Source organism: Mauremys reevesii, linkage group 1 (genome assembly GCF_016161935.1).
Source record: "Mauremys reevesii isolate NIE-2019 linkage group 1, ASM1616193v1, whole genome shotgun sequence".
Classification (NCBI taxonomy): domain Eukaryota; kingdom Metazoa; phylum Chordata; order Testudines; family Geoemydidae; genus Mauremys; species Mauremys reevesii.
Window position 1 is genome coordinate 221816499 of NC_052623.1, and position 276718 is coordinate 222093216.

The following is a 276718-nucleotide window of genomic DNA, read 5'->3' on the forward strand; positions in this document are numbered from 1 at the left end:
TAGCCCCCCTCAGATTCTCTTTACTTTCTGCAGAAAATGGTTTCTGTGGGGAAGCAATGAGAAACTGCACCAGTTGTCCCCAGCAGAGCCCAGAGAGAGGTAAATAAGTTGTAGGGAGTGTCTGGGGATTCCACAGCAGACCAGGGATGTTAGTCTGAGCTGGGCGGTGGCGGGAGGAGGACAGAGATGGAGTTCCACCTCCCCCTCCCCTACATGGAGCAGCCGGAGCTGGGTCAGATCAACCCCTGGAAACATCCCCTGGCTGCAGAAAACTCTGTACCGTGGTGGGTGTGGGGATTGGAGAGCAGGGAAGGTCTAGATGCAGGAGATGAAGCTTGCTGGGGTGGGGGTTCTGGGTGGGGGGGATGAGATTTAGTGGGGGGGATGGGCAGATGGGGCGATGGGGAGACAGGGGAAACAGCTCCCTGTACAGTGACCCCTCCCCACTGCAACCAGAACCCCCTCCAGAGTCCCCCCTGCATCAGGAACCCCTGTACCCAGAACCCCCCAACCAAGCCCCTAAAACCAATTCCACACCTTCCCAAATCTCACCCCCTGCATCAGGAGCCCTCCTCACACAGACCTCACCCAGAATCCCCCACTGAGCCCTCTCTGCACCCAAATCCCCACCCCCTCCAAGCCTCATCCCCTGCATTGGGAGCTCATTGCTTCTTGTCCTATCCACATCTGGACCCTCATCCCACTGAGACCCAACCAGTTGCACCTGGAGCCTCCACCCCACCAAGCCCCACTCCCCCATCACCCAGACCTCCACTCCGCTAAGCCCTAAACATCTTCATTGGGACTCCCCTGCAGAGTCCCATTTCCCCTACACTCATAACCCCACACCGAGCCTCTGTGCATCCACATCACACTGAGACCCCACCCCCACCAAGCTGCCTGCACCCAGATTGCGCCACACAGAAACCTGGTACTCTCGAGGGAAGTCTGCACACACACACAAAAAAATTAATTGTGCTAAGTTCATATTTTATTTCTCAAAATAACACAGTAACACAATAACAATATAGTCACGCCGTTTTCAATTATTTGGGTAATTTATTTCAAAATACTTGTCAGCAAATACTGGTGTGATTATATTGTGTTATTTTGACAAAATATGTAGAATTTTGCAGAATTTTAAAATATTGTATGCAGAATTTTTAACTTTTTGGTGCAGAATTTCCTCAGGAGTAAATCTCTTACTTTATAAGGGGTAGATTCTGACTTGGGCTACATGCTCATGCTGGAGAGGCAGGGGTCTAAGATCATGGGGCACAGATCAAGGGCTGTTTAGTGATAGATGCCAGCTGTTAAATTCAGATTCTTACATGTCCAGTGAATGTTTTTGTGTCCTGTTCTCTTCAGTTTCTACCCTGGGGGAGGGCACCGTGAGCCAAGCAGAGAAAGGGTCAGGATTTGATCATACCTTTCCATTAAGAGTTTGGACATAAATCTTTGATGTGGAAATTAAATTCCCCACCTAGATGAGGGTGTCTGTCTTTGTATTCACCCTCCTTCCTTGTTACCTTGTTCTGATGCAGGATCATTTTCCCCCTCACTATCCCCGGTGTAATACTGCAGCTTCGCCACTGAATCATCTGAAAAGGAGACTGGAGAGACAGTAAATGGGATATTATCACAGTGACAGCAAAACTGGCCGATGGGCAATGCATCCAGGTCCTGGAGCGAGATTTACGGTCTTGGTATTTTGCTCCTTCTAGAGAAGATGCTGAATTCACAGCGACTGACGCTGACTTTCCAAGAGAAATAGCCTTTTTTTGTGGTAAATGTGACTTTGGGGTGGATAAAATCAGACTGTGAAGATGCTGGGAACAGCCATATTGACCTCATGAGGTGAGGGAGGGCTGAGTGAGCCCTTTAACATGGGATCCTTGACTGCTGCTTGTAGGTTAAATTTGAATCCTTCTCATTAACTGGGGAGCCTATTTTCGTTCACACTCAGGCTGTAAGAATCTGTTTAGAGGAATGTTTTTCTCCTCCTCCTGAATGTTGCTACTTCATGGCCTGGTCCAGACGACCTCCAGCCATGGACGTGACACTCACTTTGTTAAGCAAGATATTTCCCCTCCCCTGCCTTGCTCCCAGAGTAGGCCATGTCCCTCCAAGGGTCAAAGCCTGTTATCTACTCCCGCCATTAGTAAATAGAAGAATATGGATCTCAGAAGTAGCCTCAAGGAGATGCACTGACCATGCTCAGAGAGCCTGATAATGTGCTAAACTGAGAGCATCATTTTCCCAGTTGATTGACATTGAGTCAAAATGGTGTAAACAGACAGGTTTCTGACCCATAACTAGTTACCCTTCAAGGCTGCAGGATGTACAGATGGGACCGACTGTCCTCAGAATGGGGCTAGAAGAGTCTGCTTGGGAGGAAACTCGTCTGTTAGTCTATAAGGTGCCACAGGACTCTTTGCTGCTTTTACAGATCCAGACTAACACAGCTACCCCTCTGATACTCATTCATTTGAGCCCATAGGTCCACAGACCCAGCCCCTGTAGCTATCCAGGACGCACAGGGCTGAAGGCTGCAGGGATTTCGCTCTGAGTCAGAGTATTAGGATGGGAAGTGCATTGGAGATTTGCTCCCTGTTAGGAATGACACACAGACCTGAGCTACCGAACATCTGCTTCTTTCTTATCAGGTTATAATCAATCTCCTCGTACACGGCCTCAGAGAAAGGGTCCAGGGATCTTCTGGAGCCTGAAAACAAAGGGCAGAGTTTGCACAGAGTCAGAAACTAGGGCTGTGAAACACTATAAAATCATCCAGTCCCTCCCCTTGGGCCCAATGCAGGACTGGTCCCTACAGCACATTCCCACTGCTCTGTCCAACCTAGATTTGAACGTCCCAGGTGACAAGGACTATGGCCCTTTGATGTTTGATGTTTGTTCTATTGGCTATTTCATTGTCATTAAGTTTAGCTTGATATTCAGCGTTTATGGTCTCTTGATAAATTTGTCCTGCAACTCCTAGTACCACACAAAATCATACCTCTTCCATGCTGGTGCTTACACCTATGAGCAAAATAGTACTTATATAAATATATATTTATGTTCTGCCTGGAGATTATCTGGGGAATAATTAGCTACTATTTGTGCAGTGCTTTAACAACGGAAAGCGCTATCTACAGGAAGGTTCATCCACACTGCAATCTGGAGGGGTGATTGCAGCATTGCATGAGTAAACACACCTAAGCTAGCTTTCACTGCTATTGTTAGGCCACCTAGGTTTCACCTACTAGCATGTCAGTCCTCTGTAGTAGATACTGACTGGCTACAGAGCTTCCCTTCAAGCTCGCTGCTTGTGTACATCATAAGATCTTTTAATGCCAGATATAGCTGATATTAGCTGAAACAACTTATGTTACACACAGTGCCACCTAGTGTCTGAACAGTATAATATAGTTAAGCGTTCCTTTAAGTACAGGAATACTTGTGGCACATTAGAGATTAACTAATTTATTTGAGCATAAGCTTTCATGGGCTACAACCCACTTCATCAGATGCGTAGAATGGAACATATAGTAAGGAGATAGATAGATAGATTAGATAAAACATGAAAAGGTGGGAGTTGCCCTGCCAACTCTAAGAGGCTAATTAATTAAGATGAGCTATTATGAGCAGGAGAAAAAAAAACTTTTGTAATGATAATCAAGATGGCCCATTTCAGACAGTTTGACAAGAAGGTGTGAGGATACTTAACATGGGGAAATAGATTCAAGTTGTGTAATGGCTCAGCAGCAAGGGGGAGATCGGATTTCATGGGGAAGGGTTTATTTCATGGTCTGTAACACATTTTTAACAGCCGGGAAATTGGTAGGGCCCTACATATTATAGATCTCAGAAACAATGGCTCTTGATTGTCTGTAATATGAATCAACTCCCTGACTACTTTGATGCAGCAAACAGCAAAATGTCAATTTTTTATGCATTTATTATACCCTGAGCCTTTGGATGGACATTCCCCATCTCTTGGGATATGAATTTGTCCTCATCTAATGCATTTAGGCTGTCAGGCTTTTGTAATTGCTTGGAATTCAACCTTCTTAGCCGGGGAGTTCGATCTCCTTACCTAAGCAGTCTTATGGGAATTACTTGCATTTATTAACAGCTTCTAAGCTAGTTTCTTGTTTTTCACGTTTGGCAAGTTGCTCTGGGTTTTGCTGTCTAATCAGCTCAGATTGCTTTTCTTTTTGAATAGCAATGCATAGGGTGAAATCTATTTTTAATTGTAGCTGCTCTGAAAGATTTCTATCTGTTAACCGAATAACCACTACCTGCCTCAGAGACTAACAAATTTATTTGAGCATAAGCTTTCGTGGGCTACTCAAATAAATTTGTTAGTCTCTAAAGTGCCACACATACTCCTGTTCTTTTTGCGGATACAGAGTAACACGGCTGCTACTCTGAAACCTGTCACTACTAGCCTATCTCTGATATTTTTGCATTTTGCTGTTCCAAAATCACAGTTTTCAGCCAAGGCATGCAGAGCTCTAATAAACCATTCAACATTTTCCCCTAGTCCTTGAATTCTCTGTGAAAACATGCACTTTCATAAACCACATTTCTCTGAGGTATAAGGTATGCATTCAACTTATCCAGAACCCTTTCACGGCTATCTTGATTAAAATCATAGGATTTAAAGTTATGCTCTGCCTGCTTCCTCATAGCATAAGTTAAAGGGCATTCTTGTACATCATCAGTTTCCTTACGGAATTTTGTAGCAATTTGAAATCTTGCAAAATGCTACTTCTAGTCTGTCCATGGTGAAGGTTTATCTAAGCTGAAGTTCTCTGGGGCAATGAAGAGAGGGATTTTGATGAGATCCTGCAACCTCTGTTTTGTTTTGTTTTTCTCTGTCTGCAACTTTTTTTGCTGTTCCTTCTCCATGTAACTTCTGTTGCTGTTTTCCTTCTCTTTTTGTTCTCCTCTGGCACTGCTGAATTTTGGACACCATGTCATGTGCACCTTTTACAAATACGTGGCAGGGCTGCTATTAGCTAGTCAGACTTCCGTACCACTGATGGACCAGCTATAGAGCTTCTTTCCTAGATAGATTCACACCAGATGTGTTCTCTTTAAGATTCCTTTAATGCTCTTCATGGCATGGCTGAGGTTAGTTTAAATAAATTGCGACACACAGCACCACCTTGTAGCCGAACAGCATAATACAGTTTAGTCTTCCATTACACTGCCAATGCCCCTCTCCTCAGCTACCGCTTCTCTTGCTATTGCAAAGGCATTTCACACAGTGACAATAATCAGCACCCACCTCTGCGCTGTGCCCTGGCACTTTGCACTTGTGCCCCCAGGATGATTAAGACCAGGCAGAGCAGGGCCCCCAGGATAATGCAGACGATCATGGGCACCGTGACTCTCCCACTGTCAGTCAGAGGGCGGCGCGGGAGAGCTGGATGGAAATGAACATACAACAGAGAGAGATTAGCCTGTGAGAGTTGGGAGCTGGGCTGGGGTGGGGGGGGGCAGGGAGCTCCCCAGTCACTCATTGCACAGCCCAGACAGCAGGGTAATGGGCTGGGACACAGTCTGTGCACCACAGGGCTGCTGTTTGAATCATGGGCCCTGCCCTGTCAACTGGAGTCCTGCTCAGCACCCGGGTGTCATTCACCCTCAGATGTCACAGGCCATGGAAAGGAGCTCCTTCCCTCAGGCTGCAGCTTGCAGCTTGAAGCTCCTCCTCTGTGACCAGCACCAGGGAAATTTAACCCTTGATGGAAGGAGACAGATGTTTTACCTGTTCTAGTCAGTGAATCTGTCCTCTCTGTCACACCTGCAAAGGGAAAGGGAGGAGAGTTGGAGCCTGGAGTGGGGCGGGGGATGTTTGTTACCAGGAGAAGGGGCCCTCTGAGACTCCCTGGGGGTCTCCAGCCGTGAGCTGTTCTGATTCCCAGAAACTCCTGCACAGCAGCATAGGGTCTGTATGTTAGAGATTTGGGGCCAAACTTAAGTCCCCTGTGCTGAGAACACTAGTAACAAACCAGCACACGGGTCTGTGATGGATGCAGGGCTTATGTGGGCTGATGCCTAAGCCAGCCTGACCCCACAAATGTCCCACCCAACAGCATCCATGATGCTCCTTCACACAGGAGCTGGGAGGTCTGGTCTGGGACCAAGGAAGCAGTTGGATCCATCCCCTCTGTGAAAATTACAGCATGTAACAGAAACATCTCCTTTCACTCACCTGAGCAATTTACAGCAGCATCTTCCTTATGGCCACAGTTATTATCACCCCAGGGCTTGGCAGGACAGTCCCAGAGAGATGACTCTGTCCCTCTGCAGTTCAACATCTCCATCCAGATGGGACCAGTCCCCTCGCCAAATGCAGCCTTGCCCGGGGCAGATACAGCAGATCCACAGCCCAGTTGTTTACACACAACGTTAGCATCTACCATGTCCCAAGAGTCATCACAAACTGTTCCCCAGGAGCCACGGTACCAAACCTCCACTCTCCCCGAGCATCCGTCCTCTCCTCCCACGACACGTAACTTCTCCTGGTCTGGAAATGCAGAAACCTCACATGTTACTGGGACAGCTGGGAAAGTCCTTAGGGACCAAGAGTGAGACAGTGAGAAGCAGAGATACCTGTGCAGCTTGTAGAGTTCGGGCATTCAGCAAACAGGGTCTGAGATGGTTTTTCTTTTATTCCTATGGATTGAAAATTATGACATAGACTGAGAAGCATGTGGGATGTAGGAGAGAGAAGGGTTATCGGTATATTAAACCTCTAAATTACAGCAATTTCATAAGCTTAAATCTAAATCCCTAGGAGGAGGTAGCGGGAACGCTGATAGACACAGAGAACAAAGAGAGAGCAAGAAGATTAGGCAAGTGCTTAGGGAAATGCAGCAAAGTATGGGATGGAACAAACCTTGACTGCTGACTAGAGGGTTCCTGAGCCAGAACCCAGAGTAGAGCGGGGGCCTGGTTTCCCCAACCAGACACTGGGGAAGTGGCACCATAGGAAGACTGGCTGAGCCTGTTTGGGAGAAGAGACTCCCCCCGCCCAGAAGTGCAAACCACAATAGTGACCTAGCTGGGGGGTTGAGTCACGAAGAGACCACAGCGGCTCCTGGATCAAGAGAGCAGCTGCAGACAGAAAGACAGAGATAGAGGGATGGTTTGCAACCATGGGGAGAGGCATTGACCTGGCGAGCTAGTCCCCAGAACAACCAGGAGGAGGCTCCATACTGCGGCGACTAGAGCACCCCCATCATACCTACACACAGACACACTTTTGGAGAATTCTGATTCTGACCCAGATTTCACAGGTAGGGTTTCAGGAATCAGCACCTGCAGCAGAGCAGTCTCCAGGCAGCCTAACAAGTGCAGCTGGCCTGTAGTAGGCTGCCTGATTGGTGGGAAAGGTCTGCAGTGCAGCTCTTGAGTCCAGCCGCCACAGCAGCCACTCAACGACTGCTCAAAGCATTTCCCACAGCTGCAATACCTCGTGCTCCTGCCTTGTTCCCAGACTTGCTCTTGCTTTGACCCCAGACTTATCCCGCCCTTGCCTTGCTCCAGGTAACCCGATCCTGACTCTTGCCTCTGATTCCTGACTTCTGACTTTGGCTCTGACCCCTGGCTCTGAGTTCTGAATACCAGCTCCTGCTCTACCCACTGTACCTGACTCCTGCTCCAATCACTCACCACAACTGCCTATGTCCTGGTCACTGACATTGGGCCCATCTCTGATTGTTTAGCCAAAAAGGATAACCACAGAGATTCCCAAATGACGCTAGCTAATGGGAGGCATTTGTGGGCACTGTGTAACACAGCTTGTATAAAGAACTAATTCCCCTGTTGTTTTCCATGGGCCTCATTCTCATTCCTAGACTCGACAATGAAAATATGTCTGTGTCACTGCTGAGAATGTAAACCTGTCTATTCTGAAAAGTAAATACATGCAAAATTTCTATAACTTCCTTTCAATGAGTTAAACACGTAGAGGGTGCATGGATGTGCACAGACAGTTTCAGAATTACCACTGCAAGAAATATGGGTCTCTTCTGCACGGTTATCACAGGACTGCTGTTTCCACTGGCCTGATGGGCATTGCCAGAGGGAGCTGTGCTGCTCACTGCATGCAACATAGTCCAGCCACGTGGGACCAGAACCTGCTCCATATTCAAAGTCGCTTGCAATCTGCCCTTCATCCCCACAGTTCAGCTGTTTGCAGACAATTGTTGGGGTGACTCCAGACATCTGATTGGAGCAAACGCTGCCCCACGTCCCATTGTAGAAAACCTCCAGCCGCCCAGCACAGTCACTGTCGCTCACCAGCCTCAGATCTGTGAATTCTAGAAGGAAATGCACAAAAAGGGAATTTAAATCGTCTGATTCTGAAATGAACTGGGGTGTAAAGAGTGAAATCCCAGAGATTGCTAACAATCCTGTGCATTATTTTGCAGACACAAGTGCCAGAGACAATCACTCCAAGAATCAGAGACTCTTCTGGACACCACAGGCCCATTAGAAATACAATGGTCACCTCTGAAAAGTCACCGGTTCCCAGCAGTTACACACACCGATACCTGCAATACAGCAGTGACTGCCCTCTCAACACTAGAGAAATGCTTCAATATCTCCAATACTCCTGGGTGGGAACCGATGGGAAATGGTGACTTTTTAATCATGATCCCTGTAGGTAGGTAGGAGAGACAGCAAGAGAGAGTCTAAATCATTCTCAGCTGTCTCCTCAAATATCTTCCCTCTTCATTAAATAGCCTGGTAACTAGGTTCACAAGAGCATTCCCAGACCAGACCTGAGCAGAGAACTCCCACATCCTCTTTGTGTCTGCAGTTGTGCTGGCCCCAGCCCCTGGAAGGACATGCCCAGAGATCAGATTCCTTCCCAGAGCAGTTCACATCATCCAGCCAGATCTGCCCTGATCCTTGCCCATAATGAGCAGAAACAGTTGCATTGATGGCACGTCCACATCCCAGTTGTTTGCAAACGACATTGGAGTCCGATAGATCCCAGAAATCATCACAGACTGTCCCCCAGCTGCCATGGTAATAAATCTCCACTCTCCCGGCGCAGCGACCTGCCCCATTCACCAGTCTGATCCACCTGCTTCCTGCAAGGATGAATCCCAATTGTTAATATGCAATATAATAATAGCTGAACAGCTTCCAGGCAAATTAATGATGCAATGGCTGAGATACTGAAATACTTTTAAAAATCTGTCTTTGCGAGAAACACAGAAAAGAAAAGAAGGCTGTAATGTAAGGAAATGAGGAAGATTTTTAGGGAGCAGCTTTGATAAACACCAAGTGAGTGTAAAGGCCTAATTCTGAACTCCTTACTCATCTGAGTAACCCTTGTGGGTAGGGACTTACCAAATTCAGGTTCCATTTTGGTCAATTCCATGGTCATAGGATTTTAAAAATCATATATTTCATTATTTCAGCTATTTAAATCTGAATTTCACAGTGTTGTAATTACAGGGATCCTGACCCAAAAAGGAGTTGGAGGGGTTGCAAGATTATTGTAGGGGAGGGTCGGGGGGGCAGTTGCGGTACTGCTACTCTTACTTTTGAACTGCTGCTGGCCGGCAGTCCAACTTTGAAGGCAGAGCCACCATGAGCAGCAGCACAGAAGTAAGGATGTTATGGTACAGTATTGTCACCCTTACTTCTGCACTGCTGCCTGCAGAGCTGAGCCCTCAGTCAGCAGCCACCACTCTCCAGCCACCCAGCTTTGAAGGCAGCAGCACAGAAGTAATGGTGGTATGGTATTGCCACCCTTACTTCTGCACTGCTACTGGCAGAGGACTGCCTTCAGATCTGGGCAAACGGCCAACAGCTGCCACTGTGTGGCTGCTCAGCTCTGAAGGCAGCACAGAAATAAGGGTGGTGATACCCCCTCAAAAAAAATAACCTTGTGGACCCCCCCCCCCCGCAACTCCTTTTGGTTCAGGACCCCCAATTTGAAAAACGCTGGTCTCCCCCATGAAAGCTGTATAGTATTGGGTAAACACACCCAAAAGACCAGATTTTACAGGAGGAGATCAGATTTCACAGGCCATAACATGTTTTTCATAACCGTGAATTTGGTAGGGCCCATCTTATGGGTAAGAGGAACTAGTGAGACTAAGGGTATGCAGAATTGCCCCTTACTGGAAAGTCTGAATATTTTCAAACTGTTCTTAAAGGATAAACATCAAGTTGTTCAAGGAATTATTAGACAATACATTTAACAAAAAATAAATAGTCTTAAATTGTTATAGAACTGGGTAGACACCAGAGGATTAGAGAAAGCAGACATGGTAGCAATTTATTTCAGAAATATAGGGAAAGAAAGGCAATTAGATCCATGAGTCTACAATAAAGTCCCAGACACTTAAGGCCCAATTCTACCCTGCTGAAATCAACTGTGAAGCTCCCACTGACACAACTGGAGCAGGAATGGACCCTTAATGTGTCTTAGTTACCCTGCCGTTGCAATGGGCATGAAAAATTATTTCGGTACAGTAACACAGAGTGCATGATATAGGGATATGTTACTTGAAGGATACCATGGACACCAGTGTGATGGTCCTATGTTTACTTTTACTGTGGAGTCTTAAAATAAATAATATACCATCAAAAAGAATAATAGAATTATCTTGTACAATAGTCATCTACAAGCAAGAACAATGAAAAAATCCCATCACAGATTCTTTTCCCCCCTTTTAAACGAAGGAAAATTGCAGAGTTATAAGATTAGGACTTAACAATGTCACATTAGAACAACAACTTTGATGTATTTCCTAAGTAACAGAGGGTTAGAGCCACAAAGGTACTTAGATACCTACCTGCCTCTTTATAAATACATAATATATAAATCGTTACATATTTATTGAAACAGGGAATTGACCTTCCCCCATTCCAGACACGTGCTGTGGCCACCAGGCTAGAGTCACTCTCTTACTTTTTCTCTGATTCAGTGACCAATTATTTGTAGAAAGTGGAACATTTCCAGCAGGAGAGACCCATCCCAGCATACCCTATAATCTATAGTAACTAGAGCACTCATCTGAGTTCACATCCCTGCTCCAAATCAGGATGAGCAGGGATTTGAACATGGATTTCCCACATCCCAGTTGAGTGCTTTAACCACTGGGTTATGGATAAAATGGGGAGATGAGAGAGCTGACCTGGCTTACATGCCTAGCTCCAGGAGTGAGTTTGTGGCTGAGAGTCCTGAGCTGAGATAGGTGCCTACCTCTGACCTGTGTGTCAGGGGCCTGAGGCTTAGATCAATGGCAGTTAGGCATCTAAATAACTTTGTGTATCTACGTCCTGCTCCCTTCCTTGGCATTTCACTGCTGGCAAGTTTAGGTGGTTCCCTCTTCAGCTTGCAGGTTTCTGAGGTGTCTAACTCTCCCCATGCATTGTACGGGGAGCTGGGCGTGTGACTCAGAGCTGAGGATCTCATTGGGTGGCAAGACACCTAGGAGTCAGGCCTTGCAACACCCAAGTCCCTTCGGGTATCTAGCCAAGAACCATTATCCATGGCACTCTTGGGCAAAACAGGTTACATGTGACTTCCTTTTCTTACTATTGTTTTCTGATCCAAGACAGCACAATTGTTAAGACTTTAACATAAATAAGCCACTATATACACTAGAACTGCTCGGGAAATTCATTCTTATTTCCCACAAAATATTTAGATGACCATGAATAAATAAATTTGGATTCTTCAACAAAAATCTGAACATTTTCAATAGAAACAGACATTCTGTGCAAATCAGTTATCTTATTGTGAAGATTTTTCATCAACATTTTTTTTATCAGCTCCAATACATAAAAATAGATGAGAGAGAGAGAGAGACAGGACGGGGGGAGGTTGCTGCATTTTATTAACCCTATAATGTGGCTATGCTTTTTCTGTATATAGCGTGATATTTTTACTATAAATGGGTCACAGTTTGAACCTCAGATCCACATCATTTCAAGGACTGCTGAGATCTCAGCACTAGGTGGGGTGGAGGCAGGCCCTGGGGTGGGTCATGTTCCCATTGAACAAGGACAGGATATTTATAAGATTTTCACACTAAGTCACCTGAACAAACGACACCGACGTCCTCAGCAATTCCTGCCTGGGCTGTCTCAGATGTGGAGTTGTCACAGAGAGTCAGACGAGTCTCATTTCCTGCACACTGGACCCTTCTCAGCCCCACAGGGCCCGTTCCTCGCTCAGACTTAGGAGGGTTATAAGCTTTCTCAGTGACTCCGCACTGGAGCTGCCTACACACCACGCTGGCATCGTTCATGTCCCACTGATCATCCAACACCCTGCTCCATACACCATGGAGGGAAATCTCGACTCTGCCATCACACTGGCTCTCTCCATTCAACAGCCTGAGCGACTCAGAACGACCTGGGCTCAGAGAGACAGGAAATACACTGAATAAAACTCCCTGCTGGTACTGCATTAGAAATAATAATGCACAGGTGTGATGTGAAACACAGGTTCTGTGGCAAGTGAAAGGTAACCCTCACTGCTGTGCAGTGATACAGGGAACAACCTATTTCAAGGGCTCCATTTATCTCTCTACTCAGAAATGCAGGGGGTGATGGTGGGGAAGGCTTCCCCAGCTCTGAGGCTAGATCCTGTGTGGAGCTGGGCCCCTCCTGTATGAGTGCTCTTACTTCTCTCTGGAGTTAATGTGAATGGAAGGTGCTCAGGAACACCTGGCAGATCAGGTCCCTGGTTACCAAAGTGCCCAGTGCAAAAGGCCTCCGTGCTCACACAATGCACTGATATTGGCAGCACTGTCAGATAGCTGTGATTTACAACAGGAGTCTGGGTATTGGCCTGATTCACTGCTACAATTCCCAGATCCAGACTGCCAGGACACATGGCTCCTTTAAAGAAAACCCTACCCTGTTTACACTGTTCAATGCACATGGGTGACCTGTGATCACCGCCTCAGCTCCAAACTCATAAGGAGCTAATATAAAAAAGGCTTTTCTGCACTCAGCAGGGTTTTTCCAGGCCAGGTCTGCAACTCTGAACACTTGAGTTTCCTTTTCCATGAACTCTAGCTATTGGCTTGGCTGGAGATGATGCTTGGAGGGGTGAGTGACCTCTGGTCAATGAGGAAGATGGAGCCATTTTTTCTTAAACATACATGTATAGATATATATTTCATTTTAAAAGTTTGTCCACCGTGAGCATATAAAGTTGTTGAAGTTCCTTGTGGGAGAAGCAAAAAGCCTTTCATGTATTTACTGCCATTGGAGATTTTTTTATACAGTGTATACAGCACTTTGCATTTCAAAGGAGCCAATGTGCTCCCAAAACATGATTTGTAAACCAGTTAAAACTTCCTAAATAAATATACATAGACAGGTCGGTAGTGATTCATAGCACAGGATGGGCTTAACGGTGCACATAAGACAGGGAGTCAACTACTCTTTTCTATTAAAGTTACATAGAATCATAGAATATCAGGGTTAGAAGGGACCTCAGGAGGTCATCTAGTCCCACTCCCTGCTCAAAGGAGGACCAACCCCAACTAAATCATTCCAGCTACGGTTTTGTCAAGCCTGACCTTAAAAACCTCTAAGGAAGAAGATTCCACCACCTCCCTAGGGAACCCATTCCAGTGCTTCACCACCCTCTGAGTGAAAAAGTGTTTCCTAATATTCCACCTAGACCTCCCCCACTGCAACTTGAAACCATTACTCCTTGTTCTGTCATCTGCCAGCACTGAGATCAGCCGAGCTCTGTTCACTTTGGAACCCCCGTTTGGGTAATTGAAGGCTGCTATCAAATCCCACCTCACTCTTCTCTTCTGCAGACTAAGTTACGTATGGTCTGATTCTCCCACTAAGGCCCCTTTATGCTGAGTAGCTGGGGTTAGTGAGAATCAGACCCAGTGTACTCTCCCCTCACTTACAGCACAGAATCTCTGGCTCAATGTGACCCACGTGCTTCACACTGCAGCATTTCACTTTGTTTCTCCGACAGGAAGGGAAATATGCAGTGGGGAGGGGACATGGATTGTAGCTGGATACTCTGGGCCTCTGTTACATTGTGGGCAACCAACCTGGCAGGTCACACCCTAGTCACCCTCTGAGGGCAGAGGCAATAGATTGCAATAGGAGAAGGGTTAAAATAGTGGAATTAAAGGGCTTGTCCGCACTTGAAAGGCTACAGTAGCACAGCTGCAGTGCTGCAATTACACCCCTGTAGTCCTTCAGTGTATACACTACCTAGGCCAATGGCAGTGGTTCTTCCATCGCTGGTGTTAATCCACTTTCCCAAGAGGCAGTAGCTAGGTTTATGGAAGAATTCTTTTTTCAACCTAGTGCTCTCTATACCGAGGGTTAGGTCGGCTTACCTATATCACTCAGAGGAGTGGATTTTTCATACCCCTGAGCGATGTAGCTTGGTCAACCTAATTTTTTTATATCAAATGCAGCCCTGTGGACTCAGCAGCTGATAGATGAAGGACTGAGAGATCTGTCTCCTGTGAGGGCTGCTTCCAATCCCCGTACCACATTGAATACAGGCTACAGATTTCTGTTTCACCAGCAACTGAGAGCCAATGAGCTCTTAGCTCAAGGGCTGGAGCGCTGCTAGCTGCTGAGATCCCCAGACTGGTTGGTTGCTGACCAAGTTCTGAAGTGTTTGAAATGACTGAGGTACTGCCATTTGTCAAACTCAAAAGAATCCAGGTGACACACACTACATGTTATGACAGCACTGGAAAGCCTGAGAAATCATCTCCGAGAGAAGATCAGTGGGGAATGTGTTTTGATGTGTGTGCTGAAGTACAGAACATGTTAAGTTGAAACCTTATATTTGAATGTTTGTAACAACAAAAGGCGGAAAGGCTGTGTAAGGAAAACCAGTAGATTTACTGTCTAATAGATTTTTTAAAAAGTTATTCATGGTATTCCAAATACTATTTACAATGTTTTTGGTGTGCATTAAATGTTTGTTTTACTAAGGTGATGTCTGTACTACAGGTGCTACAGTGACACAGCTACAGCATTCCACCTATGACACTGTATCACCGTACTGTAGATGCTTCTTGGAGTGACAGAAGGGGCTTTACTATTGCTGTAGGTAATCCACCTCTCTGAGTGGTGTTAGCTAGGTCAATGGAAGAATTCTTTTATTGTTGTCTACACTGGGGGTTAGGTTGGCACAGCTACAATGCTCAGGGATGTGAAGCCTATGGATCCTATTGATTAAGGCTGGTCAGTGCCTAAATCCTTTTAGAAAATGAGTTTTAGGCTCCTAAATCAGGGCAGAAATGCCTAAATACCTTTAAAAATCTTGGCCTATGCCACTATGGGTAGCTCTCAGATAACTTGCCATCTATCAGCCACTGTTGTTCTCCAATGTGGCATGAGGCAGTTTTTGAAGTTGGATGAGGGAAAATCTTTGGAGAAGCCTGCAGGAAAAAGGACCCCTGCAGTATTTGTGTTGCATTGTAGAGGAGGATCTTCATCAAAGCACCAGCTGGTCTCACTATGAGCAGGATCTTTCTGAAAGTTCCCAGCTAGCTCAGGCACCAAGCTCTGGAGCCATCTGAAGTTTCCTGAAAACGGGATCTTTTGCAAAGAAATGACTATTTTCCTGAAGTGTTGTGGGGAATTAGTAATCTATCAACCTACACACCCACTGAGCAAACTCTGCAGCTGAGGGCTGCAGCCCACCAGCACACAACTGGGATGGCAAGTGGGGGCATTTTGGCCAGGAACACCAGGGAAAACACCTAATTTTCCAGAGTGAAATGGGATTCTAATGGCCCCACAGCTTGGATGAGATTTCTGTGAATAGGTTGCTTCTGCAACACCAACTTCAACCTGATGAAGTGCTGAGTCAGACCTGCTGGGACTGAGGGAATCTGTGAATCACAAACCCCAATTTTATAGCACAGAGCCATTCTCTCTGGTTCACTCTGTCGTAGTGCTAGGATCCATCTTGCCATCCCTCACTGCACCCGGAGGTGTCTCTGATCTGGGAAACTTAAACAAAGAGAGCAACATTCCAATACCCCTACTTACCTTGAGTACAGTATGGGACTGCTCATGATGATCCTAAACTGGGCAGTACACTGCTCTGTAACTAACATATACATGTCTATAATAAACTTACCTGAGCAAATAACCCTGGCTGTGTCTCTGGGGGAGCAGGCTGGGTTGCCCAGGGCCATGCGAGAACAATCCCACAGGCAGGATTCAGTCCCTTCACAATGAAAAGCGTCGTTCCATACAGTTCCGCTCCCTTCCCCGAAATGGGCTCCTCCCTGGATCGACTCGGCATATCCACAGTTCAGCTGATGGCAGAGGACGCTGGCATCTTGCAAATCCCAGTAGGACGCACAGAGGCTTCCCCATGTGACTCCATGTCGGATCTCCACTCTCCCGGAGCACTCGGTGCCGTTCACTAACCTGCCGCCCGGGCACCCTGAGCACGAGGGAAAGTGAGTGTCGAGGTGGCGCAGTGACCAGTGTTAATGGCAACGGCAGGGAGGGGAGTGGGGAACAGGAAGGGATTGTTACTCATGTTCAATGCTAGCAGTTACCCTGTGGGGGCTGTGGGACTATTCCACACCAGCACATTCACAAACTGATACTCGATCCACATCAGTTAGTGCGAAGGGAGGACCAGGGACCAGAATTTGGTTTCCTTGGTACTTTCCATACTCAAGACACCACAAGCATTTCACAGAGGGATCAGTTCCAGCAGACTTGGCTGGTGCAGGGACAGGGCATCAATTTATGGGCCCAGTCCCCACCTGGTGTAAATCAGCACAGCCTCACTGAGACCAATGGAGCTTGGCCGATTGACACACTGTGAGGATCTAGCTGAAGATGTTCCCCAATCCCCAATTCTTTCCTTTCCCACTGAAGCTGCTCACCTGAACACACCACGTTGGCTTCGCTCCCAGGGGGACATTCAGTTGTGCCCAGTGCAGTAACAAGACAGTCCCTCAGGCGAGATTCGTTCCTCTCACAGCCAAATGTGCCGTTCCAGACAGGCCCATCTCCTGTGCCAAAGAGCTGCCCTGCTGGCACTGACATGGCGAATCCACAGTCAAACTGCTGGCAGAGGGTGTGGGCAGCCTGCAAATCCCAGTGTGAGTCACAGAGGGTTCCCCAGGTGCCTCCATGGCGAAGCTCCACTCTCCCCGAACACCTTGTGCTGCCGTTTGCCAGCCGGTACCCGGCGTACCCTGAGAACAAGGAGAAGGGAGATCAGAGGACAGAGTGTTTTCCTGTGGAAATAATAGTAAGTGATCACATAATTAAAGACTGTATCGTAATCTACACACACATAGGGATTGCCCAGGCCACATTGACTCTGGCATTTCCTAGCTTCCAAGTGCTCAACTTGTAACCTAAGTTACTTTCTTTTAACACAGTGTGTTTTGGGGGAAAGACTGTATATAAATAGACTATACAGGACACCAACAAGGCTTAAAAAAATAAATGTGGATCAAGACGTCCTGACCACCATCTTCCTCCTCCCTCCCAGGGGAAGGCAACGCATCCTGGCTGCACAGGGTTTGAAAATGAATCTTCACTGCCCATTCTAACTCTCTGGCTGGTATCACTTCACTTTTGTTTTTTTCTCCAGATATGCACTATCTAACTTTCCTTCTCTCCCATTCCCTGCCCCTTCTCCTGGGTCACCTGACTGAGCTCACAGCCTGGGCTACCTACCCTGGCCCAGTAACTGAACTCACCCTCCTCACTTCACCCCTTCTCTTGCTGTTCCAAAGCCCTGCAGAGCTGCTGCCATCTTCCTCTGACTCCTGCAGCTAAATCCTTCAACGCCTTCTGTGACTGCCAAGATCATCCAGCTCCTGCTTTTGTTTAACAGCCACATGAGCTTCTCAGGGCAACTGCTCCGACTGTGCACTTGCTGCTACTGTCCCTCTCACCTGACTGTTCACTGAATCTTCACCCATCACGCGATTGTCCAGAGAAATAACTAGAGCTGAGTGAAAATTGAAATCTCTGTCCCCCAGGAAGCTCTGATAGCTACACATTTGTTTTCATCCTGCATCAGGACAAAATATGGAAATACTGAAAATTTTCATGGGACAAAAAGTTCTGAAAAGTGACAAAACATTTCATTTTGGCACCTTTAATCTAAATAAACAATTTCCACTCTCCCAAATTGAAATGTTTTCTTTCAGTTTGTCAAACTGACCTCACATGTTTTGTTTTGAGCCAGGTCAACATTAAACTTCATTTCCCTCTGATGCCTCTGTTTTGCCTTATAGGCCAGGTTCCCTGATCAGACTAAAGTTCCCATCATGCACCTGCAGTCATCTGGCTACGATGCAGCAACTGTGCCACCAGTTAGAGGGAAGACTGCACTGTATAAGGGGAGATTTAGTCTGGCTAGGGAAACCAGCCCATAGGAGAGAACTGGAGCCTGAACTCCCATGAGGCAATGTGCCACAACAGGGAAATGAAGATTAATGTTGAACTGACTGGAAATGTAACATTTTGGGTCAGTTCTACAATCTGAAATATTCCCACTGGGCTTGAACACACCCCAAATGAAACATTTCATTTCTATTTTCCCAACACAACATTGAAAAAGATAGCAAAATTGAAAGTTTCCCAGGGAAAGTTTTGATTTTGAGGAAACAGCATTTTCAGTTAAAGAAAAATTCTAATGGAAAATTTCTGGCCACCTCTAGGAATAACTAACTCACTGTTAACTAACTCACCTCACATCTCATCTCATTGCTTATTGATTCACTGCTACTGATTTAATTGGATTCCATTTATTATTTCACTGTTCACTTGTTTACTAACCATGTTCATCTGTCACTTGCCCATGGCTCTTATCACACCTTCTTGGGCATCACAGATCTGCCCTCTTCCTCCCCCAACCCTAAACTCCCCCCCACTGGCTCCATTTCCCCATTCTATTACCTTCACCCCTCCACAGATCCCACCAACTCTAACAGCTTCTCTTCCATCCTGATCTCTAGCCCCTTCACATCCAGATCCCACATCCTCCTCTGCCTCCTCCTCTTGGTTTCTGGTAACAACTTCTCCAATCATGGTCCCCTTTCATTCCCACCATCTCCCCTTTCCACACCCATCCTCATCACCCCTTCTCATGCCACCATTCCTAACCTCATGTCCAGCCCCCTTCCTTCCCTCCTCCTCTTGCTATCTCTAGAATGGCCACTGCATCCCTAAAAACATCACAAACATCCACAACCTTTTCATCACTCACTCACTCACTCCAGCTCCTGTCTCTCACAGAGACCTGCATCCCTCCATCTGACATTGCCTCTGCAGCTGCTGTTTTTGAGGCCTCTCCTCCTCTCACAATCCTGGCCCTGAATCATCCCTAAAGAAACAAGCTGAGTGTGTTGGACTTCTGTGCTCTCACATTTTCTTCTCCTTTGAGCAGCACTCCAAGCTATTCTTCTCTGCTCTCCCGCTCTATGTTACTGTCAGCTACTGCCTACCCAGCTCCTCCTCATCAGCCTTTCTCTGTGATTTCAGGCAGCTCCTGGATCTCTCTCTTCCTCTTATCACAATCTTCCACATTCATCTCTGGAGACTTTAATCGCCCATGTTAATGGCCCGTCTGACTACAGCTTGAAGGGAAACAATTTTCCTTTTTGTTCATGAATGGTTGAGATTTTTATAAATTTTCCCAGACTAAACTGAAATGAAACACTGAAATTTCAAAAATTTTCACAAACTGAAGAGCCATAATATTTTTGGATCAGGTAAACTGAAACATTTTTAGATCAGTTTTCATAATGTCTAAATGTTTAGTTATGATTTGCACACTGAAATGTAGAAAGGTCAGTTGCTTTCAAAACAAAAAATCATTTTGACTCCAAAACTTGAATTTTCCATTTCAAAAATATCAGAATGGGACATTTCAACAATTTTGAAACTTTTTTCAAAATTGTTTTTAAAAAAAAAAATTGCCCAAACCAACCTTTCCCTCGGTTTGAGTTTTGACAAATTACTATTTTCCAGTGAAAGAAGGATTTGTTAAAAAAAATTGAAACAAGCTCAATTTCTAACCTCTTAGCTGCCTGTCTCCTTGCCCTCCCCTCTGCACTGACCTACAGCCCTGGATCAGCTCTCCCCCTTCCCTAAAGGGAAGTTCACTCAACCTGGTCTTCAACAAGCATAGCTCTCTTTTGCATATTGCTGTTGCTGAGTTCCCCCACTCTGGCCATCCCCTGGTCACTTCCAGCATTGCCTATCAGTCTCCTCCTTCTTGCCACATTGTCTGGTCCTTCCTTGACTTCCAGTCCATCAATCTTAATGACCTGCTTAGCCTCTCCTCTCTTTTCTTTCCCCCAGCGACATGGTGGTTGCTTCCTGCACCTTAGACTCTTTAGGCCCACTCTCCCACTGCAAGGTCCAGTCTGCCAACCCCCAGCCCGGCCTCAGCCCCAGCAGGCCTACTCTCCTGCAGCAGAGCATCTCTGGTGAAAATCCTATAGCCAGGCTGACTACCTCCACTACACATTCATACTCCGCTCCTTCAAATCAGGGGCGGCTCTAGGCACCAGCAAAACAAGCTGGTGCCTAGGACGGCAAAATCTAGGGGGCGTCCCCTGCGGCCGGGGGGGGCGGCAGGCTGGGCCGGCGGACCTGCCGCAGTTATGCCTGCGGGAGGTCCACCGGAGCCCCGGGACGACTGGACCTGCCGCAGGCATGACTGCGGAGGGGGCGCTCGTCCCGCGGCTCGGCTGGACCTCCCGCAGGCATGCCTGCGGCAGCTCAAGCGGAGCCGCCGGACCCGCGAACCGTCCGCAGCCACGGGAGGTCCAGCCGAGCCACGCGGGACCAGCGGTCCCTCTGCAGTCATGCCCGCGGGAGGTCCGCTGCTCCCGCGGCTCCGGGGCGCCTCCCGCGCATGACTGCTTGGGGCAGCCAAAAACGTAGAGCCGCCCCTGCTTCAAATCAGCCATTTTCTTAGCCAAGCAACTCTCCTTCTCCACCTGCAATCCCGGAAATCTTTTTGCAATCTTTGACTCACTGCTCAAAGCCTTATAGTCCCGTCTGCACAGGAAATTGCTGATTTGCATTTGGTGAATAGTTTCGGGAGTCCAAATGGTTCATTTCATCCATTTTGAAATGAAAAATTTTGACTTCTCATTTCAAAATGACATTTTGCTTAGAAATTTAGCTATATTTGTTTTAAAAACCCACAAAAGGGTGAAAAAAATGAAAAATGAAACTAAACCAAAAACTGAAATAAAATTATTTTGAGATGAACAAAACATTTCATTTGACCAAACATTTTTTTTTAAATTTGAGTTTGTTTAGTTTTCAGGTGTTTATTTTTGGTTACTGAACTGAAAAAAGTCAATTATCTGCTTAACTCTACTTATCAAGCTGTTAACTCCCACTGTTGCTCTACCAATGAAGGCAGCCTTCATCACTTGCTTCTCCCTTAAACATCTCTGCATGTTCCTCCCTTGAGTAAGAAAAACTCCCAGTCAAAATCCATAACACCATCATCTAATCCTCCTTCAAGTCCCTCCTCAAAACTCACCTTTTCCATAATTCATAGAGCAACATGCAACCTGACAATGGTAAGGCAGCTGGTGAGTTGTCATTACTGTCCTGTAATACGGGCTGCAGAGTGCCATTAAAGTGTGTGTGCAGGAAACACAGATTAGCCCCCTCCCGCACCTGACCCTTCTCTTCCCCTCTCTGGTGCCCCTCACCTACCAGCAGACTGGAGCCATGAGCCCCTATACTCACACCCTCCTAATGTGAGTGAACGGCATTGCAACCTGCCACCAGGGGCAGCTCCAGGCCCCAGCACGCCAAGCGCGTGCTTGGGGCGGCAAGCTGTGTGGGGGCGCTCTGCTGGTCTCCGCAAGGGTGGCAGGCAGGCTGCCTTCGTCGAATTGCCTGCGGAGGGTCCGCTGGTCCCGCAGCTTCAGTCCAGCTCTGAAGGCATCAGCGCAGAAGTAAGGGTGGCATAGTATAGTGTTACCACCCTTACTTCTGTGCTACTGCTGGTGAGGTGCTGACTTCAGAGCTGAGTGCCTGGCAAACAGCCACTGCTCTCTGGTCGTCCGGCTGTGAAGGCAGCGCAGAAGTAAGGGTGGCAATACCATGACCTTCCTAAAATAACATTGCAACCTCCCTGCAACTCCGCTTTGGGTCAAGACCCCCAATTTGAGAAACTCTGGCCTCCCCCACGAAATCTGTATAGTATAGAGTAAAAGCACACAAAAGACCAGATTTCACTGTGGGAGACCAGATTTCATGGTCCGTTATGTGTTTTTCATGGCCGTGAATTTGGTAGGGCCCTGAACATAACTGTTAAATAACAAAAATAATATAAGACTGTTATAGGGGACAGGTGAGTTTATAAAGCACAAAGGTGTGAGAGAAAGGGACAACACGCACAAGAGATGAGGCAAGACAGCATGTGAAATAATAGCATGTGATCATGTAATTAAAGATTATATGATAAAGCATAAGGGGGAAGAGTTGAGATTGCATGAGCAGCCTTACTGTTAGCATTTCCTGCAATTTTGGATGCAAAATCTTAATTTTTGGTAGACTTTTTGTACACAATTATTCATAACATTGACATCGGTATCAATGGGTAGTACAGACAGTTACCGGGCAGTAGCAAATAAAGGTGACTGCAACTAGCAACTCTATCATGCAAGTTTTTAATTTAATAATACTTTGTGCTTCTCTGGCACCTTACGTCCAATGATTTCAAAGCTCTTTATAAAAATTAATGGATTAAACCTCACAATAGGATGGAGAGGGGGAACTGTTATTATCCCCATTTTACATGAGTAAACTGCCACAAAGATTGAGTGACAGAGTCCATGTCAGAGCAGGAAATAAATCAAGTCTCTCATTTCTTGGTTTTCTGTTTTGACCTTTACACGATGTCACTCCCTTTATAAACATGGCAGAGTAGGGCATGCTTACATCCAAGAAGCCCTGAATAACATGCGCCTTGTGGCAGAAGTGAGGGGACAGGAAGAGACAGCGTGTGAGTGAGAGCGCTGCTGGAACACCACACTCAGTGGGGAAAGGAGAGCAGAACTGTTCCACTTCAACAGAAGGACAAGGGATAGAGACAATAATGCTCTTCTTGATCCTCTCCTGGCAACTAGAGCACTGGGAGAAGAAGAGAGAGTGGAGTCATCCCTCCTAGCAGTCAGGAATCTGTTGAAGTATCACCGTAACCAGTGGTGCAAAGGCTTGTGGTTTCTCAGGGGAAAAATATGGATGAATATGGTGATCTGTTTAGAGAGATGCTGAGCACCCCAGCTGTAGGACACATTATAGATATTTTAAAGTAATCACTTTGAACCCTTACCCGAGCATACAATGCTGGCATCACTCGCATGTGAACATGTCTCATTAGGATGCAGTGCTCTGGGACAATACACAAGGCGTGTTTCATTCCCCATGCAATGGATCTTCTCAGACCAGATTGACCCATATCCTTCACTGAAGTGCGCTCCTCCTGGGGTGGATACAACTGTTCCACAGTCTAATTCATTACAGATAACACTGGCAGCTTGGAGGTCCAAGTGTGAATCACAGACTGTGGTCCATGTGTCTCCGTGTCTTATTTCAACACGTCCTGAGCAGGCAGTGTTCCCTCCAATCAGCTGGGGCTCAAAGCGTCCTAAAAGGTCAGTAAATCCATCAGGGTTAGTTATGATTGACATCCCATAATCTCCCTCACACTTGACTAAAATTAAGTTTACTTTCTTGTATCAGCACTAAGATACTTTCAAGCAGGCAGGAGACCTTTTATCTGTTATGGCATTTCCTGCTTTTCTGTGAAGGTACAGCTGTGTAAGTGAGTAGAATTCACTGCTGGGGTAGCAGCCATTGGCATTCTTAGCAGTGTGTATAACTTGTGCCTCTAGTTATACCCAATGTTGTCAAAGCATTTTGCATCCTAAAGCACTTTTTCTGTTGCTTATAGCATTGTTAAACTACCACCAGGGCCGGCTCCAGACCCAGCGTGCCAAGCTTGGGGCGGCGTCCCGCGGGGAGGGCGGCAGGCGGCTCCTGCAGACCTCCCGCAGGCATGCCTGCGGAGGGGCCACTGGTCCCGCGGCTTCGGTGGAGCATCTGCAGGCATGCCTGCGGGAGGTCCACCGGAGCCGCGGGACCAGCGGACCCTCTGCAGGCACGTCTGCGGGAGGTCCACTGGAGCCGCGGGACCGGCGACTGCCAGAGTGCCCCCCGCGGTGCGCCACCCTGCTTGGGGCGGCGAAATTACTAGAGCCGCCCCTGACTACCACCTTTTGGCCTGAAATTTTCCAGGTCTCTCCTCTGTCAAATGTGAATCTTTTAAAAAGATGGAGCAAGGTATTTAAACCACTTTTGAGAAAGACAGCAGTGAAATAAGCTCACTTTTGAGCTTGTTGAACAGTTCTAGCATCTCAGTGAAATCCGACAAAAACTTGAAATTTGGAGAGAAGATAGTTGTTATAAAGGATGATGATCCACTCTGATTTCGCTGAGTTGTAAAGCCATGGAAATGTATTTTGCTCATGTGTACTAATATGTTAATAATGATAAAGATGTTTTTAATAATGATCTCCAATATTTTATCATCACTGTATCTGCATATGTAACAACATGGAACTGTACTAATAATTTTTTTAAAACTCCATTTAATTCAATGTACTGATGCATTTAGAATAAGGCAGGGCTCTGAAGGAATCCTTGCTCCATTTACAGAAATTTATTCAAGCAAACCATGTTAAAAATTCTTTCTTTTCAAGGGTCCTCTGTGGTTGGACCATAAGGGACCAAGGGACCTCACTTCTCCACAGAGATCACTTATGCTACCCCCCTGCAGCAGTTGTGAGTTAGCGCTGTCACCCTTACTCTTCAACCGGGTCAAGCCCATTGCCTCTGATGCTGCTGCCCTAAAGCTCTTTGGGGAGGGGCAGGGGTTAGAATAGAGGGGGGCCTCCAGCCTGCCATTGATTCTCCACTTACTGAAGCAGAGGGCCCTGTGGACCAGACCCCAGCCTACCTGAAGAGAGGGAGTCAGAAATGAGGGGGATTCTGGCCAGTCTGATGCCCCAGTGGCAATGGCAGGAGCCCACTATCTCTTCAAAAAGTTCTTGCATACTTGGCTTTTTCTACTACCACCACACACAGAGAGTGGTACTGCTTCAGAGGCAGGTGAGTCTAGGCTCCTGTATTAGGTTAATCCAGCCCTAGCAAGGAGGGAACCCCTGAGGGGAACAGCAGGGGAGCAAAGGGCAATTGCTCAGTGCTTCCTCTCTGCCTGTGTGAGCAGCAGCTGAGCTCTTCCTTGCTAGTTACACCTCAGAGAACCAACTCTGAGGAAGTGTTCAGTTACTTGCTCACACTGACAGAGGAACACTGAGCTCTCCAGGGTCCAAGTCTCCTATGGAACCTGCAAATGGACTGTTTTACCTGTGTATGCCCGATATGAGCCAAGTGGCTTAAACTTCAGCCAATCAAATGGGAATGCAGGACTAAAAAGCTGATCCAGATAAAGGAGAATGATTTGACTCCATTCTTCTTTCCCTGCATTTCTACTTTTCCTCCACTTTCTACTGTTTCATCTGTCTTCCACTCTCCCTTTCCCTTGATACCCTCCTCTTTCATCCTTCCTTCCTGATGTGTCCATCAATCTCACTCCTTGGGGCAGGGAGTATTATAATTTCTACAAAGGAGTCCTCATCTCTATTGCTCTGTGCTCTGAAGAGAGATGAAGACCATGTGTGGGGTGGGGGGAGAGAAAATGATACCTCTAGGGCAGGGAGAGGGAGGGACTTGAAGGGACTTCCCATACACAGGAAGAGGAGAAGAGGGAGAACAGAATAGGGAGGCACAAATGAGAACACCTAGGGGAAAGGGCTGCTCAAAATGTTTATGATGGGACAGATTTCCATCTGAAAAAGCTGGTTTTGACAAAATCAAAACTTTCTTCAGAAAGAGACTCATTTTGTCAACATTTTAGATGAAAAGTTATCAAAAAGATTTGATAAGGTCAAAACATTTACTTAAACTTTTTATTTTATGTATAATACATAATAGTTGAGCAGATAAAGTTGAAACAAAAATGTTTCCATAAGGTTGAAATTAAATTTCAGCATTCCCATTACACAGACAATTTGAAATTCTAAAGTGTTGTTCCAAATCAGAATTATTTATTATTTTTTATTATTATTATTACTTTTGTAATTTCCCTTGCAATAGGAATTCCAGGTTTTGACATGTTTAAGGAAGGAGAGCAGGGAGAGGAAGTATAGTACCAGGTGGGCATCTGTTGAAGAAGATATGGATGAGGATTCCAATGGGAGGGAGAATAAAAGGGGATGGAGAGGAGGGAACACTATTAAGGGGATAGAGGGAAGTCCTACTTTCTTATAATCTTCCTCCAGTTTCCATCAAAGGAGTTTAATGGGAAATGGGGGAAATCTGATCCTGCAGCTACAAATGTGTGTGGGTAGGGAGAGGGCCATTAGCTGCATCTTCCCTTTCCACTTCTCCCCACAATCATGTGGTTGCCTTTCACCCTGTCTCTGCTCTCTGTTTCTAGGAATCAACTACAGTGCCCTGTACAGCAGGCAGCACTGGACTTGGCTAAGTAAACTGCACCACAAATATGTTCGGCCCTGCAGAGCAGAGAAGTTTGCAGACAGACCTGTGAGGACCCCCAGGTCCATGGTTCAGCCTCCTGCATCTGGACTAAACACCCCTCTGCCACCATTAAAGGAAAATGAAAGACATGGCATTGAAACTATGAAGACTGGGATAATGAAAACCCTTCAGAGACAGGAATTCTCATTTGATAGGACTCACCCAAGGGTTTTATACTATCCAGCAAGATGGATAATAATTACTGAACTTACTCTAGTTTTTATTCATTTCTCATTAAGGTCACAGGCCCATGATGCCTCTGGATTCAAGCCTTTTTCTCTCGAAGGATTTGCTTTTAGGACTGAATTGGCCAATTCCTTACCTGAACAGGTCACTCCAGCATCCGCTTTATGGTTGCAGTTATGATCACCCCAACTGTTGTGTTCGCATGCCCAGACAGCAGACTCGGTACCACGACAGACAGTGTTATCCAGCCATATCTGTCCAGATCCTTCTCCAAAATGAGCAAAAAGATGGGCACTGAGAGCAACTCCACATCCCAACTGCTTACAGACAACCCCAGCAACTGCCATGTCCCAGCCATCATCACACACCGTCCCCCACTGATCCTGGTGTTTAACCTCCACTCTCCCAGCACAGGGGCTGCTTCCATTCACCAGCCTCAGCTCATCAGCACCTACAATGAGAGACAGAACAGAATTACAAAGAGCACTGAGCTCCATGCCCATTGCTACTACCAGGAGAGTCAGTGCCCAGCAGCAGAGGATCTGCATTGAGAGCAATGACTGGACAGTCTCAAAGTAGCCCAATCACACAATATTATCTTGAGTCTCGCAAACCTATGTGCTTTTTTAATTTATTTTTTTTAAAGCTGCCATGTTCCCAGGAAAATCTAGGGACCTCTCATGGTTTTTGCTTTTATGAAAAAATGGCCACTATCTCCTATTTTCCTCAGCAGAACAGAAGCCACCAGCTGATCTCAGCCAAGGTGCCTGCCACTTCCCTATCATCGCTGCATGTAGACACAAGGCTGTTCCCAATGGGATGGAAGTCAGACTGCCCGCAGTGAGGATGGGAATTCCCTTATCCAGCAGAGGTGATCCAGGCAGGAGATGGCTATGCCACACTGAATGTGGCTAATAGGAAATTCAAGAGATGGTAAGAGGAGGGGAAGTGGCTTGGACAGGCACAAAAACATAAATAATTTAGGGACTATAACAAGGATTGGCTGCATCCTGAGTGCCCCCTAGTGGCCAGAGGTCAGTCTACTGTATCGTGCCTCTGTTCCCCTCTTCAGAGTCCCTTAATAACTCACTCAGTCCAAAGGTAATAAAAACATTTTCCTTCTGGGGTCTTTACATACTAGCCCTCTGGGACTCAACCCCAGTTCAGTCTCTCTCACCACTTAGGTAGGGAGCTCCCAGCCCTTTTCCCCAAAGCTGGGAAAGTATCTCAGCTTCCCGACTCAAGCAGGAGTTTGGCCCTGCAGGCCCCAACCCTCATTCACCATATGATTTGCTTAATGTAGTCCATCAGCAATCTCCCAGGAGAAGAAGGAATCCATCTATGTCTTATTCTCTGCACACAGATCAGTTGGAAGACAAGAGTGGTGGAGAGATGGGAAGCCCCAAATACCTTCACAAATCCTTTTCTCTTGACTGCACAATTGTATTATCAAACAAGCAACAAGTCTAAGGCTTCAGGCCTTTCATTTAACCATTATATTAACAAAATAACAGCATGAACCGGATTAAGAGATTCCTTGAAACAGGGTGGCTTGCCCTTTAAGGGCTGGCAGTCTGGGGCCAGCCAGTCCTGATTAGTGAGGGAGCCACCCACGCTGCCTTAACACCCTTGATGGGGCCTGATGGAAGGCGGCTGATTCCCCAGTAAAGTGCAGAAGGAAGCTGGAGATAGTGGGAGGAAGCTCAAGAAGCTGTGGCAGAGACTGAAAAAATAATCCTGCAGGGAAGACCCTGAGATCAGGGGAGTTACCTGGCTAAGAGGATTGGGAGTAGCCTGCTGTGACGTTATTGATATAAATTGGGACTATATAGAACATGGGTTGCAACCAAGGTCCTGTAGTGGCACCAAATCTTATGTAAAGGGGGTCATATAAGGTGTCTAAGACCAGGTTATGGGTTGCTGGTTATGATTATGCTGTCTGTGTGCATGTATCATTTTAGTTGAAGTTATGTATATTGGCTCTATACTGTCTGTATTTCAAGTTGGTGATCTGCTTCTGGGTGATATCCCAGACAAGTTGGTGTTAGCTCTGCCTAGCCTGCTTGATGGCCCATTAAGGACCATCGGCTACACAACTGACCCATGGAGAGAAGGCAGACACGCCTTGTGACTCAGCAAAGTATACAGGGACTGGCCCATGTGACTCCAGACTCCACTTTGCTGTAATTTTCCACAGTAAGGACAAAGAGGTTCTTGCACCTGGAAGAGCCTATATAAGGCTGATGCCTCATCTCCATCTTGTCTTCAATCCTGCTTCTTACCTCTGGAGGGACTTTGCTACATGCTGAAGCTCTACACAAGGGACTGAGGACCCTGCCAGCGGGGGATGTACTCCAGAGACTTGATTTGAATCTGCAGTTTATTCCATCACTGCTACAAGCCTGAACTAAGAACTTTGCCATTACTGTATGTAATTGATTCCATTTAACCAATTCTAGCTCTCATCTCTACCTTTTTCCCTTTATGAATAAACCTTTAGATTTTAGATTCTAAAGGATTGGCAACAGCGTGATTTGTGGGTAAGATTTGATGTGTATATTGACCTGGGTCTGGGACTTGATTCTTTGGAATCGAGAGAACCTTTTTCTTTTACTGGGGTGTTGGTTTTCATAACCATTCATCCCCAGGACGAGTGCACTGGTGGTGATACTGGGAGACTGGAGTGTCTAAGGGAATTGCTTGTGTGACTTGTGGTTAGCCAGTGGGGTGAAACCAAAGTCCTCTTTGTCTGGCTGGTTTGGTTTGCCTTAGAGGTGGAAAAACCCCAGCCTAGGGCTGTGACTGCCCTGTTTGAGCAATTGGTCCTGAATTGGCACTCTCAGTCGGGTCCCGCCAGAACCGCATCGTCACACCTGCTAAGGCAGGAGGAGAAGTCAGAGCCAGGCTGAATTCCAATCAAGTAAAGCCTGGGAGTAACTGTTGAATTTGGTCCTAGCACTCGGAAGGAGGAGAGAGATATTGAAGGGCCAAACTTCTGCTTAGAGAGAGAGACTTACACGGAGGAAAAAGTATATTTGAAAATGCAAAGGTGCCTTAGATGGTTTTGCTATTCCATATAAAACATAGTATATGAACTGTGCAATTTCAGACAGAGAATGCAAATGGCTGTCAAATCCATCTACCCCTATGTAAATGTATTGAGGGAATTAGCTGAGTCTTGTCATTTTTGACATATTTGAATCAGATGTAATTAGAGATCAAGTCACTGGGAAGTGCTCTCAAAACATTACAGGAAAAATTCTAGCAACAGTTGAGTTTAAATATAGAAAATGGTAGCATCAATGGCAGGACTGTCTGAGTCACTGCAGGCAGAATTTAGAATTCTTTCTGCTGTGTCTGCAGATCAGAGCGTTTACACAGCGCAGGCTCACAGCTAACAGTTGTTTTAATAAATAAAATAAATCTTCAACATATGTATAAAATGCACAGTAAATGATAATGGTATTTGTGGCCAGTCTATGCATTCACAAGATAAATGTGGGAAAAGGAGTGTTAAATGTACATACAGTATAAACAAAATATATTGGGACACCATGCTAAAACTTGCAGAAAGGAAGAAAATAAAGAAACTCCTAAGTAAAAGAGCCCAAGATTGATGTGGGAAAGTGTGAGCTCTCTTATAGCATTGACTCAGAGGGAGAGGAGCTTATTTTATGAGCTCAGATGTAAGCAGGTGTGACAGAATGTACCCGTGTGTCCTGTGAAAGTAGAATAAATTATATTGTAAAAATAAGAATGGATTAAAGAAATGTTGTATGTACTGAAATCCAGGACCTCTATGGTGGCTTATTTTATGAGCTCAGATGTAAGCAGGTGTGACAGAATGTACCCGTGTGTCCTGTGAAAGTAGAATAAATTATATTGTAAAAATAAGAATGGATTAAAGAAATGTTGTATGTACTGAAATCCAGGACCTCTATGGTGGCATTTTCAGAAATGCTCCCAGTTCCACGCGCAGGGCCAGGTAGGCAGGCAGAGCTGCAGAGTCTCAATGCGTGGATGAGACGATGGTGTAGAGAGGAGGGGTTCACGTTCATTAGGAACTGGGGAAACTTCTGGGATGGGAGGAGCCTATACAGGAGAGATGGGCTCCATCTAAACCAAAGTGGAACCAGACTGCTGGCACTAAACATTAAAAAGGTTGTAGAGCAGTTTTTAAACTAGGAGATGGGGGAAAGCCGACTGCTGCAGAGGAGCGTGTGGATCGGACACAGACTTCTCTTAGGGGAGAGTCTGATGATAGAGAATCTCCAGGTTATAGTCAGGAGCAGAGGAATGAGAAGTATAATGTAAGGGCCGGATCAGATGATAAACAATCACATAAAAAGAATCTGGCACATCAGAAAAGGCAGGCTAATAAACAGGGACAAGTTTTTAAAGTGCTTGTACACAAATGCCAGAAGTCTAAATAATAAGATGGGTGAACTAGAGTGCCTTGTGATAAAGGAGGATATAGATATAATAGGCATCACAGAAACCTGGTGGACTGAGACCAATCAATGGGACACAATCATTCCGGGGTACAAAATATATCGGAAGGACAGAACAGGCCGTGCAGGGGGAGAGGGGCACTATATGTTAAAGAAAGTGTAGATTCAAATGAAGTAAAAATCTTAGGCGAATCCACAGGTTCCATAGAGTCTCTATGGATAGAAATTTCATGCTCTAGTAAAAATATAACAGTAGGGATCTATTATCGACCACCTGACCAGGACAGTAATAGTGATGATGAAATGCTAAGGGAAATTAGAGAGGCTATCAAAATTAAGAGCCCAATAATAGTGGGGGATTTCAATTATCCCCATATTGACTGGGAACATTTCACTTCAGGACGAAATGCAGAGATAAAATTTCTCGATACTTTAAATGACTGCTTCATGGAGCAGCTGGTACGGGAACCCACAAGGGGAGAGGCGACTCTAGATTTAATCCTGAGTGGAGCGCAGGAGCTGGTCCAAGAGGTAACTATAGCAGGACCGCTTGGAAATAGTGACCATAATACAATAGCATTCAACATCCCTGTGGTGGGAAGAACATCTCAACTGCTCAACACTGTGGCCTTTAATTTCAAAATTAAACTATACAAAAATGAGGGGGTTAGTTAGACAAAAGTTAAAAGGTACAGTGACTAAAGTGAAATCCCTGCAAGTTGCATGGGCCCTTTTTAAAGACACCATAATAGAGGCCCAACTTCAATGTATACCCCAAATTAAGAAAAACAGTAAAAGAACTAAAAAGAGCCACCGTGGCTTAACAACCATGTAAAAGAAGCAGTGAGAGATAAAAGACTTCCTTTAAAAAGTGGAAGTCAAATCCCAGTGAGGCAAATAGAAAGGAGCACAAACACTGCCAACTTAAGTGCAAGAGTGTAATAAGAAAAGCCAAAGAGGAGTTTGAAGAACGGCTAGCCAAAAACTCCAAAGGTAATAACAGAATGTTTTTTAAGTACATCAGAAGCAGGAAGCCTGCTAAACAACCAGTGGGGCCCCTTGACGATGAAAATACAAAAGGAGCGCTTAAAGATGATAAAGTCATTGCGGAGAAACTAAATGGATTCTTTGCTTCAGTCTTCACGGCTGAGGATGTTAGGAGATTCCCAAACCTGAGCTGGCTTTTGTAGGTGACAAATCTGAGGAACTGTCACAGATTGAAGTGTCACTAGAGGAGGTTTTGGAATTAATTGATAAACTCAACATTAACAAGTCACCAGGACCAGATGGCATTCACCCAAGAGTTCTGAAAGAACTCAAATGTGAAGTTATGAACTATTAACCAAGGTTTGTAACCTGTCCTTTAAATCGGCTTCGTACCCAATGACTGGAAGTTAGCTAATGTAACGCCAATATTTAAAAAGGGCTCTAGGGGTGATCCTGGCAATTACAGACCGGTAAGTCTAACGTCGGTACCGGGCAAACTAGTTGAAACAATAGTAAAGAATAAAATTGTCAGACACATAGAAAAACATAAACTCTTGAGCAATAGCCAACATGGTTTCTGTAAAGGGAAATCGTGTCTTACTAATCTATTAGAGTTCTTTGAAGAGGTCAACAAACATGTGGACAAGGGGGATCCGGTAGACATAGTGTACTTAGATTTCCAGAAAGCCTTTGACAAGGTCCCTCACCAAAGGCTCTTACGTAAATTAAGCTGTCATGGGATAAAAGGGAAGGTCCTTTCATGGATTGAGAACTGGTTAAAGGACAGGGAACAAAGGGTAGGAATTAATGGTAAATTCTCAGAATGGAGAGGGGTAACTAGTGGTGTTCCTCAAGGGTCAGTCCTAGGACCAATCCTATTCAATTTATTCATAAATGATCTGGAGAAAGGGTAAACAGTGAGGTGGCAAAGTTTGCAGATGACACTAAACTACTCAAGATAGTTAAGACCAAGCAGATTGTGAAGAACTTCAAAAGATCTCACAAAACTAAGTGATTGGGCAACAAAATGGCAAATGAAATTTAATGTGGATAAATGTAAAGTAATGCACATTGGAAAAATAACCCCAACTATACATACAACATGATGGGGGCTAATTTAGCTACAACAAGTCAGGAAAAGATCTTGGAGTTATCGTGGATAGTTCTCTGAAGATGTCCATGCAGTGTGCAGAGGCGGTCAAAAAAGCAAACAGGATGTTAGGAATAATTAAAAAGGGGATAGAGAATAAGACTGAGAATATATTATTGCCCTTATATAAATCCATGGTACGCCCACATCTCGAATACTGTGTACAGATGTGGTCTCCTCACCTCAAAAAAGATATTCTAGCACTAGAAAAGGTTCAGAAAAGAGCAACTAAAATGATTAGGGGTTTAGAGAGGGTCCCATATGAGGAAAGATTAAAGAGGCTAGGACTCTTCAGTTTGGAAAAGAGAAGACTAAGGGGGGACATGATAGAGGTATATAAAATCATGAGTGATGTTGAGAAAGTGGATAAGGAAAAGTTATTTACTTATTCCCATAATACAAGAACTAGGGGTCAGCAAATGAAATTAATAGGCAGCAGGTTTAAAACAAATAAAAGGAAGTTCTTCTTCACGCAGCGCACAGTCAACGTGTGGAACTCCTTACCTGAGGAGGTTGTGAAGGCTAGGACTATAACAATGTTTAAAAGGGGACTGGATAAATGCATGGTGGCTAAGTCCATAAATGGCTAGTAGCCAGGATGGGTAAGAATGGTGTCCCTAGCCTCTGTTCGTCAGAGGATGGAGATGGATAGCAGGAGAGAGATCACTTGATCATTGCCTGTTAGGTTCACTCCCTCAGGGGCACCTGGCATTGGCCACTGTCGGTAGACAGATACTGGGCTAGATGGACCTTTGGTCTGACCCGGTACGGCCTTTCTTATGTTCTTATGTTCTTACCTTTAAGCAGAAATAAGAAATGTTGAAATACAGGTGCCAGGAAAGAAACATTAGGCATAAACAATGGTGCTAATGGCAAAACATTAACAGAAGATGGGTAGTAGTTAGTAAGGGAATAAAATATGCATGCCTAACCCAGGTACACTTATCTGATTCTGCTTCCTTTGTTATCTTGTTAAGTTTCTCATCCTTTTATCTGTATAAATAAGATAGTTTGTGTCTTGCATGGGGCTCACATTATCTGGGTGTTATTAGCAGAAGCGCTGTGCTAATAAAACAGAGTGGTCTGACAAACTGTGAGTCCTGAGTCTAACTTTGACAATTTGGAGGTTCCACCGAGATGGCAACCGTCTTCACTGGGGCTGTGTGATTCCTGACTGTTTTTGTAGGACGACCGTGGAAGCCGGCACCTGGGCATTTGGCCCGAGCGGTCCTCCACCAGAACGGAAAGGTGCACGACCACAGTGAAGTCTACGCCATTGAACCTGTTGGTTCCCACTCTGTTCTGGTAGGGATCCCGGGATCTGACATCAGGAATCTGGTCAGGTAATTATTTCTGTGTTTTGTCCGGACTGAGGACTGTTCTGTCTCTGTGTCTATCCGTCTTCCTGTGGAGTGTTTGAGTCTGGGTGCCATCTCCGTCCGGGGATCGGCCAACCAAGGGGTTCCTGTCCCTGCGGTCTGAGTGAGTGGAATCTGCACAATTGCAGCTGCACCACACTTTGGGTAAATCCCTGGGTGTGAAAGCAAGGGCAATTGAGGCAGTAGCCTGTGGGCTCCTTTTGTGTGTTGCACTGGGCATTGCTCTGACAAACCCGAATTTCCTTCTTGTGCGATTGGTGTGTGAAGTCCTCCTGTATGGGTAACCAGACGTCTAAGTAGGGACAGTTCCCTAAACGAACGCCGGTTCATTTTATGTATTTAGGATGGGTCCAGACTCCTGTAAGAAGGGTCCGGACTCCTGTAAATTTCTGGAAAAATGGTCTAGGCTAACTCAGGGGGATCCCCAAACTCAGTGGCCACTGTTAAAATCTTGGAACAAAGACCGAGTGGACATCTTAAAGGACAAACTCGGCCAACCTAAAACTAAATTGGCTAAAGAAGAGGTTAATTGTTTCATTCAGTGGTGGGAAGAGGCAAATCGTAGCTGGACAAAATCAAAAACTCGCCTCTCTCAAATATTCAAATAATAAGTTGAAAGCTTTATTAAAAGCCTCCTCTCCCACCACCAGACCGAGCGCTCCCCTTTACCCCGTTCTCAAAAACCCACCCCGGATCGATCCAACCCCCTTAATACTCCCATCTCATTGTAAAAAGGACAAAAAGCAGGATCGGGCCCAGAAAAGCAGGCAAGCAACAGATAAAAAAAAACCTGAAAAACAGGTTGGAAGCCCTAAGGGCATAGTGTAAGGAGTAAGAAAAGCAGTAAGTGCAGGCATGAACCCCTGGAACAATACTTAAAATGGTGAAATCTGAGGTGATAAAGGTGTTATTTTGGGAGATAAACGAGTGATTTAAGGAAAGAGAGTGAAAAGTTAACTCTACAAGGGCTGGAGAGAATTAAGCAGTTAAACTTTGTGAAAATGTTAAAAAGGACCACGTTAAAGAGAGAGAATTCTTGGTTTCTTTGCAGCCATTCTGAAGGGAAAATGGGCCCTTTTCCAAAAGAATGCCTGTAAATAATCCAAATATATATAGAGCTATGTAAAAACAAAGCAGTGCAAAGGAATGTTAAGGAAAAGAAAATGTGTATGTATCTAGTTGTCTGTGAAAATATGTAAAGTTCTAAGAATCTAAACCAGCACATCTGGTTTGTAAAACTCCTGTTTTGTAGGTGTAAGATAAATTAGTTTTGTTTTTGTTTTTAATGCCACTAAAAATTCATTTGACTCTTAATTCAAAGTTGCAAAACTGACAGACCTTTTTGCAAGACACAGGTAATTAGTGTTGTTTGGCTTTGGGATTTAGCATTTAACCCTTAAGGGGTAACTTGATTCTTTATAAAATTTAAAATGTTTTTTAAATAAAAACCAAGTCATGGCTGCAATAGGGCAGTCAAAATCAGGAGAATAGGGAGAGATTCTGGAGTCTTTTTGTTTGGTTGGTTGTTGTTGTTTTTTTTGGTAACAATAGCAGATAAGAGCTGTAGTGAAAGAATTAAAAAAAAATATTTTAACAGTGCCCCTCTGAAGCAACAGCAGAGGTGAGGTGCACAAAACAAAAAGAAGCAATGTTAAAAACACTGAGCCTTAAAATGGCTCTGTGTAATCAGACTGTCACTTTTGATAAGGGTACATGAAAACTCTGTAAGAAAAAAGAAACAGTTACATCGTATGTAAAAATTGATATGGCTAATGTTTAAAAAAAAAAGTTGTAATATAGAAGGAATGTGCTTTTTCCCTAGGACATGTGCAGTGTATATTGTAAAAAGGGGTAAAAGAAATACAAATGAAATATGCTACTGAATTAAAATCCTATTAGGGCTCCAAAAAGAGCCGCAATAGACTGTTTTCTTTTTCAGATCTCTGTGTGTTTTGTAAGCAGGAGTTGAAAGTGGAAAGAAATTAAAACTCTGGTGGAAGTTAATTGTGTCCCTTTTAAGACAAAGTCTCTGAGCTCTGCTAATGGCTTTGAATCCACAAGCCAAGCCTGTGTTAATGCAAATTACCTAACTGATAAAGGAAGGTAAAAACTGCCAGCACAGAAGAAATTGCCTAAATAAAAGACATGGTATAACAAGATCCCTTTAAGAGATTTGATGCTAAATGTTATTGTTAATATTAGACATTGAAATAAATTTAATGTTAGTAAGTACCCCTGTAACAACGTATAGTGTGTATGATTTTTGAAAAAAACCTTGAAGGTAATATGGTAATAATGCTTCTCAGCTATTACCTGTGAATAAACTTAAAGCTTAACACAGCAGGAAAAACATTACAAACTTGGTCTGCTATATAAGAAGAAAAACTTTAGTTATTAAATTCATGAGGTGGTATACCTCAACAGTGGAATAATTTCCCCATAACTCTTAAAAAGTAGAACCCATTAAAACCTGGCCTGCCTATAGAACAAAAAAACTACAGGAAAATATGGGGGTAATTCCTCTGTTTTGCCTGCAATCAGCAAGGGTATTTGTAAAAGAAAGGAATATTTTAAGCAACAATCAATGCCACCCTGAAAGGGGTAGAAAAATGTTATTTTTGTCTTTCAGAAAATCAGAAAAAGCTAATACCAGCTACAGAACAACCTATTACAAAAACAAATAAGTTAAAAAAAAACATACTGCAATAGCTATGAAATGTACTAAAATGCAGATATTTAGAACATAAGATGTTTTGGGTAATATCAGAAAATATTAAGGTTTTGATGCATCTGTTAAATCAAAGGAAAAGATTATTGTTTAATACCTATCAATATAACTGGATGCAGTATGTCTCCAGTACGGTAAGACAAAATTTGTTAAGTGAAGAAATTGTTGTTAAAATTGCACACCAACAGGCTCTGGAAGCAAAAAAAATGAAAAGTTAGCCCACTCCACAGATTGCACCTGGGATCCTTCTGGCTACCTCAAACCTCAAGCCAGTGGGCTGGGGAGGAAGGGAAACTATTGGACACTAGAGGTTGTACCAAGTGAACTCCTCAAAAGTGGGTATGCTTATCCATGCCTGTTGCTCCAAAGCCCTGTAGTAAAGGCATCTCACTAGGATCCTGTATGTGGGATACAATTAATAATTAGGCCAAAGTATTGTATAACGGGCAATGTGTGTGTTAATTCTTGGAAAGAAGTGTTTTAAAAGAATAAAAGTGTCTAGCAACCCACCAGTAGACAAATGTACATGTAATGTAAGTACTGTGTTTACCAATAATCACATTTACTATTTGCCACAACCAAAAAGTCTCAGCTTACTGTAAGCACTGATTTAGCTGAGTTCTCTATCAGTCTTGGCATTAAATGGCAAACAGTTACCCATTATCTGTTTAAAAAGCTAACATAGTTCCTAAAAACAAACAAACAAAACAATGTGGGAAACAGAACCATTCATATTATCTGGATGGTCTCCCACAACTACTGGCATACTAATGTTACTACCCCTAATTATTTTTGGTTTTAAATTGTATGTGTTTAATTAAAATGTTTAAAATATGCTGGCAAATAACACAAATGTATGCAAAGCTAAAGCCACAGGCCCAAATCACCTCCCAGTATTTTACTACATAAGAAGTGACACTGGCGATTGATAATCTTAGTGTCAAAAGGGGGATATGTAGGAGCTGGACTTTATAATGTATAATTTGATTTCATCCTACCAGCCACCCTTTTTGAATAGCAGAAAGAAATGACCCTCTGGGACTATAAGATTCTGTTTTCCCATATGCATTACAAATTGGGCCCTCTCTAACTCTTTGTTTTAAGATTTAGGTAGTAAGAGACAGGATTCTCTATTGTGTCTATGTTAAGTAAATTAGAGAAACATTGAAGGCCTGGGTCTCAATGTAAATTGTCGTGGTTAATTGTAAAACTTAGCAAGGTTTAATTTGCAATGCCTTTTTGCTCAATATAAAATACTACTGTTTGTATTCTCAATCTGTTTGTGTGAATGAGGAATGAATGCATCAGGAAAAGATAAGGTGTGAAGGCCATTGTTATAGCCAGAGTCAAGAAAAGAAGCAAAAAGACTTAAAGAGTATCAAAGAATCATCAGGTACTGCTTACTACCCAAACTGCTGTTAAACTGTCTGGCATCCGCAGCATGAATACATGCTTTGCCGTGTAAGAATGCACCACCCCAGCGAACCAATCATCACCTCAGGACCACGCAGAGTCAATTTTGACTCCAGAAGATGACGTAGAGGAACAGCCTGCAATATCTTACAATCTACGTTCTCGTAAGGGTTGCCAGAAGCAGACGACTACCTAAAGCAAGGCCCAAGAAAAAGCAGTAGTGAGCCTAGCGCCTGCTGCCTGGTGGACATAAAACTGACTACAGTTCCCTCAGTTGAGGTTGTCAGAACCAGAAGGGCCCTGCCTCCAACATGTGGTGCCTGTTCCTCGGCTGTTGGTGTCTGAAGGTCGGGGGAGTCCACAATGACAATTCTTTTATCCAGCAGCAAGTGTGGATAGCTCAGACCCTTAATATTTCTAAATGCTGGGTCTGCAGCCACATCCCAGCCCACTGTCAAACTGATGTTCCTGTCCTGGCTATCCCACTCAATTCCCCAGACTTCACTGGAGGACCTCGTCCGTTTAATACAATATGGAACAGTAATGACACCTGGGAAGAGACTATTGGCAGTTCCTTTAACCCACTTGGGGGAGTAATACACCGGGCAAAAAGGCTCCTGAGGTTAAAAGAAGTAGTTAAAATAATGGCAAATAAAACTGGAGAAAGTTTTAAGAGCCCTGGCCAAAGAAACAGGGGCGGTCCGACAGGTGGCCCTCCAAAAACGTCAGGCATTGTACATAGTGCTGGCGGCCAAAGGAGGGACCTGTGCTCTCATTAAAAAAAAACAATGTTGTGTGTTTATACCTGACGATACCAATAAGGTAATAGATCACGCTAGCCACTTAGAACAAATCGCATATATTCCCCATAAAAAGCCAAGTTCTTTATGGAAGTGGCTAAGTATTCTGTGGTATAGGAAACTGGTTGTTTCAGGAAGCCCTAACTATCCTGTTTGAAATCCTAATAATTTTTGTATGTTTTCAGTTAGTCTCCTGTTGTACCCAAAATTGTGTAAGGCATGCTACTCAGGTAACTGCCCCAGAACAGAGTGCTAATACAATAATTTTAAATATTGCTAATGAACAAAGAGATAAAAAAACGGTTAATATGTAAAACCCAGTAAAATTTTGGTCATGGCGTAAGCTTGACCAAAAGGAGGGATTGTGAAAGTAGAATAAATTATATTGTAAAAATAAGAATGGATTAAAGAAATGTTGTATGTACCTTTAAGCAGAAATAAGAAATGTTGAAATACAGGTGCCAGGAAAAGAAACATTAGGCATAAACAATGGTGCTAATGGCAAAACATTAACAGAAGATGGGTAGTAGTTAGTAAGGGAATAAAATATGCATGCCTAACCCAGGTAAACTTATCTGATTCTGCTTCCTTTGTTATCTTGTTAAGTTTCTCATCCTTTTATCTGTATAAATAAGATAGTTTGTGTCTTGCATGGGGCTCACATTATCTGGGTGTTATTAGCAGAAACGCTGTGCTAATAAAACAGAGTGGTCTGACAAACTGTGAGTCCTGAGTCTAACTTTGACAGTCCACACCCTACACACTGTTGTTATAATCTCTGTACAAAATATGTCTTGTAAGGTATCATCTGAAAATTCATAATTTGCTGGTCAAATTTCCTGATAAAATGTGTGTGTCAACATTGTATGTGAAGTTATAAGATTCCACTGTACGTTGATCTTAATACATGTTCCAAACTGAGGTTGGCAAACATCCATTTTAAACAAAGGAATATGTGCTCTACCTAATTTGCATTTAAGCAATAAACAGAGTCATCAAGCAGGAAGGGTGAACAAAGAAACCTCAAATAGATGAGGAAAAATAGCAGGAAACATCCTTTCCTGGAGACTTTCTTTTTCCTGAATGTCAGCTGGAAATGTTTTCCAAGAAGGGGACTGATACTATAAAAATGAGGGACAAGCACTCCTTGCCCCCCGCTCCTCCTGTCTTATTCCCTCTGCTTTTATTCACTGAACCAGAAGGAACAAAGGAAGCAGCCATTTAACAGAAGAAAGGGTCCTGGCCTAAGAAGTTTGGCCAGTAAGACTGTTAGAGCCTGTGATAAGAAAAACTTGGCTTTGAATTTACCATAGTTTGTTAAGTTGGAAACTAGTTGTGTTTTATCTTTGTCTTGTAACCATTTCTGACTGTTATGCCTCATTACTTGTATTTTCTTAAAATCTATCTCTTTGTAGTTAATAAACTTGTTTTATTATGTGAATGGACGTTTGTTTGGGAAACAAGATTTGTGCATATCATTTCTATTAATAAAATGGACTTTATATCAGTTTGTATTGTTCAGGAGAGGGCTAGGCAGTACCGGACATACATTTCCGGGGGAAGATCCCAAACTGGAGGTATGTTGGAGTCACCCCGAAATATACCCAATGCTGGTGAGAGCCAGGTGGCTGACTGGCTGCAGCCCACACACAGACATATAGGGTTGCCAACTTTCTAATCACACAAAACCGAACACCCTTTCCCCACCCTCTGCCTTACCTTTTCCCCGAGGCCACGGCCCTGCCCCATCCCTTCTCTGAGGCCCCACCACCACTCACTCCATTCCCCCTTCTTCTTTCTCTTTCTCTCTCCCACCCTCATTCACTTTCACCAGGCTGAGGCAGGGGGTTGGGGTGTGGGAGGGGCTGAGGGCTCTGGCTGGTGGTGCAGGCTCTGAGATGGGGCTGGGGATGAGGGTTTTGGGGTGCAGGAGGGGGCTCCAGGCTGGGGAAAAGGGTTCAGAGTGTTGGAGGGGGTGAGGGGCTGGGGCAGAGGAGTTGGGGTGTGGGGAGGGGTGTGGGCTCTGCCTGGGCGGCGCTTACCTCAGGCGGCTCCCAGAAGCAACCAGCATGTCCTGCTGCACATTCCAATACCCCTACTTATCTTGAGTACTGTAGTCAATGGGACTGCTCATGATGATCCTAAACTGGGCAGTACACTGCTCTGTAACTAAAATATACACATCTGCATTAAACTTACCTGAGCAAATAACCTCGGCCATGCCTCTGGGTGAGCAGGCTGGGTTGGGCCCGGTCCCCACCTGGTGTAAATCAGCATAGCCTCACTGTGCCCAATGGAGCTTGGCCGATTGACACACTGTGAAGATCTGGCTGAGGATGTTCCTCAATCCCCAATTCTTTTCTTTCCCACTGCAGCTGCTCACCTGAACACACCACGCTGGCTTCGCTCCCAAGGGGACACTCAGTTGTGCCCAGCGCAGTAACAGGACAGTCCCTCAGGCGAGATTCGTTCCTCTCACAGCCAAATGTGCCGTTCCAGACAGGCCCATCTCCTGTGCCAAAGAGCTGCCCTTCTGGCATCGACAGGGCCAATCCACAGTCAAGCTGCTGGCAGAGGGTGTGGGCAGCCTGTAAATCCCAGTGGGAGTCACAGAGGGTTCCCCAGGTGCCTCCGTGGCGAAGCTCCACTCTCCCCGAACACCCTGTGCTGCCATTTGCCAGCCTGTACCCGCCGTACCCTGAGAACAAGGAGAAGGGAGATCAGAGGGACATTTCTCTTACACAATTATATCCAAGTTGTGATGAAGGCGCCCCAGTGACATAGGATAATTAATTAATAATTATTTCCCAGTTTACTGGGTACTTTGTTTAATCAGGATATTCAGACATGATGATCAGGCTTTTATAGTACAGGTGCTATTGCTCATGTCTGCCCTGTGTGAGGGGTCACACAGCACCCACCAAACTCTGCCTCAGCATGTATCGCTCTGGGGTCAGTGTCATGCCTGGGATGGATTATCAAGGGGTGGGGGCAATCTTCTCTCTGGTGGTTCCAAAGGAGACTGCAGGGGCTGTCATGTGAAGAAGCGGGTTCTTACACATTATGGTTGTTGTGTCCTAGGTTATTAGGATTTTACTGAATCAGAACAGTACACTGAGGGATGTGACTGGGAAAAAAACTACAGAGTGGTGATATTAAATCCAGCCCTTAAATTTAGCCAGAGCTGCCCAAAGGTCTGTTCTGGTAAATATTTTCAAACCTGAAGGGAGTGTGCTGCAGGGTAGACACTCCAAGCTGCGGTGCTCCCTGCGGGACTGAAGCCCCAAGCCCAGGAACATCCCATGAGGCTGATGCCCCAAGACTCCACCCCCACCCTAGAGCCCCAAATTGGGGGAATTGGGGGGTCTGGGAAATACTGTATGATAATTTAAACCCTGATTATAGCACAATGACAGCTCTGAAACAGTTAAGCTTGAGACCAGTTTTCCTTCAAAGCTGAACTGTTCCATAGTTGATTGGATTGCCTTGAAAATTGGCATGTCACATAGGAGCACAGGGTGGTAATTGAAATTTGGGGCTTTTTCACCAAGGGGTTTCCGAGATACAGCTCCCAGAAAAAAACCCACAACAGATTGCCTTAAAGTTGACAGATGCTGGCAATTTATTTTTGCTCACAGATAGAGATCAAACCAGTGCTATGATCATTGCACCAGGTTCTCAGACGCTCGAGGGTTACCCCCAATGGAGAATGTTATTTCAAAAAGAGCCTGCTTCTCAGGTTAGGTGCTTGTGAAGGCTTGTGCGCCTATATGCACACCTGGTGTACTACACTGATCATGTGCAGTGCGAGAGGATAATGCAAGGATGACAAATGGGAATGAGGATCTAGAGGTAGATATTACCACATCTGAAGTAGAAGCCAAACTCATACAGCTTAATGGGACTAAATCAGAGGGCCCAGATAATCTTCATCCAAGAATATTAAAGGAACTGGCACAGGAAATTGCAAGCCCACTAGCAAGATTTTTTAATGAATCAGTAAACTCAGGGGTTGTACCATATGACTGGAGAATTGCTAACATAGTTACTATTTTTAATAAAGGGAAAAAAGGTGATCCAAGTAACTATAGGCCTGTTAGTTTGACATCTGTAGTATGTAAGGTCTTGGAAAAAATTTTGAAGGAGAAAGTAATTAAGGACATTGAGGTCAATGGTAATTGGGACAAAATAAAACATGGTTTTACAAAAGGTAGATCATGCCAAACCAATCTGATCTCCTTCTTTGAGAAGGTAACAGATTTTTTAGACAAAGAAAATGCAGTGGATCTAATTTACCTCGATTTCAGTAAGGAATTTGATATGGTTCCACATGGGGAATTATTAGGTAAATTTGAAAAGATGGGGATCAATATGAAAATTGAAAGGTGGATAAGGAACTGGTTAAAGGGGAGACTACAAGGGTTCATACTGAAAGGTGAACTGTCAGGCTGGAAGGAGGTTACTAGTGGAGTTCCTCAGGGATTGGTTTTGGGACCAATCTTATTTAATCATTTTATTAATGACCTTGGCAAAAAAAGTGGGAATGTGCTAATAAAGTTTGCGGATGACACAAAGCTGGGAGGTATTGCTAACACAGAGAAGAACTGGGTTATCATACAGGAAGATCTGGATGACCTTGTAAACTGGAGTAATAGTAATAGGATGAAATTTAATAGTGAAAAGTGCAAGGTCATGCATTTAGGGATTAATAACAAGAATTATAGTTATAAATTGGGGACACATTAGTTGGAAGTAACAGAGGAAGAGAAGGACCTCAGAGTATTGATTGATCACAGGATGACTATGAGCCACCAATGTGATATGGCTGTTAAAAAAGCTAATATGGTTTTAGGATGCATCAGGTGAGGTATTTCCAGCAAAGATAAGGAGGTGTTAGTACCGTTATATAAGGCACTGGTGAGACCTCATCTGGAATACTGTGTGCAGTTCTGGTCTCCCATGTTTAAGAAAGATGAATTCAAACTGTGTTCCAGTTCAGAGATGGGCTACTAGGATGATCTGAGGAATGGAAATCCTGTCTTATGAAAGGAGACTCAAAGAGCTTGGTTTGTTTAGGGATTAATATTAGGGAGGGAGAGGAATTATTTAAGCTTAGTACCAATGTGGACACAAGAACAAATGGATATAAATTGGACACTAGGAAGTTAAAGGTTTCTAACCATTAGAGGAGTGAAGTTCTGGAACAGCCTTCCAAGGGGAATAGTGGGGGCAAAAGACATATCTGGCTTTAAGACTAAGCTTGATAAGTTTATGGAAGGGATGGTATGATAGGATAGCCTAATTTTGGCAATTAATTTGGCAATTGACCTTTGATTATCAGCAGGTAAGTATGCCCAGTGGTCTGTGATGGGATGTTAGATGGGGTGGGATTTGAGTTACTACAGAGAATTCTTTCCTGAGTGCTGGCTGGTGAGTCTTGCCCACATGCTCAGGTTTAACTGATCGCCATATTTGGGGTAGGGAAGGAATTTTCCTCCAGGGCAGATTGGCAGAGGCCCTGGAGGTTTTTCACCTTCCCCTGCAGCATGGGGCATGGGTCACTTGCTCGAGGATTCTCTGCAGCTTGAGGTCTTCAAACCACAATTTGAGGACTTCAGTAACTCAGACATAGGTTAGGGGTTTGTTACAGGAGTGGATGGGTGAGATTCTGTGGCCTGCGTTGTGCAGGAGGTCAGACTAGATGATCATAATGGTCCCTTCTGACTTTAAAGTTTATGAGTCTATGAGATGTGTACTTGATAACTAGAATTGAGCAATTAAGAGCACAGATCATGAACCAGGCAGCAACTCAAACCTACACCCAGGGCAAGTTGCAGGCCTTGAGACAGGACTTCCAGGTAGAAAAGGAAGCACTGGCTAAGAAAGTACCGGTCCTTCAGGGACTTGTTAAAATTTAATCATTGTGCTCAGCATATGCCGTAACAGCAGTGTGTTTGCCACAAGAGGAAATTGAATAGTTAAACCCCAATGGGCTATGCGTTTTTGCCCAGGTGGCAAGCCTCATGAGGGAGGACTCGGATAGCCTTGTGAGTAAAAATGTTTAAGAGAAGAGACTAGGAAGGATGGGGGTTAGTTGAGAAGCCCACCCTCCTAGCTAAACTGGTATTGAAACAAAGCTGGTGCCCATGGAAGGGACAGTTCAGCGAGAAAAGCAGGATCGGGCCCAAGTGGGCAGGCAACAGATTGAGCGACTGGAAAACAGATGGGAAAATTTTGAAGGCATAGTGGACGGAAGAAGTAAGTAAGTATAAGCATGGGGATTTCAAATACTCAGGACAATACTTGAAATGGTGATTTGAGTTGATAAAAATGGCTGTTGGGAGACAAGCAAGTGATTTAAGGAAAGAGTGAAAAGTTAACTCTGTAGTTGCTGGAGGGAACAGCAGTTGAACTTTGTAAAAATGTTAAAGAGGAAAGTTCTTTGTGTCTTTGAAATGTTTGTAAATAAATTCAGGCAAAGAAATGATTAGATTGCAATTATTTGGCTATGAACATTTTAGTCGAATTAGCTAAAGAAATGTATACAGTGCTATGTAATTGAAACTCTATTAGGCTCTAAGGGGCCACTATAAGTAGTGATGTTTTCTTTCAGTGTTTGAAAGCAGGAGTTAAAAGTAAAAGGCAATAAAAATTCTGGTAAAAACAATTGTGTCCCTTTTAAGTAAGAATCTTTAAGCTGTGGATAGCTTTGAATCCAGAAGCAAACCAGAAAGCATCTGTATTAATGCAAATTATCTAACTGATAAGCTAGGAGCCACTGAAACCTGGGCCGCCTATTAAACAAATACAAGAAAATATGGGGTAATTCCTCTGTTTTGCCTGAAATCAACAAGGGTATTTGTATATTTTAAGCGATGATTGACTGCCCAGAAGGGTAGACCTCTGTTTTTTTGTCTTTCAGATAATCAGAGAAAAGGAGTGAGAGCAGAAGAATAAGGACAATGAACTTCAGAAAAAGCAGACTTTAACAAACACAGGAACTGTGCCAAGGGAAGAAAATCTTGGGAAAAAATGAGGTCAGAAGACCTGGAAGTTCCTCAAAGAGACAATGTTAAAGACGCAACTGCAAACTATGCTGATGCAAAAGGATGATGGAAAGAATAGTAAGAGACTAATATGGCTCCATCAGGAGCTCTTTAACGACCTGAAAATCAAAAACGAATCCTATAGAAAGTGGAAATGGGAACCACTTGCTAAGGATGATTACAAAACGTTAACATTAGTATGTAAGGACTAAATCAGTGAGGCTAAGGCACAATATGAGTTGCACTCAGCAAAGGACATAAAAGGGAATAAGAAGAAGTCATAAATACTTTAGGGAGCAAGAGAAAGACAAAGGGAAGTGCAGGTCCTCTGCTTACTGTAAAGGAGAGCTAATAAAGGATGATATCAAGAAAACTGAGGTGTTTAATGCCTATTTTGCTTTAGTCGTCACTCAATAGGTTAATGGTGAGCAGATACACAACACAATTAATAGTAACAACACGGAGGAAGGAACACAAGCCAAAACCGGGGAAGAACATGTTAAAGAATATTTACATAAGTTAGATGTATTTGAGTCCCAGGTCTTAATGAAATTCATTTGAGGGGTGATGCTTTCTCGGAGCATCCAGTACCAGAAGCCTCTGTGTTACCCCACTGCCTCAGCAAGTGTGAGCTTTGCTGGAGATTAAACTGTGTATCAGCTCCCTGCCCCACCAATCTGTTTGCCTCACCAGCAAACTCCTCGAAATTATGCCTTTCTACACCTTGCCTTGTAAGTAACATTCAATGAAACCAGGTCCCAAGTTTCACTGAGATGTCTCCCTGCAGTTTCTAGTCCCTCTCACTGGTTACTCACAGAAATTATTAACTCCACTGTCTCCAAAGCGACAGTACACACACACACTAGCCTGTTTGCCCAGCTTAGGACACACTTTTTACCTTAACAAACAGCACTGAGCTGAGTAAAAATAAGTTTATTAATAAAGAACATAGATCATACTAAGCGGAGACAACAGAAGCAGAAAATGCTTACAAACAAAACAAAATATTGCACACTTTCTAGTGTGTAAAACTTAACTTTAGCAAGCTACAATCTTTGTTTCAACAGCTTTCTCACTTACATTAAGCTACCAGCATCTCCAGTTCTTCTAGTCGGAGGATCCAACATTCACAGAATCCTCTTTACCCCTTAAATGATAGATAATTAAGGCGTTCTCCGTTCTCGTTTTTATAGTTCAGTAAACTTTTGAAACATGCTTGTCTAAAGTGCATTCCCAGATAAACTTCTTCTCCCTTGCTGTTTGATGCTGCCTGTTGACTTCCCATCCCCCTGGTAAATCATATGTAATGAAACTTCCACTGTCTCTGGCATCACCATGCCCAGTTTACATTGGAGACACAGGCAAACAGGCAAAATAACATGTTTTCCCCAGGAAAAAACTTGTTTATGAAGTCTGTTCCCAAAACATATTTTAGGAACATATTTCCATCACACATGCATAACTCTTTACTCACAATCTATATATTCCTTGTACAACAATATCCATAACCAACATGTCACCAGTTTTATATGATATCTTACTCCAAACACTGTTATATACAATAATGTATTGTTTCAACTGCTTATTCTTTGGGTTTCAGACCCCTGTTACCCCCTGGGGTGTCTAGACCCTGATTGTCACACTGAGGTACTTAACAAACTAGCTGAAGCAATCTCAGAACAATTCCCAATTATCTTTGAGAACTCATGGAGGACGGGTGAGGTCCCAGAGGACTGGAGCAGGGCAAACATAGTGCCTATCTTTAAAGAGGGGAATAAAAATGACACAGTCAGCTTAGCTTCAATACATGGAAAAAGAAATTATTAAACAATGACTTTGTAATCACCTAGGGGATAATAGGGCTATAAGAAAGAGCCAGAGTAGATTTGTCAAATAGAAATCATGCCATACCAACCTAATTTCCTTCTTTGACAGTGTTACTGGCCTAGTGGATGGGAAGAAATAGATATGATCTGTCTTGATTTTAGTTAGGCATTTGATACAGTTCCACATGACAGTCTCATAAGCAAACTAAGGAAATGAAGTCTAGATTAAATGAATATAAGGTGAGTGCCCAATAGGTTGAAGGATTGTACTCTAAGAGTAGTTATCAATGGTTCACTGACAAACTGAAAATGTATATCTAGTGGAGTCTCACAGGGGTCAAACCTGGGTCTGGTACTAGCTGGGAGGGGTTGCAAGCACTTTGGAAGACAGAATTAGAATTCAATATGATTTGCCAAGTTGGAGAACTGGTTTGAAACATGATGGAATTCAGTAAAGACAATTGCAAAGTACAATTCAGAAGGAAAAATCAAATGCACAACTACAATATGGGGAATATGGCTTAGTGGTAGTACTGCTAAAAGGGATCTGGGGTAACAGTAGATCACAGATTGAATATGAGCCAACAGTGTGATTCTGTCAGGGTTCCTTCCGCAATCTGAACTCTGGGGTACAGATGTGGGGACCTGCATGAAAGACCCCCTAAGATTATTTTTACCATTTTAGATTAAGAACTTTCCCAAGGCACAAATTCTACTTTGAAGGGTTAAAATCCATGTGCATTTTATAAAACAACCTGGTATATGGATTGTGCCAGCTCTTTTCCAGACCCAAAGTCCAGAGTTTGGTCAAGAGACCAGAGGCCTAGCAAATAGTGATTAGCTAATAGAATGCTGGGGTAAAAAAATAATCTTGTTTTGCTAAAATAGGCCTGGTCAGCAAATTGACAGGTGTTGGAGCTAAGAATTAAATAATTGTGTTTTATTCAGAGTTGCAAATTGAACAAAGGATCCCTGTTCCTATTGTGTCAGTCTCCTCTGTAGGGAATGTTCTTCCCACAGATCCAACCTTGAGTTTATGAAAATTGGCATATGTCAGTATAAGATATGGCATCCTTCCACCTCCCTTCCCAGGGACCAGTGCCTGCCTTAAGGTATGAAGGGGACAATCTTTATTGTCATATACTTTTACTGTTTCTTTGCTTTAACCCCTAGGAATGTACCTGGTGGACAATCAAAGGAGTTGCTCCATTCCTATGGACCCCAAATCAGAATTCAACATATATATTTTATACTAATAACATTTCATCAAAGTATTAATTAAATGTTAACTTGCTAACTTGAGACCATGGGCGGAGACATTATGTAACCTTTTAACCATTGGCTAATGTGCTATCTTGTCTTGCTGCAAAACCTATCCCGGGGTGTGGAACTGCCTACCCTATCACTTTCCCCCGCCCATGGAAAATCTATATATTCTATTGTAATCAATTGATTGACAGTGTCTCTGAGCCTAATAAGCAAGATGACACTCCGCCAGCGCTGTGTGTAATAAACTCCTATGCTTGGCCTCTACACGGTGTGGATTTATGTCCTTCAACCTTGTCCTTGAACAGTATGCTGTCACCACCAAGTGATTTAGACAAAGAATCAGGGAAAGGGACACTTGGAGTCCTATTTCCCTGAAATATTCCCCCAAGCCCTACACCCGCTTTCCTGGGGAAGGCTTAAGAATAATATCCTCACCAATTGGTACAGGTGAACACAGTCCCAAGAACAATGAAAAATCAGTCAAGTTCTTAAAAAAAGAATTTTATTTAAAGAAAAGATAAAAGAATCACCTCTGTAAAATCAGGATGGTAAATACTTTAGAGAATAACAAAAGATTAAAAAAACACAGAGGATTTCTCCTCTAGGCAAAATTTTAAAGTTACAAAAACAAGGATAAACCTCCCTCTTAGCACAGGGAAAATTCACAAGCTACAACAAAAGATAATCTAATGCATTTCCTTTCTATTACTTACTATTTCTGTAATATTAGATGCTTAGTTCAGATATGGCTTAGGGAGATGCATTTTCCCTGCCCTGGTTCCTTGCTGACCCGGAGAGAACAAAAAAACACACACAAAAAAAACCCTCCTTCCTCCCATAGATTTGAAAGTATCTTCTCCCCTTATTGGTTCTTTTGGTCAGGTGCCAACCAGGTTATCTCAGTTTCTTAACCCTTCACAAGTAAGGAGGGATTTTATGCTACCGTTAGCTGTATGTTTATGACTGATGCAATTGTGAGAAAGGCTAAAATTCTTGGGTGTATTAACAGGCGTGTCATATATAAGACATGAGAGGTAACTGTCCCACTCTACTTGGCATTTATGAGGCCTCAGCTTGAGTACTATGTCCAATATTGGGTGCCACACTTTAGAAAAAATGTAGACAAATTTGGAGATGGTCCAGAGGAGAGCAACAAAAAATGATAAATGACCTATGAGGAAAGGTTAGAAAAAAACAGGCCATGTTTAATCTTGAGAAAAGAAGACTGAGAGTGGATGTGATAACAATCTTCAAATATGTTAAGGACTGTTAATAAATAGGACCAGGATGAACTGTTCTTCCTGTTCATTGAAATTAGGACAAGAAGTAAACGGCTTAATCCGCAGCAAGGGAGATTTAGGTTACATATTAGGGAAAACATTCTATCTATACAGATGGATAAGTTCTGGACTAGACTGCCAAGGGAGGTTGTGGAATCCACATAATTGGGTGTTTTTTATGAACAGAATGGACAACATTTGTCTACACTTAATTCATTTAAGAACCTGTTTAATTTTCAGTGTCCTAGAGACAAAGGGTCTGGTCGGTACTCACATTATTCTCAAGCCTCCTCAGGAAAGTGGGTGAATGGGCTTGGGGGAATATTTTGAGGGAACAGGGACTCCACATGACTCTTTTCCTGAATGATTGTGTAAATCACTTGGTGGTGGCAGCAATACCGTCCAAGGACAAGGGAAGGAATTGTACCTTGGGGAAGTTTTAACCTAAACTGGTAGAATATAAGCTTATGGGGTCTTTTATGTGGGTCCCCTCATCTGTACCCCAGAGTTCAGAGTGGAGAGGGAACCTTGACAGTAGCATATCAGCTGCAAGCCTAGGTGAGAACGACAACTGTTTAAATAACCATTAATCCTATCAGCATACATTCCTTTCTGTTTAAAATACTAGGAAATTAAATGGCAAAAATCTTTCTTAATGCAGAGTTAAACTTGCCCGTTTATGGTTTGTGCCCTTCAGAACTCCGAGTTCAGCAAAACTCAAACTTCTGAAAGCCAGGAAATTCAGAGTTAAGATAAACACTCATGCAGTGCTAACTCCTCCCTCTTCAAGCAATGCCTCACAACACCCATAACATACACACTCCCACTCTGCCTGTTCACTGTTATGCACAGGCACTATCTGCACTTTCCCTGTGCTCAAACACTGAGCCTACCCCATGAGAGCATACCACACTTGCAAATTCAACAACCACTTCATACTCTTTCACAGCCCCATAACTCATCCGCACAAAATATCACCTAAACATACTTCCCCTACCCATCATTAAATCCACACACAGCTCTCATGTCCCAACCAGGGCCAGCTCCAGATTTTTGCTGCCCAAAGCGGCAAAGGAAAAAAATAAAAGATTGAGCTGCTGCTGAAGTTCCACTGAAGAGGAAGAGAGGGAGTGAAGGACCCGCCACCGAATTGCCGCTGAAGACCCGGACGTGCCACCTCAATAACAGATGGAGTGCTGCCCCAGGCACCTGCTTCCTTCACTGGTGCCTGAAGCCGGCCCTGTGCCCAACTCACTACTGACAATATCCATGCCAAGATGAACCCAGTGCCCTGCTCCTGACACAGCCTACACAAATGATGCCAATTGGAACCTCAAGGTCCATATGCACATCTTTCCTTTGATAACAAACATCGGGGTGCTTAGGCCCAGATCTCCTCATATCACATTCTCAGCTCTCTAATGCTCCTCAAACTAATTCCCAAATCTCCTATTACAACCACAGTTCTCCCAAGCTGCCCCGTGTATTTCTCCACCATTCAATACAGCTACACCTAATGCAGTGAGTGAAGCTGGAGAGCAGATAAGCCCTAGTGGTTATTGCCACCTCCAGGGGGATCATTTCCCTTGGTGAAGAGCTGCTTGGGGCTTCCATTGACATCAGTGGAACAGTAGCTCTAAGAGCTGTGAACTGCCTCTGTCAATCCAACTGTGCTCAATCTGCAGCTTTCTGATGACAATTAAAAAGCAAACACTGGTGACTATCTCCCTGCCCCAAGTTGTAGCACTGTTCTGAGATTGTGGGTAGAATTGGGGATTCAGAGCAGATTTTTAGTATAATTAAATGGTAAAAAAACTTCATTAATGCAGAGTCAAGGTTGCCTGCGGTTAGCCTTGGACATTCCAGAACACTGAGTTCAGCAAAGGAGGGTCCCCCAAGTATAGGGCACAATCCCACAAGGCGCTGAGAGGATCCTGTGAGGGGCTGAGCACCCTCAGCTGCCATTGCTGGATCAGGCCCAAAGAGAGTCAAACACACCAATGAAGGAAAAAAGGAGGGAAGAGCAGATAAACGTTTTGTTATCACTAGAAGCGCACATCAAGAAATGTGTAGGAATGAGCACCATGAGGCTGAGGTCTCTCTCTCTCCCCACCAACAGCCTTATACTACCTGGCTTTTTTTTTGAGTGGCCTGGCTAGTTTTTCTACAGCCTTGCCAGTTGCTGGTCCAAAGGTGGTGTTGGCTGGGGCAGGGGAGAGGTTGGTGTTGCCAGGATTTCTAAACTGTGCAGAAATGCACCTGGGCATGAAATGGTCTCGGAACTCCAGTTGCAGATGTCATGGCTGTGAGCATTCAAGGGCCTCCCAGCTGGCACCCTCATCCTGCTCTGCATGTGTGCAGTGTGCCAGGGCAGATACCAGAGAATGGGAGACCAGTGCCCTTCTCCCAGCCCCAAATCCCGCCAAGCCTCCCATAAATTTTCAAGACCTGGACCCCTCCCAATGGTTGCCCCCAGCCCTGGAACCTTCCCTCTCTCTCCCAGCCCTGGGCCCTGGGCCTGCCCATGGATTGCCAGTTTTACTGTGCCTTGGTGGTGGCAACCCCACCTTACACAGAAGTACGCCCCCTCTCCAGTCCTGGCTTCCTGTCTCCAGGAGTTCATCTTTCAGGACAAATATCCCTCTTTTTTCATTTCCCCCTGCACATCCTCATACTCAACCTGGCAGTATGACCATGGCCAGCCAGGGATCCTCATTGACACAGTGACAGGCTAACTGGCTAGCTGCTGTGGACTGGGCTTTCGGCCAGTGGTGTGTTCCTCAAGCAGGCAAGTGGGCAGTCCAGCTCCTTTCCAGGCTCTGCCATTAGCAGTGATGTTGGGAAAGGCACTATGCTAGAATACATCACATCTCTCTATGTGAGACAGATGCATGTATATCTATCATTCTCTATAGAGATAGAGTCATGTACCTTTATTTGCTATTTTTCTCACTGTTTCTGATACTATGGGCTAGTATTAAAATGGAAAAAAGTCAATGATGGTTATGAAGGAGATTAAAGAGATACAATGTCAGATAGTAAACAGCATGAAAGTTTTAGAGTTCACTTAAATAACTGAAAGAAATAAAAATGATGACACAAGATGACAAAGCACCAGGTATAATTTTTAAAGCAAATTTTACTTAACATGTTCTACTGATGCCCAGGCAAATTTCCATCTATGCAGAGCCCTTCCCTTCTATGGTGACACTGAATACACAATGATAAGTAACACACAGACTGAAACAACATTAATGTCAGCATTTGCCTTTTGGCCCGGCTCCCCCGGCCTGAGACCTGCAACAGCGTGGCCCCGCTCCCTGGCCGAACGCGGCAAGTCCCGCGGCTCCGCTCTCCCGGACGGAGCCCCACAACCCCGGCCGGATCCCCGCAACGCCGCGGTCCCGCTCCGCCAGTCACAGCGCGGCAAGTCCCGTGATCCCGCTCTCCCAGTCAGAGCCCCGCAGCCCCGCTCTTCTGGCTGGAGCCCCGAAACCCTGCAGCCCCGCTCTCCCGGTCGCCGCGGTCCAGCTCCCCCGGTCGCAGCGCGGCAAGTCCCGCGGCCCCGCTACCCCGGCTGGAGCCCTTCAACCCCTCAGCCCCGCTCTCCCGGCCGGATCCCCGCAACCCCGTGGTCCCGCTCCCCCGGCCGGAGTTCCGCAACCCCGCAGCCCCGCTGGGAGTGTAAGTGGCCCCAGAGATCCTGTGAAAGGAGGGTAGGCAGATCTAGGGGTTTCAGGGGAATGGGGTGTTGGAGGATGTGAGGGCAGAAAACAGGCTGTGAGGGGCAGGATGATGTGGCTGAAGGGGGATGTGGGGACATAAAGAAGGTAGAGGGGGATGCAGAGGACAGCAATGGGGTGAGAGATGAAGGAGATCAGATGGCAGCTCTCCAGCCTGGGGTTGGTGGTAGGAAATGGGGTTCCCTCCAAGCAGCCAGGGGAAGGCAGTGTTGCAGTGTTTCCAGTTGTTGCAAGCTGGTCACAAGTCACAGGATTTCAGTTCCTACAGGAGGAGCTGGTGTGAAGATGCGAGAAGCTCCTCTCATTCTCCAGTTTTCACGGCTGGGCCAAGCTGTGTGTGAGACCTTCTGGACTGAGGACACAGATCTGTCCTGCCACTGAGCCCTGGCTTCATGTATGTCTCTAGAGCATGAGGGTCCTAGGGCAGCAAGAAGCAGGGGAGAGTGAAGTTGTGAAAGTTGTGATTTAGCGGAGTCCCAGGCAGAGAAGTCCCAGGAAAGCAGGAGGCAAGAGAGGTGTTGCTATGATGAAGATAGTAATAGGGAATGAAGGGCAGTTCCCCATTGGAAAAGATGGGGATCGAAATGAAAATCCAGAGGTGGATAAGGAGCTGGTTAAAGGGGAGACTGCAGAGGGTCGTATTGAAGGGTGATCTGTCGGGTTGGAGGGGGGTTACCAGTGGAGTTCCTCAAGGTTTGGTTTTTGGTCCAATTTTATTTAATCTATTTATCGCTGACCTCGGAACCAAAAGTAGGAGTGGGCTGATAAAGTTTGTGGATGACACCAAGTTGGGAGGTATTGCCAATTCGGAAAAGGATCGGGATATCCTCCAGGGAGATTTGGATGACCTTGTAAACTGGAGTATTAGTAAAAGGATGAAATTCAATAAGAAGTGTAAGGTTATGCATTTAGGGATGACTAACAAGAATTTTAGTTATAAGCTGGGGATGCACCAGTTGGAAGTAACGGAGGAGGAGAAGGACCTAGGAGTCCTGGTTGATCGTAGGATGACTATGAGTAGGCAATGTGATGTGGCCGTTAAAAAAGCTAATGCAGTCTTGGGATGCATTAGGCGAGGTATTTCTAGTAGAGATAAGGAGGTGCTAGTCCTGTTATATAAGGCGTTGGTGAGACCTCATTTGGAGTATTGTGTGCAGTTTTGGTCTCCCATGTTTAAGAAGGATGAATTCAAACTGGAACGGGTACAAAGAAGGGCCACTAGAATGATCCGAGGAATGGAAAGCCTGTCGTATGAAAGGAGACTTGAGGAGCTCGGTTTGTTTTCCTTAACCAAAAGAAGGATAAGAGGAGATATGATTGCACTCTTTAAATATATCAGAGGGATAAATACCAGGGAAGGAGAGGAATTATTTCAGCTCAGTGCTAATGTGGACACGAGGACAAACGGATATAAATTGTCAGTCAGGAAATTTAGGCTTGAAATTAGACGAAGGTTTCTAACCATCAGAGGAGTGCAATTCTGGAACAGCCTACCGAGGGAAACAGTGGGGGCGAAGGACCTCCATGACTTTAAGATTAAGCTGGATAAGTTTATGGAGGGGATGGTATGATAGGCTAACGGGTTTAGTCAATAGGTCAATAACGTGCCACACTGGTAATTAGTACAAAGGGTCAATGTTGGGATATTGTTAGCCTTTTCCAGAGGGTCTGGCTGGAGAGTCTTGCCCACATGCTCGGGGTTCAGCTGATCGCCATATTTGGGGTCGGGAAGGAATTTTCCTCCAGGGTAGATTGGCAGTGGCCCTGGAGGTTTTTCACCTTCCTCTGAAGCATGGGGCAGGGGTCGCTTGCTGGTGGATTATCTGCTACTTGAAGTCTTTAAATCATGATTTGGAGCATTCAACAGCAGAGTCAAGGGAGAGAATTATTTCAGGAGTGGGTGGATCGGCTTATGTGGCCTGCATCTTGCAGGAGGTCAGACTAGATGATCATAATGGTCCCTTCTGATCTTGAATTCTATGATTCTATGATCTCAGGGGTGAGGAGAGAGCAAGTGCAGTCTCCAGCTGAGCAGCCAGGGAGAGAGGTGCTTTTTGTGTCCATTACAAGGTTGACATTTCAACCTAAAACTGGCAGGGGAATAGAGGGCAGTTAAAAAGTCCATTAACAAACTGTGGTGAAAACATGCTTTAGCAACAAATACAGTACTGGTACAATGGTATACTTAGATTGCCGAAATGCACCTTGGTAATAAGTAAGTTTCATGGTCAAGTAATTTACCAAACAACTGGGAGGGAGGTGTGTATATGAATTAGGTGGTATGAGCCAAAGCTGTTAGATAGGTGTACATTTCAGTTTGACAATGTACATGTTTTGCGTTCATATTCTATGTTTTTTGCTTAATATTTGCTCCCAGCAGGCACTGTTTCTTCACATGACTTTATAAATTACACCCATGTGAAACTACAAATTACACCCATGCAATAGCACAGGCTTTCAGCTAGTCTCTAGGAATCAGATCCCTATTAATGAGTGGCACAAAGTCAACCCCCATTTCAGGGAAATAACATAAAACTGGCCACAACCACGCCAATTCTTCCTATTAAGTTTTAATATAACAACACCTGGCCCTATATAGCATTATGCATTTAAGTCTTGAAAGCACTTTACACTAATGAAGTTAAGCCGCACAGCCACTCGCTGAGGTAAGTAATTAATTGTTATCTCTATTTCACAGATGGGCAAATTCAAGCATGGAGCATTAATAAATACAGCAGCAGATCTGGAAAGAAAACCCAGGTCTTGAGATTTCTAGTTCTGTTCTCTGACCACTAGACCCTACCCTTTCCCTTTACAGATGTATCTGAGTAGGGAAGAGTGTGCTCAGCAGTGGAGAACATGCAGCCATTACCTCCATCACAACCTGAAATAAAATTGAATGGCTGCCAATTAAACAACATCAAGTCCTTCTGCTACCTAAGTAGTACAGTTACCGATGACACCAGCATTGATAAACAACTTTCAGCACCTTAAAGTCAGCTGCCTCCACTTTCATAAAAAAGTCTATAAAAAGACTTTGGACAAGGTGAGGGGGTCCATGTGTCCACAAAATGCCAAGTTTACAGAGCTGTTGTGCTCCCTTGTCTTCTATAGTTGCTAGAGACCTGACCCTTTATTGTTGCCAAATCCAAACTCTTAACTGTCTGCAACAATGCCACTTACACAGCATAATGGGATTCAAATGGCCTGACAAAATCTGCTGGACTCAATGACCTGGGAGAGTACAGCCCATGGCAGGCGAGCTTGGCACTTTGCTACAAGGGAAGCAAAATGCACAACAAAATATCATTGCACCACCTTGCCCAACAGTAGGAGAGAACATAGACACCAACTTGCCGTGGCATGTTTCCTGATCCCTACTTGTGGGAACAGACTTCAAGTCACAGTCATACTCAAATATGAGTGACAGTCATTATTATTAGTGGAGGATAAGGGGGATCAGAGCTCTGTTGGGACCCTATCCTTGTAGCGGGAGAAAAATTTAATAGAACTGTCCCCATTATTGGACACACTAAAAATCGAGTTAGGAATGTGAGAGAGATAATGGAGTTTCCATCCATTCTTGGATCCCCTCTTGGTTCCCCGTGGGTGGAGGGAGAGTGGAGCCACCCTTTCTAACTGACAGGAATCCTTTGGGGTAACATGGAAACATGTAAAGTCTTCTGGGACGTGGGTTCACAGGATGTGACAGAAAAGAGACTGAAGGGCCCAGCCATAGGGCCCATGTTAGTGGTTCATCAGTTTGAATTCTTACCTGAGCACAATACGCCGACATCATTAGCGTGGGAGCATGTGTCATTAGGATGGGACATCCTGGGACATTTCTGAAGGAGAGACTCATTCCCCACACACTGGAATTCTTCCTTCCAGATCAGATCATGTCCTTCTCCAAAGTGAGCTGCTCCCAAGGTGGCTACAGCCTGTCCACACCCTAATTCATTGCAGATAACAGAGGAAGTGTTGAAATCCAAGTGTGAATCACAGACTGTCTCCCATGTACTTCCATGTTTGACTTCAAGACGTCCTGAGCAAGCAGTATCCCCTCCAACCAGCCGAACCTCAATGCGACCTAGAGAGTCAATACATCCATCAGAGACTGTTGGTTACGCTGTTATCTCTCCACCCCAGAGCAACAACATTGTTAAATAAGCAGCAGCCTTTTACCCCATATGCCAGTTCCTGTGTTCCAGTGATGAGAGAGAGTTTGAATAAGAGGGCAAAGTATGACATTGCTGGGGCATGGGTGTAGCCAACTACATAATTCTCAGGTGTGAACAGGTAGACACAAAGCAGAGTGTGTGACTGTGTCTGCAGGTGGGACTGGATGGGACTGATGAACGTTTACATGGTCTTAGTACATCCTCAGCTGGAATGTTGTATTTCTGTTCTTTTATTATAGGAAGGATATTGAAAAACTGGAGAAAGTTCAAAGAAAGGAAACTATTCAGTGATGAGGCCTGGAGGTTTAGACATGAGACTGGAGAATAAAGGAGAATAAAGGGCAAGGGACAGCAAGGGTAGGTGCCTCCACAGGGATGAGATTCAGGAGGGGAGGTGCTTATTCATATTATCTGAAAATACTGAAATAATGGCTGAGAGTTTAGAAAGAAAAAGCAACAGGAAGAGAGAAGAAATAATTCCCCAGCAGTGGAAGGAGTAGAGAGTGGGATAGACACAACAGGAATTGACTGAGTCACTGTGATTAAAGTTAGTCTAGAACAAACTAGACACAATAATAGTTGTCACTTCTGATGACATTTGCCCCAACACTGGCCCTCCCTTCATCCCCACTGTGTTCTGGGGGTGCAATCCAAGCCAGTGAGAGGTTATGTCAAACTTTCTCTGCAACGCTGGGTGCCTTAAAATGCTTTACTGCTGTAGGTCCCAACCTGGGTCTCTCACAGCCACCCCACAAGCATACAGGCCACATCCTGAGTGTTTGTGTACTTGACAGTCCTGGTTCAGCAGCTCTGACCCCAGCAGCCTGTGTACAACCCCACTGCCCCACTTTGGCTTCCACCAGGATTGGTTACAACCAGCAAAGTGACTCCAACATGCCCCCAGGCTCAAATTTCCACAAAGCTGTCTGCCCTGAAATGTACAACCCTCCCCTGGAACATTCAGAGATATATAAAGGTTCGTTGCTCCTGTAAAGAGCCAACAGCTTAACACTTAAACTGTAATTAGTAGTCACTTCAAGTGAAACACAGCACTGAGGCTGTCTATACCAAAAATAAAACAAATGTATTAACACTACGACATAACTTAAGTGATGCCAAGTAAAAAGAATAAAGTTAGCAAGGGTTGCAAACAAATAAAAGTGAAAACACACATCTAAAAGTCTAAAACTTAATCTAGCAAGGTACAGGCTTTGTTCAAGATGGTGTCTCAAACTTATTGTCAGTTCCCAGAGACACGATCACCAGGTTTGTATAATTTTTGGTGGTGCCAAATGTCCATAGGACAGACCGGGGCAACTGCCCAAGGCCCCGCATTTTGGGGGTCCCCGAGATTCAGGGGGACACGGAGTCCAGGGTGGCCTGGGGGCTAGCCGGGGGCCTGGTGCCGGTAGCATTGAGCAACCTGGCCCCAGTCCATCCTGTCCCACTGGCTTCTGGCTTCACTCAGGGGAGGGGGCAGAAACCAGAAAGAAGTGGGGCGGGAGTCTGGGGGAAGGGATTGAATGGGGGCAGGGAAGGAGTGGAGTGGGATGGTTTGGGGCCAGGTTGCCTGGTGCTGCTAAGCCCCCAGGCTGCCCTGGACCCTGCATCCTCATGAAGCGCAGTGCTCCCCAAAGAGTGGGGCCTGGGGCGGTTGCCCCAATCCATCCTATGGACAAGGCGGCTTTGGGTCCAGGGTGGCCTGAGGGGCCTGGTAGGGGGCACCAGCAGCAGCAAGTGACCCAGACCCAGCCCACCCCTGCTCCTCCCCCTTCCTGTCCCCATTCCATTCCATCCCTTCCCTCATGCTCCCACCCTGCCTTTTTCCAGCTTCTGCCCCTTCCCCATAGCAACGCTGGGAGCCAGAGGGGTGGAGCAGAGTGGGGTGGTCTGGGACCAGGTCGCTCGCTGCTGCAGGAACCGGGCTTCTCGCTAACCCCCCAGGCCACCCTGGACCCCACATCCCCCTGAAGTGTGGGGCCCCCCAAAGTAAGCCCAAACATTGGTAGGGCTGGGCCCACGTTCCTAAATATTGAGGGTGCATGGGCACCATGGACCCATATAACTCGCCACCTAAGCCCAGAGACTTCAACCCTGCTCTCTTGGTTGAAGGATGCATCTTTCTCAGCTTGCAAGAGCTCTGGCCTCTTGTGTCTCTCTAGTGATGGGTGGCAAAGATGGCTTCCGTCCTTGCTTATATCTTCCAAGGTTCAATGACCTTGTTTCCACAGACAGGAGGACCTCATACTGTTCTCCCCTTCCTGTGCATTTTCAACCCCCCTGCTGATTTCCATGTAAATGGAGCTTCCATTGTTTTGGTTACACCTTGCTTAATTTAAGTGGGGACAGATAGATAGCTGCCTCCCCTCCTGTCTGGAAGGGAGCTGTTTCTCCGTTTGTTTGGACAAACACTTTAAACCATAATATCAGTGAGGATCCATAATTGCTTAAATAGTGTTAATACAGACATTAAATTATTATAATAATGATAATAATAATATAGGCTTTCATAAAAGATCTCACTGAATACACTTTCATGATACAGTAATATTGTATACGATCAGTTGATTTAATTGCTTATCTCTTGAGGTTCAGCTCCTCTGTCTTTATAGACCAGTAAACCTTTTAAATGTATTCTTTGAAAAGTAAAACCCAGACCAAGCTTCTCTCTCCTGCTGGGTGTATACAATCATGCTGTCTCCTCTCCGATTTGTTGTCTTGATAGCTTGGTTTACCTAACCTGTAAATAGACCTTCCTTATCTCTACCTGAGGACTGGCTGGTCAGAGAAGCAAACACATGCCTTTGTCTAGGGCAGACCTGTTTACCAACTTACTGCAACATGCCTAGTGTAAATACATTAGTCATTATTTCAGCCATATCTCCTTATAACCACTTAGTGCATGTACAGTGCAAGACTATTAATAATCAGTGAGTTATTAGTTTTCCAATATTTTACATACCACTTATCAGATTATGAAATCAATGAATTGGGGTTCATTGAACTGGTCAGGCCAGCTGAAATTCATTACCTGATACCAGTGAGTCCCTTGCCCTCTGGCATTGGGATGCTGTGAATGTGACACCCACCCACCCTATCCACCTCCACATCCATCCTCACCACTGCCTCCATTGCTATCATTTCACCACTCCTAGCTACAGCTAGGACAGTAATCAATGTTTTATTTCAGGGAACAAACCAAAAAATATTTGATTCAGCCCTGAAACTGTTTGGAACTCATCAGGAAATCCGAGAAGTCCATTTGGGGTTATGCAGGAACTGTGTGTGTGCTCCCCCTTATAATCTTTAGCCCAGTGATTAGGGCACTTGCCTGGGATATGGGAGACCCTGGGTTAAATTCCCACTCAGGAGCAGGGACCTGAACTCTGATAATTCATCCCTGCCCTACAGGTGAGTGCAGTAAGCCAGGTGATGAACTATTCTGGGCTGGAATGCTCTCACTGTCTCCTGGTGAAGCTTCTCCACTTTGAATGTTCCACCTCTGAAATCCACGAAATGATTAGTGAAGTACACGTGACTATTGCATGGGTCTGAGGGAGGCAGCTTGGAGGGAGGTGAACTGGGGCCTGGCAGGGGAAGCATAGCTGAAGCACGGGCAGGAGTCCCAGCTGGGGGTGGGTAGTGGGAATGGGGGGCATAGCTCAATGTGCAGCTCAGGCTCCATAACCAAGGTAGCATGCAGCCCTGCAGAGATCTGCTGCTGTGAAATATGTATACAACTGCACAAGGTAGGAGACAGCAAGGAGCAACTTCTTACATGTTAATAGCCCACCTGCCCTTCACTACTGCTTCCCTCCCTACTCTGTTCTGGTCACTGCTCCTCCGTCACTCCCTGCTTCAAATCTTTAAATGTTTCTCATAAGGAATTCGAGAAAATGTTTTTCTCCCATCTGCATTTACCTGCTGGTTACAAAGTGTAACTGAAGATTTATCTGTGATGAGTATTTCATGCTCAGTTTTTATACAGCACATTCCCTCTCCTGTAACAGGGGCTGTAAATCTTTCCTGGGGGTCAGGGGACATCAGAACTCTCAGAGCAGATTGCTCCTGCTAGCTGCAATTACAGCTGTATATTGATGGGGGGGGCACTGTTGCATATTATCTCATGGTGAAAACAAAGCCCCTCTCCAAGAGACAGTGACTATTTTGGGGAGTCTAGGAGCTCTGGCTCCACCTCCATGTCTCTCTTCTTGAGGGGATTCATTCTCTGGCACTGAGTCAGAATAAGAAACTTTTGGTGTCTCTTCTGATGCTTCCCCTCTCTGTGGGAACCCACGTGTTGGGCTTGAAATAAAAGAGTTTACTTTAGTTTTATTTTATTTTATTTAAAGCCTTTTTCTTTCTGGTGAATTGTATCCCCACATTCTCTCTCCACCCCTCCCACCTCAATCACGCAGGTAGGTACTGTCCCCATTTCACAGAAAGGGAACCTGAGGCACTGAGAAATTAAATGAGATGCCCCAAGGTCACACAGTAAATCTGTGTCAGAGTCAAGAACGGACTCTCACTGCCAGATTACCAGTGCAGAGCTTTCAGCATACAACCATCTGTCAGTACACAGGGGGCACAGGCTGCGCACTCATATATTCCATGGTGTCCTCATCACAGCACTGACTAGGGGCTGATTATTATGACTTCCTTTTTGTGCCGTTCCTAGTAGGGCATATCTGCTGGAGCATGTTTGCTCTCTGCAGCATGTTTGAGCAGCCACCATCATGTTACACCTGCCTCGTGCTCTTTGTAGTCCCGAACCAGCAAAGGCACTTAGTCACGGGGGACTAACTAACATGCTTAATATTAAGCCCATGCTTAAGTGCTTGTTGAAAGGGAGCCCACATTAGCTCCTATGGAGTGATGTGTTGATTTAAAGCTGGCCCTGTTGTTTTTAAATCCCTTTGGGCTGTAGTCCCTGCCTGTATTTGAGTCCCCTCCCGCCTTTAACCTCATTTTTATATAAATCTAGATTGTGTAACACAGGTGGGGCTCTTAGACCCAGGAGCTGTCTCACTGACTGCACTGGATTCACTGGGACTGCTCCTGTCACAGAGGGCTCAGCAATGGCAGGAAGAGACACAGGTCACAATTTCACGAAACCATTTCTCTTCTGCTGCAATTTTTTTCTAAATTTTTGACAAAGATGAAAACATGTGCCTGCTGAGAGTGAAACTTTTAGGTGGAACCAGAATCCAGCCTGTTTGTAGGTGTCCATTTGTAAATTTGTAAAGTGCCCTGTTATTGAGGGAGGGTGGCAGGGAGTTCAGCAGCTGTTCTAAGCTACATTTAAATCAAGCTGAAAAACATTCTCATGGACTGTTGGGCTATGAACTTTTAACTGGACACAAGTGAGATGGGGACATTCCTGTTCCACATGGACTCAAATTTAAAGACAAGAAAAGGAAGGTTGTAACCAGCCTCTATTATTACTCTGACCAGACTGTTGACCAGTGGAGTTTACGGTGAGTCATTCCACCCTGTAGGGAGAACAGGGCACCCCTGGTTTCACACAGCCCAGGCCATAGCAATTTGGTTACAGTGGAATTCTCTGTGGTTTCACTCTGCTAAAGTTCAGTTTTATCATGAGATCAAATCCCAGCTACTTCTATGCACATTTCTTGGGAAGTTCAGGTAAAAAACCCCACTTAGAAAATGTCCTTGCTCTGGAATCCTCAGCACCTACTCTCCGAGGCACAGAGGCATTGCAGAGCTATCTGTGATCTGTACACACCAGCTGTGGTACCACAGTTTGTCTCTAGCTAAATATTTGAGGTTTCTAAAATCTGACTTTCATCTTCAGTTTCACCTGTTCATGCTGCAGCTACAGAACAGCAGTGTCTCAGACTGCAGCAACTCACAGAAACAGGCTGCTACTGGACAGTTCAATGTCCTGACAAGTGCATCATTCAAACCCTGCTGAAGATGGCTCGGCACATTTGATGAACACAGGACAATTATCCACAGGTTCCATATACAGGCACAGAGCTGGATGGGGGATGAGGCTGGAAATCATAATACAGAAGCCCACTTTTCTTTTCCTGTGTTATCAGGAATTTCTAAGCACTGAAGCCATTAGTTCATTAAAAGCAACTCTGGGCTCACAGTGCTACAAGACTGGGATATTTTATAAAGCACACAGATTGTGACAGGGTCAAATCTATGATTATTGCAAATATATAAACCTCCTCTCTCACACTCACTTCTGGGAGATAATCAGACATACAAATTTACTTAATTCCAACTGCCTGCTTCATTGACTTCTGGTATAAAACAACATTTCTAGTGGATTAAAACTTTCTTCCTAGTTCTAGTCTGCCCAGCTCATCCAGTGAAATAAAGCAGGCACTTACCCATGGTGTCCCGAAGAAAGAGGAGAAACCAAAGCAGCTGAGTGGAGAGATGTACCTTCATTGCCAGCCGGACTTGCTGTCCCCTCCTGACACTGCACAGGCTGCACCAAAACACTCTGCCAAGGCTCCTCTGTGTCTGACAAGTGACAACAAAACTGTGGAAGGGAAATATATAGATTCAGATGCTGGCATAAACTGCCAGAAGGAACCAATAGAAACAATATTCACCTTTTTAGACATTATCAGAGGGTTTATCTAAAACTTTATGCAGCTAAAACATCCAATAAAATTCTAAAACTCTGGCTGTGACCATATATGAGTGACAAGTCCGCTTCTGATGTCATCTTCGCTTCAGTCTTGGATCATCTTGTAACCACCCTCCTTGGCGTAGGGCAGAACAGTGTGAAAAATCATTCTGTCTGATTAGCCAAATAACTGTAGAGCCTAGAATACTGCTCATTTGACAAACTAATTAAGAAAACAAATGTAGGGGGAAAAGAAACCTCTAAAATTGAACCCCAGAGCTGAGATGTTACCACTGGAGTCAGCTATATACAAAGGAGACAGGAATAACCCCTGCTCCCTTTGTGGAAACCAGACTGCTCGGGGCTTCCTGAACGGAGTGGGAATGGCAGTGGTACATTAGTGATAGGAGTGTGTCATGGAGCTTCCTTCTTCCGTTGTGACTTTCAGTGGCAGCAGAGTCTCAGAGGGCTTCCTGTTCACCCAGCTAGAGCTTGTTCTTAACACTTACTGATTAGGTTCTATGTGACCGTCACTCATACTGTAGTGTAGGTAGCAACCCACTCCAGGACTCTCTGTCCAGGCCAGTGCTAGGCCTGCCCTATGTGGTAACTCTAGGCAGCACAGGCTGCATTAATCAGTCTAGGAGCTAGAGAGAATTGCAGGGTCCTGGCCATATCCATAAGTCTGAATAGAGAATCTCCTTAATAGTCAGTGCGGCTGAAACCCGTCTCTTCTGTACAGCAAAGAGCAGCATATTGGCCATAGGCCACAAGCTTCACCGGAGACAGCAGCAAGTTAACCAGGAAAACAACATAGCCGACATCCAGCAGAAAAGCAGCCAGGGGAGGGAGCAATCAAAGATAAAGTCCAGCCTGAAGGAGCCATGTGTAGGTGTGTGTTATAACAGACATAACCAAGCCATTTATAATGTGGTGCCAAACAGAAAGGTGGCCTTGTAGGAAACAGCTCAAAAGCAGGCATCTCTGGCACTTTGCCATCCCTACCGCATGAAGACTAAACTGCTGCAGCGTGAGCTCCTTGGCAAGGAACAACAGGCTGTTTCCCCAGCCAGATGCCATCTTACTGAGTGGCAAGAACTGTGAATCAGCTCAGGAAGTTCCCTCTCATCTGTCCAGAGAGCAGCAAAGGCTAGGAACCATGCGGCAGCTACACCAGCTGTGCCTAAAATACAATCCTTGTCAGCGGCTCACCATGCCAGGGCCAGTACAGCACAGTGCAGCCACTGACCCTGAATAAACAGAATACAGGTCAGAGAATTCAAGAACTGACTTATAATTGAAGAAGGTGCTGGCAACGTTACTGGGAGAGGGGGTGAGCTCTCCTTGCAACAGCTCTGATTGTTTTTTTCTGCCCCAGAAGGTGGACAAGTGGGGCTGACTGCAAATCAAGGGCTCAAATTCACTAGGTGGTTGGATCATCTCATGCTATCTGGAGATGGGCCCCACCCCACCAAAATCCCATCACCAGGAGCGGTTTGCCAGAGCTGGAAGCCTGTGACAGCTGCTCCAAGGCCGACCCTTTCAGAACACAGCCCAGGCCATAGCATCTGACAAAGTGGGTATTCACCCACGAAAGCTCATGCTGCAAAATGTCTGTTAGTCTATAAGGTGCCACAGGATTCTTTGCTGCTTTTACAGATCCAGACTAACACGGCTACTCCTCTGATACCCTTCAGAACAGGTGTCCTGAGTGGGTCCTGCAGCTTCCCCATCAAGAGCAAAGGGCCATACTGTGAATGGGGGTGACCATGTCATGAGGCTTATCCCAGGATCAAGGCGGAAAGAGTCAGGCAGGGATTGTTGCGCTATGAGTGGGGGGAAGGGGCTGGGAAAGTCCTGGGGCAGGTCTCTGCTCAGAGCCTAGTGTCTGGAGTGGGGCCAGCAGAGCTCCCTGCCCGAAGGAAGCTTGGGAGAAGCCTGAGGAGTGGGGCAGGTGAGCCTGTGGCTGGGAGATGAGAGGACGGGATCAGAAGTCTGGACATGAGGGGTAGCTGTGGTGCCCTCAGAAAGGGCCATATGGGCTGGTGAGGTCCTGCCCCTGTGTAGCTGGGAAGGGCTTGATGAAACAGGTGAGAGAGTTCTGCTATGAAGTGGGGGGAGGGATAGCTCAGTGGTTTGAGCATTGGCTTGCTAAACCCAGCGTTGTGAATTCAATTCTTGAGGGGGCCATTTTGGGATTGGTCCTGCTTTGAGCAGGGGGTTGGACTAGATGATCTCCTGAGGTCCCTTCCAACCCTAATAATCTATGATACATTTTAGTGATTATAAGTGGTAGCAAACAGATCAAAGCAGTTTACCTAGCAAATAAACAAAAATACAGACTAAGCTTAATATGCTAAATAGATTGGATATGAATAGCAGATTGCCACCCTAAGAGATGATACAAGCAGGCTGCAGTTTCTTAATGGGCAAGGTGCACTTGCTTTACAGCTTGGAATCCACAGGTGTTTCATTCACTGGGGAAAAATTCCTTTCGCCTGGGTCCAGCACTTCCCCAGTTCAGTCTTTATTCTTCAGGTATTACCAGGAGTCTTCTTTTGTGAGGAATGAAGAACACCTGATGATGTCACTACCTGCCTTATACAGCTTTTGTACATGGCGGCAACCCTTTGTTCCCAAACTTGATTCCCAGACCAGTCTGTGGAAAAATACTGACATCCCAAGATGGAATCTAGAGACATGTAGTCTCATCACTTGTCCTTGTAGAGTCATGGCAGCCGTTACTTACAGACTGTCTGTAGAGCTCACAAGAACCCTCACCAGGTAGGGAATAAGCTTCTCCTAAGGCCTATTGTTTTTTTCCTAATGGCCCATTGCCCTGAAGAGGCCCTTCCTCACCCACCATCTAGACTGAAAGCATCTTGTCTAGTGAGCGTTATCAAGGTGTAACTACATTTGAAATACAGATACATAGTCAATATTCATAACTTCAGATACAAAAATGATACATGCATACAAATAGGATCATCATATTAGCAAATCATAACTTTTCCAATGACCTCTCACATGACCTGTCTTGCATAAAATACAGTATAATTATGTCATAATCATATCATAGCAATATCACTGCAAAGCATATGGGGTGCAGTGTCACAGTGGGACCTCCTATCACCCAAGGAAGGTGGGGAACCCTGCTGGGTTAGTCTGTATTCTACCCTGGCCCCACAGCCTGGTGGGTATATTAATTGTTGGCTCCTTCATGGAGCTGTGAACACGGACGTGTACCTGGTGCAGTTTACAACTATCCCCAAAACCTGCTTGTTTTGCAGTGAGGGAGACCCTGGTGAACATTTATATTGAGTGCCTCTGTTCACAGCCCCTCTTCTGGCTCCTCCAGAACCTCCTCCTTCGATTCTGACTGAATTTTTCACCACACCTCATGATTTACACACCCCATCTTTGGCTCCAGAAAGTCATCAGACCTCCTTGTCAATCTCCGCCTGGCACTGGCCAAGGTGGCCATTCCCCAGGAAGCTGGACAGAAGGGGATGCTCTGCTACTGGGAAGCCTATTTCCAAACATCCCTCAAATCACGTCTCAGGGCAGAGTTCCCCTGGGCGGTGTCCACTGCTTCCCTGGATGCCTTTGAGGAGCAGTGGGTGCTGTCTGAGATTCTCTGCTCAGTGTCCTCCTCTGATCCCTGATTTTATATCTGAGACCCTCACTCTCATCCCTGATTTTCATTTGTTGTCCCCTGAAATTATTCGATGCCTGGATCCAGTGAATCCCCCTATTTGGCTGAGGGAGGGGCCGTTAGGTGTGGGCAGGCTTACACCCACCCATCTACAGTGCTTCAGTAGGTGCCCTGACTCATCCCCTCCTACAGAGTCACTGCAGTGACCCAACCCTTGGACATGCTGCAGCAGCCTATCCCTGAGTAGGGCATGGGTCAGCTAAGCCCCAGGCTCAGGTATTTCTCTGACCCTGCCAGAGCTGCAAGTTAGTATGTGCAACAGCCCTACTTGGCCAGGAACCTCCTGATGCCTCACCAAGTCACAGACTCCCTAGGCTTTCAGCCTGCCCTTGATCTGATTCCTGTTCCTGTCCCAGCCTTGCCCGACCATCCTTCCAGCTCACTCCAGCCTTTCTGCACTGTACTCTGACCTTTTGCTCCAGCCTTGTTACTGACCTGCTCCAACCCTGCATCTGCCTCCTGACCCCCAGACACTGGAACTGACTCCAACCTATCTTCAGCCCTTTGCCTGCATCTGGACTCTGACTCTGACACTGATTTGGCTTGTCTATGGACTCTGACATTGGTTCTGATCCAGAGCCTGTCCCCAGACCCTGCTTTAAAAGCACTGCCTTTGACCCAGTGCCAACCCTACATCCAGCTTCGACCATCACTCCAACCAACAGGCCTGACTGCCTGCAACCAGAGTCTAACAATCAACACTAAAGCCCTGGGGGGATTGCAATGCCAATGCAATGCCCATCCCAAGCTCTCATTACCAGTTACAGGAATGATCTCACTGGCCTGAGATGACATAAAAGGGTAAATATCACATGCCTCAGCTCTTGGAGCATAAATGTTGGATGCCCACAATAGGGCCTGAATGGAAACTGGGCACTGTGAGTCAGTGTGTCAGTCCAACAGTGCCTCACCTGGCCAAGCAGGGTGTGGCGCCAGCTCCCTCAGCTCAGTGGGGCTGTTAATCTGTTGCTGATGCTCAGGAATCTGAAAAACCATCTCTGGTCTCAGGTCTGTCAGGGGGTTGGTAGGGGAACCCAGGCCCACCCACTCCACTGGGTCCCAGCTCAGGGCCCTCAAGTCAGACAAGCAGGATCAGGGTTCGCTGACTCTAAAATAGTGCCCTGAGCTACTTCCTACCCTTCCCTAGGCCATATGCTCTTTCATGGGGGAGCAACATTGAGCTCAAATATAATACTGGGTGTTCTTCACCATCACATTCCTCCAATAGTACTGTGTCTATGGTGGCTTCTGGGGCATCTGCCTGGAGTATGAAGGGGCTCTCAAAGTTGGTGTTCACTGCACATAATCTCCTAAATGTCCTGGAAGACTTTCTGGCATTCATCAATCTACTGCACTTTCTAGGGGCCCAAGTCTTTCTTAGCTAGGTCAGAGGTGCTGCCCGCTCTTTGAATATAGGCACAAACTTTCTGTAATAGCTGGCCATGTCCAAAAAGGACCAGAGTTGTTTTTTGGTCTCAGGAGTCGGGCAGTCCCTCAAAGCTTGCATTTTATCAACTAAGTGTTTGATTATCTGCCTCTGCCCCAATACCAAGTATCCCAGGTATCGTGTCTTCCTTTTCCTGACAGCACACTTGGTGGGGTTTGCTGTTAGCCCAGTGGCCTTTAGGCAACATAATACCACCATCACCTTGTGCATTGTGTCTCCAAGTCCCGACTGATGATCACCGAGTTGTCTAAATAAGTGGTCACATAATCATTATGTTGCTGCAGAATCTTGTCCATTAGTTGTTGGAAGGTGGCCACCGCAGCATGCAAATTGAAGGGCAAGACTCTGAACTTAAAGAGTTTCCAAGGTGAGGAAAAATTGGTCTTTTCCCAGAATGCTCTCATCATGGGGATCTGCAAGTACCCCTTGGTGATACCTAAACTTTTTATATACTGAGTCTGTTCTAGATGCTCCAGGAGGTCATATACTCAAGGCATTGGGCAGGTGTCAAACTTTGAGATTTTGTTCACTTTGCAAAAGTCTATAGAAAACCTGACTCAACCATAAGGCTTCCGAACCAGCATTTTTGGACTGTGCCATGTGCTTTGAAACTTCAGAATGACCCTCAGCTTTCACATCTTCTAACTTCCCTTTGACTATTATTTGTATCTTCTTTGGTATGAGCCATATGTCCTCTCTCACCACCTTCCTTGACTCAGTCTCGATGTGGTGGAATATCATGGCCATTTGACCGAGCACTTCCAAGAAGACATCCTTGAACTCATATACCAGGTCACTGAGCCATCTCTTCTGTCTCAGGGTCAAGTACTCCCACAGCTGTACCTTCGAGTTGGTGCCTGACACTGTTATCTGTGGTCCTAACTCCAGCTCATAGGGATATGGAGCTATTAGAAGTCCCTCTCTGTCTGTCCATGGTTTTAAAGAGTTGATGTAGTAGATCTGGTTTTTCTTTCTCAAATTTGGCTAGCGGACTTCGTAGTTCACCAGTCCAACCTGGCAGAGGATGTCGTAGGAGCCCTGCCATTTGGCCATCGGTTTTGACTCAGGGCTGGCACTAACACCTAGATGCAATCACCAGTCCCAAACTCTCTTAGCCCATTCCCTTTACTGTTATTCTGCTCCTGGGCCACTTGGCAGCTTTGTATGGTTTTGCTTAGTGAATTTGTGCAAATCCTCCAGGCAGTCCCTGAACTGCAGAACATACTACACAACATTAGGGGGTTGTATTGGCTTGTTCCTCCCAGCCTTTCTTCACAAGGCTGAGTATCCCTCGTGTTTGTCATCTATAGACTGCAAAAGGTGAGAAGTCTGTCAAAGCTTGCAGGACTTCCTGTACTGCAAATGGGAGGTGAGGGGAGGAGAGCCTCTCAACACCAGAGGTCAGTCCTGATGAAGCTCATGAGCATCCCCTTCACAGTCTGGTTGAAATGCTCCACTAGGCCATCTGTCTTTGAGTGGTATACAGACTTGTGCAGGTTCTTGATTCACAATAGACCATATACCTCCTTCATTAGCTTGGAGGTGAAATTTGTACCTTTATCCTTCAGGATCTCCTTGGGTAGTCCCACCTTCACAAATATTTTAAAAAATTCTGTCACTATTACTAGGGTCATGGTGGTCTGCAGGGGAATTGCTTCAAGGTAGTGTGTGGCATAGTCAACAAGCATATAATGGTAGCCAGCGGATCTCTTTTCTATGTGTCCTACAATGTCCACCCCATTCGCTCAAATGGGACTTGTCCCAGTGGAAGGGGAACCAGGAGGGCTGGTCGCACCTGTTTAGGGAACACCAACTGGCAGTCTGATCAGAAAGCACAACAATCTTTTACTTGTTTGTGAATGCCTGGCCGAAAGAAGCAGGGTAACAGAAAGGGTTTCCTCCTGGTGCAGGGTACGAAAAGTTGGGTATTTTGCTCTCCATCTCGGATGCCTTGTGGTGAGCGATAGAGCAGGTCTGCCCACAACTCAAGCTGAGGCAGGTAGGTGGCTAGTTCAGGTCTGATCATTTCCTTCTCTATTAGGGTCTATGCCCTCCTCATAGACCCTTCAGGAAGAATCCTCCTTTTCCTGTTTGACCAACAGTTGGATGACCCCAATTGCTTCATCACATCTACTTCGTCTTGTATGGTGCCCTAAGAAAACTTGTCATAGAATCATAGAATATCAGAGTTGGAAGAGACCTCAGGAGGTCGTCTAGTCCAATCCCCTGCTCAAAGCAGGACCAACTACAATTAAATCATCCCAACCAGGGCTTTGTCAAGCTGGGCCTTACAAACCTCTAAGGATGGAGATTCCACAACCTCCCTAGGTAACCCATTCCAGTTCTTCACCACCCTACTAGTGAAAAAGTTTTTCCTAATGTCCAACCTAAACCTCCCCCTCTGCAACTTGAGACCATTACTCCTTGTTCTGTCATCTTCTACCACTGAGAACAGTCTAGATCCATCCTCTTTGGAACCCCCTTTCAGGTAGTTGAAAGCAGCTATCAAATCCCCCCCTCATTCTTCTCTTCTGCAGGCTAAACAATCTCAGTTCCCTCAGCCTCTCCTCATAAGTCATGTGCTCCAGCCCCCTAATCATTTTTGTTGCCATCCGCTGGACTCTCTCCAATTTATCCACATCCTTCTTGTAGTGTGGGGACCAAAACTGGACACAGTACTCCAAATGAGGCCTCACCAGTGCTGAATAGAGGGGAATGATCACATCCCTCGATCTGCTGGAAATGCCCCTACTTATAAAACCCAAAATGCCATTAGCCTTCTTGGCAACAAGGGCACACTGTTGACTCATATTCAGCTTTTCATCCACCGTAACCCCTAGATCCTTTTCTGCAGAACTGCTGCCCAGCCATTCGGTCCCTAGTCTGTAGCAGTGCATGGGATTCTTCCGTCCTAAGTGCAGGACTCTGCACTTGTCCTTGTTGAACCTCATCATATTTCTTTTGGCCCAATCCTCTAATTTGTCTAGGTCCCTCTGTATCCTATCCCTACCCTCCAGCGTATCAACCACTCCTCCCAGTTTAGTGTCATCTGCAAACTTGCTAAGGGTGCAGTCCACACCATCCTCCAGATCGTTAATGAAGATATTGAATAAAACCGGCCCCAGCACCGACCCTTGGGGCACTCCACTTGATACCGGCTGCCAACTAGACATGGAACCATTTATCACTACCCGTTGAGCCCCACCATCTAGCCAGTTTTCTATCCACCTTACCGTCCATTCATCCAGCCCAGACTTCTTTAACTTGCTGGCAAGAATACTGTGGGAGACTGTATCAAAGGCTTTGCTAAAGTCCAGAAATAGCACATCCACTGCTTTCCCCTCATCCACAGAGCCGGTTATCTCATCATAGAAGGCAATTAGGTTAGTCAGGCATGACTTGCCCTTGGTGAATCCATGCTGACTGTTCCTGATCACGTTCCCCTCCTTTAAGTGGTTCAGAATTGATTCCTTGAGGACCTGTTCCATGATTTTTCCAGGGACTGAGGTGAGACTGACTGGCCTGTAGTTCCCTGGATCTTCCTTCTTCTCTTTTTTAAAGATGGGCACTACATTAGCTTTTTTCCAGTCATCCGGGACCTCCCCCGATCGATTTTTCAAAGATAATGACCAATGGCTCTGCAATCTCATCGGCCAACTCCTTTAGCACCCTCGGATGCAGTGCATCCAGCCCCATGGACTTGTGCTCGTCCAGCTTTTCTAAATAGTCCCAAACTACTTCTTTCTCCACAGAGAGCTGGTCACCTCCTCCCCATACTGTGCTGCCCAGTGCAGCTGTCTGGGAGCTGACCTTGTCTGTGAAGACAGAGGCAAAAAAAGCATTGAGTACACTAGCTTTCTCCACATCCTCTGTCACTAGGTTCCCTCCCTCATTCAGCAAGGGGCCCACACTTTCCTTGACTTTCTTCTTTTTGCTGACATACCTGAAGAAACCCTTCTTGTTACTCCTAACATCTCCGGCTAGCTGCAACTCCAAGTGTGATTTGGCCTTCCTAATTTCACTCCTGCATGCCTGAGCAATACTTTTATACTCCTCCCTGGTTATTTGTCCAATCTTCCACTTCTTGTAAGCTGTTTTTTGTGTTTAAGACGAGCAAGGATTTCACTGTTAAGCCAAGCTGGTCACCTGCCATATTTACTTTTCTTCCTACACATCGGGATGGTTTGTTCCTGCAACCTCAATAAGGATTCTTTAAAATACAGCCAGCTTTCCTCGACTCCTTTCCCCATCATGTTATTCTCCCAGGGGACCTTGCCCATCAGTTCCTGAGGAGTCGAAGTCTGCTTTTCTGAAGTCCAGGGTCTCTGTTCTACTGCTCTCCTTTCTTCCTTGTGTCAGGATCCTGAACTCGACCATCTCATGGTCACTGCCTCCCAGGTTCCCATCCACTATTGCTTCCTCTACTATTTCTTCCCTGTTTGTGAGCAGCGGGTCAAGAAGAGCTTTTCCCCTAGTTGGCTCCTCCAGCACTTGCACCAGGAAATTGTCCCCTACACTTTCCAGAAACTTCCTGGATTGTCTGTGCACTGCTGTATTGCTCTCCCAGCAGATATCGGGGTGATTAAAGTCACCCATGAGAACCAGGGCCTGTGATCTAGCAACTTCTGTTAGTTGCTGGAAGAAAGCCTCATCCACCTCATCCCCCTGGTCCGGTGGTCTGTAGCAGACTCCCACCACGACATTACCCTTGTTGTTCATACTTCTAAATTTAATCCTGAGACTCTCAGGTTTTTCTGCAGTTTCATACTGGAGCTCTGACCAGTCATACTGCTCTCTTACATACAATGCAACTCCTCCACCGCAACTCACTGCCCTGCCTATCCTTCCTGAACAGTTTATATTCATCCATGACAGTACTCCAAGCATATGAGTCATCCCACCAAGTCTCTGTTATTCCAATTACATCATAATTCCTTGACTGTGCCAGGACTTCTAGTTCTCCCTGCTTGTTCCCCAGGCTTCTTGCATTTGTGTATAGGCATGTAAGATAACTCACTGATTGTCCTGGTGTCCCAGTATGGGGCAGGAGCCCTCCCCTTTTGCACTCACCTACTTGTGCTTTCTCCCGATATCCCACTTCCCCACTTACCTCAGGGCTTTGGTCTCCTTCCCGCGGTGAACCTAGTTTAAAGCCCTCCTCACTAGGTTAGCCAGTCTGCTTGCAAAGATGTTCTTCCCTCTCTTCGTGAGGTGGAGCCCGTCTCTGCCTAGCAATCCTTCTTCTTGGAAGACCATCCCATGGTCAAAGAATCCAAACCCTTCTCTCCGACAGCATCTGCATAGCCATTCGTTGATTTCCACAATTCAACGGTCTCTACCCTGGCCTTTTCCTGCCACAGGGAGGATAGACGAGAACACCGCTTGCGCCTCAAACTCCTTTATCCTTCTTCCCAGAGCCACGTAGTCTGCAGTGATATGCTCAAGGTCATTCTTGGCAGTATCATTGGTGCCCACATGGAGAAGCAGGAAGGGGTAGCGATCCGAGGGCTTGATGAGTCTCAGCAGTCTCTCCGTCACATCATGAATCCTAGCCCCTGGCAAGCAGCACACCTCTCGGTTTTCCCGGTCAGGGCGGCAGATAGATGACTCAGTCCCCCTGAGGAGAGAGTCCCCGACCACCACCACCCTCCTCCTCCTCCTCTTGGGAGTGGTGGTCGTGGAACCCCCATCCCTAGGACGGTGCATCTCATGCCTTCCAATCAATGGAGTCTCCTTCTGCTCTGTTCCCTCAGATGTGTCATCCACTCCACTCTCTGCACTAGTACCTGCGGAGAGAACATGAAAACGGTTGCTCACCTGCATCTGTGTTTCTGGTACATGGACGTTTCTGGTACTCTTCCCTCTTCTGGAAGTCACATGCCGCCAATTATCCTCGCTGGCCTTCTGTCCCCGCTGCGTAGCCTGCTCTGAATCTTCATAACATTGTGCCCGCTGAAGCTGATCCTGACGTCTATCCAGGAAATCCTCATTTTCTTTTATGGAACGCAGGGTTGATATTCGTTTCTCCAGACCTTGAATCTTCTCTTCCAATATGGAGATCAGCTTGCACTTTGTACAGACAAAGTCGCTTCTATCCTGTGGAAGGAAGACAAACATGGCGCATCCTGTGCAGGTCACAACAGCGGATCGCTCGGCATCCATAGTCTCTTCCTTCTAAGAGCTTCCTTACTTGGGGCAGAAGTTACTCAGAGAAACCTGCGAGAGGGGGGCCTCAAGTAGGCTCTCTCCAGGCGAACTCCCAGGCAAACTCCTTCTGTTTGCCTCTCTGCTGTTCGCTGCTCAGTTGGTTCGCAGCTGACTGCCTTTTTATAACAGTCAGGCCCAGCTGGAACAAAGCACTCCCAATTCACTTAGCGTACCTCTTCTTTTCTGCAGACTAAATAACCCCAGTACCCTCAGCCTCTCCTCATAAATAATGTGCCCCAGCCCCCTAATAATTTTCATTGCCCTCTGCTGGACTCTCTCCAATTTGTCCACATCCCTTCTGTACTGGGGGACCCAAACTGGATGCAATACTCCAGGTGTGGGCTCACCAGTGCCGAATAGAGGGGAATAATCACTTCCCTCAATCTGCTGGCAATGCTCCTACTAATACAGCCCAATATATCATTGGTCTTTTTGGCAACGAGGGTATATTGCTGACTCATATCCAGCTTCTCATCTACTGTAATCCCCAGGTCGTTTTCTGCAGAACTGCTGCTTAGCCAATCAGTGGCCAGCCTGTAGTGGTGCATGGGATTCTTCTGTCCTAAGTGCAGGACTCTGCACTTGTCTTTGTTGAATCTCATCAGATTTCTTTTGGCCCAATCCTCCAACTTGTTTAGGTCACTCTAGACCCTATAATTACTCTCCAGCATATCTACCTCTCCCCCCATTTTAGTGTCATCTGAGAACTTGCTGATGTTGCAGTTAATCCCATCATCCAGATCACTGATAAAGATGTTGAACAAAACAGGCTGCCAAATGGACCTTCAGCCCCCAGTCTCTCCTGGACAAGTGTGATGTTATTGACATAAACTGTGACCGTATAGATCATTGTTGCAACCACTGTTATATATTTGCAGCAAATGTTGTACTAAAGTTGTCATGTGAGGTGTCTATGAAAAGGTTATGATTATGCTATCTGTATGAATGCATCATTTTTGTATTTAAAATTATAAGTCTTAGCTCTATCCTGTCTATATTTCAAACTTGTGCTATGCTTCTGGGTGACACCCCAGACAATTTGCCATCAGCACTGCCTAGCCCGCTTCATGGCCCATTAAGAAACATCAACTATACAACTGACCCACAGATACACCTTATGACTCAGCAAGACAGGCAGGGACATGCCTATGGACAGAACTCTAAGGTTTTTCAATGCCATGTGCTGGGTGGCTTGTGGTTGGAACAAAGCAAGCACAAGCCACATGGCAAAAAGACTATAAAAGGCAGCATCAGCATCTCCATTTTGTCTTCAGTCCTGCCTCATACCTCTGGAGGAACTTTGCTACAAACTGAAGCTCTGAACAAAGGACTGAATGACCCATCCAAGCTGGGGATGTACTCCAGAGACTTGATTTGAACCTGCAGTTTATTCCATCACTGCTACAAGCCTGAACCAAGAACTTTGCCCTTACTGTATTAATTGATTCCATTTAACAAGTTTTAGCTCTCATCTAAATTTCTTTCTTTTATGAATAAACCTTTAGATTTTAGATTCTACAGGATTGGCAAGAGCGTGATTTGTGGGTAAGGTCTAATTTGTATATTGGCCTGGGTCTGGGGCTTGGTCCTTTCAGATTGGGAGAAACATTTTCTTTTACTGGAGTATTGGTTTTCATAACGAGTGGCTTCTGGAGGTGATTCGGGGAAACTGGAGTGTCCAAGGGAATTGCTTGTCTGACTTCTGGTTAGCCAGTGGGGTAAAACCGAAGTCCTCTCTGTTTGGATGGTTTGGCATGCCTTCTTAGCAAAGGAAACCCAGCATTGGTTTGTAACAGCCCTGCTCTAAGCAATTTGTCCTGAATTGATACTCTCAGTAGCGTCCCTCCAAGAGGCCGCATTGTTACAGCAAGGAACCTCTCCAGTCCCTGGGGAGATGGGTGTGGGGAGGTCGTGAGAGGGGCCCTTCAGGGAGAGATTCAGCTAAAGAGCCTCAATTCTCTCTGCCCCTCAAGAGAGTCTGCCCCAAAAACCCATGTATGATGGGTGGTGGCACAGAGCCCAGTGGGGGGCCCTTAGAGCTCTGGTAGGGATGGGGGGCACTTGTTCAAAAACCCCGGCTTCCTTCAGGACCAGTGTTCTCTCCCGCCCCAGGGGCAGCCTCATGGGGGCCTGGCATGGCTGTTATGGTGGGGTTCCCAAATCAGAGCGAGGGCCCTAAGGGTCGGTCATCTCTTCCCCCACCTCTGCCAAGGGATGTTTCTTTGATCTCTTTCCCTCACACTAAGGCTTGATGGAAGGGGCTGCTGGGCCCTTTCCCCTCTGGGACACATCCCAGCCACTCCATTCAGATCCTGCCACTGGCAGGTGTCATGTAGTGAATTCTGCTGACAGCTGGCTGGTCAGTGCCTGCTGTCTGGGTCTCTGCAGAAGGCCTGGTACTCAACAGGGCATGGAGCAGCCAAGCTGTTATGGACAGTAGCTGGGCTTCTGGGCAGAGTCCAGTACCAATATGATGGCCCCATATTCTACTCTTTTTGCCGCTGCAGTTCCTGGGAGAGCCCTGTGGTTCTGTGGATACCGATTTATATTTGCAGATATCTGCATCTGCGGATATAAATTTGTATCCACGCAGGGCTCTTACACCTTGTACATGGCAGGCTGCAGGGCTGCTACTATCAGGTCAGGCTCCTGTACCAGATATGGACTGGCTACAGAACTTCCTTCCATGAGAGAGATGAGCAGATGTGATCATCATAAGATCCTTTAGTGCTTTTCCACGTATGGCTGAGCTTAGCTTAAATAAGGTATGTGACATACAGCAACGCTTAGTGGCTGACTGGTATAATACAGTCTAGCCTTCCATTACAGCTCCTGCTCCTGAGACTGAGGAGTAAGCTGAAGATCTGCCTGGACATGGGTGTATTTCCTTCCCTGTGGCCACGGTGAACACACTGTGCAGGCAGCCGGCAGCGGGGCATATTCCAGGCCAGTCTCCAGTTTGCTGGCAAGACAGAGGAGCCTGTCATAGACTTTCCAGTGTGAGGTAGGGATGTGAAACTGCAAGGCAACAGGCCCAGAGGTTCGGGATGCAAGACCAGAGGGTCCAGGGATCCAAATCCCTTGTAACAGTCGGTCAGGATAATCCCCACTTCAGAGATGGGGAAATTGAGGTACTCAGAGCTGTGGCGTAGCTAGCATGGGACATTGTGGTTGGCCACTAATTCGGGTATGCTGGCAATGATGCGGGACAGGAGGGATTGGGGGGCCTGCCTCTGCCACTCCCTTCAGTCCATCAGGATTTCCAGGGGGCAATGGATATTCTGGTCAGGGCCCCCCAGAATCTTGCATGTGCACCCAGCTCCAGAAGGAGACGCCTTTCTCCAGCATGCATGACTCCTGGCACCCATCCCCATTGCACCGCCCCACCCCAGGCCAGGCTCCCCGAGGCAGCAGGCCTATAGTTTTTATGATTGTTGCCATTGTCCGTTCAGCTGGCCAGTCACCCTCCTCCTTCTCCACCATGCATACATGTGCACATGCGCAGCGCGATCGTCAGGCACTCCACTGCTGTGCCACTGCTGTCCCTCCCCCTCCTGTCGGGCCATGAGGGTGTGCACCCGGCGTGCGCTGTCCTTCAGGTCTGGGCAGGGCTAACGCTGGGGCTGGAGCAGAGCTGAGGATGGAAGGTGGGCCTGGATGCTAAATGGGTAAGCCACGGCCCACCTGGCCCACTCATAGCTACATCCCTGAGCCACAGCTGAGTAACCCGGACAAGGTCACAGAGCCAGTCAGTGGCCGGGCTGGAATAGAGCTCTCACCACTGGACACTGCTGTCCCTCCTATCTATGATCCTTACAATGATTTGCTCTCTAAGGCCATCATAATGTTACTGCAGTGAAATCACCAGCCCAGCCAGGAGTGAGCGAACAGAGGGGAACAGCCACAGAGTGGAGGTGACCTGGGAGTGAAAGGGTCCGGGACTCCTGGCTCTGGGCCTGAGCAGCACTGGTGCCAGAAGAGCCAGTTGGTAGGATCCTGAGACTGCACATGGTGGCCAAGGATCTACAGAGGGTGGAGCCGGGCTCTGGTCCAGGGGCAGATCCTCAGTCAGCCCCTGTGACACTCAAAGGTGACAAAGGAGCTGTGAGAGCAGTGGTGAGCTGGAGCCAGTTGTTAAATTTCGAAGGCCTTTTAGAATCGGTTGTTCCGGGACAACCGGTTCTATAAGGGCTTTATTTAACAAAAGCTCCGGCAGTCCGCCCCGGCCACAGCTCACTTCCCTCTCCTCTCTTGAATGCTCCGCCTCCCTTCTCCTCCCCCTCCCCTGCTTCCCGCAAATCAGATGTTCGCGGGAAGCCTGAAACAAGCAGCAGGCAGGTAAGCTGCAGCACGGGGGGTGGGGAGGGGAAGTGCGGCCAGCTCAACGGCTCCCTCCAGCCCAGCTCCTGGTCCTGACCAAGGGGCTCCCTCCAGCCTGGCACCCCCGGCCGAGCGCCTCTAGCCCCAGGGAAGGGGCGTGGATGGGGCAGGAGTCCCGGGTGGGCATCAAGGAACATGGGGGGTTGGATGGGGCAGGAGTCCCGGGGGGGGCAGCCACGATCCCCTTGTGGGGTGAGGAGGAGGGAAGCTGTTGTTAATATTTTGGCAGCTCATCACTGTGTGACAATCAGGCCACACGGGCGCTTCCCAGAGACAAGACTGCACCATGCTGCAGTCACAGCCAACAGGATCCCATCCCCCACACCGCGCCCACCTGGGAACAATCATCACCTTCAGATCCCTCCTGCCCCTCAGCTGGGAAACCCCCCCATCCCTCCCTCATGTCCCACTGGACCACCCCACTCCTACTTCCTGGCACCCCAACCATTCCTAGCCCCCTGGTTCCATCTGACCCCAGAATAAGCTGCCCCTCCAGCCCCATGACTCCCCCACTAATCTCACAATAGTACGTAAAAGTTCCAATCCTGTGTCCCAGGAATCCCACACTCTCTGCCCCTTGAAGTCCCACACATCTTCCCCACAGAGTCCCAGGGGAGGGAGGCTCCTCCTCCTCCTCCTCCTATGTCTTGCTCCCTCCCCAAGTGCCAGACACTGTGACTCACTCATCAACAGGGGCGGCTCCAGGCACCAGCATGCCAAGCACGTGTCTGGGGCGGCAAGCCACGGGGGGCGCTCTGCCGGTCGCAGAGAGGGCGGCAGGCAGATTGCCTTCGGTGGCATGCCTGCAGAGGGTCTGCTGGTCCCGAGGCTTTGGTGGACTCCTGCAGGCATGCCGCTGAATCCACGGGACTGGGGACCTCCCGCAGGCAAGCCGCCGAAGGCAGTCTGCCTGCCGTGTTTGGGGCGGCAAAATACCTAGAGCTGGCTCTGCTCATCAAGAGCCTCTCTCCCCAGGGCCCCTTTGGAGCAGTGCAGCACCAGGGTCACCTGACCACCCTTATCTGTGGCAAAGCAGGTGGTAGGGGGATGGAGTGTGGGAAACAGATCTACTAAGCCTTTTCCTGCCCGCATGAGGAGTGAGGCTGCCAAGGAGAAAGCCTATTAGTCAGGGACCTCCCCACCCCACCTACACCAGCTCAAGGGCTCCATGCAATGGGGGTGAGGCTGGAAAATCTCTCCCTCCCCAAACCACAGTCTGCTCCTGCACTGGCAGGGTCAGGGATTGGGACAGGGTTTGATGGGGGAGGTGCTGTTAAACATGGGACAAACACCCCGAGACCAAGATAGGCAAAACACCCCACAGTGGGTGTCCTAGATTGCATGGGATAAGCACCCTCATTATGGGGTTCTGGATCCTCCAAGACAAGCTCCCCTTACAGGGGTCGGGATGGTGCAAGGGGAAGGAGAGACTCAAATTCAGCTCAGCTGAGTATGTTTGTACCTTTTCTTCAACCTGGAGATACTTCAGGATGGTGCTGAAACAGCTTCCTCCAGGGCCAGGTCCTTCTTCTCCTCCAATTGGTGCTTGGGGGGTCCCTGCAGAAGGAAAAGTAGGAGAGAGTGTGACTCCTCTTGCCCCTGGGAGCAAGGACAGGAGGATGATGGGGACAGAAGAATTAATGCTCCCTCCTGTTGTGTAAGGGACATGATGGCAGAAAGAGCCCCACCCTCTGTGCCAGAGATGCCCTTCCTTTCCCCCTTTCCTGTTAGCTGTAGGGAATCCTGAGAAGGAAAATAAGCTCTTCTGACAGTCTTTAGGTGGGTGCATCTGAAGAAGTGGTTTTGTACCCATGAAAGCTTATGCCCAAATAAATCTGTTAGCCTTTAAGGTGCCACCAGACTCCTTGTTGTTTTTGTGGCTACAGACTAACATGGCTACCCCTGATACTTGACACCATGTGAGAAATAGTTAGTTGAGATAGGCTAGAACTGGGGTGGTTCTCCTTGTTGTCAAAGTCCAGTCCCATTTCCTAAAAGACCTGACAAACACACAGAAGAGGGGAGAGAAACGACAGCACAGATGGGAAATGCAACTTGTGTCTGGTTTTGACTTTCACTTCAACCTCACTGCTGGCAACATACAGCCGAGGCACAGGGTCTGCTCAGCCACCCCGAGCCTGACAAATGAGTACCATCACAGAATTACAATGGATCACTCTGTAAAGTCTTTTCCATAGTCTGGACCCCACGGAGCCGCCGGAGGAGCGGAGCCGCGGGCTTGTGGCGCTCCAGACGAGGGAGCGGGGCCGAGGGGTTTACCGCGCTCATGCCCGCGACCACGCTCTTCCAGCCAGAGCGTGGCAGGCACCCTGGACCTGCTCCCCTGGCTGGTAATTTTGTGGCATTATTACTCCATTTTTCATAGCGCTCTTGAAAATAAACTACTTCACCGGAACTTTTTCAAACACCTAAATGAAGGGGCCTTGAGGAGGAAACCGCACCCTCTGCTGGTTCCTAGGAAAAAACTCTCTCTGTCATGCAATAAGACTGTCTAGAGGACCATGGACTCTAATTATACTTCATACAGTTCCAAACTGCAGAGTTTACTGGGTTTACACTCTGGGTTTCGCCTGAGGGCTTGGCTACACTTGCAGATGTGCAGCGCCGGGAGTTACAGCTGTCTTCGTACAGCTGTGTAGGAAAGCGCTGGAGTGTGGCCACACTGACAGCTACCAGTGCTGCAGTGTGGCCACATTTGCAGCATTTGCAGCGCTGTTGGGAGTGGTGCATTATGGGCAGCTATCCCACAGAGCACCTCGTCCCATTTTGGTGCTGTGGGTTGTGGGTCATTCTGCTTCCTGTCCCAATGCCCCGTGATGCATCGCTTCACATCCCAGCAGTCACTGTTTTTCTGTCCACGTTTGGCACCATTGTGACTCTCCCAACGGTTTCTGTGCAGCGCGATTTCTGTGGGAAATGGAGCCCGAGCTGCCGAGGAATATGCTGATGAGTCTCGCCAGCACATCACATTTGGCAGTTGAGCTATTCCTTCAGCTCCAAAGTGACAGTGAGGAGTCCGACGATGATGATATCGAGTCGCCTGACGCGTATGGCACTAAATTGCTTGTGGCATTCACGGAAATGCTCAGCACCATGGAACGCCACTTTTGGGCTTGGGAAACAAGCACTGAGTGGTGGGATCACATCGCCATGGAAGTCTGGGATGACGAGCAGTGGCTGCAGAACTTTCACATGAGAAAAGCCACTTTCATGGGACTGTGTGCTGAGTTCGCCCCCACCCTGCGGCGCAAGGACATGAGATTGAGAGCTGCCCTGCCAGTGGAGAAGAGGGTGGCTATTGCAATCTGGAAGCTGGCAACTCCAGACAGCTACCGATCAGTCGGGAACCAGTTTGGAGTGGGAAAGTCGACCGTTGGAACCATGTTGATGCAAGTTTGCAGGGCCATTAATCACATCCTGCTAAGAAGAACCGTGACTCTGGGGAATGTGCAGGACATTGTGGATGGCTTTGCACAAATGGGTTTCCCTAACTGTGGAGGGGCGATAGATGGGATACATATTCCTATTCTGGCACCACCCCACCTAGCATCCGAGTATGTTAATCGGAAGGGGTATTTCTCTTTTGTTCTCCAGGTGCTTGTGGATCACCGTGGGCATTTCATTGACATTTACACAGGCTGGCCCGGAAAGGTGCATGATGCACGCATCTTTCAGAACAGTGGCCTGTTCAGGAAGATGCAGGCTGGGACCTTTTTCCCAGACCGGAAGATCACAGTAGGGGATGTCGAAATGCCCATTGTGATCCTTGGAGACCCCGCTTACCCGTTAATGCCTTGGCTCATGAAACCGTATACAGGAAGCTTGACAGGAGCAGGGACCGGTTCAACTACAGGCTGAGCCAGTGCTGAATGACTGTGGAATGTGCTTTTGGCCGTTTAAAGAGATGTTGGCGATCTCTGTATGGGAAGCTAGACTTGGGGGAAAGCAGCGTCCCTGCGGTTATATCCGCGTGCTGTACCCTCCGTAATATTTGTGAAGGGAAGGGTGAAACATTCAGTCAGGCATGGACTGCTGAGGTTCAACACTTGGAGGCTGAATTTGCACAGCCAGAGAGCAGGGCTACTAGAGAGGCCCAGCAAAGGGCTACAAGGATTAGGGATACCTTGAGGGAGGAATTTGAGGCTGAAAACCAACAGTAATGTTTGGTGCCTTGCACGGGAGTGAAGTGCAGTGGTTATAACATTAATAGGAATCTGTTTTTCCTAAAATGATTTGCAGTACCTGTTTCTTTCCTGGGCTACGGTATCTTTCAATTTCTGCAATAATAAAGACTGTTTTCAAAGCCAAGAATTCATTTATTGAAAAGAAAATAACTTTATTGACAGACACACAACATTTTGGGAACCTAAAAGGCCAGGGGAGTGGGGTGGTGGACTGTACAGTCACAGGTTTGAATATGTCCTGTCTGGTGTGCTGTGCAATGAGTGCTGCACTTCAGGATGCCTATACTGCATGGTGATGGGGGTTGAGTGCAGAGGGTAAGGGTCGTAGTTCTCAGGGCTGGTTGGTGAAGGTACAGGTGTTGGGGGCAGCTGCTGGTGGTAAGAACCTGGATGCTGGGGAAGGGCATTTGGAGCTGACACTGGGGCACAAGGGAAAGCGCTTTGGGACGGTGGGAGTGGGGGCACAGTAGTGCTCTGCCTGCATGGCTACAAGTGACTGGATAGAGTCTGCTTGGCGCGCCAGGATGCTTATCAGCTGCTTTGTGCTTTTCTTCTTAGCCGCTGTGTTTCTCTGGCAGATCCTGCTTTCCCTTTCCCTCCAGTCCTGCAGTTTTTTCCTCCAGTCCTGCTCTTTCTTACTCTCTCTGGCAGACTGATCCATAACTGCTTTCAGCATGTCTTTGCTTTTTTGCAGCTTCTTCCTGAGGTTTTGTAGCCTCTGAGCAGTCGATGATATGGGCAGTCCAGTAGTCAAGGACATTTTTTGACAGGCAAAAATGGCAACAGTTAACAGAGGCAGCATTGTTTATAATCTCATCCAGACAGTTATTCCCACACAGTGAAGGAGTTTACAGTCTTCATTTTAGCATACTTTTCCCATACCAAACAGAGTGCACATAACCCACAGGAGCCACAAAATGGTGAGTAAGGGGGACTGATTGCTTCAGGGCTGTGTAGGGGTTTCTGTGCATTGGGGACAGCAAACAGTCTGCACTGAACACTCTCCCAACATTTTCCACAGGAGTTAATCCTGGAAGATATCTCGCTGCTGCGGGTCACCTGGGAAGAGCAGGAAGCTCTTCTTCAGCAATGCGGATTCCGCCCTGACCCCTATGCAGCTTGCCTGTGTGCAGCAATGGTCCCCCCACCCCTCGCGGCACAGTGGCGTGGACATGTTAGCCTGACTGGGACAAGGACCACCGTGGCTCTCCCTATAAACTTGCGCAAGCGCATTGCCCACGCTCGGGCTGAAACTTTTGAAGAGATTGCCGAGGCCGATTACCGCAACATGATAGACCACATCAATGGGCTATTCCACATCTAGGCATGCATGCATGCAGCCCTAACCCCTGCTCCTCTCCCGAAACATTTCCATCCTGAAAATAAAAGCCGCTTACCGGCCGCTTACCGGTAACCCGCTCCTCTGCTTGTCCTTCACCAAGTACCGGCTGCTGCGACTGGCTACCTTCCTCCTGGCTTGAGAAGAGCTCCTGGCTGCATGCCTCCTGGGACTCTGGGGTGTCTCCCCCCACCCCAGTACCCTCACTCTCGGTAGCAGCTATAGACTAGAGCACTTTCTAGCTTCAAGGGGACCCAGTCCATTTGAAATGTAGGCTATTTCAGAAAATGAGCCAGGGCCGCCCGGGGGAGGGGACAAGTGGGGCAATTTGTCCCAGGCCCTGGGCCCTGCAAGGGCCCCCATGAGAGTTTTTTGGAGCCCCCAGAGCGGGGTCCTTCACTCGCTCCAGGGGCCCTGGAAAACTCTCACGGGGCCTGGGCCCCTGGAGCTTCTTCGGCTCCGCGTCTTTGGTGGTGCGGGGTCCTTCCTCTCCAGGGCGGAAGGACCGCCCGCCGGTGAATTACCCCCGAAGCGGGACCAGCTGCCGAAGTGCTGGGTCCCGCTTCGGCGGTAATTCGGCAGCCGGGGCCCCTGCCACAGGTCTTCGGGTCTTCAGGGCACTTCGGCGGCAGGTCCCGGAGCAGAAGGACCCCCCGCCGCTGAATTACTGCCGAAGCGGGAGCCACCCGCCACCGAAGACCCCAGACCCCCTGTATCCTCTGGGCGGCCCTGAAATGATCTAGAAATGGTTTCAGAGCCTACGGATGCCCAAAGCTCACAGATATTGGGCTCTGGGGGTTGGTTTTGTGCCACTCTAGAGATAGAGACCAACTGCAAAATGCAGCTCCCGATCTGGCTTCAATTGGCCAACTACCTAAAGTCCAGGGTGTTCAGATGCAGGTATCAGCTATAGCTACAGTTCTCTAAGTGTTAGACATAGTGATAATGCAGCTCTTCCTTTGTTAACCCCTCTACACTCTTGCCATAAAACAGTTAGTTAAGGGTTAAGGTCTCTTTTACCTGTAAAGGGTTAACAAGCAGTAACCTGATGAACACCTGACCAGAGGACCAATCAAGGGACAAGATCATTTCAAATCTCTGGGGAGGGAAGGCTTTGTCTGTGTCCTTTGTTTGGATTGCCGTTCTTTCTTTGGATTTAAGAGAGGCCAGACATATTCTTCAAGTTCTCCAAGGTTTCCTGAAGTATTTTCTTCTATTCAGTATAGTGAGTATTAGAAGGCGGTTTAGTCTTATAATTGATTTCTACATTTGCAATTGTGTGTTTGCTGAAGAAATATCTTTATTTCTGTTTGCTGTTACTTTGATTATTCTGAGAAAGGAGTGGGGGGGAAGCCTCTCTCCAGGTTTATTAGTTAGACCCTGTATTTGTTCATCCTGGTAATACAGAGATAGTGTACTTTTTTTTTCTTTAATAAAATCTTTTCTTTTTAGAACTTGATTGATTTCTTCCCTTGTTTGGATTTTCAGGGGAAGGGGAGGCGGGAAAAGTGAATCCCTCTTTGTTTTGATTCAAGGAGTTTGAATCTGTATTGGTCTCTCCTAACGGCTAGGGGGAAGAAGGTGGAGGGGAATGGTTTATTTTCCTTTGTGTTGAGATTCAAGGAGTTTGGATCTGTGTTCCCAGGGAAAGTTTTGGGAGAACAGGGAGTGTGCCAGACACTAAAAACTTGGCTGGTGGCAGCTTTTACCAGATCTAAACTAGGATTTTAGTTTAGAGGAGTCCATGCAGGTCCCCATCTTGAGGACGCTAAAGTTCAAAGTGGGGAATAAACCTATGACAGCTCTATCTAGTGCTTTGTTATTATAAGGAATCCTACCTGGAGAGTGATGGAGCCCAATAAGTGATCCTTCCTGAAATAACAGGCTATGGTTTCAGCTAATCCAAAAGACTCAGGGAGACAACCATTTTTGGTAACTAATGTATACAAAATACATTTTTGTGGCAGCAAAAAAAATTATACTTATTCTCCATCATGAAATCCAGAGGCATTAGTTTCAGGCTGGGCTTTGTCTACAAGTAGCTGGCTGTGATGGTCACTCTTACGCTTTCCCAGTTGGCCCTGATGCCTTTGTCTGGCTCAATGGCTGTAGCTAGTGATGGGTGAAGGTTTAGCTGTTTGGTGCAGAGAAACACATATAACGTCAGCGTCTGATCCAAAGTGTCTTTCAACCAGGTCAATCCACAAACAAGAGTTGGAACTATTGCAAGACTGGTATCACTTTTACTGTTCATCTGGCCACCCTGCCAATTCTTCACCAACTGGTTTCTTACAACGTAATGAATTTCTGCAACACTTTGTCTACTAACTTTAGTACATCATAGAAACGCAGTTTTGGAACAAGGATTCCTGTGAAAAGGATAGTGCATAGTTTTTGTTACTACACGGAAGTGAAAGACTAACATGCTGTAGTTAGGGTATATTTGTGGAACATTCATTATTTTGTTTCACTGTTTATGGAAAACACATTTATCATTATGGTACCTGTATTAGGGAGATGTGTGTTGAAACAAGAGTTTGAAATGATGATAAAAATTATATTCAACTGAAAAAAATGAACGGTTGTGCTTGTGGACAGATGAGGGTGAAGGTAAAAGGTTCAGCTTGTGATTGGATTGTCTAATAGGAATATAGACATGCATATTTTAAATGCAAATTAACCTTTAGCTACAGGAGTACTTAGAATCATACAACATGAGGGTTGGCAGAGACCTCAGGAGGTCACCTAGGCCAATCCCCTGCTCAAAGCAGGACCAACATCAACTAAATGATGGCATCATTTCTGTACTTTTGATGTTTATTATTTTTCTCTATATACATTTTTAAAAATTATTTAGTAAAATTATTGAATACCTTCAGTTTGATAGTCAATGTATTTATTCTGGAATAAATTCTAGTTTGAACACTAATGACAGCTTTAATTAATATGATTTAAGCATTTCCATTGTAACTGCCCCTGTTTATTGACAATTTTACTCAACATTTATACAGTTACTCTATCTATCTATCTATCTATCTATCTAATCTATCTATCTATCTGAGCAGACAGGCACCTGCATACATAAAACATCACTAAATATCAGAAAAGTTGCTCATTAACATAAACTCCAAAAATGAGAAATGAACACATAAAGGATCCAAACAGTTACCCATTACCATGCAGCCCTTCATCATTTACTGCAATTTATGCTGCTGACACAACCTTACCTTTGCAACATCCTTCTGTTCTCTAATTGAGATAAGCTCTGGGATATATATAATATTGATTTTAAATAGTTTTCTACATAGATGATAAAGATTTCCAACACACACACAATTATACATGCAAAATAAATACATAACTATAGGTTCCAAAGTTTAGCCTCCCCTCTTGAAGGACATACAGAAAATCCTTTAATTTTCCTCTCCCCTTTCTCTCCAGGAGCACTCTACTTCTCCTTGCACCTCCAGGGTGCAGGTAGAAACTGTTGGGCAGGAGTGAAAAAGGAAGGAAATCTTTCCTTCCCTTTAATTGTTCAGCTCTTTAGCGTTGTTACATTATGGTCAAGGGTGAAGAGCCATTACTGTACCTCTAGCCTATGGTGATGTCTCATTAATGTGGGGCAGCCTGAGAAGAGGGTCTCTGCGAAATATATTGTGGAGATGCACTAACTGGATGGGGTTCTGAAGAGAGATAACTAAAAGGGATTTGTCACCAAATTATAGTATGGCTGAGAAAGCAGCCGGGAAGAGTTGTGTGAGTGCCAATATTACATGTGTGGCAGTCAAAATATCAATGAGTTGCTATATACTTTTTTATAGCCTGCACAGGTATTAGCACGATTAAATCACAACAGTGTCACGGTGGATCCCAGGGTCCCAGAAGGTGGTGGGGGTGGCAGCCATTATGCTGAATCTCACTCCTTCCTGTTCTCCTGGTTTTTAGTTAGCCAGCTTTCCCTAATTCCCCACTGCTACTACCACCAAAGTCTCTTTTTCTGAGGACCCCAAATGGGAATGATGGCTGGAATAGCCCATCCCCTCATTATTTTGTCCACCAATTAGGTCTACTTTTCAATACATCAATTTTGGTCCACTGATTTCCGGTCCCACACTTCTCTTGTTTACCAGGAATGATTTTAATGTAGCCTATGGGTTAAATCAATAGGCTTTCTTCTTTGAACTCATCTAGTCTTTTGCCTCCCTTTCATTCCTTTCATGTCAACATTTATTGTTACAGGTTATTGTGACATTTTATGAATTTTCACAACTTACAATTGAACTTACCATTAGGATAAAGTTGTGACAACATGCCACACTCCCCTCTCCACAGACTGGAGATCAACTAGAAGCCAGGAGTCCGGACTTTCCCTGGGAATCTATTCCCTGCCTAAGATTCAGAAGGTCCCAGTTGTATGAGATGCTGGGCCCTCTTGGAACCCATTGATTTCAATGGGGTTCATGACATTCTGTACCCTGAGGGAGCTTTCTGTAACCCCCATATTCCTCATTTACATATAATTGTGATATTGCATATAAAACATGCTATGTGTTGTATCAGGGGAAAGGTTCTGATTTGCTGAAAGACATTCTTCCATCTAAATAGGTGCATATGCATATACAATTATAAGAATTGTGTTGTATTGTTTTCACTAAAATATGCTGTGGGTTTGGGAAGTGTCCAGATGCTAACTCTCCAGAGACAATGACAAGGGAGGTAAGCAATGCCCCAGTGTGTGCTGAATAGACATCACCAGCCATTGTTCAGCAGAGGAGTTACAATTGAATGACTCACTCACAGGAGACACACCGAGGTATTGCTTCACCTTGTGACTCAGCAATGCCCACCAGACATGCCTGGACCTGTGTTTTCCAAGCACATGGACTAAGGGTATAAAACAGAACACAGCGGCCACATGCTTGGCCTTTCTCCTTCCCCCACCTACACTGCAATCAGCAAGGACACTCAGAAGACTGAAGACCCCAAAAGAGGGGACTGGCCCAGGTTTCCATGGTGAAACCCGTGTACTGTGAACTGCAATATCCAGTGGGGTGAGAAAAAGAGCTTAATCTAGATGTTACCAAATCTAATAGGGTTGAGAGTTTAGACTGTGTGCTTTTATTTATTTTAATTTAATTTTATTTTATTTTGGTAACCACTCTAAATTTTTGCCTATTACTTATAATCACTTAACAGCTGTCTTTTGTAGTCAATTAACTTGTTTAACTGTTTAACTTTACTAGTGGGTTTGCCTGAAGTGTTTGGTAAATCTGCTCAGGTTTGCAAAGGCTGGTGTATATCCACTTTCCATTGATGAAGTGGTAAACCAATTAATAAACTTGCACTGCTTGTCTTCCTGAGGCACAGTGCTGGGAACTGGGGGAATTGGCTGGTGCCTTTCTCTGTGTGATTCATGAGTGGCTCTGGGAGCACTCATGCAATCTAGCTGGGTGTGGGGCTCCACATACTGTCATGCTGAGTGATAACAGCACCTGGAGGGATTTGCTGCTCATCACCAGCAAAGCATTGTGAGAGACAGCCCAGTTTGGAGAGTTAAGAGCCCACAGCAGTCCCACAGTCTCAGGCTTCACCCTGGGGATCCCGTCACAGGGGTTGTGGGTGCTCAGCACCTTACAGGGACTGGCCCAGCTCAGAGACTCTCAGCCTGAGGAACAGTCACCTACAAAGGAAGGACTGGGAACCTTATTGCTGGGATATTTCCAAACACGGTGGGGATAAGAACATAACATAAGAACATAAGAAAGGCCGTACCGGGTCAGACCAAAGGTCCATCTAGCCCAGTATCTGTCTACCGACAGTGGCCAATGCCAGGTGCCCCTGAGGGAGTGAACCTAACAGGCAATGATCAAGTGATCTCTCTCCTGCCATCCATCTCCATCCTCTGACGAACAGAGGCTAGGGACACCATTCTTACCCATCCTGGCTAATAGCCATTTATGGACTTAGCCACCATGAATTTATCCAGTCCCCTTTTAAACATTGTTATAGTCCTAGCCTTCACAACCTCCTCAGGTAAGGAGTTCCACAAGTTGACTGTGCGCTGCGTGAAGAAGAACTTCCTTTTATTTGTTTTAAACCTGCTGCCTATTAATTTCATTTGGTGACCCCTAGTTCTTGTATTATGGGAATAAGTAAATAACTTTTCGTTATCCACTTTCTCAACATCACTCATGATTTTATATACCTCTATCATGTCCCCCCTTAGTCTCCTCTTTTCCAAACTGAAGAGTCCTAGCCTCTTTAATCTTTCCTCATATGGGACCCTCTCTAAACCCCTAATCATTTTAGTTGCTCTTTTCTGAACCTTTTCTAGTGCTAGAATATCTTTTCTGAGGTGAGGAGACCACATCTGTACACAGTATTCGAGATGTGGGCGTACCATGGATTTATATAAGGGCAATAATATATTCTCAGTCTTATTCTCTATCCCCTTTTTAATTATTCCTAACATCCTGTTTGCTTTTTTGACCGCCTCTGCACACTGCATGGACATCTTCAGAGAACTATCCACGATAACTCCAAGATCTTTTCCTGACTCGTTGTAGCTAAATTAGCCCCCATCATGTTGTATGTATAGTTGGGGTTATTTTTTCCAATGTGCATTACTTTACATTTATCCACATTAAATTTCATTTGCCATTTTGTTGCCCAATCACTTAGTTTTGTGAGATCTTTTGAAGTTCTTCACAATCTGCTTTGGTCTTAACTATCTTGAGTAGTTTAGTGTCATCTGCAAACTTTGCCACCTCACTGTTTACCCTTTCTCCAGATCATTTATGAATAAATTGAATAGGATTGGTCCTAGGACTGACCCTTGGGGAACACCACTAGTTACCCCTCTCCATTCTGAGAATTTACCATTAATTCCTACCCTTTGTTCCCTGTCCTTTAACCAGTTCTCAATCCATGAAAGGACCTTCCCTTTTATCCCATGACAGCTTAATTTACGTAAGAGCCTTTGGTGAGGGACCTTGTCAAAGGCTTTCTGGAAATCTAAGTACACTATGTCTACTGGATCCCCCTTGTCCACATGTTTGCTGACCCCTTCAAAGAACTCTAATAGATTAGTAAGACACGATTTCCATTACAGAAACCATGTTGACTATTGCTCAAGAGTTTATGTTTTTCTATGTGTCTGACAATTTTATTCTTTACTATTGTTTCAACTAATTTGCCCGGTACCGACGTTAGACTTACCGGTCTGTAATTGCCAGGATCACCCCTAGAGCCCTTTTTAAATATTGGCGTTACATTAGCTAACTTCCAGTCATTGGGTACCAAGCCGATTTAAAGGACAGGTTACAAACCTTGGTTAATAGTTCATAACTTCACATTTGAGTTCTTTCAGAACTCTTGGGTGAATGCCATCTGGTCCTGGTGACTTGTTAATGTTGAGTTTATCAATTAATTCCAAAACCTCCTCTAGTGACACTTCAATCTGTGACAGTTCCTCAGATTTGTCACCTACAAAAGCCAGCTCAGGTTTGGGAATCTCCCTAACATCCTCAGCCGTGAAGACTGAAGCAAAGAATCCATTTAGTTTCTCCGCAATGACTTTATCATCTTTAAGCGCTCCTTTTGTATTTTCATCGTCAAGGGCCCCACTGGTTGTTTAGCAGGCTTCCTGCTTCTGATGTACTTAAAAAACATTTTGTTATTACCTTTGGAGTTTTTGGCTAGCCGTTCTTCAAACTCCTCTTTGGCTTTTCTTATTACACTCTTGCACTTAAGTTGGCAGTGTTTGTGCTCCTTTCTATTTGCCTCACTGGGATTTGACTTCCACTTTTTAAAGGAAGTCTTTATCTCTCACTGCTTCTTTTACATGGTGGTTAAGCCACGGTGGCTCTTTTTTAGTTCTTTTACTGTTTTTCTTAATTTGGGGTATACATTGAAGTTGGGCCTCTATTATGGTGTCTTTAAAAGGGCCCACGCAACTTGCAGGGATTTCACTTTAGTCACTGTACCTTTTAACTTTGTCTAACTAACCCCTCATTTTTGTATAGTTCCCCCTTTTGAAATTAAAGGCCACAGTGTTGGGCAGTTGAGATGTTCTTCCCACCACAGGGATGTTGAATGCTATTGTATTATGGTCACTATTTCCAAGCGGTCCTGCTATAGTTACCTCTTGGACCAGCTCCTGCGCTCCACTCAGGATTAAATCTAGAGTCGCCTCTCCTTGTGGGTTCCGTACCAGCTGCTCCATGAAGCAGTCATTTAAAGTATCGAGAAATTTTATCTCTGCATTTCGTCCTGAAGTGAAATGTTCCCAGTCAATATGGGGATAATTGAAATCCCCACTATTATTGGGTTCTTAATTTTGATAGCCGCTCTAATTTCCTTAGCAATTCATCATCACTATTACTGTCCTGGTCAGGTGGTCGATAATAGATCCCTACTGTTATATTTTTACTAGAGCATGAAATTTCTATCCATAGAGACTCTATGGAACCTGTGGATTCGCCTAAGATTTTTACTTCATTTGAATCTACACTTTCTTTAACATATAGTGCCACTCCTCCCCCTGCACGGCCTGTTCTGTCCTTCCGATATATTTTGTACCCGGAATGATTGTGTCCCATTGATTGGTCTCAGTCCACCAGGTTTCTGTGATGCCTATTATATCTATATCCTCCTTTATCACAAGGCACTCTAGTTCACCCATCTTATTATTTAGACTTCTGGCATTTGTGTACAAGCACTTTAAAAACTTGTCCCTGTTTATTAGCCTGCCTTTTTCTGATGTGCCAGATTCTTTTTTATGTGATTGTTTATCATCTGATCCGGCCCTTACATTATACTTCTCATTCCTCTGCTCCCGACTATAACCTGGAGATTCTCTATCATCAGACTCTCCCTAAGAGAAGTCTGTGTCCGATCCACACGCTCCTCTGCAGCAGTCGGCTGTCCCCCATCTCCTAGTTTAAAAACTGCTCTACAACCTTTTAATGTTTAGTGCCAGCAGTCTGGTTCCACTTTGGTTTAGGTGGAGCCCATCTCTCCTGTATAGGCTCCTCCCATCCCAGAAGTTTCCCCAGTTCCTAATGAACGTGAACCCCTCCTCTCTACACCATCGTCTCATCCACGCATTGAGACTCTGCAGCTCTGCCTGCCTACCTGGCCCTGCGCGTGGAACTGGGAGCATTTCTGAAAATGCCACCATAGAGGTCCTGGATTTCAGTCTCTTCCCTAGCAGCCTAAATTTGGCTTCCAGGACATCTCTCCTACCCTTCCCTATGTCATTGGTACCTACATGTACCACGACCACCGGCTCCTCCCCGGCACTACACATAAGTCTATCTAGATGCCTCGAGAGATCCGCAACCTTTGCACCAGGCAGGCAAGTCACCATACGGTTCTCCCGGTCATCACAGACCCAGCTATCTACATTTCTAATAATCGAATCTCCCATTACTAACACCTGCCTTTTCCTAGAAACTGGAGTTCCCTCCCCCAGAGAGGCAACCTCAGTGCGAGAGGCAACCCCAGAACCATCTGGAAGGAGGGTCCCAACTATGGGAAGGTTTCCCTCTGCTCCCATTGACTGCTCTACTTCCCTGGGCCCTTCTTCCTCCTCAACAGCACAGGAGCTGTCTAAGCGGAGGTGGGACAATTCTACAGTGTCCCGGAAGGCCTCATCAACATACCTCTCTGCCTCTCTCAGCTCCTCCAGTTCCGCCACCCTGGCCTCCAAAGTCCGTACATGGTCTCTGAGGGTCAGGAGCTCCTTGCACCGACTGCACACATACGCCACCCGCCCACAGGGCAGGTAATCATACATGCGACAGTCAGTGCAATAAACTGGATAGCCCCCACTCTGCTGCTGGGCTTCTGCCTGCATTGTCTCCTAGTTAGTGAAAGGGTGGTTTAAAGGAAGAGGTTTTGAATGTAGTTTGGTTTATAGGTTTTAGGGGGGGGCCACGGGGAAGGGGTTAGGGCTGGCGAGGGGCTCCCACTCCCTTCCCACTCCCCTTCTAAACTCCCTTGCAAAACTCCCTGTTAGCAGCCCCTGTTCGCAAAGCTCCCTGGTCGCTTGTGCGCGGCTTTATAAAGCCCTGGCCTGGCCTGAGTGAATGCCCCGCCCACTGATTAAGGCTCAGCCAATTACCAGAGGCTTCGAGCTTTCAAACCTGCCTCCAACTGCCAGCCAGAGCACACGGTCCCTCAAACAACCAAACAAACAAACAGACTGACAAACACAAGCTCAGCACACAGCAAGTAACCCCCAAACACAAACACACACACACTACAGACAGTCACTTACCCCACAGATGCTGTATTAGCTCCTCCTTCACCTGGAGAACCCTGGGGATGGCTCTGGAGAACCCCCTGCAGGGAATGTGCTGTCCAGACCCAGTGCAAGGGGCGCAAGGGGTTTGTGTTAGGAAATCATGTCTTATTTGGGGGAGATTTGCCCTCCATTTTTGCCCCTTCTTGGACAGAAAGGTGAAGCTACTAAGGAAACACTAAATGCCACTAACTTGCTCTAAATGATGGACACTGAACAGTGCATGTTCAGAGTCTCTGCCTCGCTCCCTCCTCTTCGCTCTCGAACAGCAGCACAGGCTAGAGGGTTGCTGTACTGGAGGGCATTACACTGCCCAGCCAGAAGAACAGGGGGAAGATACTGCATACTCAACAGTGGCTGTGAAAGCAAATATTGATTTACTGCCAAGGGACAGATATACTCAGGCCCTGAACCTATTACCTTGGAGGGAAGGAAGCAGAGAGAAGGGAAAAAAGAAAGGAAAGAAGAAGAGAGAGGAGGGAGGGAGCAAAGGGAAGAAAGACAGAAGGACAAAACACCACCAGTGGTTCAAAGGGGCAGAATCCTAGGTGGGAAACTTTTCTTCCATCTTAATCTAGTGATTTGTGGGCCCAGAGGTTGGCTGGTGACAAGTGGATCAGATTGAACAGTGAGATTAAACTCTAACCTCCCAAATAGGGAAGCTTAATTTTCTATGAAAAGCAATTAGTAAGAAAGGAGAAAACTCAAAAGTGGCTCCTCCCTGGCGCTCCGGTGTGTGACCCTGACACCTCTCTAAGGGTAGGTCCATACTTACCCACCGGGTCGACGTGGAGAGTTCGACTTCTCGGAGTTCGAACTATCACGTCTAATCTAGACGCGATAGTTTGAACTCCGAACACGCTCCCATCGACTCCGGAACTCCAACACCGCGAATCACGGTGGCGGAGTCGATGGGGGAGCTGTGGAGTTCGATCCCGCGGTGTCTGGACAGGTAGGAAATTCGAACTAAGGTAGTTCGACTTCAGCTACGCTATTCGCTATTCGCGTAGCTGAAGTTGCGTACCTTAGTTCAACCGCCCCCCCCCCCCACCCGTAGTGTAGACCAGGCCTAAGGCTTCCAAGGAGAAATCAAAAAAGGACTTCCTGGGGAAAGCCACGGGGATCTCAGAGATTGCAAATGCCCTCCCTCCCCTGAACGTCAAGGATGTCAGAAGTTGATGGCAGATGTAAGAGAACCAGCATGGCTAGGAGATCATCAACTCATGAAATCAGAGCAGTTTCCGTGCCATGCCCAGGATTTGCCCGGACCAAAATAACTCAGGTACAGCAGGAGACCTCAGGTGACATCAGAGTAGCTTCCCCCTAACCTGCTCAATGAAATTACCCAGAACATAGACAGTAAAGGCTGGGAAATGAGAGCTTGAAGTCATGGCTTCTTGAGCATGTGCCTAACAATGGGTCATTTGAGTGAGGATGGCTCTGTGCTCTTCCATAGCAAGGCATTAATGGTCTCAGCCAATAGAGAGCCACAGCAACACAGCATTTAAGGCACCCAGGGTTGCAAGGCAGATGTTGACTGAACCCCTTACTGGCCTGGGTTATCCCAAAGCGTCATCTATGGCTAAATTATTAACCTCTCTGTGCCTCAGCTCCCAGCAGAGGAAGAAATTAGAAGGAGAAGGTGGGGCTGGATAGGACATACACTACGCAAGCAGCCAACCAACATCACCAGACAGGCACTGCAGTGGAACCCCCAAGGCAAGCGGAAAAGAGGCCGCCCAAGAAATACCTGGCGACGCGACCTTCAGGTTGATAGCAAAAAAATGGGCTATACCTGGAACCAGCTAGAGCGAATGGCCCAGGATAGAAGACTATGGAGATCTGTGGTTGGCGGCCCATACCCCGGTTGGGGTGACGGGCATGAATGAATGAATGATGAATGAATGTGCCACAGCTCCCCACCTGTACACTGAGGACAATGATACTTACATAACTCACAGGGATGATGTGGGGATAAATTGATGAATGTCTGGGAGAGGCTGAGATATTACAATGATGGGGCTGTAGGAGTACCTACATAGTTCAGTTGCTAGAAATTGTAGAACTCAGCCAGGATGCTTATTTAATTCTGTATGTTTTAGTTTCCAGTACAGCCCCTTTCTGTTACACTCAGGGAATGGACATGATCGTACTGTAACCAAAACCCAGTAGGGCTGTTTTAATCTCCATTTGCTTGCTCTTTCATTAGTGACACTGATACAATTATCTGACTACTTTGGTGGAGGGGTGTTGTAGATCTGGCTTTGTTATCTCACAACAGGGATTCATATTTGCCTTTCAAAGCTTAGAAGGGACCATTCTGAGCATCTAGTCTGACCTCCTGAATAACACAGATTTCACACAGTAATTCCTACATCAAGCCCACAGTTTTGGTTGAACTAAAGTGTATCTTTTAGAAAGAGAACCAGAACAGGTAGTTGCAATTGTTTCACCCACAGGATCACAAAACCACCTGAACCCTCTTTCTGTTCCACTTGAAAGTGAGCTTCTTAAATCTGCCTTCAGTAGCATAAGCTCACAGAATGTCATAAAATAAAACTGAAAATAAACCCCTATAACCCTCCATAAGAATCCATATGCACTTTTTCCCCAGGAGGAAGGATGGAGCATGACCCACATGTGATGAAAGAAAATCATATCACTTCCTGCATCTCTATATGATGCTCTGATGCCACAGTGACGGGCATAGTATCAGAATTTGTAGGGCAGAGACGAGATTAGGGGACTCTTGTCACTGTCTAATTGTGCGTGTATGTGTGTGCGCGCGCTCATTACGGTACCTATAAATAACCTCTCATTTATCCTCCTGGATTTCAGAGGAAAGTCTGGAGTCTGGATTAGGGGTTAGGACCCTCTCTGGGGTTAGGAATATTTTGTTGCTGGGTTTCTCATGGTTACCACACCCCTGATAGAACATTCACTTTCAGTGCAGTGCCCCATCCTAGAGCCAGCGATACCTGAGAAGTGACATTTTAACATTATTACTTTTCGGTGATTCAGTTGTGACGTTGCACTCCATAATGTTATATGGAAATATGCTTAAAAGTTTTAATGTAATGTAACTGGAATACGCTTTATACAAAAGGTCTCTTGTAAGGTATCATTACAAAGCTTATGGCCTACTGAATATATTCATCTTATTTGTGTGCATTTTAGGCGCTTCCGTATAGCTTCACTGTAGAGGCCACACACTAACCTGTCACGCAGGGCATCATTTAACATCTCTTTAAATTCACAGTGTTCTGCTAGCTTTTTTAAAATTGCTACAAATTGTACAACTGTTTCATCTTCCTTTTGGTCTCTTTTGTGGAACCTATATCTTTCAGCAATTACCAGTGGTTTGGGGGAAAAATGGGACCCCAGGATTTCCACAATGTCACTGTAAGATTTAGTCTCAGGCTTAACAGGGTGTAGTAAGCTGCGTAGCAGGGAGTAGGTTTTAGCCCCTACAACACTTAAGAATATTGGCACCTTCTTCGCTTCTGTAATGTCATTTGCAATAACAAAAAGCTCAAAACGCTCAGTAAGCCATTGCCATTGCTCTATAGTCTCATCAAAAGGTTCCAGTGGCCTGGTCAGAGTAGCCATGATTTTAGTTTCACTTTCACAGTCAGTGCAAACAAGTAGTTTAGACATGTCACCTGGTACTGGAATCCATCTTAAACCTGGTACTTTTCAATATAGAAGGAGGGGTGGAGACCCAGAGAGACAAAATATTACTGCCTTGTGCCAAAGCTATAAAAGGAGGTGGAACAGAACAAAGGAGGCTGCCAGTCATGAGAACACCCCTGCTTTCCACTTAAGATGTCTGCTGGAACTAACAAGGACTGTACCAGGGGAAAGGATTGGGCCCAGACTAGGAAGGAATCTAGTCTGTGAAAGAAGTTTTTAGAACAACTCTGAGGGTAAGATTTTACCTATAATCAGTTTCTTAATGTATTAGGTTTAGACTTGTGTGTTTTTGCTTTATTTTGCTTGGTAACTTACTTTGTTCTGTCTGTAATTACTTGAAACCTCTTAAATCCTACATTTTATTCTTAATAAAATCACTTTTGTTTATTATTGAACCCAGAGTAAGTGATTAATACCTAGGGCAGCAAACAGCTGTGCATATCTCTATCAGTGATATAGAGGGCGAACATTTTATGAGTTTACCCTGTATAAGTTTCGTAAAGAGTAAAAATGATTTATTTGGGGTTTAGATCTCATTGGGAGCTGGGTGTCTGGGTGCTGGATATAGGAGACCTAATGAGCTGGTTTTGGTTAAAGTCTGTAGCTTTGGAGACGTGGACCAGACCTGGATCTGTGTTGTTGCAGACTAGCGTGTCTGGCTCAACAAGGCAGGGTTCTGGAGTCCCAAGCTGGCAGGGAAAATGGGCTCAGAGGTAATCTCAGCACATCAGGTGACAGTCGCAAGGGGGTCTCTGTGACCAAACCCATCACATCAGTATCCATTTCTCTCCCTGCTGGTAAACATAGAGCCACCCAACACACTTCATGAGAGAAACATCAGGCCTGGAACAGATCTTCAAAAAGGGTTTAATAAGAAAAAGCAAAAATTCACAATGAAGAAATGTTAGGAACAAAAAAGCAGGGAAGTTCAAGACTGTTGGATCAATGGGAACTGAGAGGGGAAATCACAGCCCCTGTCTCAGTCACACTTATTTCTTGCATTTAAACAAAATTGAAATTAAAAAGCTAATTGAAGTAGTTCCCAGGCAAGGATTGTCTCCAATACTCCTGTGGCCCAATGAGCATTTGGAACAGGAAGAGTCTAACCATACAGCATTTACATCCTCATGGGATATTTGATCTGAACCAAGGCATTCTTATATTGATGTCCCAGTGATGCAATCATCAACGTCATCATAACCTGGGTCATGAGGAGCTGGGGCCAGAACGTCACTCTCAGCCCCAGAGGCCCCTTCACTTCTTCGTGAGTGCAGACTCCAGTCTAAAAATAGCAAGGAGGTCACATTACAGTCAATGTATCCATTCTCTACCCATGTGAACTCACATAATGGATGGGCAACATACAGTATGGGCTGTGAATCAGCCCCCGCCCACAGTTTCCCTGAGTGGGCCTCTGACAAGTTTAATCCATTATCTCTCTCTGTTTTTCAAAGGAAACATGTGGGAGCAGATTCTCTCTGTGCTGAGACCTCCCTGGTGCAGAAGTGTGGGGATGGCAGTGAGCAGACAACTCCCTGATAGGCCACTGGGAGCTGCTGTAACTCCTGACAGCTAATATATTCCCTAAGGGACCACACATCAGCAGAGACCTGGCAGTTGGAGCTGGGTGGGGACCCTAGCTCATGGGACTTGCCTGGACATCACAGATCTCACCTGCCCACACAATGCTCATTCGCACATTATTCCCATCAAGACCAAAGAAATGCACATTTCATCCCAACCCAGTTTCCCCTGAGGTGCAAAGTGGCAGCTCAGTCATTGGCTCCAGCTCTGATCCTATGCTAACAGGGACATTTACATACTGAAGAGTGATTTCAAACCTGATGCCAGGCCACTAACTAACCGCACTCCAGGGACCTGCTCTTCCCATTACCACCCAGGGCACTTGTTTGGGGAAAGGGACTTTGGCCCCGATCCTGCCAATGGACTCTTGTAACTTTGATGATTTGGACAATTCCACTGAAGTCAGCAAGATTATTCATGTGAGTAAAGTGACAGATGGGATCTAATATTTGTAGGGTCACGGACCTTAATAGGAAATCTTCTTTATTTCTTGATTTAAGTCCATTTAACTCTGTTTAGTAGAGGTCAGGGTGGGGATACAGCTGGGAGTTTACCAATAACTCTATTTCAGTGCAGTGACAGTGACCTCTACTGGCCTGTAAAGGCTCTTCCAGGTGAGCTGTCCACACACCGCTCACCTGTCTGTGAATCCCAGTTCCTGACACTTCCCCCATGGACCCCAGTGACTTCCTGGGCACTTGGTCCAGAACCAGGGTCATCTTCAGGGTCAGAAATTTCTCTAGCATCATCATAACCATCCCCTGGGTCATCTCCAGGCAGGGCAGGGACCTCTGAAATAAAGATGTGAATTAATGGAAATGAGAAGAGGCTTTTCACTGAATAGAGAAATAAGCTACCTGCCAGGTGTGGCAAACGAGGGAATTATGTGTGTTATTTCTTATGAATGCCACATACACCCCAGTTAAGCTGTTTGATGTTATCCTGCCAGACTGCACAGAGAAAATCAAAGGAGGCTATTGGCGGGGAAGCAAACAGGAAACAGAAAACTAACAAAGACATGGTTCCTTAAGGGCATGATGGGAGCTGTTAATTGTGGAATGCATCTCCCTGGCTCCAGCCAGGCTAGTCTGAGTTAATTCTTCCCAGCCCTGAGCTCAGGATCAAAGGGCAGACTAGGGAATGAAGGGGGTGGAGCAGCAATAGCCAAGGGGTAATGTGGTTTCTGGAGCGGGATTCACTGTTCACCTCGACTGTCTGGAGTCTGGGGGACATCGTTCAAGGCAGGCTTCTCCATGTTATCATAATCCAACTGAGACCCCTCTGGGGAAGCGCCCTCTGGAACAGCAAAAAACACACTCAGCTTCCCCTGAACACACCCATTTCCCCAGCAGGTTTTAGTTCCCCATTAAAGGCCTGTTGTCTTGGAGTTTGGACTCTTCATCATAGAGTCTGTAGGGGAAGTCACAGGGTGACCCAGGAGAAAAGAGAGAGTCATGGACATTCTGTGAAGCAATAATTGTGCCACCTTCATTTCCTCAAAAATAACAATGGCCCAGCCCTGCCCCACAGCATCCAATAGCAACTTTGTTATGCCCTTCAATGAGATCAGGATCTATGCTGGTATTGAGCTAACCCTGGACCCGTTGGGAGATAGTAGCTGCCACACCAGAGCTAACCATTGTGAATTCAACTGAACTCTATAAAGACACAGAGTCCTGACTTTATATGGGCTGGATCATGAATTGGGCTATATGCTGAGGAGGCAGGGGGCTAAGATCATGGGGCACAGATCAGGGGTTGTATAGTGATACACGTATAGTGACACGTGTCAACTGTGGAAGTCAGATTCTTTCATACTGTGTGAATATTTCTCTGCCCGGTTCCCTGTAGCTCCTCCCCGGGGGAGAGCACCGTCAACCACACACAGAAATGATCACAATTTGTTCACATTTCCATTAAGAGTTGGACAGAAATCATTTATGTGTCTCTGTACCCACCTCCACCCCTGTTACCTTGTTCTGATCCACGATCATTTTCCCCCTCGCTGTCCCCAGTGTAATACTGCAGCTTCATCACTGAGTCATCTGAATAGGAGACTGGAGAGATGGTAAATGGGATGTTATCACATTGAGAGCAGCGAACCTGGCTGATGGGCAATGCATCCAGCTCCTGGTCTCAGTTTAGATGGTCAGATTTATGGTCTCAGTATATTGTTCCTTCAAGAGAAGATGCTGAATTCACAGCAACTGAGTGGTGAGAGGCTGTCACAGATTTTCCAAGATAAATATCCATTTTTTATGGTAAATGTGACTTTCGGGTGGATAAAATCAGACTGGGAAGATGCTGGGAACAGCCATATTGACCTCATGAGGTGAGGCAGAGACTGAGTGAGCTTTTACCATGGGACCCAGTCCTGTGGGTTTCATTTGAATCCTTCTCATTAACTGCGGACCGTATTTCGAGTCACGCTTAGGGTAGGTCTACACTTACCTGCCGGGTCGATGGGCGGCGTTCGACTTCTCGGAGTTCGAACTATCGCGTCTAATCTAGACGCGATAGTTCGAACTCTGGACGCGCTCCCGTCGACTCCGGAACTCCACCACCGCGAACGGCGGTGGCGGAGTCGATGGGGGAGCCGCGGCGTCTGGACGGGTGAGTAGCCCGAACTAAGGTACTTCGACTTCAGCTACGCTATTCGCGTAGCTGAAGTCGCGTACCTTAGTTCGACCCCCCCCCTTAGTGTAGACCAGGCCTCAAGGTGTAAGAATCTGTTTAGAGGAGGAATGTTTATCTTCTCCTCCTTAATGTTGCTACTTCATGTCCTGATCCAGCAGAAAATTATGGCTGAGGCTGCTGGTCCAGACCTCATGAGGTGAGGCAGGGACTGAGTGAGCCTTTTACCATGGGACCCAGTCCTGTGGGTTTCATTTGAATCCTGCTCATTAACTGCGGAGTGTATTTCGAGTCACACTCAGGGTGTAGGAATCTGTTTAGAGAGGAATGTTTATCTTCTCCTCCTGAATGTTGCTACTTCATGGCCTGATCCAGCAGAAAATTATGGCTGAGGCTGCTGGTCCAGACCTCCTCAGCCACGGACATGACTCCCATTTTGTTATGCAAGACACTCCCCATCCCCTGCCTTGTTGCCAGATTAGGCCACGCCCCTCCCAGGATCAGAGTCTGTGACCAACCCCCATCATTAGTAGAGAGGACAATGTGCATCTCAGCCTCAGAGAGACGCACTGACCATGCTCAGAGTGCCCCACAATGTGCTAAACTGAGAGCAGCATCTTCCCAGCTGGTTGACATTCAGTCAAAAGGACGTGAACAGTCATTTTCCTGACCCATAACTAATTGCCTCCTAAGGCTGCAGGATGTACAGATCAGACCAACTCAGAATGCATAGTGTGTTAGGGAGGAAACTCATTCATCTCAGTCCAGTAACTGGCTGGTCTCTTCACATACCCAGCATCTGCAGCCATCCAGGACTCAGAGGCTTGAAAGCTGCAGAGATTTAGCTCTAGGTCAGAGCTTTAGAATGCAGAGTGCATTAGAGATTTTCTCCCTGATAGGAATGACACACACAGACCTGAGCCATCAAACACCTGCTTCTTTCTCATCAGGTTATAATCAATCTCCTCGTACACGGCCTCAGATAAAGGGTCCAAGGATCTTCTGGAGCCTAAAAACAAAGGGCAGGGTTTGCACAGGATCAGAGAAGCTAGGGATGGGAAACCCTATGAGATCATCCAGCCCCTCCCCCTGGGCCCAGTGCAGGACCGGTCCCTACAAAACATTCCCACTGCTCTGTCCAGTTAAGATTTCAGCATTGAAGGTGACAGGGACCACGTCACCTGTCATGTTTGTTCCATTGGCTATTTCACTGTCATTAAGTTTATCTTAATATTCAGCCTTAATGGTCCCTACATACATTTATCCTATTACTCCTAGTACCATGCAAAATCATTCCTCTCCTATTCTGGTGCTCCCACCTATGGGCAAAATAGTACTTGTATATGTACTGCCTAGAGACTGTGGGGAATAATTAGCTAATATTTGTGCAGTGCTTTAAAAATGGAAAGTACTATCTATATATCTTTTTAGGTGACAAATCTGAGGCACTGTCCTAGATTGAGGTGTCATTAGAGGAAATTTTGGAACAAATTGTTGAACTAAATAGTAATAAGTCACCAGGACCAGATAATATTCATCCAAGAGTCTGAAAGAACTCAAATATGAAATTACAGAACTACTAACTGTGGTATGTAACCTATCATTTAAATCAGTTTCTGTACCAGATGGCTGGAGGATAGCTAAAGTGATGACAATTTTTAAAAAAGGCTCAAGAAGTGATCCCAGCAATTACAGGCCATAATCCAAATTTACAGAACCAGGCAAATTAGTTTAAACTATAGTCAAACCAGAATGATCAGATATATAGATGAACACGATTTGTTGGGGAAGAGTAAACATGGTTTTTGTAAAGAAAAATCATGCCTTAACAATCTACTAGTATTCTCTGAGAGGGTCAACAAGCATGTGGACAAGGGAGATTCAGTGGATATAGTGTACTTAGATTTTCAGAAAGCCTTTGACAAGGTCCCTCACCAAAGACTGTTAAGAAAAGTAAGCTGTCACGGGATAAGGGGGAAGATCCTCTCATGGATCAAAAACTGGTTAAAAGGTAGGAATCAAAGGGAAGAAATAAATGGTCAGTTTTCAGAATGGAGAGAGGTAAATAGTGGTGACTCCCAGGGATCTGTACGGGGACCAGTGCTGATCAACATATTAATAAATGCTCTGGAACAAGGAGTAAACAATGAGGTGGCAAAATTTCCAGATGATACAAAACTACTCGAGATAGTTAAGTGCAAAGCAGAATGCGAAAAATACAATGGGGTCTCACAAAACTGGGTGACTGGGCAACAAAATGGCAGATGAAATTCAGTGTTGATAAACACAAAGTAATGCACATTGGAAAGCATAATCCCAACTATACATATAAAATGATGGGGTCTAAGTTAGCTGTTACCACTCAAGAAAGAGGAATACCATCAACCAATACCCCGACAAGACCAAGAACCCGGGCACTATGGAACCCCTCACTCAGATGCTGGTAGGAAGTAACCCAAATAAACTGGACTTTGGTCCCGTTTCACTGTCAAAACCCGAGTCCACATATTTTAGCTGGATCCCTGCTGACTCAGTGGAACAGTCCGTCACTGTTAGGGACCTGGAATAGGACACAATGAAGTAGGGTGCACCAAGGTCCCCCCATCTTCTGCTGCCAACCTCATTCTTGGGGTGGCAGCCTCCCCATCTTAGGCCAAGAGGTCTGCTGTCTGCCAGAGCCAGGACATCAAACCTGCCTGTTTGGTGCTCTGCCCTGCCTGAGGGCCTGAACTCCTAGACTGTTTGGTGCTCCCTGCTATTCCCCACCCAAACAGCTAGAGCCCCAGACTGTGTGTTTGCTGGCTGCCTTAGCCAAGAGGCTTAGGCAATGCCTGCTCCCCACTCTGTCCCACCCAGAGGGCCAGAGCTTCCCTGATAGACCATTAACTGCTGGCTGCCCCAGCCAGGATGCTGTGGACTAAAAATTGCTTATACTCCACCCCGCCTGGAGGGCCAGAGCCCTAGACTCCTGACTGACAGCAGCCCTGACAGGAGGCTGTGAGATCTAGACTGCTTACAGATCATCCCAGCCAGTGGGACCCGAGCCTGAGTGCTGCTGCCTGACACAGTGAGAAGCAGTGGGCTCCCTCCCCACTTGAGAGCAAGGGACCACTGCATTTCCCCTTTGTATTATTTCTCTGTTGCCCCCACTCATCTCAGGTCCTCCCAATTTACTGTCATCTGGACTGGCTACAAAGCTTCCCTGCAGGAGAGGTACACACCAGATGTGTTCACCATAAGATACCTTAATACTCTGCCAAGTGTGGCTGAAGTTAGCTCAACAAGGTGTGTTACACACACAGTGCCACCTAGTGGGTGAACAATATAATACAGTTTAGCCTTCCATTACGTCTCCCCTTTTGAGTTCTACATTCCTACCATTTACAAAATTTACGTTATCATGGTATCTTTGTAGTTTTCCACAGATCAATCTATTAAGTATCTCTTGTTAGTATATAGGCCTGTCTCCTAGCCTAGGATAAAATTTTGGGTCCGACTTTTGATACCTTTATATTCTCCTTACTAATATGTTTGAATAAAGAATGAAAACACTGTGGCTTGCTTCCAGATGGGCTTTATAGCACAATGAAAAGAAATAAGGAAAAGAGTTAAAGTGTTGCTGGGTATGGTGGGAGTTTAATATACAAGCGTGCATTTGAAGACTGCCTCGACCCTTAGCTCAAGGCAAGGTCAAGCAACCAGATGGGAGGGGCAAGAGGGGTCATGGGGAAGCATAAGAAACACTAAAAAGCCAGAGAAAAAGGTGACCCTGGCCAAAACCTAACCTTACTCCTTACCCCTCCCATGGGGTACAAAAGAGGTGGTACCAAAGTCCCCATACTCATGATCCTCCAAAACGGAACATGACCATAAATTGTAAGGGGTGGGACCAAAGCCGTGCACTATAGGTATAATTAAGCCTGCTAAGAAAAAGAAGGTGGGAAAAAGGACAGGGAAATCTCTGTGGCATACAGAGCTATGGATATGCTAGCTTGATTAACCCCAATAAACATTGCATTGCTGCACTTGGATTATGGTCTTCTGCTTTCTGTTTGTGTGATAAGAACCAAGAGGAGGCAAGGGAAAAAGCCCTAACATCTGTCAGTGGTACTAGTTTTCTAATTACCCAACCCAAACAAGTAACAACTTGGTCATCTGGCTTTCCATCAGTTGCAATGACTGCCTGAGGCCTGTTTGGAATCTCTGAGTTTTCTTCCTCTTGTTTTGCATCTGCCATCTGTAGAGTTTGCTCTGTTGATTTTTCTTTCTGAGGTACACTGTATGCTCCAGCATTTTATCTTGAGTTTATTTGTACTGGGTCTCCTTTCAAATATCCCTCTTTCAAGTTCTGCTTTTCTCATTAGACCCATCATGGCTGCCACACTGAGGTGGAGAACATTGTTGGCCTTTGATCCTTTGATCACATGCACTCAATGAGAAGTTTTTGTCTTTGAAAGATATTTCTGTGTTGAACTGTCCCATGCAATTCAGAATGCCTCCAGGTCTAGTCAGAGCTGTGTAAGGTGACTTCAGCTCTAGGAGGGGTTGAAAGTGATTGTAAGGCACGTCTGAGATGACTGTTACATCAGCTCCCAAGTTAATTTCAAAGTCAATAGTGTTTCTCTGAATGATCAGTTTCACTCTCCAGACAGGCTCTGTATCACACATGTGATAGATCCCAGAAACAATTTTGCAAATTTGACACCATCAGCTCAGGATTAGACTGTGAACGGCTAGCCATCTAGAATCATAGAATGATAGAATCATAGAATCTCAGGGTTAGAAGGGACCTCAGGAGGTCATCTAGTCCAACCCCCTGATCAAAGCAGGACCAATTCCCAACTAAATCATCCCAGCCAGGGCTTTGTCAAGCCTGACCTTAAAAACCTCTAAGGAAGGAGATTCCACCACCTCCCTAGGTAACCCATTCCAGTGCTTCACCACCCTCCTAGTGAAAAATTTTTCCTAATATCCAACTTAAACCTCCCCCACTTTAACTTGAGACCATTACTCCTTGTTCTGTCATCAGGTACCAATGAGAACAGTCTAGATCCATCCTCTTTGGAACCCCCTTTCAGGTAGTTGAAAGCAGCTATCAAATCCCCCCTCATTTTTCTCTTCTGCAGACTAAACAATCGCAGTTCCCTCAGCCTCCTAATCATTTTTGTTGCTCTCCGCTGGACACTTTCCAATTTTTCCACATTCTTCTTGTAGCGTGGGGCCCAAAGCTGGACACAGTACTCCAGATGAGGCCTCACCAATGTCCAATGGAGGGGAATGATCACATCCCTCAATCTGCTGGCAATGCCCCTACTTATACAGCCCAAAATGCCATTAGTCTTCTTGGCAACAAGGGCACACTGTTGACTTATATCGAGCTTCTCGTCCACTGTAACCCCTAGGTCTTTTTCTGCAGAACTGCTTCCTAGCCATTTGCAGTTCCTCCTCCCTTGGTGTTCACACCTCAGCTGATAGAAGAGGGCCTCATCCTCCCTGATTGAACTAACCTCGTTATCTCTAGACTGATTCTTGCCTGCATATTTATAACTGCCTCTGGAAATTTCCACTACATGCATCTGATGAAGTGAATATTCACCCACGAAAGCTTATTCTCCAGTAAGTCTGTTAGTCTATAAGGTGCCACAGGACTTTTTGTCATTTTTTACAGATCCAGACTAAAGCAGCTACCCCCTGATATCTGAAATATTCGTAATTCGGAACAAAATGTTACAGTTGTTCTTTCAAAACGTTGCAACTGACCATTGACTTAATACAGCTTTGAAATTTTACTATTCAGAAGAAAAATGCTCCTTTTAACCATCTTAATTTAAATGAAACAAACAGAAACAGTTTCCTTATTTTGTCTAATCTTTTTTTAACCTTTCCCTTTAATTGTTTTAGTTGTTTACATTTAAGACAGTATTGTACAGTATTTGTTTTTGTTATTTTGGGGGCGGGGAAGGTGGAGGTGTCTCTGGTGCTGCCTGGTTGTGTACTTCCAGTTCCAAATGAGATGCGTGGTTCACTGGTCAGTTCTGTAACTCTGAGCTTCCAGTATGTAAAGTATGCATCAAACATAGCCAGAACCCTTTCATAGTCATCTTTGTGACTGTCCTCAGGAAAATCAAAGGATTTAAAGAAATGCTCTACTTGCTTCCAAAGAGCATGAACTAAACACCATACCTCAGTTTCCTTATGGAGTTTTATAGCAATTTGAAATCTTGCAAAATGCTGCTTCTAGTCCGTCAATTGTGAAGGTCTGTCAAAGCTGAAGTTCTCTGTGGCAATGAAGAGGGAGATGTTGATGTAATCCTGCACCCTGTGTTGCTTTTTTTTTTTCCTGTCTGCAACCTTCATTGCTGCTTCTTCTGTCTGCAACTTCTGTTGCTCTCTTCCTTCTGTTTTCTTCTCCTCTGGCACTGCTTAACTTCGGGCACCATGTCACATACACCTTGTACATGGTAGGTGGCAGGGCTGCTATTAGCAGGTCAGCTTTCTGTACCAGATATGAACTGGCTACAGAGCTTCTTTCCCAGAGAAATACTCACCAGATGTGTTCACAATAAGATCCCTTAATGCTCTGCCAGGCGTGGCTGAGGTTAGCTAAAATAAATTGTTACATGCAATGCCACTTTGTGGCCAAAGAGTATAATACAACTTAACCTTCCATTACACTTCCAACGCCCCACCCCCTTAGGCACAGCTCCCCCTGCTATTTCAGAGGCATTTCACACAGTGACAACAATCAACACCCACCTCTGTACTGTGCCCTGGCACTTCGCACCTGTGCACCCAGAATGATTAAGACCAGGCAGAGCAGGGCCCCCAGGATAATGCAGATGATCACGGGCACCGTGACTCTCCCACTGTCGGTCAGAGGGCGGCGCGGGGGAGCTGGATGAAAATGAACATGCAACAGGGAGAGATTATCCTGTGAGGGTCGTGGGGGGAGGGGGGGAAGGCAGGGAGCTCCCCAGTCACTCGTTGCATGGTAACGGGCTAGGACACAGTCTGTGCGCCATGGGGGCAGCTCACAGGCTGCTGTTAAATCATGGGCTGGAGCCCATGCTGTTAAATCATGGGCTGGAGCCAGCAGACAGGCATCATCAGGCTCAGCAGGTCCTGAAGCTCCCACCCAGGTGTCATTTGCCCCTAGATTTCACAGGCCATATGTAAGGGGACTGTTGGCCCCTTACTAAAACTCAGTGGGGTGTTTCGGTAGGCTAGCTCCCAGTACCGGAAGGAAGGGGAAGGTTCAATGGGAAATAAGGACCCTGAGGCTGACAGTCCCCAGGAACAATGGGGAGAAGCCAGTGCTCCAGGACAGCCCAACTGACAGGATGCGGGCAGGTTAATCAGGGACAGAGTGGGGCTGAGCTAATGAGCGAGCAGGGGCCGAGCTAATCTGGGAAGCAGAGCCGCGCCAGCCAGAGAGAACCAGAGAAGCAGCCCAGGGGAGCAGAGTCACAGAATCAGCCCACAGGGGAGACCTGTGCTGGGACGGGAGCTATATCAACCAGATCCAGAGAGGCCAGAAAAGCAGCCCACGGATCTGGAGGCAGAGTAGCAGCAGCAGCGCTGAGGCAGAGTGGAGCTGGAACTGGGGCTGGAGCAGTCCAGAGCCAGGCACAATGAGCAGCTGAGGAGAGCGAGGGGGACCCTGGGCAGAGGGCCCAGCACAGGGAGATGCCTCCAGCCAAGAGGCCTTGCAAGCCAGACTTGGAGGGGGATCCTAACCCTGACAGGGCAGGAGCAATGCTGGGAAGAAGGGTCCTGCCACTTAAAACATGAGGGCATGTGGCCACCATCAGAGCAAGTGTCTGACCTGCAGCATCCCTGCAGCACAGCCAGGGCCTGAGAAGGAGGCCTGGGATGTGTGAGGAACAGATTGTGAACTGCTCTGACATTCCAGAGATACTGGTTGTGATGTCCCTGTGCCACAGAGCGGGCTGACGTGTTTTCCTTTAACCTTTCCCATTTTTCCTTTTTTTTTAAAAAGTTGATTGCTATTTAATAAATTGCATTGGCTTTGAACTGTATTTAATGATCAGTGGGTCAGGGAAGCATCCAGTGTAGAGAGGGCCCCTGAGAGTGGGGACACCTTAGTCCCTGCCCTAAATGACCACAACAGGGTTGGGGGTCAATCCTGGGCCCAACCTTGTTGGATTTATGATGACTGTGCCACAAAGGAGAGTGGAAGGGGAGCGCTTGAGGTCAGGCAGGCCTCTGGGTAAAGGAAGTGGGAGTGAGAACTCAGATTCCTTCATTAGCCCACTTCACCGGGGTACTGCATAAGCCAGGAAAGTTGCCCACAATAGTGGGACCATTCCCCTGCTTACACATGGAAAGGAGCTTCTCCCTTAGGCTGCAGCTTGCAGCTCATCCTCTGTGACCCAGCACTAGGGAAATTTAACTCTTGATGGGAGCAGAGGATGTATTACCTGTTCTACTCAGTGATGCTGTCGTCTCCGTCACACCTGCAAATGGAAAGGGAGAAGAGTTGGAGTCTGGAGCGAGGGGGAAGTGACGTATTTGTCACCGGGTAGCGTCCCTCAGAGGTCCTGGGGATCACCAGACGTCACTTCTACAAACTCCCTCAGAGCAGCACAGGGTCTGTATGTTAGTGATTTAGGGCCCATGTCCCCCTGTGGGTCTGTGATGGTTGGGGGGTTATATGGGCTGATGTTTGCGCCAATCTGACCCCACAAAAGTTCCACCACACAGCATCCATGATGCTCTTGCACACAGGAGATAGGAGAACCTGGTCTGTGACCAAGAGTGGCGGGGTGGGGGTCGGGCAATTGAACTCATCCTCCTTCCGGAAAATTACAGCATGTAGCAGAAACATCTCCTGTCACTCACCTGAGCAATTCACTCCAACATCTTCCTTATGACCACAGTTGCTCTCACCCCAGGGCTTGGCAGGACAGTCCCAGAGAGATGACTCTGTCCCTCTGCAATTCAACGATTCTACCCAGATGGGACCAGTCCCCTCACCGAATGCAGCCTCGCCTGGGACTGGTACAGCAGATCCACAGCCCAGTTGTTTACACACAACTTTGGCATCTGCCATGTCCCAGGAGTCATCACAAACTGTTCCCCAGGAGCCTCGGTACCAAACCTCCACTCTCCCCAAGCATCTGTCCTCTCCTCCCACGACACGTAACTTCTCCTGGTCTGGAAATGCAGAAACCTCACATGTTACTGGGACAGCTGGGAAAGTCCTTAGGGACCAAGAATGAGACACAGAGAAGCAGAAATACCTGTGCAGCTTGTAGAGTTTGGGCATTCACCAAACAGGGTCTGAGGTGGTTTCTCTTTTTTTCCTATGGAGAGAAAATGATGAACTGAATGGACCGAGAAGAATTCGTGATGTAGGAGAGAGTATCTGTACATTAAACCCCTAAATTTCAGCAATTTTATAAACTTAAATCTAAAATCTAGTTTGTTTCAGAGCTAACGGATTTATTACTCAGAGGATTCTGTGGCTGTTGGAATCTTTATGCAGCTCCCTGCTGGTGTGTGCGTTTGGGGTTATCTGAGTCTGTTCCATCCACTCTGTGTACAGCTGCTTCTGGCCCTGCTTGAAGGTAAACAGATTTGTCAGCTGAAACTCACCCACATTATTGTGGGGATCCAGAGACAAGAAATGGTGGTATTACAATTGAGACCGAAATGGGACTTTAGGTTTGAAACAAACTCTCACTTACATGCACAGACACAGACACTTTTTGGGAATTCTGATCCTGACCCAGATTTCACAGCCTGGGGGTCAGGAAGCAGGGGCTGCAGCAGAGCTAGTCTTGAGGCAGCCTAACAAGCACAGCGGCCTGTAGTCCCCTGCCTGATTTGTCAAACCGCCTAATTGGTGGGAAGGGTCAGCAGTCCAGCTCCTGAATCAAGCATCATTCAGCAACTGCTCAATGCATTTCCCACAGCTAGGATACCTCATTTCCCTGTCTTGTTCCCAGCCTTGCTCTTGCCTTGACTCCAGACTTACCCCTTGCCTTGCTCCAGACAACCTGGTCCTGACACTGAGCCCCGATTCCTGACTTTTGCCTTCATCTCTGGCATCTGGCTCTGACCCTTGCCTCCAATTTCTGGCTACCAGTGCTCTAACCACTGGGCACAACTCCTGCTTCAACCACTCAGCTTAACTATCCATGTCCTGGTCACTGACACTGGGCCCATCTCTGATTGTTCATACCAAAAGTACAGCCACAGAGATTCCCAAAAGACACTCACTAATGGGAGGCATTTGTGGTGGCGCTGGAACAATTTTTACAGTTGGGGGCTGAGTGCCAGTGGTGCCCAAACTTTTTAACTTGCCCCCCTTACCCATGCCCACACCCCCTCTCCCCCGAGTTGGGAGCAGGACTGGGCTGAGGCTCTTGGGGGGGACATGGATGGGGTAAGGGGACTGATGCTGGGGTCATAGCTGGGAGTGGGAGCAGAGCCCTGCTTGTGGGGCCAGCAGCAGGACCCCATGTGCGGGACCAGTAACGGAGAGCGGGGCCAGCAGCTGGGACCCTGCACAAAAACTGGGGGTGCTGAAGCACCCCTCACACCCCCCGTTCCCCTGCCTATGGGCATTTGTGGGGTCTCACTGATTGCATTGTGTAACACACAGCTTGTATAAATAACTCCATGTTTGTTTTCCAGGGGCTATATTCTCATTCCTAGAATGGATTATGAAACTTTTATTTCACTAGGAGGGTGGTGAAGCACTGGAATGGGTTATCTAGGGAGGTGATGGAATCTCCACCCTTAGAGGTTTTTAAGGTCAGGCTTGACAAAGCCCTGGATGGGATGATTTAGATGGGGATTGGTCCTGCTTTGAGCAGGGGGTTGGACTAGATGACCTCCTGAGGTCCCTTCCAACCCTAATCTTCTATGATTATATGATATGTCTGTCACTGCTGCGAATGTAAGACTGTCTATACTGAAAAGTAAATACATTCACAATTTCTATCACACCCTTTCAATGACTTAAACATGTAGCGGATGTGAGCATGCGTGTGCACAGAGAGTTTCAGAATTACCACTGCAAGAAATATGGGTCTCTTCTGCGCGGTTATTACAAGACTGCTGTTTCCACATGTCTGATGGGCACTGCCAGATGGAGCTGTGCTGCTCACTGCATGCAACATGGTCCAGCCACGTGGGACCAGAACCTTCTCCATATGCAAAGTCTCCTGCAAGCTGCCCTCTGTCCCCACAATTCAACTGCTTGCAGACAATTGTTGCGGTGACTGCAGGCATCCCATTGTAGCAAACACTGCCCCACGTCCCATTGTAGAAAACCTCCAGCCGCCCAGCACAGTCACTGTCGCTCACCAGCCTCAGATCTGTGAATTCTAGAAGGAAATGCACAAAAAGGGAATTTAAATCTTTGATTCTGAAATGACCTAGTGTGAAGAGTAAAATCCCAGCGATTGCTAACGATCCTGTGCATCATTCTGCAGGAGCAAATGTCAGAGAGAATCACATAAAGTGGTCACCTCTGAAAAGTCACCAGTTCCCAGCAGTTACACACACCGATACCTGCAATACAGCAGTGACGGCCCTCCCAACACAAGAAAAATGCTGCGATATCTCCAATACTCCTGGGTGGGAACATATGGGAAATGGTGACTGTCTAATCACGACCCCAGTAGGTAGGTAGAAGAGTAGAGTGACCATATTTTCTTTAAAAGGGAAAAGCAAACACCCCACGGGGGGCCCAAGCCCAAGGCCTCCCTTCCTCTCGCCCCCCTCCCCCACACGAGGCCAGCCTAAGCCCACCCTGCCTGCCTGCCCCCACAGGAACAGCCTGAGGTTCCCCTAACCTCTCTGCATGTGGGCCGGCCTGAGCCCCCCTGCCACCCATTAGTGTCAGGCCAGCCCCAGACCCCCTTCTTACCTCCCGTGCACAGGCCGGCCCAAGACCCCTGCTGTCCTCTCGCGTGGGGCTGGCCCAGCCAAAGCTGCTGTCCTGAGTCCTCCCTCCAGCATGGGACTGGTGTTTCCACTCGCCCCACCCCCGCATGTTCCTCCACATCCCGCTAGGGGTCGTATCCCACTTCTTTCACAAAACTGTGCATTTGTCCAATTTGCTCTTGCCGACTCATGATCAAGAAGAAGTGGGACCGCTTAAAACTTTGAACGGAGTGGAGATTAGGGATAATCTTGGAATGGCACAATATCTGAACGAATATTTTGCCTCGGTCTTCAATGAGGCTAATGAAGGGCTAAGGAATAGTGATACAGGGACCGATGGGAATGAGGATATGGGGGTAGACATTATGGTATCGGAGGTGAAAGCCAAACTTGAACAGCTTAACGGAAGTAAATCGGGGGGCCCGGATAATCTTCATCCTAGAATATTAAGGGAACTAGCGAGTGATATTGCTAGCCCGTTAGCGATGATTTTTAATAAATCTCTAAATTCGGGGATTGTACCGTTGGACTGGAGATTAGCTAATGTAGTTCCTATATTCAAGAAGGGGAAAAAAAGTGACCCGGGTAACTACAGGCCTGTTAGTTTAACATCTGTAGTATGCAAAGTCATGGAAAAAATTTTAAAAGAGAGAGTGGTTACGGAGCAGGAGGCCGATGGCAACTGGGATAGTTTACAGCATGGATTTACGAAAGGTAGATCGTGCCAAACCAACCTGATCTCCTTCTTTGAGAAAGTAACAGACTTTTTAGACAAGGGAAATGCAGTGGATCTAATATATCTAGATTTCAGTAAGGCGTTTGATACGGTACCGCATGAGGAATTACTGGTTAAATTGGAAAGGATGGGGATTGAAATGAAAATCCAGAGGTGGATAAGGAGCTGGTTAAAGGGGAGACTGCAGAGGGTAGTATTGAAGGGGGAACTGTCAGGTTGGAGGGGGGTCACTAGTGGAGTTCCTCAAGGTTCGGTTTTGGGTCCAATTTTATTCAATCTATTTATTGCTGACCTGGGAACCAAGAGTAGGAGTGGGCTGATAAAGTTTGTGGACGACACCAAGTTGGGAGGTATTGCCAATTCGGAAAAGGATCGGGATATCCTCCAGGGAGATTTGGATGACTTTGTAAGCTGGAGTATTAGTAACAGGATGAAATTCAATAGTGAGAAGTGTAAGGTTATGCATTTAGGGATGACTAACAAGAATTTTAGATATAAGCTGAGTACGCACCAGTTGCAAGTAACGGAGGAGGAGAAGGACCTAGGAGTCCTGGTTGATCGTAGGATGACCATGAGCAGGCAATGTGATGTGGCCGTTAAGAAAGCAAATGCGGTATTGGGATGCATTAGGCGAGGTATTTCTAGTAGGGATAAGGAAGTGCTAGTCCCGTTATATAAGGCGTTGGTGAGACCTCATTTGGAGTATTGTGTGCAGTTTTGGTCTCCCATGTTTAAGAAGGATGAATTCAAACTGGAACAGGTACAAAGAAGGGCCACTAGAATGGTCCGAGGAATGGAAGGCCTGTCATATGAAAGGAGACTTGAGGAGCTCGGTTTGTTTTCCTTAACCAAAAGAAGGATAAGAGGAGATATGATTACACTCTTTAAATATATCAGAGGGATAAATACCAGGGAAGGAGAGGAATTATTTCAGCTCAGTGCTAATGTGGACACGAGGACAAACGGATATAAATTGTCAGTTAGGAAATTTAGGCTAGAAATTAGACGAAGGTTTCTAACTATCAGGGGAGTGCAATACTGGAACAGCCTACCGAGGGAAACAGTGGGGGCGAAGGACCTCCATGACTTTAAGACTAAGCTAGATAAGTTTATGGAGGAGATGGTATGATAGGATACCGGGCTTAGTCAATAGGTTAATTAAGTGCCACACTGGTAAATAGTACAATCGGTCAATGATATGTTATTCTTAACCTTTTTCCAGAGGGTATGGCTGGAGAGTCTTGCCCGCATGCTCGGGGTTCAGCTGACCGCCATATTTGGGGTCAGGAAGGAATTTTCCTCCAGGGTAGATTGGCTGTGGCCCTGGAGGTTTTTCGCCTTCCTCCGAAGCATGGGGCAGGGGTCGCTTGCTAATGGAGTGGGGAGATCGGCTAATGTGGCCTGCATCTTGCAGGAGGTCAGACTAGATGATCATATTGGTCCCTTCTGATCTATGATTCTATGATTCTATGATTCTATGATCACTTGGCAAGAGCAAACGGGACAAATGCCCTGTTTTGCCAAAACAGTAGGGATGGCCATGGCAGGCTTAAAAAAGGGACTGTCCCGGCCAAAACTGGATGTATGGGCACCCTATAGAAAAGAGACAGTGAGGTAAAGGCTCTATCATTCTAAGTTCTCTCCTCAATTGTCTGCCCCCCCTCCCCATTAATTCCCCTGGTAACCAGCATTCCTGGACCAGACCTGAGCAGAGAACTCCAGCATCCTCTTTGTGTCTGCAGTTGTGCTGGCCCCAGCCCCTGGAAGGACACGCCCAGAGATCGGATTCATTCCCAGAGCAGTTCACATCATCCAGCCAGATCTGCCCAGATCCTTCCCCATAATGAGCAGAGACAGTTGCATTGATGGCATGTCCACATCCCAGTTGTTTGCAGACGACATTGGAGTCTGACAGATCCCAGAAATCATCACAGACTGTCCCCCAGCTGCCATTGTAATAAATCTCCACTCTCCCGGCACAGCGACCTGTCCCATTCACCAGTCTGATCCGCCTGCTCCCTGCAGGGATAGATCCCAGCTTTTAATGTGCAATATGAGGATAATTAAACAGCTTCCATGTAATCAATTATGATGCTACAATGGCTGAGATATTGAAATGCTTTTAAAAGTCTGTCTTTAAGAAGAAACACAGAAAAGAAGAGAAGCTGAGTAAGGAAACAAGGAATACTTTTTACAGAGCATTATTGATAAACAGCATGTGAGTGAAAGGGCCTAATTCTGAATTCCTTACTCATCAGAGCAATCCTTAAGGGACTTGTCACATGGGTCAGAGCTTCTTTGTGAGACGAAGGCTTAGCAGAGTCAGCCCATACTTGAAATCTTGAATATTTTCAAACAACTCTTAAATGATAAGCAGCAAAGTGTTCAATGAATTATTAGGCAATTAATTTACCCAAAACCAAATATTCTTTTCAATTGTTACTGAATGTGGAGGGTGTGACACTGGCTGACCAGGTCATGCTAGAGTGTATTTAGATCAGTTCACTCGTGTAGATCAAAGTAATGGTTAGATGTAGAAAGGTGTATTCAGATGTTTAAACTTTATGAAAACTAGTGGAATGTTACTGGTATTGTTTTCGCTTATCTATTCATGTCATAATGTAATGCCAAACATGTACATGGTAAATACACTTGTAGCGAAATAACACATATTACACATCAAATAAATTTTGTGAAATGCTTAGGATTTAAGGACTTTAACAGAAAATGCTAATTTCAAAGCAAATGGCCATTATGCATAAGGTTGGAGGTCAAAAATCTAAGTGCATTTCTCACTCCCTGTCATCAAAGGGAAAGCCCATATGGGTAGACCGTCAGCTTGTTTTCTGGGAGAAGAAGATATAAATAAGGATTCAAAGAAAGATCCTGTATCTCTAGGCTGTTTGGATTCTAACAGAGAAGAATAACTGAATGAGAAGACAGAGATCCACAGAGTTATTCTGGGTAGCCCTGTGTGAAGGGGTGAGCTCCCCACACTAGCCCTGTAAGAGCTGGGTTGGGCCAGGTGGTCCTAATCAGCTAATTACACTGCAAACAGTGGAGCTTTATGCCGGAATCAGCTGGTTAGAGAGACTCACCTGTTCAGGAACTGGTGGGACCTATAAAGCCAGGAAGCTGGCTACAGGCTGGGGCTGTTGAGTAAAGCAGGCAGAAGTCATGCGCTGGGAAGAGGGAGGAGTGTTTGGGGGCTGTAGGGAGATACTCTGTAGTTATTCCTTGGAAGCAGGATTCTTGGGTCTGGCTCACCCAGAGTGAGGAGAGGAACCAGAGTATAGGAAGCAGTCATAGAATCATAGAATCTCAGGGTTGGAAGGGACCTCAGGAGGTCATCTAGTCCAACCCCCTGCTCAAAGCAGGACCAACCACAACTACATCAGTCCAGGTAAGGAGCAGTGTGGGCAGAGGGAGGAAGCCTAGAACTGCTGAGCTGTCTCTGGACTGGAACCCAGAAAAGAGGGCAGCCCTGGGTTCCCCTACCAGCCACTGTGGGAGTGGCACCAGGGCAGTGAATGGGAAGGCAGCCTAGGACTGTTGATGGACTGAATCCCGTAAGGGGGAACACCGAGTGACCCAGCTGGAGGGCTAAGTCATGAAGAGGATGTGTCACAGAGTGTGGGGGAGTCCGGCCCTGCACCCCTCTTCCTGAACTCACGGTGACTCTCAGCCAGCCAGTAAAACAGAAGGTTTATTGAACAACAGGAACACAGGATACAGCCCAGCTTGTGTTCAGAGCCAGGACCCCTCAATCTGGCCTTTCTGGGGGGTTCAGGGTGCTTGGATCCCAGCCTAGGATCCCCTGAAAACCCACCACCCAGCTCCCAAACCGAAGACTGACTTCACTCCCCCCTTCCCTTTGTCTAGCCCCAGCCAGAGATGACAACCTCCCCTCCCCCAGGCCAGGCTCATGTTACAGCTGCATACCTGGCTCTCACCTATCAACCACACAGACAGTCCCTACTCCATCACAGGATGCTGCGGATCCTGGAGCAAGATGTGCTGCAGACATGTCAGAGTGATGGTGTGCAAACTCTCTGGATTGGGCATTGGCCTCCAGAGCTAATCCCCAGAGTGACGAGGAGGAGATGCCAGATCAGCAGTGATGGAGAACCTCATGACACCCTGTAAAAGACTTTTGGGAAACTGACAGTTTATTACATCACTGCCACCATTTGGAGTTACTGATTTGCCTATTATGTTTTACCTGCTGTAGACTCTCAATAACCCTCATTCTTCCTTCTTAGCTAATAAGCCTTTAGTTATTTACTACAGAACTAGCTGCCAGCGTTATCTTTGGAATAAGGTCTGGAGTGACTGACTGGTCCCTTGGGACTGGGAGAAACTTGGTGTGGTGTGATATTATGATTTAGTGACATTTTATCACAACTTTCAGTTTGTCTGAGTGGCAAGTTAGGCTGAAGAGCCTAAAGGGACTGTCTGTGACTCCATAATGAGACTTGTGTAGTGATCCAGGAGTTCATGTTTGTGACTGGCTTGGCGAAATCTAACTATAGAACAGGGGTCTCAAACTCCCAGCCTGCGGGCCATCTGCAGCCCAGGAACCTCCCCACTGCAGCCCATGGAGGAAAGACAGAAGGAGCGACACAGGTAGACAGGCTGTCCACAATTTCTGCTGTAGGCACCGCCCCCCATAGCTCCCATTGGCTGGGGGAGAGGGACAGAGATATCATTAGTTGCCAGGCAGAGTCAGCCATAGAGGCAGAATCACTTTTTTCCACAATGAATATAAACAAGTCAAAATACCAAATACAACTATCTGATGCACACCTTGCTGCAATACTGAAGGTTTCAACTGCTCAATCACTGAGGCCAAACATCAACAAACTGACAGAACTGAAACGTTGCCAGGTGTCTGGCAAACACTAAAAACTCTCTGGCAGGTGAAGAATTGTATAAAATTGTATGACAGCTTTATTATTTCTAAGAAATTCAGAATAAAAAAATCAATATAAACTTTTTCTTTTCTGAACACCATCTTCAGTGACATCATTGACCTGCTGGGAGGATTTGAGGACTGGCATTGGCTGTAAGGCAAATTGAGTTTGAGATCCCTGTTATAGGACACACCAGCAGTTTGGGTGTCTGACCTTGTTTTTTTTGAGTCTGCCCTGAGATAGTCACTCACAGTGGTGAGCCACTCCAGACAGCATGACAGGAGGTACCGGAACATTAGAGAAAAGCAGACTTGGTACCAATTTATTTACAAATAAAGTGAAAGAAAGGCAAATTGGATCCATGTGTCCAGATGCTTAGGGCCTAATTCTACCCTGCTGAAATCAAATATGAAGCTCCCACAGACACAATGTGAAAAGCAATGGGCCCTTAATGTGCTGTAGTTACCTTGCAGTTGGAATGGGCATGAAAAATGATATCAGTGCAGTAACAGACAGTGCACCATATATGGTGTGGTAAACCCAGGACAAACAGTTACAAAAGGGGTGGGGGGTAGTAAGTAGTCCCAGGGGGTTAAAAGGCCTCTCCCAATCCACTGAGGAGAGAGAACCAGGGGGAAACTAGGTTCAGCTGGAAAAGGGGTTACTAGGAAACTAATTAGGTTCAGCTGGCTCCAACTGCTTGAGACCTTTTTAAACCCTCCCCTGTGCGGAAAGGGGGGTGCTGTGCTGTGGCTTAGTGCAGCAAGGCACTGAACCATTCCAGGAAGGAAGGCTGCACTCCCTCCCCAGAAGAGAAGAAAAACAAGCCCAAGGGACTGACTGGGGAAAGGACTAGCTGGATCCTGTGCTACTGGTAAGGATCTGCCTTGCCCAAGCCTGTGTCTCCAAGGCAAAAAGGACTGAGCCTCCTGAGAGGAAGATAGTACTTTGTCACAAGGGACACAGTTAAAATATCTGTTACTTGTCTACTTTTATGTTGGGACTGTAATGTAAATAAAATACCAGCAAAAAGAACAATAGAATTATTGTGTACAATAGTCATGTACAACCAAGAACAATGAAAAAAATCCCATCACAGATTCCTTTTTCCTTCTTTTACTTTAAATGAAGGAAAATTGCACAGTTATAGATTAGGACTTAACAAGGTCACATTAGAACAGCAATTTTGATGTATGTCCTAAGTGACAGAGGGATAGATCCACAAAGGTACATAGCTACCTAATTTATAAATTGTTACATTTATTGAAGCAGGGACTTGACTCTCCCATATTCCAGGTGAATGCCCTGGCCACCAGCTAGAATCAATCTCTAGCTTTTTTGCTGATTCAGTGATTGATTATTTGTAGAAAGTGGAACATTTCCAACAGGAGAGACCCACCCCAGCATATCCTATAGTCTATAGTGACTAGGGCACTCACCTGTGTTCACATCCCTGCTCCAAATCAGGCAGAGCAGGGATTGAACATGGATTTCCCACCTCCCAGCTGAGTGCTTTAACTGCTGAGTTATGGGTAAAATGGGGAGATGAGAGAGCTGACCTGGCTTACATGCCTAGCTCCAGGAGTGGGTTCATGACTGAGATCCCTGAGAGGTGCTTACCTCTGCTTGTGTGTCAGGCAGCTGAGGCTTAGCTCAATAGCAGGTTGGCATCTAAAGAACTTTGTGTATCTAGGCCCTATTCCCTTTCTTGGCTTTTCACTGTTGTCAAATTTAGGTGGCTCACTGTTCAGCTTTCTGGCTTCTGGGTGCCTAACTCTCCCCATGCATTGTACGGGGAGCTGGGCGTGTGACTCAGAGCTGAAGATTCCATTGGATGGCAAGGCACCTAGGAGTCAGGCCTTGCACTGTCCAAGTTCCTTTGGGGATCTAGCACAGAGCTACTATCCATGGCAACCTTGGTCAAAACAGGTTGCATACGACTTCCGTTTTTTACTTTTGTTTTCTGATACAAGACAGCATGTTTTTTTAAGACTTTAAAATCAAGAAGCCACTATATACGCTATAGCTGCTTGGAAATTCATCCTTTTTCCCCCAAAATATGAATGATGATGAATATTTTTCATGTTCCACAAATAAATTTGGGTTTTTCATAGAGCTGTGAAGTGATTAAAAAAAGAATAGTGATTAATTGTGCAGTTAAACAATAACAGAATACCATTTATTTAAATATTTTGGATGTTTTCTACAGTTTCAAATATATTGATTTCAATTATAACACAATAGAAAGTGTACAGTTCTCACTTTGTATTTTTATTCCAAATATTTAAAGTGTAAAAAATGAAAGATAGTATTTTTCAATTCAGCTAATACAAGTACTGTAGTGCAATCTCTTTATCATGGAAGTTCAACTTACAAATGTAGAATTATGTACAAAAAATAACTGCATTCAAAAATAAAACATTTCAATTGGTATTCTATTGTTTAACAGTGCAATTAAACTGCGATTAATTTTTTAATCTCTGTTTTAGTTAAATGCGTGAGTTAACTGTGGTTAATCAACAGCTCAAGTTCTTTCAATAAAAATCTGAACATGTTTAGTGAAAACAGACGTTTTGTGAAAATTTGTAATCTTATTGAGAACTTTTTTATTGTGAAAAATCTTCACAATCTTTTTGAACATAAAAATATGAGAGGTTGCTATATTGCATTAACCGTATAACATGGCAGTGCTTTGTTCTGTATATAATATATTTTTACTATAAATGGGTCACAGTTGGAACCTCGGATCCACATCATTTCAAGGACTGCTGAGATCTCAGCACAAGGTGGGGTGGAGGCAAGCCTTGGGGTGGGTCACGTTCCCATTGAACAAGGACAGGATATTTATAAGATTTTCACACTACGTTACCTGAGCAAACAACACCAACATCCTCAGCAATTCCTGCCTGGGTTGCCTCAGATGTGTAGTTGTCACAGAGAGTCAGATGAGTCTCATTTCCTGCACACTGGACCCTTCTCAGCCCCACAGGGCCTGTTCCTTGCTCAGACTTAGGGGGGTTATAAGCTTTCTCAGCGACTCCACACTGGAGCTGTCTGCAGACCACGCTGGCATCGTTCATGTCCCATTGGTCATCCAGGACTCTGTTCCACACACCATGGAGGAAAATCTCGACTGTCCCATTGCATCGGCTCTCTCCATTCAGCAGTCTGAGCGCCTCAGAACGACCTGGGCTCACAGAGGCACAAAATAAGCTGAATAACACTCCCTGCTGGTACTGCATGAAAAATAATACACAGATGTGATGTGAAACACAGGTTTTTGTGCCAAGTGGAAGGTAACCCTCACCGCTGTGCAGTGATACAGGGAACAAGGTCTCAAGGGGTTTATTTGTCTATCTACTCAGAAATGCAGGAGGTGATGGAGGGAAAGAATTCCCCAGCTTTGAGATCAGAGCTTGCAGGATGTGGAGCTCTCTCCTCCCTAAAGAGTCAATGTGAGTGGAGAGTGCTCAGGAACACCTGGCAGATTAGGCCCCTAGTTACCAAAATGCTCTATGCAAAAGCACTCAGTGGTCACCCAACACACCGATAGTGGCAGCGCTGTGAGATAGTTGTGATTTACAACAGGACACTTTTCTGCACTTAGTTGGGTTTTTCCAGGCCAGGTCTGTAACTGTGAACACTTGAGATACCTTTCTCATGAACTCTAGATATTGGCTTGGCTGTTGATGATGCTTGGAGGGGTGAGTGACCTCTGGGCAAGGGGGAGGAAGGTCCCATTTTTTCTAAACATTTGTATTTTTCATATTAAAACTTTGTTCACTGTGAGCATGTAAAGATGTTGAAGTTCCTTGTGGGAGAAGCCAAGACCCTTTCTGGTGATTAGGTCACTGGAGATTTATACAGTGTATATGGCACCTTGCATTTCAAAGGAGCAACAGTGCTCCCAAAATATGATCTGTAAACATGTCAAATCTTCCTAAATATATCAAGTTATAAGAATATACATACAAAGGACAGTAGTGACTCCATATTGACAGATGAGATTAATATTGCACTTAAGGCAGGGATTCAATTACTCTGTTTTTTTTTAATTAAAGTTATGTATGGTCTGATTCTCACATTAGACTCCTATACTCTGAGCAGGTGTTATGGAGTCACCGGGCAATGCTCTGGAACTACTCCATAGGACTCCAGTTAGGACTCAGGGAGTATTCCTCCTCTCTGTGAGCACACTGGTGCCAGAGCAAGAAACTTACACAGCTTTGACCTTCCTCGGTCTGACCTCGGCGCATTCAGCATCCCCTTCTCACACCATGTGCTTCCCACAGCAAGTTCGCACAAGGAGGGCTCCTGGGGAAGCAAGAGGGCCCTGCACCCCAATTCCGCAGTCAGACATGACTGACAGCCAGCCAGTAAAACAGAAGGTTTACTAGACAACAGGAACATAGTCCGCAACAGAACTTGTAGGTCCCCTCAGCCAGGTGGGGCCAGGGAGGCCAGAGCCTCACCTGGGCCTCCCTCAGTTTGCCCAGTCACCTCCAAACTGAAACTCTCCAGCCCCTCCTCCAGCCTTTGTCTATTTCCCAGGCCAGGAGATCACCAGATCTCTGTTCTCCAACACCTTCAGTTGGCACATTTGCAGAGGAGGGGCCCAGGCCATCAGTTGCCAGGAGACAGGGTGTCGGCCATTCTCTGTGCAGACAGCATCACATTGGCCCTCTAGGGCTCTGCAACAATCACACTCCCTTATCCCAGCACCTAGATAGTTAAGAAATGCAAAGGGGAAACTGAGACACCCATGCAGTATTCTGAGAAAACATTAAGAATATTCCCACTTCGTCACAACAGGTGTAAATGAACCCTGTAGTTAGTAAGAATTGGGACCACTGTAATATCCCCTTACTTCCTACACAGAATCTGTGTCAGTGTGACCCACGTTCCTTGTACTGCAGCATTTGACTGTATTTCTCTGACAGGAAGCGAAAGATGCAGTGGGGAGAGGACATAGGTTTTAGCTGGATACTCTGGGCCTCTGTTACATTAGAGTGTGACCTGCCAGGTGGGTTTCCCATAGTCACCCTCTGAGGGCAGAGCTAGAGTGCAAGGCAGGGGAAGGTTATAAATACAGGAGTTGAAGGGCTTTTATACACTTGAAAGGCTACCATGGCACAGCTGCAGCTGCACCTCTGTAGCCCTTTAGTGTAGACCCTACCTATGCTGACTGGAGGGATTCTCCCTTTGCTTAAGTTGAGGCACCTACCCGAGAGGTGGTAGCTAGCTTGACAGAAGAATTCTTCTATTTACCTAGTGCTGTCTACACTGGGGGGGTAGGTTGTCTTAACTATGTCACTCAGGGGTGAGGATTTTTCATATCCCTGAGTGATGTAGCTGGGTCAACCCAGCTTTTTAATGTATTCCATGTCGAAGACAGCCCTGTGGACTCAGCGGCTAATAGATGCTGTGAGCGCTGAGAGATGTGTCTGCTGTGAGTGCTGGTCCAAACCCCTGTACCACCGTAGATACAGGGCAGTGCTATGCCAGCTTTATTTTCTAGGGAAACCCTCCACTGGGATAATGTTTCGTGCACCATGGTGTGTTCTATGGACCTAGAGGGAGAGTTGGGGGCAGTATTTGTTACTGTGGAGACCACAGAGCCTAGGGAATTTACATTTAGCTATCAGCTGACTGCTCTAAACTGTGACTCTGTCTCCCTTAAGGAGAGAGAATGAGGCAGCACTTAGCGAGGTGAGCATTTGTGAATTCTTGCCTGCCTTAGCTGGGTTTATGGAGAGAAGACAATGCTCTATGGAGTGAGAGCCTTACAGAGATCCAGGGAACAGACATTGTAGAGGCTGCTTCTAATCCTGGTACCACTTTGAATACAGGCTACAGATTTCTGTTGCAACAGCAACTGAGAGACCCAGTCAACTCTTAACCCAAGCCTAGGGCTGGAACACTGCTAGCTGCCAAGATCCCCAGAGTGTTTCATTGCTCACCAAGTTCCAAAGTGTTTGAAACGACTGAGGTACTGCCATTTCTCAAGCTCTGAAGACACACTATATGTTACAACCACATTGCAAAGACTGAGAAATCATCTCTAAGAGAAGATCAGTGGGGAATGTGTTTTGATGTGCGTGCTAAAGTATAGAACATGTTAAGTTGTAACAGAAACAAAAGGGGGACATTCTGAATAAGGAGAAGCTGTAGATTTACTGTTTAATAGCTTTTGATTAAATATCAGAGGGGTAGCCATGTTAGTCTGGATCTGTAAAAGCAGCAAAGAGTCCTGTGGCGCCTTATAGACTAACAGACGTATTGGAGCATGAGCTTTCGTGGGTGAATACCCACTTCGTCAGATGCATGTAGTGGAAATTTCCAGAGGCAGGTATAAATATGCAAGCAAGAATCAGGCTAGAGATAACGAGGTTAGTTCAATCAGGGAGGATGAGGCCCTGTTCTAGCAGTTGAGGTGTGAAAACCAAGGGAGGAGAAATGGCTGCAGGATGGCTACCTTTAAATCTGCTATTGTGTATCCAGGGAGATTGAAGTGTTCTATAACCCATCCTGGATAATGATCCCTCACTTTCACAGGCCTTGGGTGGCAGGCCAGTCCTCGCCCACAGACAACCCACCAACCTGAAGTATATTCTCACCAGTAACTACACACCGCACCATAGTAACTCTAACTCAGGAACCAATCCATGCAACAAACCTCAATGCCAACTCTGCCCACATATCTACACCAGCGACACCATCACAGAACCTAACCAAACCAGCCACACCATCACCGGTTCATTCATAGAATCATAGAATTCAAGATCAGAAGGGACCATTATGATCATCTAGTCTGACCTCCTGCAAGATGCAGGCCACATAAGCCGATCCACCCACTCCTGAAATAATTCTCTCCCTTGACTCTGCTGTTGAATGCTCCAAATCATGATTTAAAGACTTCTAGTAGCAGATAATCCACCAGCAAGCGACCCCTGCCCCATTCTTCGGAGGAAAGCGAAAAACCTCCAGGGCCACAGCCAATCTACCCTGGAGGAAAATTCCTTCCCGACCCCAAATATTGCGATCAGCTGAACCCCGAGCATGCGGGCAAGACTCTCAAGCCAGACCCTCTGGAAAAAGGCTAACAATATCCTATCATTGACCCTTTGTACTAATTACCATTGTGGCATGTAATTGACCTATTGACTAAACCCGTTATCCTATCATACCATCCCCTCCATAAACTTATCTAGCTTAATCTTAAAGTCATGGAGGTCCTTCACCCCCACTGTTTCCCTCGGTAGGCTGTTCCAGAATTGCACTCCTCTGATGGTTAGAAACCTTCGTCTAATTTCAAGCCTAAATTTCCTGACTGACAATTTATATCCGCACATTCACCTGCACATCCACCAATGTAATATACGCCATCATATGCCAGCATTGCCCCTCTGCTATGTACATCGGCCAAACTGGACAGTCCCTACTGAAAAGGATAAATGGACACAAGTCAGATATCAGGAATGGCAATATACAAAAACCTGTAGGAGAACACTTCAACCTCCCTGGAACAGCAGATTTAAAGGTCGCCATCCTGCAGCCAAAAAGCTTCAGGACCAGACTTCAAAGAGAAACTGCTGAGCTTCAGTTCATCTGCAAATTTGACACCATCAGCTCAGGATTAAACAAAGACTGAATGGCTTGCCAACAACAAAAGCAGTTTCTCATCCCTTGGTGTTCACACCTCAACTGCTAGAAGAGAGGTTCATCCTCCCTGATTAAATTAACCTTGTTATCTCTAGCCTGATTCTTGCTTGCATATTTATACCTGCCTCTGGAAATTTCCACTACATGCATCTGACGAAGTGGGTATTCACCCACGAAAGCTCATGCTCCAATACATCTGTTAGTTTATAAGGTGCCACAGGACTCGTTGCTGCTTTTGTTTAAATGTTATTCATAGTTATTACAATGTTTTCTGTGTGCATTAAATGTTTATTTTACTAAGGCCATATCTACACTATGGGCACTATGGTGACACAGAACAGCACTGCAGCTATGCCGCTGGAGTGTAGATGTGTCCTTCAGTGACAGAAGGGGTTTTACTATTGCTGTGGGTAATTCACCTTTCTGAGTGGTGGTAGCTAGGTCAATGGAAGAATTCTTCTATTGTTGTCTACACTGGGGATGAGGTTGGCATAGTTATGTCACTCAGGGATGTGAATCCTGTTGATCTCATTGATGAAGGCTGCTAAGTGCCTAAATCCTTACTGAAAATGAAACAGGCTCTTAAACCAGTTAGGCATTGCCATGCTGAATGGAGCAACAGTGAAACAGGTGTAAAAATCTGGGCCTAAGCCCCTATGGATAGCCAGCAGATAGATGGCAAGTTATCAGCTATGGCAGTTGTCTGGTGGGGCATGGGGAAGCCTTTGAAGATCTTTGGAGAAGCCTGGAGGAAAAAGACCCCTGCAGTATTTGTGTTGCATTGTAGAGGAGGATCTTCATCAAAGCACCAGCTGCTTTCACCAAGAGCAGGATCTTTCTGAAAGTTTCCAGCTGGTTCAGAAGCCAAGCTCTGGAGTCATCTGACTACTTTCCTGAAAACTGGGATCTTTCGCAAAGAAATGACTATTTCTGTGAAGTGTTGTAGGGTATTAATGATCTACAAACATACACACACACACTGAGCAAACGCTGCAGGTGAGGGCTGCAACCCACCAGCACACAACCCAAGATGGGCAACGGGAGAAGCATTTTGGCCAGGAACACCAGGGCAAACACCTAATTTTCAAGAGAGTGAAATGGGATTGTAATGGCCCCACAGCCTGGATGAGATCTCTGCATATAGGTTGCTTTTGCAACACCAACTTCAACCTGATGAAAGGTGGAGTCATCCCTGCTGGGACTGAGGGAAACTGTGAATCACAAACCCCAGGATTAGAGCACAGAGCCATTCTCTCCGGTTCACCCTGTCATAGTTCTAGGATCCATCTTGCCAACCCGCACTGCACCCGGAGGTGTCTCTGATCTGGGGAACTTAAAGAGAGCAACATTCTGATACCCCTACTGACCTTGACTATTGCAGTCAATGGGACTGCTCATGATGATCCTAAACTAGGCAGTACACTGCTCTGTAACTAACATATACACGTCTGCATTAAACTTACCTGAGCAAATAACCCTGGCCGTGTCTCTGGGAGAGCAGTCTGGGTTGCCCAGGGCCATGCGAGAACAATCCCACAGGCAGGATTCAGTCCCTTCACAATGAAAAGTGTCTCTCCATACGGTTCCATTCCCTTCCCCGAAATGGGCTCCTCCCGGGATCAACTCGGCATATCCACAGTTCAGCTGATGGCAGAGGACGTTGGCATCTTGCAAATCCCAGTGGGAGGCACAGAGGCTTCCCCATGTGTCTCCATGTTGGATCTCCACTCTCCCGGAGCACTCGGTGCCATTCACTAACCTGCCGCCCAGGCACCCTGAGCACGAGGGAAAGTGAGTGTCGAGGTGGCGCAGTGACCAGTGTTAATGGCAACGGCAGGGAGGGGAGTGGGGAACAGGAAGGGATTGTTACTCATGTTCAATAATAGCAGTTACTCTGTGGGGGCTGTGGGACTATTCCACACCAGCTCTTGCACAAACTGATACTCGATCCATGTCAGTTAGTGTGAAGGGAGGACCAGGGACCAGAATTTGGTTTCCTTGGTACATTCCATACTCAAGTCACCACAAGTATTTTGCAGAGGGATCAGCTCTAGCAGACTTGGCTGGTGCAGGGACAGGGTGCCAATTTATGGGCCAGGTCCCCACCTGGTGTAAATCAGCATAGCCTCACTGAGCCCAATGGAGCTTGGCCGATTGACACACTGTGAAGTTCTGGCTGAGGATGTTCCCCAGTCCCCAGTTCTTTTCTTTCCCACTGCAGCTGCTCACCTGAACACACCACACTGGCTTCGCTCCCAGGGGGACACTCAGTTGTGCCCAGTGCAGTAACAGGACAGTCCCTCAGGCGGGATTCGTTCCTCTCACAGCCAAATGTGCCGTTCCAGACAGGCCCATCTCCTGTGCCAAAGAGCTGCCCTGCTGGCATCGACAGGGCGAATCCACAGTCAAGCTGCTGGCAGAGGGTGTGGGCAGCCTGCAAATCCCAGTGGGAGTCACAGAGGGTTCCCCAGGTGCCTCCGTGGCGAAGCTCCACTCTCCCCGAACACCCTGTGCTGCCATTTGCCAGCCTGTACCCGGCGTACCCTGAGAACAAGGAGAAGGGAGATCAGAGGGACATGATTACCCAATTGTCTACAGAGATGTGACAAAGTATTATAATTATTTCCCAGTTTAGTGGGATGTTCAGACGTGATAATCAGGTTCTTACAGTGCAGGCATTATTGCCCATGTCTGCCCTTTGTGAGGGGTCACACAGCACCCATCAAACTCCACCCCAGCATGTACCGCTCTGGGCTCAGGGTCACGCCTGGGATAGACTGTATTGGGTGGGCCCAGTCTCTGTTTTGGTGGTTCCAAAGTGCTGGTCAGGAGTCAGGAGGGTCTGTCCCCAGGATCTCACACAACTGTCATGTGACAAAACTGGGGTTCTCATGGGTGCTGAGTCCTAGGTTACTGGAAGCTTCCTGAATCAGAACAGTTGAACACAGGGGTCTGACTGGGGACAAAATACACAGTGGTGATACTATAGGTCAGTGACAGCTCTGCAACAATTAAGGTTGAAACCAGCTTTCCTTCAAAGCTAATTTTTTCTAAGTGCTCTAACGTCTACATGATTGATTGGATTGTATTGGAATATGGTATTTCACATAGGAGCACAGTACAAGTAATTAGTATTGTATTAGTGATTGTATTAGTAATCAAAATTTGGGGCCATTTCACCAAGGGTTTTTCAATATACAGCTCCCAGGGGGTTAAAAAACAGCTTGTTTTAAAGTTGACAGATTCTGGCTTTTTATTTTTGCTCACAGACAGAGATCAAACCAAGGCTCAGATCATTGCACCAGGGTCTCAGACACTTGAGGGTTAACCCCAACAGAGTACATGGCATCCACCAGCCCTTGGTGGAAATGAAATTAAAATGTTACTTCAAAAAGTGCCTGCTTCTCCAGTTAGGTGCTTGTGAAGGCCTATGTGCCTACACACATGCCTAATGGACTACATTGAGCAGGTGCACTGAGGAAGGATAGCTATCTGGAAACCTGCCAATCCACCATGAGATGTGGGTGGCTTTGAGGGTAAATTGTGGTCCTTACACCCTCCCCCCACCCCAAGCACTGGGAGTGCAACTCCAGCCCAGAAAATAAAAGTGATGTTTAAAAAGCAGGTTTACTGCTCCAATTTGTCTCTCTCATGGGGGGATTTTGTTTGCTGCAAATATAATCTGAGTGCTGCAAAATATTCAGAATGTGCTGAAATGGCTTTTGAAAAGAAAATCACTTTCACATGTGAATGCTGACTGGGAGTGGGAGAGTGATCGGGGTGCAAGAGCAGGTGGTAATAGGGGAAAATATTTGGGTTCACAGCCAGGGATGTGTTTCTTATGGGGAGGGAGACAAATGGGAATGGGTGGTGTTGTGTATTTGGTTGTCATGGTTTTTGTTGCTATGGCAACTGAGTTAGATTATTAGGGGATAGCTCAGCCTGTTTCAGCCAGTTGGTTGAGCTCTGTCTGTAAATAAAATGGTAGTTTTGTTAGCTGTCTGCTCTCTGGCCTATAGTGATTTCTTCCTAAACCAGCTGCCCCCAAGGATATAACAAGTGGCGACGATGGATGGGATCACAGAATCATAGAATCTCAGGGTTGGAAGGGACCTCAGGAGGTCATCTAGTCCAACCCCCTGCTCAAAGCAGGACCAAACCCAACTAAATCATCCCAGCCAGGGCTTTGTCAAGCCTGACCTTAAAAACCTCTAAGGAAGGAGATTCCACTACCTCCCTAGGTAACCCATTCCAGTGCTTCACCACCCTACTAGTGAAAAAGTTTTTCCTAATGTCCAACCTAAACCTCCCCCTCTGCAACTTGAGACCATTACTCCTTGTTCTGTCATCTTCTACCACTGAGAACAGTCTAGACCCATCCTCTTTGGAACCCCCTTTCAGGTAGTTGAAAGCAGCTATCAAATCCCCCCTCATTCTTCTCTTCTGCAGGCTAAACAATCCCAGTTCCCTCAGCCTCTCCTCATAAGTCATGTGCTCCAGCCCCCTAATCATTTTTGTAGCCCTCCGCTGGACTCCGTCCAATTTATCCACATCCTTCTTGTAGTGTGGGGCCCAAAACTGGACACAGTACTCCAAATGAGGTCTCACCAGTGCTGAATAGAGGGGAATGATCACATCCCTCGATCTGCTGGAAATGCCCCTACTTATACAACCCAAAATGCCATTAGCCTTCTTGGCAACAAGGGCACACTGTTGACTCATATTCAGCTTTTCGTCCACCGTAACCCCTAGGTCCTTTTCTGCAGAACTGCTGCCCAGCCATTCGGTCCCTAGTCTGTAACAGTGCATGGGATTCTTCCGTCCTAAGTGCAGGACTCTGCACTTGTCCTTGTTGAACCTCATCAGATTTCTTTTACCAACTCCACCCCCCTCCGAATGTCATGCCATGCTGTGCCAAGCCCCCACCCCCCCAAGCGCCACGGGGGGGAGGGGTAAAGCAATCATCCCAGAGAATTGGAAGGGGGGGTTAGTTTGGTTTCTGCTGCTGCTGCACGTTAACACGAAAACCGCAGCACTCAACGGGCATTGTTTGGTATGGGAAAGGAAGGCGCTTCTTTTATGAAGGTTGCAGAAGCCGAAAGACAATGGCTTACCATGGCTGCATGCAAGCCAAATTCTGTTGCCCTGCCCAGCGTCTGTGATTTCTAACACCAAAGCCACAGTCACTCAATATTAAGAAGCAAAATGCGACCTTGTACCGAAATCACATGTGCTATGTAATGTGAATAGTGTTGTTCACCGTGAAGGAGTACACACATTGTTCTGTAAAATGTATCTTTTATAATACTTCTCTCCCTTTTTTCCCTCCTGCAGCTGCAAATTTTTCAAGCCTCCCTCCTCCGTCCTGAAGGCTATCTCAGATAAGGCGGCGAAAAAACGCATGCGAGATGAAATGTTCACTGAGATCATGCAGTCGACCCGCAATGAAAGAGCTCATCTAAATGAGTGGAAGGAAATGGTATCACAGTACAGGAAAGCTGCCAATGAACGTGAGGACAGGAGGGATGATCGAGATGAGAGGTGGTGGCAGGAAGATCAGAGGAGGCAGGATCAGGGCCGGCTCCAGGCACCAGCTGACCAAGCACGTGCTTGGGGCGGCATCTTGGGGCGGGGCTGCACTCAGGTTTTTTTTTGTTGTTCATCGGGGCAGCACTGGAGGATTTTTTTTTGTTTTGGCGGCACAGCGCTCGGGGTGATGGGGCTTCAGGCAGCGCAGTGCTTGGGCGGCACGGCACTCGGGGAGGCAGGGCTTTGGGCAACATGGCGCTTGGGGGAGCGGGGGCTTGGCACGGCGCTGGGGGGGCAGGGGCTGGCGTGGCGCTCAGATAGGGGCGGGGGGTTGGCGCAGCCCGGCGCTCTGAGAGGGGCAGGGGTTTCAGCGGCGTGATGCTGGGGGGGGGGTCTGCGGTGTGGCCCGGGTGGGGGGGGTACGGCGGGGCAGCGCTCTTCTTTTTTCCTTGGGGTGGCAAAAAAGTTTGAGCTGGCCTTGGGCAGGATGCAACGCTGGGGCTGCTGCGGGATCAAACAGACATGCTCCGGCGTCTGGTGGAGCTTCAGGAATGGCAGCAGGATCACAGAGTGCCACTGCAGCCCCTGTTTAACCTCCCCCCTCCCTAAGTTCCATAGCCTCCTCACTCAGACGCCCAAGAACACGGCGGGGGAGGCTCTGTGCACCCTGCCAACTCCACCCCAGTGGACAGCCCAAACACCAGTGATTGCAGGACCATTGAAAAATACCTCTTTTGGTTTATGTACTTACTGGCTTGGTGCTCCGGTGCCAAGATAGGGATATGGGTTCCGTCTATCGCCCCCTCACAGTTAGGGAATCCCATTGCAGTAAAGCCATCTACTATGACCTGCACATTTCCCAGAGTCACTACCTTTGATAGCAGCAGCTCAGTGATTGCCTTGGCTACTCGCATGACAGCAGCCCCCACAGTAGATTTGCCCACTCCAAATTGATTCCCGACTGACCGGTAGCTGTCTGGCATTGCAAGCTTCCACAGGGCTATCGCCACTGACTTCTCAGCTGTAAGGGCTGCTCTCATCTTGGTATTCTGGCATTTCAGGGCAGGGGAAAGCAAGTCACAAAGTTCCATGAAAGTGCCCTTACGCATGCGAAAGTTTCGCAGCCACTGAGAATTGTCCCACACCTGCAACACTATACGGTTCCACCAGTCTGTGCTTGTTTCCCAGGCTGAGAATCGGCATTCCATGGCTATAACCTGCCCCATTAACAGCATGATCTCCAAAGTGCCGGGGCCCATGGTTTGAGAGAATTCTATGTCCATGTCCTCATCACTCTCGTTGCCGTGCTGCTGTTGCAGCCTCCTCTTCACCTGGTTTTTCAGGTTCTGGTTCAGCATAAACTGTATGATAATGCATGACGGGTTTACAATGTTCATGACTGCAGCGTTGAGCTGAGCAGGCTCCATGCTTGCTGTGGTATGGCATCTGCATAATCCAGGAAAAAAGGCACGAAACGATTGTCTGCCATTTCATGGAGGGAGGGAGGGAGGAAGGAGAGGGGGGCCTGACGACATGTAATCAGAACCACTCGTGACAATGTTTTTTGCCCCATCAGGCATTGGAGTCTCAACACAGAATTCCAAGGGGTGGGGGAGACTGCGGGAACTATGGGATAGCTACCTACAGTGCAACACTACAGAAGTCGATGCTAGCTCGGTACATGGACGCACACCGCCAAATTAATGTGCTTAGTGTGGCAGCATGCACTCATTTTTATACAATCTGTTGCCAAAAATCAAATTATGTAAAATCGGAGTAATCCCGTAGGAATGCCTAACATAGTGAATGCTAATGGGCAGGGGGTAGGTTTATAAGATAAAATAAAAAAGAACAAGTTAAAAATCACTTAGAAAAGTTAGATGCCTGCAAGTCACCAGGGACTGATGAAATGCGTCCTAGAATACTCAAGGAGCTAATAGAGGAGGTATCTGAGCCCCTAGCTATTATCTTTGGAAAATCATGGGCGACGGGAGAGATTCCAGAAGACTGGAAAAGGGCAAATATAGTGCCCCTCTATAAAAAGAGAAATAAAAACAACCCAGGAAACTACAGACCAGTTAGTTTAACTTCTGTGCCAGGAAAGATAATGGAACAAGTAATTAAGGAAATCAGCTGCAAACACTTGGAAGGTGGTAAGGTGATAGGGAATAGCCAGCATGGATTTGTAAAGAACAAATCATGTCAAACCAATCTGATAGTTTTCTTTGATAGGATAACGAGTCTTGTGGATAAGGGAGAAGCGGTGGATGTGGTATACCTAGACTTTAGTAAGCCATTTGATACGGTCTCGCATGATATTCTTATCGATAAACTAAGCAAATACAATTTAGATGGGGCTACTATAGGATGGGTGCATAACTGGCTGGATAACCGTATTCCGAGAGTAGTTATTAATGGTTCCCAATCCTGCTGGAAAGGTATAACAAGTGGGGTTCCACAGGGGGTTTGTTTTGGGACCAGCTCTGTTCAATATCTTCATCAACGACTTAGATATTTGGCATAGAAAGTACACTTATTAAGTTTGCAGATGATACCAAACTGGGAGGGATTGCAACTGCTTTGGAGGACAGGGTCAAAATTCAAAATGATCTGGACAAATTGGAGAAATGGTCTGAGGTAAACAGGATGATGTTTAACAAATACAAATGCAAAGTGCTCCACTTAGGAAGGAAAAATCAGTTTCATACATACAAAATGGGAAGAGACTGTCTAGGAAGTACGGCAGAAAGGGATCTAGGGGTTATAGTGGACCACAAGCTAAATATGAGTCAACAGTATGATGCTGTTGCAAAAAAAGCAAACGTGATTCTGGGATGCACTAAGAGGTGTGTTGTGAGCAAGACACGAGAAGTCATTCTTCCGCTCTACTCTGCACTGGTTAGGCCTCAACTGAAGTATTGTGTCCAGTTTTGGGCACCGCATTTCAAGAAAGATGTGGAGAAACTGGAGAGGGTCCAGAGAAGAGCAACAAGAATGATTAAAGGTCTTGAGAACATGACCTATGAAGGAAAGGTGAAAGAATTGGGTTTGTTTAGTTTGGAAAAGAGAAGACTGAGAGGACACATGATAGCAGTTTTCAGGTATCTAAAAGGGTGTCATCAGGAGGAGGGAGAAAACTTGTTCACCTTAGCCGCTAAGGATAGAACAAGAAGCAATCGGCTTAAACTGCAGCAAGGGAGGTTTAGGTTGGACATTAGGAAAAAGTTCCTAACTGTCAGGGTGGTTAAACACTGGAATAAATTGCCTAGGGAGGTTGTGGAATCTCCATCTCTGGAGATATTTAAGAGTAGGTTAGATAAATGTCTATCAGGGATGGTCTAGACAGTATTTGGTCCTGCCATGAGGGCAGGGGACTGGACTCGATGACCTCTTGAGGTCCCTTCCAGTCCTAGAATCTATGAATCTATGGTAAATTTAAGGATTTGGTTTTGAAACAATTTCAAATTACACCTGAAACTTACGGAGTAAAATTTAGAGCCCTTAAGAGAGGGGCTGGACTAGGTAATCTGGTTTATGTAAACTAGATGAAGGATCTGTTAGATAAATGGGGTCAAAGAAAGGGGTGTAACTAGCTTTGAAGGGATATGTGATTTGGTTGTACAGGAGTAGTTCCTGACTATGACCAATGATGATGTAAAAGAGTTTTCATGGGATAAGAAAATGGACTCAGCAGAAAGTATTGCTTCTTATGCTGATCAATACAAGCAGTCCCAGACCACCAGAGAGGTGTGGGACAAACTGGAACAAAATGAGTGGAGGCAGCAGAGAGGAACAATGCTGGTCACAATTTGGGCAGATACCAGGACACCCCGAGACCACACCATACCACCGGGGGCAGCCCAAGTCCCCACCCACACCCCAAGGAAAAACCCAGACGTCTTATTGTCCCACCACACCAGTCTCCAGCAACACACCTCGCCTCAGTGACCAGTCAGCTGGGCAATGTTCTAAATGTAACGAGCTGGGGCATGTAAAGGCCAACTGCCCCCAAAAGCCCAACAGATTACAGTTCATTGCACCGGAGTCACAGCAAAGGTCCTCAGGCCCAGATGCCACCCAGATACCCTCAGAGCGAAGGGAAATTGTGAGTGTGGGCAGGAAGAAGGTTACTGCATGGAGGACACTGGCGCACAGGACACCAATCCTTAGTGGATCCCAAATTCATCAACCCAGAGGCCCAAGTGATGATTCAACCCTTCAAGTCAAACTCTTTTGACTTGCCTACAGCCAAGTTGCCTGTCCAGTACAAGAGCTGGTTAGGAATGTGGACTTTTGCAGTCTATGATGATTATCCCATTCCTATGCTCCTGGGTGAAGACTTGGCCAATCATGTAAAGCTAGCCAAGAGGGTGGGAATGGTCATCCACAGCCAGGCTAAGCAAGCCTTCACACCTATCCCTTTTCCTGAGCTTCCTACAAGGGCCCCATCTGTGTTACCAGAGACTCAGACTGAGGTGGTGGAACCAGACCTCATGCCAACATCTGCGACAGCAGTAGTGGATCCACTCACAGAGACCCAGCCAGAACGAGTCCCGGAACCGGAACTGGTACAGCAACCAACACCAAAACCATTGCCAGCACTGAATCCAGTGCTTGCAACCCCGTCTATAACTCCAATGCCAAAGGGCACTCCCAAGCTTGTCCTGGCGGAAACAGCAGATAAACCTATGCAAGAGGCTCAGCCGGAGCCTGAAATACAACATAGTGCACCAGCAGAGAGAGGTTCACAGACAACGGAAACAGCCCCATCACCTATATCACTTCCAGAGGGACCAAGCCCAAGTCCACAATCCAGTGAGGAACTGATGCCTCCAGCATCAAGAGAACTGTTCCAGGCTGAGCAGGAAGCAGATGAAAGCCTCCAGGGAGCTTGGACGGCAGGCCATAGTGACCCACTGCCTCTCAGCTCTTCTAATTGATCCTGGTTTGTTGTAGAAAGACGACTTTTATACAAGGAGATTCTTTCTGGTGGACCCCAGGAAGACTGGCATCCTCAAAGACAGTTGGTAGTTGCGACTAAGTACTGGGTAAAGCTATTGAGCTTAGCCCATGATCATCCTAGTGGTCGTGCTGGGGTGAACAGGACCAAAGACTGTTTGGGGAAGTCCTTCCACTGGGAGGGAATGGGCAAGGATGTTTCTACTTATGTCTGGTCTTGTGAGGTGTGCCAAAAAGTGGTAAAACCCCAAGACCAGGTCAAAGACCCTCTCCAGCCACTCCCCATTTCAGCGAGTACCTGTGGATATTCTGGGTCCTTTCCCAAAGAAGACCCCAGAGGAAAGCAGTGCATACTGACTTTCATGGATTTTGCCACCCGATGGCCGAAAGCAGTAGTTCTAAGCAACACCAGGGCTAAAAGTGTGTGCCAGGCATTAACAGACATTTTTGCCAGGGTAGGTTGGCCCTCCAACATCCTTACAGATTCGGGAATGAATTTCTTGGCAGGGACCATGAAAAGCCTATGGGAAACTCATGGGGTGAACCACTTGGTTGCCACCCAGTACCACCATCAAAAAAAAGGCCTGGTGGGGAAGTTTAATGGAACTTTGGGGGCCATGATACATAAATTTGTAAATGAACACTCCAATGATTGGGACCTAGTGTTTCAGCAGTTGCTCTTTGCCTACAGGGCTGTATCACATCCCAGTTTAGGGTTTTCACCATTTGAACTTGTGTATGGCCGTGATGTTAAGGGGCCATTACAGTTGATAAAGCAGCGATGGAAGGGGTTTATGCCTTCTCCAGGAACTAACATTCTGGACTTTGTAAACAACCTGGCAAAACACTCTCCGAACCTCGTTAGCCCTAGCAAGAGAAAACCTAAAAGTTGCTCAGGAAGAGCAAAAGGCCTGGTATGATAAACATGCCAGAGACAGTTCCTTCAAAGTAGGGGATCAGGTCATGGTCTTGAAGGCGCTCCAGGCCTATAAGATGGAAGCATCATGGGGCCATTTATGGTCCAAGAGCACCTGGGAGCAGTTAAGTATCTCATAGCATCCCCCACCTCAACCCTAAAACCTAAAGTGTACCATGTGTGACAAAGTTCCTCCTCTACCTTGGTGGGTCTTGAGCTTATTGGCAGATTTGCTCACCTCAGTGATCTTCCCCACAGTCTGGGTCAACTCCTCCTGTGTCTGATCAGGAGTTGGGAGGTTTGAGGGGAACCTGGGCCTGCTCTCTACTCCAGGTTTCAGCCCAGGACCCTGTGGATTGCAGCTGTCTATAGGGCCTCCTGCAACAGCTGCATGACAGCTACAACTCCCTGGGCTACTTCCCCATGGCCTCCTCCAAACACCTTCTTTATCCTCACCATGTGACCTTCCTCCTGGTGTCTGATAACGCTTGTACTCCTTAGTCCTCCAGCAGCACAGCCTCTCACTCTCAGCTCCTTGTGCCTCTTGCTCCCAGTTCCTCACACACACTTCCTCTCCTCTGGCTCCTTCTGGCCTGACTGGAGTGAGCTCCTTTTTAAACCCAGGAGCCCTGATTAGCCTGCCTTGATTGGCTGCAGGTGATCTAATCAGCCTGTCTGCCTTAATTGGTTCTAGCAGGTTCCTGATTACTCTAGTGCAGCCCCTGCTCTGGTCACTCAGGGAACAGAAACCTCTTTCTCCAGTGGCCAGAAGATCTCCCTTTGCCTTCTCTGCTGTAGAGGGTAGGAGGGAGGGGGCTGCTGCTGCTTTTGCTGTTCCTGCTGGGCTTTCACTGCTACTGCTCTGGCTGCTCCCCTGGCTGGGCTAGACACCACCACCCACCCCCTTTCTCTGCTACCTGCTTGCTGGCTGGCTAGTAGATTTCCCCACCACCACCTCAGTTGCTGCTGTTACTCCACCTACAGCCCCTTGGGGGGGGGGGCTGCTGGCCTGCTCCCCAGAGGAGGGGAGTGAGGGACCCCAGCTCCAGCCCTTGTTGCTGAGGGCTCCACCACCACCTCCATCTTCTGAGCGGGGTCCCTCCTGCCTGGCCACCAGACCACCGCCTGAGCTGCTGGAGCTGCTGTGTTTGCTGCTGGGGAGCTGCTGGAGCCCCGAGGAGGAGGAGGAGGAGAGTGCTGCCTGCTGCTGGAGGACCTTGTGGTGACTCTGAAGACCACAGTGGAGGGGGCACTAAAGGACTGAGTATTTTTTGAACTGTGCTCTTGTGGTGGGGGTTTGGACTGTGTCTGTTGGGACGCCGGGGGTGTGGCGTGGAGCCTGCCCCCGGTCCATCCATGTCCCCCTTCGCCCCCACCACCATCGTCGCCCCCTCCACCACCCCCGCTGGCTGTTTTCCTTCTGCTTCGGCCTCCTGCCTCTGGGACTGAGCTGCTCACCTGGCTTGCCACGCCCACTTCCACCATTTGGGCCTGCAGCAGCAGCCAGCTACAATTGACTTTTTGCTCAAGTGCCCGTGGGCGCACCCTCCCCACCCCCACCCCTTGGTCTGGCCCCCTCTCCTTTGCCACTTTTGTCTGCCCCACCCATTTCCCATGTGGCCCTGATTGTCCTGCCCCAGCCCTGCAGCTAGCCCCGTGGGCCCTCTGCCCCGCTCCTAGCTCAACTTTCCCCCCTCCCTGTGCTTCCCCAGCCCTGTTTAGCCCCTCCCCTCGTGCGCCCGTGCCCCCTTCCATGCGCTTGTGCTCTTCCCCCTTTTGAGTTTGCCCTTGTTCACTGCACCCCCCTATGCTGTTAGCCCCCCTGATCCCCTAGTGCAACTAGAGGAGCCGGAATTCCCCTCTGGGTCGATGACCTGCCACCCTCCCGCCCCTGGGTCCTCGATTGCTCCCCACGCCCCTTTAGCTTTCCCTTTCTGGCACCCTCCTCCCCTGCCTGCAGCCTAGTGGGGAGGGGTGGTCGCCTCCTTTCCCTCCCCTCCCCTCGCTGTTTGTCCCCCTCCCCGCTCTCGTTATGGCGGGGGACGTGGCGGGGGAGACCCCTCACGATGCTCCCTCCGCCCCTCCTCCAGAAACCCCCATGTCCATTCCCCAAGCCTCTACTTCGACCGCCGCTGCCAGTCTACCTGCCACTGCCCCCGCAGGGAGACGTCTGCTGCTGCCACGTCCCTCGCCCCTTCTGATTCGGGGGGAGCCCCCCCAGCCGGTGGGAAAGGTCGGGGTGGGAAGAAGGGTAAGGGCCCCACTAAAAAGACCAAGCTCTCCATGGCGGGGCCTCCCCCCGCTGCCGTGGCCCCACTACCGGCCGCAGCATCCCTCCCCGCTGTTCCCTCTACCAGCTCCACGGGTGTCCCTCCCCCGGCCCCCAAGGCGTATGCCCAGGTGACGGCGGCCCCCCTGCCTGCCGCTGCTCCTCCGACCGCCGCTTCCGCTTCCATCTATAGCGGCCGGGGCCCCTTCCCCACCTTGACCAGGAAGCACGGCGTCCGTTGCCTCCTGGTGTCCGCCTTGCCCCACGTGGAGATCTACGTGCGGGCGTTGGCGAGGGTGGTGGGGCCCACGGCCATCGTGGCGGTCTCCAAGATGTACGGGAAGGTAGTCTTCTTCCTGGCGTCGGAGGCTGCCGCCCAGGAGGCGATAGAGACGGGTCTGGCGGTGGGGGGCGTGTTCGTGCCCCTTGAGCCCTTGGAAGACCTGGGGGTACGCTTGATCCTGACCTCCGTCCCTCCCTTCCTGCCCAATGCCGCCCTGCTGCCCGCCCTTTCTGCCCTGGGGCATCCTATTTCTGTCATCAGCCCTCTCCCGTTGGGCTGCAAGGACCCCGCCCTCCGTCACGTCCTCTCGTTCCGCCGGCAAGTGCAGCTTCAACTGCCGCCGGCGGCGCGTGACGGAGAGGCACTCGAGGGGTCCTTTGTGGTCCCCTACCAGGGAGCCCGCTACCGGGTGCATTACTCAATGGGGGAGGCCCGGTGCTACCTCTGCCGGGCGATGGGGCACGTCCGGAGGGACTGCCCCTTGGCCCAGCACGGAGGAGTGTCCGGGACCCCCGAGCCCCGGCAAGGCGCCAGCCCTGTCACCGCCAGTGCCTCTGGCTGCCCGGCATCTGAAGCTGCCCCTCCTCCTTCTCAGTCCACCGCTGTGGAAGAGGGTGCGGCGGAGATAACGCCGGGCGTGGGAGAAGGCCCGCCCCAGGGAGACTCCTCCCTCGTTCCTCTTGCCCCTCCGTTGCTTCCCCGACTCTCTGAGCCATTGCCCTTGCCCCCAGACCCGACCCCTGTTAGCCAGCCCCCGGATGATGCCATGGAGGGCTGGTCCTTAGTACAGGGGAAGCGGGGCAAGCAGAAGGCTCAGGCCCCATTACGTCTTTCGGATTCGGAGACCCCCCGAAAGAGCAGGAAGGGGGTCTTTGATGACGAGCCTTCCGCCTTGCCCCCTGACGACGCCCGTTTTGTGGTGCCGGCTGGGGACGACGTGACAGCACCGGACGGTGACGCTGCCCGTCCTCCGGGGTCCCTTCCTGAGGAAGCCCCCGAGGGAGCCCCTCTTGCCCCCTTGCCATCCGAAGCCCCCGCGAGCGCTGAGGTGGGCGTCGCTTCGGGTGTTGGCGGGGAGGGCCCCGGGGTGGCGGACGGCGATCTCCCCTCCATCTATGAGGAGATCGAGGCCCTGGGTCTGACCCCAGTTACACAGGGGGAGGACGACCCTTTGCAAATGGGCCTCGATCTGAGTAACCTCATTACGGTCCCCCTGTCCCCGGGTTCCCTACCCCTGACTGATGCTTCTGCTCCCGCCTCCGAGAGTCCCCTGGGATCTTCCATCAGCCCGGCTGCAGGTGGCACCTCACTGACGGCCGCCGAGCCCATTGAGGCAACGGCCGGTGCCCCGCTACCCGGACCTGATTCCCAGGGGGTGTCCCTCTTGGGTGTGGGCCAATCGACCCCTGGCCCCACCCTTGTCCCCTCCACCTCCCGTGATGCCATTGCCGCCCCTGGGGATACTCCCCAGGGCACAGCCTTAGTTGGTTTTCCCTGCCCTGACCCATCAGGGGCTGCTGTTCTCCTTCCGCCGCCCCCTGTTGAACTGGGGAGCGGGGCGGACCGCGTGACGTCGGCCCATCAGACGCCACGTCGAGGGTCTGCCCCCTGCCTGCCCGCCTCGGTGGGCCACGGGGCTGTGATGGGGGCCCCGCTGGGGGACGGTCATCGATCCGTTACCCCGCCCCCCCATGTGCTGCAAGAGGAGCTGCGGGAGTTCCTTGAGGACGTCCATGGCTCCCGTAACAAAGTCCATCTTGCGCTCCAGCGGTGAGGGGATTTCCACCTGATCCTCTGGGCCGCAAAGGCCCTCATGGGGGAGGGTAAGGGGACCGGGAAGCAGGCCGCCGCGGCCTACCGGCGGGTCTGCTTCTTCCGTGACTCTCTGCACACCTACGGGTTTGGTCATGGATTGCTGCGCAGCCCGACGGAGGCCGTGGGCGTGTCTGCCTGCGAGGATCCCCCCCAGCACTCCTCATGGCGCCGATCATCTTTGCCACTTTGAACGCCCGGGGCTGTAGGATGGGTCTCCGCAGGAGCCAGGTGCTCTCCTTCCTTTGGGACGGGGGGTACTCTGTGGTTTTCCTGCAGGAGACCCATACGGATCCGGCCGCTGAAGCTAGCTGGCGGCTGGAGTGGGGGGACAGGGTCTACTTTAGCCACCTCTCGGTTCGCTCGGCAGGAGTGGCGACCCTGTTCTCCCCCGACCTACGGCCCGAGGTGCTGGGGGTTGCCGAGGCTGTGCCGGGCCGCCTGCTGCACCTCCGGGTCCGCATGGAGGGGCTTGTGGTTAATCTCGTCAACGTCTACGCCCCGACATCGGGCCTGGAGAGGTTGCGTTTTTATCAGCAGGCGTCTGCCTTCCTCGGCTCCCTGGATCCTCGTGAGTGCCTGGTCCTGGGCGGGGACTTTAACACCACCCTCGAGGAACGGGACTGCTCGGGGACCGAGCAGTGCCCGGCCGCAGCGGACGTCCTCCGGGAGATCATCGAACGCCACTCCCTGGTGGACGTCTGGCGCGACCACCACCCGGACGACGTCTCGACGTTCACCTTCGTCCGGGTGGAGGCCCATCGGTCGCGCCACTCCCGGCTGGACCGCATTTATCTGTCACGTTTCCACCTTTCACGTGCCCACTCCTCCAGCGTTCGGCCGGCCCCCTTTTCGGATCACCACCTTGCCATCGTGACGGCCTCTCTCTGCGCGGAGAGGCCGGGGCCAGCCTACTGGCACTTTAATAATAGTTTGCTGGAGGACGTGGGCTTCGTGGCGTCCTTCCGGGAGTTCTGGCTGGCCTGGCGAGGGCAGAGGCGCGCCTTTCCCTCAGCGCGGCGATGGTGGGACCTGGGGAAGGTGCGCACCCGGCTCTTCTGCCGCGACTACACCCGGGGCGCCAGCCGACGGAGGGATGCGGCGATAGAGCAGTTGGAACGGGAGGTTTTGAAGCTGGAGAGGCGTCTGGCCGCCAGCCCCGAGGATCCATCCCTCTGCGGAGCGTGCCGGGAGAAGCGGGAGGAGCTCCGGGCCCTCAAGGATCATCGAGCCCGGGGTGCCTTTGTTCGATCCCGCATCCACCTCCTTCGGGAGATGGATCGCGGCTCCCGCTTCTTCTACACCCTGGAGAAAAGGAGGGGGGCCAAAAAGCACGTCACCTGCCTCCTGGCGGAGCACGGCACCCCCCTCACGGATCCGGCGGAGATATGCGGGAGGGCCAGGGCCTTCTACGCGGCTCTTTTCTCACCGGATCCGACCGATCCTGACGCTTGCAAAGTGCTCTGGGACGGACTCCCGACGGTCAGCGCGGGCGACCGGGACCGGCTAGAGCTGCTTCTCACTCTGGCCGAGTTCTCAGAAGCCCTCCGTCGCATGCCCACCAATAAATCTCCGGGCATGGACGGGCTGACCGTGGCGTTCTACCGCGTATTCTGGGACGTCCTCGGCCCAGACCTAGTCACCGTCTGGGCCGAGTCTTTGCAGGGCGGGGTCCTCCCTCTCTCGTGCAGGCGAGCCGTGCTCGCCTTATTGCCGAAGAGGGGGGACCTCCACGATTTACGGAATTGGCGTCCCATCTCGCTCCTCAGCACGGACTATAAAATCGCTGCGAAGGCCATCTTGATGCGGCTAGGGTCCGTGCTGGCGGACGTGGTCCACCCAGACCAGACCTACACCGTCCCGGGCCGCACGATCTTTGATAACTTGTATCTGGTCCGGGACCTTCTGGAACTAGGGTGCAGGGATGGTCTGTCATTCGCCCTCTTGTCCCTGGATCAAGAGAAGGCGTTCGACAGGGTGGACCACGGGTATCTCCTGATCACTCTGCAAGCGTTTGGCTTCGGACCCCAGTTTGTGGGTTTTCTCCAGGTGCTGTACGCTTCCGCAGAGTGTCTGGTCAGGCTCAACTGGGCCCTGACCGAGCCGGTCAGCTTCGGGCGAGGAGTGCGGCAGGGGTGTCCCCTCTCGGGTCAGCTGTATGCTCTGGCGATCGAGCCCTTCCTCTGCCTCCTCCTTCGGAGGCTGTTGGGGTTGGTGCTCTGGGAGCCGGAGCTGCGGCTGGTCCTGTCAGCATACGCCGACGATGTGTTCCTCGTGGTCCAAGACCCGGGCGACTTGGCGCGGGTGGAGGCTTGCCAGGCCATTTATTCGGCGGCCTCCTCCGCCCGGGTCAACTGGGTCAAGAGCTCTGGCCTGGTGGTCGGGGACGGGTGGCAGGCGAGCTCCCTCCCACCCGCGCTTCAGGCCATCCGGTGGAGCGCGGGTCCGCTGCTCTATCTCGGCGTTTACCTTTCTGCCACGCATCCGTCTCCGCCGGAGAACTGGCATGGTTTAGAGGGCAGGGTGAGGGCACGGCTCCGGAAATGGACAGGACTACTCCGGTGCCTCTCTCTTCGAGGGAGGGCACTGGTGCTCAATCAACTGGTCCTGTCCATGCTCTGGTACCGGCTCAACACCCTGGTCCCGGCCCCGGATTTCCTGGCCAACCTCCGGACGGCGGTGCTGGAGTTCTTTTGGCCAGGAACGCACTGGGTCTCTGCAGGGGTCCTCCACCTGCCCCTAGAGGAGGGGGGGCAGGGCCTGAAGTGCCTGCACACTCAGGTCCACGTCTTCCACCTCCAGGCCCTGCAGAGGCTCCTGTATGGTGCAGGTAGTCCGGCGTGGAGCGTATTGGCGCACGCCTTCCTCCGCCGCTTCCGAGGGCTCTGATACGACCGGCAGCTCTTTTATCTCCATCCGAGAGGTCTTCCGCGAGACCTCTCTGGGCTGTCGGTCTTCTACCAAGACCTCCTCCGGACCTGGAAGCTCTTTTCGACAACCAGGTCCATGGAGGCCACCGTGGGGGTTGATCTCCTCGCGGAGCCCCTGCTACATAACCCCCAGCTCCGTGTGCAGGTGGCGGAGTCCCCCGCGGTGCGCCAGAGGCTGGTCTTGGCAGGAGTTACCAGGGTCGGAGACCTCCTGGACTACGACCGGGGAGACTGGCTGGATCCCCTGACGCTCGCTCAGCGCATGGGGCTCTCCAGCCCTCGTACTCCCCGGCGCGTACTTCAGGAGGTGAAGGCCGCTTTACTGCCCGCTGCTCGGGCCTACCTCAACCGGGTCCTGCGAGAGGGCACGCCCCGCCCACCTTCCAATCCGGGCCCCGTGGACCTTTTTATCGGGCCCCTACCCCGTGGACCCAATCAACCCCCTCGCCCTTTCACAGCGAGCCAGCTGCCTACTCTGCAGCCGGTTCTGTTCCAGACCACGCCAAGAAAACATCTGTACACGCTCTTGCTCCACACGCTTCGCTACCTCACCCTCGCGTCCTGCCCCGATATGAAATGGCGGGACCTCCTGCCACCTCTCGAGGGTGAGGAGCCCCGGTGGGCCAGCCTGTATTCTGCCCTGGTCCCGAGGCCTGCCGGGGATGTCAGTTGGCGGCTCCTTCACGGGGCTGTGAGCACGGGCGTGTACTTGGCACGGTTTACCCTTGTCCCCAACACCTGCCCCTTTTGCGGCGTGAAGGAGACCCTGGCGCACGTTTATTTAGAGTGCACCAGGTTGCAGCCCCTGTTCCGGCTACTCTTGGCTCTCCTCTTACGTTTTTGGTTGCACTTTTCCCCTCACCTGTTTATCTATGCACTCCCCATCCGTGGCCCCACAAAGTCGCGGGATCTCCTTGTCAACCTCCTCTTGGCTCTGGCCAAACTAGCCATCTATAACACCAGGGAGAGGAGGTTGGCCGACAGGATTTCCTGTGACTGTGGGGCCTATTTCCGCTCCTCCGTCCATTCACGCATCCGGGCAGAGTTCCTCTGGGCAGCGTCCACTGGCTCCCTTGACGCCTTCGAGGAGCAGTGGGTGTTGTCTGGGGTTCTCTGCTCGGTGTCCCCATCAGGTTCCCTTCGTTTAGCCCTATGACCTCACTCCCGATCCTGTTTTTTTTTCCTTGGTTGTCCCACGTAATTAGTTAGTATCCCAGACCTGTGGATCCTCCCCTTAGGCTGGGGGGAGGTCCTTTAGCAGTGGGCGGGCTTTGCCCACTAATAGGACCGGACTCCTGGACTCCACTGGTTTGGGTTTGTCACACATGTTAATTCTCTAAAGCCCTTTTATTCCAGAGAATGAAAGGTTTGTCAGCTTACAGCCCAGGAAGGAGATGACGCTGAGTGGCCTGAAAGTGTCTACTATGAAGGAAAAAGTGACAATGGCGTGGAAGAGGTGAACCTCCCAATGATCCTTGAACGTATGCAGCAACAGCAGATCAAGGAGCTGTGCACTAGCTTTGCGCCGATGTTCTCAGCCACCTCAGGATGGACCAAACAGGCATACCACTCCATTAACACAGGTAATGCTCACCCAATTAGAGCCCAACCTTACTGGGTGGCTCCTCAAGCCAAAACTGCTATAGAATGGGAAATCCAGGACATGTAATCCACCCCTCTAACAGTGCATGGGCCTCTCCAATGGTTCTAGTTCCCAAACTGGATGGGGAAATATGATTTTGTGTGGACTACCATTAAGCTAAATGCTGTGACTTGCCCAGACAACTATCCAATGCCATGCACAGATTTCTGATTTATGGGCAGAACTCCTGGAGCATCTCTGGAAAGTCTTCGAGCGCATAAGGGAGGCAGGACTAACTGTTAAGGCTAAAAAGTATCAAATAGGTCTAAACAGAGTGACTTACCTTGAACACCAGGTGGGTCAAAGAACTATCAACCCCCTACAGGCCAAGGTGGATGCTATCCAAAAGTGACATGTCTCAAAGTCAAAGAAACAGGTCCAATCCTTCTTAGGCTTGGCCAGATATTACAGGCGATTTGTACTGCACTACAGCCAAATCGCTGCCCCACTGACAGACCTGACCAAAAAGAAACAGCCAAATGCAGTTCAGTGGACTGAAGAGTGTCAGAAGGCCTTTAACCAGCTTAAAGCAACACTCATGTCTGACCTTGTGCTAAGGGCCCCAGACTTTAACAAACCTTTCCTAGTAACCACAGATGTGTCCGAGCGTGGTGTGGGAGCAGTTTTAACGCAGGAAGGACCGGATCAAGAATTCCATCCTGTCATGTTTCTCAGCAAAAAACTCCAGAGGTAATTTTATTCCTGTTTTGTAACTGGGAAGCAGAGTCAGAGGGGAATCCTCTGGGTTTTAAATCTTTTTATCTACCCTGTAAAGTTATCTTCCATCCTGATTTTGCAGGTGTGATTCTTTTCCTTTTTTTTTAAATAAAATTCTTCTTTTAAGAACCTGATTGATTTTCAGTGTCCTAAAAACCCAGGGATTTGGTCTGTGCTCACTTTGTTAACCTATCAGTTAGTATATTATTCTCAAGACCGCCCCCCAAAGGTGAAGGGCCTTGGGGGGATATTTTGTGGGGGAGATAGGGCTCCAAGTGGCCCCTCCCTGAATGTTTGTTTAAATCACTTGGTGGTGGTAGCGATACTGTCCAAAGACAAGGAAAGGATTTGTGCCTTGGGGAAGTTTTTAACCTAAACTGGTGGAATATAAGTTTAGGGGGTCTTTCATGCGGGTCCCCACATCTGTACCCCAGAGTTCAGAGTGAGGAGGGAAACCTGACAGCTGCCTACAAATGCATCAGAGGAGCTGGTGTGAATGTGGTGACACAAGAAGTGCCTCAAATACTCCAGTTTTCAGGGCTGGACCAAGCTCTGTGCGAAAGTTTCAGGGCTGAGGACACAGACCTGCCCTGCCACTGAGCCCTGCCTTCATGTATGTCCCTAGCGCAGAGAGAGGGTCCTGGGGCAAGAAGAGGCAGGGGAGAGCAAAGTTGGGAAAGTGTTCCTGCTGGGAACCAGGCAGAAGACAAAGCCACTTGCCCTAGGATGCAGGGGAGTCAGGGAAGTGATGTAGCTGGGTCCTAAGTGGTGAAGTCCCAGGGCAGCAGGATGCAGGGAAGTGTTGCTCTGGGTGAAGAGGGAATGAAGGGCAGTTTCCCCATCTCGGGGATGAGAAGAGGGCAAGTGCAGTCTCCAGCTGAGCATCCAGGGAGAGGAGTGTTATGTGTATGCATTACAAGGTTGACTTTCCAACCTGAAATTATCACACACACACTGGCAGGGGAATAGAGAGCAGTTAAAAAGTCCAAAGACAGACTAGAGTGAAAACATACTTTAGTAATAAATACAGTATTGGTTCAGTGATATACTCAGATTGGTGAAAGGCACCGTGGTAATAAGTAAGTTTTGTTTTCAAATCAGCAAGAGCTATCAGACACTCAAGTTGTCAAGCATTTGTCTTTCAATTAATAACTGCCTCAGAATGAAAATGGCTACATGCTTTCAACATTAATGAAATGTGTGGTTCAAAATTCCGTGAAAACATTAACTGTCCTAAATAATTTAAAAAACAACTGAGAAGGAGATGGGTATATCTGAATTAGATGATATGAGCCAAAGCTGTGACATGAGCATACATTGCAATTTGACAATCTACATGTTTTGCATTCATATTCTTTCTGGTTTTTTTGTTTAATATTTTCTTCCAGCAGTCACTGTTGTTTCACAGGATTTTAAGAATTACACCCATGCAGTAGCACAGGCTTCCAGCTAGTCTGTAATAATCAGATCTGTATGAATGGGTGGCACAAAGCCAACCCCCATCGCAGGGCAATAACATGAAAGTGGCCACAACTGCTCCAATTCCATCAAGAAAGTTTTAAAATAACAACTCCTGGCCCCTACATAGCACTATGTATTCAAGTGCCTGAAAGCACTTTATAAACACAAATGAAGTTAAGCCTCACAGCCACTTTCTGAGGTAGGAAATTTTAACTGTTGTTTTACAGATGGGGAAACTGAGGCACGCAGTATTATTAAATACAGAACCAGAACTGGAAATAAAACTCATGTCTCCTGGTTTCTGGTTCTGTGCTCTGACGACTAGACCCTGCCCTTTCCCCTTACAAATGTATCTGTAGGGAGGAGAGTGCTCAGCAGTGGAGAACATGCATCGCTAGTGGAGGATAAGGGAAATCAGAGCTCTGCTGGGACCCTATCCTTATAGGAGGAGAAAGGTAAATAGAACTGTCCCCAGTTATTGGAAACACTTGAAATAGAGTGTGGAATGTGAGAGAGAGAATGGGGTTTCCCACCATCTTTTCTTGCTTCCTCCTGAGTGGTGGGAGAGTGGAGCCACCCTCTCTAGCAGACAGGAATCTTTTGGAGCAACTTGGAAACACACAAAGTTTTCTGGGATGTGGGTTCACGTGAGGGATATGTGGATGTGGGAGAAAAGAGACTAAGGGGCTCAGCTGTAGGGCCCATGTTAGTGGTTCATCAGTTTGAATTCTTACCTGAGCACAATATGCCGACATCATTAGCATGGGAGCATGTGTCATTAGGATGGGACATCCTGGGACATTTCTGAAGGAGAGACTCATTCCCCACACACTGGAACTCTTCCTTCCAGATCAGATCATGTCCTTCTCCAAAGTGAGCTGCTCCCAAGGTGGCTACAGCCTGTCCACACCCTAATTCATTGCAGATAACAGAAGCGGTGTTGAAATCCAAGTGTGAATCACTGACTGTCTCCCACACTTTTTCATGTTTGACTTCAACACGTCCCGAGCAGGCAGTGTCCCCTCCAACCAGCCGGACCTTAATGAGACCTAGAGAGTCAATGCATCCATCAGTGAGTGTTGGTTATACTGACATCAATTAACCTTCCCCAGGCCTTCCTCTAGATGAAATCAGGGAACCTTCTTCTCTCAACAGCAAAGCCATTGTTAAATAAGCAGGAGCCCTTTACTCTATATCAGGGTAGGCAACCTATGGCACGAGTGCCGAAGACTGCATGTGAGCTGATTTTCAGTGGCATTCACACTGCCTGGGTCCTGGCCACTGGTCCGGGGGGCTCTGCATTTTACTTTAATTTTAAATGAAGCGTCTTAAACATTTTAAAAACCTTATTTACTTTACATTTACTTTACTTTATTGGAGGGAGGGATAGCTCAGTGGTTTGAGCATTGGCCTGCTAAACCCAGGGTTATGAGTTCAATTCTTGAGGGGGCCACTTAAGGATCTGGGGCAAAAATTGGTCCTGCTAGTGAAGGTAGGGGGCTGGACTAGATGACCTTTCAAGATCCCTTCCAGTTCTAGGCAATTGGTATATCTCCAATTATTACATACAATAATAGTTTAGTTATATGTTATAGACTTAGAGAAAGAGACCTTCTAAAAACATTAAAATGTATTACTGGCACACAAAACCTTAAATTAGAGTGAATAAATGAAGATTCGGCACGCCACTTCTGAAAGGTTGTCGACCCCTGCTCTATATGCCAGTTCCTGTTGTTACCTGTCAGCTCTGTGTTCTTGGGGAACCAGGTGCAGTTCCCAGCCTGTCTGATTCATGAAAGGCCTTCCCCCCAGCCTCTGCTTGAACCAAAACCGATCAGAAGAAAGACTTACAAAAAGCAATGAAAAGGCAGCAGGAGACACACCTAAACCCCTGGGACAAGGGTGACAGGTTTAAGGAAACTCCCCTAGCCTCATTTGCATCGAAGATGGGACAGGGAGGTATTTCCATTAGCATACGGAATGGAGAACAGAGATTCCAAAGCAAGAATCGCACTGAACTCTGGGACTAGAAAAGAAGAGCAGCACTGCATGATGGGGGATCTCTGCTCCAGATGTTAATGAACCCATGCCTGCACACACCCAGTTCAGTAGTTATCATATCAATTCTAGTTATAAATCCTTTATTGGTATCCAAAATACTGAAGCTCCCTAATTGCAATGAGGAAGCCTGGAGGCTGGAAAGAGACTCAGTCTGTGAGACCAGAGAATAAAGGAGAATAAGGGGCAAGGAATAGCAAGTGTCTCCACAGGGCTGAGAACAAGGAGGGGAGGAGCTTCATAATTCAGATTATCTGAAAATACTAAAATAATGGCTGAGAGTTCAGAAGGGAAAAGCAAAGGGCAGGGAGGAGGAATAATTCCCCAGCAGTGGAAGCAGTAGAGGGTGCAATAGACACAAAGGGGAAGTAACTGAGTCACTGTGACTGAAGATAGTCTAGAACAGACTAGATACAATACTAGTGGGAATGAAGCAGGAGAACGTTCTGCATGATGCCAGAGAGCAGAGCTGCTCAGACTGCTTGCAATTAGGATCTCGTGTGTCGGCCTCACACCAACAGAGCCTGACACACAGAACACAGGTTCCAGTGTGAAGCACTTCTCAGTTACTCTTATGGCTTCTCTACAGGGGATGTTACTTCACATTAACGGTAATTAGCTCGCCTTAAATACCTTGTGTCCACATGAACCTTGTTCTCAGAGCAACTTATTTGGCATCTTAGGTTGCCATAACTAATCCTCGTTGGAGAAGGAGTAGCTCCACTTCACAATCAGTTTGTTCATTGTAAGATTCCTGTAAAATAATTCCTAATGCTAATGCTGCTGACAGTCCTCCAGCTAGTGTCCCACACTGCATTGCTTCATACCTGCATCAACCTGCTTTGTGCCTGTGTGTGCTCCAAAGCTCTGGGGTCATCTTGACCAGATGTACCCTCTCAAGTTCAATGCTGGCAGGCAGCCAGGAGTGCCTCTTTTCAGTACCAGGTGAGTTCATATTCCTATAGCAACCATGGCCCCCCCTGCTTCCACATGGACCCATGTAGAGGTTCAGGACTTGATTGGCCTGTCTGGAGACAAGCATGTCCAGTTCCCTCTGGATAAGAGTCACCATAATGCAGACTTCTACAGGGCACTGTCAGAGAAAATGAAAGTGAGGTGACCCTGGACCTAGTACCGAATCAGCGAAGGCGCTCTAGCAGGTTAGTAACTGCACATGCATCTCTGCAAGCTGTCCTCAATACAGCTGAATGAATGCCTGAAATTTCTCGCCTTCCCACCCAAAATTTGTTCCTTTTTAAATGTATTTTCAAAATTATTTTTCAAATCTTTCATTAGATCAGAAATAATTTATTATGTTTTATTTCTGCAAGAAAAAAAAACAAAAAACATTCAGTTTTGGCTCCAAATGAACCAGTTCTTTTTTCAGATTTTTTGGTTTGGCCACTGAACTGAAAAATGAATTATTCACTCAGCTGTAGTCAGTAAAGCCTGCAGAAAGGCATATGCAGTCACAAACCTGTTCCTGCCATTCCTCCACTCACCCTAGAAAAGAAAAGAGTCATGCATCCACCCCGCAACTGCTCCAAACCATACACATTTAAAAAAAACTAGCCTACTCAAAGCCTGCCTCCTCCTCCCCACACATGCATGTGCATCACTCAAATAAAATAGAGAGGGTCTGTAGAATGGGAAATAAATGGGGGAATATCTTACTATCACAAAGGAAACCATGGAGTTGGAAGAGAAGATGGGAATGGCATTCCAACATTATGGGAACAAGAACATTTTATCTTTGTTGGCATGGAGACTATGAGGAATGGGACCATAAATGACTGTGCTTTTTCCTATTTCCCTGTGCATGTGTAACTGTGTGAAGAGGGGAGCAGTAGTCTGCAGAGAGGCTGTCAGATCTCAGGAAAAATAAGAAAAAAGCTATAGATGATTTGTTCCATGGAGCATAAAGTTAATCCCAATGGAAGGCCCTGAAAGTAGTTGGAAAGGTTTCCTGGAGCATGCACAAAAGGTCAGAATGGAGCGCACGCCCCTTGGGAGGGACACGATGCAGACAATGCAGAGGCAAACAACTGTGATAAAAGCACCTTTTGCTGCAAAAGCCAAGCACTGAGACCCAGTGCTCCAATGTCTTGCAAACTATAGGGAATGCACCATACCGGGTGCACAATTCCAAACAACCTTATCACAGTTCCTTCCCACTGCATTCAACTCCACAGGAGATGGAGAAGGAGAACACTTTCTGATGCATCACCATCATGGGTGAATACTCTTTGGTGGGGCTCTCCGTCAATACCCAAGTTTTTCAGTTTGTACCACGTTCCTTTGGCCTGGTCTACTCATAAAACTGAGGTCGCCCTAGCTACATAGACTCATAGACTTTAAGGTCAGAAGGGACCATTATGATCATCTAGTCTGACCTCCTGCACAATGCAGGCCACACAATCTCACCCATCCACTTCTATAACAAACCCCTAACCTATGTCTGAGTTATTGAAGTCCTCAAATTGTGGTTTGAAGACCTCAAGCTGCAAAGAATCCTCCCGCAAGTGACCTGTGCCCCATGCTGCAGAGGAAGGCGAAAAACCTCCAGGGCCTCTGCCAATCTGCCCTGGAGGAAAATTCCTTCCCGACCCCAAAGATGGCGATCAGTTAAACCCTGAGCATGTGGGCAAGACTCACCAGCCAGCACCCAGGAAAGAATTCTCTGTAGTAACTCAGATCCCATCCCATCTAACATCCCATCACAGACCACTGGGCATATTTACCTGTTGATAATCAAAGATCAATTGCCAAATTAATTGCCATAGTTAGGCTATCCCATCATACCATCCCCTCCATAAACTTATCAAGCTTAGTCTTAAAGCCAGATATGTCTTTTGCCCCCACTACTCCCCTTGGAAGGCTGTTCCAGAACTTCACTCCTCTAATGGTTAGAAACCTTCATCTAATTTCAAGTCTAAACTTCCTAGTGTCCAGTTTATATCCATTTGTTCTTGTGTCCACATTGGTACTAAGCTTAAATAATTCCTCTCCCTCCCTAATATTAATCCCTCTGATATATTTATAAAGAGCAATCATATCACCCCTCAACCTTCTTTTGGTTAGGCAAAACAAGCCAAGCTCTTTGAGTCTCCTTTAATAAGACAGGTTTTCCATTCCTCGCATCATCCTAGTAGCGCATCTCTGAACCTGTTCCAGTTTGAATTCATCCTTCTTAAACATGAAAGACCAGAACTGCACACAGTATTCCAGCTGAAGTCTCACCAGTGCCTTGTATAACAGTACTAACACCTCCTTATCTTTGCTGGAAATACCTCGCCTGATGCTTCCTAAAACCATATTAACTTTTTTAACGGCCATATCACATTGGCGGCTCATAGTCATCCTGTGATCAACTAATACTCCGAGGTCCTTCTCCTCCTCTGTTACTTCCAACTGATGTGTCCCCAATTTATAACTAAAATTCTTGTTATTAATCCCTAAATGCATAACTTGCACTTTTCACTATTAAATTTCATCCTATTACCGTACTATTACTCCAGTTTACAAGGTCATCCAGATCTTCCTGTATGATATCCCGGTCCTTCTCTGTGTTAGCAATACCTCCCAGCTTTGTGTCAGCCACAAACTTTATTAGCACATTCCTGATTTTTGTGCCAAGGTCAGTAATAAAAAGTTTAAATAAGATTGGCCCCAAAACTGATCCCTGAGGAACGTCATGGCTGTGAAAAATTCACATCCCTAAGAGAGACAGTTACTTTTTTTGATAAACTCGATAAATTCATTTCCATAGAATTATAGAAGTGTAGGATTGGAATGGACCTTGATAGGTATGGACAGAGCTGTGTTGGCGGGAGATGCTCTCCCACTGACAAACCTACTGCCACTCATTAGGGCTTGTTTAATTATGGAAGCAGGAGAGCTCTCTCCCATCGGCATAGAGCGGCTACATGGGATACCTTACAGTGGCGCAGCTGCAGTGGTACAGGTGTGCCGCTGTAAGGTCTGCAGTGTAGACATAGCATACGTATTATCTAGACCAGTGGTTCTCAAAGTCAGGCTGCCGCTTGTTCAGGGAAAGCCCCTGGCAGGCCAGGCCAGTTTGTTTACCTGCCGTGTCCACAGGTTCAGCCAACTGCAGCTCCCATTGTCCGCGGTTCACCACTCCAGGCCAATGGGGACTGCAGGAAAGGCGGCCAGCACATCCCTTGGTTCGCGCCACTTCCTGCAGTCCCCATTGGCCTGGAGCGGCAAACCACAGCCAGTGGGAGCCACAATTGGCCGAACCTGCAGACGAAGCAGGTAAACAAACCAGCCCGGCCCGCCAGGGGCTTTCCCTGAACAAGCAGCAGCCTGACTTTGAGAATCACTGATCTAGACCATCCCTTACAGATGTTTGTCTGACCCTTTCTTAAAAACCTCCAATGACAGAGATTCCACAACCTCCCTAGGTAATTGGTTCCACTACTTAATGAGTCTTATGGTTAGGAAGTTTTCCCCAATGTCTTATCTAAATCTCTCTTGCTTCAATTTAATCCTTTTACTTCTAGCCCCATCCTCAGTGGCTAAGGAGAATAATTTAGTGCCCTCCTATTTATAGAAACCTTTTATGTACTTGAAGAATGTTAGGGTGTCCCCCCATCAGCCTTCTCTTCTCCAGGCTAAACCAACCCATTTTTTTCATCTCTCCTCGTAGTTGACATTTTCTAGACCTTTGTTGCTCTCCTCTGTTGGCTACCATTTTCACGGAAAAACTTAATCAGGTAGAGCTCAGCCCATAAATGGCATAATACTTCCCACCACATGCTATTAATTCAGAATATAATCAAACCAAAACTCCTTTGCTTGCTCACAGACTGTTCATTAGCCACAACTTCCTGTGGCATCCTAGCAGAAGCACAAGGCACCCTCACTCTCTTCCCTTAACCACTAGGACCATTTTGCAGGGGGCCCCTCTCTGGCTGCCCATAATTTTGAGAAGTTTTATCCAGTTTCTGCCCCCATCCATCCTCCAGAATTTCAACCTGAGTCTCACAGATGTTGTGCAAAATACAACAGGCACTTATCACACCAGACACATTAGTAATAGTATCATAGCACCTGGGAGCCCTACTCGTCGTCCAGGACTCCATTGTGCTAGGCGCCGTACAAACACAGAAGAGAAAGACAGTCTCTGCCCCAAAGAATTTACAGTCTAAGCAGAAGACAAGAAACAACAGAGGGATACAGACAGACGGACAGGAGAATACATGGTCAGCATGGCAGATTGTGCTCTCAGCACACCAGCAGCCTAACCATTGTCAAGTTTTCACCTGGGTCAAATTTCAACTGTTGTTCTATACAATCAGTTGATTCAATTGCTTATTGCTTGAGGTTCAGCTCCCTTATCTTTATAGCCCAGTAAACTTTTGCAATGTACTCTTTGAGAAGTAAAATTCAGATTAAGCTTCTCTCTCCTGCTGTGTGTAGATGACATGAATTCTCCTCCCCAACTTGGAGCTTGATAGTTTTGTTTACCTAATTTGCAAATGGACCTTTTTCATCTCTGCCTGACAACCAGGCTGGTCAGAGAAGCAAATACATTCCTTTGGCAAACCTGACAGTTGGCGGTGGGGGGTTATGGTGACTGTGGTCCCTGTGTTCTGACACAGGGCTAAGAGGGTAGAGGGGAGGGGTGACCTCCCCCACAGTTTCTGGGAATCTTGTCACTGAGGATGGTAAATGAGTGGCAGGGTGTGAGGGGGAGACACACAGAGCACTGACCCCAGTGATCAGATGTGATCTCACCAGTGGTGGTGATCAGGGATTTGCAAAGAGGTGCAAATTGAGCTAATCAGAACAAAGAGGTGTTATTGCTGTTCAGCCAGCTGCAGCTATCAATGTTCCTACACTAAGGGCAAGTCTACAGTACAAAATTTAGTTGACCTAAGTTATGTGAATATATAGCCACAGCAGTAATTAAATTGCTTCTGCATGTCCACACTACGCTCCTTGTGTTGGTGGTATGCATCCTCACCAGGAGCGCTTGCACTCATGGGCAGCGTGTGAGCCACACATTCGGGGAGCCTAGCCCCTGACCCTGCCCCATCTGCCTGAGGCCCTGCCCCTTCTCCACCCCTTCCACCCCCCTTCCTGTGCCAGAACCTCAAACCGCTGACCGTGGCCGCTGCCCCCACCCCCCGCCCCAACCCCGAGCCGCCCTGACTAGCCTGCTCGAGTGCCACTAGCCCCAGAGCACCGGGGGCCCCAACCTCCCAGAATCCCGGGCCCCAGGCTGGCATGTACTAGCCCCAACCCCTTGGGGAAGAGGAGCAGCCTCCCTGGGCTGAGGCCAGCGGGAAGTGGCAGGAAGCAGGATGGGGTTCAGGGTGGGGCCATGCCTGGCTGTTTGGGGAGGCTCAGCCTCCCCTGGCCTGCCAAACCTGCCGACCATGCTTGCATCGATTTAACTGTCAGTGTGGAGCATTGTGGGATGGCTTCAGAAAGGCAGCTACAGTCTATGAAAGCAATGCAGCATCTACACTGACACTGCGTTGACCTAACTACATTGACCTAAGTGCTACGCCTCTCATGGAGGTGGAGTTATCATGTTGGTGTAGTTGCCAAGTTACATTGTCAGGAGCTACATTTTAGTGTAGATGCTTATGGAGTTTGGTCAACATAAGCTGCCTTACATCAGCCTAACTCTCTCATGTAGACCAGTGCTTAGTTTTTCTTGTGTCAGGGATGTTTTTAACAGTGTATTAGTCACTCTCTTTAGACCTGTGTGCAAACAGGGATTGGGCCTGCTTTGAGCAGGGGGTTGGACTGGATGACCTCCTGAGGTCCCTTCCAACCCTGGTATTCTATGATTCTATGATTTTATCAGCACAAGCTTTGATGAAGCCAGGTTATACATACATAGTTATTTCCCAAATGCAGAGTGCACAGGGATCCAGGTGTAATCTCCATAACATTACACTGGGGGATAAATCTAGCCCACCCTGCATGGGAAGACAGCCAGGTGGGCTGCGGAACGAAGAGCTACGCATCATGTGGGAGCTTCATGTCTGACCTCGGGGGGTTTAGGGGAAGGAGGGAGCTGTGGAGAAAGTTTTTGCCCCCTGCACCTACCCACAGCTGGCCTGGCCCCTCCCCCTTGCCATGGTCAGGCTCAGGGATCCTCCCCTGCTGCCTCAGGGAACTCTGGGGAAAACTCCACTGCACTCGCACCCCCAGCTCCAGCTCCAGCAGCCACAGGGAAGGTCACAACTGCTGCTGCTGCCCAGGGCTGCCTGGGGTGTGTGTGCGAAGTGAGGCAATTTGCCCCAGGCCCCGGGCCGCACAGGGGCTCCCAGCTCCACAGGAATGTCTGAGGCTCCCCCGGCCACGTCCCCGCCTTCCCCCATCCCCCGGCACCTCAGTGCGCCACGTCAGGAGCGGCCCTGGACAGTGCTGCAGTGGCGTGGCTCCGGTGGGGCCTGAGCTCCTCCCACTGAGTCAGCGCTGTGTGGTAAGGGAGCAGGGCTGCGAGCTCCGGTCCCACCAGAGCCAGGCTGCTGCAATGCTGTCCAGGGGCCAGGGCAGCTCCTGGATGCAGCACGCTGAGGCTCCGTGAGAGGGGAGAGGCAGGGGTAACACAGGAGCGGCCCTGGACAGCTCTGCTGGGAGGGGGCGTGGTCAGGGGACGGGGAATGGAGGGTTGGATCATGGGCATTCCAGGGGTCTGTCAGGACTTGGTGGGGAGTGGAGGGTGGATAGGGGTCAGGGCAGTCAGGGGACAGGGAGCACGGAGGATTAGTGGGGGGTGGGATCCGGGTGTGGTGGTTGTGGGGTGGGGTGAGGGGACAAGGAGCAGGATGGGTTGGGAATTCTGAGGGGGGCAATCAGGGGGCAGGAAGTGGATGGGGGTCAGATAGGCGGCAGGGCCAGGCTGTTTGGGAAGGCACAGCCTTCCCTATCCTAAAGCTCATTCAGCATTTTAAGGCTTGCAGACAGCTATTTAACAGAATGAGCCAAGCTGTTATCTTTTCCCTTAGAGCTACCATCCCTTTCACTTATCAAATGCCAAATTATAGTCTACTTAATTTCAGTGCCATAGGGAGATTCATGTCAGGGGAGGGTAGCTTCATTTAAAATTAGCCACTTTAGAATAACAGTGATAGAGCCAAGAGAGCCATGGTGGAGGGATCACATGAGAAGAGCAATATCCTACACCACCTACCTCCTTCCCAACTCTACCAAGAGAGACCCCCCTCCTCTGCATTCCCTGAGGCTCCAGAGGGGTTAATTCAGTGGTTCTCAAACTTTTGTACTGGTGACCCCTTTCACACAGCAAACCTCTGAGTGTGACCCCCCCTATAAATTAAAAACACTTTTTTATATATTTAATACTATTATAAATGCTGGAGGCAAAGCGGGGTTTGAGGTGGAGGCTGACAGCTCGCAACCCCCATTAATAACCTCGTGACCCCCTGAGGGGTCCCAACCCCCAGTTTGAGAACCCCTGGGTTAATTTAATTTTAGCACCCTGTGTCCATTCACATGCATGTGCTATTTTGAGCATTTCAGTTTTCACAACATAGGCTCATCCCAGATTCTGGAACAAGCTCAAATGCTCAGTTCATGGAGTATGTACATAAGCTATACTAAAGACAAACCCACAGTAACCGTCTCCAGTTTGTGAGGGACCCCATGGAGCTAGTCTCTAGGAAACAACCTCCATGAATTTATCTAAGTCTATTAATGGCTATTAGTCAGGATGTATAAGGAATGGTGTCCCTAGCCTCTGTTTGTCAGAGGGTGGAGATGGATGGCAGGAGAGAGATCACTTGATCATTACCTGTTAGGTTCACTCCCTCTGGGACACTTGGCATTGGCCACTGTCAGCAGACAGGATACTGGGCTGGATGGACCTTTGGTCTGACCCAGTATGGCCATTCTTATGTTCTAACATAAATGAACCCAAAGTTATGGAGACAGATATGAGTCAAGGAAGCCAGCAGAGTATCAGAAACCTGGAAAAATCTCTGACTGGATGAGCTCAGGCGTTTAGTCACAAGCTGAGGTGGTTCAAAAGTTTTGGATTTTTTTAAGCAGAATTTTTTTATTGTTTCTTTAAACAATCAAACACAGCAAGCAGCAAATATTTGGCCACACACTTCTAAAACCCCAAACCATGTTCAGGTTTTTGCAGACTAATTTCAGCTTTTCAATTAAAAAAAACACAACAAATTTTGAAGTAAAGCAGACATTGTCCATGATTTTTTCTGCTTTTTAAAAACCCCTAGTTTTTGATCCAAAAAAGTTTTTACGGAAAATATTTGTCCAACCCTTTTAATGAGCTTTAGTGCCTTTTAGCACTAGCCGATGCTGAGAACCAGTGATACCTTGTAAAGGTGATTTGAAAAGAAGTTTTCTCAAAACTGGGTTTGTGCCGAGATGCGGAAGGTTTTTAAATGTTTATTTTTCCCAGGGCCGCCTGGGGGGGGGGGGCAAGTGGGGCAATTTGCCCCGGGCCCCACAGGGGCCCCCACGGGAATATAGTATTCTATATTATTGCAACTTTTTTTATGGAAGGGGCCCCCAAAATTGCTTTGCCCCAGGCCCCCTGAATCCTCTGGGTGGCTCTGCTGCTGCCCTGGGGAGACACTGGGCTTCTATACACAGGCACCTACCAGCACAGACCTGCTAATGGGGTCACCCCCACCCCACCCTTACTCCATGACAGCTGCCTGACCTGCCCAGAGGATGGCACAGCCTGCTCATCCCCAGTCTGCCCAGGGGAGCTCAGGCAGAGACTGGTCAGTTCCACCCTGACCCCAGTGCAGGGCACAGTCCAGCTCTGAGTCACCAGGAATGTCACACACTTTGGGTTCAGTCCCTTCTCCCTCATGGGGAGTTTTCTATGGAGGCAGGTTGGCCGAGTTCTTACCTGAGCAGATCACTCCAGTATCAGCAATATGAGAGCAATTGGCTGCACCCCATCCTATATGTCTGCAGTCCCAGAGAGCTGACTCGTCACCATCACAATCAGCTAGAATCAGCCAAGTTGGTCCAGATCCTTCTCCAAAATGAGCCCAGGCATGGGCGCTGACAGCAGATCCACATCCCAGCTGCTTACAAACCACCTCAGCATCTGCCATGTCCCAGTCATTATCACACACCGTCCCCCACTGATCCTGGTGTTTAACCTCCACTCTCCCGGCACAGCGGCTGCTTCCATTCACCAGCCTCAGCTCATCAGCACCTTCAAACAGACACAGAGCAGAGTTGTAGACAGCGCAGAGCCCAAACCTTCTGGCTTGGACAGTATCACACAAGGGCTCTGGGCTTTACTCCCTGATCCCCCACTCAGGTTTGTCACTGGGGAGGCAGCATGAGGTATCTCCTCCCCTCTGAGCTCTCTGGGCTGGTGGATGCAGAGCACTGTCACTGCTGTGTGATTCACAGCAGTAGTGCCCTTAAAGACTCCTCCCCTCCCTCGCCACCCCATCTCCTCCTTCCTTTGACCCTCCTCCCCCATCACTCACTTGAAAACATGTTCCCCCACTCCACCTCTCCCTGCACCAGCTCCTCCACCCATTTCCAACAACCTCTCTTGCCTGGAAAGGGGTGTGGTGTACTGAAAACTATTAAAATGACAACCTGCTGCCACTTTAAGAGCAAGGGGCTTCCTGGTCCTGTTTGCAGGCTAGAGATCGAGTGCTTTGTAAGGAAGCGGCAATCTGGGCCTTCAGCAGTCAGATTGCAGAGAGCCGGCCAAAACCTAGGTGGGGTGAGTTGTGCCTCTCTATCTTGTGGAGCAGACTGCTTTGTATCTCTGTTTTCGGGTTCTTGTGTGTTAGGGTTCTGCATTCTGAGTAACAGAGTCATATTATATTGCAACTTTCCAGAAAGAGTATTTCTAACTTCTCTGTGTTTATGCTGTGAACATAATACGGAGAACCAGACGTATCCCACTATCCTGCTCCCCCTCACCTCAGACTTGCTGCTGCTCTGCCCATTCAGTGCCACCCCCACCAACATACAGCCCACCTGCCATTCAATACTACTTTCCTTCCTCTTCTGTCTGAGTCACTGCTCCTCTCAGACCCCTTCCCTTCTACCTGCTTCAAATCTTTAATTTTCCCCATCTGCATTTACCTGCTTGTTACTAAGTGTAATTGCAGATTTATCTGTGATGAGTATTTTACACTCAGTTTTTATAAAGCACATTCCCTCTCCAGTAACGGGGGCTGTAACTCCATCCTGGAGGCCAGGGGACATCAGAACCCTCAGAGCCGAGAGCTCCCGCTAGCTGCAATTACAGCTGTATATTTGATGGGGAGTTGTGGGCGGGGGCAGTGTTCCATATAATCTCATGATGAAAACAAACCTCTTCCCCAGAGCACAGTGACTATTATGGGAAGTCCAGGAGCTTTGGACCCACCTCCACGTCCCTCTTGTTGAGGGGATTCATTCTGCGAAACTGAGTCAGATTAAGAAACTTGGTGTTTCTCCTGACCCTTCCACACTCTGTGGGAACCCATGTGGTGGGCATGGGACAAAAGAGTTTACTTTGTTAATTTTAATTCATTTAAAGTTTTTTTATGTCTGGTGAATTTTATCCCCACATTATCTCTCCACCCTCAATCACACAGGTAGGTACTATTCCCATTTTACCAAAGGAGAACATGAGGAAGTGAGAAATGAAGTGAGATGCACCAAGGTCACACACTAAATCTGTGGCAGAGTCAAGAACACACACTAATCACTGGGTTCCCAGTGCAGGGTTTTCACCATAGAATCATCTGTAAGTTACACAGGGGCACAGGCTGTGCACTCATGTATTCCATGGTGTCCTCATCACCGCAGTGACTGGGGGTTAATTATTATGAGTTCCTCTTAGGGTATGTCTACACTACAAGAGTAGTTCGATTCAATTTAAGTCGAATTTGTGGAATCGACCTTACGAAGTCGAATTTGTGTATCCACACTAAGGACACTAATTCGACTTTGTGAGTCCACAGTAACGGGGCAAGTGTCGACTTTGGAAGCGGTGCACTGTGGGAAGCTATCCCACAGTTCCCGCAGTCCCCGCTGCCCATTGAAATGCTGAGTAGAGCCCCCAATGCCTGCTGGGGGAAAAAATGTGTTGAGGGTGGTTTTGGATAACTGTCATCATTGAACCGTCAATCACGCCCTCCCTCCCTGAAAGCGCCTGCGGGCAATCTGTTCGTGCACTTTTCTGGTCAGTGACAGCGCGGACGCCACAGCACTGCGAGCATGGAGCCCGCTGCATTCATGGCCGTTTTCACCTCCTCGCACCTTATCGTCCACCTCTTCCACAGTCAGCTGCTGAGAAATCGGGCTACTTTTCAATGGTGCTGCAAGCACTGGTGGACCATAGGGGACGTTTTACCAACATCAACGTCGGGTGGCCAGGCAAGGTTCATGACGCGCGTGTTTTCAGGAACTGTGGTCTGTTTAGACACCTGCAGGAAGGTAGTTTCTTCCCGGACCACAAAATAACTGTTGGGGATGTGCAGATGCCTACAGTGATCCTCGGGGACCCAGCTTACCCGCTAATGCCCTCGCTCATGAAGCCCTATACAGGCGCCTTGGACAGCGACAAGGAACTCTTCAAGTACCAGCGAGCAGCGAGCAGCGTGACCTGTGACTGTTCAGTTTCTTTACAGAGAAGCTGAACCTGCCCCTGTTTCTTTACCCAGTTACTGTTGACTATCCTCTGCAGTTACATACCCCGTTCACCCCGTTTCCCCCACTTCCAACACACGTGTAAAAATAAAATACATGTTCCATTGTTACTTAACAAAGGTTTCTTTATTAATGACTTTGCGTTAAAGGGTTGAAACTGGGATGCAGACTGTGCTGCGTAGGGTGTGCAGTGATGTAAAGACCGCCTCTAAACTCGAGGAATGACAGGCTCCTGCTCCTAGAGCGGTCCGCAGTGCCGGACTGGTTGTTTCAACGGAGCCTGCCATCCCTCCTTTTTGGGATTCTGTGTGCGGGGGCTATGTGACCTTGTGGCGGAGGAGGACGGATACAGATTCCTCTGCTGTGTGACTCTGCGGTCCAGGACAAGGACCGCTGCATAAGATCTGTAACCGCCCTCCCCCGCTACAAAGTCACGTACCCCCCCACCCACACAGAACCTGGAAACCACCTCCCATACCGACCAGGGTGCCTACTGACTGCACTGTGTGTGTGACCTGCTGCTGATCCTGCCCCGTGTCTGTACCCTGGGAAAGGTGACTGTCCTATGCAATTACCAACCCCCTTCCCCCCCCCCTTCAAACACAGTCTTCTGTAAAAAAACATGACGGAAACAGTAATTAACAGCAAAGTATTTTTAATAATTAACTAGACAGTTAGGGGATGAAACTGGGATTGGGGCTTGGGTCAGTCAGGAAGGGAAGGACTTCTCAAAATTTAGGGAATGAGAGCTTTTGGGTACTTGAACACTCTGCTGGGGTGCAGTGACAGTTTTCACGGTCCCTGGAGCCCCTCCTTCTGGTTATTTTGGGTGAGGGGGGTATGGGACTTTGTGGCAGGGGAGGGCGGTTGCAGATACACTGCAGGGGGGCTCTGTCCTCCTGCCTGCGGTCCTGCAGAACATCCACAAGGCGCCAGAGTGTGTCCGTTTGCTCCCTCATTAGTCCAAGCAGCGTTTGAGTCGCCTGCTTGTCTTCCTCACGCCACCTCTCCTTCCGTTCGCTGTGTGAGCGCTGGTACAGAGAGAGGGTCTCCCTCCACTGGCTCTGCTGGTCCGCCTCAGCTCGGGAGCAGCCCATCAGTTCAGCGAACATCTCGTCCCGTGTGTTTTTCTTTCGCCACCTAATCTTTGCCAGCCTCTGTGAGGGGGATGCTGTGGCAGGTCTGGAGACAGTCGAAGCTGTGTGATGGGAAAAAGGGAGTGAATTCCTTGCAAAGATACATTTTTGCGAACAATGAACACAGTCTAGTCTGTGTCTGTGAACAAGAGCATGCACAGCACCTATCTCGTGCGCACTCCTGCTGCAGGCAATCCGGAAAGCATAAACTCTGCCCCTGTTCCACCCCATCGCAGTGTCCCGCGACCCTTGGAATTCTGGGTTGAGATCCCAGTGCCTGATGGGGCAAATTTAATTGTTGCGGGTGGTTCTGGGTAAATGTAGTCAGTCATTCCTTCCTCCGGGAAAGCAACGGCAGACAATCATTTTGAGCCCGTTTTCCCTAGATTACCCTGGCAGACGCCATAGCATGGCAACCATGGAGCCTGTTTTGCCTTTTGTCACTGTCACCATATGTGTACTAGATGCCGCGGACAGAGGCGATTCAGCAGCGCTACACCGCAGCATTCATTTGCTTTTGCATGATAGCAGAGATGGTTATCAGCCATATTGCACCATCTAAATTGGCAAGGTGAGGATGGTTAACAGTCTTACTGTACTATACCTTCTGCTGCTGGCATAGGTGCCCCTGGCTGAGATCAGCCGGGGGCACAAAAGACAAAACTGGGAATGACTCCCTGAGTCAATCTCTTCTTTATGGTATCTAAAAATAGAATCAGTCCTGCCTAGAATATGGGGCAACTGTACTAGGGTTGCAGTGTATCAGAGAACTAGAGAGCACAGCTGCTCCATGTCAGATCCTGCAGGAATAACGAGCTGCATGCCATTCACAGGGGGTGCCCCTGCAACAACCCCACCTGTTGCTTCCCTCCTCCCCCAGCCTTCCTGGGCTACCATTGTAGTGTCCCCCCATTTGTATGCTGAAGTAATAAAGAATGCAGGAATAAGAAACAGTGACTTGTTAGTGAAATGAAATGAGGGGAAGGCAGCCTCTAGCTGCTATGATAGTCCAGACAGGACATTAAGCAGTGTGGGGGAGAGGAGATCAGCATCCTGCTGCTATGATAGTCCAGGCAATACAGAATCTTTTCTTTACACATGAAGGGCGGGGGCTGATGGAGCTCAGCCCCCTGTTGCTATGATGAAGACGGTTAGCAGGCCATCTACTTATGGGCTGATGATGAGGATGGGTAGCAGTCCTACTGCACTACACCATCTACCGCAAGGCTGATGATGACGACGGATATCAGTCTTATTGCACCGTCAGCCACCCATGAGGTGGGGGGGGGGGAGGATGCTACAGTACAGTGCCGCAGCATCGCGTCTACCAGCAGCATTCAGTACACATAGGGTGACATTTAAAAGAGTCAAGAGACGATTTTTTTCCTTTTCCTTCCGGGGGTGGGGGAAGGGGGTACATTGACGAGCTATGCCTGAACCGCCGCGGACAATGTTTTTGACCGTACAGGTATTGGGAGCTCAGCCAAGAATGCAAATGCTTTTCGGAGACTGCAGGAACTGTGGGATAGCTTGCGTCCTCAGTCCCCCCTCCCTCCATGAACGTCCATTTGATTCTTTGGCTTTCCGTTACGCTTGTCACGCAGCAGCGTGCTGAGTCTCTGCTATGCCGTCTGTCTGGAGATTTTTTAAAAATACTTTGGACCAGGCGTAACATTACAGTAATTCCCCTAATTAGATGCAGGAGTCTGCAAGCGAGATCACCCTGAGGACGGTCACTGAAGGAGATAGAGAGCGCATGCTGCGTGAAAGCCAGCACAAACCAGGGGCCTATGCAGCCATGCTCGGGGAGGCAATGCTCCCTGAGTACCTCATGAAAGCCTGGCGCGGAAAAGTGTGCTACCACGGAGCACCCAATAAGGCAGCTCTCCCCAGGAACCTCCTGCGGAGGCTTTTCGATTACCTCCAGGAGAGCTTCGTGGAGATCTACCAGGAGGATTTCTGTTCTATCCCCATATATATAGACCTCCTTTTCACATAGTTCAGATTCCTGTTCCATTAATAATAAAAGTTTACATGTTTAAAGCACTTACCGACTGATCCTTCTCCTGATTCAGGGTCCGGGTTAACGGCCGGGGAGGATTGGTAGGGGATCTCCGTGAGGGTGATGAAGAGATCCTGGCTGTCAGGGAAACCAGCGTTGTAAGTGCTGTCGCCTGCCTCGTCCTCCACAAACCCTTCCTCATCTTCCCCGTCCGCGAACATCGCCGAGGAACTGGCCATCGACACTATCCCATCGTCAGCGTCCACGGTCGCTGGTGGGGCAGTAGTGGCAGGCTCTGGAGCGTCCGTTTGCTGCTTTGGTCTTCTGGTAGCCTTGTCTCAGTTCCTTGATTTTCACGCGGCACTGCATTGCATCCCGGCTGTATCCTCTCTCTCTCATGGCTTTGGAGACCTTCTCGTAGGTCTTTGCATTCCGTTTTTTGGAGCGCAGCTCCGAAAGCACAGACTCCTCGCCCCACACACCGATCAGATCCAAGACTTCCTGGTCAGTCTATGCTGGGGCCCTCTTTCTATTCAGAGATTGTATGAACTCCTCTGCTGGAGAGCTCTGCATCGTTGCCGGTGCTGCTGAGCTCGCCCCGATGTCCAACCAGGAAATGAGATTCAAACTGGCCAGACAGGAAAAGGAATTCAAATTTTCCCGGGGCTTTTCCTGTGTGGCTGATCAGAACATCCAAGCTCGGACTGCTGTCCAGAGCGTCAACAGAGTGGTGCAGTGTGGGATAGCTCCCGGAGCTACTAAGGTCGATTTCCGTCCACACCTAGCCTAATTCGACATGGCCATGTCGAATTTAGCACTACTCCCCTCGTCGGGGAGGAGTACAGAAGTCGAACTAAAGAGCCCTCTATGTCGAATTAAATAGCTTCGTGGTGTGGACGGGTGAACGGTTAATTCGAATTAACGCTGCTAAATTCGAATTAAAGTCCTAGTGTGGACCAGGCCTTAGTGACATTCCCAGTAGGGCATGTCTACTGCAGCATGTATGAGCAGCCACCAACATGTTACATCTGCATCATGCTCTCTGTGGCCCCAAACCAGCAAAGGCTTTTAGTCACAGGGGACTAACTCTTGTGCTTAATGGTAAGCTCTTATTTAAGTGTTTTGTTGGAAGGGAGCTTATAATGTACATTAACTCCTATGGAGTGATGGGTTGATTTTAAGATGTCCCTATTCTTTTTAAATCCCTTTGTGCTGTAGTCCCTGCCTGTATTTGAGTTGCCTCCCTACTTGAGACTTTTTTATTTAATTCCAGATTGTGGAACACTGTTGGGTCTTACTCCCAGGAGTCGTCCCACTGACTACACTGGCCTCCCTGGGACTGCTCCTGTCACAGAGGGCTCAGCAATGGCAGGAAAAGACATGGGCAACAATTTCACAAAACCATTTCTGTTCTGCTGCAATTTTTTCTGTTTGTTTTTCTAAAGCTTTGACAGTCAAAGATGAAAACATTAACCTGCTGGAGTGTCTATTTCAGCACTGCAAAACTTTTGGGTAGAACCAGAATCCAGCCCGTTTGTAGGTGTCTATTTGTAGATTTGTAAAGTGCCCCATTATTGAGGGAGGGTGGCAGGGAGTTCAGCAGCCATTCTAAGCTGCATTTAAATCAAGCTGAAAACATTCTCATGGACTGTTGAGTTATGAACTTTTAACTGGACACAAGTGATATGGGGACATTCCTGTTCCACATGGAGTCAAATTTAAAAGCAAGAAAAGGAAGGTTGTAACTAGCCTTTGTTATTACTCTGACCAGACTGTGGACCAGTGTAGTCCAGGGCCACCTTCTCTCCCTGCAGGGTACGAGTTCCACCCATTGTAGAAAATGGGAGTCACTCCACCCTGCAGGGAAAATAGGGCCCCCTGGTTTCACACGGCCCATGCCATGGTGATTTGGTTATCCAGGAATCCCAGTGGAATTCTCTTCGATTTCACTCTGGTAAAGGTCAGTTTTATCATGAGATCAAACTCCAGCTATGTCTGTCTGAATTTTTTGGGAAGTTCGGGTAAAAATCCCTACTCCAGTAAATCCCTTGCTCTGTAATCCTCAGCACTTACCCTCTCAGTCACAGAGAAGCTGCAGAGCTATCTGTGATCTGTACATACCAGCTGTGGTACCACAGCGTGTCTCTAGCTAAATATTTGAGGTTTCTAAAATCTGACTTTCATCTTCAGCTTCACCTGTTCATAATGCAGCTACAGAACAGCAGCGTCTCAGACTGCAGCAACTCACAGAAACAGGCTGCTACTGGACAGTTCAATGTCCTGACAAGTGCATCACTTACACCCTGCTGAAGGTGCCCAGCATGTTGGACGCACACAGGACATCATGGTTATTTCAAATTGTATGGACTGTATATCTGGAATTATTCACAGGTTCCATACACAGGTACAGAGCTGGACGGAGGATGAGGCTGGAGCTCACAACAGGGAAGCCCACTTTCCTTTTCTTGTGGTTCATTCAGGGCCGGCTCCAGACCCCAGCGCGCCAAGCGTGCGCTTGGGGCGGCATTTTGCCGGGAGGGCGGCAGGCGGCTCCCGCGGACCTCCCGCAGGCATGACTGCGGCGGGTCCGCTGGACCCGCGGCTCCGGTGGAGCATCCGCAGGCATGCCTGCGGGAGGTCCACCAGAGCCGTGGGACCAGCAGACCCTCCGCAGGCACGTCTGCAAGAGGTCCCCCGGAGCCGCGGGACCGGCGACCGCCAGAGCGCGCTCCGTGGTGTGCCGTCCTGCTTGGGGCAGCGGAATTCCTAGAGCCGCCCCTGGGTTCATTGGTTTACCAGGAATTTCTAAGCACTGAAGCCATTAGTTCACTAAAACCAACTCTGAGCTCACAGTGCTACAAGACTGGCATATTTTATAAAGTAAACACAGTTTGGGACTGGGTCAAATCTATGATAATTGCAAATATATAAACCTCCTCTCTCAGAATAACCAATGGGGAGATAATTATACACACACATTTACTTAAACCCAATTGCCTGCTTTCCCTTTGTTTCATTGATTTCTGGAATAAAACCCCATTTCTAGTGGATTCAAAACTCTCTTTCTAGTTCTTGTCTGCCCAACTCATAAAGTGAAATAAATCAGGCACTTACCCATGGTGTCCTGAACAAAGAGAAGAAACCAAAACAGCTGAGTGGAGAGATGTCCCTTCATTGCCAGCCGGACCTGCTGTCCCCTCCTGACACTGCACTGGCTGCACCAAAACACTCTGCAGGGCTCCTCTGAGTCTGACAAGTGACAACAAAGCTGTGGAAGGGAAATATATAGATTCAGAGGCTGGCATCAGCTGCCAGAAGGAACCAATAGAAACAATATTCACCTTTTTAGACATTATCAGAGGATTTATCTAAAACTTTGTGCAGCTAAAACATCCAATACAATTCTAAAACTCTGGCTGTGACCATATATGAGTGACGAGTCCACTTCTGATGTCATCTTCGCTTCAGTCTCAGATCATCATGTAACCACTCTCCTTGGCGTAGGACAGAACAGTGTGAAAACAGTGTGCCTTTTTAGGTGAATAAAAGTCAGCCTTGAATGCTGCTCATTTGATAAACTAATTAAGAAAATATATATGGAAAAAAATCTGATGAAGTGGGTATTCACCCACGAAAGCTCATGCTGCAAAACGTCTCTTAGTCTATAAGGTGCCACAGGATTCTTTGCTGCTTTTACAGAACCAGACTAACATGGCTACCCCTCTGATACATGGAAAAAAAGAAACATCTAAAATTGAACCCCACAGAGCTGTGTGTGTGTCCAACTGTAGCCTGGCCAGTAAAACCACAGAGCTGGGATGCTATCACTGGGGTCAGCTGTATCCAAAGGAGAAGGGAACAACCCCTTCTGCCTTTGTGGAACCCAGACTGCTCAGGGCTTCCCGAACGGAGTGGGAACAGCAGTGGTACATTAGTGGTAGGAGTCTGTCACTGTGACCATCAGTGGCAGCATAGTCTCAGAGGGCTTCCTGTTCACCCAGTAAGAGCTTGTTCTTAACACTTAGTGATTAGGTTATGAGTGACCATCTCGCATACCGTAGTGTAGGTAGCAACCCACTCCAGGACTCTTTGTCCAGGCCAGTGCTAGGCCTGTCCTGTGTGGTAACTCTAGGTAGCACAGGCTGCGTTAGTCAGTCTGGGAGTTAGAGAGAATTGCAGGGTCCTGACCATTTCTGTCAGTCTGAAAAGAGAATCTCCTTAATAGTCAGTGCGGCTGAAACCCATCTCTTCTGTACAGTGAAGAGCAGCACATGGGCCATAGGACACAAGCTTCACTGGAGCAAGTTAACCAGGAAAACAACATAGCCGACATCCAGTGGAAAGTGGGTGGGGGAGGGTCAATCAAAGGTAAAATCCAGCCTGAAGGAGCCGCGTGTAGGTGTGTGTTAGAACAGACCTATCGGAGGCATTTAGAATGGAATTTTAAATCAGCCCGTCGCAGTAACTGTGGTGCCAAACAGAAAGGTGGCCTTGTAGGAAACAGCTCTAACGCAGGCATCTCTGGCACTTTGCCATCCCTATCTCATGAAGGCCAAACTGCCACAGCGTGAGCAACTTGGCAATGAACAACAGGGTGTTTCCCCAGCCAGACGCCATCTTGGTGAATGTCAAGAACTGTGAATCAGCACAGGAAGTTCTCTCTCATCTGTCCAAAGAGCGGCAAAGACCAGGAACAATGAGGCAGCTACACCAGCTCTGCCCTAAATACAATCCTTGTCAGTGGCTCACCGTGCAAGGGCCAGTACAGCACAGTGCAGCCACTGATCCTGAATAAACAGAACACAGGTCAGACAATTCAAGAACTGACTGATAATCAATGATGCGTACTGGCAACAGACACAGCTTTTTAGAAATGTCAGGTCTTACATGCATGAGGCCCTGGCACTGACAGTGGCATTCACATGGATAGGACGTGTCAAAGAACCACAGTTACTAGAAGTTAAATGATGCTCTTTCTTGTTTGTGAGGCTGCTTCCTGTCAGGGCCGGCTCTAGGATTTTTGCTGCCCCAAGCAAAAAAATTTTTGTCCGCTCCTCCCTTTTTTTTCATGCCCCCCGGCCCCTCACCAACTCCACCCCTTCTGAACCCCCTTCCCCAAATCCCCAGCCCCGCCTCCTCCCCCAGGCATGCAGCATTTCCCTCCCCATTGCTTCCTGGGGGCACCCACAACCTCCCAGCCTAGCTCACCTCCACTCCACCTGCTCCCCCCTCCCCGGTGTGCCGCTGCTCCGCTTCTCTCCACTCTCTCTCAGGCAAGGGAGGGCAGAGAAGTGGAGCAGCGGTGCATTCAGGGGAGCATGCGGAGCAGAGGTGAGCTAGGGTGGGGGGGGGCACAGGAAGTAACTGGGGATAGAGGAACCACTCCCAGCTCCAGCTCACCTCCGCTCCACCACTGCCGCCTCCCCCAGCGTTCAGCGGCTCGGCTTCTCCTCCCTCCCTCCCAGCCTTGCTGCAAGAAACAGCTGTTTCGCAGGCGGCAAGCCTGGGAGGGATGGGGGAGAAGCGGTGCAGCAGCGCATTCAGGGGAGCAGGTGAAGCAGAGGTGAGCTAGGGTGGTGGGGTGCAGGAAGTAAGGGGGAGTAGAGGAACCGTTCCCCACTCCAGCTCACCTCCACTCCACCGCCTCCCCGAGCGCCCGCCACTGGGCTTCTCCTCCCTCCCAGACTTGCTGTGCAAAACAGCTGTTTCACGCACAGCAAGCCTGAGAGGGAGTGGGGAGAAGAGAAGTGGCGGTTGGGCGCTCAGGTGAGCCGGCGGAGGCCAGCTGGGGCGGCAAGTGGGGGCACTTTTTCCCCATGCCCCGGAGTCGGCACCTATGATGGCCGGTGCCAGAATGCCGCCCCTAGAAATGTGCCGCCCCAAGCACCTGCGTGTTTTGCTGGTGCCTGGAGCCGCCCCTGCTTCCTGTCCCCACCTCCAATGGAGGTGGAACTGCTGTGTAAGGGCTCTGGCTTCATTAGAGTCTGTTGGGGTTTTAGATAAATATTGTCTCTCTGCATTCATTCAGACAGGGCCACCCAGAGGATTCAGGGGGTCTGGGGCAAAGGCACCACTCGCTGCGGTGCTTGTAACTACCCAGTGGCGCTCCGGGTCCTTGGCAGCGGTGGGTCCTTCACTTGGTCCAGGTCTTCGGTGACACTGAAGGACCTGCCGAAGACCCAGAGCGAGTGAAGGGCCCACCACCGAAGTGCTGTTGAAGATCCCGGAGCTAGTGAAGGGCCTGCCACTGAAGTACCTCCGAAGACCCAGAGCGCCACCAGGTGAGTCAAAATTAAAAAGGTGCCCCAGGGAAGGGATTCTTGGCCAGGGCTCGCGGGGCCTGAGGCAAATTGCCCCTCTTCCCCCCCCCCCGGCCCCCCCAGCAGCCCTGCACTCACAGTATTTTTTTATCATTTTGGCTGTTCTTGTTGATCCTTTGTAGAATCCTCAGGATCCTTCACATCAAAGAGACACTCAGAACTAGGAGCTGAATATTCAAATTCCTGCTTGGAACACAACAATCTGTCCCCTTAGCGGGAGCTATGGTCCAAGGTCAGCCAGCCCTGTTCTAGTATGGCCAACCTCAGATCAGAAATCATGAGTCAATCCCCCCAAAAGCATGAGCTTGATCCAAAAAATCATAAGATTAAAAAAAGACTATATTGTGTTTTTTATCTGTCTTTTGACAGTTGAACTCCCTCTGCCCATGCCCAGTGTATGTGTGAGACAATTACTGTTACCCATCTCCCAAATTTCTTGGGTAAGGTGATTTTGGCTCCCCCACCAGGAGCTCTCACCCCCACATCTGCTCATCTCTGCCCCAGGAATGAATTCTTCCCCCAACCTCCAAGTCAATCCTTCCCTTCAATCCCTTCATCAGTTCTGTTCCCCCACCCAACCCTGTCAGTTCTGCCCATTCTCTGCCTCCACATCTGCTCAATCCCTAGGATTCTTCACCCTCCCTCTCAGGCCTGGGGGCTGCACCAGGCTTCACCCCACCATTTTCCAGGATGCTGGGATAGCACCAAGGGGCTCTTCAACCCCTCTTCATCCCTAAGCTTGTGCTATGGGGTTGGGAGAGGAGCAAGTGACCCAGGTTCCCCCTGTTGCTCACAGGATACTCCTGAGGGAATTCTGCACCAAGAAAATTAAAAATTCTGTGCACAATATTTTAAAATTCTGCAAAATTCTGCGTATTTTATTTGTCAAAATAACACAATAACAATATAATCACATCATTTTCAATTATTTGCTGATTATATTGTTGTTGTGTTACTTTGACAAATAAAATATGCAGAAATTTGCACAATTTAATTTTTTTTAAATTGTGGCACAGAATTCCCTCAAGAGTACCAGGTTCTGTATAGTGCAATCTGGGTGTGGGCAGCTCGGGGAGTGGGGTGGGGTCCAGGTGTGGGAGGGAATGTGGATGTACATGGGCTCGGTGCGGGGTTCGGGTGCAGGGGGAATGACACTGCAGGGGAGTCCAGGTGAAGGTGGTTAGGGCTTAGTGGCGGAGGGGCTATTAGATTGGGGCTTGGTGGGGTGAGGATCAGGGTGCTACTGGTTGTGGCTCAGTGAGGTGGGGGTCCATGAGTGGGTGGCTCCCGATGCAGGGGGTGAGGCTCAGTGGGATGGAAATTCAGGTTCTGTGTGAAGGGGGCTCCTGATGTGGGGGGTCTCAGTGGGAAGAGTTCCAGGGGGGGCCGCCCATGGGGAGGGTTTGAGGGTGGGGGGGCTCAGTGAGGGGTTCTGGGTGCAGGAAGGTCTGGGTGCAGGGGGCTCCTGATGCAGGGGTGAGGCTTGGGAAGTGGAGGTTTGGAGAGGCTTAGTGGGGAGATTCTGGAGGCGGGGGACTCCCAGTACAGGGAGGGGCTCAGTGGGTTCTGGGTATGCAGTGGGGGGAAGGGACACTGTATTGGGAGCTGTTCCCCCATCCACCCAATCCCCACCCTCACTGAGCCTCACCCCTCCACACCCAGAACCCGCACCTCACTGAGCCACCCCCTGAACTCTGTCTCCATAGTCTTTCCCTCCTGTCCCCCAGCCCTACCAGGACTAACATCCCTGGGTGGCTAGGGCACCCGCAGGCCCTCCTCAGTGATTTACCTCTCCCCTGGCTGCCCAAACAGATGTATCTGAGCTGCCTGGAAGGGCTGAGTGAGCAATGGTGCAGCTTCTCTTTGCTTAGAATCATAGAATCTCAGGGTTGGAAGGGACCTCAGGAGGTCATCTAGTCCAACCCCCTGCTCAAAGCAGGACCAAACCCCAAACATTTTCTGCAGAAAGTAAAGAGAATCTGCAAGGGGGGGAGGGAGGGCATTGTTCTGCTGAGCCGCAGCAGCGCAGAATCCCCCCAGGAGTAACAGAAAGGAAGGAGGGAATGGAGCTGTCCTGAGCTGCAGGGCTCGTTAGCTCCCCTCCCTGCTCCCTTCCCATAAGAATAGCTTCAGGTTACTGCGGGGAGGAACTCTCTTTGCAACAGCTCTGATTGGTTCCTTTCCCCCTAGGAGGGGGGGCAAGTGGGGCAGGCAGCCAATCAGAGGACTCAAATTGACTAGCAGGCAAGAGTGTCTCACACACATTATTGCCAGATTGGGTCCTAACTCACTGAAATCCCATCACTGGGATTAGATCACTAGAGCTGGCAGCGCTGTGATGGCTGCTCCCAGGCCATCCCCTTCAGAACAGGTGTCCTGAGTCCTGCAGCTTCCCCATCAGGGGCACAGGGAATCGGGTGACCATGTCATTTGGCTGATCCCAGGAGCAAGGTAGAAACAGCCAGGCAGGGTCTGTTGCCCAGTCAGTGGGGATCAGCGTCTGGGAAAGAGCTGGAGCAGGTCTCTGCTCAGAGCCTAGCATCTGGAGTGTGGCCGGCAGAGCTCCCTGCCTGAGGAAAGCTGGGGCAGGAGTCTAAGGCAGGACTGGTGGGTGAGCCAGTGGCTGGGAGATGAGAAGACGGGATCTGAAAGCTGGACATGAGGGGTAGCTGTGGAACCCTGGGAAAGGGGCCAGATGGGCTGGTGAAGTTCTGCTCCAAGTATAGCAGGGCAGGGCTAGGAGAGTGGGTGGGGAAGCCCTGCTGTGAGGGTGAAGAAGGGAATATATTTCTGTGCTGTAACTGCCCCAAGGCAGGGGAACTTAACGGCCCCCTATTGGGTGTGGGGAGTTTATTGAACTGTCAGAGGGGAAACTGAGGCAGGGTGACAGCATTGCCATGCCATGGGAGCCTGTGCCGGAATGCACCTTAGGACATTGGTGATCTGGGGTCAGAAGTGTGGGAGAAGTCCTGAAACCTTCTAAATCCCACTCCCAGAAAACACAAAATATGCATAGGGTCCTGCTACTGGGCTCTCATAACTATCATGAGTCTAGGGTATGCGTTAATCCAGAAAGTGTATTGGCCTTTGTTCCATATTGACAGAGAGAGAGAGAGAGAGAGAGAGAGAGAGAGAGAGAGAGAGAGAGTGTGTGTGTGTGTGTGTGTGTGTGTGTGCTTATGTTGGGGGAGGGGAAGGAGGAGGGTTGATAATATTTTTGCCTCTGTCTCTATGTGGCTAGTTACCTTAACCATTTCCTGCTGTTTGAATTTCCCATTTACTCCTGTACAATCATGTATTTTAGTATTTGCCTTGGTTTGCTCCCCCAGTTAGAGAAGAACCTTTTCCAAAGGCCCTGTCAGTCTTGATTTATTTCACAGTCAGAAAAACACCTAAGAAGAGATCAGTATAACGTCCCCATGAAAAGAGAGCACAGTGTGGGGTCCGCGCTGTGTTCCAAGCCTGGCCCATCCAGGAGGAAGGCAGGAAGACTCCTCATATTTAAAGGTGCAGACCCCAGGAAATATAATTGTAACATTTCATCAACATTCACTGCAGAGGAGGGTAGGGGAGGCTCAGGCAATGCAGCATCGTCCACCACATTGACACCTCAGACGTTCCTATGCTTGAGCACCTTGTGTTTGGATCTCTGGTTCTCTGGCGGCTGTAGCTGAGGCTGCAGGGAGGCAGATCCTCTCCCTGTGTCACCATTGCCCCATAATACTTTGTGGGTTTCACTGCATAAGAAATTCCCACCAGGCAAAAAGCTCAGTACAAGACCGGAGCTGGATTTTCTGGGTCCATCTCTTCTTTGGTGGTTCCAAACTCCTGGTAGGAATCTGCGGGGTGGAGGAATCTGGAAGGGGATGTCCCAAGGACATTGCAGCAGTCAGCATGGAGTCAATCCCAGTTCTCTCTCAGCCAGATCTTGCTGTCCAAACTCTCCCAGGCTCTGTTGAGGCAGGTAAGCTCTTCTTTGGACCAGCTGATGGTTCCGGGGGTGCGGAAGGGTCCCCATCCTTCCCTTCTTCCTTCAAGCTGGGGGAAGTGGTAATATGCCCAGATGGGAGCTTCTTGCCCCTCCAGACCTGCAATGATTATAACAAGACATCTCTCCTACCCCACATCAGACCTCACCAGCCCAAAACCTTTAATGCTCTTTTCTGATCTCCCTTAATATTCATGTTGTCCCCCAGCCGCTATTGCTGCTCTCTATCTGTTAATGAATCAAGGTATGGTGGCGGAGAGGGGGCACATACTGACAGTAGCTGTCAATTTGCTATTGACTGAGGCCTGACTGACGTGTTTCTAAACCCAGCTGGGAGTCTGAACCAACAGGGCCTTTCCTGAAGGAATGGGACCATCAGTCTCAATAAAGTACAACTGAGAAGTTGAATGTGGTTAAGGAACCAGCCTCCCCCTCTCCACAAGAACAGGGGGCCACCACTAGAGGGTGATGTGAGAGAAGTGCCCTCAGTGCCTTCCCAGAGCATGTACTCTCATTGATGCACTCCCTCTGCTCCTCCCTAGACGCCCTCCCAGCCTGACCTGTCTCTCAGCATCAAGTGTTCTCACGAGAGCCTTGGGGGCCCATTGCTGGCTGTCTAATACCTGATGCAGCTACAATCTCACTGGCCTGGAATGGTCCTAACAAGGGGACTGCAGACACTTCATAAATATCACTTGCCTGTGAGCTCCTGGAGCATAAACTTGGGGTTCCTACAACAGGCCTGGATGATAACTAGGTGTCATAGTTCAGGGGCACCTGTATTCTCCCTCTGTGTCCACCAGTCTCAGATATCTAGCTCCCCAGCTGTCACCTGGGTGGAAACCCATATCTCTCTCCCTTCTGACCAGGGCATTTATAGGTTGCACAGTTTCCTGACTACACTGTGAATTCCTCAGCAAAACAGACTGTCTAAGCCAGCCTGTTTTGCCGTCTCTTCACAGACTGTAAACATCATAATTGCCTATAGTTAAGCTATCATACAGCCCTTTCTAAGCAAGCACATTTATTCTTAAAGTAAAAGCATTACAGAGAAAACATATTAAAACAATAACAAATTAACATGAAGGTTAATAAGCTTACCAGGGATCCCCAACTCTAACGTGAGCTCTCGCATGTGAGCAGGCCCTCAAACACCACCAAGGTGTTTTCTGTGGTTACTAGTTCATAACCACTTTGGCTCAGAAGAGGCACCCCCATGAATCTGTGAGTATCTCCTTTATCCAGTTTGGGTCTTTGAAGAGACCGTGAATAGTAATCAGCCATTTGTTGTGTTTGGGGTTGGTTTTTTTTGCAACAACATAACGTTGCTGACTCATGTTGAGGTTCTGATACCCCACAACTTCCAGATCCTTCTCAGCAGTGCTGCTGCCAAGCCAGTTTTCCCCCATTCTGTTTGGTTTTTCTTCACAAAGTGTAGCACCTTACACTTGTCTTTGTTTGATTTCATTGTGTTGACTATAGCCCAGGGCTCCAATTTATCACGGGTATGGAACAGCTAAGGTACTATGGATGCTAGCTGGGCTTCTGGGCAGTGTCCAGGCACCAAAGCACAGAATATGGAAGGGGGAGAGGGAAGGCTTCCCATGATGGAGGAACATAATTTCCCCTGAAGAGAAGGGTTACTCTCTGCCCTTCAGCCAAGCTCCTCGCCTGTTCCCATCTCTGCCCACCCCACTCCTAACCTCAGCTGCTCCAGCAAAATAAGGCAGCAGAGACCAGAGGCCACTCTTGCTCCTAGGACTGAGGAGTAGGCTGATGATCTATCTGGATGTGGGTGGTGTCCGTCCCCATGCCCATGGTCAACACACTATGCATGGCAGCCCGCAGGAGGCAAGTTTCCAGCTCCTGATCTAGGGTCACCACAGTTTGTTGGTAGGAGAGAGGTGTCTGCTTTAGATTTCTGAGACGGGGGGTGGGGCAGGCACTAACAGGAGGATGAAACTGTGAACTTGTTGAATGCAGTGGATGAAACTTATGTACATATGACACAAACACATATGTAGAGTCATGGATGTGCTTTATTTGTATACCAAAGAGACATCTATGTAGAGCAGTCAATTAGATTAATGTGCATAACACAGGGATGAACATGACCTATTATTTTGGAAGTGATGAACACTATTTTTTATGCATTTGGAAATCAGACACAATAGATCACTTGACACTTTCAAAGATACTTTTTGTTTTCACAACAGACAAGCATTGGCAATGAACAAAATGAACCACTGCCCACATCCCAAGCTGGACCCATAGAGCTGCATGTCTTAGGTACCCACGTGCCATGATCCTTGTAAAGAAACATTTTCCCTTTGCCTTGAGGTTTTTCTTGACAAAATTAAGTTGCCATAATTTTCACTCCCCAAAGCACGGTTCCTCTAGGATTTGAGCCCAGGACCTGTGCCTGTGTAATGAAGCCACACTTCTAGGTCATCTGACCACTTTGTGCTTTGGTTTTCTCACTCATGAGTAGGTCTTTGCCAATTAGGTGTGAACTATTATTTCAAAACTGAGCAGCACCCGAAGTTTTGCAAGAATAAAGACCACAGCTCCCAACCTGGGAACTCACCTAGAACACATCCAGTTTATGAAGAGCTGGACCAGGTGCTCAGCCCTGCCTTGAGCATGGAGTCTACTTTCATGCTGGACCTGCTTCTGCATAGAGATGGTGTTAATACTGGACTGGGACAGAGGGGCTGGAGAAGACACCAGAAGCCATCCCACCCCGATGCTGTAGCACTGCACTCTGGATGCTATACTTCCAAGGTGGTATTAAATAGAGCTACCTTCTTCTTGGCTGGGCCGACCAGTGGGAAATTAACCCCTTTGCCAGGCTGCTGCAGAGGACACCTGAGGTCTGGCTCCATCCCCAAGAATGACATTTTAGCCAGGCTGCTCTATAGCCCTGCAGGGAGGGGCAATCTGCTGCTGCTGGGGAGACCTGAGGCCTGGCTCTATCCCCCAGATTAATACCATTGCCCAGCTGCAGTACACACTGCTAGGAGGGATGCTCTGCAACACCTGTTACTTGGGACCTGCTCTATCCCAGAATTAGTACCTAGCTGGGCTGTTCTATCGCCTGCAGGCAGGGACAATCAGCTGCTGCTGGGGACACATGAGTCCTGGCTGCATCCCCCAACTGATGCTCTTTCTGGGTTGCTCTATAGTCCTGCAGGGAGAGGAGTCCTGCTAGAAACACCAAGACCTGGTTCCACCCACTACTGACATCACTGCTGGCCCAAAACACAGCTCTGGGTTCCTCCTGCTGCTGCAGAGTGACCATGAGGCCTAACTCCAAACTCAGCATTAATATCATTGCTGTGCTTCTAGATAGCACAACTGAGACCAGGCTCCAACCCCCAAATTAATGTAATTGCTGGGTAGTTCCATAGTTCTGCACTGTATTACTACTGCTTCTAGGGAGAACCTAAGGTCAGGATCCAACCCTAAAATTATGCATGTACCATGACTGTCAGTTGTCTGTGAGTTGTAACATTTGTTCTCAGTATGTCCAACTTAGGTTGTGATCATCACTGGTAGGGATACTGGTACATCACAGAGCATCCTTCTAAAGCACTGAGGCTCAGTGGTAGCAGAGTTTCTTAGGGCTTCCTGCTAAAAACTAGATGATTAGTGTTACAGGAGATTCTAAAGGGCCATGGTCATCATGATTATCAGATGTCCTTAAGACTTACTGCTTTGTCTCCTTCTCCCTTTCAGCTTTGTGCCTTGTGTCATGCTGCCCCGATGCCTTGAACCTTCTCCCTGTTCTCATATGCTAATAGCCCTCCAGCTTCTGCTTCAAATCCCTGCTGAAAACCCACTGCACCTCATCAATAACCCCCAACCTCTCTTATCTTGTTACCCAATATCATCTTTTTGTTTCACTTGTCCTGCTTAGATCGTCAACTCTTGAGGGCAGGGAACTCACTTTATCTGTGTTTGTAAAAACAGTATACATTTAGGGCACTGTAGAAAGATGTTTAATAATAATTCATTCTACACAGCACAACATTTATTCATGTTCCTACAAGTCCCAAATATATACATATTCTGTATGATCCTAACTCAAAATGACTCAAGCACAGGTTCTTAGGAGTTAAACCCATGTCTATGAAAGTTGAGATTCTCCTGCAACCACATGGATCCAGGAAACACCAAATATGGCAAGACTTGCAATAAAGTACTGCAAACTGGCACTGCTAACTCCCTCGAGCCTTTTTGGAAATTTCAGCTGAAGAGTAAAATTTTCATTCTAGGTTGAAAAAGAGACAGAGTAGAGTGCAGTAATTTGCTAGGTAACATTCTGCATCTGAACTGAAACACAAAATATCTGCTACCTCACAACTGCCTCTACATCAGAGAGAGGGGTTGACTACAGTGCAGTCTTAGGTGTGATTGCAGCTCTGGTAAGCAGGCCCACACTAGCTTTAATCAGGAGTGAAAGTAACTTACAGGACTTACCGGTACTGCCGGAGGCAACTGGAAGAGGGGGGGCTTCTCAAGATTTAAAGGCCCTGGGGCACCGGCTGTGGCTGGGAGCCCCAGGGCCTTTAAATCAACCCATGGCTCCCAGCTGCAGAGGTGGCTGGGAGCCCCAGGGCTCCAGCCACCACGGAGCCCCAAGCCCTTTAAATCCTGGCCCCAGCCCAGCCGCCAGAGCTGTGGGGGGGGGGGATTTAAAGGGCTCGGGGCTCCCTGCAGCAGCAGGAAGTTCTGAGCCCTTTAAATCCCGGCCCCAGCCTGCCTCCTGTAGCTGCGGGGGGGCAGGGGGGAGGAAATGGAAAGGGCTCTGGGCTCCCTGCAGCCGCTTACCATACCGGCTTACTTTCACCTCTGGCTTTAATCTAGCTAGCACAGGTGAAAAGAGCATGAAGACGTGGAGGCACAGACCCCAGAACAAGCTAGTGATGTGAGTACATACCCAGGATCCCGGGCAGGTTAGTACAGCCCATGCTGATGCCTGTGTTGCCAGCCCTTTAATAGATCCCTCCTAACACCAGACTCTCTTCCTCCAGTTCCACTCATCACAGTGCACCTCCCCACTCATCTCTGTCTGGTAACTCACCCAATCAGATTCCTTCAAGTGAGGGATTATGTTCATCTCCTGGATGGTCCTGGGTACATGCACTGGGCTGAGGCTCAGTAGAAATGGATTCAGTTGCTTGCTCTGCCACAGGTTCCTGTGTGACCACCTTAAGCAGGTTAGTTTATTTCTCTCTCTCTCTGTGTAAAATTGAGATAATACTTTCCCCCTCTTTTCCTATGAGCAGAATGGGTTTCTACTCCTTGATTGTGGCTCCCAGGCACTCCTGTTAAATAAATAATAAGGAACTCTGGATTTTGGAGCTGCAAGGGGGTACTGACAGGAACTGGTTCCCTAAAAGAAGACTATATTTCCCCTCTTATCAGAACACACATACCCTTTAGCCCACTGTCACCACAACACTGTTCTCCAATAAAAAATGGAGTTCTATTAGCTGTGTTATTGCTCTTGTCTCACCACCAGGTGGCACTGTGAAATATTAAAGAGTCCAGTTTGGCAGCGGTAGTGTCATTGAGTGCTTGGATTTTAGACAGCCACTTGCGGTGTTGGACACACCAGGGTAATTAAAGGGGTGTAAGTGGGAGGCTTGTATGGAAGGGGAGAAATAGGCAGACATACCTGGACATGTTGCTTTTGTTGACTAGAATGAGAGGAGGTGACATATCTGATTTTTCTTTTGCAAGGACGTGGGGCTAAAGATTTTTATCAACACTCAACTACAGAAACCAGTCATGTACCAGAGTCGTAATGTCCAAACAACCCTCTCTCTTTCTGTGATGATGATGCCTGTAAAGGAGCAGAGCCCCACGGTAATGCAGGTAGGATGGATGGGTGGGAGGACATATAATTGATTGATTACTAATAAATCTGTCTCTATTATTGTATGGGATGTGGATTTGACTTGGGCTATCAACTAGTGAGGAGGTAGGGGAGGGTTTATGCAGATGTCGTGACTTAGTTTAAGTCACAACACAGGAAATGTTATAGGGCAGGTAACACTGAATGCCGAACAGAATCCCCAGTGTTAACCTGATGGCTGGGCCCTTGTTTCTTCTTGACATTGAACCCTGACATCGCTATCCAGCAGAACTTGTCCCTGGAGATAATCCCCAGCCACTCTGGGTGACTTTTATCTATAGCTATTTAAGCTATAAATAGTTCACAAAATTTCCCTGTATAATATCTAGAGCTATCATCTATCTATCTATCTTATTCTGCAATCATAGAATCATAGATTATCAGGGTCATCTAGTCTAGTGGTCCCCAACCTTTTTGTCTGGCGGGCGCCTGATGAAGGACCACGGCGGCGGCGAAGCACCCACCGAAATGCTGCCGAATTTCGGTGGTGATGCCTCTCGATGATGCCGCTTGTCAGCGGCAAGCGGTGTCATCGAGAGGCGTCGCTACCAAATGCCGCAGAAATTCGGAGGCGATGCCTCTTGATGATGTCACTTGTCAGCGACAAGCAGCGTCGTCAAGAGGCGTCCCCGCTGAAATGCTGCTGAAATTCAGTGGCATTTTGGCGGGTGCTCCACTGGGGGCCAGGACGTGGGCGCATTTAGATGCCCCTACAGGTGCCATGGCGCTCGTGGGCACTGCGTTGGGGACCAACCCCCTGCTTAAAGCGGGACCAATCCTCAGACAGGTTTTTTTTACCCCAGTTCCCTAAATGGCCCCCTCAAGGACTGAGCTCACAACCCTGGGTTTAGCAGGCCAATGCTCAAACCACTGAGCTATCCACCCCCCTTTGTCTTAGCTTGTCCACATACTTAGTTGAGGCAGAAGTAATGATCATGTATTCCTCATGGATATAAATATTTAGTAGTCCCATTCCTGTTAAATATCTAGTCACTACCTAGCACTTGCTCCTATAAATACCTTACCCTGACTCTTAAAGGTGCCTATATACCTTTGAGAATTTAGGCTCTTGTTATTTCATAACATTTACTGCTAACATCGCTACTGTGTAATTGTTATCCTGTAAATAGCCAGCTAGTGCATCCCTGTGAGCGGTACCGCCTTGCCATGGCAGTGCTGGGAATCTGCTGGACATGGGTGAGAGAGAGATCCGTTTGCCTTCTCTGAAGAGCTTTACCTCTAACCCTCCATTTCTCCTCCTCCCCTCCCTGCCCTGACATTACTGTCCTGTAGGGTGAGTACTGAGTTCCATCAGAAATGGGGGTGATGGGAGCTCCTCCAGTGCTCACCCCTTGAGCAGAGCAGCAGCACCTGTGTCACATGCAGCCTGCATGTCAGTATGCCTCTCCTGCTCTCAGGTCAGATCTGTTCTTTTGAATAGTGAGTTGTGGAATATAAACACTGGGATTTGTTTGTGGTCTGTTCCCCCCAAAAACATGTCTAATAAGTTCTTGCAATCTCTTGGGGATAACTTCTTGTTTTGGAATGTGGAGAAATTAACTTGGAAGGTGGGCGGCCATTATGGGTGAAGGTGATTATTAAATGATAACTTTCACGGTTCTAAGGGCTAGTCTACACTTACCAGCCGGGTCGACGCGGTGAGTTCGACTTCTCGGAGTTCGAACTATCGCGTCTAATCTGGACGCGATAGTTCGAACTCCGGAAGCGCCGCGGTCGACTCCGGTACTCCACCACTGCAAACGGCGGTGGCGGAGTCGACCTTGGAGCCGCGGACTTTGATTCCACGGCGTCTGGACGGGTGAGTAGTTTGAACTAGGGTACTTCAAATTCAGCTACGCTATTCACGTAGCTGAATTTGCGTACCCTAGTTCGACCCCGCTTCTTAGTGTGGACCAGCCCTAAGGAACAGGAGGAGTGAGAGCAGCACTGAATGGACAATGGACTTTTAAAAAAACAGATTCAGTAAAGTGGTACGTATGGGCCCCAGAGAAGAAAATGTAAGGAAAAAAGGAGTTGAGGAAATCTGAAAGTTTTTTAAACAGACAATACTAAAGGCAAAACTGCAAACTATCCCAATGTAAAAGAAAGGTAGAAAGAGGCCAATATGGCTGCATCAAAAGCTCTTTAATGACCTGAAAATCAAAAGGGAATCCTACAAAAAGTGGAAACATGAACACATTACCAAAGGTGAATACAAAAACAAAAAACCGCATGCATGTAGGGACAAAATCATAAAAGCTAAGGTAAAAATGAGTTACACCTAGTAAGGAACAAAAAGGCAGTAAAAAGAGGTTTAATTAATACATTAGGAGCAAAAGAAAGACTAAGGGAAGTATAGCTCCATTATTTAGCATGGAAGGAGAGCTATTAATGGATGACACCAAGAAGGCTGAGGTATTTAATGTCCATTTTTGCTTCAGTCTTCACTGAAGAAGTTAATTGTGTCCTGGTGCATAGCACAATTAATATTAACAAAAAGAGGAAAGGAACATATACCAGAAGAAGGAAAACAGAATATATAGATAAGTTAGATGTGTTCAGGTAAGCAAAGGTTACTTAAGGAACTAGCTGAAGCAATCTTGGAACCATTAGCAATTATCTTCAAGAACTCATGGAGGATGGGTGGGGTCATAGAGAAGTGAAGAAGGGCAAACATAGTACCTAACTTTATAAAGGGGAACAAAGAGGATCCAGGGAATTATAGACCAGTCAGCCTAATTTCAATATCTGGAAAGATAGTGGAACAAATTATTAAACAACCAATTTGTAAGCACCTAGAGGACAATACGGTGATAAGTAATAGCCGACATGGATTTGTCAAGAACAAATGTGAAACCAACCACAGTGTTAATAGCTTAGTGGATGGGGGGAAGCAGTAGACATGAAATACCTCGATTTTAGTGAGGCTTTTGACACAGCCAGTGATGAGCTGCTAAAATCTTAACAACCGGTTCCCTATAAAAAGTTCTGATTTAAGGGATGTGCCACAGCATGTATTTTTTGTACCAATAGGGTTACCATACGTCCGTATTTTCCTGGGAGGAATTTTTAAGAACTGAAAAGCGATTTAAGAACTGAAAAGCCTGACATGTCCAGGAAAATACAGATGTGTGTTAACCCTACCTAAAGTTCTTTTTTAAAAAGATGGGGCTGAACTAGAAATGAGCTCCTTTTCACACGTGTGGGTCCCCGCCACTCCCTTGGGGTGTGCTAGGGTGACCAGATGTCCCAATTTTACAGGGACAGTCTCAATTTTTGGGTCTTTTTCTTATATAGGCTCCTATTACCCCTCACCCCGTCCCGATTTTTCACACTTGCTGTCTGGTCACCCTAGGGTGTGCACGTGTGGGTCCCAGCTGCTCCCTGCCCCCCCTCAGTGAAACAGGTGTGCAGGGTTACTGCCCTGAGAACTGCAGGGCACCAGTGGACACGGGGCTGGCTGCAGACAGGGGCGTGGGGCAGGGCTGGCTGGAGGCAGGGAGTGTGACACGGGCTGGCTGCAGACAGGGGCTGGCTGGGGGCGGCTGGGGGCAGGGGGTGGCTGCGGGCAGGGAAGGCGGGGGAGGGGCGCAGACACTCACACGGGGGGGGGGGCTGGGAGCAGCAGGACGCAGCCGGGGACCCACCAGGCAGCAGCAGGAGCCCCAGGGCCAGAGGTCCGAGGAGCAGCAGCAACAGAGCCAGGAGGCAGCCCACATGGCTCCCGCAGCAAAGCACAGCGCCCCCCGGCGGCCGGGAGGAGGAATTACAGGCTTCCCAGCCAGAGCCCATCAAAGCTTCCCTCGCAGGGAAGCCAGTTAACAAGCGGTTCTAAAACCGCTTCTAAATTTAACAACCGGTTCGTGCGAACCGGCTCCAGCTCACCCCTGGACACAGCCCACATAATATTCTCATTAGCAAACTAGGGAAATACGTTCAAAATGAAATTACAATGAAGACACTGTCACGGAGTTACAGGGGCTGGTCTATGCCCCTGCCTGTCACCAGGCTCCTGGGAGTGACCCTTTTAGTGTGTTGGGTCCCAAGGACTCACACAGTTCCACAGGGCAGGCCCCTGGCCTCCAAGACTGGGCCTTCAGCACCAGTGTTCCCTGCCTCTGTGGCTCCCTGCAGTGAATCCAGCCAAGCCAAACTTGTTCTGTGCCCCTTCAGAGTGTGCAGTGCTCTCAGCGAGTATTTACAGCAACACAGGCAGCCTTTTCAAAACAAGGTAATCGTTTATTAGTCACCTAGCACACAGAATTTTATAGACTTTAGATTAACACAGAGAAGCCGAAGTTAAGCCATAGTCCTGACACCTTCTCCAGCTCAGTTCCCAAATCCTAGCTGCTGGAGTTTTCTGCTGTTAGCTGTTGATTTTTCAGTTGTTGGAGCATCTCTTTGTCTTGCTGGACTCTCTGTTGATTTGTATCAGTTTGAGCCAGTTCTTTAGTGAATGTAGTCATCCCCCCCCCCAGACAGTGAGGTGACACACACAAACCTCCTGTCTATTGCACTGTTCCAGGAGCAGTGATAACTCTTTTTAACCTCTGGCTAGCAATGACATGTACAGAAGGAAACTGAGGCATCCCTAGGATTCATAAAAATAATACAAAAAATCTCCACTTTGTCACAAAGAGTATACAACAGATTGAAAGACTATACACAAAATGTAGTTATTGATGGTTTGCTGTTAAACTGGGAGGGCATATCTAGTGGGGTCAGTTAAGTGTTTCTTGACTGGGCACGTACTGAGAATAATCCCTTCTCAAGAAGCTGACCAAATGCTTCACTGAGGCTACTTAGAATAAAAACACCTAATTGGCCTCCAGGAGGTGTCCCACAATGCTCCACTGTGTCTTCTCTGGACATTGTTTTCAACTCCGCTGCACTGAAGCCAGGTACACAGGAAACAGCCCCTCCCCTGTTAAAGCCCCAAAAACTTTGAATTCCCATTTCCTATTTGATCAGCATGGAGAGCTCACCAGTGCAGGTGATCATGGTGACTCAACACCCCAAATGTGCTCCAGCCTGGAGTACACAGGAGATGGTGAGACTGATTGTTCTGTAGGGAGAAGAGTCTGTGCAGGCACAGCTCCAATGCAGCACAATAAACTAGAGATTTATGAAAAGATTGCATAGGAGAGAAGGGCTACAGCAGGGATACGCAGCAGTGCCACATGAAAATCAAAGAACTTCGGCAGGCGAACCAGAAGACAAGGAAGGCAAACAGTCATTCTGGTTCTGCACCACAAACATGCTGCTTTACAATGAGCTGCATGTGATTCTTGGCAGCGACCCCATCACTACCCCTAAATACAGCATGGACACATCCCAGGAGTCTGAGTCTCAATCTACCTCAGGAAACAATGAGGAGAACATTCTAGATGAGGAAGAGGAGGAGAATGGGAGACAAATGAGCTGGGGGTCTATTCACCCCAAGAGCCAGGAACTATTTTTAACCCTAAAGTCCAACTGTTTGCAGGACAGCATGGTGGCTGAGCATGATGCTGGGGAAGGCACCTCTGGTAGGTATGCAATTCCAGTCTAACTGTAGGGGTTACGTACTCTTATATTTTATGTTTAATGTAAAGAAAAAGTGAAGTGTAGTGAGTATCTGCTTCCCAATGGCTGCTCCGGCTACGCAGAGGGTGGCCCCCTTGAAAAGACTGTTTATGTGCATAGGGATGCCCAGGAATTCTCAGTGGAGATCTCTAGGAAACTTTCGTGGAGGTACTCTGCAATCCTTTGCAGAAGGTTTCTGAGGAAGGCTGCTTTATTTTTTCCACCATGACAGGACACTTTCCCATGCCGCTCCAGTATTAACTCTCCTGGCATCACCATGGTACACAGCAGAGCAACATAAGGACCATGTCAAGGTTCCTCCCCCACTGTGAACTTTAGGGTACAGATGTGGGGACCTGCATGGACACTTCTAAGCTTAATTACTAGCTTAGATCTGGTAACACTGCCACCATCCAGAAATTTCAGTGTCTGGATCACTTTCTGTCCCCCCAAAACCTTCCCATCCCTGGGCAACCTTGAGAGGCTTTTTCACCAAGTTCCTGGTAAACACCGATCCAACCCCTTGGATCTTAACACAAGGAGAATTTAACCATCCCCACTCCCTTCCCCCACCAATTCCTGGTGAGTCCAGATCCAATCCCCTTGGATCTTAACACAAGGAAAAAATCAATCAGGTTCTTTAAAAGAAAGCTTTTAATTAAAGAAAGAAAGGTAAAAATTATCTCTGTAAAATCAGGATGGAAAATACTTTACAGGGTAATCAGATTTTTATAGCCCAGAGGCACCCCCTCTAGCCTTAGGTTCAAAGTTACAGCAAACAGAGGTAAAATCCTCTCAGCAAAAAGGAACATTTACAAGTTGAGAAAACAAAAATAAGACTAACACGCCTTGCCTGGCTATTACTTGCAAGTTTGAAACATGAGAGACTGATTCAGAAAGATTTGGAGAGCCTGGATTGCTGTCTGGTCCCTCTTAGTCCCAAGAGCGAACAACCCCCAAACAAAGAGCACAAACAAAAGACTTCCCTCCACCAAGCTTTGAAAGTATCTTGTCCCCTTATTGGTCCTCTGGTCAGGTGTCAGCCAGGTTTACTGAGCTTCTTAACCCTTTACAGGTAAAAGAGACATTAACCCGTAACCATCTGTTTATAACAGGGTTTAATAAGAGAAAGCAAAAATTCACAATGAAGAAATGTTAGGAACAAAAAAGCAGGGAAGTTCCAGACTGTCTGATCAATGGGAAATTAGAGGGGAAATCACAGCCCCTATCTCAGTCACACTTATTTCTTGCATTTAAACAAAATTGAAATAAAAAAGCTAATTGAAGTAGTTCCCAGGCAGGACTTGTCTCCAGTACCGCCATGGCCCAATGAGCATTTGGGAAAGGAAGAGTCTAACCATACAGCATTTACATCCTCACAGGATATTTGATCTGAACCCAGGCATTCTTATATTGATGTCCCAGAGACGCCATCATCAACATCATCATAACCCGGGTCATGAGGAGATGGGGACAGGACGTCACTCTCAGCCCTAGAGGCCCCTTCACTTCTTAGCAAGTGCAGGTTCCAGCCTGAAAATAGCAAGGAGGTCACATTACAGTCAATGTATCCATTCTCTACCCATGTGAACTCACATAATGGATGGGCAACATACAGTATGGACTGTGAATCAGCCCCTGCCCACAGTTTCCCTGAGTGGGCCTCTGACAAGTTTAGTCCATTATCTCTCTCTGTTCTTCAAAGAAAACATGTGGGAGGAGATTCTGTCCGTGCTGAGACCTCCCTGGTGCAGGAGAAGTGTGGGGGTGGCAGTGAGCTGGTGATGACTCCCTGATAGACCACTGGGAGCTGCTGTAACTCCTGACAGCTGATATAGTCCCTAAGGGACCACATGCCAGCAGAGACCTGGTGGCTGGAGCAGGCTGGGGACCCTCGCCCATGTGCCTTGCCTGGACATCACAGATCTCACCTGCCCACACAATGCTCGTTCGCACATTATTCCCATCAAGACCGAAGAAATGCAGATTTCATCCCAACCCAGTTTCCCCTGAGGTGCAAAATGGCAGCTCAGCTCTGATCCTATGCTAACGGGGACATTTACATATTGAAGAGAGTGATTTCAAACCTGATGCCAGGCCACTAACTAACCGCACTCCAGGGACCTGCTCTTCCCATTACCACCCAGGGCACTTGTTTGGGGAAAGGCACTTTGGCCCTGATCCTGCCAATGGATGATTTGGACAATTCCACTGAAGTCAGCAAGACTATTCATGTGAGTAAAGTGACAGATGGGATCTAGAATTTATAGGATCACAGACCTTAATAGGAAATCTTCTTTATTTCTTGATTTAAGTCCATTTAACTCAGGGCTGCCCAGAGAATTCAGGGGGCTCATGGCAAAGCAAATTCGGGGGCCCCTTCCATAAAAAAAACGTTGGAATACTATGTTCTTGGGGGGGACCCTGCGGGGCTTGGGGCCTGGAGCAAAGTGCCCCACTTGCACCCCCCTTCCCGGACAGCCCTGATTTAACTCTGTTTAGTAGAGGTCAGGGTGGGGATACAGCTGGGAGTTTACCAATAACTGTATTTCAGCGCAGTGATAGTGACCTCTAGTGGCCAGTAAAGGCTCTTCCAGGTGAGCTGTCCACACACCACTCACCTGTCTGTGAATCCCAGTTCCTGACACTTCCCCCATGGGCCACAGTGACTTCCTGGGTACTTGGTCCAGAACCAGGATCATCTTCAGGGTCAGAAATTTCTCTGGCATCATCATAACCATCCCCTGGGTCATCTCCAGGCAGGGCAGGGACCTCTGAAATAAAGATGTGAATTAATGGAAATGAGAAGAGGCTTTTCACTGAATAGAGAAATAAACTACATGCCAGGTGTGGCAAATGAGGGAGTTATGTGTATTATTTCTTATGAATGCCACATACACCAAAGTTTATCTGTTTGATATTATCCTGCCAGACTGCAGAGAGAAAATCAAAGGAGGCTATTTGAGGTGGGGAAGCAAACAGGAAACATAAAACTGAAAAAGACATGGCTCCTTAAGGGCATGATGGGAGCTGTTAATTGTGGAATGCATCTCCCTGGATCCAGCCAGGCTAGTCTGGGTTAATTCTTCCCAGCCCTGAGCTCAGGATCAAAGGGCAGACTAGGGAATGAAGGGGTGGAACAGCAGTAGCCAAGGGGTAATGTGGTTTCTGGAGGGGGATTCACTGTTCACCTCGACTGTCTGGAGTCTGGGGGACATCGTTCAAGGCAGGCTCCTCCATGTTGTCGTAATCCAAATGAGAGCCCCCCGGATAATCTCCCTCTGGAACAGCAAACACCACACTCAGCTTCCCCTGAACACACCCATTTCCCCAGCAGGTTTTAGTTCCCCATTAAAAGCCTGTTGTCTTGGAGTTTGGGCTGTTCATCACAGAGTCTGTAGGGGAAGTCACAGGGTGACCCAGAGGAAAAGGGAGAGTCATGGACATTCTGTGAAACAATAATTGTGCCACCTTCATTTCCTCAAAAATAACTACAGCCCAGCCCTGCCCCACAGCATCCAATAGCAACTTTGTTATGCCCTTCAATGAGATCAGGATCTATGCTGGTATTGAGCTAACCCTGGACCCGTTGGGAGACCGTAGCTGCCACACCAGAGCTGACCATTGTGAATTCAACTGAACTCTCTAAAGACACAGAGTCCTGACTTTATATGGGCTGGATCATGAATTGGGCTATATGCCGAGGAGGCAGGGGGCTAAGATCATGGGGCACAGATCAGGGGTTGTATAGTGACATGTATCAACTGTGGAAGTCAGATTCTTTCATACCGTGTGAATATTTCTCTGCCCGGTTCCCTGCAGCTCCTCTCCCAGGGGAGAGCACCGTCAACCACACGCAGAAAGGGTCACGATTTGTTCACATTTCCATCAAGAGTTGGACAGAAATCATTTATGTGTCTCTATACCCACCCCCACCCCCATTACCTTGTTCTGACCCACGATCGTTTTCCCCCTCGCTGTCCCCCGTGTAATACTGCAGCTTCGTCACTGAGTCATCTGAATAGGAAACTGGAGAAAGAGTAAATGGGATGTTATCACAGTGAGAGCAGGGAAACTGGCTGATGGGCAATGCATCCAGGTCTTGGAGCAAGATTTATGGTCTCAGTATATTGCTCCTTCAAGAGAAGATGCTGAATTCACAGCGACTGAGTGGTGAGAGGCTGACACAGATTTTCCAAGATAAATATCCATTTTTTGTGGTAAATCTGGCTTTGGGGTAGATAAAATCAGACTGGGAAGATGCTGGGAACAGCCATATTGACCTCATGAGGTGACGCAGGGACTGAGTGAGCCTTTTACCATGGGACCCACTCCTGTGGGTTTCATTTGAATCCTTCTCATTAACTGCGGAGCCTATTTTGAATCACATTCAGGGTGTAAGAATCTGTTTAGAGAGGAATGTTTATCTTCTCCTCCTGAATGTTGCTACTTCATGGCCTGATCCAGCAGAAAATTATGGCTGAGGCTGCTGGTCCAGACCTCCTCAGCCAGGGACATGACTCCCATTTTCTTATGCAAGACACTCCCCATCCCCTGCCTTGTTGCCAGATTAGGCCACGCCCCTCCCAGGATCAGAGTCTGTGACCAACCCCCATCATTAGTAGAGAGGACAATGTGCATCTCAGCCTCAGAGAGACGCACTGACCATGCTCAGAGTGCCCCACAATGTGCTAAACTGAGAGCAGCATCTTCCCAGCTGGTTGACATTCAGTCAAAAGGACGTGAACAGTCATTTTCCTGACCCATAACTAATTGCCTCCTAAGGCTGCAGGATGTACAGATCGCACCAACTCAGAATGCAGAGTCTTCTAGGGAGGAAACTCATTCATCTCAGCCCAGTAACTGGCTAATCTCTTCACAGACCCAGCATCTGCAGCCATCCAGGACTCACAGGTTTGAAGGTTGCAGATATTTAGCTCTAGGTCAGAGCTTTAGAATGCAGAGTGCATTAGAGATTTTCTCCCTGTTAGGAATGACACACACAGACCTGAGCCATCAAACATCTCCTGCTTCTTTCTCATCAGGTTATAATCAATCTCCTCGTACACGGCCTCAGATAAAGGGTCCAAGGATCTTCTGGAGCCTAAAAACAAAGAGCAGGGTTTGCACAGGATCAGAGAAGCTATGGATGGGAAACCCTATGAGATCATCCAGCCCCTCCCCCTGGGCCCAGTGCAGGACTGATCTCTACAACACATTCCCACTGCTCTGTCCAGTTAAGATTTCAGCATCCCAGGTGACAGGGATCACGTCCATGTCATGTTTGTTCTATTGGCTATTTCACTGTCATTAAGTTTATCTTAATATTCAGCCTTAATGGTCCCTACATATATTTATCCTATTACTCCTAGTACCATGCAAAATCATTCCTGTCCTATCCTGGTGCTCACACCTATGGGCAAAATAGTACTTGTATATGTACTGCCTAGAAACTGTGTGGGGAATAATTAGCTAATATTTGTGCAGTGCTTTAAAAATGGAAAGTACTATCTATATATCTTTTTAGGTGACAAATCTGAGGCATTGTCCTAGACTGAGGTGTCATTAGAGAAAATTTTGGAACAAATTGATGAAGTAAATAGTAATAAGTCACCAGAACCAGATAATATTCACCCAAGAGTCTGAAGGAACTCAAATATGAAATTGCAGAACTACTAACTGTGAAATGTAACCTATCATTTAAATCAGTTTCTGTACCACATGGCTGAAGGATAGCTAAAGTGATGCCAATTTTTTAAAAAGGGTCAAGAAGCGATCCCAGCAATTACAGGCCAGAATCCGAATTTACAGAACCAGGCAAATTAGTTTAAACTACAGTAAAAACAGAATTATCAGATATATAGATGAACACAATTTGTAGGGGAAGAGTAAACATTGTTTTGTAAAGAAAAATCATACCTTAACAATCTACTAGTATTCTCTGAGGGGGTCAACAAGCATGTGGACAAGGGGGATCCAGTGGATATAGTGTACTTAGATTTTCCGAAAGCCTTTGACAAGGTCCCTCACCAAAGGCTGTCATGGAATAAGGGGGAAGATCCACTCATGGATCAGTAACTGGTTAGGAAGAATTAAATTGTTAGTTTTCAGAATGCAGAGAGGCAAATAGTGGTGACTCCCAGGGATCTGTACTGGGATCAACATATTAATAAATGCTCTGGAACAAAGGATAAACAGTGAGGTGGCAAAATTTGCAAATGATACAAAACTACTCGAGATAGTTAAGTCCAAAGCAGACTGCAAAAAATACAATGGGGTCTCACAAAACTGAGTGAGTGGGCAATACAATGGCAGATGAAATTCAGTGTTGATAAACGCAAAGTAATGCACATTGGAAAGCATAATCCCAACTATACATATAAAATGATGGGGTCTAAGTTAGCTGTTACCACTCAGGAAAGAGATATTGGAGTCATTGTGGAAAGTTCTCTGAAACCATCAACTCAGTGTGCAGTGGCAGTCAAAAAAGCTAACAGAATACTGATAATCATTAAGAAAGGAATAGATAATAAGACAGAAAATATCATATTGTCTCTATATAAATCCATGGTACACCTACATCTTGAATACTGCTTGCGGATGTGGTTACACCATCTCAAAAAAAGATATATTGGAACTGGAAAAAGTTCAGAAAAGGGCAACAAAAATGATTAGGAGTATGGAAAAGCTGCCATATGAGTATAAAATCATGACTGGTGAGGAGAAAGTAAATAAGGAAGTGTTATTTACTCCTTCTCATAACACAAGAACTAGAGGTCACCAAATAAAATTAATAGGCAGAAGGTTTGAAACAAACAAAAGGAAGTATTTCTTCTTACAACACATAGTCAACGCTTGTGGAACTCTTTGCCAGAGGATGTTGTGAAGGCCAAGAGTATAACAGGGCTCAAAAAAAGAACTAGATAAATTCATGGAGGATAGGTCCATCACTGGCTATTAGCCAGGATGGGCAGGAATGGTGTCCTTAGCCTGGAAATGAGCGACAGGGGATGGATCACTTGATAATTACCTATTCTGTTAATTCCCTCTGGGGCACCTGACATTGGCCACTGTTTGAAGATAGGATACTGGGCTAGATGAACGTTTCTTCTGACTCAGTATGGCCATTCTTATGTTCTTGTATAAGGGTACATCTACACTGCAATCTGGAGGTGTGATTGCAGGATGCATAAACACATCTGAGCTGGCTTAGATCTAGCTAGCTATATAGCTGTGTCAGCAAACACAGCAGCACGGGCTAACCTTCCATGTACACCTCACCTAGGAGCCTGGGTGCATACTCCAGGGGCTAGCCCACATCACAGCCATGTTGACACAACTACACTGTTGTTGTTATGCCAGCCTAGCTAGGTAAAATCTACCTCGGGTATGTCTACATGTGCTGCAATCACACCTCTCACTGCAGTGTAGATATTCCCTAAATGCCTAGTAGAACTGTCTGATCTCTTTCACCACTATCACCCAAGCTCTTTTGCAGCATTTCTCCTTCCTCATACCCTCCCTCCTGCTGTATCTCTCTATTTGGGATCTTTCCCTTACATGGATTTTCTTGCACTTTTCTAAATGGAATCTCAACATGTTCTTTTTCTAACAATACTTGCAGTCACTTTGTATTATTTCCTCTAGAGAGGCGGAATGGCCTCCCTCCCCACTTGAGCGTGAGAGACCACTACGCTCCCTCTGGTGGGTGGAGCCAACCCTGCCCTGCCCCCCCTTGCTGGAATTACCAGGGCAGGACAGGAAGCATAAGGCGAGGGCCTTGCATTTCATTTGAGTGGGAGCCAGGGAACATAAGAACTGCTGCCAGTTTCCTGTAAGGTGACCAGATTAGCAGCATCAGTTATACTGAGAAGCTCTGCACAGTGGAAATAGCTATAACTACTGTGTTCAAAGTCTTGGTTGGTTATTTTTTGTTGGTTTGTTTTTCTTGTATAAGAAAACTGAAAATCAGAGGAATGCAGAAAACACTGTAGAAGGGCCTTCCAAACTGATTTTTTATACCTGAGGCTTTTTAATGTTAGAACATAAGAATATAAGAACGACCTTACTGGGGCAGACCAAAGGTCCATCCAGCCCAGTATCCTGTCTGCTGGCTAATGCCAGGTGCCCCAGAGGGAATGAACCTAACAGGCAATGATCAAGTGATCTCTCTCCTGCCATCCATCTCCACCCTCTGACAGACAGAGGCTAGGGACACCATTCCTTTCCCCATCCTGGCTAATAGCCATTAATGGACTTAATCTCCATGAATTTATCTAGTTCTCTTTTAAACCCTGTTATAGTTCTAGCCTTCACAACCTCCTCAGGTAAGGAGTTATACAGGTTGACTGTGCGCTGTGTGAAGAAGAACTTCCTTGTATTTGTTTTAAACCTGCTGCCCATTAATTTCATTTGGTGGCCCCTAGTTCTTATATTATGGGAACAAGTAAATTTTCCATATTCACTTTCTCCACAACACTCATGATTTTATAGCCTTCTATCATATCCCACCTTAGTCTCCTCTTTTCCAAGCTGAAAAGTCCTAGCCTCTTTAATCTCTCCTCATATGGGACCAGTTCCAAACCCCTAATCATTTTATTTACCCTTCTCTGAACCTTTTCTAATGCCAGCATTTTTTTTTGAGATGAGGAGACCACATCTGTACGCAGTATTCAAGAGGTGGGCGTACCATAGGTTTATATAAAGGCAATAAGATATTCTCTGTCTTATTCTCTATCCCTTTTTAATGATTCCTAACATCCTGTTTGCTTTTTTGACTGCTGCTACACACTGTGTGGACGTCTTCAGAGAACTATCCATGATGACACCAAGATCTCTTTCCTGATTAGCTGTAACTAAATTAGCTTCCATCATATTGTATGTATAGTTGGGATTATTTTTTCCAATGTGCAGTACTTTACATTTATCCACATTAAATTTCATTTGCCATTTTGTTGCCCAATCACTTAGTTTTGTGAGATCTTTTTGAAGTTCTTCACAGTCTACTTTGGTCTTAACTATCTTAAGCAGTTTAGTATCATCTGCAAACTTTGCCATCTCACTGTTTAACCCTTTCTTCAGATCATTTATGAATAAACTGAATAGGATTGGTCCTAGGACTGACCCTTGTTGAACACCCTAGTTACCCCTCTCCATTCTGAAAATTTACCATTTATTCCTACCCTCTGTTCCCTGTCTCCAGCCTGCTGCAGAACTCTGGAGCTGGACCTGCACTGAGCAGGATCCTGTCCCCAAAGGAGACCAACCCTGGAGAGAAATAGCTGGGAATGCCATTGGCCAAGTACCCCAACGAGACAAAGAACCCGGGCACTATGGAACCCCTCGCTCAGATGCTGGTAGGAAGTAGCCCAAGGAAACTGGACTTTGGTCCCGTTTCACTGTCAAAACCTGAGTCCACATATTTTAGCTGCATCCCTGCTGACCCAATGGAACAGTCTGCCACTGTTAGGGCCCTGGACTAGGACGCAATGAAGCAGGGTGCGCCAAGGTCCCCCCATCTTCTGCTGCCAACCTCATTCCTGGGGTGGCAGCTCCCCATCTTAGGCCAAGAGGTCTGCTGTCTACCAGAGCCAGGACATCAAACCTGCCTGTTTGGTGCTCTGCCCTGCCTGAGGGCCTGAATCCCTAGACTGTTTGGTGCTCCCTGCTCTGCCCCACCCAAGCAGCCAGAGCCCCAGACTGTGTGTTTGCTGGCTGCCTTAGCCAAGAGGCTTAGGCAACACCTGCTCCCCACTCTGCCCTGCCCAGGAGGCCAGAGGTTCCCTGATAGACCGTTAACTGCCAGCTGCCCCAGCCAGGATGCTGTGGACTACAGACTGCTTATACTCCACCCCGCCTGGACGGCCAGAGCCCTAGACTCCTGACTGACGGCAGCCCTGACAGGATGCTGCGAGCTCTAGACTGCTTACAGATCGGCCCAGCCAGTGGGACCCGAGCCTGAGTGCTGCTGCCTGACACAGTGAGGAGTGGTTTCAGTGTAGCAGCCGTGTTAGTCTGTATCCGCAATAAGAACGAGGAGTACTTGTGGCACCTTAGAGACTAACAAATTTACTGACTTAAGAAAGCTTATGCTCAAATAAATTTGTTAGTCTCTAAGGCCTGGTCTACACTAGGACTTTAATTCGAATTTAGCAGCGTTAATTCGAACTAACCGCTCAACCGTCCACACCAGGAAGCCATTTAATTCGAACTAGAGGGCTCTTTAGTTCGAATTTGGTACTCCACCCCGACAGGTGGAGTAATGCTAAATTCGACATGGCTAGCTTGAATTAGGCTAGGTGTGGATGCTAATCGAACTTAGTAGCTCCGGGAGCTATCCCACACTGCACCAGTCTGTTGACGCTCTGGACAGCAGTCCGAGCTTCGATGCTCTGACCAGCCACACAGGAAACGACCTGGGAAAATTTGAATTCCTTTTCCTGTCTGGGCACTTTGAATCTGACGTCCTGGTTGGACATCGGGGCGAACTCCGCAGCACCTGCAACGATGCAGAGCTCTCCAGCAGAGGAGTCCGGGCAATCCAAGAATAGAAAGAGGTCCCCAGCATGGACTGACCGGGAAGTCCTGGATCTGATCGCTGTGTGGGGTGAGGAGTCTGTGCTCTCGGAGCTGCGCTCCAACAAGCGGAATGCAAAGACCTTCGAGAAGGTCTCCAAAGCCATGATAGACAAAGGATACAGCCGGGATGCAATGCAGTGCCGCGTGAAAGTCAAGGACCTGAGACAAGGTTACCAAAAAGTCAGAGCGGCAAACGGACGCTCCGGAGCACAGGCCCAGACATGCCACTTCTACGAGGCACTGCATGCGATTCTCGGTGGGTCTGCCACCACTGCCCCACCAGTGACCGTGGACTCTGACGATGGCATAGTGTACCTGGACAGTTCCTCGGCGATGTTCGCCGATGGGGAAGATGAGGAAGGGTTTGTGGAGGACGGCGCAGGCGACAGCGAACACAATACCGCTTGCCCTGACAGCCAGGATCTCTTCATCACCCTCACAGAGATCCCCTACCAACCCTCCCCGCCCGTTAACCCGGACTCAGAATCAGGGGAAGGATCAGGCGATAAGTGCTACAAACAGGGAAACATTTATTTTTTAAAAAACAGGTATATAAAAAATAGAAATACTGAATAAAAAATTTAAAATCTCAAACTATACAAAAAGTAGGTCCACGCATATAGGAATAGAGCAATAATCCTCTTGGGACAGTTCAAAAAAGGTCTCAGAGAGCAGCTCGAAAAGCCTCCGCAGGAGGTTCCTGGGGAGAGGTGCCTTGTTGGGTGCTCCGTGGAAGCACACTCTTCCGCGCCAGGACATCCTAATGTACATAGGAACCATCACCTCCACCAGCATTGCTGCATATGGTCCTGGTCTGTGCAGGGCTTCCCTTAGCATCCGCTCTCTCTGACTCCGAGTGACCCGCCTCAGGGTGACGTCGTTCTGTACAGGCTGCATCTAAGTAGGGCAATTAGTGTATTGTTACTACTGTTAATGGTTTTAAATTAGGTTGCATAACAACGACCCTCGCTTAACAGCCACGTGCTGGAGGCCACAGAGAACAAGCATACATTGATCTTTCCCGTGCACTGGCGGGAGGGGCTGGAAAAGGCTCAGCCTTTCTGCTTTACAGATTGCCTTTAGCAGGAGAGCACAGCTATCCACTAAATGATAAGCATTATCTACTTTAAGGCTTACCAGGACTGTCTGCAAGACGGATTCAGCTGTCTCTCCCCGCTTGTCCGCTCTCCTGTGCAATGGCGCCGCCAATGAGAGTGTATTCCGAAATCTCGAACTTGTCCTGAGATCTCGTGGAACTTGGTGCCCTGTATGGTCTTGTTCAGAGAAACTGACTACACTGTGTTCACTGTTCGCAAACATGTATCTGTTCAAGGAAATCACTTACTGTTTCCCATCACACAGCTTCTGCTCTTTCCCGGACTGCCCCGGCATCCACCTCGCAGAGGCTGGCTCAGATTAGGCGGCGAAAGAAAAAGACTCGGGACGAGATGTTCGCGGAACTGATGGCCTGCTCCAGAGCCGAGGCAGCCCAGCAGAGCCACTGGAGGGAGACCCTCTCTCAGCAGCAGCGCTCACACAACGAACGGGAGGACAGGTGGCAGCAGGAAGACCAGCAGGCGACTCAAACGCTGCTTGGGCTAATGAGGGAGCAAACGGACACGCTCCAGCGCCTTGTTGATGTTCTGCAGGACCGCAGGCAGGAGGAGAGAGCCCCCCTGCACTGTATCTGCAACCACCCTCCAACGCCAAGAAGTCCTGTCCCCCCCTCACCTAAAATTACAAGATGGAGGGGCGGTAGGGGCCGTGAGAACTGTCACTGCACCACAGCTGAGCGCTAATGTACCACACACCTCTGACGCTATAACTGTGTAGAAGCACTTCCCTTACAGGATCACCCAGTCCAAAATCCAAGTTTCATCACCCCACTATGTAGTAGATTAATAAAAGCTGTTTGCTGTTGTTCACTCTTTCCGTCACGTCTTTCGTGTCACAAGACTGTGTGTATGTAGGGGGCGGGTAGGGGATTTATAATTGCACGGGATAGCCTACATTAGCAGGGTACAGAGTATCAGGGGCAGGATCAACTGCAGGGCACACACAGACTGCAGTCAGTAGTCACCAGGGTCACTCTGTGTGGTGTATGCTGCCCCAGGTCATTCTGTGATGTGTACGCTTGTCCACGGTCCTAGCGCCTGCCACCCCCTAATGTTAAGGCATGCTGCCCTTACCATGCACTTCCACCGTAGGCGCGATCCTCTCCGCTGCCCTGAGCCCCAACAAGAGCCCTCATCCACGGACAGATACTCACCCTTCCCCCACACCCGTCACCCCTTCCTACGCCCAAACCCACAGCCCAGAGCCTGCATCCAAATCCCTATCCAAAGACGGCCCCACTCGCCCCTTCCAGCAAACCCACCCCTACATGCACAACCACTTGAAACCATCCCCCACCCCAGAGACCTATGTAGGAGCAGGAGGCTGTCCGTCCTGTGTTGTACAAGCGGTCTGTACATCAGTGCACACCGTACCCAGCACAGTATGCGTCCATGTTTCAAACCCAGAACAGAAATGCAAAGTAAAAGAAAGATTTATTAACAATAACTGTTCCGTTTAATTTGTTTTAAAACGTGTTTGGGAAGTGGGGGAAACTTGGAGAACGGGGTATGTAACTGCAGATCTCACTCAACACATAGAGACACAGGCCCAGGATCAGCGTCTCTTAAAATCAAGTGGAGAGTCATAGGTTAGCCTGCTCTCCGAGGAAACTTGCTTTCAAAGCCTCCCGGATACACAGCGCTTCCCGCTGGGATATTCTTTCGGCACGGGTGTCTGGCTGAGCGTAAACAGCAGCCAGGCGATTTGCCTCAACCTCCCATCCGGCCAAAAAGGTCTCGCCCTTGCTCTCACAGACATTGTGGAGCACACAGCAAGCAGCAATAACTACGGGGATATTCTTTTCGCTGATGTCCGAGCGAGTCAGTAAGCTCCGCCACCTCCCCTTGAGACGTCCGAAAGCACACTCCACCACCATTCTGCACTTGCTCAGCCGGTAGTTGAAGAGTTCCTTCTCACTGTCCAAGGCGCCTGTATAGGGCTTCATGAGCCAGGGCATTAGCGGGTAGGCTGGGTCCCCGAGGATCACTGTAGGCATCTGCACATCCCCAACCGTTATTTTGTGGTCCGGGAAGAAAGTTCCTGCCTGGAGGCGTCTAAACAGACCAGAGTTCCTGAACACACGCGCGTCATGAACCTTGCCCGCCCACCCGACGAAGATGTTGGTAAAACGTCCCCTATGGTCCACCAGTGCTTGCAGCACCATTGAAAAGTAGCCCTTTCGGTTAATATACTGGCTGGCCTGGTGGGCTGGTGCCAGGATAGGGATGTGAGTCCCATCTATAGCCCCACCGCAGTTTGGGAATCCCATCGCGGCGAAGCCATCTATGACGACCTGGACATTTCCGAGAGTCACTACCTTTGAGAGCAGTTGCTCAACGATTGCGTGGGCTACTTGAATCACAGCAACCCCCACGGTAGATTTGCCCACGCCAAAGTGCTTCGCTACTGACCGGTAGCTGTCTGGCGTGGCAAGTTTCCAGAGGGCTATGGCCACTCGCTTCTGCACACTCAGGGCTGCTCGCATACGTGTGTCCTGCTGCTTCAGGGCAGGGGCCAGCAAGTCACAGAGTTCAAGGAAAGTGCCCTTACGCATCCTGAAGTTTCGCAGCCACTCTGTTTCATCCCAGACCTGCAGCACTATGCGGTCCCACCAGTCCGTGCTTGTTTCCCGGGCCCAGAATCGCCGTTCCACACCATGAACTTGACCCATTGCCACCATGATCTCCACTGCCCGGCGTACCCTGCTTTCTGAGAGGTCTGCGCCACTCTCCTCACCGCGCTGCCGGAGCCTCCTCGCCCGATTTCTCAGCAGCTGACCGTGGAAGAGGTGGACGATAAGGTGCGAGGAGTTGACAACGGCCATAAGTGCAGCGATGATCGCAGCGGGCTCCATGCTCGCAGTGCTGTGGCGTCCGCGCTGTAACCGACCAGAAAAGTGCGCAAACAGATTTCCCGCCGGCGCTTTCAGGGAGGGAGGGCGTGATTGACGGTTCGATGACGACAGTTACCCAAAACCACCCTCGACACATTTTTTCCCCCAGCAGGCATTGGGAGCTCTACCCAGCATTGCAATGGGCAGCGGGGACTGCGGGAACTGTGGGATAGCTTCCCACAGTGCACCACTTCCAAAGTCGATGCCGGCCCTGTTAATGTGGATTCAGAAATTCGAATTAGTGTCCTTAGTGTGGATACACAAATTCGACTTCATAAGGTCGAATCCACAAATTCGACTTAAGTAGATTCGAAATAGTCTTGTAGTGTAGACAAGGCCTAAGGTGCCACAAGTACTCCTCGTTCTTTTTGAGAAGGAGTGGGCTCCCTCCCCACTTGAGAGCAAGGGACCACAGCATTTCCCCTTTGCATTATTTCTCTGTTGCCCCCACTAGTCTCAACTCCTCCCAATTTACTGTCATCTGGACTGGCTACAGAGCTTCCCTGCAGGAGAGGTACACACCAGATGTGTTCACCATAAGATACCTTAATACTCTGCCAGGTGTGGCTGAAGTTAGCTTAACAAGGTGTGTTACACACAGTGCCACCTAGTGGGTGAACAGTATAATACAGTTTAGCCTTCCATTACATCTCCCCTTTTGAGTGCTACATTCCTACCATTTAGAAAATTTACGTTATCATGGTATATTTGTAGTTTAGCATAGATCAGTCTATTAAGTGTCTTGTTAGTTTATAGACCTGTCTCTTAGCCTTGGATAAAATTTTGCATTTGACTTTAGATACTTTCATATCCTCCTTACTAATGTGTGAACAAAGAATGAAAACACTGTGTGTTGCTTCCAGATGGGGTTTATAGAACAATGAAAAGAAATAAGGAAAAGAGTTAAAGTGTTGCCGGGTATTGTGGTAGTTTAATAATAGGTATATCTCCAATTATTATCTCCTAGAACTGAAAGAGACCTTGAAAGGTCATTGAGTCCTTCACTAGCAGGACCAATTTTTGCCCCAGATCCCTAAGTGGCTCCTCTCAAGGATTGAACTCACAACCCTGGATTTAGCAGGTCAATGCTTAAGCTGCTGAGCTATCACTATATGTACAAGTGTGCACCTGAAGACTGCCTCAACCCTTATCTCAAGGCACAGTCAAGCAACCAAATGGGAGGGGCAAAGGGTGGTGGTAGGGAAGCATAAGAAATACTAAAAAGACAGAGAAAAGGTGACCTTGGCCGAAACCTAACCTTACTCCTTACCCTCCCATAGGGTACAAAAGAGGTGGTACCAAAGTCCCCATACTCACGATCCTCCAAAATGTAACATGACCATAAACTCTAAGGGGTGGGACCAAGGCCGTGCACTATAGGTATAATTAAGCCTGCTAAGAAAAAGAAGGTGGGAAAAAGGACAGGGAAATCTCTGTGGTGTACATAGCTATGGATATGCTTGCTTGATTAACCCCAATAAACATTGAATTCCCTGCATTTGGACTATGGGCTTCTGCTTTCTGTTTGCATGATGTGAATCAAGAGAGGGGCAAGGGAAAAAGCTCTAACATCTCTCAGTCGTACTAGTTTTCTAATTACCCAACCCAAACGAGTAACAACTTGGTCATCTGGATTTCCATCAGTTGCAATGACTGCCTGAGGCCTGTTTGGAATCTCTGAGTTTTCTTCCTCTTCTTCTGCATCTGCCATCTGTAGAGTTTGCTCTGTTGATTGTTCTTTCTGAGGTACACTGTATGCGCCAGCATTTTATCTTGAGTTTATTTGTACTGGGTCTCCTTTCAAATATCCCTCTGCAAAGTTCTTCCACTTTTCTCATTAGGCCCATCATGGCTGCCACACTGAGGTGGAGAACGCTGTTGGTCTTTGATCCGTTGATCACATGCACTGTGAATGAGAAGTTTTTGTCTTTGAAAGATATTTCTGTGGTGAACTGTTCCATGCAATTCAGAATGCCTCCAGGGCTAGTCAGAGCTGCATCAGGTGACTTCAGCTCTGGGAGGGATTGATGGTAATTGTAAGGCCCTTCTGAGATGACTGTTACATCTGCTCCTAAGTGAATTTTAAAGTCAATAGTGTTTCTCTGAATTATCAGTTTCAGGCTCTGTATCATCACACATGATGGATCCCAGAAACAATGGCTCTTGATTGTCTGTAATAGAAATCAGTGCATTTACTGCGTATCACTGTGTTTATGTGGCAAACAACTGGAAAATGCCCATGTTTTGTGCATTTAATATATCCTGAGTGTTTGAGTAGAATTTGTTCCTCATAGCCAGGGGGTTCTCCCTCTTTACCTCACCAGTTTTATAGTATTAACTTGTTGCACTTATGCTGAGTTTTTTAACAGCTTCTAAGCTAGATTCTTGTTTGGCAACTTGCTCTGGGTTTTGCTGTCTCATCAGCTAGATTGCTTTGCCATTTGAATAGCAGTGTGTAGGGTGAAGTCTGTTTTTAATTGTAGTTGCTGTGAAGGACTTTTATCGTTTAACCCAATAACCAGTCTCTCTCTGATATTTTCATGTTTCCCATTCCAGAATCACAGTTTTCAGCCAAGGCACACAGAGCTATAATAAATTATTCAACATTTTCCCCTAGTCCTTGAACTCTCTGGTGAAAACATGCCCTTTCATAAACCACATTTCTCGGAGGGCACAGTAGAACCTCAGAATTACAAACACCTTGGAATGGAGGTTGTTCATAACTGAAACATTCGTAACTCGGAAGAAAATGTTACAGTTGTTCTTTCAAAAGTTTACAACTGAACATTGACTTAATACAGCTTTGAAACTTTACTATTCAGAAGAAAAATGCTGCTTTTAACCATCTTAATATAAATGAAACAAACACAGAAACAGTTTCCTTACCTTGTCAAATCTTTTTTTTTTAATCTTTCCCTGTAATTTTTTTAGTTTTTTACATTTAAGGCAGTATTGTACTGTATTTGCTTTTGGGTTTTTTTGGTCTCTGGTGCTGTCTGGTTGCGTACTTCCAGTTCCAAATGAGGTGTGTGGTTCACTGGTCAGTTCTGTAACTTTGAGCTTCGAGTGTATAAAGTATGCATCAAACATAGCCAGAACCCTTCCATAGTCATCTTTGTGACTGTCCTCAGGAAAATCAAAGGATTTAAAGAAATGCTCTGCTTGCTTCCAAAGAGCACAAAGTAAGCACCATACCTGTATATCTTCAGTTTCCTTATGGAGTTTTGTAGCAATTTGAAATCTTGCAAAATGCTGCTTCTAGTCTCTCAGTTGTGAAGGTCTGTCAAAGCTGAAGTTCTCTGGGGCAACGAAGAGGGAGATGTTGATGAAATCCTGCAACCTGTGTTGCTTTTTTCTCCTCTCTGCAACCTTCATTGCTCCTTCTTCTGTCTGCAACTTCTGTTGCTCTCTTCCTTCTGTTTTTTTCTTCTCTTCTGGGGCTGCTTAACTTTGGGCACCATGTCAGATACACCTTGTACATGGTAGGTGGCAGGGCTGCTATTAGCATGTCAGGTTTCTGTACCAGATATGGAATGGCTACAGAGCTTTCTTCCCAGAGAAATACTCACCAGATATGTTCACAATAAGATCCCTTAATGCTCTGCCAGGCATGGCTGAGGATAACTAAAATAAGTTGTTACATGCAACGCCACTTTGTGGACGAACAGTATAATATAACGTAACCTTCCATTACACTGCCAATGCCCCACCCCTCTTTAGGCACAGCTCCTCTTGCTATTTCAGAGGCATTTCACACAGTGACAACAATCAACACCCACCTCTATGCTGTGCCCTAGCACTTTGCACCTGAGCACCCAGGATGATTAAGACCAGGCAGAGCAGGGCCCCCAGGATAATGCAGATGACCACGGGCATCGTGACTCTCCCACTGTCAGTCAGAGGACGGCGCGGGGGAGCTGGATGGAAATGAACATGTGACAAGGAGAGATTATCCTGTGAGAGTCAGGGTGGGGCCTGTGGAGCTCCCAAGTCACTCATTGCACAGCCAAGAACAGCAGGGTAATGGGTTGGGACACAGTCTATGTGCCATGGGGGCAGCACACAGGCTGTTATTTAAATCATGGGCCCTGCTCTATCAGCTGGAGCCAGCAGACAGGAATCATCAGGGTTAGCATGGCCTGCAGCTCCCACCCGGGTGTCATTCAGCCCTAGATTTCACAGGCCATGTGTAAGGGGACTGTAACCCTGACAGGGCAGGAGCCATGCTGGGAAGAAGAGTCCTGCCACTTAAACCCTGAGGGCGTGTGGCCACTGCCAGAGCAAGTGTCCAACCCGTAGCATCCCTGCAGCACACCCAGGGCCTGAGAAAGAGGCCTGGGACTTGTGAGGAACAGATTGTGAACTGCCCTGACATTCCAGAGACACTGTTTGTGATGTCCCTGTGCCATAGAGTGGGGTGATGTGTTTTCCTTTAACCTTTCCAATTTTTCCCTTATTTTTTTAATTGATTGCTGTTTAATAAATTGAATTTGCTTTGAACTGTACATAATGATCAGTGGGTCAGGGAAGCATCCAGTGCAGAGAGAGCACCCCAGAGTGGGGACACCCTAGCCCCTGCCCTAAGTGACCACGGCAAGGTTGGGGATTGAGCCCCCAGGAATCCTGGGCCCAGCCTTGTCAGGGTTACAAGGACTCTGCCACGAAGGGGAGGACTTGACGTCAGGCAGGCCTCTGGGTAAAGGAAGTGGGAGGACTCAGATTCCTTCATTAGCCCACTTCACTGGGGTACTGTATAAGCCAGGAAAGTTCCCCACAATAATGGGACCATTCCCCTGCTTACACGTGGAAAGGAGCTCCTCCCTTAGGCTGCAGCTTGCAGCTCATCCTCTGTGACCCAGCACCAGGGAAATTTGATGGGAGCGGGGGATGTTTTACCTGTTCTACTCAGTGATGCTGTCGTCTCTGTCACACCTGCAAAGGGAAAGGGATGAGAGTTGAAGTCTGGGGGAAGTGATGTGTTTGTCACTGGGTAGCACCCCTCACAGTCCCTGAGGATCTCCAGACATCATTTATACAAACTCCCTCAGAGCAGCACAGGGTCTGTATGTTAGTGATTTAGGGCCCATGTCCTCCTATACTGACTAGTAACAAACCAGCACACTGGGGCCTGTGATGGATGATGGGGCTATGTCGGCTGATGTCTGCGCCAAATCTGACCCCACAAACGTTCTACCCTATAGCATCATTGATGCTCCCGCACATGGGAGATGGGAGGGCCTGGTCTGTGACCAAGGGGGAGCGGGCAATTGGACCCATCCTTCTTCCAGAAAATTACAGCATGTAGCAGAAACATCTCCTGTCACTCACCTGAGCAATTCACTCCAACATCTTCCTTATGGTCACAGTTGCTCTCACCCCAGGGTTTGGCAGGACAGTCCCAGAGAGATGACTCTGTCCCTCTGCAATTCAACAATTCTACCCAGATGGGACCAGTCCCCTCACCGAATGCAGCCTCGCCTAGGACTGGTACAGCAGATCCACAGCCCAGTTGTTTACACACAACTTTGGCATCTGCCATGTCCCAGGAGTCATCACAAACTGTTCCCCAGGAGCCACGGTACCAAACCTCCACTCTCCCCGAGCATCTGTCCTCTCCTCCCACGACACGTAACTTCTCCTGGTCTGGAAATGCAGAAACCTCACATGTTACTGGGACAGCTGGGAAAGTCCTTAGGGACCAAGAATGAGACACAGAGAAGCAGAAATACCTGTGCAGCTTGTAGAGTTCGGGCATTCGGCAAACAGGGTCTGAGGTGGTTTCTCTTTTTTTCCTATGCAGAGAAAATGATGAACTGAATGGACCAAGAACAGTGTGTGATGTAGGAGAGAGTAGGGTTTATCTGTATATTAAACCCCTAAATTACAGCAATTTTATAAACTTAAATCTAAAATCTAGTTTGTTTCAGAGCTAACGAATGTATTACTCAGTGAATTCGCTGGCAGTTGAAATCTTTATGCAGCTCCCTGCTGGTGTGTGCATTTGGGGTTATCTGAGTCTGTTCCATCCACCCTGTGTACAGCTGCTTCTGGCCCTGTTTGAAGGTAAACAGATTTGTCAGCTGATACTCACCCACATTATTGTGGGGATCCAGAGACAAGAAATGGTGGTATTAGAATTGAGACCAAAATGGGACTTTAGATCTGAAACAAACTCTCACCTACACGCACAGACACAGACACACTTTTCGGGAATTCTGATCCTGACCCAGATTTCACAGCCTGGGGGTCAGGAAGCAGGGGCTGCAGCAGAGCTAGTCTCCAGGCAGTTAACAGGCACAGTGGCCTGTATTCCGCTGCCTGACAGGATCAGGTGAGCTGCAAACCGCCTGATTGGTGGCAGTCCAGCTCCTGAATCAAGCATCATTCAGCAACTGCTCAATGCATTTCCCACAGCTAGGATACCTCATTTTCCTGTCTTGTTCCCAGCCTTGCTCTTGCCTTGACTCCAGACTTACCCCTTGCCTTGCTCCAGGTAACCTGGTCCTGACACTGAGGTCTGATTTCTGACTTCGGCTCTGACATCTGGCTCTGACCCTGACCCTTGGCTCCAATTTCTGGCTACCAGCTCCTGCTCTAACCACTGGACATGACTCCTGCTTCAACCACTCAGCATGACTACCCATGTCCTGGTCACTGACCTTGGGCTCATCTCTGACTGTTCATCCCAAAAGTACAGCCACAGAGATTCCCAAAAGACACTCACTAATGGGAGGCATTTGTGGTGGCGCTGGAACAATTTTTACAGTTGGGGGCTGAGTGCCAGTGGTGCCCAAACTTTTTAACTTGCTCCCCTTACCCATGCCCACACCCCCTCTCCTCCGAGTTGGGACCAGGACTGGGCTGAGGCTCTTGGGGGGGACATGGATGGGGTAAGGGGACTGACACTGGGGTCATAGCTGGGAGTGGGAGCAGAGCCCTGCTTGTGGGGCCAGCAGCAGGACCCCATGTGTGGGACCAGTAACGGAGAGCGGGGCCAGCAGCTGGGACCCTGCACAAAAACTGGGGGTGCTGAAGCACCCCTCACACCCCCCGCTCCCCTGCCTATGGGCATTTGTGGGGTCTCACTGATTGCACTGTGTAACATACAGCTTGTATAAATAACTCCATGTTTGTTTTCCAGAGGCTATATTCTCATTCCTAGAATGGATTATGAAACTTTTATTTCACTAGGAGGGTGGTGAAGCACTGGAATGGGTTATCTAGGGAGGTGATGGAATCTCCACCCTTAGAGGGTTTTAAGGTCAGGCTTGACAAAGCCCTGGATGGGATGATTTAGATGGGGATTGGTCCTGCTTTGAGCACGGGGTTAGACTAGATGACCTCCTGAGGTCCCTTCCAACCCTAATCTTCTATGATTATATAATGTCTGTCACTGCTGCGAATGTAAGACTGTCTATACTGAAAAGTAAATACATTCACAATTTCTATCACACCCTTTCAATGAGTTAAACATGTAGCGGATGTGAGCATGCGTGTGCACAGAGAGTTTCAGAATTACCACTGCAAGAAATATGGGTCTCTTCTGCGCGGTTATTACAAGACTGCTGTTTCCACATGTCTGATGGGCACTGCCAGATGGAGCTGTGCTGCTCACTGCATGCAACAAGGTCCAGCCACGTGGGACCAGAACCTTCTCCATATGCAAAGTCTCCTGCAAGCTGCCCTCTGTCCCCACAATTCAACTGCTTGCAGACAATTGTTGCGGTGACTGCAGGCATCCCATTGTAGCAAACACTGCCCCACGTCCCATTGTAGAAAACCTCCAGCCGCCCAGCACAGTCACTGTCGCTCACCAGCCTCAGATCTGTGAATTCTAGAAGGAAATGCACAAAAAGGGAATTTAAATCTTCGATTCTGAAATGACCTAGTGTGAAGAGTAAAATCCCAGCGATTGCTAACGATCCTGTGCATCATTCTGCAGGAGCAAATGTCAGAGAGAGTCACATAAAGTGGTCACCTCTGAAAAGTCACCAGTTCCCAGCAGTTACACACACCGATACCTGCAATACAGCAGTGACGGCCCTCCCAACACAAGAAAAATGCTGCGATATCTCCAATACTCCTGGGTGGGAACATATGGGAAATGGTGACTGTCTAATCACGACCCCAGTAGGTAGGTAGAAGAGTAGAGTGACCATATTTTCTTTAAAAGGGAAAACCAAACACCCCACGGGGGGCCCAAGCCCAAGGCCTCCCTTCCTCTCGCCCCCCTCCCCCACACCAGGCCAGCCGAAGCCCACCCTGCCTGCCTGCCCCCACAGGGACAGCCTGAGGTTCCCCTAACCTCTCGGCACGTGGGCCGGCCTGAGCCCCCTTGCCACCCATTAGTGTCAGGCCAGCCCCAGACCCCCTTCTTCCCTCCCGTGCACAGGCTGGCCCAAGACCCCTGCTGTCCTCTCGCGTGGGGCTGGCCCAGCCAAAGCTGCTGTCCTGAGTCCTCCCTCCAGCATGGGACTGGTGTTGCCAGTCGCCCCACCCCCGCATGTTCCTCCACATCCCGCTAGGGGTCGTATCCCACTTCTTTCACAAAACTGGGCATTTGTCCAATTTGCTCTTGCCGACTCATGATCACTTGGCAAGAGCAAACGGGACAAATGCCCTGTTTTGCCAAAACAGTCGGGATGGCCATGGCAGGCTTAAAAAAGGGACTGTCCCAGCCAAAACTGGATGTATGGGCACCCTATAGAAAAGAGACAGTGAGGTAAAGGCTCTATCATTCTAAGTTCTCTCCTCAATTGTCTGCCCCCCCCCATTAATTCCCCTGGTAACCAGCATTCCTGGACCAGACCTGAGCAGAGAACTCCCGCATCCTCTTTGTGTCTGCAGTTGTGCTGGCCCCAGCCCCTGGAAGGACACGCCCAGAGATCGGATTCATTCCCAGAGCAGTTCACATCATCCAGCCAGATCTGCCCAGATCCTTCCCCATAATGAGCAGAGACAGTTGCATTGATGGCGTGTCCACATCCCAGTTGTTTGCAGACGACATTGGAGTCTGACAGATCCCAGAAATCATCACAGACTGTCCCCCAGCTGCCATGGTAATAAATCTCCACTCTCCCGGCACAGCGACCTGCCCCATTCACCAGTCTGATCCGCCTGCTCCCTGCAGGGATAGATCCCAGCTTTTAATATGCAATATGATGATAATTAAACAGCTTCCATGCAAATCAATGATGATGCTACAATGGCTGAGATATTGAAATGCTTTTAAAAATCTGTCTTTAACAAGAAACACAGAAAAGAAGAGAAGCTGAGTAAGGAAATGAGGAATACTTTTTACAGGGCATTATTGGTAAACAGCATGTGAGTGTAAGGGCCTAATTCTGAATTCTTTACTCATCAGAGTAATCCTTAAGGGGCTTGTCACATGGGTCAAAGCTGTTTGTGAGGTGAAGAGTTAGGGAAATCAGCCCTTATTCGAAATCTTGAATATTTTCAAACAACTCTTAAATGATAAGTAGCAAGGTGTTCAAGGAATGATTAGGCAATTAATTTACCCCAAACCAAATGTTCTTTTCAATTGTTACAGAATGGGGAGGGTGTGACACTGGCTGACCAGGTCATGCTAGAGTGTACTGAGATCAGTTCACTCGTGTAGATCAAAGTAGTGGTTAGATGTATAAGGATATATTCAGATGTTTAAACTTTATGAAAACTAGTGGAACGTTACTGGTATTGTTTTCTCTCATTTATTCCTGTCATAATGTAATGCCAAACATGCACATGGTAAATACACTTGTAGCTAAATAACACATCAGATAAAGGATTTAAGGACTGTAGCAGAAAATGCTAATTTCAAAGCAAATAGCCATTATGCATAAGGTCAGAGATCAAAAATGAAGTGCATTCCTCACTGTCTGTCATCAAAGGAAAAACCCACATGGGTAGACCGTCAGCTTGTTTTCTATGAGAAGATATAAATATGGATTCAAAGAAAGATCCTGTATCTCTGGACTGTTTGGATTCTAACAGAGAAGAATAACTGAATGAGAAGACAGAGATCCCCAGAGTTATTCTGGGTAGCCCTGTGTGATGGGGTGAGCTCCCCACACTAGCTCTGTAAAAGCTGGGTTGCCCCAGGTGGGCCTAATCAGCTAATTAGGCTGCAAACAGTGGAGCCTTAGGCCGGAATCAGCTGGTTAGAGAGAGTCTCACCTGTGCAGGAACAGATTGGGACTATAAAGCCAGGAAGCTGGCTACAGGCTGGGGCTGTTGGCAAAGGCTGCAGTAAGGCAGGCAACAGTTATGTCCTGGGAAGAGGGAGGAATGTTTGGGGGATGCAGTTCAACCCCCTGCTCAAAGCAGGAACAACCCCAACTAAATCAGCCCAGATAAGGAGCAATGTGAGCACAGGGAGGAACCCCAGAACTGCTGAGCTGTCCCTGGACTGGAATCCAGAAAACAGGGCAGGCCTGGGATCCCTTTCCAGCCACTGAGGAAGTGGCACCGGGGCAGTGAATGGGAAGATGGCCTAGGCTGTTGATGGCCTGAATCCCATAAGGGGGAACACTGAGTGACCCAGCTGGAGGGTTAAGTCACGAAGAGGATGCTGCAGGTCCCAGAGCAAGAGGAGCTGCAGACCCGAGTCAGAGTGATGGTGTGCAAACTGTGGATCGAGTGTTGGCCTTGAAAGCTAATCCTCAGAGTGACGAGCAGGAGATGCCGGATCGGCAGTGAGTGGAGAACCTCATGACACCCTGTAAAAGACTTTTGAGAAACTGACAGTTTATTACATCACTGCCACCATTTGGAATTACAGACTGATTTACCTGTTATATTTTACCTGCTATAGCATCTCAATAATCCTCATTCTTTCTTCTTTGCTAATAAACCTTTAGTAGTTTACTATAGAACTGTCTACCAGCATTATCTTTGGAGTAAGTTCTGGGGTGACTGACTGATCCCTTAGGAGTCGGAGAAAGTTGATGTGGTGTGATATTAGGATTAAATGACATTTTATCACAATTTTCAGTTTGTCTGGGTGGCAAGTTAGGCTGTAAAGCCTAAGGGGACTGTCTGACTCCATGGTGAGACTTGCATAGTGATCTAGGAGTTCACTGGCTTGGTGAAATCTAATAGAACACACCACCAGTTTGGGGTGTCTGCCCTTGTTTTTTGAGTCTTCCCTGAGATTGTCACTTACAGTGGTGAGCCACTCCAGACAGCATGACAGGAGGTACTAGAACTTTAGAGAAAAGTAGACTTGGTACCTGTCATAAACAGATAGTTAAGGGTTAATGTCTCTTTTACCTGTAAAGGGTTAACAAGCTCAGTGAACCTGGCTGACACCTGACCAGAGGACCAATGAAGGGACAAGATACTTTCAAATCTCGGTGGAGGGAAGTCTTTGTTTGGGTTCTTTGTTTTGGGGGTTGTTCTCTCTTGGATCTAAGAGGGGCCAGACGTACATCCAGGCTCTCCAAGCTTCCTAAAATAGTCTCTTCTATTCAATATAGTGAGCATTAATTAAAAAGGCGGATTAGTCTTCTGTTGTTTTCTGTATTTGCAAATGGGTATTTTGCTGGGAGGATATTTTACTTGTACTTGTACTTATGCTAGGGGGGAGGGAGTCCCTCTAGTTTTATAAGCTGTATACCCTGTAAGCATTTCCATCCTGGTTTTACAGTGATAGTTTTTACTTTTTCTTTCTTTAATTAAAAGCTTTTCTTTTTAAGAACCTGATTGATTTTTTCCCCCTTGTTTGAGATCCCAGGGGATTAGTCTGACTCACCAGGGATAGGTGGGCGGGGGGGGGGGGAAGAGGAGGGGGAAAGGTGGGGGGAATGGGCTTATTTCCCTTTGTGTTAAGACCCAAGGAGTTTGAGTCTTGGATTCCCCAAGGAAGGTTTGGGGGGAATGGAAAGTGTACCACAACACTATATTTTTGGTTGGTGGCAGCGCTATCAGATCTAAGCTAGGATTTAAGCTTAGAAGGGTACATGCAGGTCCCCACCGTTTGGATGCTAAAGTTCAAAGTAGGGAACAAACCTATGACAGTACCAATTTATTTTACAAATAAAGGGAAAGAAAGGCAAATTGGATCCATGTGTCTACAATAAAGTCCCAGACCCTTAGGGCCTAATTCTACCCTGCTGAAATCAACTGTGAGGCTTCCACTGACACAATGGGAACATAAATGGGGCGTTAATGTGCTGTAGTTACCCTGCAGTTGGAATGGGCATGAAAAATGCTATCAGTGCAGTAACGTATAGTGCATGATATAGGGACTTAGTTAAAATATCTACTTGTTTACTTTTCTGGTGGAACCTTAATTTAAATAATATACCAGCAAAAAGAACAACAGAATTATCTTGTACAATAGTCATACTACCACCAAGAACAATGAAAAAAATCCCATCACAGATTCCTTTTCCTTCTTTTCCTTTAAATAAAGGAAAATTGCACAGGACTTAACAAGGTAACATTAGAACAGCAACTTTGATGTATTTCCTAAGTGACAGAGGACTAGAGCCACAAAGGTACATAGCTACCTAATTGCCTCTTTATAAATACATAATTTATAAATTGTTACATATTTATTGAAGCAGGGACTTAACTCTCCGACATCCCAGGTGAATGCCCTGGCCACCAGCTAGAATCAATCTCTAGCTTTTTTTTAATGATTCGGTGACTGTTTATTTGTACAAAGTGGAACATTTCCAACGGGAGAGACCCACCCCATCATATCCTATAGTCTATAGTGACTAGGGCACTCTCCTGTGTTCACATCCCAAATCAGGCAGAACAGGGATTGAACATGGATTTCCCACCTCCCAGCTGAGTGCTTTAACCACTGAGTTATGAGTAAAATGGGGAGATGAGAGAGCTGACCTGGCTTACATGCCTAGCTCCAGGTGTGGTTTCATGACACAGATCCCTGAGCAGAGATAGGGGCCTGAGGCTTAGGTCAATGGCAGTTTGGCATCTAAATAACTTCTGTATCTAGGCCCTACTCCCTTCCTTGGCATTTCACTGCTGGCAAAGTTTAGGTGGGTCCCTCTTCAGCCTTCAGGTTTCTGGTGCCTAACTCTCCCCATGCATTGTACGGGGAGTTGAGCACGTGACTCAGGGCTGAGGATTCCACTGGATGGCAAGGCACCTAGGAGTCAAGACTTGCAATGCCCAAGTCTCTTCGGGGATCTAGCCCAGAGTCACAATCCATGGCAGTCTTGATCAAAACAGGTTGAAGTGTTCCTGGCCACACAATAGCAGATTTTAAGGTAGCCATCTTACAACAAAAAAACTTCAGGACCAGACTTCAAAGAGAAACTGCTGAGCTTCAGTTCATTTGCAAATTTGACACCATCAGCTCAGGATTAAACAAAGACTGTGAATGGCTAGCCAAGTACAAAAGCAGTTTCTCCTCCCTAGGTTTCACACCTCAACTGCTAGAAGAGGGCCTCATCCTCCCTGATTGAACTAACCTCATTATCTTCAGCCTGATTCTTGCATGCATATATATATATATATATATATATATATATATATATATATATATATACACACCTTCCTCTGGAAATTTCCACTACATGCATCTGACGAAGTCAGTATTCACCCACGAAAGCTTATGCTCCAATACATCTGTTAGTCTACAAGGTGTCACAGGACTCTTTGTTGCTTTAAATAAATTTGGGATTTTCATAGGGCTGTCAAGCAATTCATAAAATTAATAGTGATTATTTGCACGATTAAAACAATGAATCACGATTAATTGTGCTGTTAAACAATAATAAAATACCATTTATTTAAATATTTTGGATGTTTTCTACATTTTCAAATGTATTGATTTCAATTACAACAGAGATTAGAAAATATACAGTGCTCACTGTACATTTATTTTTTATCCCAAATATTTGAACTGTAAAAAACAAAAGAAACAGTATTAATACAAATACAGTAGTGCAATCTCTTTATCATGGAAGTTGAACTTACAAATGTAGATTTAAGTAAAAAAAAACGCACTCAAAAATAGAATAACGTAAAACTTTACAGTCTACAAGTCCACCCAGTCCTACTTCTTGTTCAGCCAATTGCTCAGATAAACAAGTTTGTTTACATTTGCAGGATAATGCTGCCCGTTTCTTATTCACAATGTCACATGAAAGTGAGAACAGGTGTTCGCATAGCACTGTTGTAGCCGGTGTTGCAAGATATTTACATTCCAGAGGCGCTGAAGATTCATATGCCTCTTCATGCTTCAACCACTATTCCAGAGGACATGCATCCAAGCTGATGACAGGTTCTGCTCAATAATGATCCAACTCAGTGCAGACCAACGTGTGTTCATTTTCATCATCTGAGTCAGATGCCACCAGCAGAAAGTTTATTTTCTTTTTTGGTTGTTCGGGTTCTGCAGTTTCCACATCAGAGTGCTTCTATTTTAAGACTTCTGAAAGCATGCTCCATACCTTGTCCCTCTCAGATTTTGGAAGGCACTTCAGATTCTTAAACCTTGGGTTGAGTGCTGTAGCTTTCTTTAGAAATGTCACATGGGTACTGTGATGGAGTAGGAAGCAGAGACTGTCTGTGTGGGGGAGGGGAGAGCCAGAGGTTTAGGTGAGATGCAGGAATTCAACTGTGAGCTGAGCTTGGCCTGGGGGAGGGGAGGTGACACCTCTGGCCAGGGGAGACAAAGGAAGGAGGCGGAGGAGAGAGGAGGGGCCGGAGAGGACTGGGAGACGAAAGTGGGCTGGAGAAGAGAGGGGAGCAGGTAGACCGAGCTCTGATCCCCGGGGGGGGGCTGTGAGGCCCCCCAAGATGGACCTAACCGGGGGGATCTGGTTATCTGTGCCTGCAAGACCTGTGTTGGACTGTGTTCCTGTCGTCTAAATAAACCTTCTGCTTTACTGGATGGCTGAGAGTCCTGGTGAATCGAGGGAGCACGGGGGTGAAGGCCCTGGGTCCCCCACACTCCGTGACAACTGGTGGCAGCGGTGGGATCGGCGGCACCCCGTGGACGGCGCTTCCTGCAGTAAGTGACTGGGGAGCAGGAAAACGAAGGGGCGATTAACCCCTGGGAGAGTGTGGCCAGAGAGAAGGACTTTGCAGTAACAGGGTCCCCCGGGGGATCACAGCGAGCGATCCCAGGGGCGGAGGAGTCTGCAGCTCGACCCTGGCAGAGAGGGGGTGACCTCAAGGACTGGCACACTAGGGGTCCCCCTGGAACCCGTGGGGAGTGGCGAACACCCCAGCCTGCGAGCAGCCAGCAGGAAGATGTATTCCCAGAAGCGCAAGTGGGAGCTGGTGGAGCTGTGCAAGCAGGGGGGGCTGCGCCATGGGAAGCTCACCAAGGCCCAGCTGATTGCCCGGCTGGAGGAGCGAGATCGCAGGAATGAACCGGTCCCTGTCTCTGAGGGAAGCAGCCGGGCAGATGCAGCGCAGGCACCAGTGTCTGTACCCGCTGGGAGTGGCCAGTCGGCGGATGAGGGCTCCTCGAGACCCCCCACCCCTAGGCCTAGGGGGAGGGGGAGGAGGAGCCCAGCTACGGAGGGCACCGTGACCCCCCCGGCCAGCAGGGGATCGTCCCGGCGACGCTCGGCCTCCGTGGAGCACAGGCGGCTGGACTTGGAGAGGGAGGTCAAACTGAGGGAGATGGAGATGGAGGACCGGCAGAAGCAGCGTGAATTTGAGGACAGGGAGAAGCAGCGTGCACATGAGCTGGCCATGGCCCAGCTGAAAAGCAGGGAGGCCCCGGCTGCGGTGAGTGAGGGGGGGCCCAAGCCTACAAAGAGCTTTGATAAGAACTTCCTGGCCCCGCGTAAGGAGGGGGAGGACATAGACACCTTCCTGACGGCCTTTGAGAACGCCTGCGAGCTGCACCAGGTGGACCCCGCAGACAGGATCCGGTGCCTCACCCCCTTACTGGACTCCACCGCCGTGGAGGTGTACAGCCGAATGAGAGGGGAGGAGGCGCGGGACTACAACCTGTTCAAAGAGGCCCTGCTCCGTGAGTTTGGGCTGACCCCGGAGATGTACCGGAAGAGGTTCCGGGGTCAACGTAAGACCCGGGAGGGCACATACCTGCAACTGGTCAACCGGGCGCAGGGGTACGCCCGCAAGTGGACGGCTGGGGCCCAAACTAGAGAGGACCTGCTTGACCTAGTTGTACTGGAACACCTGTATGAGCAGTGCCCATCTGACCTGAAGCAGTGGCTGATGGACCGGAAGCCGGAGAACCCGCAGCATGCAGGCCGGCTGGCCGACCAATACATGGACAGTCGGGCGGGGGATGGCAGGGAGGCGTCTCGAAGGAGCAGGTCTGCCTCAACGCAGAGAGAGAGTCACCATGGGACCTCCCAGAAGGAGCCGAGGGAGGGCCCCCACCAAAGGGAAGCAGCTGGCGTCAGGTCCAGCCGTCCCACTCGAGGGGACCCACGAGACATGGGCTGCTATCAATGTGGCCAACCGGGCCACGTACAGGGCCAGTGCCCCAAGCTCCGGGACAAACTGAGCAGACCAACCCCACACCGGGTCAACTTGGTAGAGACCCAGCCGGATGAGGGGCAGCGGTCGCACGAAAGGGGGGTGGGCCGCGTACCCCCTGAAAAGGAGGGAGGGGGGCCCCGGGTTGACCCCTCCGAGGGGCTGGATGCTCCCAGCCCTGAGTTTGGGGTTTACAGGGTGGGCACGGGACTACCCCTCCGGAGCGAGTGCCTTGTTCCCCTGGAGGTAGACGGGAAGGAGGTCACGGGGTACTGGGATACGGGCGCAGAGGTGACGCTGGCCCGGCCGCAGGTGGTGGGCTCAGATCGGATGGTGCCCAACACCTACCTGAACCTGAGGGGTGTGATCGGGACCCCATTCAAGGTGCCTGTCGCGAGGGTACACCTAAAGTGGGGGGACAAGGAGGGCCTCAAGGACGTGGGAGTGCACCCACATTTGCCCACGGAGGTGTTAATGGGGGGGGACCTCGAGGACTGGCCAAGTAACACCCAGGGTACCCTGTCCGTGAACCGTAGTCAGGGTCGACGCAGGGCTCTGCACCCTGACCCCGGGGAAAGTACTTTGGCCGAGACACCGGACCCTGACCCGGTGGGGAGGGAACGCCCAGGGACAGGGCTCAGAGAGGCTGTGGCCCCAGACCCAGCCGGTGAGAGAGGACAGATCCCCGCCCCTGCCCCAGCGGCTGAGTACCAGGCCGCGGTGCGGGAAGACCCCTCCTTGCGGAGGATAAGGGACCTGGCCAACCTCGGGGGGGGACAGACCATGGGACGAGGTGGCCGGAAAAGGTTCCTGTGGGAGAAGGGGCTCCTGTACCGAGAATGGGCTCCCCCAGGGAAGATGGAGTCAGGGGGGATCAGGAGGCAGCTGGTGGTACCCCAGGAGTATCGCCGCCAGCTGCTGGGCCAGGCCCATGACATTCTCCCCTCAGGGCACCAGGGAGCCTGGCGTACCCAGCAGCGGCTGCTGCAGAACTATTACTGGCCTGGGGTCTTTGCCCATGTCCGGCAGCACTGCCGCTCCTGTGACGTCTGCCAGAGGGGGAGGAAGGCCCGGGACAGGGGGGAGATGGCTGTAAGGCCCTCGCCCCGCCCCGAGGAGCCTGTCCAGAGGGGGGCCAGGGTCAGAAGGGGGGCTCTGAACCGAGAGAACCCGAATCACAGCCCCCCAGCCTGGAACGTGGGGAGAAGGCCCCAGCCCAGGGTGCACCCCAGGGGTATTGGGGTGGGGAAAGGGCGCGGGCGGCATAAGGTTGTAGGTGGGTCCGAACTTCCCCGGGTCACTGGCTGGAGTGACCCCGCTCAGTTCAGTCTCGGAGGGGGGAGAGGTGTGATGGAGTAGGAAGCAGAGACTGTCTGTGTGGGGGAGGGGAGAGCCAGAGGTTTAGGTGAGATGCAGGAATTCAACTGTGAGCTGAGCTTGGCCTGGGGGAGGGGAGGTGACACCTCTGGCCAGGGGAGACAAAGGAAGGAGGCGGAGGAGAGAGGAGGGGCCGGAGAGGACTGGGAGACGAAAGTGGGCTGGAGAAGAGAGGGGAGCAGGTAGACCGAGCTCTGATCCCCGGGGGGGGGCTGTGAGGCCCCCCAAGATGGACCTAACCGGGGGGATCTGGTTATCTGTGCCTGCAAGACCTGTGTTGGACTGTGTTCCTGTCGTCTAAATAAACCTTCTGCTTTACTGGATGGCTGAGAGTCCTGGTGAATCGTAGGGAGCACGGGGGTGAAGGCCCTGGGTCCCCCACACTCCGTGACAGGTACCTTCTTTGCATTTTGTCACTCTGCAGTGAAAATGTTCTTAAAACGAACATCATGTGTTGGGTCATCATCCGAGACTGCTATAACATGAAATATATGGCAACATGCGGGTCAAACAGAGCAGGAGACATACAATTCTCCCCCAAGGAATTCAGTCACAAATTTAATTAACACATTATTTTTTAATGAGCGTCATCAGCATGGAAGTATGTCCTCTGGAATGGAGACTTAAGCATGAAGGGGCATAAAAATATTTAGCGTATCTGGCATATAAATATCTTGCAATGCTGGATACAAAAGTCCCAAACGCCTGTTCTCACTTTCAGGTGACATTAGAAATAAGAAGCAGACAGCATTATCTCCTGTAAATGTAAACAAACTTGTTTGTCTGAGTGATTTGGCTGAACAAAAAGTAGGACTGAGTTGACTTGTAGACTCTAAAGTTTTACATTGTCTTGTGTTTGAGTGCAGTTATGTAAAAAAAAAATCTACAGTTGTAAGTTGCACTTTGACAATAAAGAGATTGCACTATAGTATTTGAATGAGGTGAACTGAAAAATACTATTTCTTTTATCATTTTTACAGAGCAAATATTTGTAATCAAAGCTAATATAAAGTGAGTAATGTATATTTTCTATTTTGTTGTAATTGAAATAAATATATATTAAAATGTAGAAAAACATCCAAAATATTTAATAAATTTTAATTGGTATTCTATTCTGTGATTAATCATGATTAATTTTTTGAGCTAAACACAAGAGTTACCTGTGGTTAATCGAGAGCCCAAGTTTTTCAACAAAAATCTTAACATTTTCAATGAAAACAGACTTTTTGTGAAAATTTGTATCATATTGTGAAGTTTCTTCACAGGAAAAAAGTTTTGATGAACTTTTTTGAACAGCTCTAATACATAAAAATATAAGAGAGAGAGAGAAGTTGCTATAGTGCATTAACCCTATAACATGGCTATGCTTTGTTCTCTATATATTTTTACTATAAATGGGTCAGTTTGAACCTCAAATCCACATCATTTCAAGGACTGCTGTGATCAAAGCACAAAGTGGGGTGAAGGCAGGCCGTGAGGTGGGTCATGTTCCCATTGAACAAGGACAGGATATTTATAAGATTTTCACACTAAGTCACCTGAACAAACGACACCGACGTCCTCAGCAATTCCTGCCTGGGCTGTCTCGGACATGGAGTTGTCACAGAGAGTCAGACGAGTCTCATTTCCTGCACACTGGACCCTTCTCAGCCCCACAGGGCCCGTTCCTCGCTCAGACTTAGGGGGGTTATAAGCTTTCTCAGCGACTCCGCACTGGAGCTCCCTGCACACCACGCTGGCATCATCCATGTCCCACTGGTCATCCAGGACTCTGCTCCACACACCACAGAGGGAAATCTCGACTCTCCCATTGCACCGGCTTTCTCCATTCAACAATCTGAGCGACTTAGAATGACCTGGGATCACAGAGACACAAAATATTTTGAATAATACTGTGACATTGCACCCATAATGCTTTATAGAAATATGCTTAATAATGTAAATATGACATAACTGGAATGTGTTTTATGCTAGATATGCCATGTAACATATCTCTGCAAAGATTATGATCTACTAGATATATTCATCCTATTTGTATCCATGTATCATTTTTGTATTCAAAGTTATGAATATTGGCTGTGTACTTGTTTGATTTTTAAGAAGCCTTTAAGAAAGGAATTTGTAAGTTAAGTGCCCAATCAAGAAACACTTAAGCTGACAATAGACTTTAATGGACTCCAATCCACATAAGAAGTCTACCCGGGGACGTTCAAGAAAGAAAGTATGCAATGCCACCTGTAAAGTCAAGGCTGCCCAGAGGATTCAGGGGGCCTGGGGCAAAGCAATTTCAGGGGCCCCTTCCATAAAAAAAAGTTGCAATACTGTAGAATACTATATTCTTGTGGGGGCCCCTGTGGGGCCCAAGGCAAATTGCCCCACTTTCCCCCTTCTCCCCCCTGCCCAGGCAGCCTTGGGAAAAATAAAAATTTAAAAAACTTCCGCCTCTCAGCACAAACCCAGTTTTGAGAAAACTTCTTTTCAAGTCACTTTTACAAGGTAACACTGGTTCTCAGCATCAGCTAGTGCTAAAAGGCACTAAAGCTCATCAAAAGGGTTGGACAAATATTTTCGGTCAAAACTTTTTTTGGATCCAAAACTAGGGGTTTTTAAAAAGCAGAAAAAAATCATGGACAATATCTGCTTTCCTTCAAAATTTGAAATTAGTCTCCCAAAACCTGAACATGGTTTGGGGTTTCAGAAGTGTGTGGCCAAATATTTGCTACTTGCTGTGTTTGTTTAAAGAAACAATAAAAAAATCTGCTTAAAAAAAATCCAAAACTTTTGAACCACCTCAGCTTGTGATCAAATGCCGGAGTCCATCCAGTCAGAGATTTTTCCAGGTTTCTGATACTCTGCTGGCTTCCTTGACTTATATCTGTCTCCATAATTTTGGGTTCATTTAGCTTAGAATATAAGAACATAAGAATATCCAAAGGTCCATCCAGCCCAGAATCCTGACTACCAACAGTGTCCAATGCCAAGTGCCCCAGAGGGAGTGAACAGGTAATGATCAAGTGATCTCTCTCCTGCCATCCATCTCCACTCTCTGAAAAACAGAGGCTAGGGACACCATTCCTTACCCATCCTGGCTAATAGCCATTAATGGACTTAACCTCCATGAATGTATCTGTTTCCTAGAGACTGACTCCACAGGGTCCCTCAGAAACTGGAAATGGTTACTGTGTGTTTGTCTTTAGTATAGCTTATGTACATACTCCACGAACTGAGCATTTGAGCTTGTTCCAGAATCTAGGATGAGCCTATGTTGTGAAAACTGAAATGTTCAAAATAGCACATGCATGGGAATGGACACAGGGTGCTAAAATTAAATTAACCCAGGGGTTCTCAAACTGGGGGTTGGGACCCCTCAAGGGGTCACAAGGTTATTACTGGAGGGTCACGAGCTGTCAGCCTCTACCTCAAACACCGATTTGCCTCTAGCATTTATAATGGTGTTAAATATATATTTTAAAAGTGTTTTTAATTTATGGGGGGGTCACACTCAGAGGTTTGCTATGTGAAAGGGGTCACCAGTACAAAAGTTTGAGAACCACTGAATTAACCCCTCTGAAGCCTCAGGGAATGTAGGGGGCGGGGTCTCCCTTGGTAGGGTTGGGAAGGAGGTAGGTGGTATAGGATATTGCTTTTCTCATGTGATCCCTCCCCCATGGAAAAGATAACAGCTTGGCTCTTTGTGTTAAATAGCTGTCTGCAAGCCTCAAACTGCTAAATGAGCTTTAAGGTAGGGAAGGCTGTGCCTCCCCAAACAGCCTGGCCCTGGCCCCTATCCAACCACCATCCACTTCCTGCCCCTGACTGCCCTCCTGCTCCTTGTCCCCTCACTGCCCCCCAAAACCCCTTCACAACCACCACCCCGGGACCCAACCCCCCACCAACCCGCCCTGTTCCCTGTCCCCTGACTATCCCAACCCCTATCCACCCCCACCATGCCAAGTCCTGACAGATCCCTGGAATACCCACAATCCAACCCCACCCTATTCCCCATCCCTTGACCACCCCCCCAGAACCTCTGCCCTCTCCCTGTCCCCTGATTGGCCCTGAGACTCCCTGCCATGCTCTGCATATCTCTGCAAATGCTCTGCATATCCCTGCCATGCTACTTACCCCTGTCTCTCCCCTCTCCCGAAGCCTCAGCACACCATGTCCAAGAGGCTTTGGACAGCACTGCAGTGGTATGGCAAAAGCGGGGCCTAAATTCCTGCTGGTTAACCCAGAGCCCCACCCCCTTACCATGCAGCTCTGAGCAGGGAGGAGATCAGACCCCGCCCCCTTACCATGCAGCTCTGAGCAGGGAGGAGATCAGACCCCACCCCCTTACCATGCGGCTCTGAGCAGGGAGGAGATCAGACCCCGCCCCCTTACCATGCGGCTCTGAGCAGGGAGGAGATCAGACCCCGCCCCCTTACCATGCAGCTCTGAGCAGGGAGGAGATCAGGCCCTGCCCTAGCCACACCGCTTTAGCTCTATCCAGGGCCGCTCCTGGACAGGACGCGCTGAGGCGCCAGGGGAAGGCGGAGGCGGGGCCAAAGAATTCTCGTGGGGGCCCCTGCCAGACCTGGGGCAAATTGCCCCACTTGCCTCCCCCGCCCCCATAGGCAGCCCTGTGTAAAGTTCTGAGTCATGCATGGACATGTGACTTGTCCATGTGACTCCAAAACTCCATCTTGTAGCTGGATTCTACACAGGGGGAGGGAGGGGTATTGATCCACAAGAGAAAGTTTATGTAAGCCTCTGAAAACTCCTCCATATTGCCTTCAGCTGGCTCAAGAGATAGCCTCTCCACCCCAAAGGACACCTGAAAGAAACTGGAACAAAGGACACTAGCCACAGGGGTGTGAGTTATTGCTGGACCCAGACTAGAAGGAGGCTAGTCTGTAAAAGAAACTTATGGGAACATGTGAGGGTGAGATTTCATCTGTAATCACTTTCTTACTGTATTAGGTTTAGACTTGTGTTTTATTTTATTTTGCATGGTAATTCATCGTGTTCCACCTGTTACTACTTGGAACCACTTAAATCCTACTTTTTGTATTTAATAAAATCATTTTTTACTTATTAATTAACCCAGAGTATGTATTAATACCTGGGGGTGAAGAGAGGTAAACGGCTGTGCATATCTCTCTATCAGTGTTATAGAGGGCAAACAATTTATTAGTTTATCTTATATAAGCTTTATACAGAGTAAAATGGATTTATTTGGGGTTTGGACCTCATTGGGAACTGGGCATCTGGGTGTTGGAGGCAGGAACACTTCTTAAGCTGTTTTCAGCTAAGCCTGCAGTTTTGGGAGGATGTAGTTCAGACCCGGGTCGGTGTTTGTAGCAGGCAAGTGTGTCTGGCACAACCAGGCAGGGTTCTGAAGTCCCAGGCTTCCAGGGAAAATGGGGTCAGGGATAGTCTCAGCACATCAGGTGGCAGTCCCAAAGTGGTTTCTGTGATCCAACCCATTACAAATACTCCCTGCTGGTATTGCATTAGAAATAATATACAGCTGTGATGTAAAACACAGGTTTCTGTGCCAAGTGGAAGGTAACCGTGGTATGATGTGGAGCACTCTCACTTCTCCAGGGAGTGCTCAGGAACACCTGGCAGATCAGGCCCCTGGTTACCAAAACACTCTGTGCAAAAGCACTCAGTGCTCACTCAACACACTGATAGAGGCAGTGCTATGAGATAGCTGTGATTTATAACAAGACACTAGGAGCCTGTAATGAGCACACCAAGCACCCCACTTCCCTGCTGCAATTCCCAGATCCAGACTGCCAGGATGCATGGCTCCTTTAAAGAAACCCTGCCCTGGTTGTCCCTGTTCAATGCACATTGATGACCTGCGATCACCACATCAGCTCCAAATTCATTAGGAGTATGGAAGTAGAGCAAGAACTGACAGGGATTCGAAGGGGGTTTCAATGCAAAAGTTCCCTCTGTGAGCAAGTCAGGCTAGCTGTAACCCTAACAATGCGAGACTTGTAGAAGGGAGGATTGTGTGAGGTGAGTGGGAAAGAACTGTGTGAGAAGTTGTTGTGACCTTGTGTTAGATAGGTATGAAAAGTAGACTATAGTCTAAATAGAGATGAGAAAAATAAGATATCAGGATGACCTATGCATAAACAAAATGCAGCTGTTGCCCATTATTTTATGTAACAAAAGGTATAAATGCTTGCTGTAATTGTTTCCGTGGAGAGAGACCTGTTTAGCTGTCTCCCTCCATGCAATTGCTAGCGATAATAAAGTATCTGACTTGCTGCACCCAATCAGAGAGTGAAAACTCTATTTTTCTCTGACAATTTGGGGGGTTGGCTGGGATGGCAATGCCTGCAGAGACAACGGCAGCTGCTGTGGAGCATTCCCCTTCAAACCCCATGGAGCCACAACAGAGGTAAGAGACCTTTTGAAATGTCTATTGGGGTGTCAGAGGAGGACTGTCTGTGGGGCCATCTATCCCTGTTGGGCTTACGCCATCTGAACTTATTGACTGTGCAGCAAGATCAGATGCAGAGCGGTACTGGGGAACTGTTTTGCCACCCCCAATAAGGTTAGTTAGATGTGGTGCTGGGGACTTAGAAGGTACCTTCAATCTAGATAACATCATACATCTCAGAGGAGTTTTTAATCACCAAAAAGCCTCTGACACACAGTGGGAGCAATTTGTCTATTGAGCAAAGGAACGGGTTAATTTGCAATTCAGCTTGGCCCAGAGATAAAGAGAGAGCTGCTCTGCGTTCAAGGTCAAGAATCAACACAGACCATGCCAAGTACAAAGAAAAAATTGCTTTCAGTCCCAGCTGGCTGTGAAAAATATAGATATGGCAAACCAAAGGCAATACAAGTTACAGGACTGAGATTACATTTGCAAAGCTTAGCTGTCCAGTGAAATCCAACAGCCTGCCTTTGCGATCCTGAAGCCAGCCAGTGGTTTGGGGATGCTGAAGAAACCACAGGCAGCCGGCCTGGACTGGAATCTCTAAAAGAGATGGCGCAGGAGACCCCAGGGTGTAGAAGAATGGCCCTCCCAAGAGCAGAAGCAAGTTGGAGATTCTGGACAAGCTGTATACAGGAAAATCTCCCATCCACCTCCTCCCTCTCACCTTCTCTGGACATTATATACAGACATGGCCAGTCTGGACGTATGTGTGTGAGTAAGAAAGTGACTTAGGGCTTGGGGCATTAATATTTTTCTTCCCCTGAGTGATGTGGGAGCATTTCCAACACTCTCTGTTGTTTTATTATTAATGTAGCTTTAAAATTCAGTCATATGGTGTGTTTTTTTTATGTTCCCCCAACAATCCTGCAGTGTCAGCCTGATCACCTGACATGAGGGATAGGTTGGTAACAGAAATCTGTCACAGTCTGGTGGAAAATTGAGAAAGTGTGCATTCTGCAGGGCTCCCCCTATCTATTTGTTTTGCCCTTGTTATTTTATGTTTGCTTTGCTTGGTATTGTTGGTGTTATATGTTGAGGATTGCATGATTAAAGGTGTGTCCACTCAGTCACAGTAAGTCTGAGAACTGGAGAGGGGTTTAGCATTCCTCTCTCCCCGCCGGTTGACCAGGAAGGGTGTCAGGTGGATCTACCCCCAGATGTAGTGGGACTGGGCAATAGAGAAGCTGGAGAATAGGGAAGAGATGTGTACTTGATAACTAGAATTCAGCAATTTATCATGAACCAGGCAGCAACAAAAACCTATGCCCAGGGCAAGTTCTTGGAATATCAGGGTTGAAAGGGACATCAGGAGGTCATCTAGCTCAACTCCCTGCTTAAAGCAGGGCCAATCCCCAGACAGGTTTTTTTACTCCAGTTCCCTAAATGGCCCCCTCAAGGATTAAACTCACAACTCTGGGTTCAGCAGGCCAATGCTCAAACCACTGAGCTATCCCTCTCCACTTAAAGTGCAGGCCTTGAGAACATAAGAACATAAGAAAGGCCGTACCGGGTCAGACCAAAGGTCCATCTAGCCCAGTATCTGTCTACCGACAGTGGCCAATGCCAGGTGCCCCAGAGGGAGTGAACCTAACAGGCAATGATCAAGTGATCTCTCTCCTGCCATCCATCTCCATCCTCTGACGAACAGAGGCTAGGGACACCATTCTTACCCACCCTGGCTAATAGCCATTTATGGACTTAGCCACCATGAATTTATCCAGTCCCCCTTTAAACATTGTTATAGTCCTAGCCTTCACAACCTCCTCAGGTAAGGAGTTCCACAAGTTGACTGTGCGCTGCGTGAAGAAGAACTTCCTTTTATTTGTTTTAAACCTGCTGCCTATTAATTTCATTTGGTGACCCCTAGTTCTTGTATTATGGGAATAAGTAAATAACTTTTCCTTATCCACTTTCTCAACATCACTCATGATTTTATATACCTCTATCATATCCCCCCTTAGTCTTCTCTTTTCCAAGCTGAAGAGTCCTAGCCTCTTTAATCTTTCCTCGTATGGGACCCTCTCTAAACCCCTAATCATTTTAGTTGCCCTTTTCTGAACCTTTTCTAGTGCTAGAATATCTTTTTTGAGGTGAGGAGACCACATCTGTACACAGTATTCGAGATGTGGGCGTACCATGGATTTATATAAGGGCAATAATATATTCTCAGTCTTATTCTCTATCCCCTTTTTAATGATTCCTAACATCCTGTTTGCTTTTTTGACCGCCTCTGCACACTGCGTGGACATCTTTAGAGAACTATCCACGATGACGCCAAGATCTTTTTCCTGACTCGTTGTAGCTAAATTAGCCCCCATCATGTTGTATGTATAGTTGGGGTTATTTTTTCCAATGTGCATTACTTTACATTTATCCACATTAAATTTCATTTGCCATTTTGTTACCCAATCACTTAGTTTTGTGAGATCTTTTTGAAGTTCTTCACAATCTGCTTTGGTCTTAACTATCTTGAGTAGTTTAGTATCATCTGCAAACTTTGCCACCTCACTGTTTACCCCTTTCTCCAGATCATTTATGAATAAATTGAATAGGATTGGTCCTAGGACTGACCCTTGGGGAACACCACTAGTTACCCCTCTCCATTCGGAGAATTTACCATTAATTCCTACCCTTTGTTCCCTGTCCTTTAACCAGTTCTCAATCCATGAAAGGACCTTCCCTTTTATCCCATGACAGCTTAATTTACGTAAGAGCTTTTGGTGAGGGACAGGACTTCCAGGCAGAAAAGGAAGCACTTGCTAAGCAAGTTCCGATCCTTCAGGGACTTGTCAAAATTTAACCATTTGTGCTCAGCATATGCTACTATAACTGCAGTGTGTTTGCCACAAAGAGAAAATTGAACAGTTACATGCCAATGGGTGATGTGTTTTTGCCCAGGTGGCAAGCCTCACAGGGGAGGACTCGGATAGCCTTGTGAGTAAGAATGTTTAAGGGAAGAGACCAGGAAGGGTGGGGACTAGTTGAGAAGCCCACCCTCCTAGCTAAATTGGTAGTGGAACAAAGCTGGTGCCCATGGAAGGGATGATTCAGTGAGAAAAGCAGGATCAGGTCAAGCAGACAGGCAACAGATAGAGAGGAAAACAGGTTGGAAACTTTGAAGGCATAGTGGAAGGAAAAGAGTAAGTAAGTATAAGCATGAGGATTTCAAAACCCCAGGACAATATATAATGATGATTTGAATTGCTAAAAAGTGTCCTTTGGGAGACAAGCAGGGGTTAAAAGTAAAAGGCAATCAAAATTCTGGTAAAAACAATTGTATCCCTTTTTAAGTAAGCCAGAAAGCATCTGTATTAAATGCAAATTATCTGACTGATAAGATAGAAGGCACTGAAACCTGGGCTGCCTATGAAACAAATACAAGAAAATACAGGGTGATTCCTCTGATTTGCCTGAAATCAACAAGGGTATTTTTATAAAAAGGAAATATTTCAAGCAGAAGGGGTAGACCTATGTTCTTTTTGTCTTTCAGATAATCAGAGAAAACTGATGCCAGCTAAACAGTATCCAACGTACCATGCATTTACTGGCACAATAGGAATTATGTTCTGTGTTCTATGTCCTGTTTTGTGGTGTTTGTCTTGTGGCCAGAATTGTTGTGTTTAATATTTTTCATAGGACAGTCTAGTTCAAAATCAAATAGAAGGGTTAAATCAAAATGCAGATACTTGTTTTATTCAATTTGAAATGCAAAGTGTTTGGATAAATCAGGAGAATGTGGTATACTAAAGTCTAATACATTTGCTTAAGTAAGAAAAAGAAGCTTCATTGGCCAGATCTTTTAATTGGAAAATTGTTGTTAAAGTTTGTATACCAACAGTCTTTGGAAGCAAGGACATGAAAAGTTAACCCACTCCCCATATTGCACATGGGATCCTTCTGGCTACCTCAGATTTCTAGCCAGAGGGCTGGGGAGGGTGGAAAGCTATTGGACACCAAAGGTTGTACTGAGTGGACTCCTCAAAGTGGGTGTGCTTGTCCTGGCTTGTTGCGCCAAAGCTCTGTAATAAAGTTATTTTAGTGGAAGGGTATATGTGGCATACATTGAATAATAAGACTAATGTACTGTATAAAGGCAATGTGTATGTGTTCATGACTGGGAAAAGGTGTATGAGTGAAGAGTGGAAGTTTCCTTTGTAGGTTAAAAGAAACCAAGAAGGGGAGAAGGAAAAAGAATAGAATGAATTAACTAGGAAAAAATAGCTAGCGTGCTCAGTCTACAAATAAGATGCTGGCCCCATTCAAGGACACTGCTCACAGCTAAGACTTGGCTGACAACTAAGAAAAAGTGGGGGGCCTGAATGTGCCTAAGCAGATGTAAAATCTGCAATACACTGCCAGGCATTAATGAAATGTGTTAAGTTTCTTTTCTCACAGGTAGAGAAGCGCTACCCAAAGACCCCAGAATCCCTGCCACTCCTTGGAACCAGGAGATTGGATCTATGTAAAGGTCCACCAATGAAAGACTGCTTTGGCTCCATGCTGGAAAGGCCCTTACCAAGTCCTGCTGACTACCAACACCGCTGTGAAGTGCCAAGGATTGACTGCCTGGACCCATGCTACTCACCACAAAAAAAGACCCCTCCACCTCGAGCTCCTTCTGGTATTTTTTTTCCTCCTTCTGAACAGCAGGAGAAAAGGACAAGGTGATGTGCTGGTAACCTCTCCCCTGTCCACTGACAGCTAACCTGCATTCAGTATTTGCTACAAAAAACAAAGCACTACAGGGTGATGTGCTGGTAACCCCTCCCCTGTATGATGATGAGCCACGATTGCTTCAGGAAAGAAGAAGGAACACTCACTCCACTGAAATTGCCAAAGTCCAGGAATTCCTGACTACAAAAGACATTAAGAACTGACCCTGGTGAAGAAACAAAAAATTATACACTGGTAGGAAGGAACTTGTGGGACCTATGCTTGGGAATGTGGTATTGATTGGATTTTGGGGTTTATTCTACAGGCTGCACCCTGTGTTTTTGGATAAGTACCTTCAGCATGTATTGCACTCTCTAATTGGATTTTAAATGACAAATACCAAAGGCACCTTGTTGCCACTGCCCCTGCCATCTTTTCCATTACACTATTACCCCTCTAATACATCCAAATACAGACAATGCTATAAATTTGATAAAACCCAATGGCCAAGGCCTTCACACTTTAGTGATTTATTTAAATATTGTTTGAAAAAATATTTTTAAGGTTCAGGATATCCCATATAAGTGAACAATTGAGTGGAAAAAGACTGGTCAGAGGAGATAAAAGTATATAATATCACTACAAATGAGCTTCAAGAATTTTAAATTAAGGTTTTATAATGGAGTTAATATAATGGCCATTCCAGGAGTCTGTAGTATATCGGGCGAAGGGGTCCTTATTGTTTTGGTTACCCAATTAGTAAATAATCAGACTTCTACTAAAAGTGTGTGTTGTGCCCCTGGAAAGTTTACTTGTACTGAAGTGATCCCAGTAACTAATAATTTAACCTGTACCATATTACAATATACCCCTTCCTATGCTATTAATGTTAATGCCTCTTGAAAGTACCAGAGAATATTTAAACAATAGATGTGGTATAATACTATCCCCGAGAGAGATGTACTAGGACAGGCCTGCACAACTCGTAAAGCTGCAAGGGCTACATTACTCCAAAGAAAACAGCTGAGGGCCGAAACCCCCCAGCCCTGCGGAACCCCCCTCCACCCCCCAGCACCGCCTGGCCCCATGGAAAAACCCCACCCGAGCACCGCCCAGCCCTGTGCAAACAAACCCTCCTTCCCCAGCGCCGCCCCACCAAAACAGCTGTGGGCCAAAAAGGAAGGTTGGGGGTGGGGGGGGTGATACTTTATTAGAATTTTTCAATTAAATCAAACAACTTTTTAAATTTTTAATTTTTTTTTATGAATCATGGAAAAATGAAAAACACCTGTTCCGTGGAAAGAAAACATTTGTACTTTTCATAATTACTTTGCAAATTGAATGAGAGATAGTACATCTCTTTTGGGCAACAAGCTTGTTGTATTCGGGTGTCATATTTGAAGTGGATATTTTCATGATGTCTTCCAAATGGTCATCAGCCAGAGAAGAACGTTGCTTGTTTTTATTCACGTTCGTGATGGAAAATGTTTGTTCACATATGTAAGTGCTTCCAAAAATGCTGAACATTTTCAGTGCAACTTTGATAAGATTTTTGTATTTTTCATTGTCCAGACTTCTGTAGAGGTCCCACAGGCTGCTTTCTCTGTGTTTTTTTCGGTAAACTGACAAACATTGAAGTTCAATAACCTCCAACTGCAAATCTAGTGGCACTTCCTCTGGATCCATAGAAAAGGGATCTTCAATCAGCTTCAACTGGATGTCTTCTTCTTTAGACAAAGTAAGTGTTCTGTCAAATTCTTCAATCAAAAGATTGATGTGCTTTGTGTATTTTTCTCCTAACTTGGTGTGTTTGTGCTGAGGGATATGCTGTGCACAAGTGGGAAAGTGACACATTTCACCTTTTGACAGCTGACTTCTGTAAAGTTTCAGTTTCATTTTGAAAGCTTTCACTGCTGCACACATTTGAAATATAAGCTGATTTTTTCTCTGAAGTTGAATGTTGAGATCATTCAGGTGTGCTGTAATATCACAAAAGAAAAAGAGATCTTGATTGCAGGACTCATTTTCAAGCTCTGGGAATTTTATTGGTTCTAGGAATTTTGCTACCTCCTCTTTCAAAGCAATGAAAAGTTGGAGCACTCTTCCTCAACTCAACCACCTCACTTCCGTATGGTAGATTAAGTCACTGCACTTGGTATCTACCCCTTCAAGAAAGGCTCAAAATGTCCTATGTTTTAGTCCTCTAGAATGGATGTAGTTTACAATGGAAACTACCACTGACATTACATGCTCAAATTTTAAGACTTTGCTACACAAAACCAGCTGATGTATAATGCAGTGATGTTTGGTTATTTGTCTCCCGATAAATTCTTCAAGAAGAGTAACTGCTCCAACATTCTTTTCCGCACATAGCTGGAGCACCATCAGTACAAATGGCTACCAAGTTTGTGAAATCTAATCCCAATTTATCGTTCATGCACTTTATCACTTCACTGGAGACTTCTTTTCCAGTTGTGCAACCCGTCATGGAGCACATGCCAACAAGTTCTTCAGTAATTTCAAAGATTTAATCTATACCTCTAATAAAAATAAGAAGTTGGGCGGTGTCTTTTAAATTGGTGCTTTCATCCATAGCGAGGGAGTAAAAACAGAATTCACTGACTCTCTGCTTTAACTGATCACTTAGATTGGTAGAAATGGCAGCTATTCTTCTCTGTACAGTCATGCGTGATAGACTGACATTCTCATATATTCCCCTCTTTTCTGGACATAACTCAGATACAGCAATCAACATACACTTTTTTAAAAACTCACCTTCTGTGAAGCATCAGCGATCTCCTTAGAAATTTGAAAGCTTACTTTAGTAACCGTATCGTTCTCAGTGCTCACTGTCTTGAAAATTTGCTGTTCTCCACTAAGGTTTTTCACTAAAACTGGCTGCTTTAATTATTTTTTCATTTGGGTTCAATTTGGTGAGATTGGGATGTTTAGTTTCAAAGTGCTGCCGAAGGTTGTATTCTTTCAGAATGGCTAACATTTCACGACACATGAGGCACAGTATTTTGTCTTTGGAAACAGTACATAAGTATTTATTCATCCATTCAGTGTTGAAAACTCTGTGCTCTGATTCTCTTTTTCTCTTTTTCTTTTCACTCATGGTATCCATTATGAAGCTCAAGATTTTATTGAATAAATTCACACACAAGGGACACACTCACAGTCACACACAAAGAGAAGAGATATCTCACGGTGTATGGCACACTAGCAAGGCACTGACGGTGTGTGGAAGCCTGTAGAGAGGGAAGGAAACGGTGCGCATAGGGTGACCAGATCACAGCAGTGAAATAGGACCCGCCCCATCCCTGCTCGGCCCCACCATCACACCCCTCTTCAACCCCCCAGAGGTTACAATATTACTGCACACAGCAGTCAATCAATGCAGTTGTAGATAAATCTCTGCATTATGCATTTTTGTATAACTTTTATATGACTTTGTATTGAACCTTGGTAATATGTTATAGCAGGCCCCTAAGCAGGGCTGGCTCCTGGCACCAGCTTATCAAGAAGGTGCTTGGGGCGGCAACTCTGGAGCAGGGCGGCACTGCCAGGTATTCGGCAGCAATTCGTGGAGGGTCCCTCACTCCTGCTCGGAGCGAAGGACCTCCCGCAGATCACGATCGCGATCGCAGCATTTTTTCTTTTGGATGCTTGGGGCAGCAAAACCCCTGGAGCCGGCCCTGCCCCTAAGATAGTATAATTAAGGTAAAAGAAAAATTTCTTCTGTGCACATTTTTGAAGCGGAGTTCAAATTTGTGTGCCATGAGACAAATGTGCCCAAGCGAGTAAAATGCTTATACATTTAAAAAGTTTTAATTTGCAATTTGTGTCAATTTATATGGGTTTTCAGATGGAGATATCATAAGAAAAAACAAAAGTTTGTGTTTTAAATTGAAAATTTTCCTAAAAAATATCAATAAATGATTATCAGCCAAGAATAAGATATGTAATTACAAATGCATTTTAATTTCCTTATTGGTCAAAATGTCAAAGACTGCTAAACTAACCTTACTCTTTTTCCCTGCGATCTTTTTCATTTGCCCATTCAATATAAACTCTGTCCAGATCGATCAGTCCTCAATCCAGCTGGTAACTCTTAATACATGTCAGCACCTCACACTGAACTCCCCACTCGCTAGTTTCCCAATACACACAGATTTCTCCTCCCTCCCTCCCTCCCAGTGCCCATCCCCACAGCCTTACCACCACAACTAAACAATACCCCACATGGACCACCACTGCCCAGTGCCCTGACACACACAAACTTCCCCCACTGCCCAGCGCCCTCCACACCCTCACAGCCCATCATCCCCCGCACACCTCCCAGACACTCACTCCACCACACCCTGCCCACTTCCCTGGCCGCACTCACCAGCCCAACTGCGAGGTCTCTGGCTCCTAAGGTGAGAGCGGCAAGGGGAGTCTCCAGACTCTCCACGTGCTGCGCCCACCAGAAGCGCGAGCTCCATGGCTCCCATTGGCCAGGAAAAGCACCAATGGGACCTGCTGGAGCTGCATAGCGGGGCTTGAAGCGCCGGCAGCATGCAGAGAGTCTAAGAGCCAGCAGGTCCCTCTGGCTCCAAGATTTGAGGGGGCCAAAAACGCTCAGGACAGGGCGGCATCTGAGCCCTGTGTCCCGCTGGGGGGGGTGGCGTGTGACGGCTCCGTGCCCGTGTCCCGCTGGGGGGGGCAGCAGCTCACGTGGGTGCTGTGCTCATGTCCCACGGGGGGGCGGCGACACGTGAGGGATACATGGCTGCATCCTGCTGGGTGGGGGGTGGTGGTGCACGAGGGCCCTGTGCCTGTGTCCTGCTGGGGATGGGGGGCAGTGGTGCACGAGGGCTCCGTGCCCGTGTTCCGCTGGGGAGGGCAGCGGCACATGAAGGCTCCATGCCCGTGTTCCGGTGAGAGGAGGCGGCGGCACGTGAGGGCTCCATGCCTATGTCCCACTGGGGGGGTGGGGTAGCGGCATGCGAGGGCTCTGTGCCCGTGTCCCACTTGGGGCGGGGGCATGGGTGAAAGTAATTTACAGGACTTACCGGTACTGCCAGAGTCCTGAGGGGGCTGTGGCCTCATCCAGAAGAGGCAGGGCTTCTCAAGATTTAAAGGCCCTGGGGCACCAGCTGTGGCTGGGAGACCCAGAGCCTTTAAATCACCCTGGGGCTCCCAGCTGAAGAGGTGGCTGGGAACCCTCAGGGGCAAATTAAAGGGCCAGGGACTCCGGCGGCCGGGGGGAACCCGGAGCTTTGCGGGGCTGGGGCAAGGATTTAAAGGGCCCAGAGCTCCTGCCGCTGAGGGGAGCTCTGAGCCCTTTAAATCCCAGCCCCAGCCCGGCCGCCGGAGCCGTGGCTGGGATTCAAAGGGCTCTGGGCTGCCCACAGCCGCCGGGAACCCTGAGCTCTTTAAATCACAGCCGTGGCCGGGATTCAAAGGGCTCTGGGCTGCCCTCAGAGCGCGGTGTTTCCCGTGTGCGTGGGATTTCAAATCCCCCCGCGGGCCACACAGTGAGCCTCCATGGGCCGCATGCAGCCCGAGGGCCGTGTGTTGTGCAGGCCTGTACTAGGATATCAAATAACAATAATTAATGCCACATTAGAGATTGTGAAATTCACCTGGCCCTATCCAGTTTTCAAATCACTTCCATGTATCCAAATTGCTTCAAGGGAGCTGCTATTTGGCTAGCAGAGCAAAGGGTACAAGTCTCCTTTAGGAAGAAAAGAGGCTTAGTTGGACACCTATGGGATGGTGCAAATAGTGCAACAGCAATTTGGAATATTTTTAAAAGTCAAGAACATGACGAGAAATTAGGACAATTAGAGAAAGCCACAGGCCTTATTTCAGGAGCCCAGCTAACCCAAGTACAGGCTGGAGTTGGTGTTATTTCCGCCCTTAGTTCTATGACCTAGAAGTTTTAATAGAGATGGTACTGAATATCACTGAGGCTGGGAAGGCATTGAAGTGGGATCTGGCATGCTCAGAAATTCAAGATTTCCTGAATGACCAGCTAATGGCCATTCGGAGTGATCTTGAGCACCAGGCATGGCCCACTGCCCTTACAGACACTTCAGGAGTACCATCTGATCTGTGGCCATGGAGACATACTTGGAGATTTTCTGGGTGGAAGTGCAGATGTTCACAGTGCTCCTTCCAAGCATATGGACTGATTAGGGGGGTGTGGGCTCCCACATACCAAATCCTGCTGGGGCCATGGGAAAGATGCATGTGGGACTGGGTAATTCACTGACACGTTTGGGAAATTAGACCATCTGGCATGCCTAATTGATTTTTAGTCAGTGATCCTGGGATAACACCCGACCTTTGGATGAGGTTAAGGAATCAATGGACTTTTTGGCCGTTAGAACCTCCACATCTTAGTGTATCCGTAAACTGAAGCCAGGGGAAGTTGTCACTGTTCATGACGTTTACTGGGAGGGCCTGGGACAAGGAACTACTCTGACAGGACACCTACATTTTCAAGCTAATGATAGCTGCGTGTATGTTGAAGCCACCATGTTGCAAGATATACATTTTAATCTCACTACTGTGGCAGCCAGTCATATTATTTACTGACCTGTGGATAGAATTTTACAAGTAGCCGTTAGATTTCAGATACCCTTGTGGAAGTAGAGCAAGAACTGACAGGGATTTCAATGCATGACAGTCTCTGTTAACAAGAGTCATCTAGCTGTGTCATAAACAGATAGTTAAGGGTTAATGCCTCTTTTACCTGTAAAGGGTTAAGAAGTTCACCTAGCCTAGCTGACACCTGACCAGAGGAACCAATGGAGGAACAAGATGTTTCAAAAGGAAGGAGGGAAGTTTTTTTTTTGTTTTTTTGTTTAGAGCCAGTTTTAGTTTCAGCTGGAGTGGAAAAGATCAAGGAACCAGCCTCTTATCAGAGTAGTAAGTTTTAGAAAAGAATAGATAGATTTATGTTCATTTTCTTTTTGTAGTAAGTTTTAGAAAAGAATAGATAGATTTATGTTCATTTTCTTTTTGTAACTTGTCTTGGCATTAGGGGAATAATCAAATTGGGTATTCTTATGTGTACTAAGGTTTTTGCCCAGGGGAACATCCTGTGTTTTAAATCTGGTGTCTGAGAGATCAGCTTGTATGCTATCTCCCAGAGGTTTTTTCTTTTCTTTTACATTTCTTTTCTTTAATTAAAAGCCATCTTTTTAATAACCTGATTGATTTTTCCCTGTTGTTAAGATCCAAGGGGATCTGGACTCACCAGGAATTGGTGGGGGAAAGGAGGGGATGGTTAAATTCTTCTTGTAATAAGATCCAAGGGGTTGGATCGGTGTTAACCAGAAAATTGGTGAAGGAGTCTCTCAAGACTACCCAGGGAAGGGAGTTAGTCCTTGGGAATGGTGGCAGCCTATTGATCTAAGATGGTAATTAAGCTTAGGAGGTTCACATGCAAGTCCCCACATCTTTACTCTAAGGTTCAGAGTGGGGGTTAAACCTATGACAAGCTGTAACCCTAATAATGCGAGATTTGTAGGAGTGAGAATTGTGTGAAATGAGTGGGAAAGAACTGTGGGAGAAATCATTGCGATCTTGTGTCGATAATGAGGAATGTAAATTGGCATCTAAATAGAAGTGAGAAAAATAAGATAACAAGATAGTCTATGGATAAATAAAATGCAGCTGTCGCTCATTATTGTAGGTAACAAAAATTATAAATGCTTGCTGTAATTGTTTACTTGGAGAGAGACCTGCCTAGGTGGGGGAAACCCTGTGACCTAGCGCACCCCCTCCCTCTTTGCAATTGGTTGAGAATAAATAAAGTATTTGATTTTGCTGCACCCAACCAAAGAGTGAGAACTAAGCTTTTCTCCGACACTTTTTAATTGGACTAGTTTAGTACCTGATGGGTTTCAAAATTTGCTTTCATTGTTACCAGAGGTTCAAAGAATCTCTGAATTACAAGGGCAAATCCGTATGCTTCAAAATATATATCAAGTTGAAAAGTACGCCTTTCATACATCTTATAGAGTGTCTACTTTATGTACTAAGCATGATGTATTGTGCTTTGTGACTAAAACTGTACAACAACCCCATCATATTATTACCGCAGGAATGTTACTGCTTGTATTGTTGTAATTTAGTTTAGGATTATGTTATTGTTGTTGTAAAGAATGTGATAATAGTAATACCTTTCATGTCCATGCTAATCGTGTATTGTCATTGCAACCAATCAAAACCCCTAAGGTTGAAGCATTTGATGTAGAATCTGAAATCCAAGACTTGATGCGAATGGAGGTATAAGGATGTCAGTTGTGCTAGAAGCACAAAAAGGGGGGGTATGGATGTAGAGCAAGAACTGACAGGGATTTGAAGGGGATTTCAATGCAAACAGTTCCCTCTGTGAGCAAGAGTCAGGCTTGCTGTAACCCTAATAACACAAGATTTGTAGAAGGGAGGATTGTGTGAGGCGAGTGGGAAAGAACTGTATGAGACGTTGTTGCAACCTTGTGTTAGATAAGTATGGAATGTAGACTAGAGTCTAAATAGAGGTGAGAAAAATAAGATATCAGGATGACCTATGTATAAACAAAATGCAGCTGTTGCTCATCATTGTATGTAACAAAAAGGTATAAATGCTTGCTGTAATTGTTTAAATGGAGAGAGACCTGTTTAGCTCTCTCCTTCCACGCAATTGCTAGAGATAATAAAGTATCTGATTTGCTGCACCCAACCAGAGAGTGAGAACTCTGTTTTTCTCGAACAGGAGCTAACATAATAAAGGTTCTTCTGCACTCAGCAGGGTTTTTCCAGGCCAGGTCTGCAACTGTGGACACTTAAGTTACCTTTCTCATGAACTCTAGCTATTGACTTGGCTGGCGACTTGCGCCACTTCCCACAGGTCCCATTGGCCGGGAACGGTGAACCGCGGCCACTGGGAGCTGTGAGCAGCAGTACCTGTGGATGCTCAGGTAAACAAAGCATCTTGTGGTCTGTCAGGGGCTTACTCTGAACAAGCCGTGAACCAAGTTTGAGAACCCAGTGGTGAGCTGGAGCCGGTTTGCACCGGTTCGCAGGAACCGGTTGTTAATTTAGAAGCCCTTTTAGAACCGGTTGTCCAACCGGTTCTAAAAGGGTTTTTTTAATTTATAGTGGCACCTTAGGCCCCAGCTCGCCTCCGCCTCCTCCTCCTCCCCTGAACGCTCTGCCCCGCTTCTCTTCCCCACCCCCACCCCAGGAAGCCTGGGAGGCTGAGAAGCAAGCGGTGGCTTCACGCTCAGGCCCAGGGAGATGGAGACGGAGCAGAGGTGAGCTGGGGTAGGGGGCGCGAGGAGGGCCGCCCACGCCGTGACAGGTAATGCTCCCTCTGCCCCTAGAAGCCAGAGGGACCTGCCGGATGCTTCCCAGGAGCTGCCCCAGCTAAGCACCTCTAGGACTTCAACTCCCCACCTCACCTCCCGGCAGGTCCCTGTGTCTTTTAGGAGCAGGGTGGGGTGGGCACACAATACGGTGGCCCACGAGACCCTCCTGCCTGGCCTCTGAGCTCCCGGCCGGGAGGCTAATCAACTGTTCCCCCTCCCACACAGCTTCAGCTCACCCCACCGCCAGTGCATGCTCTGGGCAGTGGGCTGGGAGCTCGGCCTGACCCAGTGTTCCAGGTGTTGCAAGGCAGCGGTGTGGCCCGGCTCCAGCTGAGCAGCACAGCTGTAGCACCGCCAGCCACCAGTGCTTCATGTGGTGCGCAGTGGCGGCGGCGGTATCTTGACCCAGCTCCAGCTGAGCAGCACGGCTGCAGTGCCATCAGCCACCTCCAGGCAGCACGGTAAGGCGGCAGGGAGCAGGGAGGGGGGTGCTGGATAGAGGGAAGGGGAGTTCGGGGTGGTGGAGGGGTGGATAGAGGTCGAGGCGGTCAGAGGGTGGGGAACAGGGGGTTTGAATGGGGGCAAGGGTCCTGGGGGCCATGAGGAAGGAAAAGGATTTGGATGGGGCAGTGGGAGGCAGTGAGGTGCAGGGGTTCCATGGGCAGTCAGGGAACAGGGAGAAGGGGTGGTTGGATGGGGCAGGGATCCTGTGGAGCAATCAGGAATGAGAGGAGGGGTTGGATGGGGTGGCGGGGGGCAGTCAGGGGACAGGGAAGGGGGTTGGATGGGGCAGGAGTCCTGGAGGGTGGGGGGTGAGGAGGGAACCAGTTGTTAAGATTTTGGCAGCTCATCACTGTGAGAACCACTGGTGTAGCTCTACCTATGCCAACTGGAGGGGTTCTCCCATTGCTGTAGCTAATCCTCCTCCCCGAGAGGTGGTAGCTAGCTTGACAGAAGAATTCTTCTGTTTACCTATTGCTGGCTACACTGGGGGGGAGGGGGAGGTTGTCTTAACTATGTCACTTAGGCATGTGGATTTTTCATACCCTTGAGTGATGCAGCTGGGTCAATCCAGCTTTTTAATGTATTCCATGTCGAAGACAGCCCTGTGGACTCAGTGGCTGATAGATGCAGCACTGAGAGATGTGTCTGCTGTGAGGGCTGGTCCCAACCCCTGTACATGCCAGTTTTATTTTCTAGGGCAGCCCTCCACTGGGATAATGTTTGGTGCACTATGGTGTGTTCTATGGACCTAGAGGGAGAGTTAGGGGCAGTATTTGTTACTGTGGAGACCATAGAAACTATGAAGTTTACATTTAGCTATCAGCTGACTGCTCTAAACTGTGACTCTGTCTCAGTTAAAGAGAGAGAACGGGGCAGCACTTAGTGAGGTGAGGATTTGTGAATTCTTGCCTGCCTTAGCTGGGTTTATGGGGAGAAGACAGTCCTCTGTGGAGTGAGAGCCTTACAGAGATCCAGGGAACAGACATTGTAGAGGCTGCTTCCAATCCTGGTACCACTTGAATACAGGCTACAGATTTCTGTTTCACCAGCAACTGAGAGACCAAGTCAATTCTTAACCCAAGCCTAGGGCTGGAACACTGCTAGCTGCCGAGATCCCCAGACTGTTTAGTTGCTCACCAAGTTCTGAAGTGTTTGAAACGACTGAGGTACTGCCATTTCTCAAGCTCTGAAGACACACTACATGTTACAGCTACACTGCAAAGCCTGAGAAATCATCTCTAAGAGAAGATCAGTGGCGAATGTGTTTTGATGTGTGTGCTAAAGTATAGAACATGTCAAATTGTAACAGAAACAAAAGGGGAAAGTCTTTATAAGGAGAATCTGTATATTTACTGTTTAATAGCTTTTGTTTAAAAGTTATTCACAGTATTCCAAATACTATTTACAATGTTTTCTGTGTGCATTAAATGTTTGTTTTATTAAGGTCAAATCTACACTGTGGGTGCTACCGTGACACAGAACAGCACTGCAGCTATGCCGCTGTAGTGTAGATGCTTTCTTCAGTGATAGAAGGGGTTTAATCCACCTTTCCATGTGGTGGTAGCCAGATCAACGGAATAATTCTTCTATTGTTGTCTACACTGGCGGTTAGGTTGGCATAATTATGTCACTCAGGGACTGCTAAATGCCTAAATCCTGACTGAAAATGAAACGTAGGCTCTTAAACTAGTTAGGCTTTTAAACCAGGTAAGCATTGCCATGCTGAATGGAGCAACAGCAAAATAGCTGTAAAAACCTGGGCCTAAGCCACTATGGATAGCCATCAGATAGCTTCCTATCTATCAGCTACTGCAGTTCTCTGGTGGGGCATGGGGAAGCCTTTGAAGATTTTTGGAGAAGCCTGGAGGAAAAAGGACCCCTGCAGTATTTGTGTTGCATTGTAGAGGAGGATCTTCACCAAAGCACCAAGTGCTCTCACTAAGAGCAGGATCTTTGTGAAATTTCCCAGCTGGTTCAGGAGCCAAGCTCTGGAGCCATCTGAACACTTTTCTGAATACTGGGATCTTTGGCAAGGAAGTGACTATTTCTATGAAGTGTTGTGGAGAATTAATGATCTATAAACATACACACAAAGAGCAAGCTCTGCAGGTGAGGGCTGCAGCCCACCAGCACAGAATCCAGGATAGACAGGGTGGGGGGCACTTTGACCAGGAACACCAGGGCAAACACCTACTTTTCCAGAGCGAAATGGGATTGTAATGGTCCCACAGCTTGGATGAGATAGCTGCATATAGGATGCTTCTGCTACACCAACCTCAACTTGATGAAGGGCTGAGTCAGCCCTGCTGGGACTGAGGGAATTTGTGAATCACAAACTCAGGCTTATAGCACAAAGTCGTTTTCTTTGGTTCACTCTAATGTAATGCTAGGATCCACCTCACCATCCCTCAGTGCACCCAGAGGTGTCTCTGATCTGTGGAACTTAAACATAGAGAGCAACATTCCAATACCCCTACTTACCTTGAGTACTGTAGTCAATGGGACTGCTTGTGATTATCCTAATCTGGGCAGTACACTGCTCTGTAACTAACATATACACATCTGTATTTAACTTACCTGAGCAAATAACCCCGGCCGTGTCTCGTGGGGAGCAGGCTGGGTTGCCCAGGGCCATGCGAGAACAATCCCACAAACAAGATTCAGTCCCTTCACAATGAAAAGTGTCGCGCCATACGGTTCCGTTCCCTTCCCCGAAATGGGCTCCTCCCCAGATCGACTCAGCGTAGCCACAGTTCAGCTGATGGCAGAGGACATTGGCATCTTGCAAATCCCAGTGGGAGGCACAGAGGCTTCCCCATGTGACTCCATGTCGGATCTCCACTCTCCCGGAGCACTCGGTGCCATTCACTAACCTGCCGCCAAGGCACCCTGAGCACAAGGGAAAGTGAGTGTCGAGGTGGCGCAGTGATCAGTGTTAATGGCAACGGCAGGGAGGGGAGTGGGAAACAGGAAGGGATTTGTTACTCATGTTCAATGCTAGCAGTTACTCTGTGGGGGCTGTGGGGCTATTCCACACCAGCACATTCACAAACTGATACTCGATCCATGTCAGTTAGCGCGAAGGGAGGACCAGGGACCAGAATTTGGTTTCCTTGGTACATTCCATACTCAAGTCACCAGAAGCATTTCACAGAGGGATCAGTTCCAGCAGACTTGGCTGGTGCAGGGACAGGGTGCCAATTTATGGGCCAGGTCCCCACCTGGTGTAAATCAGCATAGCCTCACTGAGGCCAATGGAGCTTGGCCGATTAACACACTGTGAAGATCTGGCTGAGGATGTTCCTCAATCCCCAATTCTTTCCTTTCCCACTGCAGCTGCTCACCTGAACACACCACGCTGGCTTCGCTCCCAGGGGGACACTCAGTTGTGCCCAGCGCAGTAACAGGACAGTCCCTCAGGCGGGATTCGTTCCTCTCACAGCCAAATGTGCCGTTCCAGACAGGCCCATCTCCTGTGCCAAAGAGCTGCCCTGCTGGCATCGATATGGCGAATCCACAGTCAAATTGCTGGCAGAGGGTGTGGGCAGCCTGTAAATCCCACTGGGAATCACAGAGGGTTCCCCAGGTGCCTCCGTGGCGAAGCTCCACTCTCCCCGAACACCCTGTGCTGCCATTTGCCAGCCTGTACCCGGCGTACCCTGAGAACAAGGAGAAGGAAGATCAGAGGGACATTTCTCTTACACAATTGTATCCAAAGATGTGAAAAAGGAGTCCCAGTGACTTGGGATAATTAATATTTATTTCCCAGTTTACTGGGCACTTTGTAAATCAGGATGTTCTGACATGATAATCAGGTTCTTACAGTGTAGGCATTATTCCCTATATCTGTCCTTTGTGAGGGGGTCACACAGCACCCACCAAACTCCGCCCAAGCATGTACCGCTCTGGAGTCAGGTTCACGTCTGGGACAGATTGTCTTGGACTGGGGCCAGTCTCTGCTTTTGTGGTTCCAAAGTGCTGGTTATGAGTCAGGAGCAGCTGTCCCCAGGATATCACATAAATGTCATGTGATGAAACCGGGGTTCTCATGTGTCATGCGTGTTGAGTCCTAGGTCACTGGAAATTTTCTGAATCAGAACAGTTGCACTCAGGGGTCTGACTGGTGACAAAATAAACACTGGTGGTATTATAGCTAAGTGATAGCTCTGCAACAGTTAAGGTTGAGACCAGCTTTCCTTCAAAGCTACATTTATCAAAGTGCTCTAATATCTGCCTGATTGATTGGATTGGATTGGAATACAGTATTTTACATAGGAGCACAGGATTGTGTTAGTAATCAAAATTTGGGGCCATTTCACCAAGGGGTTTCCAAGATACAGCTTCCAGAGAAAAATTAGCTTGTCTTAAAGTTGACAGATTCTGGCATTCTATTTTTGCACACAGATAGAGATCAAACCAAGGCTCAGATCATTGCACCAGGGTCTCAGACACTCATGGGTTACCCCCAACAGAGTATATGGCATCCACCAGACCTTGGGGAAAATCAAATTAAAATGTTATTTCAAAAAGTGCCTGCTTCTCCAGTTAGGTGCTTGTGAAGGCTTATGCGCCTGCACACATGCCTAATGGACTATACTGAGCATGTGCAGTGAGGGAGGATAGCTATCTGGAAACCTGCCAATCCACTATGAGATGTGGGTGGCTTTGAGGGTAAATTGTGGTCCTTACAGATAGGCACCTTCCCCCCACCCCAAGCACTGTGAGTGCAACTCCAGCCCAGAAAAGAAAAGTGATGTTTAAAAAACAGGATTTTTGCTCCAATTTGTCTCTCTCATGGGGGGATTTTGTTTGGTGCAAATATAATCTGAGTGCAGCAAAATATTCAGAATGTGCTGAAACTACTTTTGAAAAGAAAACAACTTCCAAATGTGAATGCTGACTGGGACTGGGAGGGTGATCTGGGGTGCAAGAGTAGGTGGTAACAGGGGAAAATGTTTGGGTTCATAGCCAGGAATGTGTTTATTATGGGGAGAGAGACAAAGGGGAATGGGTGGTAGGGGAGAGAAGAAGTTGTGGGAGGGCTCAGGCAAGGAGGAGAGAGTGAGGATTGGGGGGGAGGAGGAGGGGAGAAGATAGGAGGGGTTGCAAACTAGGAAGGGTAGCAGAAATAGTTGGGGGTTGAGGTAAGGCACATCAGCCACTGGCCTGTTAGCTGACCTTGGGCAAGTCTGAGATTCTGAGCCCCAGAAGGTGGTGAGAGGCAGATCAGCTGAAAGTCTCTAGGCAAAAATCAAAACTGGGATGTATGTAATGGTAGGGGTCTACAATAGATCACCCAGTCAGGAGAAGGAGTGGATGAAGCATTTCTACAACTGTAAGCAGAGTCAGGATGAGCTCTACACTGACATCTGGTGGTGAATTGTGGAGAGTTGTGGAAAAGAAATTCAGGGGCTGATCTTTTTTGCATAAGCACACCCACCCTGCCTAGCTTGAGCCCACAGCAGCCCAAATGGTCACTTGGGCTGCTGTGGGATCCCCACTTTCTCTGTTATTGGGCAGGAAGAATAAAGTGTTGTTACCCTGATTATGTGAATCAAGGACAGTGGAACTGTTATGACAGAGGGACTTGCCATCAATAAATTAGCACTCGCTAGACAAGGGACATGGGTCCCGAATCCCACTAAATTGAGAAGGGTTTGGGATAGGTATTTGTATTAGATGAAATGGGGTCTTTTTGAGGGCCTGAAACACCATCTGCACTTTTTTTCCCCTCTATTGTAGAATATCAGAGCTAATTTTGATTCCATTAGGAGTCTAGATATAGGCTCTTAATCTGAATTTGCTTTGGGCTAATGGTGCACCAGAACTGAAGCTCCTGTACTACAAACTAAAATTACTAAGAACTGAAATCACTGAGTGCTGTGGGCCTGAAGATATGTTGCTGAGCAGTTTGTGGGATGGCTGGAGTGGCTCACAGGAGTAGAATGGAGTGTCTGGAGATTAATGGTGAACAGAGGTTAATGGTGAGTAGATACTCAAAACAATTAATATTAACAATGAGGGGGAAAAATGCAAGCCTCACAGAAAATTATTAAGTTTACTGTCCCCAAAGATACAGTACACTCAATCTAGCCTGTAGCCCCTGTATTTGACATTCTTGTATTTACCCCAGAATAAGACAGCACTGGAGTCAGTCATTTTGTATGTTCAACCACTGCCAGCAGAGACCCAAACGTCACATAGCTAAAAATAGTTTTTGACCCTGAAAGGCATGGCCAAATAGCTGCGTGCTTGCAGTTTTTCTAATCAAAATGGAAGAATAAAATAAAAAAAAAAAATGTATTGTAAAAAGAGGAAAAAAATGTTTGGATAACCAATCTTGGTGTTAGGTACCTCTAACATGTACGTTTTATTGTTATAACTAGAAATATTTTGCTAATAAAAATTAATGAATTGTTATTGGCTGTTGCTGCAGAAATTATTAGCTTATTGGAGGCTATTATGGGCTGTATGCTTTACCCCCCCCCCCCCCCAATTTTTTTTTTTATTTAGAAAGTGTGCTTTGGAGCAGTCTGAGGAAGTTTTCCTTTTGGCAAGGATTTGACACCAGTAGTCAGATGGAAGGAGGGAGGGCTCGCTAGCCTCGCTGTTAATTTCTTGAGACCATTTCAGACTTTTTAGGTAACTATAAATATTTGGAATACTCTGAACCCTACTGCTACAGCATACGTTTGTGTGTGTGTGCACACTTGAAACCTAATTAAAAAAGTAGTTTTAGGTGAAGCACTCTGCTTTGTATCAGTCATTTGTCAGACAGAGGAGTTATGGCCACATTATTTTTTTCCTCTAAGAAAACCAGTTAAGTTACCACGTTTTGGGTTCTAAAACCCCAGCTGAGAACACACTCTTTACCTAACACACTGCTTTGAGCTGATTTATGGTAAAACCAAGAATAAGTTTGTTCATAAAGAACATAGATTTAAATTATTCTAAGCAAAGCACAAAATGCTTACAAACATAACAAAATGCAACAACTTTCCAGTATCTAAGACTTTACTTTAGCAAACTATGATCTTTGCCTCAACAGCTTTCTCACATCAAGCTACCAGCATCTCCAATCCTTCTGGCAGGAGGATCCAACATTCACGGAAGTAGAGGGTGCTGTCCCCTTTGCCCCCTAAATGATGGGTAACTAAGTTCTCTCCCCTTCTTTTTTATACCCTAGTAAACTTTTGAAATGTGTTAGTCTGAAGTGCATCCCCAGATAAATTTCTTCTCTTTGCTATTTGACTCTTCCTGGTGACTTCCCATCAACCTCTTGGCTCATATGTAAAGTAATTTCCACTGTTTCTGGCATCAACTTGCTCAGTTTACATTGGAAACATAGGCAAAACAACATCTTTTTGTCTAAGACAAACTTGTTTATCAGATCTGTCCCTAAAAGATATTTTGAGAACATATTTCCAACACACATACATAACTCTACTTGCCATCTGTATATACCTCACACAATGATATCCATAACCAGCATGTTTCCAGTTTTTATATATCTTACCCAATACACTGTTATAATACAGTAATACTGTATACAAACAGTTGTTTCAACTGCTTGTTCTTTGGGTTTCAGGCCCCATGTTCTCCCCTTAGGATGTCTGGACCCTGATTGTCACACAAAGATAATTAAGGATCCAGCTGAAGCACAGGTGGAACCGTTACCAATTATCTTTGAGAACTCATTGAGGACAGGTGAAGTCCCAGAGGACTGGAGAAGGGCAAGTATGTATCTATAAAGACTGGAATAAATTATTAAACAATCAGTTTATAAGCACCTACAGTATAATGGGGTTATAAGGAAGAGCCAGCATGGATTTGTCAAAAACAAGTCATGCCATAGCAACCTAATTTCCTTCTTTGACAGCGTTATTGGTCTTATGGGTAGGGCTGAAGTAATAGATGTGAGATAGTGTTTTTAGTTAGGCTTCTGATATAGTGGCACACAACATTCTCATAAAAAATTAGATGAAATTACTATAAGGTTGTAAAAGCCATACTCAAATAATAGTCATCAGTGGTTTTCTATCAAACTGGGAATGTATATCTAGTGGGGTGCCATTGGGTCAGTCCTGGGTCGGATATTATTCAATATTTTCATTAATGACTTGAATAATGGAATGGAGAGTATGCTTATTAAATTTGCAGGTGACCCAGGCTGGGAGGGATTGAAAACTCTTGGAGGACAGGATTAGAATTCAATATGACCTTGACAAGTTGCAGAGCAGATTTGAAAACAAGATGAAATTAAAGAAAGAAATCTGCAAAGTACTACACTTAGGAAGGGAAAATCAAATACACAACTTCAAAAGGGGGAATAACTGTACTAGGTGGTAGTACTGCTGTAAAAGTTCTGGGGTAACAATAGATCACAATTGGAATGTGATTCAACTGTCTGATGCAATTTTGAAAATGCTAGTATCACTCTGGTGTATATTAACAGGACTGAGGAGGGAGGAGAGTGCTCAGCAGTGGAGAACATGCATCCCTAGTGAAGGATAAGGGAAATCAGAGCTCTGCTGGAACCCTATCCTTATAGCAGGAGAAAAGTAAATAGAACTGTCCCCATTTATTGGAGACACTTGAAATAGAGTGAGGAATGTGTGAGAGAGAGAATGGGGTTTCCCGCCATCTCTTCTTGCTTTCCCCTGGGTGGTGGGAGAGTGGAGCCACCCTCTCTAGCAGACAGGAATCTTTTGATGCAACTTGGAAACACGCAAAGTTTTCTGGGATCTGGGTTCATGTAAGAGATACGTGGATCTGGGAGAAAAGAGACTGAGAGGCTCAGCTGTAGGGCCCATGTTAGTGGGTCATCAGTTTGAATTCTTACCTGAGCACAATACGCCAACATCATTAGCGTGGGAGCATGTGTCGTTAGGACGGGACATCCTGGGACATTTCTGAAGGAGAGACTCCTTCCCCACACACTGGAACTCTTCCTTCCAGATCAGATCATGTCCTTCTCCAAAGTGAGCTGCTCCCAAGGTGGCTACAGCCTGTCCACACCCTAATTCATTGCAGATAACAGAAGCGGCGTTGAAATCCAAGTGTGACTCACAGACTGTCTCCCACACTTTTCCATGTTTGACTTCAACACGTCCTGAGCAGGCAGTGTCCCCTCCAACCAGACGGACCTCAATGCGACCTAGAGAGTCAATACATTCATCAGTGAGTGTTGGTTATACTGATATCCCATAACTTTCCCCAGGCCTTCCTGGGGATGAAATGAGGGAACTTCTTCTCTCAACAGCAAAGATATTGTTAAATAAGCAGGAGTCCTTTATTCTATATGCCAGTTCCTGTTGTTAGCTGTCAGCTCTGTGTTCTTGGGGAACCAGGGTGCATTACCCAGCCTGTCTATATGATTCAACAGTATAATGCAATTTTGAAAATGCTAGTATCATTCTGGTGTGTATTAACAGGACTGTTATATGTAAGACACAGGAGATAACGGTCCCACTCTAGGGGGCATTGGTGAGGCCTCAATTGGAGTACTGTGTCCATTCTGAGTGCCACACTTTAGAAAATATGGAGACAAATGTGGAGATGGTCCAGAGGAGAGCAACAAAAATTATAAAAGGTTTAGAAAACCTGACCTATGAGCAGTTAAAAAAAAAACTTGGCATGTTTAGTCTTAAGAAAAGAAGACTTATGGGGGGACATATCAGCCTTCAAATATGTTAAGGGCTGTTATAAAGAGAACGGGGGTGAATTTTTCTTCCTGTCCACTGAAGGTAGGAGAAAAAGTAATGCTCATTTCTGCCGCAAGGGAGATTTATGTTAGAGATTAGGAGAAACACCCTAACTAGAAGAGTAGTTTAGGTTAATTCTAGAACAGGCTGCCAAGGGAAGCTGTAGAATCCACACCATTGGAGGTTCTTAAGAACAAGATGGATAAACATCTGTCTAGATTTAACTGATCTTGACGCAGTGCAGAGGGCTGGACTTGATAACTTCTCAGTCTCTTCCAGCCCCACATTTTTATGATTCTTTGAAGATACTTCACTGCTCTCTGCCTCAGTTTCCCATCTGTGAAATGTGGATAATGATGTAAGTACATTAAGAACTCATCATGAAAGCTCTATATAAAAACTAGGTCTTTTGATTATTAGTCACAGTAGCCTATCAGCTGCAAACCTAGGTGAGAACTACAACTGTTTATGTAACCATTGGCTCCTACCAACAAACATTTCTCTTTCAGTTTAAAAAACTAGTACATTAAATGGCAGAAATCTTTGTTAATGCAGAGTTAAGGTTGCCCGTTGATGGCACATGCGCTTCCAGAACTTTGGGTTCAGCAAAACTCAAACTTCTGAATACAGAGTTTAGAGTTCAGATAAATGCCCACGCAGTGTTAACTGCCCTTTTCAAGCAATGCCTCACAACACCGTAACACACACACACTACCACTCTGCCTGTTCACTGTAATAGACAGGCACTATCTGCACTTTCCCTGTGCTCAAATACTGAGCCTACCCCCTGAGAGCATACCACAGTTGCAAAATATAACAACCTCCCTTTTAGCGCCACTTTACACATCAACACAAGATATCACCTGAACATATACTTTCCCCTACCCATCATTAAATCCACACGCAGCTTTCATGTCTCAACTCACAACTGACAATACCCATAGCAAGTTGAACCCAGTGCCCTGCTCCTGACACAGCCTACACAAATGATGCTAACTACAACCTCAAGGTCCATATGCACATCTTTCCTTTGATAACACGTGGGGGCACTCAAGCCCAGATCTCCTCATATCACATTCACAGCTCTCTGATGCTCCTCAAACTAATCCCCAGATCTCCTCATATTACAACCACAGCTCTCCCAAGCTGCTCCAGCGTAATCCTCCACCATTCAGTACAGCCACAGCTAATGCAGTGACTGCAGCTGGAGAGCAGAGAAGCCCCACAGTTATTGCCAGCCCCAGGAGGATCCCTTGGTGAAGAGCTGCTTGGGGCTTCCATTGGTGGCACTGAAACAGAAAATCTAAGAGTTGTGAACTGCCTCAGTCAATTCAACAGTGCTCAGCCTGGGGCTGATGACAGTTAAAAAGCAAACACTGGTGTCTGTCTCCCTGCCCAAAGTTGTAGCTCTGTTCTGAGATTGTGGGAAAAATTGGGGATTCAGAGCAGATTTTGAGTAGAACTAAATGGAAAATAACATCATTAATCCAGAATTAAGGTTGCCCAATGATACCCTGGACACTTCCAGAATGTTGAGTTCGGCACGGGAGGGTCTCCCAAGCACAGGGCACAATCCCACAAGGTGCTGAGCAGATTCTGTGAGAGGCTGAGCACCCTGAGCTGCCACTCCTGGATCAGGCCCAAAGTGAGTCAAACACACTACTGAAGGGATATAGGAGGGAAGGGGCATGGGGAGGCGAATGCTTTGTGTGAGCTTCTAGTGATAAAAAATGTGTAGGAATGAGCACCATGAGGCTGAGGTCTCCCTCTCTCCCTGTCACCAGCCTTATACTACCTGGCTGGTTTTTGAGTCCCCTGGCTAGTTTTTCTATGGCCTTGCCAGTTGCTGGTCCAAAGGTGTTATTGGCTGGGGGCGGGGGAGGGATTGGTGTTGCCAGGATTTCTAAGCTGTGCACAAATGCACCTGGGCATGCAGTGATCTCGGAACTCCAGCTACGTGTGCCACAGCTGGAAACACACAATGGCCTCCTGGCTGACGTGTTCATCCTGATCTGCATGGGTGCAGTGTGCCAAGGAAGACACCAGTCAATGGGAGAGCAGTGCCGCACCTGCAACCCCAAATCCCACCAAACCTCCCATACCTTTCTGAGCACTGAGCTCCTCCTCCTCCTGTTTCCTCCAGCCCTAGGACTTGGCCCTACCCACAGATGGGCCTCACCTCTTCTGGAACCATGCCCTGTCAACAGACCAGCCACAGCTCCTCTGGTATCTGGGCCTGCCCACAGATGGGCCAGTTTTTCTGTGCCAGACTCTACAGAAAGGCAGCCCCCTCTCCAGTCCTGGCTTTCTCTCTCCAGGAGAGCTGTCAGGCACTAAAGTTGTCGAGCATTTGTCTTTCAATTAATGTCTGCCTCAGAATGAAAATGGCTACATGCTTTCAACATTAATGTGTGGTTCATAATATGTGGTTCAAAATTGTGTAAAAACATTAACTCTCCTAAGTAATTTAAAAAATAACTCGGAGGGAGGTGGGTATATCTGAGTTAGATGATATGAGCATACATTTCAGCTTGACAATGGACATGTTTTGCATTCATATTCTTTCTATGTTTTGGGGGATTTTTTGCTTAATATTTGCTTCCAGCAGTCACTGTTGCTTCACAGGATTTTACGAATTACACCCATGCAGTAGCATAGGCTTCCACCTAGTCTCTAAGAATCAGATCTGTATGAATGGGTGGCACAAAGCCAACCCCCATTGCAGGGCAATAACATGAGACTGACCACAACTGCTCCAATTCCATCACGCAAGTTTTAAAACAACAACAACAACTGGTCCCTACATAGCATTATCTATTCAAGTGCCTGAAAGCACTTTACAAACACAAATGAAGTTAAGCCTCACTGCCACTCTCTGAGGTAGGAAATTAACTGTTGTTTTACAGATGGGGAAACTGAGGCATACGGCATTATTGAGTACAGAACCAGAACTGGAAATAAAACCCATGTCTCCTAGGTTCTTGTTCTGTACTCTGACCACTAGACCATGCCCCTTCCTCTTACAGATGTATCTATAGGGAGGAGAGCGCTCAGCAGTGGAGAACATGCATCCCTAGTGAAGGATAAGGGAAATCAGAGCTCTGCTGGGACCCTATCCTTATAGCAGGAGAAAGATAAATAGAACTGTCCCATTTATTGGAGACACTTGAAATAGGGTGTGGAATGTGTGAGCAAGAATGGGGTTTCCCGCCATCTCTTCTTGCTTTCCCCTGGGTGGTGGGAGAGTGGAGCCACCTTCTCTACCAGTCAGGAATCTTTTGACGCAACTTGGAAACACGCAAAGTTTTCTGGGATCTGGGTTCACGTGAGAGATACGTGGATTAGGGAGAAAAGAGACTGAGGGGCTCAGCTGTAGGGCCCATGTTAGTGGGTCATCAGTTTGAATTCTTACCTGAGCACAATACGCCAACATCATTAGCGTGGGAGCATGTGTCGTTAGGACGGGACATCCTGGGACATTTCTGAAGGAGAGACTCATTCCCCACACACTGGAACTCTTCCTTCCAGATCAGATCATGTCCTTCTCCAAAGTGAGCTGCTCCCAAGGTGGCTACAGCCTGTTCACACCCTAATTCATTGCAGATAACAGAAGCAGTGTTGAAATCCAAGTGTGACTCACAGACTGTCTCCCACGCTTTTCCATGTTTAACTTCAACACGTCCTGAGCAGGCAGTGTCCCCTTCAACCAGCCGGACCTCAATGCGACCTAGAGAGTTAATACATTCATCAGTGAGTGCTGGTTATGCTGACATCCCATAACCTTCCCCAGGCCTTCCTGGGGATGAAATGAGGTAACCTTCTTCTCTCAACAGCAAAGACATTGTTAAATAAGCAGAGAGCCCTTTACTCTATATGCCAGTATCTGTTGTTAGCTGTCAGCTCTGTGTTTTTGGGTAACCAGGGCGCAGTACCCAGCCTGTCTGACTCATGAAAGACCTTCCTCTCCCCAACCTCTGCTTGAACCAAAACCAATCAAAAGAAAGACTTATAGAAAGCAATGAAAAGGCAGAGGGAGGCACACCTAAACCCTGGGACAAGGGTGACAGGATTACGGAAACTCCTCTAGCCTCATTTGCATCAGAGGCCTGGTCTACACTACGAGTTTATTTTGAATTTAGCAGCGTTAAACCGAATTAACATTGCACCCATCCACACAACAAAGCCATTTATTTCAATATAAAGGGCTCTTAATATTGATATCTGCACTTCCCTCCAATGAGGGCAATACCGATTTCAGCGCTACTGCCATTTCGGATTAGGGTTAGTGTGGCCGCAATTCGACTGCATCGGCCTCCAGGAGCTATCCCACAGTGCACCATAGCATACAGAATGGGGAACAGAGATTCCAAGGCAAGCAGAGAACAGACACCAAGCGGGATTTTACAGCTAACTCACTGGCTGGGTGTCCATAAGGAAGCTTCCCCCCCGGCCCACCTTCAGTTATCACACATGCATGCAACATTAACCGTGCCCTCTTTGCACTGTGATCCAATACAGTCACAGCACAAAAATGCACATTTTGCCTTTGAAGATATCACTGAGGGAATAAGGCACATGAAAAGAGTATCACTAAGTCAAATGCTTTTTCTCTATTAAGACAGAGCTAGTTTATAGGCGAGATGTACCAAACAGCCTATACTCACAACCCTACATCTGTCCTACACTCAAATACTCAGTGTATTCCCCAGAAAGAACCAAAAACCTGTTAAATTTGACATCACCTTTACACCCTTTTCACCCAGTCATGCGTCTCCCCCAGCTCCAAGGAATGCACTGCCATACCCAGTCTTTTGAAAAAAGGTTTATTTTCTTAACAGAGGTTAGCAAACCAACAGAAAAAAAACAAACTTTTTTCTCATTCCTTGGTCTCAGTGTCACTCCATCCAAGGGTCTCTGGCAGTGCTGCTCATGGCAGCTTCCCAGTTTCAGTCAACTCTACTCCCTTCTTAGCCCCTACCTGCTTCCCTAATTCCCTGGCCCCTTGTTGCAGGGATACACCACAGGAGCTAACTCCACTCTGGTGTGTCTTCCCCTCCCCAGGATGCAGCCTGTCTCAGTCCATCTTCCCAAACTGCCCACAAGTAGCCCTTTACAGACCCAGGTGTAACCCAGACGTCTTTAATTGGCTGGATTGGACTCACCTACTCTGGTCCAGGGTAGCTGGATTAGCTTATCAGCAGGGACCAGCTACCCTATGAAAATCCTCTTACAAACTATTCACCCTTATGTAGCACCTCCTATCCATCCAATTACCTCCTTTAGCACCAATCTCCTTAAAGGTTTTGATGGACAGGCCTGGGTTCTTTTGAATCCTTCCTCCAGCTCACTGAGCTCAGGCATCCTCTTCATGTAGAAGTCAGGCTGCTTCTGGGATTTCCCCTCATCACAAAGGGGTGCAGGGCTCAATGTGCACATTGCAATAACACTACTAAAAATCCTAACTTTAGTCTCCTGCCCTAGTGCTCAGACACACTCACAGCAGGCAGGCAGCTTGGACTCACAGTCAGAGCAAAGCTTGACATGTGGTGGTGGATTTTCCCTAGGTAGCTGAAGCACAAATTCAGCCTAGCTGGCTGGGGAATATTCCCAACAAAACTCTTTAACTGGGGAGTCACCTTGAAGAGGGAAAGGCCCAAGCTGGGAGTTGTTGCTGCCCAGGGGCCAGTTCTCAGGGGGACCCTGCATGCAGTCCTGGGACTCACCACACAGCCATTCCTGACCTTTCCATACCTGGCTCCAGACTGCTCCAAATTGGCTTCTCCTCTCTCCAGTGCTGGGCATCTCACTTCCTGTTGGTTGGACTAGCTCCTGTTTCCAGGCTTTCTCTTGTCAGTCACTTTACTCTGACCCCCTCCTTTCTCTCAGAAATTGACCCTCCTCTGAGCAGGGAGCCGGTGGCCACCCAGACACAACTGCTATCCTCCCTGACCTGACATGGCCTCTATCACTCTAAACAGTGTCTCTCCTCTCTTCCTTTTAGTTCCCTCACACACTCTAAGTCTGTCCCGATTCCTAGGTATAGTGCCTCTCCCTGAGGTACTAGGATACAGAGCCCACCAAAACCTAGGAAAACCCATTATTAAACACACAGACTGCCTTCATCTCCCACCAGATGCATTAATGAGGATTTTTGTTAGTGAATTTTAATGTAATTCCATAGTCACTGTTAGGATATAGATATGTAGGCCTGTCTGCAAAGGCCTATACTTTAAGATTTTAGGTGTATTCTTATCATTTAGCTAGTTATAGAGGTATAAAAGAAAGAATCAAAATCACTGTCTGCCGACGTACGGGCCTTTCTCTTACTGTGACAGTCTGAGGCCCTGTTCTTAGGCTAAGTAAGGCCTTTGGCTAAGCAGCAGAAGCAGCCATAAGCTGGGAAGTGTATGGTCACATCCTTACATTCCAAACTAGTCACATTGAAACAAGGTGCTATTGGGCTGTTAGGAATACAATCCTGTCCTGATAATGCTTATCACCTCCAGAGAAAGGGAAGAGCCTAGAAAATGTAAAAGGAAACTTAGTTTGATATCATCCTGTCTGGCAAAAACTCACTTATCAATAGTTGGGATGTGAAATCCTCATTTCTTTGCTGTTCTATCACTGTAGTCCCCATTTCCCTATTGTTAGTCTGTATAATCTCTGTCCGGCTCTGTGATTGTTTCTGTCTGCTGTATAAACCAATTAAGGTGGTGGGATACAATTGGTTAAATAATCATGTTATAATATGTTAGCATTGGTTAGTTAAGTTTCAGTAAAATGATTGGTTAAGGTATTGCTAAGCAGAACTCAAGTTTTACTATATAGTCTGCAATCAATAAGGAAGTAAGGGGGGGGAATGGGAACAGGGACTGGGGTGGGGGAATTCGAATCAGGTTTTGCTGAGGGTTGGGAATGGGAAGAGGGACACAGGCAGAGTAGCAGCCGTGTTAGTCTGTATCCGCAAAAAAACCAGGAGTACTTGTGGCACCTTAAAGACTAACAAATTTATTTAAGCATGAGCTTTCGTGAGCTACAGCTCACTTCTTCGGATGCATAGAATGGAACACACAGACAGGGGATATTTATACATACAGAGAACATGAAAAGGTGGAAATCTAGCAGATTCTTTCCTGCTCCCGTTAGGATCCTTTTCAGCCTCAGGTCCACATCTCGTATCTTAGCACCCGGCAGACAGCACACCCTTCTGTTCTCCGGATCAGCTCTAGTTACAGGGCTGTCTATTCTTCTCAGTAAGGAATCCCCAATCATGTAGACCTGCCTTTTCCTGGTGATGGTGCGATTCTCCGGTCTCTCCCCTGCTCCCTCTGGCTGCAAGTCTTCTCAATTTCTATTGTCCCTTGCAATCCTCCGCAACCCATCCCGTACCCTCCTGGGGCTCATATTTGGTGTTGTCTCCATTGACTCTCCCCTCTTCCTATAGGACTAGCTGCTCTTCTCTTCTTCCTTGCCCTCTCACCTTCAGCGACCACCTGCTGTGCTCCTTCTTCACTTTCCAACTCTGCAAACCTGTTCCTGAGCTCTATTTCTCCTTCACTGGCCTGTCTTTTCCTCTGCCTGGTTCTCTTAGTCATATGCTCCCACCATCCACTTTCCTCACCCAGCAGTCTCCCCTCAGAATTCTTTGGTCCTGCTTCCATCTGCAAGTCTGAGCTTATCCCTTCAGCCTCCTCATATCTTTGCTCCATCATCCGCTCAAACCCCCTTCTAAACTCGACCAGAGTTTCCACCTGCATCTCCAGTCCTCGGATCTTTTCTTCCATCAGCTCTATCAGTCGGCACTTCATGCAGATGAAACTCTTTTCAGGTACCCCCTCCAGGATCATGTACATGCTGCAGCTTCCACATCCAGTCATCCTCATTGTGTCTTTCACTGCTGCCTCTGTATCGGTCATAGCCTTCCCACCTAAAACCTGTTAGTCCAGGAAACATAAACCAAAACAAACTCCCAACAGGCACCAGAACACCAGCAGAACACCACCCACTCCCTTCACTAGCCTGTCAGTTCCTCTGCCTAGGTCTCTAAGTCTCCCCCGCAAACTCCCCCTGTAAATTCCCACTGAAACTCCCATTTACAGCTCTGTTTGCTGGGTTCTGTGCGGCTGCAGCTGTCTATGCCACTGCCTGACTAGCTGGCTACCTTTATAGGACCCCTAAGCAGAGAAGCCCCACCCCCTAATCAGGGCTCAGCTTCTCTCCCAGCACACTGCCCCTACCAGCCTCCACACATATAACTACAAAGTACAATAAACAAAATACAAAAACCTTCTCCTCCAACAGAACTCCCATTGAAACTCCCCTGTTTACAGCTGTGTTTGCTGGCTCCTGTGCTGCTGCAGCTGTCTATGTCTATGTCTGGCTCCCTGCCTCAGGAAAGCTGGGGCAGGAGCCAAAGGCAGGACTGGTGGGTGAGCCAGTGGCTGGGAGATGAGAAGATGGGATCTGAAAGCTGGACATGCGGGGTAGCTGTGGAACCCTGGGAAAGGGGCCACATGGGCTAGTGAAGTCCTGCCCCAAGTATAGCAGGGCTGGGCTAGGAGAGTGGGTGGGGAAGCCCTGCTGTGAGGGTGAAGAAGAGAATATATTTCTGTGCTGTAACTGCTCCAAGGCAAGGGAACTTAACGGCCACCTAATGAGTGTGGGAACTTTATAGAACTGTGAGAGGGGAAACTGAGGCAGGGTGACAGCATTGCCATGCCATGGGGCCCTGTGCCGGGATGCACCTTAGGACATTCTGCTCTGGAGTCAGAAATGTGGGAGAAGTCCTGAAACCTTCTAAATCCCACTCCCAGAAAACACAAAATATGCATAGGGTCCTGCTACTGGGCGTTCATAACTATCATGAATCTTGGGTATGCCTTAAGACAGAAAATGTATTGGGCTTTGTTCCATATTGACAATGTGTGTGTGCTTACGTTGCGGGAGGGGAAGGGGAAGGGTTGATAATATTTTTGCCTCTGTCTCTATGTGGCTAGTTACCTTAACCATTTTCTGCTGTTTGAATTTCCCATTTACTCCTGTACAATGATGTATTTTAGTATTTGCCTTGGTTTACTTCCACCAAATAGAGAAGAACCTTTTCCAAAGGCCCTGTCAGTCTTGATTTATTTCATAGTCAGAAAAACACCAAAGAAGAGATCAATATAATGTCCCCATGAAAAGAGAGCACAGTGTGGGGTCCGCGCTGTGTTCCAAGCCTGGCCCATCCAGGAGGAAGGCAGGAAGACTCCTCATATTTAAAGATGCAGACCCCAGGAAATATAATTGTAACATTTCCTCAACATTCGCTGCAGAGGAGGGTAGGGGAGGCTCAGGCAATGCAGCATCATCCACCACACTGACACCTCAGAAGTTCCTATGCTTGAGCGCCTCATGTTTGGATCTCTGGTGCTCTGGGGGCTGTAGCTGAGGCTGCAGGGGGCAGATCCTCTCCATGTCACCATTGCCCCATAATACTTTGGGGATTTCACTGCATAAGAAATTCCCACCAGGCAAAAAGCTCAGTACAAGACCAGAGCTGGATTTTCTGGGTCCATCTCTTCTTTGGTGGTTCCAAATTCCTGGCAGGAATCTGGGGGTGGAGGAATCTGGAAGGGGATGTCCCAAGGTCATTGCAGCAGTCGGCATGGAGTCAATCCCAGTTCTCTATCAGCCAGATTTTGCTGCCCAAACTCTCCCAGGCACTATTGAGGCAGGTAAGCTCTTCTTTGGACCAGCTGATGGTTCTGGGGATGTGGGAGGGTCCGCATCCTTTCCTTCTTTCTTCAAGCTGGGGTGGTAATATGCCCAGATGGGAGCTTCTTGCCCCTCCAGACATGCAATGATAATAACAAGACATCTCTCCTACCCCACATCAGACCTCACCAGCCCAAAACCTTTAATGCTCTTTTCTGATCCCCCTTAATATTCATGTTGTCCCCCAGCCGCTATTGCTGCTCTCTATCTGTTAATGAATCAAGGTATGGTGGTGGAGAGGGGGCACATATTGACAGTAGCTGTCAATTTGCTATTGACTGAGGCCTGACTGACGTGTTTCTAAACCCAGCTGGGAGTCTGAACCAACAGGGCCTTTCCTGAAGGAATGGGACCATCAGTCTCAATAAAGTACAACTGAGAAGTTGAATGTGGTTAAGGAACAGCCTCCCCCTCTCCACAAGAACAGGGGGCCACCACTAGAGAGTGATGTGGGAGAAGTGCCCTCAGTGCCTTCCCAGAGCATGTACTCTCATTGATGCACTCCCTCTGCTCCTCCCTAGACGCCCTCCCAGCCTGACCTGTCTCTCAGCATCAAGTGTTCTCACGAGAGCCTTGGGGGCCCATTGCTGGCTGTCTAATACCTGATGCAGCAACAATCTCACTGGCCTGGAATGGTCCTAACAAGGGGACTGCAGACACTTCACAAATATCACTTGCCTGTGAGCTCCTGGAGCATAAACTTGGGGTTCCTACAACAGGCCTGGATGATAACTAGGTGTCATAGTTCAGGGGCACCTGTATTCTCCCTCTGTGTCCACCAGTCTCAGATATCTAGCTCCCCAGCTGTCACCTGGGTGGAAACCCATATCTCTCTCCCTTCTGACCAGGGCATTTATAGGTTGCACAGTTTCCTGACTACACTGTGAATTCCTCAGCAAAACAGACTGTCTAAGCCAGCCTGTTTTGCCATCTCTTCACAGACTGTAAACAGCATAATTGCCTATAGTTAAGCTATCATACAGCCCTTTCTAGGCAAGCACATTTATTCTTAAAGTAAAAGCATTACAGAGAAAACATATTAAAACAATAACAAATTAACATGAAGGTTAATAAGCTTACCAGGGATCCCCAACTCTAACGTGAGCTCTCGCATGTGAGCAGGCCCTCAAACACCACCAAGGTGTTTTCTGTGGTTACTAGTTCATAACCACTTTGGCTCAGAAGAGGCACCCCCATGAATCTGTGAGTAGATCCTTTATCCAGTTTGGGTCTTTGAAGAGACCGTGAATAGTAATCAGCCATTTGTTGTGTTTGGGGTTGGTTTTTTTTGCAACAACATAACGTTGCTGACTCATGTTGAGGTTCTGATACCCCACAACTTCCAGATCCTTCTCAGCAGTGCTGCTGCCAAGCCAGTTTTCCCCCATTCTGTTTGGTTTTTCTTCACAAAGTGTAGCACCTTACACTTGTCTTTGTTTGATTTCATTGTGTTGACTATAGCCCAGGTCTCCAATTTATCACAGGTATGGAACAGCTAAGGTACTATGGATGCTAGCTGGGCTTCTGGGCAGTGTCCAGGCACCAAAGCACAGAATATGGAAGGGGGAGAGGGAAGGCTTCCCATGATGGAGGAACATAATTTCCCCTGAAGAGAAGGGTTACTCTCTGCCCTTCAGCCAAGCTCCTCGCCTGTTCCCATCTCTGCCCACCCCACTCCTAACCTCAGCTGCTCCAGCAAAATAAGGCAGCAGAGACCAGAGGCCACTCTTGCTCCTAGGACTGAGGAGTAGGCTGATGATCTATCTGGATGTGGGTGGTGTCCGTCCCCATGCCCATGGTCAACACACTATGCATGGCAACCCGCAGGAGGCACGTTTCCAGCTCCTGATCTAGGGTCAGCCACAGTTTGTTGGTAGGAGAGAAGTGTCTGCTTTAGATTTCTGAGTCGGGGGGTGGGGCAGGCACTAACAGGAGCATGAAACTGTGCACTTGTTGAATGCAGTGGATGAAACTTATGTACATATGACACAAACACATATGTAGAGTCATGGATGTGCTTTATTTGTATACCAAAGAGACATCTATGTAGAGCAGTCAATTAGATTAATGTGCATAACACAGGGATGAACATGACCTATTATTTTGGAAGTGATGAACACTATTTTTTATGCATTTGGAAATCAGACACAATAGATCAGTTATCAGAGGGGTAGCCGTGTTAGTCTGGTTCTGTAGAAGCAGCAAAGAATCCTGTGGCACCTTATAGACTAACAGACGTTTTGCAGCATGAGCTTTCGTGGGTGAATACCCACTTCTTCGGATGCAATAGATCAGTTGACACTTTCAAAGATACTTTTTGTTTTCACAACAGACAAGCATTGGCAAGGAACAAAATGAACCACTGCCCACATCCCAAGCTGGACCCATAGAGCTTCATGTCTTAGGTACCCACGTGCCAAGATCCTTGTAAAGAAACATTTTCCCTTTGCCTTGAGGTTTTTCTTGACAAAATTAAGTTGCCATAATTTTCACTCCCCAAAGCAGGGTTCCTCTGGGATTTGAGCCCAGGACCTGTGCCTGTGTAATGAAGCCACACTTCTAGATCATCTGACCACTTTGTGCTTTGGTTTTCTCACTCATGAGTAGGTCTTTGCCAATTAGGTGTGAACTATTATTTCAAAACTGAGCAGCACCCGAAGTTTTGCAAGACTAAAGACCACAGCTCCCAACCTGGGAACTCACCTAGAACACATCCAGTTTATGAAGAGCTGGACCAGGTGCTCAGCCCTGCCTTGAGCATGGAGTCTGCTTTCATGCTGGACCTGCTTCTGCATAGAGATGGTGTTACTGGACTGGGACAGAGGGGCTGGAGGAGACACCAGAAGCCATCCCACCCCGATGCTGTAGCACTGCACTCTGGATGCTATACTTCCAAGGTGGTATTAAATTGAGCTACCTTCTTCTTGGCTGGGCCGACCAGTGGGAAATTAACCCCTTTGCCCAGGCTGCTGCAGAGGACACCTGAGGTCTGGCTCCATCCCCAAGAATGACATTTTGGCCAGGCTGCTCTATAGCCCTGCAGGGAGGGGCAATCTGCTGCTGCTGGGGAGACCTGAGGCCTGGCTCTATCCCCCAGATTAATACCATTGCCCAGCTGCAGTACACACTGCTAGGAGGGATGATCTGCAACACCTGTTACTTGGGACCTGCTCTATCCCAGAATTAGTACCTAGCTGGGCTGTTCTATCGCCTGCAGGCAGGGACAATCAGCTGCTGCTGGGGACACATGAGTCCTGGCTGCATCCCCCAACTGATGCTCTTTCTGGGTTGCTCTATAGTCCTGCAGGGAGAGGAGTCCTGCTAGTTCTGCCAGAGAAACACCAAGCCCTGGTTCCACCCACTACTGACATCACTGCTGGCCCAAAACACAGCTCTGGGTGCCTCCTGCTGCTGCAGAGTGACCATGAGGCCTAACTCCAAACTCAGCATTAATATCATTGCTGTGCTTCTAGATAGCACAACTGAGACCAGGCTCCAACCCCCAAATTAATGTAATTGCTGGGTAGTTCCATAGTTCTGCACTGTATTACTACTGCTTCCAGGGAGACCCTAAGGTCAGGATCCAACCCTAAAATTATGCATGTACCATGACTGTCAGTTGTCTGTGAGTTGTAACATTTGTTCGCAGTATGTCCAACTTACATTATGATCATCACTGGTAGGGGTACTGCTACATCATAGAGCATCCTTCTAAAGCACTGAGGCTCAGTGGTAGCAGAGTTTCTTAGGGCTTCCTGCTAAAAATTAGATGATTAGTGTTACAGGAGATTCTAAAGGGCCATGGTCATCATGATTATCAGATGTCCTTAAGACTTACTGCTTTGTCTCCTTCTCCCTTTCAGCTTTGTGTCATGCTGCCCCGATGCCTTGAACGTTCTCCCTGTTCTCATATGCTAATAGCCCTCCAGCTTCTGCTTCAAATCCCTGCTGAAAACCCACTGCACCTCACCAATAACCCCCAACCTCTCTTATCTTGTTACCCAATATCATCTTTTTGTTTCACTTGTTCTGCTTAGATCGTCAGCTCTTTAGGGCAGGGAACTCACTTTATCTGTGTTTGTACATTTAGGGAACTGTAGAAAAGATGTTTAATAATAACTCATTCTACGCAGCACAACATTTATTCAGGACCCTACAAGTCCCAAATATATGCATATTCTGTATGATCCTAACTCAAAATGACTCCAGCACAGGTTCTTAGGAGTTAAACCCATGTCTATGAAAGTTGAGATTCTCCTGCAACCACATGGATCCAGGAAACACCAAATATGGCAAGACTTGCAATAAAGTACTGCAAGCTGGCACTGCTAACTCCCTCGAGCCCTTTTGGAAATTCCAGCTGAAGAGTAAAATTTTCATTCTAGGTTGAAAGAGAGACAGAGTACAGTGCAGTAATTTGCTAGGTAACATTCTGCATCTGAACTGAAACACAAAATATCTGCTACCTCACAACTGCCTCTACATCAGAGAGAGGGGTTGACTACAGTGCAGTCTTAGGTGTGATTGCAGCTCTGGTAGGCAGGCCCACACTAGCTTTAATCAGGGGTGAAAGTAACTTACAGGACTTACCGGTACTGCCGGAGGCAACCGGAAGAGGGGGGACCTCTCAAGATTTAAAGGCCCTGGGGCAACGGCTGTGGCTGGGAGCCCCAGGGCCTTTAAATCAACCCAGGGCTCCCAGCTGCAGAGGTGGCTGGGAGCCCCAGGGCTCCAGCCACCACGGAGCCCCGAGCCCTTTAAATCCTGGCCCCAGCCCAGCTGCCAGAGCTGTGGGGGGGATTTAAAGGGCTCAGGGCTCCCCGCAGCAGCAGGGAGTTCTGAGCCGGTTAAATCCCGGCCCCAGCCCGGCTCCTGGAGCTGCAGGGGGGGCAGGGGGGAAGAAATGGAAAGGGCTCTGGGCTCCCTGCAGCCGCTTACCATACCGGCTTACTTTCACCTCTGGCTTTAATCTAGCTAGCACAGGTGAAAAGAGCATGAAGACGTGGAGGCACAGACCCCAGAACAGGCTAGTGATGTGAGTACATACCCAGGATCCTGGGCAGGTTAGTACAGCCCATGCTGATGCCTGTGTTGCCAGCCCTTTAATAGATCCCTCCTAACACCAGACTCTCTTCCTCCAGTTCCACTCATCACAGTGCACCTCCCCACACAGCTCTGTCTGGTAACTCACCCAATCAGATTCCTTCAAGTAGGGGATTGTGTTCATCTCCTGGATGGTCTTGGGTACATGCACTGGGCTCAGGCTCAGTAGAAATGGATTCAGTTGCTTGCTCTGCCACAGGTTCCTGTGTGACCACCTTAAGCAGGTTAGTTTATATCTCTCTGTCTCTGTAAAATTGAGATAATACTTTTTCCCTCTTTTCCTATGAGCACAATGGGTTTCTACTCCTTGATTGTGGCTCCCAGGCACTCCTGTTAAATAAATAATAAGAAACTCTGGATTTTGGAGCTGCAAGGGGGTACTGACAGGAACTAGTTCCCTAAAAGAAGACTATATTTCCCCCCTTATCAGAACACACATACCCTTTAGCCCAGTGTCACCACAACACTGTTCTCCAATAAAAAATGGAGTTCTATTAGCTGTGTTATTGCTCTTGTCTCACCACCAGGTGGCACTGTGAAATATTAAAGAGTCCAGTTCGGCAGCGATAGTGTCATTGAGTGCTTGGATTTTAGACAGCCACTTGCGGTGTTGGACACATCAGGGTAATTAAAGGGGTGTAAGTGGGGGGCTTGTATGGAAGGGGAGAAATAGGCAGACATAACCTGGACATGTTGTCAAGTATCAGAGGGGTAGCCGTGTTAGTCTGGTTCTGTAGAAGCAGCAAAGAGTCCTGTGGCACCTTATAGACTAACAGACGTTTTGCAGCATGCTGCAAAACGTCTGTTAGTCTATAAGGTGCCACAGGACTCTTTGCTGGACATGTTGCTTTTGTTGACTAGAATAAGAGGAGGTGACATACCTGATTTTTCTTTTGCAAGGACGTGGGGCTAAAGATTTTTATCAACTCTCAACTACAGAAACCAGTCATGTACCAGAGTCGTAATGTCCAAACAACCCTCTCTCTTTCTGTGACGATGATGCCTGTAAAGGAGCAGAGCCCCACGGTAATGCAAGTAGGATGGATGGGTGGGAGGACATATAATTGATTGATTACTAATAAATCTGTCTCTATTATTGTATGGGATGTGGATTTGACTTGGGCTATCAACTAGTGAGGAGGTAGGGGAGGGTTTATGCAGCTGTCGTGACTTAGTTTAAGTCACAACACAGGAAATGTTATAGGGCAGGTAACACTGAATGCCAAACAGAGTCCCCAGTGTTAACCTGATGGCTGGGCCCTTGTTTCTTCTTGACATTGAACCCTGACATCGCTATCCAGCAGAACTTGTCCCTGGAGATAATTCCCAGCCACTCTGGGTGACTTTTATCTATAGCTATTTAAGCTATAAATAGTTCACAAAATTTCCCTGTATAATATCCAGAGCCATCATCTATCTATCTATCTTATTCTGCAATCATAGAATCATAGATTATCAGGGTCATCTAGTCTAGTGGTCCCCAACCTTTTTGTCTGGCGGGCGCCTGATGAAGGACCACGGCGGCGGCGAAGCACCAACCGAATTTCGGCGGTGACGCCTCTCGATGATGCCAGCGGCAAGCGGCGTCATCGAGAGGCATCGCTGCCAAATGACGCAGAAATTCGGAGGCGATGCCTCTTGATGATGTCACTTGTCAGCGACAAGCAGCGTCGTCAAGAGGCGTCCCTGCCGAAATGCTGCTGAAATTCGGTGGCATTTTGGCGGGTGCTCCACCGGGGGCCAGGGCGTGGGCGCATTTAGATGCCCCTACGGGTGCCATGGCGCCCGTGGGCACTGCGTTGGGGACCCTTGATCTAGTCCAACCCCCTGCTTAAAGCGGGACCAATCCTCAGACAGGTTTTTTTTACCCCAGTTCCCTAAATGGCCCCCTCAAGGATTGAACTCACAACCCTGGGTTTAGCAGGCCAATGCTCAAACCACTGAGCTATCCCTCCCCCTTTGTCTTGGCTTGGCCACATACTTAGTTGAGGCAGAAGTAATGATCATGTATTCCTCATGGATATAAATATTTAGCAGTCCCATTCCTGTTAAATATCTAGTCATTACCTAGCACTTGCTCCTATAAATACCTTACCCTGACCCTTAAAGGTGCCTATATACCTTTGAGAATTTAGGCTCTTGTTATTTCATAACATTTACTGCTAACATCGCTACTGTGTAATTGTTATCTTGTAAATAGCCAGCTAGTGCATCCCTGTGAGCGGTACCGCCTTGCCATGGCAGTGCTGGGAATCTGCTGGACATGGGTGAGAGAGAGCTCCGTTTGCCTTCTCTGAAGAGCTTTACCTCTAACCCTCCATTTCTCCTCCTCCCCTCCCTGCCCTGACATTACTGTCCTGTAGGGTGAGTACTGAGTTCCATCAGAAATGGGGGTGATGGGAGCTCCTCCAGTGCTCACCCCTTGAGCAGAGCAGCAGCACCTGTGTCACATGCAGCCTGCATGTCAGTATGCCTCTCCTGCTCTCAGGTCAGATCTGTTCTTTTGAATAGTGAGTTGTGGAATATAAACACTGGGATTTGTTTGTGGTCTGTTCCCCCCAAAAACAGCTTTAAAAATGTTTTTGAATTTTCAGATTGTATATATTTTATTGGATTTTGATTTCACTGGAATGCAAATACTAGCTTGATCAGCTAGGGAATAAAAGGGATACTTAGATTTGGTGAGTTGTTTATTTTGCTTTAAATAGTGTGTGTGTGTTTCATTTCTTTTGTGTGTGCAAATGGCTAATTATAAAATATAATACAGTACACTCTCTGATTTAAAGTAATTAGCAATTAGTATTATTTAACCAGTATTTTTCCCGTTTGCATTTGTTTGTTGTTCTTGTTAATATTATTAGTTTATTTATATATTTATTTACTTAGATTTTTTTCTATTGATTTTCTGTGCATAAATGTTGTACCAGTGAGCTGCCCTATATGAAGTTTAAAACTGATTGGTCTGTATATATTTTTATTCTTCTTTTCAGGATAACAGATAAAACACGTTTAAGTGCATATTGTTAAAACAAATAAGTATGTATGCCCACAAGATGTATTGCACAGCACCCCCAATTTTCTGTCTAGCCCACCTCAGTGCCCCAACTAGGAAGAGGCTGGTGCCACCCCTGGCTCTGAGTGTCTGGTGCTCATGCTCTCTCTCTCTCTTCACTTTACACTGTCACCTGCTCTGTCCCTCTCTTTGCTGTGGGTGGCCCCAGTCCCCTGTTAGTGCCTTTTGTTTACCTGTGGCTGATAGTTATGTTGTTGGCTTCCAGAAGAGCTCCCTGCCCACCATGTCAGTCTGGGCTGGGCTCAGAGCTCCATTGCAGGTAGGACTTGACGTTCCATCACCTGCTTGGCTGCAAAGCTCAGAGCTCCAAGCCTGGTGGCTAAATGTCTCAAACACTGAGCACTCGTCACAGGGAGGCAGTTAGCTCAATGCAGCTTCTTTAAACATTACATAATTCCAAGCCTCCTCATCCCCCATTTCATTAAATACCTCTCTAGCTTTCCCAGACAATTTGGTCAACAGGACAGGCATTCACGGGTCATCTGGAGCCCTGTGAATCTACCTTGAAGGTAGATAAAAATTCCTCTATATTTTCAGAGTCTTTGTAAACTGGCCATATTCTCTCCCAATCTTTACTGTTGTGGAGAGGAGATGGGGTTCCAGGCTGTAGCAGGTTCTTTTGCTCTCCCAGGACTTGCAGTTGGATGCTTCAGTTTACTTTTACAGGTGGCAGTATAATATAGTTAGTCATGTTTCATTCCAGGCGAGGTGTCTGTCTTCCCTTAGAAAACAGTTTCCCCTGTGCTGAGTCCAAAACTTTTTTTAATTAAAGCATATTGGTATAGAGACATATAGCTCGTTCAAAAAGGACTAGCAGGGAAAAAAGGAAGGAGGTGTTGCATTGTACATCAAGAATATACACAGTTGTTTTGAGATCCAGAAGGAGGAGAGAGGCAGACCAGTTGCAATTCTCTAGGTGAAGATAAAAGGGGCAAAACCAGGGCAGATGTCATGGTAGTGGTCTACTATAGACCACCAAATCAGGAGGAGGAGGTGCATGAGGCATTTCTAGAGAAAATAGCAAAAACTATCCAAAACACAAGACTTGGTAGTAATGGGAGGCTTTAGCTACGCAGACATCTGTTGGAAAAGTAATACAGAAAAAAACACAAAATGTCTAATAAGTTATTGCAATCTCTTGGGGATAACTTCTTGTTTTGGAATGTGGAGAAATTAACTTGGAAGGTGGGCGGCCATTATGGGTGAAGGTGATTATTAAATGATAACTTTCATGGTTCTAAGGAACAGGAGGAGTGAGAGCAGCACTGAATGGACAATGCACTTTTAAAAAAACAGATTCAGTAAAGTGGTACGTATGGGCCCCAGAGAAGAAAATGTAAGGAAAAAAGGAGTTGAGGAAATCTGAAAGTTTTTTAAACAGACAATACTAAAGGCAAAACTGCAAACTATCCCAATGTAAAAGAAAGGTAGAAAGAGGCCAATATGGCTGCATCAAAAGCTCTTTAATGACCTGAAAATCAAAAGGGAATCCTACAAAAAGTGGAAACATGAACACATTACCAAAGGTGAATACAAAAACAAAAAACCGCATGCATGTAGGGACAAAATCATAAAAGCTAAGGTAAAAATGAGTTACACCTAGTAAGGAACAAAAAGGCAATAAAAAAAGGTTTGATTAATACATTAGGAGCAAAAGAAAGACTAAGGGAAGTATAGCTCCATTATTTAGCATGGGAGGAGAGCTATTAATGGATGACACCAAGAAGGCTGAGGTATTTAATGTCCATTTTTGCTTCAGTCTTCACTGAAGAAGTTAATTGTGTCCTGGTGCATAGCACAATTAATATTAACAAAAAGAGGAAAGGAACATATACCAGAAGAAGGAAAACAGAATATATAGATAAGTTAGATGTGTTCAGGTAAGCAAAGGTTACTTAAGGAACTAGCTGAAGCAATCTTGGAACCATTAGCAATTATCTTCAAGAACTCATGGAGGATGGGTGGGGTCATAGAGAAGTGAAGAAGGGCAAACATAGTACCTAACTTTATAAAGGGGAACAAAGAGGATCCAGGGAATTATAGACCAGTCAGCCTAATTTCAATACCTGGAAAGATAGTGAAACAAATTATTAAACAACCAATTTGTAAGCACCTAGAGGACAATACGGTGATAAGTAATAGCCGACATAGATCTGTCAAGAACAAATGTGAAACCAACCACAGTGTTAATAGCTTAGTGGATGGGGGGAAGCAGTAGACATGAAATACCTCGATTTTAGTGAGGCTTTTGACACACAGCCCACATAATATTCTCATTAGCAAACTAGGGAAATACGTTCAAAATGAAATTACAATGAAGACACTGTCACGGAGTTACAGGGGCTGGTCTATGCCCCTGCCTGTCACCAGGCTCCTGGGAGTGACCCTTTTAGTGTGTTGGGTCCCAAGGACTCACACAGTTCCACAGGGCAGGCCCCTGGCCTCCAAGACTGGGCCTTCAGCACCAGTGTTCCCTGCCTCTGTGGCTCCTTGCAGTGAATCCAGCCAAGCCAAACTTGTTCTGTGCCCCTTCAGAGTGTGCAGTGCTCTCAGCGAGTATTTACAGCAACACAGGCAGCCTTTTCAAAATGAGGTAATCGTTTATTAGTCACCTAGCACACAGAATTTTATAGACTTTAGATTAACACAGAGAAGTCGAAGTTAAGCCATAGTCCTGACACCTTCTCCAGCTCAGTTCCCAAATCCTAGCTGCTGGAGTTTTCTGCTGTTAGCTGTTGATTTTTCAGTTGTTGGAGCATCTCTTTGTCTTGCTGGACTCTCTGTTGATTTGTATCAGTTTGAGCCAGTTCTTTAGTGAATGTAGTCATCCCCCCCCCCCCAGACAGTGAGGTGACACACACAAACCTCCTGTCTATTGCACTGTTCCAGGAGCAGTGATAACTCTTTTTAACCTCTGGCTAGCAATGACATGTACAGAAGGAAACTGAGGCATCCCTAGGATTCATAAAAATAATACAAAAAATCTCCACTTTGTCACAAAGAGAACACAACAGATTGAAAGACTATACACAAAATGTAGTTACTGATGGTTTGCTGTTAAACTGGGAGGGCATATCTAGTG

General features: G+C 47.3%; 5 protein-coding genes and 1 long non-coding RNA gene across 10 annotated transcripts; all 6 read right to left on the bottom strand.

The window, feature by feature from the left end:
* Positions 1-1509: 1509 nt before the first annotated feature.
* LOC120371164 (antigen WC1.1-like) lies at positions 1510-42322 on the bottom strand. Its single transcript, XM_039486787.1, has 11 exons — positions 42166-42322; positions 23360-23674; positions 16911-17225; positions 16145-16456; positions 12089-12406; positions 8805-9119; positions 8028-8339; positions 6227-6541; positions 5297-5434; positions 2633-2725; positions 1510-1613 (listed from the first exon to the last, which is right to left on the bottom strand). Exons 1-11 carry the CDS (start codon positions 42320-42322, stop codon positions 1510-1512), a joined length of 2694 nt encoding a protein of 897 aa, XP_039342721.1.
* A 59645-nt stretch (positions 42323-101967) lies between these two features.
* LOC120404086 (antigen WC1.1-like) lies at positions 101968-114736 on the bottom strand. 4 transcript variants are annotated; one of them, XM_039536099.1, is made up of 9 exons: positions 114511-114736; positions 114110-114424; positions 113689-113724; positions 112004-112141; positions 106164-106256; positions 104587-104670; positions 103820-103909; positions 103252-103404; positions 101968-102311 (listed from the first exon to the last, which is right to left on the bottom strand). In XM_039536099.1, exons 1-9 carry the CDS (start codon positions 114641-114643, stop codon positions 102187-102189), a joined length of 1167 nt encoding a protein of 388 aa, XP_039392033.1. In that variant the 5' UTR covers positions 114644-114736; the 3' UTR covers positions 101968-102186. The 4 variants fall into 4 exon arrangements, with proteins under 4 accessions (XP_039392033.1, XP_039392029.1, XP_039392039.1 ...); XM_039536095.1 differs by having other exon boundaries at positions 104572-104670; XM_039536105.1 differs by lacking the exon at positions 112004-112141 and having other exon boundaries at positions 104572-104670.
* A 943-nt stretch (positions 114737-115679) lies between these two features.
* LOC120371254 (scavenger receptor cysteine-rich type 1 protein M130-like) lies at positions 115680-174078 on the bottom strand. The gene is made up of 8 exons (XM_039486876.1): positions 173960-174078; positions 164943-165257; positions 153730-154044; positions 132707-133021; positions 125685-125774; positions 119607-119921; positions 116290-116604; positions 115680-115777 (listed from the first exon to the last, which is right to left on the bottom strand). Exons 1-8 carry the CDS (start codon positions 174018-174020, stop codon positions 115680-115682), a joined length of 1824 nt encoding a protein of 607 aa, XP_039342810.1. The 5' UTR covers positions 174021-174078.
* An 11134-nt stretch (positions 174079-185212) lies between these two features.
* LOC120404226 lies at positions 185213-186973 on the bottom strand. Its single transcript, XR_005597877.1, has 3 exons — positions 186837-186973; positions 186240-186354; positions 185213-185426 (listed from the first exon to the last, which is right to left on the bottom strand). It is a non-coding gene; the product is annotated as an uncharacterized LOC120404226 (long non-coding RNA).
* Positions 186974-195992: 9019 nt separating this feature from the next.
* Positions 195993-226797, bottom strand: LOC120371309 (antigen WC1.1-like). The gene is made up of 10 exons (XM_039486960.1): positions 226587-226797; positions 216038-216352; positions 214748-215062; positions 212958-213020; positions 212557-212871; positions 212125-212160; positions 211008-211145; positions 197650-197745; positions 196587-196670; positions 195993-196036 (listed from the first exon to the last, which is right to left on the bottom strand). The coding sequence occupies exons 1-10, from the start codon at positions 226795-226797 to the stop codon at positions 195993-195995; spliced, it is 1617 nt and encodes a 538-aa protein (XP_039342894.1).
* Positions 226798-247415: 20618 nt separating this feature from the next.
* On the bottom strand, positions 247416-260766 carry LOC120404129 (scavenger receptor cysteine-rich type 1 protein M130-like). Of its 2 annotated transcripts, none has more exons than XM_039536131.1 (5): positions 260683-260766; positions 259117-259431; positions 254843-255157; positions 249345-249659; positions 247416-248889 (listed from the first exon to the last, which is right to left on the bottom strand). In XM_039536131.1, the coding sequence occupies exons 2-5, from the start codon at positions 259172-259174 to the stop codon at positions 248474-248476; spliced, it is 1104 nt and encodes a 367-aa protein (XP_039392065.1). In that variant the 5' UTR covers positions 259175-259431; positions 260683-260766; the 3' UTR covers positions 247416-248473. The 2 variants fall into 2 exon arrangements, with proteins under 2 accessions (XP_039392065.1, XP_039392073.1); XM_039536139.1 differs by lacking the exon at positions 260683-260766 and adding an exon at positions 260447-260557.
* Between the last annotated feature and the right edge of the window lie 15952 nt (positions 260767-276718).

Bases quoted from the DNA above. Each gene is read 5' to 3' on its own strand.
- LOC120404086 (XM_039536095.1), bottom strand. From the start codon at position 114,643: ATGTACAGATACTCTCTCCTACATCACGAATTCTTCTCGGTCCATTCA. The intron at 106,257-112,003 runs GTGGGTGTTGAT...CTTTGTTTTTAG, and splicing joins TGCCAGGGCACAGTACAGAG to GCTCCAGAAGATCCTTGGAC. The intron at 104,671-106,163 runs GTCTGTGTGTGT...CCATCTCTCCAG, and splicing joins GCAGGTGTTTGATGGCTCAG to TCTCCTATTCAGATGACTCA.
- LOC120371309 (XM_039486960.1), bottom strand. From the start codon at position 226,797: ATGGATGATGCCAGCGTGGTGTGCAGGGAGCTCCAGTGCGGAGTCGCT. The intron at 211,146-212,124 runs GTAAAACATCCC...ATTTCCATCCAG, and splicing joins AGCATCACTGAGTAGAACAG to CTCCCCCGCGCCGTCCTCTG. The intron at 196,671-197,649 runs GTCTGTGTGTGT...CTCTTTCTCCAG, and splicing joins GGAGATGTTTGATGGCTCAG to TTTCCTATTCAGATGACTCA.
- LOC120371164 (XM_039486787.1), bottom strand. From the start codon at position 42,322: ATGCCAGAAGGGCAGCTCTTTGGCACAGGAGATGGGCCTGTCTGGAAC. The intron at 17,226-23,359 runs GTAAGGGTTCAA...CCTTGTTCTCAG, and splicing joins TGCCAGCATTGTATGCTCGG to GGTACGCCGGGTACCGGCTG. The intron at 5,435-6,226 runs GTGAGTGAAAGG...ATTTCCATCCAG, and splicing joins TGCTGCTGTAAATTGCTCAG to CTCTCCCGCGCCGCCCTCTG.
- LOC120371254 (XM_039486876.1), bottom strand. From the start codon at position 174,020: ATGAAGGGACATCTCTCCACTCAGCTGTTTTGGTTTCTTCTCTTTGTT. The intron at 154,045-164,942 runs GTAAGAACTCGG...TTGACTCTCTAG, and splicing joins TACTGGAGTGATCTGCTCAG to GTCTCATTAAGGTCCGGCTG. The intron at 125,775-132,706 runs GTGAGCAGCTGC...TCCAGTGTGCAG, and splicing joins AGCCAGTGTGGTGTGTTCAG to GAAATGAGACTCATCTGACT.
- LOC120404129 (XM_039536131.1), bottom strand. From the start codon at position 259,174: ATGTCCCGTCCTAACGACACATGCTCCCACGCTAATGATGTTGGCGTA. The intron at 249,660-254,842 runs GTAAGAATTCAA...CCTTGTTCTCAG, and splicing joins TGTTGGCGTATTGTGCTCAG to GGTACGCCGGGTACAGGCTG. The intron at 248,890-249,344 runs GTGAGCAGCTGC...CCTTGTGCTCAG, and splicing joins AGCCAGCGTGGTGTGTTCAG to GGTGCCTTGGCGGCAGGTTA.